Below are 239,705 nucleotides of genomic sequence, written 5' to 3'. Positions count from 1 at the left end.
TGGATGTCTGGATGGATGGATGGATGGATGGATGATGGATGGATGGATGATGGATGGATGGATGATGGATGATGGATGGATGATGGATGGATGATGGATGATGGATGGGGGATGGATGATGGATGGATGGATGGATGGATGATGGATGGATGATGGATGGATGGATGGATGATGGATGGATGATGGATGGATGGATGGATGATGGATGATGGATGATGGATGGATGATGGATGGATGGATGATGGATGGATGGATGGATGGATGATGGATGATGGATGGATGGATGATGGATGGATGATGGATGGATGGATGGATGGATGATGGATGATGGATGGATGATGGATGGATGGATGATGGATGGATGGATGGATGGATGGATGATGGATGATGGATGGATGGATGGATGGATGGATGGATGGATGGATGATGGATGGATGATGGATGGATGGATGGATGATGGATGGATGGATGGATGGATGGATGGATGGATGGATGGATGATGGATGGATGGATGATGGATGGATGGATGATGGATGGATGGATGGATGGATGATGGATGGAAGAGTGAATGGTGGAAGGGAAGTGGTGGTGGTGCCACGATAGATGGATCCATGGGTGGAGGGGATGCTTGACTGCTGAACGGTGCTGGCAGGGAGGCAGGAACAGAGGGACGGCTGCGTGAGGGGAGGGAAGGACAGAGGGCTGGGTGGGCGGAGGAAGCGGGGGGCGGGGGGGCAGGTGCCGGGGCACGGCCGGGGCGGGGCGGCCCGCGCACATGTGCGGGGCGGACCCTCCGCCAGCACCGCCTGCTCTGGTGCCGCCCGGCGCGGAGCGGAGCCCGGCAAGAGCCCGGCGGGGCCGGCCGAGGATGGGCACGGAGCCCCGGCAGCAGCCGCCCCGCAGGTGGGACAGCCAGGGGGGGCGTGCGACCGGGACGGGGGGAAACACCGAGCACGGGGTGTCCCTGTGACCGGGACGGGGGGGAACACCGAGCCCGGGGTGTCCCTGTGACCGGAACGGGGGGAAACACCGAGCCCGGGGTGTCCCTGTGACCGGGACGGGGAGGTCGTGCACACACCGAGCCCGGGGTGACCCGGGCGGGGGCTCCGTACATCCTGTGCCTGAGCAGGAAGAGCTCCCTCCCAGGGTGTCCGTGAAAGGCGTGGGATGGCGCGTTGGTGCGCTGGGCACCGCCGTGCCCGGAGGGGCTGTGTGGTTTGCGGGGGGCTGGCTGTAAATGCGGTTACAGGACGGGGACAGAGAGCGGTGTCGTGTGGTGGTCCCGTGTAACTGCGGGCTTCCTCTTAAGCGGGGTGTCACTACCCGGGGTGGGGGTTTCTCCCCTTGGAAGGGGCTCCCCGCACCGCGTCTCCCTCGGGGTGCCCTTGCAGCCCGTGGCCGGGCGTGCCTGGCGAGGAGGAGCCGGTGTCACCCCGCGGGTGAGGACGGCTCGGCTGCTGTGACTCATTCCGGGACTCCGTGTTTGTTTTCCTCCGCGTGGCCCCACGGAGCTGCTGCTCAGGGCCAGGTGTGGGGCCCTGCCCGCCCCAAGGGACCACCGTGCCGTGGGGGGGTCCCCGGGAAATGCCGGGGGCGCTCCGGCCCCGCCCGGAGGTTGGGCGGTGACTTACCCCGGTCACTGCGACAGGAGCCCTTCCCTGAAGGGACCTAAAGGTCACCAGCCGCCTGCTGCTCCCTCGGCTGGGTGTCCGAGGGGCTGAGGTGCAGCCCCAGGGAAGGCTCTGCTTTGGCAACAGGATGTGGTTTGGGATGTGACAAGCTCAGCAGCGTCACCCCTCCGGCACCGGGGGCTGGACACGCGGCAGTTCCGTGCTGGTTGTTGTGCCAGCCGAGGAGCATCTTCCATCAGGTGCTTCTGTGGCCTCCCGGTGTCACCGGTGTCACCCAGTGAGCCCAGCACGGCCTCGGGTCCTGCTCCCTCCTGCGCCGGCCTCGCCCAGGGGATGCTGAGCTGCTTTGGAGGTGTGAGCCCTGAGGGAGGAAAAGGCCCTGCTGATTCAAATCACTAACGAAAGCGGGAGAAAAGAGCTTTCAGCCCTTTGTTTTCATGTTTGTGACAATGTGGCTGCTGTCACCCAGCACCCGCTAGCTTCGACAAGGGCTGGTTTCGGGGCTGTGCTGCTCCCAGTGCAGTGAAACTGCTCAGGCAGCTGCAGGCTGCTCCTGCTCCTGCTGCTTGCCCTGATGATGAACAGCTGCAATTTATTTTGTTTTCCCATTTAGGTCAATTTTCTAAATCTCAGTCCTCAGCAAACTCCAGGGATTATGCAGGATGTCAAGGCTTTCATTTTCCTGGCTGTCAGAAAGGTCTGTTGATTTGGTGTTTGGGTTCTTTTTTCTCTTGTTCAAAGCACAAACTCGGATGGAGTTGCGAAGCATTTCCAAAACCTGGTTGCAAAGTGGTTTGGAGCTCTGGGTTGCTCAGATTAGAGCTTAAATATAGAAAGGTGAGAAGATAAGGAGCCAGAGCCCGGCTGTGGTGGTTGCAGTGGTTCTGTCCCTCAGCCACGGTAACTGCGTGAGGCTCGAGGGCTCAGGTGATGCTGGGGGTGCTTCAGCTTTCTGAAGGAAGCAGCTGGGCAGAGCCAGCAGGAGCTGGGATGTGAGCGTGGGCCAAGGCCAGCTGCAGCCTCGCCATGTGGTCCCGCTGAACTGAAGCGGGGAGAGCTCAGTGCTTTGCCTTCCCTGGCTCTGTGTGACCACCCCTGCCCTGCTCACGATGGTTCTGCAGCCTGCTCAGGGCAGAGGAAAGGGCGTGAGACGTGTTGGAGGTGCTTCTTCAGAAGGAGAAGGTGGAGTGCTGATATTGGTTGGTTGAGGGGCAATCTCGCGTCTCTGGGCTGTAGGGTGGTGCCATTGGCTTTTCCCTTCTCCCCGTAGAGATCAGGACATCCAGCTGGGACAGAAACCAAAACTGACCCCGTGTGCCTTTTTGCTGAAGGTGAAAATGAAGATGTGGGTTTTGCACTGAGAAAGAAGAACTGAGAGCAGTGGGAAGTGCTGGCAGAGAGGAGCAGTGACTGCTCCAGCAGGATGAGCTGCTCTGGTTGGGCTGCCCGTGCTGCAGCAGTCCCAGGGCTGAGGGATGCTAAAATCAGTGCTCTGCTTCTGCTAGGGACCAGGGACAACCCAGCGTGGCATAGGGACCTTGCCATACTGCAGCTCACCCTGGAGTAGTTTCAACTTCTCGTTTTTGGGTACCTGCTGAGCATGGCAGCGCTGCCCAATTTTGCATTACTCTTCTGCAAGTGGAAAATTGTGCCTGAGGGTGGCAGGGGAAAGTGATCAGGTGAGTGCTCCAGGTGGTTTTTAGCAGTGAGAGGCTTCTTTTGTGTCTGAACTCTGCTCCCAGCAGCGGTTTGAACTTACAGGTGAGAGGATGGGGAAGGAAGATGAGGTGTTTATGGAAGCTCTACCCCCCAAATCTCTGGGCTTTGCAGGGCTGCCATCATTGCAGCTCTGTGCTTTGCTGGTTCGGGCTGGAAATGTCACTGCTTGGAGGAAAACGGGAGCTGTGGATGCAATCCAGACTCTGCAGCTCCTTCCCTCCTCTCTCCTTTGCTTTCGCTTCCCTCAGAGGCTCAGGACTCCCCATCCTTGTCCCGTCTCTCAGGTCCGGTGTGAGGACAGGGTCTCACCCATCCAAAGCCGAGGGCTCCAGGTGACCCACCCAGGGCTGTTTGGTGACGGGGGTGTGATCCAAGGATATTCCCGAGGATCCGGAGGGGCGGACAGGACCTGTCCCCAGCTCTCCCCGCTGGCACCGAGCCCCGTCCGCGGCCTCCTGGGTGGGAGCCCGGGGAGCGGCCGCAGCTTCCGAGCGCCTTTCCCAGCACGGTGACCAAACCCCGCCGTTCCCGTCCTTCTGATCCGTCTTTGGCCGCCAATTAGCACGACGTGAGAACTTGTCTCCCTGCTGACGCGCCCGTGTGATTCCTCAGATGCTTTAATTGCGGTGTTTTCGGCGGCCGGGTGCAATGAAATGGTAATTGTTGTGATTGTGTGCCGGGCGGGAACTGAGAGATGCAGCTCTTTGGCGAAGCCTAATTAGGAAATAGGGACACTGTTGGGAATGGCTCTGCGATGTGATTTTCCTAATGAAAGCCGCTGAATAGGCAGCCTTGTAATGAAGAACAGCCTAGCAAGGGCACTTCCAATTGCTCTTCTCTAGTGTTAATTTTGTATTTCCTCCCCATTGTTTCTAATACCCTCTTGGAAAAGCTTGGAGATAAAATGCTTTATTTCCTTGCGCCTCGTATCCTGTTTGGCAAGCGGCGATTGGAGCATGTGCATCTGGAATACATGAGAGGCCAGGCAGGAGCTCCTTCAGACTTGTTCATCTCTGATTTCAAGCTCTGCGACTGGAAAAAAAAACCACCAAAAAACCCAAGAAAATAAAGCAACTTCAGCTTGCGGCTGCCGGGCTCCCTGGCGCAGCAGGAATTCCTGGCCGGGATGGCAGATGTGCGGCTGGAGCAGAGCGATGCTCCGGGAGCGTGGTGCCGGCGTTTAGAGCCCGAGGCTGGGCTGGTCTCTCCTCAGCTGGTCGAACCTACAGCGGCTGAGAGCTCACCCAGATTCAGTCCCTGGCTTGGTAAAGCCGAGCCTGGAGGCCGGAGCTGCCGGGACAGCTGTGGCTCAGCGCTCGCAGCTGGGCTGCGCTTCCCGGAACGGGGCTGGAAGGCCGCGGTGCCCGGGCACGGCTCCGGGGCTGCCGCCGCACCTGTGCCCGCCTGGGAGAAGGTTCTGGCCCGCAGATGTGAGCGTGAGCCGCTGGCTGAGTTAAACCGGGAATAGCAAAGCGCTCCCTGGCTGCATGGGGCGGTGCCGTGGCGCTGGGACAATTAATTACCAGTGACAATTATCAGTGACAATTAATTACAAGTGACAATTATCAATGGCAATTACCAGTGATAATTATCAATGACTGGGTGCTGCAGGGGCTCTGTTTCTATTTGTAAGAGAGTTGGGGCTGGGCCTTGGCTTCCCCTCAAATGCTGTTTTTCATTGCTCGAAATCCCCACAGTGGCTGGGCTGAGAGCAGCTTGGGCACTCCCCAAACGCTGCGGGTGCCTGTTTTGGGGTGGGCTGAAGCAGAAGTGAGCAGAGCTGGCATGAGCAGCCCATGTGCTGGGGCTGCAGGGCACAGAGCCCGTGTCACGCCGCTCGCGGCTGCTGGATCTGAGCAGGAAGGGCTCAGCTTCACCCTCATCTTGTGACTGCCCTAAGCAGCTGCCGGGGGAGGAATTTGCCACGACTGGATCCTGTGATGGAGGGTTTGTGTGTTCTGAACGCCGGGGTGTTTTCACTCCCGTGTTCACCGGTTCCAGTGCAGGGCTGTGTGGATGGGGCACGGCTGCTGTGTGCACGCTTTGGGAAAGGCTGCCCTGAGCCTGCAGAAGTGTTTTTCATCCCTTCCACAAAGGCCCATTCTTTGTTGTCTCAAATTAGGATGAAACGCTTCCCCTTTCAGCTGCTTCCCCCCTCGCTCTGTGTCTATTTAAACCCTTCAGCACAGAGGCTTCTCGGCAAATAAGCTCCCATCCTTTCAGGTGGCATTTCCCTTTTCTCATTGTTCCTGGCAGTCTGTGCATGTGAAACTCCGCTAATGTTTCTTCATTCTCGGTGTCTTTGTGTTGATAAAGCTCATAAATGGGTACACACGAGTGTGCAGCTGCCTGGGGGAGTCACAGCATCTCTCAGGTGTGGAGGCTTTGCAGTGGGAATGAGGGAATTCCAGCCTGGGAGAGACCTCTGCTGCTCCTCGTCCAGCTGTGGCGATCCTGCCCGAGGCATCAATTAGCTGGGTTGCAATCAAAGCCGTCAAGGTTAATGTTTCCCAAGGGGTGATCATTAATTGGGGATTGTCCTCAGGCTGATCTGCTCTGATGCTGTTCCCTCAGGGAACTGCAGGGTGTGGAGGAATGGTTGCAAACTCACTTTTATGACCCAGAGCCTGGAAACTCCATGGTCCTGAGCTGCCACACCCTGGTGCTGAGTTTAGACGTGATGGAGGATACTGAGGGTTAAACACCCTCCCACCTGGCCCAGGTGGGCTCCAACCAGAGCCCCACCATGAGGGTGATGCTTTGGGATGAAGGGACCAGCCTTTGGAAATGGGGTGTTTACAGTGACTGTCAGCTCAGCTCCCAGAGCAGGGCTGGGATGAAGGACTGGGGAAGACTTTTCTCTTTTTGGGAGAAAAACACCTGTGCCAGGATGCTCCAGCCCATCCTGGGAGGACCTGGAAGCTGGAAGTTCATGTGCTGAGCTCCCTGCTCCTGTGGTGGGTGCTTGGAGGGACTTGGGAGCTTGCTCTGAGGTGAGGGCTGTGCCAGCCTGGCTGGAGGCTCTTCAGAGCTGGATTGCTCTCGGTGTCACTTTTGGCTGTGGCGTCACCTTCAGATCCAGTCCCTGAGCTGGGGAGAGGGGATGGAGAGTCATGGACAGGTTCTTCATGTGGAGAAGGGGGCACCTCTTGCCTTGTGCTCTCCGTGGATCTTTGGGCTGCCAGGGATGTAGCTCTGGCTGTACAAGGCCAGCTCAAGGGATGGTCCAGCTCAGGGCCCTGCCCTCAGGCAAGGGCAGCCCAGGGGCTTGGACCTCCTTACTGCGGTGGGACTGCCCCAGCCTCCCCAGTGCCAGCACCTTCCCTTTGTGCTGCCTGTCCTGCTTCACCTCCACAGGCCCGGCACGCCTGGGACACGGGAATGGCCTCCAGCACTGAGCCTGCTGCTTCCCAGAGGGGAGCACGGCCTTTGGAAAGGTTTCAGGCTCTGGGCTCATTGTTCTCCCTCACAAAGAAGTGTGGATACTGCCGTGGCTGTTTGAGGGTGCTCTGGGGATGAAGCCTGTGGGGCCTGGCCATGCCCTCTCCTTGGGCTGTCCCTTGGAGACTTCCCTTCTTCGCCACACTGTGATGGGGATGCTGTGGCTGTGCCACTCCAAGTGGGGCTTGCACCCTCCTGTCAGGTTTGGGAATCCCAGCCTTGTCCTGAGGGTGATGAGGACTGCTGAAAACGTCCCTGCCATCCTCTGTCATTTGTGGCGCTGCAGCCAGAGGTGCTGGGAGCAGGCTGAAGGGTTTGGGCAACCAAGCCAGGGACTGAAAAGGCTTCTGGGTTCCCAGCAGGGCCTCCACAATGGCAGGAAGCAACTTCTAAAGCTTCCTTTGGATACACAGGGCCTTGGGGGAAAGATTTACTTGCTTGTTTATGCTGGAAGTTAATCTGTTTAGTGGGTTTGGCATTAGAGCTCACAAAAAGCCCTCAGAAATGGTCACGCTGCTTGTTTGTAGGGCTTTGTCTCTCACTTACTTTGTTTCACAGCTGGAGGAGTTAAGCAGAGACAGAGCCAATTGAAATCTCACGTGTAAACTTGTTTTTCCAAACAGCCAGAAGGAATTAGGATCAACTCTCCCCTTCTGCATCATGAGGGAGCTGCAAGGGGAAGGCAGTGGGGCAGGGATTGGGGTCCCCTCTGGGAGGGACCCTTGTGCCGCTTTGCTGGGATGGTTCCTGCCCCTCTTCAGGCTGGGAGATGTTTTTTCAACAGAAAAAAACCAACAGTCCCAACCCAGCACCCCTCCCTATGAGCCAGGCTAGCGGAGGAAGGAGCCACAGGACATTTGTGGGGTGCAGGAAATCTTGGGGAGGGTTTGGAGAGGCACAGGAAAGCGCTGGCTCAGTGGAATGCAGAGTGGGTGATGAGAAGCTTTCCTGCTGTCGCAGTATTGGGGTTTCCCTTTGCTCTATGCTGCCCCAAACGTGACAGTGCCACCCACATGTGACCTGCACGGGAGCAGAGATTTTCCCCAGGGCCCCCTCGTACAGGGCAGCTGCTGTAGCAAACGTGGCACAGGGACCGTGCCTGCAGCGGGAGGTGCTGGGTGTCCTCCTGACCCAAACCCTTCCTTGGAGCATCTTCAGCTGCCAGGAGTTGATGGGAGGAGCTCAGCACTGAGTCTGTGTGGGCATGGACCCCAGGCCCAGGTGTCCCACTGGCTTTTGGGAGGCTCTCCTGCTGAGCATGGAAACAGCTCAAAATGGACTTTTACCCTGGTGAGTGACCACAGACCCCCCTCCCAGCGGGGACATCCCCTTGTGCCCTGTCCCTGGGGAGTGTTGGGAGGAATCACTGGGCACTGCTGTGTCCTTCAGTTCCTTCTCAGCAGGAACAGCTTGGGCTGCTGCTGTACTTTGGGAAACACCATTTTTTCCCCTCTAAATTATGTGCTTGCTGAATTTTTTGTTTTCCCCCACCCCTTCTCTCTGGTGACACACAGGAACTCCTGTGCTGAACTTCCACCATCCCCAGAGAGGAGCCCTGGGGCTTCCCCCACACCCTGCTGGTGACACCCTGCTCCTGTCAGGCTGTGACCACACCACAGCTGTCCCCAGTCTAAATCCTCATGGGATTTCACTTGGAGCCAGGAATTGCCTGTGATGCTGGGCAGAACGTCAGCCTTCACTGTGGTGACAATGACTGGTAGAGGCCAAAATTAACTCTTGCATCATGTGGCCAGGGGTTTTCAGAATTGCTGCCAGGAACAAGAGCATTTCCTCTCTGAAAACCGAGCTATAAAACTGGGTTGATCTTACTCACATCAGATCTGTGTCATTTCTGTTGGCCTTGGGGTTTTTGAGGAGGAAAATAGAGATTGCTCTCGCCCTGGCTGAGTTTTGCCAAACTCACAGAGCCCAGTAAGGGTGGGCAGGCCTTGGCACAGGGTGCCTGGATCCCTGGAAGTGCCCAAAGCCCTGGAGCAGGTGTCTGATCAGAAATCTTATGATGAGAAGTTCATCACCAGGATGACAAGAGAGGATGATGGTTTCACCCCGAAAAAACTCAAATTATGTTGTGGTTGGGTTTTGTCTGTTTTAGGGGCAGCTCTGCCTAATTTTCTTTGTAAAAAAGTGATTGAAAAAGGAGTTGACTCAAGAGAGGAGAGGCAGTGACTGCAGCTCTCAGCCAAGATCCTCCGTGGGCACTCGGGTGCTGGAGCCTTGCCCGTTCCTCTGCCTCCAAATCCCACTTGAACACAACTGCTGAGCTCCCTGGAGCTGGTCCTGAAGGAGCCTTGGCAGGGTGGGTGGGAGGTGAATCTTCCTCCAGGAGGGCTGGGAGGTGCTTGGTTAGAGGCACAGGGAGTTTTTGAATAAGCTCAGGTGTGGTTTTGTGCCTGGTCCTGCCGGAGCTGATGGGAATTTTGCTCTTGGCTGAAGAGCCAATGCAACCTGGCTGTGGAAATGAGACCTGTGCTGCCCTGTCCCACACATTCCAGGCTGTTGATGTCCCTGGCTGTTTGTTGCCACCCCTCAGGTGCTCCAAATGACTAAATAATGATGCCTTTATTTTCTCTAATTTGTGTTTTCTGCATTATCCGCTCTCTATTTCACTCATCAGTGAAATACCTGCCAAAACTCTACCTCAGGAAGGTTTAAAGTGCACACTCCACCTTCAAAGGTGGGAATCACTTGGAGCAGAGGTTTTTAGAGTGGTGGTTGTTGGAAGGCTGCTCATTCTGACCTGTAGCACTCAGATTTTCACCTGGCTTCCTGGAGGCGGAATTCTAGCATGGAATCCTGAGGGTCCTCAGCAGACAAAATCACCTGTACAAACACTGGGCTCCACTTTTGTTTGATATGAACTGGATTTGGGCATGAAAGAAGTAAAACCCAAACTAAGCCTGGCTGCAATTTCCATGTTCCCATAATTGCATTATCTGAGCTTCTTATGGGCTTTGAAACATTTGGTTGTGCAACTGCTGGCAAAGAAATGAAGTGGGATTATTCCTGTTGTGCAGGTGGGAAGCAGCTCAGGAGAATAAGGATGGAAGTTTTCTTGCTTGGGGATGGCCTAAAAGGCCTAAAGATTCCACTTAGACTGCCCTGAAGAGGAATTCCAGCTGGCTGGGGTGAGCTGCCTCCACAGCAGGTGCTCTGTGTCTGGAGATGTTAATTTGTTTGATCACCTCAGTTTTGCATAGGTAAAGTTGGAGGCAATGACTCCTGTCCCTGGACAGACCTGGAGCCAGCGTGGAGCTCCCCGGCAGAGCGAGGAGCTGATGGGGTGCTCCAAGGCCACTGCATGAGTTATTGGTTTTCCCCCTTGCTCCAACTCCATCATTTCCTGGGGCTCAGGATGATAACCCTGAGGTTTCTGGCCTTGCTGACGTTGCAAGGAACGGGACACCAGGAGCGCTGGCTGCTGTGCCTCGCGTGCTGGCAGAAGTTCACAAAGATGACAGGGTCCCTTCCAACCCAAAGCACACTATCCACAAACTCCTTAGGGGGCACAGTGCCCCTGACCACCCACAGCCAGCCCTGGACAGCTGAATTCAACTGAATCCTTGTCAAGATCAGTATTTTGTAGGCCAGCAGTGGCAGTTTCCTTCTTTAGCTGGTGGTGAGCCTCGACTTGACCCCTGCAGTGGTTTCTCCCTCTCTGAGCAGCCACGCTTTGGGGAGTTTTTGGAGAGGAACTGGGTTTTCCTGCTGAATCCCCTCCTGTGGTGGGGCTGTGGTGCTCAGCAATGATGGAACCTGAGCTGCTTCTCTGGGGCCGTTGCTCTGGGCTGCAGCTCCTTGTGCTCTGCTGCAGTGGGAGCTGTGGGAAGCCACGTCCCAGCCTGACCTGCCTGACACCTCCTTGCCGGTAATTTGTACCCAGTGGGACAGGAGAGGCTGGCCAGGGCATGAACTACCTCAGGAGAGACCTAAATGGCTCAGGAAGGTGAATCTGCCAGTCCATGTGACCTATGAACTTAAAACTCTCTCTGATCTTATCAGGCCTTTCACACAGGCAACTCCATCCCTCATATTCAGGTTACCCCATCTGAAAGGCTGAGGCTGCATTGTTTGTGAGGAGAATAAATGGCCACTGATACCAAATGCATCCAAATTTTCTTTGTGGTTTATCCCAGAAGAGCAAATATTCACCAGCCCTTATTTCTTCCCTCTGGCTCTGCCCCAGACTATCAGGGCTGGACAAGGGCCTTGAGTTTCCTTCTCCACCTGCCTGTAGAGCCCCCAGTGAGCTCTGCTGTCTCTGAGGACTTGGTCCAGCTGAGAAAGTTAATTTTCCTCGTTTTTCAGGAAGGATGGAAGCCCTTAGAGGTGGCAGATCTGTTCCCTCAGTAATTCCCAACGAGGTGTGAATTCTGGGTGTTGTGGTCTGACCTGGTGTCTGTTGGGATGCTCTTCCTGCTAATTAATGCACTGTAATTCCAGTGCTCATGAAAATTCCCTCTGAAAATACCTCGAGGTGCCTCTCTGGCTACAGAAGGAACTTGTGAATAGTGAATGTGTTAAGAACTGAGCCGCTTTTAGGTGTGCTGGAGAGAGCTTCTGGTAGCAGGGCTTAAACCCCTTGGGGAAGGGAGGCAGGAGATCTTTCGCTAAATGGGGATGAATTTCCATTGTAGCAGCAGAAATCCAGGCTTTGATGGCTGCAAGGAAAGGAGTGATCCACGAGTCTGCCATCCAGAGCCGTCATGCTGAGCAAATGGAGCAAACTCTGGTGATGGGTGGTGGGAAGAGCCTTTCCTTCGGTTCTTGGCAGCAGCTGGTCAGGATGGCGCTGTTCTTTCAGCATCCAGGTGGGAAGATCCAGCTCCATGAACACAAAGGGAGGAGTTGATCTCTTGTCTCTGCTCCTGACCAGCACCCAGGATTGCCTGAGCCCAGCTTACCCACGTGTGCCATGGTTTAGGGGGAGCTCAGAGTCCTTGCTGGGCCCTGGAGCTGCTTTCCTGTGCCTTGGTGCCCAGCCCTCCCTGGCCATGTGCCCTGCTGGGGTATCTGACAGCCTGGAGAGTGCCAGGGACAGCCTGGTTATTTCTGCCCACACCATTTGTGTGGGGGCTTTATTTCTGTATTTTCTTGCTCGCGACTGTTGAGGTTCCTGGAACTGCTTGCCCCAAGGCAGGGCCCTCTGCAGTGCCAGCCCCATTGCGCAGCGTGGCCAGAGCTGCCCTCGGATGTGGCAGGAGCCTGAAATCCTCCTCCAGAATAGGAAAGGGTGCCACAACTTCCCCCTGGCTCAGAGCACTTCTCCTTTTGGCACAGCACGCGGAAGGTGGGGGAAGAGGATCTCTGAAATTGCGGAAGTGTGGGTTGCTCTTGGAAACCGTGTCCCTGGGGAGGGGGATCTGCGTGGGGATGGATTCAGATCCTGGCCTGGGGCTTCCTCCTCAGCTGGGAAGTCTTAGAATGTCAGGAGAGCCAGAGGATGGGGGGCTGCTCCTGCTTTTCCACCCTTGGGAACCACCATCCCATGTTCTTGCTTGCCCATGGGCTGGTTTGGATCTCATGGAGTGCTGCTGATTTCCACAGGAGAATTCCCACTTCGAGGTGATTCTCCTGTGCTGCTCAGGAGGGAGAGCCCTCGGCCAGGCCACGCCCATGGGGATGCTCTTGGCTCTTCCCACTGAGGCTGCTGGGCTTTTGGCTGGGATTTTCTTTGACCTAATTTGATTACCAAGCCCTGAGTGCTTAGCACTAGGGCAAAACATCCCAGGGTGAGTAGTTTATGCAAAAAAACCCAGAGCCAGTGTGTTTCCAGAGACACAAAGGACTTTCCAAGGTTACACCACAGATTCTGAGCCTCCCTGAGCAACTCCCCAGGGCAGCTGAGGAGGGAGAGGAGGAGTTGGACCCGTGGGGGAGAGCAGCAGCGGTTTGGGACGTGCTGTGGATGGAGGTGACTGGGGGAGGTCACATTGTCCCTGTGGGCTCTGGGGTCCCACGGCAGCCTGCTGTGTTCTCCAGCTGTTCTGAGATGCTGGGAGGGGCTGCAGGGAAAGCTGGGAGCCTGTGAGGAGAGGAGGTGCCAGCACAGGGAAGTGTCTGTGAGGGCTGGCAGCAGGCACGGGCATTGTGGAGCTGTCCTGAGTGGCACAAGAGCTGCTACAGCTGCTCTGTGCTCTCCCCACATCTCCAGGGAGTGGCCCTGACACCTTGGGTGAGTTTCCTTTTCTCAGCTTTTCTCAACCCTTTCTCCTGCCAGCAGCAAGGTTGAGCAGCAGATCCATGGCTGGGGCCAGAGCCATGAGGACATCTTTGGATGGGATGAAGGAGTGTGGTCAGCAGCAGTAAGGGACAGATGTTGGATCCCTTTGATGCAGATTAACCCCAAATCTCCTGGTCCTGTGTGGGCCCCTCAGAGCTGAGTCCTTCTCTGCCAGGTGCTGCCTCGTTCTGGGGCTGAGGAGCTCTTCCAGCTTGGGGGGTATCCCAATGTTTCAAAGAGTTTGGTTTTTTCCCTCCCCCAGCTTGATCTGTAATGGCCGCTCTTGGGATCAGCACTTTGAAGCCTTAATTGCAATTATGAATCTTCCTCTGTTCCCAGGTCTCCCCTAATTGGCTTCCTGTGCGAACTTCCAGAGCTGGTAAAAACAAAACTGCTGTTTTTGTGAGGGAGCTGCTGGCGTGGGACTCCCGAGCCCAAATAAAGCCGAGCTCAGCCGAGCCCTGCGCGCTGCTGTGCCCAGATGCTCACAAGGGTGGCATTATATCAAACCTAAGCTGATTTACATGCTTGCATTTGCAAAGTGCTAATCTAGCGGGATTTTTTTTTTTTTTCTTTCCCCCTCCTCTCCTTTTCTTTTCAGTCCCCTCTAATCTCCTGCTCTCCCTGCCAGGTTCCCAGCTCCTTTGGCTGGAATAGGCTCCAGCTAAATCCTTTATCTGTCTGTTTGGCAGCCCTGGGTGCAGTAGTTAGCAAACGAGTGACACTTTTCCTGGCTCATTAATTAGATTTACTGAGCTGAGTGCTTGCTGCAGGAGCAAGAGTCTGGGCAAGGCAGTTCTGTATTTTGTTTCTTAGAAATTTGGGGTTTAAAAAAATAAAAACCCAGTTCCAAGGCAGTTCTGGTCCCAGTGGTCAAATCCACAGCTCCCCTGCTTGCAGTGCTGCTGGGAACACGTGGTTTTCTCATGTGCAGCTTTATTTCTGCAATTTGCTGCTGCATGGGCAGTTCTGGCTGTGTGTCATTGTTTTGCTGCTCGAGTTTGAGGCTGGTGCCTGGGTACCGTGCTGGGTGCAGGATATCTTGGTTAAGGCAAGTGGTTCTTGTGGGTTAGAAATAACCTCGGTGAACTATGAGGATGTTTTTATGCATTATAAAAATGCTTTCTTGGCATGACCTGCTCTTCCAGCTTTGCCTTTTGCCAGGTTTATAAATGAGATTGGGAAGGTTACAATAGGAGATAAAAGTGAGAGGCTGAAGGAAAATTCTGGTTCATCTTTACCTGCCACTGCTTTGCAGCTGAGGGACTGTGCTGAGCAGGAGCCTCTGCAGCACCTGTTGGAGGGGAAACTGAGACACAGAGAAGTCTCACCAAATGCTGGGCTTTGACTGTGGACTTGTGCTTCCCTCTTGGGAGCACTGGGCAGCACCAGTTTGTGTTGTCTCGGTGTAGGGGCTGAGCAGTCCGGGAGGGTGGCCAGTGCTGGGGCCTTGTCACCCCTTCTTGGGCACTGGGACACGCTGGAGGATGCTCCCAGTGCTGCCGAGTTACAGATCCACCTGGGGGAGGGAAAAAACCCAACAAACTCTGTGAAACACAGAGCTTTAGGATAACCCCCCAAGCTGGAGGAGCTCCTCATCCCTGGAACACCACGGGCAAGTCACTGATTCCACTTTTCCATGTTTATGCACAAACAAAAATGCTCAAGCGCTGCCCGGCAGGGTGTGTGGGACAGAGCTGCTGCGGTTCCTGGAAGGATTTTTGGAGCTGGGGGAGGAGAGCAGAAATATCTGCGAGGTGTCTCAGAGCTGTGCCCGAGAGCACTCTGCGCTGTACCCACGCGGGAGCCGCGCTCCTGGAGCAGCAGCGAGCGTCGATCCACCGCGCATTGCCGCTAACTGGCTGCCCTGATAGCACGGGGGCCAGGCCGGCTAATTAGCCGGGTCTTTACACCTCCCCTGTTAATTGGGAGAGTGCAGGGTATTCCCAGAGGGAGCTGGACTTGCCGGGAGGTGACCCCTGTCAGCTTGTGGAGTCTTTGATCCCTGCCAGGGGTGAGCCGGGAGGTGCAGCTGGGAGCCACCAGCCTGGACTCCGGCAGAATAACCTCAGCTATTGTGGGTTCACATTCTGAAGTTAAAAAGCACAGAAATAACGTGAGGTCTCCCTGGAGGTAAGTGAGATGGGGAATGAGTTGCTGCCAGCCCGGGAGTGCTGAGGTGGGAAGTGTGGATGTGCCTTGAGCCTCCCTCTGTGCTGGGACAGTGACCTCACTTTGCCCAAGCTGTTTCTATTTTTAAAAAATTCAATGTTGAAAAACCTCCAGAACTGGTCCTGAGTGCTCAGCTGAATCCAGGTGTGAGCTGAGCTGTGAGTGCTGCAGGTTAAAATAGAAAAGGTGGAAAAGCTGAGACAAGCACAGGATAATTCTGGTGACTGGATTTTATAGCAGCTCTGAGGGGGAAATGCTCAGGGTTTAAGGTGCCCTTGGGATTCCAGTGGCTCATCTCCGGCAGGGACAACCCAGAGCACCTCTGGAATATCCCTAGGGAAGAGACTTCAGCCCCTGCCTGGGCTCTGCTCAGGGCTGGGCACTGCCCAGGGCAGGAATTCTGCTCCTGTGCAGGGGCAGCTGCAGGGAAGTTCCCCACTCTTATCCAGGTGTTTCACCTGCCCTTACACAGGGTTCATGCTTTGTCCCTGATCCCAGGAAGCCATGAGTGTTTCTACAGGGAGTGGAAATGAGTGGCAGTGACTGGGAGTTCTGGAGACACAGGAGTACAGTTAGAGCTCCAGATTTCAGATGTCTCAGGGATGCTGCAAAAGGGCAAACCAGCACAGGAACGTCCTTGGGGGCGGCTTCCCAGCTGGGCACCACTTCTCCCAGCAACAGCTGGTCCCAGGGAGAGCTGGCCTGCTGGGGGCTTGCTCTTTGCCATGGGAGTCTAAGCTGGTGTGTGAAGCAAAATGTCTCCTTTGATCACAAGCGAGAAGTTTCATTTTTTTTTTTGGCTTGATTTTTGCTTTTTGAATCACAGTCAGATGAGGACAAACTGTTTTGAAATGATGAGTTGCAAGGTTATGTTCTGACTCCTTGAGAGTCTCCACATCTCTCCTTGTGTACCCTCCAGGCAGATTAATTTTTTTGATATCCTCTTCATTCACTGAGGACTTCCCTCACCTCAGAACAGTTTCTGGGATTATTTTGTTCTTTTTGCTGAGTCTCTTGCAGTCCTGGTTCTGCTTCTCCTGTGATTCAGTTTGCTGCTTTGGTTGCACACCCTTGGGATGACTCAATCCCAAATTTCAGGTCAAGCATCTCCGTTATCACCAAGGCTGCTCCTGAGGCCTCCTCCTGTGCTGACCTGCAGGAAGGATGTGGCAAAGATGTCTCCTTGGCAGCAGGTTCATGATGCTGGGAGCCCCCACAGGCTTGTTTCACCCTGGGAGTGGTGTGAGTCCTGTTCCTGATGCTCCAGCAACATCTCTGGGATTTCATCAGCTCGAGGATGGCACATCCCAGAGCAAAGGGCAGCTGAGGTGGGCGGTGCTGGGACCCTGCTCCCGATATTTTGGATTTTTTTACTTTCTTTCAGTGGAGCCTTTGTCTCCAAATCCCCCAAACAAAGGCAGTTACTCTCTGGAGCTGTTGCTGTTTATTTGCGCCTCTTGGGTTTATTGTTTTGGCATTGACAAGACCCTTCACCTCCCAAGCCCAGCCTTGAGCTCTGGCTGCTAACGAAGGTAATCTTGGGGCTGGAATTCGGGAGATCCCATTGGATAACTCCCCTTTGCAGTGACACCAAAGGTTTGGCTGGAGGGCTTTGAGTGGGGCTGACTCATCTTGGGCTTTTCTGAGCCTGCTGTGGGTTTCCTGCTCTGATCCCAAGGCCGGGCTGTGCGGGGAGAGGCTGGGGTGATAAAACCGCTGCTGATGGCTTGGGCTCTGAGCCCTGGCAGCCTCTCCCCTCTGTAGCTCAGGCTGGTCCCACAGCAGGGTCACCCCTCTGTGACAGGCTGCGGCAGGGGATTTGGGGCTTTTGGGTGGCGTTGCTTGGGGTTACGCCGCGGTGCTGAGCGCTGCTGGTGTCACATGTGTGTGGCTCTGCTGTCCCCTGTCCCCTTCTCACCCTGCCTGGGTCTCGCTGCCTCTCAGAGCTTACTGGCTTCTCCCCTCCCTGAGAGACCCTGAGCGAGAAAAGTCAGTCCTGCCTGGTCTGGGGTGAGACCATGTCTGGATTTGGGATTTCACCCCTGCCTGGCACCCAGGGCACACAGCTCTCCCCACCTCCAGACTTTAGCTGGGTTTGATGCCTTTGGTGTGGGTTTGCTGGTTGGACACAACTCACCTCAGGCAGAGCGCTTCTCTTCCTTTTGCCTTTCCTAGCTGTTGTTTTTCCCTTGTTTGGGTGATGATCCATCCTTTGGTTGCAGATTGTTTTGAAGCTCTTTCCTAAATTGGAGACCTTCCCCGTCTGACCGCAGATCTTTCTGCCACATCCTGGTGCTGCGTGGCCGTGGGCAGCCCAGCAGACAGAGCAGCAGCAGAACTGACCACACACGTGCAGTTCTTAGGTCAGGCTTCACTTCCCCACTGTCTGACAGGAATCTCTGTGCCCTGGCCATGGAAGGCACCGTTGTGCCTTCCCACAGAAGGTGCCTCCCCTTCTGCTTATGGCAAGGGAATTGTGCATTAGTTTGGGCTTCTTTGTGCAAAGCATCCTCTGAGGGTGTAGATCTGTGCTGGCTCAGCCCTGCAGCCCTGAGCTGGCTGCTGCTGGGGTGTTGCCTCTGGTGCAGAGGGACAGGCAGGGCACAGTGCCCGTGGTGGGCGTCCCCCACAGGAGCTGAGCAGAAGGACGTGGCTCACAGAGCTGTGACTGTACTGCTGGCAGCTTGGATGAATCACAGGTTACCTTTCAGTTCCTTGGGCTGGGCTCATCACCCCTTCCAGCACTGCTGCCAAGGACGCCCCCAGTCCCCCAGTGCCCACTGTGGGTGCCCAGGTGGCACAGGGGGAGCAGGCAGCCAGCCCTGAGTGCAAATCCTGGCTGCTGCTGTGCCCCTGTTGTGTCACGCTCTGTAAATGCTGTTTGACGCTCAGGGACTCCAAAAGCGCTTTGCACGTTCGCTGCCGTCCCTGCCTTGTGGTGGGAGCCCCTCCTTCAGCCCAGTGCTCAGAGACAGCGAGAGCAGGGGGTGATCTCTGGCTCTGAGGGAGCTCTGCAGTTGTGGCTCTTTGAGAATTCTCCAATTCTAACTGTTTTTGGTGTAAATGAGGCTTTGCAGTTCAGAAAGGCTGCCTGGGTACCTCCTCTCTTCCCAAAACACTATTTCCCACTAGTAACTCAGGATTTAGCTTTCTCTGTGAGCAATGGGATGTCCTGTGTCATTCCTGCCCCTCAGCACTGTTATCCTGCAGGCTCAGGTTCTCTTGTTATTCCAGAATTCGATTTTCTTCTTGTGGCAGGAGTTTCATCTTCTGCTTTAAGATGAAATCACTGCCTAAACTGCTCTTTGGAAGAGATTCTCTGTGTTCCTCCTCTGCTGCCTCTTCCCTGTTTGCTCAGGGAGTGGGGGCTCCCTGGAGCAAGGGTTGGAGCCCAAGGAGTGAATGTCCTGTCCCTGCCATGGCTGGGTGTGTCCTCAGTGTCACATCCCTCAGTGGGGTGGGAACGCAGCCCTACAAGGAGTTGTGGGTTTGGAGGGCACAGCCTGCTCTGCAGGCACCCTGAGAGGATGTTTGTCAAACCAGCAGCCTCCTGGATCTCCTGCTGCCCTGCCTTTGTGTGGTTTGAGCGAACATCTTATCGCCCTCATCTCCACTCCGTGCAGAGCTCTCGCCTGCTTGATGAACACTGAGGCTGAAGCTTTTCTTGAAAATTGCAGCTTTCTCCCCGCACTGCCCCGTGTTCTACAAAGGCTTCCTCCAGCTGCTCCCTCCCTCGCTCTGGGTTTCTATCTTTGGCTCCTGCATGAGGTGGAGGGAAGGCAGTAAAATCTTGCACACAAACAGCTGAAGCCAGGATTTTCCTCTGTAATCTAAGAAGAGCAGTTCCACGGGAGGAGCGGGCACCAGGCACGTGCTGCTGCCCAGCCTGGCATGGCTCCGTGCCCAGGGCACTGCTCCAAATCCAGCTCTCCCTCTGCAGTGAGGATGAATCTCCCAAAGCTCCTGTCCTGCCCCTTTGAAGGATGAACTGGAGGAGGCAGAAAGCTGAGGTGGAGCTCAGAGGAGTTTGACCTTTCTGGGGAGCTTGTGTCAGGATCTTACCTTGAAAAAATCTCTGGGTGGGGTCCCTTTGCTTTAAACCAAACTAAGTGATTTTCCTTTCGGTGCAGCATCAACCCAAGCTCCTGTTTCCTTCAGCCTCATCAGGCTTGTTCTGGTCCCCCCTGGGCCCAAAGCCCTCCAGCAGCACCAATCCAGGTGCTGAACCACATCCTGGCACCAGCCCAGGCAAGGAATCTGTGTCCCTCCAGCTGCTGCCACTGTCCCCAAACCTGGGCAGAGCATTCAGAGCTGCTCCCGAGGCCCCAAGGCTTTGTTTTCCCTCTCCTGTTTCCTCAGGATGCTCAGCCCCAGAACAATCTGGGCAGGAAAGGGCAAGAGTACCTGTGGGCTGTCCCCAGTGCTGGGGCAGCAGTGGCACTTCCCTGCTGCAGGATTCCCTCTGGAAAGGTCTTTGTCAAGTGCTTTCCTCCCTCGGAATCCCAAGGAGATGCTGCTGGGATTTGCCGTGGGAGGGGAGATCTCAGCTTGTTCTGTTCCTGCCTGGGACCTGACATTCCAGGTTTTGGAGCATTTGCTGCCTGGGGTGCTGGCTCCAGGAATTTGCTCTGCTGGGGGGGTCAGAGGCATCCTGCAAGGGGGGTCTGATCCTCTTCACATCTTAATTTTGGATCTTTGAGCTCTTCCCTCTGTTCTCATCTCCTGGGGGCTGTCCTGGGCTCTGCCTCTGCAGAAGGAGCTCAGAGAAGTCCTTTGAGTGTCGAAGATGGGACCGGCAAGGCAGCTCTGTGCCCTGTCCCAGCCGTGCCAGAGCTGTGGCTGCTGTCACCTTGGCTGCTGAGGGACCTCCTGCTCCTGGACATGAGTCCTGAGCAGCAGAAAAGCCCTGGAAGGGGAAGGTCCCAGGGCACTGAAGGAAAGTGGGGAAACCCCAGTAGGTCCCAGCTGAATGAAAAGTCCCTGCCAGGGAGCTGTGATTACCCAAGGGCTTCCCGTGACCTCAGGCTTCACAGCTCAGCAGGAAAAGACTTTGTTTGTTGCTAATTCTTTTTCATACTATTTAATATTTTTTTTTCTTTATTTCATTTATTTTTTCTTCAAGCAGGACATGGGAATATCTAAAACTAGTGGTCAGCAAATTCCCACTTTTCACCAAGGGGGAAATATTTCCTGGTTTGGTGTTAATTAACAGAAATATTTGTCTGTTCACCTTTGTGGCCCACAGAGATGAATGAAGCCTCTTAACTAAGCAATCTTGGATGGAAATTCCCCAAGGATCTGGCATCCATGCAAGGACAATTTCACAAATAATCTTAGGATACTTCCCAAGCTCAGCTTTGGTGTGCTGGGCCTTTTCTCACTCATTTTAATCAGTGTATTTTTTTTTTAGAAAATGATTATAAATTAATTATTATAAATTGCCCTTCCAGGCACTCACACCTTCAGAGGGGATGAATTCAACCTTGCCCTGAGCCCTGGCACTGGGAATTGTTGGGCATCTGTTGAAAATGGGGCACAACCTTGAGGCAGATGGGTTTCTCTGAGGACTTGGGGCTCTCAAAGCCAGAGGCTGTCCCTGCTGTGTGGAGAGGGGCTGTGCCATCCCTGGGGTGGTGTCACGTCGAGGTGCTCAACACCCTCATAAAAAGCAAAGCATTTTCTAAACCCTCGACCTCAGCTCTTGTTTTTCTTGGTGTTCTCAAGATGTTCAACAGGGCTCCTGAAAGTCAGATTATGCTCTCCAGAGCTGTCCCCTGCCCTGTCATCGTGCTCAGCGTGGGTGGCAAGGAGGAGACATCAGAAAAGGTTGCAGAGTTTCTGCTGCCTTGTGGTGGACAAAGCGAAGCCTTTCCCACGGAAAATGCTTCCATAAGCACTGCCCTGGGAGAGGAGGTTCAGGTTCACGTGTGGTCTGTGGCACAGCAGGGAAAACCACCCAAAGAGTGTGTTCTGCGGTTTGAAGGTTATGGCAAAGTCTAGGGTGTATTTTATTTTAAATTCCCTGCCTGTTGTGTGCTAGGACATGAGGGAAGGGATGGTGGGGTTGCTGTGTGGTGCCCCCCTCGAGGACTGAGCTGGTTTTTGAGCCGGGTGTTGCAGAGGTGTCCGTGAGTCACTCTGGGCTCTCACTGCCCTTCTCCTGCCACAAGCGTGACTGAGGTGCTGGGCTGTGATTTCCCCGCTCCTCCACATGGTACCAGAGTGTTCCTCGGTGTTCCTTGTACCAGGCACAGATAAAAGTTCTGCTGCAGAGCCAGTTCCAGGCTTTGGCAGTAGCACATGAGAGGAGGAGCCTGGGTTGAAGGGGTGAAGCACAGGCTGGGCAGCTCAGCAGTGGTGCTCACGGTGTGCTCACTCTCACCTTGGGGGAGCTGCTGGCTTCTCTCCAGTGCAGGGGCAGGGCTGGAGGTGGCTCCCTGTGCTCCCAGGGAGCTTCAGCAGCCAGGCACAGCTTTCCTGAGCCCTTTTGAGGGAGCTGCCAAGGCCATGGGGCAGGGAGGGCTGTGGAGCCTCTGCCGAGGTCACAGCGGCTCTGGGGCAGGGCTGGGTGGGAAAAGCCTCTGATGGGAACTGGCACAAAATGCTGGCCAAATGAGCAGAGAGTGGAGCATTTTAGGATATCTTTGGGAATTATCTGGGTGTGTGGCATGGGTGCTATCCAGGGTGGCCTTGCAGGTGATTCTACAGCATTGGCAGCTTTTATTTCTTCCTACTCAATTACTTTTGAGCATTTGGGTTGCTTCTAAACAAGAGGCAAACAATATGTGGGGTGGACCCATCTCTGTGCCTTGGAGAGGGGGACACCAGCCCTAGGGTCCCTCTGGGCTGCAGGGGAGGAGGAAACATCCACCCGGTCACCTGTGCTTGCTGACGGTCAGGAGCATGGGAGCTGTTCAGGAACATGGGAGCAGTGCCCCTGGGAAGCTGCTGTTCCTGGCATCCCAGACAGATGGATATAGGTTGGGTGGGATAAAACCTTCCTCCCCAGCACAGTCACTACCAGCCAAGGTTCAGGATGCACCCTGGGCCCTGGAGGAGAGGTTGGGTGTGACGGCTGCAGCCACAATTTCCCAGTGCCCTCATGTCCCCTTGGAGTTTTCCACCATTGCCACAAAGGCACATGGAGCTTTCCTTCCTGTTTGTGTGGCAGCAAGGGGATGGTTCTGCAGCCTTCCGTGGCCACTTGGGGTGGACTTGTGACCATTACCAGTGACCCCTGGAGCCATCAAGGGCTTTATTAACTCTCCTCCTTCTTTCCCCTTTGATGCAGGAGATGAATTAAAATGCAGCACACCACGTGCACAGAGGACAGGATCTACCACGCTCTGGAAAGGTGTCTCCACGGCCTTAGCAGGGACGCTGTGTCCAGCAGATGGGCTGGTAGGTGACCAACATGGACTTCTCTGTGTGACCCACCTGGGCCCGTGTCTCACCCAGCACCCTCTCTGGGCTAGGGGGAGCTGCCGGTGATGCTGGAGGCCTTTTCCCTTCCAGTGGTCAGAGTCAGAGGTAGCATCCAACCTGTTCAGTCCTCCTGGACATTTTGCTGGAATAGGAAGGTGTTCCAGGACCCTGAACAGGTCACGTTAGGTCTGACTCGTGTAAGGACTCAGCAGGGCAGCCGTGCATGTTGCCAGCTGTCCCTGAGGAAGCTGGGGAGAGGAGAAGGCTTTGTTGAGCACGAGGAAAGGCTCCTTTGTGTGATCAGCCAGCTCGTGATGCTTGTGGCCCCCAGGGCAGGGCTGTGACCTCTGCTGCCCTGTCACACACAGCACAGAGGTGTTGTTATCAGTTTAACCCTGGCTCAGGTTCTGTGGAGGCCACAGAGAGAGGAGCCTTGCTCAGGGGGCTGTGAAGGGATTGGGGCTGACATGGTGAGGGCAGAGCAGCAGCCAGCAGAAATAATTTCTGAATGTCATTCTGACCTTTCTGCCTCATAGCTGTGTCTGTGAGCTGTGATTAAATCACTGCAAAACCCTCTTGTGGATGAAAGAATCTGGGGGCTCTCAGATTCTGATTCCTTTTGGTCTGTGCAGTTCTTTCAACCCTTTCTACTTTTCTTTTTCCCTACAAGATCAACAGAGATGCAGACAGGATCCTACCTGCTGCCAAATCCCAGAGGAATCCCTTTGCCATCCCAATCCCAGCCACTGCAGCGATGTCACTTCCATGCTGTAGCATCATCTGGGGGATTGGTTGGGGCAGTTCTGCCCCAGATTCCCGTGTCCTTTTCTTTTCCCCTGCTCTGGGAAGCAGGCCCTGAAGTGTGACCCACATTCCTGGTTCCTGGAAGTGCGACCTCGTGCTTGGCACGATGACAGCTCGTGGCCAGAGGAGCCCCTGTGGCCAAGCAGGTCATTGTGTGCCCGGAACTCACCTCTCCTGCAATTACCATCAATCAGTTCCCGTGTCACTCACAGCCCCTCAGCACTGCTCTTTGTGTTGGTGAAGCTTTTACACAACAACTCCATCACTTCTGCAGCTTGTTAGCAAAGACTGAGGTGCTCGGGGCTGGGGTCTGTGCTGGGGACAGCTGTGCCAAGTCCCTGTCAGTCCCATCCCGGTGATTTCCCCTGGCTCCTAGGCCCCTTCCTGTGGCTCTCATGGGCTTTGGCAGAAGGACCTGACATTCCTGGGAGAATTTTGGGCGTCTCGCGCCTCAAAAATCTCATCCCAAGGATTTGTGCTCTGCCAGGAATTTGCAGCGTGCCCTGGGTGGGTGTTGGTGGCTTTGCTGTGCTCCAGCCTCGGTGCTGCTGCTGGGGACCCCCCAGGACCCCCAGCGTCCCCCCGAGGGCCTGTAGCCCCCATCCTACCCCGTGCAGGAGTGGGAAGCGTTTGGTCACTGTGGTGGCAGGAAAGATTCCAGGAAAGCAGAGCCCAGAGCTGTCCCCTCCTGCCTTTCTGGGGATGTTGTCACACCCTGCCCCAAGTTACAAACAAGAGTTTCATTATCGCTGTGGTGTCCAGGACAGTGGGGCCAGGAGTGACCGCAGCTCGGGGAGTGACCGCGGCTCGGGGAGTGACCGCGGCTCGGGGAGTGACCGCGGCTCGGGGAGTGACCGCGGCTCAGGGAGTGACCGCGGCTCAGGGAGTGACCGCGGCTCTGGATGACCACAGCTCTGTGTCTCCACAGCTGGGCTGTGCCTGAACTGCTGGAGCCTGCAGGAGCTGGTGAGCCGGGACGCCAGCAACTATCTCATCCTGGTGGAGAAGATCCTGGGCAAGACCAAAGAGGTGAGTGGGAGCTGCCAGTGGGAGCTGCAGGCTCCGAGGTATCGGCAGATCCGTGGCTTGCTCAGGATGGGCTTTGGCAAAGCTGGGTGGGGGTTTGGGGTCATGAGATCGTGCCGGGGGTTGGGTGGGGCTTTGGGGTTGGTTTTCCCACAGAGATGAGGGAATCTCCTGGGTGTGGTGGGAGCTGGGGGCTGCAGTCTCCAGGGATGTTTTGGGCAGTGCTCCTGGCCAGCAGCTCATCCCCATGCCCTCGGGCTGTTCCCACAGGTGCAGGAGAGGTGTGACTACGACCTGGTGATGCCCCTGGCTCTGCTCTTCTACTCGGCCGTGCTCTATGTAAGTCCTGAGGCTGCTGCAGCCACCCCAGCCCGGGGCAGGCACCAAAATCAGGGTGGCTTTGGCTGGAACAGCCCAGCCTGCTTTCATCAGTGCATCCAAAAAATAAAGATTCTGTATGAATCTAGAGGGATCAAGCATCCATTGCACAAGTCAAGAGACAAAAAAAATGAGCTTCAGGGGTCTTGAAGCTATTTTTTTTAAGGCTGGGCTAATCAGAAAGAGAGATGGGCAATAAAGTGGAATTTTTTTCTTTACCCTTTATAGCTGGGCAAAACACACAGGCAACGTGAATGAAAAGGAGCAGAGCCTTGAGCCTTCTCAGGAAATACTTTTTTTATTATTATTATTCCCAGCACAATGCATCGTTATCCCAAGGAAATCATTGCTGCCAGATCCTGCACAAGCACAGGCTGAATGGAATTCATCTGTACGGCTTGCGGCGCTTAAAAAGGAATTTGTATTTAGGCTTGGGCATGTGAGCCCCACTTGGGGAGGTTGGGAAGGAGCTTCTTGGAGCTGTGCCCAGGGGGGATCCTGTGGCCCTTCCTTGGGAGGACATTGGGTGGTGCAGGGGGAACCTTTGCTTTGCTTCTCTCACTTCCAGCCTAAACTCTGGAGTTCTCACACAGCCCTCGGGGTTTTTGCTCTTCTCGAACCTCCTGTCCCTGTTCCCACAGGCTCCTCACTTCCCACCTGGCTCTGACCTGCTCCTGAAAGCTGCCAGTGTTTACCACAGCTTCCTGACGTGGCCTGTGCCCTACTGTGACACCTTCCGGGAGCTGCTCACCTTCATCAGCAATGAGCTCAAGGCGCCAGGTGAGTGCTCCTGCTCTGCCCTGGTGCCAAACCCAGCCCAGCCCCGGAGTTTGTCCCTCTGCTGCTCCTGTCTCATTTGTGCTTGGTTCCTGACTCCTGGGAGTGCAGTGTCCATTCCAAACTTCAGCTTTCCCAGGGGTCAGGACCCTGCCCTCCCTCCTCCCTAGGATGGTATTCCCGGGTGGTCTGGAATCCTCTGGAGGAGAAGGGTAGGATGGTGTTTTTGGTGGGTCCTTTGTGTGCAAGGAGCAGCCCAGGGTCTCCCAGCTGTGGATCTGAGGAAATTAGCCACATGGGTAGCGATTTCCTGGCTGGCTTTCACTCTGGAGGGTCTTTTCCCCAGCAGATCACGTGCTGGCTGCTCCCCCCAGCCTGCCCTTTGTGTGAGGTGCTCAGTGGGGGGACAACAGTGGGGCCGTTCATGGGCATCAGGGTGGCTGGAGCCTCCAAACCTGCTCTTCCATGGAGGTTTCCATAGGGCTGAGGGGTTCCCTGGATTGTTCTTTCCAGCCCAGACACTCCTTGTGACCCAGCTCTGGGCACATGCACGGGCAGCACCAGTGCTCCTCTTAATTAAGGACTCCTTGTGGATGTCCTGTGGTTCCCAATGGAGCAGCTCTTCCAATTATTTCTCAAAGCCTTTTTTCCTAATCTCCCTGCCTTTTGGGGGCTTTTGAAGAGCTGTTATCACACAGAGCACATTGCAGCCCGTGTTTAATCCTGGGCAGGGTTTGGGAGGCCTGGGAGGGGGATGTGGCTGTGGCTGGGGGTGTTCCCCTCCCCCTCAAACAGGGAAGGTGCTTTGGGGAGCCCTGGGGGATGTGAAATGCAGGTTCTCTGTCAGGGCAGCAATTCCCATGAGCTGGGAACCTGGGGGTTAGATGAAAGGTGTTTTCAAAGGAACAGAATGATGGAAAAATCCCAACCTATGCAGCGGGAGCTCTGGACTGGCTGCTTTACCCCCAGCACAAATGGCCATGGCCACCAGGCAGGGTCTGGCTGCATCCAGCCTCACCTCAGAGCTGCAGGGCCACAGGGCCTTGAGGACACTCGTGGGACTCCCTCCTGGTCATTTCCTGCTGTGCCTCTGCTCAGGGCTCTGCCTCACACACCTCTGGAAAGCTCTGGTGCTGGGTGGGGGTTGCTGCATCCCATTCTTGTGCCATCCCCAGTGCCCCAGGCTGTGGGTGGGGGGCTTTAACCCAAAAGCTTTCCCCTCCCACAGCAGAGTGGATTTCCTCCCAGAGGTGCTGTGTGGGAGGTGCTGGCTGCTGTCTTTGGGAATCCCTCTCCAGAAGCAGTGAGGCTGTCCCCTGCTGCTCAGCTGCCAGGACCTTGCAGGCTGCTCTAGGCTTGCTTCATGGCCCCCTGACCTGCTGGGGGGCTGAGGCCCAAGCTTTGTACTGAGATGAGGGTAAAGATTAACAGAGAATGAGCTGCTGTCAATATTTGCCAGCAGTGCAACAGCTTTGATCTGCACCCGGGGGCACCCCTGCAGGAGGGGTCAGTGCTGTGGATCAGGGTGGGCCCCCCGTGGGTGCTGAGCTAGGTGGGATATGGCTCCCTGCATTGATAATGGCTGGATCTTGCTGATGCCATAAAGCTTTCCCAAGCTGTGCCACTGTGCTGCTCTCTGGGGTGACAGGGCCCTACTGTTGGCACCCAGCCCACATCCATGGGATGTCACCTAGTGTCCTGGGAACAGTCCCAGGGGGGTACCCAGGCTGTGGCTGCCCACACCACCTCCTCTCTTGCTGCATCAGTCCGGGCTCTATCCCTGCAGCAGAGGAGGTGGTGCTGACTTGCTGGCCCTGTGGGGCCGGGGGGCTAAAGTGAGGGGGAGCAGCTGCTAAATGTCATCCATGGAATTCCCATCCCACACCAGCAGTGGGGCAGCAGGAACTGGGGCTGGAGCAGGTCTCCTGTCCCATCCTGTGGGTGATTTCCCATCACTCTGGGTTTTCACTCTTCACATCCTGAGTTCCCTTGCTCCCAGCCTGGCCCCTCTCACGGTGGCTGTGCCTTGTCCCAGAGGACTCTTAATGCTGCCATTCCTGCTCCAGGCAGGGCTCTGTCAGCTCAGTGCTGCCCTGCGGGGCAGAGCCAGCTCAGTGCTGCTGGGCAGAGCAGCCTGCAGGTGTTCTGTGCCTCACGGCTCTGCTCTCCCCCAGGGATCACGTTCCAGAGGCTGGTGAGGACAGAGCAGGGGCTGCCAGTGAAGAACTACCAGAGCTCCACAGTGTAAGTGTGGCCATGGGCACTGCTGGGGGCTCCCTGGGGCATCCCCATTGGTTGGCACTGCTGCAGCATCTCCCAGGGGCCAGGGAGGAGGGCTGGGAAGCTGGGCTGAGCTGTGGGAAGGGTGAGGAGAGCAGCTGGGGCTGGGGCATTTCCAGAGCCTTGGGAGGACAGGATCCTTGGGCTCCCCATGCCAGTGACCCTGGAGGGCTGCAGATACTGGGGAAGGCAAAGTCTCCTCCCCAAGGTGCTGCTGATCTCAGCAGATGTTGGGGAGCAGCTGGGAAATGCTGTGATCCATGATTTTGGGAGCCAGGAGCGAATCCATTCCAGCCCCAGTGCAGCAAGGAGTGAAAGCCCTGCAGCTCTGAGCAGTCAGACTTTGCACCTTATTCCATGGTTGAACCTTTCCCTGCCAATCCTCATTTGTAAATAGGGAAACAAGGCTGGGACACAGACCCATGCCGTCCTCAGAGTCTCTCCTCAGAGCTGCACCTTCAGGAGAGAAATGTTTCGAGTCCACTCATGTGCTGTGAGGCCACGTGGCTGCTGGGCTGAAGCTCTGGGTGGGTTCAGTGTCCTGGCCTGACTGGTGTCCCTGTCCCCAGGACGGTGCTGCTGCTGAATCGCTCGGAGGTCCAGAGCGAGTTCCTGTCCATCGCCGAGAAGCTGAGCTCCAGTGAGGCCCCCCAGCACTCCACACTGGTGCTGCTCCTCCAGCACCTCTACCAGGCCAACTTCGGCACCTGCTGTGACCTGGACAGGCTGCAGCACCTGCTCAAGGTGGGCTGGGGCAAAGCCCGCCCCGGGGTGCTGTGGAAGCAGTGCACTTGGCTGCTGGATTTCCTACCCAACATGGGACTGGCTTGGCAAAGGGTTTTGGTGATGCTTCTTGGAGGAAAAATGCACATTTTTCCCTTCTCAGGTTAGACCTGAGGTCTGAAGTGTTCTGTGAAATGTGCGCAGAGGGCTCCCCTTTTACCCTGTTGTTCCTTTCCCATCCCAAAGTGGAGAGAGGAAGGGTCCTCAGATCTGAAAATCAGCAAGTGTGTGTTTGACCAGACAAACACTTGGGGGAGAGGCAAAAAAATAATGAAGGAACCGCCTGGGGTGTTTTCAAAGTAATTTTTATTTTCACTGGAAAAGTTTGGGGAGGACTTGAGGGTGGTGGGGGCAGTGAAGGGGAGAGAGTCACCCTGTTAGTGATGCTGCCCATGTGTTACCTCAGTGGAGGGACCCTCTGAACGTCTCCTCTGGCTCTGCTCCACAGTCCAAGCCCCTGGAGGAGCTCTCGGAGCTCTACGCCAGTGCTGCCGATGCACAGGAGGCGGCGGCTGCCAGCAGCGACCCTGCACTGGCCCGGGAGCGGCTCCAGGCCATGCTGCGTGACATTGCCGGGGCTGCCTCCCTTCCTGCCATTGCAGGTGAGCATCCCCCATCCCTCTCTTCCCTGGGGTTTTCTGCTGGCCCAGCCCCTGCAGCCACAGCAGCAGGGAGCGGTTTTGCGGAGTCTCAGCCGAGTGCAAGGACTGCACTAAAAAAGCACCGACCCAGGTCCTGTTTAATAACCACACCGCGAGCCACAGATGGTTTCATTAAACAGTCACAACACGAGTTGTCCAGCCTCCAAACAATTTAAGGGTGAGATGAAATATTAAGTCAGAAAGCCACGGTAGCTGTGACACCTGGCGGCTGTGCAGGTGTGAAGTGTCCCCTTGTCCCAGTTGCACAGGACTGCCCAGAGCTAAGGACTGCAGCATCAGGCCTGGGCTGCCCAGAACATGCAGGGGGTGGGTGGCACCTCCCAGGCCAGGAGAGATGGCAGGAGTGGCACAGAGGGTCTCTGCAAACCAGCTGCTTCCTCTCTGCTGTCCCTCCTCTCTCCCCAGGCGAGGCCCAGCCCCGCAAGCTGCAGCCCATCCCTGTCCCCCCTGCTCGCTGCTACACCTACAGCTGGGACCAGGACACCTTTGGTGAGTCAGGGCCTTTGCTGAGCTCTCAGCCAGGCCCAACAGCTTTGGACAAGTAAAAGGATCCCCTTGTGCTGAGCTGGTGCCTCCAGCTTCCCCATTCCTGGAAGGACCTCGTGTGTTCTTGGGAAGGCTCCGTGTTCCTTCCCTGCTGGCCCCAGCAAGCGGGAGCAGAGCTCTGGCCCAGGCTTTGTGCTGAAGGCCAGCCCTGACAGGGAGCCAGGGTGGGTCACAATGGGGTTTGATCAGCCAAAGGCTTGGCTTTGCTCCTGCCCTCTGGTTAAACCTGGAGCAGACGTGAGGATGTGGTGAAAGCTGGGGGGGAAGGAAGCAAAAGCCCAGCTGGAGTTTGCCTTTTGAGAACCCAGCCAGAACCTCGAGCAGAGAAACACCATTTCCTTGGCACTGCAATGAAGGCTTTTGTGGAAATCCAAAAACATTGAGGAGGAGGTTTCCAGCTCCTTGCTTGACACCAGGGCGGAGGAGAGCCTTGGCCATGAGTGGCAGTGGTGTCTGGGGTCACCATGTTTGCAGTGGCTCTGCTGGAGCCTGTGGCAGACACCTTCTCCCTCTGCTTGCTTTCAGACATCCTCAATGATGTCCTCAGCAAGGAGTGCAGCATTGCTGAGCCCCTGGCCTCAGAGAATGAGGAGGAGGATGAGGATGAGGAGGATGTGGAGACTGACGGTGGCTCCCCCGAGCAGGACTCGCTGCTGTCCCCGCTCTGTGCCATCTCCAGTGACTCGGTGTGCTCCGTGCTGTCCGAGGAGAGCTCCAAGCCATCACAGGTGTCCCTCTTCGCCTCCTCCAGGGAGTCCATCTCGGAGCTGACGGTGGTCTCCAGGAAGTCCCTGAAGTCGTTCGTGTCCAGCCTGAAGGACTGCATGGACAGTGGCTACGCCGAGGACAGCGACGAGAGCTCTCTGGACACGGTGGCCAGGACGGACAGGCCGCCCCCCAGGCAGCGGCAGTCGCTGACCAACAGGCTCTACAAGCTGTTGAAGAACAAGAGCCAGCAGCTGGTGCAGCGCCGGGAGCCGTGCCCGGGGCCGTGCTCGCTGTCGCTGCGGCGCGCCGAGAGCCTGTGCGCGTCCCCGGCCCGGCCGCGCGTCCCCGCGCGCTCCCGCCGCGCGCTCTCACTGCCGCAGCACGGCCCGGGCTGGTGCGGGCCCGCCGCGCTCGCCCCCCGGCCCCTTGGGCTCCCCCGCCGCCCCTTCCTCAGCTGTGATGAGGAGGCCAAGGCGGGCACGCTGCGCGTGGTGGTGTTCGGCTCGGACCGCATCTCGGGCAAGGTGGCCCGCGCCTACCGCGACCTCAGGTGAGCCGGGCTGGGGGCGGCCAGCGGTGCCTCGCCCTGCCCGGACGCCCTGCTCAGCCACCTCTCTGCCTCCCCAGGCTCAAGGAGAGCTCCTGCCCCTCGCTGACACGGTACTTCAGGCTGCTGTTTTTCTACATCCCCGTGAAGAGGAGCTGTGCGGCTCCATCCACCCCGCAGATGCATCATCACCCCTCGCTGGCCCTGGGGGACCCCCTGCCCCGGGCGCTGGTGGGTGTCCCCTCCCCGCGGTGCCACCAGGGCTCTGCTTGGCCTGGGGCTGCTGTCCTTGACCGAGGGGACCCTCGAGGTGACCACGGTGTCCGGTTTCAGGACCCCTCCCTGGCTGGGATGGAGGGCAGCACCAATGACATCTCGCACTACATCGGCCTGCTGGACCCCTGGTATGAGCGCAATGTCCTGGGGCTGATGAACCTGCCCATGGATGTCCTGTGCCAGGTGCGTGTGTGCCATGAGCAGGGCGGGCTGTGCCGTGCCCCTTCCTCGGGGAACTGAGCAGCTGTTGGGAGAACCTTCTGCCATGCCACGGGGGTGCAGGATGGAGATGGGCTCCTGGTAGTCAGTGGGAGGTTCCCATCCCGCTGTGGCTGGAGGTACCACCTACCCCATCACATTTCTGACTCATTCTGCCACCCCAGTGTGCCAAGCCTGAGGCTGAGCCCCAGGAGGACTCCCAGGAGCAGCTGCCCATCTTGGCAGACATGATCCTCTACTACTGCCGCTTCGCCACACGCCCCATGCTGCTGCAGCTCTACCAGACCGAGGTGGGCAAGGGCTCAGCCCAGCCTGGTGAGGGAAAGGAGGGGTGGCTCTGCCTGTGGGGTACAGGGGTGTGGCACAAGTTCTGCTGCAGCAGAGCTCAGTCCCCTTCGTCCCTGGGGTATCTGTGGTGCCCTGGCTGGTGCTCCTGGCTCAGGGACTGAGAGCAGCTCCTGCCTGGACCATGAAGTCCCACGAGCAGTTTTCCACCCCAGCACCTTTCCCCATGCACAAAGCAGTGCCTGACAGTGCTGCCAGGTTTTCCACACCGCTGGAATCTCTCCAGAGCTTTGCTTTCCAAACCAAGCCCCTCCATGAGGCGAGTTTTCCACACCCCGCTGTGTGCCTGGGGCAGGTGTGCTGGGGAGGATTGAATTTGGGGCTGTGCCTGGGGACCACCTGCTGCAGGGCTTGGTGAACAGAGCTCACAGGATTTGTGCTTCCAAAGCAATTCCCAGACCCTGCTATTGGCTCATTGTGGGTTTTTTCCCAGTGGTCTGTGGAGTTTTAGGTGAAAAAGAGAGGTTTGGGTTGTTTTGGGGATCTGTCCAAACAGTCTGAAGTCCAGCTAAAGGCAGGTGCCACCCCAAGCAGCTGCTGAAAGGTGCTTTGAAAATGTGGAAGGATTTTCCCAAACAGACCCATTTCCTAAGGACTGAGAGGGGTGAAGGTTGCCTGGCCTGTCTGGTCCCCTGACCCACACCTGTCCCCTCTTGTCCCCCTGGCAGCTCACCTTTATTGGGGGGGAGAAGAGGACCGAGGTCTTCATCCACTCGCTGGAGCTGGGGCACTTGGCAGCCACGAGGGCCATCAAGGCCTCAGGTCTGTAGCTGCTTCTGCACCCCCACCTGCCCTGGGGGTCTGGGGGCTGTGAGGGATGGGAAGGAGGGGCTGGGGGAGCCTGGGCTGCAGGAGGTGCCTGAGCCAGGCAGAGCAAGGATCCAGACAGCTCTTTGCTGGTTTGGGGGAGAAACATTCCAGTTTTGTATTCTCTCCAGGAGGGAAACCATGGCAATGTTTGATTGTTTGTGCTGCTCTTAGCTCTGGAATGCATTTACAATAAAACACCTCCAAGCCCATTTCCTTCCTCTCATCAGCACCTGCCAAATGCAGCTCTTTATCTTTCCTTTTTACAGCTTTCTCTTTGTGCTTTGTTCAAAAGTGTCATTGATAGAATCCCTCTTTTCATCTCCTTATTCTACTGGGCAAAGTCAGGTTTGTGTGCGTGCTTGGAGCCTTCTGCGTGTAATTTTTTTCACTTTCATGCTGTGAATTTATGACATTAGCGATATTAAGAGAGCAGAAGCAGCGGCAGGAACATCTGGCTGCAGTTCCTCCGGGTACCCAGGACGGGCTGCTGTGGTGAAGTGCAGCTCGCACAGCACCTCATGGCCAGTCCCCAGTACTGCACCTGATCCCGTTCGTGCCTTTAACCCATGGCTTTGCTGTGAGCTCCACTTGTCCTTCGACACAGAGCCCATAAAATCCCCCCTGTGCCGTGTGCCCACCTGCTCCCCCCAGGTCAGGCTCTTCCCTCCGTGAAAGCGCCAGTGCTCAATCCGATGTTTTCCTCTTGGCTTGTCTGGCACCTCTTCACAGCTGCAAAAAATTATCCAGGGGAGAAAGCACAGTTAGAAAGTGTCAAGCCCAGTGTTTCAGGGCTAATTTAATGTGGGCAGAAGTCTGCCTGAGCAAACAGGAGCTGGCTGTGGCTTTTATTGCTCTGTGTTTTCCCTCTGCACTGGCTCACCCAGAGCCACTTTCAGTTCTGCTGAGTGGTTTTGTAATTCCTCTCTGGATTCTTTGCTTTCTGCAGCTTTTAAGCCACCTTTTCTCTTTTTTTTTTGTGCTCAGCAAGCCCTTTTCCCCTTCTGCAGGTCCTGGATGCGCTGCTGTATCAGCAGCCAGGGAAGGCTGGGGATAAAAAGCCCCTGTGTGACATTTGCTCCTTGTTTCCTGCAGGTCCAGGCAGCAAAAGGCTGGGAATAGATGGAGACAGGGAAGCAATCCCACTGACACTACAGATTGCATACAGCAAGGTCTGTGCTGGCACTGCTGGGGCACCTCCAGTGCTGGGGACAGCTCTGGGATGCTCATGGCAAGGAACTGAGGGACTGGAGTGTGTCCAGGAAAAGGGAAGGGGTTGGAGCCCCAGGAGGGGCTGAGGGAGCTGGGAAGGGGCTCAGCCTGGAGCAAAGGAGGCTCAGGGGGCCCTTCTGGCTCTGCACAAGTCCCTGGCAGGAGGGGATAGACGGGGGGGGGTCGGGCTGTGCTGCCAGGGAACAGGGACAGGAGGAGAGGGAACGGCCTCAGGCTGGGCCAGAGGAAGTTTAGATTGGACATTGGAGAATATTTCTTCATAGAAGGGGTTTTCCAGCCCTGGCACAGCTGCCAGGGCAGTGGAGGAGTCACCATCCCTGGGAGTGCTTAAAAGACGTAGGGTTCTTTCTTAAGGACTTGGCAGGGTTAGATTTAGGGTTGGACTTGACCTCAAAGGTCTTTTCCAAGCTGAATGGTTGTGTGTTTCTCTCCCCTGGGCTCTGGCTGGTCCCTGCAGACAGCTGCCAGTGGCAGGAGTCACTGGAATGATGTGGAGAAGGTCTGCACATCTGTCAACCTCAGCAAGGCCTGCAGGAAGCACGAGGAGCTCGGTGGGTGCGGGGTCCTGGGAGGCACTGGGGCAGCGAGGGAGCGCTGTGGGTCTCCTGGCTGGAGCAAATGAGGGAGGTGAGAACGCAGGAGACATGTGGGAGTCTCCTGATGTTCCCTCAGCTGTGCTGTAGTCCTTGGGTGCCAATCCTCAGCACCACGTCAGGGACAAAGGACATGTCCCACTGTCCCAAAACTTCCAGCTGGAAAACCATCCACAAGAGATGGGGCTGGGGTGGCTTGAACACCAGGACAGTCACTGCAGAGTGATGCTTTCCAGAACAGCCCTTATTTAGCAAGGAGGACCAACAGGTGAAATGCTGAAATGGAGCAGGACCAAGGCGCTGGTCCTGCATACACAGCAGCCCTGCCTGTCACCTGTCTCAGCACGCCCTTCCTGCAGCCCAGACACAGCTCCCTGTCACCTGCCTCAGCCTCAGAAACCTTTCTTCTAATCAAGTTTCCAATTAATCAAGCTTTGAGCCTTAGAAAAGCTCCAAGGCTTTGGTCTGTGTGCATATTTGGCTTGTTCTTGTTTAAGAGCTGCTGGTTTGGCCATCAGACATATCTGGTTCTGAGGAGTCTGAGGGGGTTTTGGTCCCTTTTCCTGGTGTGGCCAGTGCCTGGCAGGTGTTTGTCAGCAGGATAATCAGGGGAATCCTGTTGTACCAAACAGGAGACATCTCCACAAGGTCTGACAAGCTCCACACTGTCCCTCCCCATCTGTGGAGCCATGCAGTCAATCCTGGGAGAAAAACGTCAGGAGTGGGTTTCTCACTCCCTTCTAAATGTTGAGTTGGATGTTCCTGCTCTGGTTCAGGGCTTGCATCAGGGGTGCCCTCAGCTCCTATCTGGGGAGAAACCTCTCTGTGAATCTCTGTCCTTCCAAGAGGAATCTGATCCCCTTGCCTGCAGTGGTTTTCCCATTCAGCAGTTTGACCACAGGATGTCACTGTAATTCCAGGCACGAGGAGGCATCTCCAGCTGGGCACAGGAGAGTCAGCCTTTCCTCCCTCACGGTGATGGGCAATGGGTTTTCTCCTGTTTGCAGCCCAAGGCTGCAAATGTTCTCTCCTGCTGTTTGGAAAGCAGCTGGAATTACAGAGGACATTCAGCAGGAGGGGAGGAAAGCTGGGATTGCATTCCCCCAGCACTGGGATCCTGCTGCAGCTCCAGCTCTGGGATGCTTTGAGAGGTGCAGGGCCCACCTGGGTTCCAGCAGAGCCTCAGGTCACAGCAGTTTCCTTCTCTTGCAGCCTCGAAGACAGAATGTCTCAACTTAACCATGACCGAGGTGGTCAAGAGGCAGAACTCCAAATCCAAGAAAAGTTTCAATCAGGTAACCCCAGTTCTGGAGCTCTTACATGTGGGAGATGGGGTTGGCCTGGCCCAGCTGGGAGGGGAGCAGGGGTGGAGAGAGCAGCTCCTGGGGAGATCCCTCTGCTGCTGCCCCCAGCCCCCTGCCCAGGGAATGTGCTGAGGCAGCAGATCCCTCACTGCAGCCTTTCCTCTCAGCAGATCAGCATGTCCCAGATCAAAGTGGACAAGGTCCAGATCATTGGGGTCCAGTCCTCCTTCGCTGTGTGCCTGGACCAGGATGAGCAGAAGATCCTGCAGAGTGTGACCAGGTGGGAACTGCAGCCAGAGCTCCTGGGATGGGGCATCCTCAGCTGTCCCTGAGCTGTGGGTGGGAATGGGGTCCTGGCCCCCTGGGCCCCAAGCTCTGAGCTCAGCTTGGATGGATGCTCCTGCTCAGATCCCAGCAGGAGTTCACCTTCAGGAAGTTCTGCAGTCTGAAAGGTGGTGCCCTGACAGCCTTTAACCCCAAAGACTCCTCTTCCAGCAGGAGCAATAATGAGCCAGAGGTTATGGGAGATAAAGGAGGTGTTGGGAGAGCTCAGGGTGTGTGAGGAGACCCTTCACCTTCTAAATCTTCTTTGGATGCCTCCTTTGGCATCCCCACTGCAGAGGGAACTCGTGAGCCTCGTGGGAGGGAGAGTCTGGGCTAAGCAGGAAGTGTTCATGGGGCTGTTCACCCATCAGTGCTGTCCCCAGGACACCAGCCTGACTCCCCAGGTGACAGGGCTTCCATGAGCACAAGAAGTCAATCCATGGTTTTGACCCATTAGTTTTAAAAATGTACAAACATTGTAATTCCACCCTCAGATTGAGCAGAACTCTGCAAAGTGAAGTTGCCTCCAGCAGAAAAATATATGGGATCTTTTGTTCTTAAATAACCCCAAAGAGAAGCATTTAACTCATTCATTGTGAAACTCAGGGGGCTGGTGGAGTTTATGAAATGCTAAAGGAGCTCCTTCCCTTTTCTCCAAACTTGGGGGATACAGAGGTTCTTATTTTCCCTACTAAATTTCTACAAATTCCCTGGATCTGTGATGGTGCTTGAGGTCCCAGCCTGAGCCAGCTGAAAATCCTGAACTCTCAGTGCTCAGACTCCAGTCCTGTTAAGGATTGCGCTGATTCCCACTGGATTTGCAGCCCCATCCCTGTTCCTGCTGGGTTTGCAGCCCCATCCCTGTTCCTGCTGGGTTTGCAGCCCTGTTCCTGCTGCCCCTGAGGGTTCTCAGCCCACTCAGAGGTTGTTTCCATGTTTCCCTGCAGGTGTGAGATCTCCGTGTGCTACAAGCCCAGGGACAGCGACCCTCTGGCACCCAGAGGGTCCCCAGTGCCCCCCCAGGACCCCTCTGAGTTCCACTCCCTGCTGTGTTTGCCCATTGCCACCTTCAGTGGGGCACTGCCATAGAGGGGCCGTGTCCCTCCAGACCATCCCGCACCAATCCAGTGAAGGGAAGGAAAAGGATGCCCAGCCCTGCTTGGCCAAGAGCTGCTGCAGCTGAAGAGTTGTTGTGTTGGGGTGGTGCCTGCTCCTGCTCCAGGCTGAGCCCCTCCTTGGGAAGTGGGATTGTCGTGCTCTGGTGTCACTGGGGGACTCCTCAGCAAGGGGGGGAAGGTGGTTCCTGGATATCTCCCTGTGGATCAGCAGATGTCAACACCGGGGTGGGAGGGCAGGGCAAGGACAGGGATGTTCCCTGGCAGAAAATGGTGCAGGTGAGATATGGGGGGGGGATATTTGGGAAAAGGAATGTCCTTGGCTCAGTGGTGTCAGGTGTCCGTCAGTGCATGGGAATTACAGCTCCCATTGTGTTGGTGAAATACCAGCCCATGTCCTGGTGGTATTTCACCTGTGAGGTCAGGGATGCTCAGTACAGTTTTTTGGGATGGGGGGACAGGTTTCCCAAGGTTTCCATTCCCTTCTGGAGGCTGTGTGTCCTGCAGGGAAACAGAGCAGGGATCCTGCAGCACGGGCTGCCTGTGTCCAGGGAATTGAGTGCAATAGGGCATCCCAGGGCAAAGACAGCTGGTGGATCCATGTATTTCCTGTACATCCAGGAGAGGAATTCCCAATTCCTGCAGGACTCCAGCACTGACCTGTACTCTGAGTCCAGGAGCATCCTGCTCCCAGCACTGTGTGCCAGAGCCAGCCCAGGGCTGAGCCCTCTTTAGCTGCTGGAAATCCATCAGGAGCAGTGCTGGATCTCCAGCAGGGAGGGAAGTACTGGGGAAGCACCAGCATTGCCTCAGGTACCTGCAGGGTCACCTTTGCTGGAGAAGGACCCAGCACCAAACCCAATGAGTAACACCTGCAAGTGACAGCAGGATTTGAGATCCTCCCCCCCACAAACACTCCAACCTCTTTCCCCTTTCTGCAAGGCTGTGGATACAGAAAGGTGCAATATTTGAGGATATTTAGGAATAGTCTGACCCTGTGAACAAAAACATTAAGGCTGTTTCTGGGTGGTTTTTGGGGATTGTATCACTGCTAGCAGCACAAGAGCTCCTTGCCTGCTGCAGACTCAAAGGAGCTTGATCCCAAGGTTCTCTGTTTCCTGGACATGTCTGGAAGGGAGGCCTGGCACTGCTGGGGGCTGCAGGGCTCAGCCACAGTAGGGTCAGTTCAGGGGGTCCTTGATCCTCCAGGAAACAGGACCTGGTGAGCTCTGTCAGTGTCCCCTAGGGCTGGTGGCACATCAGCAGTGTCATTTCAGGTTCAATCTGCCAGGGAAAGTGCCAGAGCTCCTGGGGGGTTCAGGTGTCTCATCAGAGTGGGGGTCAGGTTTGTCTGCTGCATCCCCCCATCCCTGCTGGAAGTGTTGGGGATCCCTCCTGTGGCCCTGACTCTGCTGCTGGCCACTGTCCCTTTGCTGGGGACAGCTTGGCCTGGCCCAGGGATGAGCACCATGGTCCCCAAGGTGCTCCCTGGTGTCCTCAGCAGCTCTGGGTGCAGCTCCCATCAGGGACAGAGATGAGGAAATCTTAGATATGCCAGTGCTCCTGAGGCCTCTGCACTTCCCTGTCCTGCTTGAATCCACCACCCCGGATTGGAGCTGCCCTGGGGATCAAGGAAAGCTCCTCGGGGGGGTGAAGCATCCCTTGGGCACAAGCAGGAGCCCTGGCCCCGGCCCAGAGCAGAGCCAGGGTGGTCTCCCAGCAAAGATCCCCCTTCTCTGGCCTCACAGTGGCTCCAGGAGCACCCAGCTTATCCAAGTGCACGGAGCAGTGTCTGTCCTTGCAGGGACCCCCAGCACAGCCAGGCTCTGCTGTGCTGTCCCTGCTCCAGGATGCCTGGGCACTCCTCTCCAGAACTATTTTCAGCCAAATAGGCTCCAAGGATCCAAATCTAATTTTAGTGGCTCTTTTTATGCACTTGGAAAAGGTTTTCTCAGCGACTTTTCCTTCCCAAAACAGTTTGTGGTGTGTTCTCTCCAGTGGGGCTGGAGTTTGGGCAGGTGGTTGTTTTTGTTCAGGGTTTTAAACCAGCACCTTACCCTGTCAAACACTCCTCTCAGGGATCTTGGTATCCGTGGCTAAATCCATGCCAGGACAGAAATCCCTCTGGGTTCAGTTGGCCCTGCAGCAATCCTGGAGAAGAGAATTTCCACCCCATAGAGAAAACCAAGCATAAACTCCAGGCACTCAGAATTCTGGAGAAGGTTTTGACCTCTGATGCTTTCTGGAAATGAAAGAATTCCAGGGTTCTTTGGGGTCGTCTTTGTACATTTGTGTAGCTTCAACAAATCTGTGTAAATTCTGTGCTGATCTGTAAAATATTGTGCAGAGAACTTTTAAAGTAATTGTAAAATATTAAAAGTTGGTTTATTTCCAGTACAGGAGCAGTAATTGGGTCAAGGAATTCCTGGGTGGGTGGGAGGCACAGGAGAAGGCTCCAAATCTTTCCAGAGGAGCTGACCTGGGAGCAGGAAAAGGCTCTGAGAGTCATTGGCACCGGGATTTTTCCTTCAGCTGCTCCAAAGGCTCGGGCTCACAGGTGGGGTAACCTGGGATTAACCTGCAGGTACAACCTGCACAGTCTTTAGCAAATAAGTTATGTTTTTCCACCCTCACAGGAGATGCTGCCCAGACTTGAACACTCCATGGTTTATTATTATCATCTTTTTATCTCCTTATTATAATTTTTTTTAAAGACAAAAAAAAAAAAGGAAAGGAAGGGTTGGAGATGACTCAGTTTAGAGAAATGAAAAAGGCAACTTCAATCCCACCAAACAAAGCTTGGCTTTCCCTCTCCCCAGATCTTCTATATTTGCTGGAGCTGGACTAAAAATAGACCTGGGCTGAAGGCCAGGGTAGAAAATAGAGCCACAGCACCAAAAGTGTTTGGTTTGTGACCTGTTCCCTTCCAACCTGGAAGGAAATCACCCAGGCCTAGGTTTGGCCAGGTGCCAGGGGTGGCTTTCCCTGCAGGATGGGAGTGGGGCTTGGACAGCTCTGACCCCCCGCTCCCCTCAGCCCCAGCTGCTCTGAGAGCAGCCCTGGGAGGGGGAACGGAGCGGGGAACACGTCCCTGAACAGCAGCCAGGGCAGGAGGAGCCAGCCTGAGCTCCCCTGGCCCGGGAGGGTGCAGGGCAGGGGCCGAGATCGGAACCGAACGAGGAGGAGGAGGAGAAACAGCCCCGACCCCATTGGCCCCACTCGCTGTCCCCCTGGCACTGCCACACCCCCAAGTTTGGGCACTGCCATCGTCCCCAGGCATTGCCACCACTCCTCTGGCACTGCCACTGTCCCACTGCCACTGTCCCACTGTCCCCCTGGCACTGCCACTGTCCCACTGCCACCAGTCCTCTGTCACTGCCACTGTCCCACTGTTCCCCTGGCACTGCCACTGTCCCACTGCCACTGTCCCCCTGGCACTGTCACTGTCCCACTGCCATTGTCCCACTGTCACCACTCCTCTGGCACTGCCACTGTCCCCACTGTCCCCCCTGCCTGGGGCAGCTGGGGGCAGCTGAGGGGCTCTGAGGGGCCGGAGTGTGAGCAGCAGGAGGGAGCCAGCCCCGCGTGGGTGTCACAGCCGTGTGACCTCGGTGAGGAGCTGCCACTCACGGCACGGGTTCGGGTGGCAGCGGGATCTCCAGAGAAAAGAGAGCTGTGGCTGCTCCCATGGCAGGACAGTCCCTTCCTGGGCAGCAAGGTCCTCTCCAGGCAGGGAACCCCCTCTGCAATTAGTGCTCCAGTGAGCTTTTTCTGTTTCATTGAATCCCAGACTGGTGTGGGTTGGGAGGGACCTCAAAGCCCACCCAGTGCCACCCCAGCCATGGCAGGGACACCTTCCCCTGTCCTAGGCTGCTCCCAGCCCCAATGTCCAGCCTGGCCTTGGGCACTGCCAGGGATCCAGGGGCAGCCCCAGCTGCTCTGGGGACCCTGTGCCAGCCCTCCCCACCCTGCCAGGGAACAATTCCTGCCCAAAATCTCATTCATTCCTGCCCTCTGACAGTGGGAGCTATTCCTTGGGTCCTGTCCCTCTATCCCTTGTCCCCAGTCCCTCTCCAGCTCTCCTGGAGCCCCTTTAGGCACTGGAAGGGTCTTTGAAGTCTTCCTGGAGCCTTCTTCTCTTCAGGGGAACACCTCCAGCTCTCCCAGCCTGGCTCCAGAGCAGAGGGGCTCCAGTCCTCAGAGTATCAGGAGATCACTTCAGGAGACAGTTTTTCCATGTGAGGAAGATTCAAAGTGCTTCAAAACCTCTCTGTACCCCACCCATGCACAGAAGTGACCAGGCAGGGCTCCAAAATACCTGTAAATCCCAGAGCACAGCATTTGCAGGAACAAAGAGCTCGTTTGTCCCTGGCCTGCTACGCAAGAGGTTCTTTCTCTGCTTCAGTTTGGTTCTTCCTTTTTTTCCCCCAGCCTTCTGACTGAAGGCTTTGTGTGACCTGGCTCTTCCTCTCTGCATGGCCAGGAGCTGATGTTATCTGGGGGGATTTGGCAGTTCCCTGTGCTGCTCTGAGGGTTTCTGTCATCTGTGTTTTAGTGTTTAATTACATCAGAAAATATGGGGAACCAACCTCCCCCTTCCATGGGCTGCCTCAAGGAAATGCGGCCCTACAGCAGGAGGGTTAATGGTGCTGTGGCAGAGATGGAAAAGGCAGGAGGGGAAGGGATAGGGTGAGGCTAAAGGGTCCCAACAGGACCCTTCAGTGAGAGGGGTTTCTGGCCTGGGATTTCGGACTTGGTGGCAATGAGTGGGCGTTGGGTGTGTGCAGTGGGCAGTGTCTGAGGGAGCTCTCTGACCTCCCCCTGCTCTGCACAGGGGGACAGAGCCCAGTTCTAGGGTAAAACTGGATGGTGAAGGCTTGGGGCCTGCAGTGACCAGCTGGGAGGGGAGGAGTGCAAATATCCAGGACAAGTGGGAGATCCCGGCCCTGAAAGACGCCGCAGAGCAAGAGCACACCCGACAAGGAGCGGCCCTGGAGCCCCTGCCACTCCTCCCATCCTATGCAAAGTGTGGGGCTCACCCCCCAGTCCTGCCAGAACCCTCTTCCCTCTGGAATTTGCATGGAAAACAGGAGAGCGCAGCAGGTCCTGCCCGTGCCACAGCTCCTGCACGCTGGGAAACTCCTGCTGAGGAGGGACAGACAGAGGTGGCACCAGGACAGGGGAACAGGCAGGGGACAATGCACCACTGAGCAGCGACGCCCCAAACCTTCCCCTGGGCTCTTGAAGGCGCCAGTTGTGACCCTGGCAGGGACAGACATCATCCCGTGTGTGCCCGGGCCACACTCCCTGCCCGCGGGGCCGTGTCCCTGTGAGTGACCGCAGGGCCGGGGACGTTTCCATCGCTGCTGCTGCTCGCGGAGCCTTCCTGCCCCGGGCGGCTCTGCAGGGGGATGCGGGCCTCGGCACCCGAGCAGCGACAGGGAACTGGCGAGGGTCGCTGATATCCCGAGCTGCCTCCTCCTGCCTTTCTGTCCCACTCAGGAAGGAAGGAGGTTATTTTTAAACCTGGGGCCAGGTACGGAGCGGTACCAAAGGCTTTTCCTCGTGCAAAAGAAACGGGAAGTGATGCGGCGTCAGCTGCAGTTCCCACGTTCCCTCCAGAAGGATTTTCTTCCCCAAACCACTTCTCAGCAAAGCTCAGAGCCTCAGACCCTGCTCTAGGTACCAGGTGGGGCGAGAGGCCGATCCGGCACGGCCGTGGCCACAGGTGGGGACAGCTCTGGTCGTGGCAGTCGCTGGCTGGCGAGGTTCCCTGGGATGGGGTTGCCCTGGGCACGGTGCCCAGCGGAGCCAGGGGCACACGCGTGGGGCACACGGGGCTCCAGCCAGGCGGGCAGGGCTGGCCTCACCCCAGCCTGCCCACACCCCACAGGGAGCAGCGCTCAGCTCCGTATTTGGGCTGGGTCTGCTGGGCCCCCATACCCCTCCCGTGTGCCAGCCCTGGACTGGGCCGGCCTGAAAACGGATCCCAGGGCACCACCGGAGCCCCGAGCAGCCTCACCTGGGGGCCCTGGGTCTCAGCCCTGCTCTCCTGACAGAGTCCCACGTGGTGACAGTGCCAGCCTGCTGAGCACGGCCAGACCTGTTCCAGGCTCTGTCAGGGCTCATCCAACTGCTCCAGGAGCACATTCCAGAGGGGCCGGCCATCCCAGCTGGCAGCGGGCAGGAGCAGCCGGGGCAGCCGCAGGAGCTCTGAGCAAAGGCAGATGTGGGAGATGCTGCGGGCGGGAGGCGCTGGCAGAGGCACAAGCGCCGTGCCTGGAACGGGCGGCTGGAAAAGTGTCCTTGGATGGACTCCTGGTGTCCCGGAGCAACGCTGTTTGTTGGGAGGTGCGAGCACCCAGGCTCTGCCAGCCTCCCTGGGCGGCAGCGGAGCGGGACCTGTCCCCGGCCGGGCTGGCTGGCAGCGGAGCGGGGCCTGTCCCCGGCCGGGCTGGCTGGCAGCGGAGCAGGGGCCTGTCCCCGGCCGGGCTGGCTGGCAGCGGAGCGGGGCCTGTCCCCGGCCGGGCTGGCTGGCAGCGGAGCGGGGCCTGTCCCCTCCCGGGCTGGCTGGCAGCGGAGCAGGGCCTGTCCCCGGCCGGGCTGGCTGGCAGCGGAGCGGGGCCTGTCCCCTCCCGGGCTGGCTGGCAGCGGAGCGGGGCCTGTCCCCGGCCGGGCTGGCTGGCAGCGGAGCGGGGCCTGTCCCCTCCCGGGCTGGCTGGCAGCGGAGCGGGGCCTGTCCCCTCCCGGGCTGGCTGGCAGCGGAGCGGGACCTGTCCCCGGCCGGGCTGGCTGGCAGCGGGGCAGGGGCCGGGCCAGCGGCAGGGCCGGTGCCAGGGGCGGTGCCGGGGCTCGCAGACTCATCCCAGAGCAGCCCGACCTGAGGAGCTGCTTTGAAGCCGGGGCAGGGCTGAGCCTCCCGCCCGCCCGGAGAGCTCTCGGCGCACGGGGACGGCTCTGTCACTTTTCTCTGCGAAAGAGGAAGCTGTCTCCAAATAACTCGGCGCTTCCCTTTCTGCCCTGCCCGCTTTGAAGCGGCTGCAGAGCCCGAGAGCTGCCGGCGCTCCTCCGGCCCCCGATGTCCCCTGCGGGACCCCGCCGTGCCCCCCGCTCTGGCCGGGCCCTCGGGGGAGGCTGTGACTCCCTGGGCCCCCCGAGCCCCCCCTGAGGAAGGTAAGAGCCCCGGGACCGCCGGGCGTGGGGATTCCTGTGGCTCCGGCTCTGCTCCGTCAGTGCCCAGGGATTTGTCTGGGGCCGGGCATGGTGTGCCAGAGGTGACAGAAAGCCGTGGCTCGGGGCAGAGCCGTTCCTTTTCTCGGGGAGAGTGGGGGGAGGGAGCAGCGATGGTGCAGGAGACCAGGAACGTGCTGCCAAAGGAGTGTCTGTGGCAGCTGCCCTGCCAGCCGGCGGGGTCCCGCTGGCCAGTGCCTTTGCCCTGCACCCTCTCGGACCCCGGGTGGGTTTGGTTTGGTGCCGGGCCCTCGGCCACCCCCGGGGACGGCCCGGCTGGGGGAGGGAGCGAGCTCCGTCCCCTCCCGGGGCTGCTGCGGCACCAGCCCGGGCTGCCTCGCTTTGTTCTGTGCGGAGCAGCAGCTGCAAGGGACGGTCACCTGGCCAGTGCCACCCTCCGTGTCCCAGCTCCCGTGCCGGGGTCGTGCTGGGGATTTGGGTACGGCCGGGGGTGCTGCCGGCCCTGGCCCTGGCTGTGCGCGGCCGTGCGGCTGCCCAGCTCCCCTGCCCTTGGCCCGGAGCCTCTGCTGTCCCCAGGGGCCCCGAGCCGCAGTGACAGGGCAATAAAGAGCGATGGCAGCGGCGATAACGAGCACAGAGTGCGGCCCCCATCCAGAAAGGAAGCAAAAATCTGCAAGTTCGGGGCCTGAGCTGTGAAAAATGCAGGTGAGCCAACTCTGCAGCAGGCAGGGCTTAGTGCTCCTGCCCTGAGAGCTTTCCTCGGCATCCTCTGGCTGCTCAGAGCCATCTCCCCACGACCATTTATTTCCCCGGGCTGCTGTTCCCTCCCACAGGAGCTCTTCAGGCATCTGTGCAGCTCAGCAGCTCTTTTTCTTTTCTTTCACTTAAAGCTTTGGCTCGGTGATCCTGGAGGACTTTTCCAGCCTAAACGATTCTGGGGTTCTGGGATTCTTCCTCCTGACTGAGCCTGAACACAGGAACAAATTCCCCTGGGCTTCCAGGACTTATTTATCACCTCTGAGTATCACACAGACTTGTCTTGGCCCCGGTGAGATGGCACAGGCAGCCAGCAGTAGTTTTATTGGAGTTCCCAATTGTGGGACCATGTGTCCAGGTTGCTCTGTGACACAAACACTGCTTTCTTTCTTTGCCCCAAAATGAGAGAATTTCTGCTCGTGGAAGGGCCATGACTGGCTCCTGTTCAGGCACCAACCTGTGCATCCCCACCAGAGCAGTTCCCGTGTTCTCTGCGTGTTCAGAGGGTTCCCCCTGGGCTCCCCTGAGCTCAGAGCAGCCCCTCTGGGATGTGGTGTCACCGCCCAGGTGACAAGGGTCATGCACAGCTGGTGAGTGCCCCTGGCAGGGGTTTTCACATTCACCAGACCAGGTGGATTCAGGTTCCCACCTCCTCCCCAGCTTCTGACAGGTGGTGTAGGCACAGCTGCTGCTGTGACAGGGCCACCACGACCTTTCATCCATTGGATGTGGTGGGATGTGGGCAGGACCCCTCCCCAGCTGCCAAACTCTGATTTTCCCTTGGACCCCTCTGCTCCAAGTGCTTGGGAAGGCACAGACCCCGGAGGAGCCTTGTCATAGCAGTGGCACAGCCCCCACCCGGCCAGGGGGGCTCTCAGGGGCTGCTTTCCCTGTGGCTTTCTGCCTTGGCTGGGCTGTGCTCTATTCCTGGCTGCTCTGAAGGCAGGGGCCGAGTCACATCTCTGTTCTGAGGAGTGACATTCCTCGAAGAAGTGGAGGGGGCAGGAAAGCTGCTGTCAGAGATCTGTTCTGGTCCAGGTTTGACTGAGGCTTAGGGTGCTGCAGCTCTTCAGGCCAGACTGGAGTTCTGGGGTGCTTGCTGAAAGCAGAGAGGGCAGTTGCTGTCTGTGCCCTGTAATTAAATCCCCTTTTTGACCTCATTGTCCCGGTGCAACCCTAAACCCTTGTCCCTTCCTTGCTAAGGGCTTCTCTGCACCCTCCCTGCCAGCAGCTGTCACATCCCTCTGTGTCCACGGTGCCAAGAGAGCACTCCCAGCCCGGGCAGCCGCTGCCCACAGGGGTGGGAGCCATGCAGAGCGTGCTGTGCTCCCTCTGGTCACTCTCTTCCTGTCACCCCCAGGACATTCCTCTGTGGCCTCCCCGAGTCAGCTCCGCTGCAGCACCTGCGGGCAGCTCCCAGCAGAGGCTGGGGCTCCTCTGCTGTGGACAGGACAGTCCTGTGACCCTGCACAGAGCCGGCATGGGGACACTGTTCTGTCCCAGCCGGTGACACGTCTGGCTGTGACAGTGCAGGGCTGTCCCGGTGACGGTCCTGCCCAAGGGAAGGAGTGCCCAGGGAATGGGGCTGGAGGCAGGCTGGGAACAAATGTGCCCCCTCCCACCCCAGGAAAACAGCCTGGCCACTCCCAGGTTGGCCACATTTGGAAGTTTGAGCTGTCCCTGCTTTATTTCCCCTCAGGTGGACAGGGCTTGCCTGTCTGCTGTTTGTGAGCACAATCTTGGCAGTGGCTTTCAAATCACACATATTTTTTCCCTGTGATTGTTTTTCCAAAGTCGACTCTGGGGATGGAAAGAGATGCTAAATCTAAAAAGCTCCTGTTTCCGGAAAACTCTTTTCTTTCCTTAGGAAGAATGAAATGTGACGCTGGCAAGGAAGTCTCCAAACAGTTGGTGGTGTCCAGGAAGCTGCTGGACTTCCACAGCTTCAGCAAAGGCCTGGGGGCTCCTGCTGGGCTGCTGAACACCCACTGCAGTGCCAGTGGAGGTGTTTCATTACTGAACTGGCCCCAAGAGCCATCCCTGCTCTCCCCCTCCATGGGCAGGACTCCCCTGGCAGGGCTGTGCCTTCTCAGAGCAGCCAGCAGGCAAATGGAGGCTCAAAGAGATGCTGAAAAGCCAAGTCTGGGCTCGAGGTTCTGTTCCTTGGCAGTAGGAGCCCGAGGGAGAGCATATGCTTTCATCTCAGAGCTGTCTGGAGCCAGAGCCCTTCCAGGGTTGCAGTTAAAACTGGAAATCAGAGCAGGAGTGGGGCTCAGTCTGGGCCCCAGCATATGTGGTGCTCCCAGCCCTCCTGCAGGTCTCCACTCCAGCAGCATGTCTAAAGGGACCAGAAAGGAGACAGGACAGCTTTCTCTGGGGTTTGAGTCTCACACCCAAAGTTTTTCCCAGTTTTCATTTGAACAGAGAGCCCTTGGAACAGCTGATGAAAGGCAGAGGAGCAGAGCCTGCCCTCACTGCTCACCCTTGGCCACGGTCCAGGGGGCCCTGGAGGTGCTGTTGCCTGGACAGCCAGGAGGGCTGGAGGAGAAAAAGCTGCCTTTGTCCTGCTTTCCTACCTGGGCTGTGCAGCTGGGCTGGAGGCCAGAGACCCGGGATCCAGGCCAGAGACAGTGGATGCTGCACTGGCAGACAGGGTTTGAGAGGAGGGAGCAAACAGGACACAGATCTGCCTCTGGTGGGGTGCCCTGCAGCTCCAGCCTGGTCTGGGGTGAGGGTGTGAGGGATGGAAAGGGTTAGGGGACTAGGGGTGTAAGGAGCTAGGGGTATAGGGGGTGAAGGGGTGTAAGGAATTAAGGGGTGTCAGGGATGCTGCTGGAGCTGTTTCTCAGCGTTTGGGAGCTGCCAGTGCATTTTGGGGCAGCCCAGAGGATGCAATGTCAGACCCCCAGCACGGCCTGGGGGACACGGCCCTTCAGCTCCCACACTCCCCTCTGGTTCCCATCCCATCCCATCCCATCCCATCCCCCCATCCCGTCCCGTCCCATCCCATCCCATCCCATCCCGTCCCGTCCCCTCCCGTCCCGTCCCGTCCCGTCCCGTCCCGTGTTCCAGCCGGGACGAAGCCGGGCTGGGCGGGTGCCGGCAGCCGTGCCAGGCTCTGATGTGCCGCTTTCAGAGCCAGCCTCGCCCGCAGAAGCCGCGGGCACGAGGGGTGGCGGATTTGGGCTGTCCCCGGGCCATTTGTCACGCAGTGACGGCACTCGGAGCCCGTGCGCTCCCGCAGGACGCTCCGGCGCGGAGCCTCTCGCTCATCCTCCCATGGTATCTGTGCGATCCTTCCTCTTCCAGGGGGCCAGCGCCGGCTGGGGAGGGCTGGCAGCGGGGCGGTGGCTGCGGTGGCACGGGCAGAGGGCAGAGCAGTGCCCTGTGCCCGTGCGGTTTCTCTCTATGGTGGAGCTGATAAACAGCCCCAGGAAAGCTCAGCCGTGCCTGGGCGGTGAATTCGTGTCTAAACACGGGCTGCAGGAGGCGTGGGGAGGTGGCTTTGGGGCCGATAAGTGTAACTGGAGAGAGCGAGGGGATGTGCTCGCTCTGTGGCTCCGCTGTCCTTGGGCAGACGGGGAGCGGGGACAGCGACATCCTCCAGGCTGGCTGTGGCCAGCCCTGCTCCAGGCGCTGGTGTTTGGGGTCCAGGCATGGTGTGCCGGGAGCAGATCCTGGACATGCTGGAGCTTCCCAGGGGAGCCTCGTTTGCTGCCAGCCCAGCTCCCACCGAAAGGTTTGGGGTTAGGTTTTCTTTCGCGGCTTCAGCTATTTCTGCCTCGCTTCAGCTATTTCTGTGCCTCTCGTGTTTCACCTGGTCGGGGGTTTGGGGTTTAGTGACTTCTGCCAGTGTTGATGGCCTGTGAGACAGAGCAGGAAGTCTTTGGGGAGCCTGTGCAGCCCCACATTTCCCGGGGACAGCCCGAGTCACCATGGTGGGGCTGAAGTGACCCACCTGTATGGACACGTCCCTGTCCCTCTGAATGGGATCTTCAGTCTCACCCCATTCCCCTCACAGAGGGCTGAGCTTCAGCCCCTGCCACGGGGCTAAGAGGGAAATACCCTTTGTGGGGATGGGGCTGTGCTTTCCTGTTCATCCTGGCATGAACTGTTCCTTCAGCAGTTCCTTACAGGGGCTGAAAGAACGTGGATCCTCCTTTGTGGAGGATGAGGAGCAGCGCAGCCTGGGCTCTGTGTGGGGCCCGATGGCTTTATGGGGACAGTGACCTGCTGGCTGTACCTGCTGCTGCCCAGGACCCTCCAGACATGCCCAAAAGCCTGCAGAGTGATGTTTGATCTGCTGGAACCCACCAGGTTCTTGGTGATCTGGAACCCACAATGTCTTGGTGATCAGCCCTCAGAGAAGGGCAAGGGCACTTGGAGTGGCGTCCCCAGCACATGGGGTTGTGTCCCCAGCGCTTGGGGTTCTGTCCCCAGTATTCAGGGTGGTGTCCCCAGCACTTGGAGTGCTGTCCCCAGTGTTCCTCTCTGCCTGAAAGGATTAGGGAAGGGACAACCCTGGAGGGAGGTGACAATTTCCTTGTGCACACCTGGGCCTGAGCAAACAGGGATCCCTGCTTAGGAGGAAGGAGCTTCAGTGGGATGAGCAGTGGGAGGATGGAGAGGTGAGAGTGAGGCAGAGGCCGGAGGATCCCCAAATGGGACAGAACTTCACCTTGGATTAGCGGGGCTGAGATGGAGCAGTGGTACAAGCCTCTCCCCAGCCTGGGCCCCCACGGCCACTGCCTGGCAGAGAAGGGGCTCAGGGGGGGTTTGTGGGGTGCTCAGCCAGGTCCTGCTCTCGCTGTCTCCTGCACCTGCAGTTTGGAACAGGAGGATTTCCCTTAACCCTGTAATTCCCTTAACCTGTGAGTTTGTCTGCCAGTGTCCAGGGTGAGCTGCACTTTCACTGCTGAGTCCTTCATTTTTAAGAATAGAGCCAGGTGTTCCCAAAACTGCCCCAAACTCTTGGGGAAGGTGGCTTCGGGGTCATTTGGGGTTTTTTGCACTATGAATCTCAGAATTATCGAAACCTGGAGGAAGAATTGCAACTTCTCTTCTTGCCCTTCCTTTTTCATTTTTTTTCCCTGCAAAAGGAATAAAATCCAGCTGATGCCATGGGTATTTTAAGAATTGCAGAGAGGAAGTGAAGATTTGCAGCTCTGCAAAGAAGTGGGATGAATGCAGAGAAGGCTCTGGTCTTGCTGATCTGGCAGACAATAAAATACCTGGGTTTGGGATGAGCTGTGCCTCGTGTCTGCTGCAGGGAGATCCAGGGAGAGGAGGGGGACAGAGAGCAGAGAACCCTCCTGGTGTGGATCAGGGAACCTTCCCAGCCTTCTGGGAGCAGGGAGGGGTCCCCAGGGAAAGGGGCTGAGTCCAGCAGGTGCTGGGACCAGTTCAGGGTCCATCCCCAGAAATGGGGACAATTCCTGTTCCTCGTGCCAGGGATCCTTTCAGGAGAGCTGTGGCAGACAGAGAGGCTGGCACTGGTGTCCAGAGTTCCCCTTCCTCTGGGCTGGCAGCATCCCTGCCTGCCCCGCTGGGATCTGGGACCGGGCACAGCCAGGGCTGAGGGGCTGGACCCTCACCTCGGGGAGCACAGCAGGCACAAAACATCCCAGGGAAACCTGGGGAATTTCTGCTCGTTTGGGTTCCTGTGCTGGTCCTGGCCAAGGGAGAAGCAATGGCTGGAGCCTGACTGGACCCTGGCTGACGCCACTCTTCCTGTTCCCGTGCGTGTCCTTTCATCCTCTTCACCCATGACACCTGCCTGTCCTCCCCTGGGCAGCGTGGCTGGGTTCTGAACGTGCTGGGGACCAGTTCTTGTCACTTCATGTTGAATTCTCCGGGGAGACCCAAGCCCTGGAAGCAAGCACGTGCACTGTGGGCTCAGCCTCAGCCGCCCTTTGCTGCCAGGGAAGGGAAGGAGCCCTTTTGGAGCAGACAGGTGAACCGAGAGCCGAAGTTTCTCACGTTGGTCTTTGCTAAACGTGGAAGCTCCGGCGGGCCAGCAGCCCCCGCTCTGTCAGGAGGATGCGGATGTGGGAAGCCACCGGCACCTTCAGCCGCATTTAGCGCCGCTTCCTCCGGCAGCGCAGCCGGGAGGAGCCCGAGGGCAGCGCCGGGGGTCCCCCGTGGCTCCAGGGAGCGCCGTGCTTGGCCAGCAGCTTGAGCTCCGGGGCTGGCAGCTCCTCCCCTGGCACGCTGCTCGGTGTCCTGGGCGCGGCAGGGACCGGGAGCACCAGCCCCTTCCTTCTGCAGCCGGGGCTTCAGGGCCGGTCTGTGAGCTGGGACAGCAGCAGGGTGGCTCGGTGCTCTGCGGTGGCTCAGGCTGCCATTCCAGCGGGCACATCCCGCTCCTGTCTCACAGCCAGGCACGCCTGGAGCCGCCTGGAGCCCGGCTGGGCAGCGCCGGTGCCAGGGGAGGGCAGGGCACTGGCACAGCGCCCTCCCCGCTAGCGGGAGATGGAAATCCCTGGGAGTACCTCAGCCCGGAGCCTTTCTCCAGCCCCAGGGCAAGAGCAGGACCCACGCGGGGCTGGGGAGGGGTCTGGAGGCTCCGGGTGCTGCAGGAAACCTTTAACGAGTGTCTGGGAGCTGCTGTGAGCAGGGTGCCCGAGTGGTGCCTGGCAGGAACTCTCCCACACGTGTCCCTTCTCCTCCTCCTGCTGCTGCAGTTTGTTGGATTTGGTGATGGAGATTTACAGATTTAGGAACTACCTGGGTGGGTGGACTTTGGCCCTAAATCTTCAAATTAAACAAAAAAAAATTTAATCGTGGAAATTCAGGCTCTCTCCCCTCCTTTTTGTTCCAAGATGAACTTTGTATTTCAGACTCATTTTGACTTAAATTGGACATTTTTTAAATCCTGGGAGGATGAGGATCCCAATCCTGTCCTTCTCAGGGAGGCTGCTGTTGTTCATCCCTGGGGAACTCCTTGTTGCAGGAGGATTTGGGGGCCAAATATCCCAATGGGATCAGCTTTGAGCTGCTTTCTGCCCCAAACACAGTCTGGGTTCACCTTTAGGCTCTGCCCCATGGGGGTCCCACGGGGTCCTGATGACTTTGTGCTCCCCCAGGGTTCTGACCTTGATCTCGGCCCCCACCTGAGCCAAGGGTGTCCTCATTTTCTGCAGGTAAACCCCCGGATCCAAGGCCATGCCGGAGTGCAGTGAGGAGTTCTGTGCACTTCCCCCACGAGCTGCAACCTCAGTGTGGCCATGGAGAGCTCAGGTGGGTGATCCTGAGACCCCCGGGGGGGAGAGACAAGAATTAACCCTCAGCCACCTCTTACCCCTCGATGTTCCTCTGTTTGAACACCTGGATGATTTCCAAGGTGTTGGCAGGTGCTGCTGGAAGATGGGATAAGAGGCACAAAGCACTTCAGGGGCAGCCAAAAGCTTTGCTGAGTGTGGGGCACTCAGATACAACAAAACATTTGAGTTTTAAAGTAGTTTTATATTTATTATTATTATTGTATTTCAGTCCATTTCTCCACCATGTTTTATTTTCATTCTGTTTCAGAGGTGCTGTTAATCTCCCAGGGTCAGGATGTCAATGATGAAAGGTTTTATTCCATTTCTAAGCCACTGCTGTTTGTTGCTGGGATTTTCATATTTTTATGGGGTTTTTTTTCTGTATTTAGGTCAAAGTGCCTCTTGTTTGTGCTGGGTCAATCTCTTTGCTCTGCTCCCTGTGAGGGACCCTCAGTACTGGGGTTGCTTTGATCCAGGAGGAGAGGACAGGACTGATATCAGTGCTCAGGAAAAGCCCCCCCAGGTGATCACAAACACACAGAAAGGAAAAGAGCAGGAAATTTCAAATAGTCCTCGATAGCATAATTCCTGTGTGCCAAACCAGTAAACAGGAGAGTGAAATCGAGCAGCACCCCAAACTCGAGCTTCCACCCCAAACTCGAGCTCCCACCCAGTCTGAGCTGTGCCCCAGCCAGGGGCTGAGGCTGTCAGAGTTCTTTTTGGGGCTGCCCGAGTTATTTTTGGTGAGAGCAGGAAGCAGCTGGGGTATGGCAGACACAAGGGGCTGCCAGGCAGGAGCTTTGCCTGGGGAGCAGGGGGTGCTCGGGGCAAGGCTGTGGAGGTCCTGTGGGGGCACGAGGGGATGCTGCAGCCTGAGCCCTGCCTGGGCTCCCCACGGGGGTGATGTGCTGGGGTGGGCAGCAGCCCTGGCTGCACTGGCTGTGAGGCTGGGGCTCAGTCTGGGCAGTGCCCAGTGCTGAAGGGCTTTGGCTCCTTTCCCGTGCCAGCTTCCAGGTCCTTCATTTCATTCCAGTTTTGTTCATTTCTGTGTTTAATGTGAGATTTTTTCACTGAGCAAGGGGAGAAGAAGGTTCTGCACGGCTCAGGCCTGGGCTCTGCAGAGCTGCTCTGCCATGTCCCTGCAGGGGCCCTTGGCTCTCCAGTGGCGTTCCTGACCCGCTGCAGTGGCCTTGGGCACAGCTCTGTGCTCTGGCCTCCGAGGGCCATGGGGAGCATCTGTCCCTGGCCCAGCTCACGGCCCCGTGTCCCTGCAGAGCTGGAGTCGGACATCCTGCGGCGAGTGCGGGCGCTGCTGCGGGAGCTGGACGGGCACCACCCCTCCTGCCAGAGCGACCGAGGTGAGGGGCTGGCACTGCCCTGCTGGGCACTGCCTCCCACAGCGCCCAACTCCCCTCCACAGCCATGTGGGGATATGGTGGCTTCACTCACTTGCCCTTCCTAACCCTGTTCTGGAGGTGCCAAATCCTGCATCAGCTGCATCCATGCCCCAGCAGCCTCTGCCACCCTTCTGTCACCCTTCTGTCACCCCTGCACACCCTATCTTACCCTGGGTCCTGCACTGGGCTGGGACATCAACACAGAGCCCCCAAGGTGACACAAACACCAAGCCCCGAGCTGGATTCTCCTGGTGGCTCTCCGTGGGAAAGTTCCTCTGCCCTGCCCAGCTCGTCCCTGCCTGAGGCACCAGCTGATTCCTCCATGTTGTGGGTTTGGAGGATAAAACTCTTACAGCCTGGAGAAACCAAATGAATTCTGAAAAAATTCTTTTCCTCGGAACACACAGGATATTTTACAGTTAATTAAATTGGATTTTGCCTGGAATGAGCCATGGCATCCTCAGGGCTGAGAGGTTTTGTGGTCCCTGCTCTGAGGGTCCAGTGCTGGGAGCAGCCGGATCCCAAATTCCTTGGGGCAGGTGGGGAAAGCAGCTGGGCATAAAGAGGAGTGGGGAAACAAATCCTTGCTTTTCTCCAGCCCTCGGAGGTCTTGGAGCCATTCCCAAGGGTTTCCCAGAATTAGATCCAACACACGGATGCTGTACCCAGGGAGGGGCTGGCCTGGCCCTTGCAGAGGGTCAGAGGAGAGAGCAGAAGGCAGAGGAGGCTGGTTTAGCTCTCAGAGATGGCAGAGCAGCGTCCCAGGGGGGATTTTTGCACTCCAGTGCTCAGGTCCCTTAGTCCCCTGTGAAACCTCACCCAGATCCCTCCTTCAGTGAGCTGCCCTGCCCTGGCTCTCCCTTCTCAGGAATGCTGCGATGGACCCTGCACAAGAAAATCGAACAGAACCCCAGCACCAGCTGTGTCCTGGTCAGGATCCTGGTGAAGGAGTTGGAAAGGGTGAGTGCCACCTCAGACAGGGGACAGCACTTTGGAGAGGGGACAGCCACCTCAGGGACGTGCCCTGAGTGCAGGGCTGGCCCCTCTGTGCTGGGTGCTGGGGGAGGCAGAGGGATGGGCTCAGTTCCACCCCAAGCAGGGGTTTTGGGGCTCAGCTGGGCACTGGGGCTCAGCACAGAGTGAGAAACCCCGAGGGACATCAGGCACCCATGGCACCCAGCTGGTGCTCAGGGGCCAGGCTTTGTTCTTAGAGAAGCTGAGCCGAGCCAGGATCCCCCAGGCTGGTCCCTGCACAGCAGCCCAAGGCAGGCAGCCCTCACCCTACAAACCCTCCCAAACAGCCCAGACTTCCCCCACCCCACCCTCTGTGGGCTCAGATAGAGCGGAAATTCCTCCCCCGCTTCTCTCATTTCCACCCCACCCAACCTGCCCTGGAGCCATCAATGGAAATCTGTGATGGGTTTTGGTTTCACTGATTTCCCACATCACCTTCTGGTCTGGTACAAACCTCCAGCAGCCTCTGCATCCTGGTGGGACCCAGTTGGTGGGTTGGGGATGTGTCTTGTGGAGAAGCAATACCTCTGCATTCTTCTGAGCCTGCCTCAGTTTACCCAGAGCCATCATTCCCCTCCTACTTCTCCTCACCCCACAGCTGAGCCCCCACTCCTTGTCCCCTGTCCAGAAACCCCCCTGGACCATTTTCTCTGCATCTTTGCTATTTCTTCTTTGACCTGGGAGGCTGGAGCAGCCCTGCTGAGCCTGTCACCTCCCCCAGGACTCCTGTGTCTCCCCTGTGATCCAGCAGTTATCCCACTCCCACTCCCACTCCAAATCCCAATTCCAGTCTCTGAAGCAGCTCTGGGGTTATTTGCAGGATCTCTCTCGTGTTATGGCAGTTCAGCTTCCATCAGTGCCTTGGGAAGGGATTTCATTTAGTGGCTTTCACAAATCCAGACAGGAAGCCCCATGCCACCCTTGGTTGTGGATTCAGGGATTCTCCCTGAGGGTTTCAGGGCTGCTTTTCTCTGCAGCAGCCAGGCCAGTCCTCCCCTCTAGCTGTTATCACTCTGTCACTCTTCTCTTCCCCTGCTCAGGAGGGGTGTCAGTCCTCCTGCTCCATAATTCCCTGAAGCTCTTCCAGGAAATTCCTCTCACTTGGGGCTCTTGTGTTTTTTTTCACTCTCAGCAGCTCTGAGCCATCAGCATCAAGCAGGGATGATAATTTAGCAATTTCATGCCCGAGTTCCTCCAGGGCCGGTATCAACTCAGCAGTTCCCTGAGTTCCTTTGATCGATGTTTTCTCAGGCTTTGCTGCCATCAGCTCCGTTTAACTCAGACCCATCAGAGCTCAGCAGCCCTGAGGAGAGGGGCCAGAATTATCTCTGGGCTGGGAATCTCTTTCCCAAGTTTATCCAGGGGGAATCCCTATGCTGAAGCTGTTGCTAGAGCCAGTCAGGGCTGCAGGAGGGGCTGGAGCATCCCCTGGGTTCCCATGGGCAGGGATGGGGACAAGGGATGGGAACACCTCCCTGTTCCCTCTGCTCCCACCCCTACCAAACCCAAGCCAGGCTTTTTCCAGAGGTTTTGTGTTCCTACGGGAGTGGAAAGGAGCTCCTTAATGCTCACCCTCTCCCACTATCCTCTGTGCCCCTCCCCAGGGACATCCTGCCCACCCTAAAAGCCTGAGGAGGGATCCCAAACCCCACCCTGACTCAGGGGTCACCCTTGAGCCAGGATGAATTCCCGTGCTCAGAGACAAAACCTGGCACACCTTGGGGACTCTGGGGCTGCTCCTGCCCAGCCCAGCATCCTGCCAGGACCTGACTGTGCCTTCCCTGCCCCCTGTCCACAGGCAGAGCGAGGGGACCTGCGGCACTACATCATCCCCCTGCTGCACACGCTGATGTACACCTTGATCCAGGTGAGCTGTGCCTCCATGCAGGTGAGCTGTGCTTCCATACACTGGCCTGGGGCAGCATCCAGGCACATCACAGGCCACAGGAGAGGTCACCTGGAGCCACTCACAACCTGGAACAGCCACTCAGAACCAGCAGAGCCCTGGTTCAGTCCCAGGTGGGCTCAGCTGTGCATTCCCTGTGTCCCTGTGGCACACACTGTGCCAGGTCCTTCCACCTGACCCCTTCTCTGGAGGTGGTGCAGGAAACCACAACCTGGCAAAAACAATGTGTCCCCAGCCTTCAGTGGGTATTGCTGGAGGTTCCCAAACCACTGCAGGGTCCAATTCTGCTCTGTTTTTTGCATTTAAAACTGTAGGGAATTTGGTGCAGGGAATTTGGTGCCCTCCCAGCCCTAGGGAGGAGTACTGTTGGAGGGGATTTAGGGATCACTGCCTGTCACCTCCCTGTCCCCCTGCAGGCTCCCTGCATCCCTGATGAGCTCTGTGCCAGGGTTTATGACTTCTGCAAGAGGTTGCTGACCCTGCCCAAGCCCTTCTGCACCATCGGGCTGGACTATGCCAGCAGGCTGCAGGTGGAGAGGACAGCCCCAGGTAAGGGGGTGCCCCTGCCCCAGCCTGGCACTGGGGGTCCTTGAGGGCTGGCCTGCAGAAAATCAGCTCTAAACCAGCCCTGTGGACATTGAGATGTCAGTGCTGGCTGCAGGGAAGAACCCACCTTGGGTTTGCAGGGAAGCAAACCCAAGGACATCTGCTTCCTTTTTCCCCTGTGTTCTTTTTGTCCATTCTCATTCAAGTTCTTCTAGTTAGTTTTCTTTAATAGGAGCCTTTCAAAGCAGTCCTTTAGAGAAGAGTAAGGTGCAGACACCCTGTGAGGGGGAGGTGAAACAGGAGAAACCTGGTGGGGAATTTTGGTGCCGTTCTGGGGAGTCTCAGCCCACCCCAACCACTCCGCCCTGGCACTGCTTTGGCTGCAGCTCGAAGGGGTACCTCTATCTCCCCTGATTCTTGGTACAGGAGTGCTTCAGGGTGGAGAGAAGGGATCTCCAGCAGGGCTCCTCTCCGAGCAGCACAGGATGCACAGGATTGTCCCTGAGCCAGGGCAGGTGGATGGATCCTCACCCCTGGGCAGGGGGAGGGGGAAGTGCCTCTCTCCTGATCCAGAGATACCTGATGCTTCTCAGATGCCCCAAATATAGTCCCCATGTGGCCCTGGGGACAGAGCTCTTCCTCCTGCCTCCAACTCCACTCTCAAGCTCATAATGCCCTAAACAAAGGAAGGGAAACACAGGAAATCATCCCAGAATAGAAGGAGGTTTCTTTTTCTGGAGCCTGGCCTTTGTCCTTGGCTGTTTTTAGCTCTGGCCCAATTCTTGGCTGTTTAACCTCATCTCAGTGGGTGTTCCCCAACATGGCAGAGTCACCTCAGCCTCTACACCTGCCCCAAGAGCTGTGTTATTCCTGCTGCTCTCACTCCATGTGTTTGTGCCCTTCCCAGGAACCTTGTATCAAAGAATGGTCATTTCCGAGCAGAGCCTGTGGAGCGCCCCATTCCCTTACCAGGAGAAGTGAGTGCTCCTCTCTGGAGGGGTTGGTGCTTTCATTTTGTGGTCTTTTAGGGAAACCTGTCCTTTTCCAACACTTGGAATTAGTCTTGGTTGGAACAGACCACCTGGGCCTAAACCATGTGGTCTTGGGGGACACAAGTGGGTGACATCCACATCCTTTACATTTCAGTGACACTTTGTGTCGGGAGGGCACATTCCTCCTGTGTCCCAATTTATTTTGGGAGGCAGGGAGTTGCCCCTGTGGGGGGAAACAGGGTAGAGAATGGGCATATCAACAGCAGCAATGGCAAAAGTGAGACATGAGCTGCTCTGCCAGCCCTGGTGTGGGTGATGTGAGTCTGCATCTCCCTCTTTCTGCACCCTGCTGCCCCCCCAGGATTTTCATCTTTGCTGACCCAGAGCTGCTGCCTGAAGCCATCTGCAACGCGCTGGTCACCGACACTGAGGCAGCCCAAGTGTCCCAAAGCCCCCAGGGCTGCATGAGCTTTGTGGTCACCCACGCCCTGCAGGCAGCCCTGGGTGACACCTGCAACATCCACGGCCTCAGGGCCCGACTCCAGGTAATGCAGCAGCTCCTCTGGAGCCTTTCCAATGGTCCTGCTCTGGCTGGACATCTTGGGAAACCCCCCAGCTCCTCAATGCTGGTCTACAGAGCTGGGCTGGGGTTGAACTCAAATGGAAATGAGTTTTCCTTTGAACGGAAAGCAGTGGCTACAGCAGAGCCAGAGTTTGGAACCTTTAGTCTGAGTGTTGGTTTTGCCCAGAAGAGCTGAAACAGAGCCTCTGTTATCTCCTCTGAGGGCTCCTGGGCACTGCAGGAACCTCTCAGAGGAAAGGTTCCAATCAGTTTTCTCCAGAACCTTCTGGGAGGAGCTGTGGGGCCACAGGAACACAAATGGCTGGCTCAGAAACTTTGCAGGGGCTCTTGGCAATTTCCACCCCAAGGACAGTTCATGTGCCTGGTGTCCCCATCTCCCAAGAGTCACCCCAAGTGCCAGCACTGCTGAGGGTGCCCACACGGTGCCCATCAGCTGCAAAGCTGCCAGAAAAGGAGTTTTAAGCAGCCGGCACAGACAGCATCTCTCCTGGGCACAACAGGACCTTTGTGTGTGCCTAAGAAACAATTTTTGTAGGACTCATTTGCTCTTTCTGCCCCTGTCGTGACCCTACGTGATTCCAGGTGCTCACAGCCCCTCTCCCACCAGGCCTTGGCCCCAGGGGACGTGGAGCACTGGTTCCAGCAGGTGGTGGCGGCTGTGGAGGGCGCAGCCAGTGAGGGGGGCTCCCACCGGGGCCAGCACATGGCGCAGCTGGAGAGGATCTACCATGGCCTCCTGGGCTCCTTGCCTGCAGGTGAGCCCCAGCCAGACATTGCACTGGGACAGGGAACCCTTGTGTCCCCACTGTGTCCTTGCCATCCCCTGTAGCAGCTGGAGCAGGCTCTCTGTGTGACCCCATGGCTAGCACGGAGGACCAGCCCTGGAAGGCAGATTTGTGACTGAGGAGAGGGACAGTGGAAATTCCTGCTGCTGATTCAGGGCTTTAAGGTCCCTTCCTGCCCAAACCCTTCTCTGATGTGCTGGATGATGGCACTGCCACCTCCTGCCATCCCTACCATGCTCTGTTCCAGCCTGGTGCCACTGGGGCTACACAAACTACAACAAAATCTCAACCCTTCTCATCTCCTCACAGAGATCTGGGGGAACCAGAGGCAAATGGTCAGGGTCATGGTTCCTCTCCTGGCTACTCCCTGTGTCCCAACCTCCTCCAGAAGGCAGGACAGTGTCCCAGTGCAGGATTTTGGGAAGAGCAGCCGGTGGTGCCGGGAGGGGTGTGGGACCATCACCTTTTGTGGGTGGTGAGGGGGTAGAGGACCATCACTTTTTAGGGGATGGTGAGTGTTAAATTGTCCCACTATTGCCACAGAGCTCTCACGAGTTAAAAGAGCCAGTGCTGGTGGGGTCAGAGGGTTCAGATCACCACGTGCATTGGAAGAATGTTTATTCTGCAATCCCTCTGCTGGCTGCCAAGCGAGGTCCTTCACTTTTGCCCGTGCCCCTGTTTCCCCCTTTTCATTTCTCCCTCCCACCAATGGGGTAGACACTTTGTGATGACTCAATTTATGAGAGCAGAGGCCTCACAGGCTCACATCTGGCCGGGAGCACTGGGGTGGGAGAGCCCCAGGGCTGCCTCAGCTGGCGTCAGCCCCGGGGGTTCGTGGTCCTGTGTGGGGAAATGCTCCCATGTGCTCCAAGCATCCTTGTTTTCCCAGGGAATGCTCCCCAGGAAGGGCTGCAGGGGACTCCTCTGCCCAACCCCAATATCAGCTTCCACCTGTGGACAGAAGATGAGCAGCTCTGTGAGTGGCCTGGGCCTGGGGGGAGCTGGGGGATGGTCTGAGCCCGAGGGTCAGTGTCCCAGAGGGGTCACTTAGCCCTGACCTTCGGTAGGGAGTTTTAGAACCATTGTCCCAAGGCCAAACTCATGGAGATTTGTGCTAACTGCTCTAGCCCTGAGGGCTGCTGGGGCTAGGCCAGGGGCTTTGGGGTGTCAAGGGGTGAAGGAGCTGGGGCTGCAGCAGGATATGCCCAGAGTATCTGACTTTGTTGTGGCTGCCCCTGGATCCCTGGCAGTGCCCAAGGCCAGGCTGGATGGAGCTCTGAGCAGACTGGTCTGGTGGAAGGCATCCCTGCCCACGGCAGAGAAGGGAACGAGATGATCTTCCCTTCCAACCCAAACCAGTCCGGGATTCTGGGATTCTGGTATTGGAGCGGTACTGAACTCTCTGCATGGGAAATGGGGCTGCCTGCTCTTGGAGCCGCTGGCAGAGATCTCAGCTCTGCGGTTTCGCTGGGAGGGGTGAAGCTGCAGCAGGACGGGGCTGAGCCTGGCGCTGCTGGCTCTCCCTGCTGCAGCCGCTCCGTGCCCGCAGGGAAGGAGCTGGTGCTGTTCCTCCGTCCGCTGTCGCAGAGCTGTGAGCCCGACTGCCTGGGCCAGGAGCTGGATCCCACGGACATGCAGGACATCCTTGCGGGCTGTGGCTGCTGCGAGCAGAGCCGCTTCTCGGTGCTGTCCACCGACAGCGGCATCGAGCGGGACCTGCCCGCGCAGGACGAGCCCAGCGCGGCGGACACGGAGCCCTCCCGGCTCCACAGGAAGGGCGGCATCAAGAAAAAGCTGTCCCCGCTGGACAGCGTGTCCTTGCTGCAGGCTGGCAGCGCTGTCCCTGCAGGGAAGCCCCCCGGGAAGCAGCCCAGGAGGTCAGGAACGGCCCCGCAGCCCTTGGCCCCGCTCCAGAGGCGGCACACCGCCCGTGTGATGCTGCTGGGAGACGATCGCATCCTGGGCCGCCTGGCACAGGCCTTCCACTCCCTCAGGTACCTGGGGCCACCTGTGCTCTGCGGGCAGCAGGACTGCGTGGCTGCTTTGCCCTGCAGGTTGTTGGAGCAGCCAGGGTGGCTGGGGACGGGGTTGGGCTCGGTGGTATCTGGGGCAGGCTGGGTCCTGGGGGTTTGGCTCCCAAATGCACTCAACTGCCACTGGCTGCTCTCCTGGCTCAAGTGATGCACACAGTGAGTCCTCCACTCTGTCCCTGGGCTCAGTTAAATGAGGCAAGGCGTTTTCCCATGCCAAAGGGAAACATTCTACAGAGAAGCTGTTCCCCAGGCTTGGGGGTGGGTGACAGTGTGGGCAGCCTGGGGAGCAGAGCTGGGTGCACAGGGACACCAGGCCTTGACAAAAACCTCTCTGAGGCTCCCCATCACCTCCCCCGGCTTGCCTGGGGAAGCCAGAGCATGTCCTGGGAAAGGAGGCAGTGAGGGGGGCACATGTCAGAGCAGCCACAGTGTCCTGGCACTGGCCAGCCTTGCCCAGGAGATGTGTTCTGCCCCTTTCCCTTTGGCACATCTCATTTTTCATTTCAGGAAACGGGAAGCCCGGCGAGTGTTCCTGACTCGCAGGCTGAACCTGCAGTTCTACCACATCCCTGTGCTGCCAGGACACTCCTCGGCTGCTGCGGTGAGGGCCGGGCAGGGGATGGTTTTTTTGGGGAGGAGCAGGGGGATCCAGGAATTCCTGCCCATTCCTGCCTGGTCCCAGCCAACATGGAGCTGCTGGGCTCATTTTGGGGTGTCAGCTCCTTCGGTCCTTCAGTCCTGCTTCCAGGCCTCAGCAGAGGATGATCCGTGAAGTTTAGCCAAGGACTGATGATTTTCCTACTTCCCAAATCTTGAGGGGAAGCAGTTGCTGCTCATTGAGGACTTTGCCCCCTTGGCCATGGCCCTGGTTTTAGGTCTGTGAGTCTCTACTCGTGGTTTATGTCAGTCACATCCCTTCCCCTCTGACAGCTCGAGACGGAGGTAAATGAGCAATTGCATTTAGGATATTTTCAGCTGGCCCAGAGCTGGCTGTGACCCCTGACAAACAGGCTGTTAAAAGATCAGTATTCCTTTTTTTCATTCCTCACAGAAGTTTTGTGCTGGAGCTTCTGCTAAATGATTTTGCCAGCTTCTCTGGAGGGAGCAGGGAAAGGACAGGGATGGGGGAATGTCACAGGTCTCTCTAGCTCCTTATGGCTCCTGATATGATGAACTCCGATTCCTCCTTGGCTGCAGGAAGCTTCCTAGAAGTGTGAACCAAGTCCCACAGGAGCTGGATTTAGGGCTGGAAGTGGCTGGGAGGGGTTCTCCAGGACCTTCTTTTCATGTTTTGCTCAATACAAGCCCAGGAAAAGCAAACAATCCTCAGGTTGGAGTGACTGTGAGCTGTGTTTCCCCTGCAGGATGCTGCTGGCCCTGAGGGGCTGTGTGAAGTGGCCGGGTACCTGGGCAGGGCTGACCCCTGGTACGAGAGCAACATCAACACTCTGTGCCACATGATCCCCAAGCTGGCCAGCATGGTATGAGGAAAGCCTTCCCCTTTCCCAAAAACACCTGCAGCACCTGAGGAGGGGGTCTGTGCCCTGCAGGGCTCTCCATCCCCAGACAGAGATTTTCCCCTGCAAACCTTCCCCAGGGCCCTGCAGGGCTCTCCATCCCCAGAGATTTCCCCCTGCAAACCCTCGCCAGGGCCCTGCCAGGAGGTGCTGGTATCTGACACTGTCCCAGCCCACAAGAGCCATTTGCTGTGATGGGTTTTCTGACCAGGGGACAGGAAATTGCAGATTTCAAGAAAGAAAACTTTTGCTGAAATCCCCCAGCTCTCATTTCCTGGCAGTTTGAGCCTCCACTGACAGCCTTCACAAAAAGGGCCGAGAGGGGGGCGCAGTTCCCACTCTGTGTGAGTGGCAAGGCCAGAGGACAGCTCATCCCTCACTCTGAGTCCAGGAAGGTTTGAGGCTTTATGGTGGGGTTTCTGAGAAGTGGCAGGGGCTGACCCAGCCTGCGATTTGCCCCCCAGCCATCATCGCCGAGCAGGGCCCTGGTGACCGACCTGTTCCTCACCGATGTCATCGCCTACTACGCACGCATGGGCACCCAGCCCGTCTGCTTCCAGGTTCACTCTGTCAAGGTGGGTGGCACAGCTGGAACAGTCCCCGGGCCTTCAGTGGCCCCACAAGTGCTGGCAGAGCTGTGCAGAGCCAGGGGGTTGGGGGGCTTGTGGCAGAGATTCCCGTTCCCCCCAGCCCAGTCCTCCCTGCCCATTCCCACAGCCGCTGACCCTGGAGCTCAGCTCAGCTGGAGCCAATGATCCTGGTGAGGCCATTTCAGGATCTCAGCTCAGCAAGGGAGCTTTGAAATCCCCCACAGGGTCACAGACTTCTTGCTCTGCTGGGTTCAGGGTGCTCAGGAGCCCTGGTACCTCCTCCTGATTTAGTTGCTGGGAGCCAACAGGGCTTTGCTGAGCAGCTTTGCCCAAACCTCCCTTTACCTGCAGGGGCTTTGCAGGGTTTCCTGCAGCACCATTTGATTTATTTCCTGCCAGCTTTGCTCTGAAATGGTATCAGAGCAAGGCCTGGCACTTGATAGGAGAGCAAAGAACGGCGAAGTTCAGGCACACAATATTAACCCTCCCCTCCCTGCTCCTCTGGCAGCTCTGGCAGCCCTGGCACCCCCTCCAAAGCTCAGGCTGACGCACTGATGCACTTTTAATCTGCTCACAGCCACTGTGGCACCTATTCCAGCACCCAAGGAGCCCCAGCATGAGCAAACTGGCACGAGGCTTGCAAAGAGCTTTGTTAATTCCTGGTGGAGCATCCCCAGGACTTCACTCATAACCCATGGCCTGTCAGTTCTTGGAGCACCTGGGCCTTGGTTTGTGGCTGGGCATTTTGGTTTTCTGGTGAAATTGTCTTGCAGTCATATCTCCTCCAGGGTGAAACTGGGCAGTGAGAGCGTACGTGATTCAGGCAGGGGAAGAGGAGCTGGCTCCAGATGTCGTTTTCAGATAGAGGCCCCTGAGCTGCCCTCCTTCCAGCCAGGCCGAGGCTGCTGAGGCTGCCAACACTGCCCCAGTTTCACTCCTGTGCTGGAGCTCCCTGTTCCTCTCTGGCTGCAGGAAGCTGCCCACAGGAGTGAGCCGCATCCCACAGGAGCTGGCCCTGGGGCCAGGAGTGCCTGGGACAGGTTCTCCAGCACCTGCTCTTCACCTCTTGCCCAACACAAGCCCATGAAAAGAAAATATTCCATAGGGCTGGAGTGACCTGGCGATTTAGGTTGAAGCAGAGAGAAACTGCGTCCCCTGGAGCTCAGCAGCAGCTCAGCTGGGCCTGGGGAAGTGCTCCCGGTGATGTGGGTGCGTGCCTGGGAGCTGACTCGTCTCTGAGGGCACAGTGACATCCAGTGGCAGGGGACACTGCCCGTGGCTCGTCTGGCCAGGTCCCCGTGGCTCCTGGCAGATCCTGCCATACTCCTGGAGCTCAGGAAGCAGAGCCAGGGCAGTTCCCCATCCCACAGGAGCCCTAAGTGCCATGAAAAAGGTCCCGGCTCCCCTTGGCTGCCCTGGAGAAGCTGTTCATGCTATGAGCCTCGTGTGACACCTCAGGGGGACAGAGGAGACATCCTCAGGGTTGTTCCTGTCAGGGAAGTTCCCCTCAGGAATGGGAATGTTCCCCTCAGGGATGTTCCTCTCAGGGACGTTCCCCTCAGGGACCAGTCTCTCAGGAATGTGTCTTCCAGGGATGTTCCTCTCAGGAATGTTTCTCCCAGGGGTGTTCTTCTCTTCCAGGTGCTGTTCCGGGACCCAGCGCAGGACCCAGCTGAGGACGTGTTCCTCACAGAGCTGCTGACCCAGGTGCAGGACAGCCCCTCACACAGAGGTGTGTGTGTCCCCCCCAGCCCCAGCCTGGACAGGGCTGCTGCACCCCCCGATCCCACCCACCCCATCCCTCAGCCTGCAGAGCTCCAGGCCTTGGGCAGTACTCCTTGTTCCTCACAAGACTTCCCCAAATGCCTCCATCTCCTTCCTGGGGCCAGGAAATCAGGCTAAATGGAGACCTGGTGGCTGCTGGCTCCTAGGCTCAGCCAGTGTTTTTAGTCTGTGCCTTTGGTCGGCTCCAGGACACTCAGTTGGACCAGAGCTCTGATTTAGTTGAGGAGACAAGCTGGGCCTCACAGGCAGATATTTTTCCTGTTAGAAATCCAGTTCCTCGAGTTGCCAGGGATGGAACAACAGTGCTTGAAGGCTGGACTGTTCCAGAAGTCCCATCAGCACCTCCATCAGTGCACTCTAGTGTCCAATCCAGCGGATATTTGTCACTGAGGTTGGGCACAGAGCCTGCAGTGAGCCCGTCCTGCTGGCACAGAGCCTCAGCTCCCAGGGCAGGGACAGAAGGGACAAAGTGTGACAGAAGGCCACTGTGTGACACGAGGGCAGCTCAGCCCATGGGAGGATCCCTCTCTGCTGAGCACAGACAGGTGGGATGAGGGACATTCAATCCCACCCAGTTCCCTCCTCACAGACCTGAACACAACCAAGAGGAAAAGCAGCCTGGACGGCCCTGGAATCGATCTCACCGTGACCTACAGGAAGGTGCGTGGGGCTCCCTGCACCCCAAGTCTCTGCTCCCAGGGATGCCCAGCAGGGCACACACCTCCTGAAGGGAGTCTGACCCTCCCTCTTTCCTCTGGAACTGCTCTCCAGGCAAGGACAGAGAGGCTGTGGTAACCTGTTAGCTCACCTCATGTCTGTGATGGGCTGTCCCACGGCCAGCCCCTGCCAGGGGCACTGACAGGACACTGGCCTTGCCCGCAGGTTGTGCTGAGTGACCGGCACAAGGAGCTGGCCCTGGCCCTGCGCTCCACGGGCCTGCTGATGAAAGCCATCCCTGCTGAGGAGGCTGAAGGTGGGTTCTTCCTGCTTTGCTGAGGTTTCTGGTGCATAATGGAGCAAATCTGGCCAGGTCCTTGGTGCCAGCTGTGTCTGGGCTGTGGGGTGGGGGGGAATCAGTGACAGGAATATTGGTGTTCTCATGGTCTGGTTGGGGTTTTCTCAGGAATGACATGCCTGAGGCTCAGACAGGATTTAAGCACCTTCCCTCTGCTCCAGCCTTCCTCTTTCACCTGGCCCTTAGCACAGCTTTCCACCCTGACATGATCCCACACAGTTCCTTTGCCCATGGAGCTTGCTGGAGCCCTGTGTGTCCACAGGCACTGCACCCAAATGTGGGGCAGGGCCCCGGAAAGCTGAGCTGAGGCTGTGCTGTGGCCCCAGACCAGCCCTCTGCTTCTGTCACAGGCCTGGGCTGTTTGAGTGTGACCATCACTGAAATCATCAGGATCAACAACCTGGCAGGACGGTCCTTCTCAGTGAGTACTCATGGCTCAGGCCCTCAGGGGCCACAATCCCTTACAGCAGCAGGGAAAAGGGCAGCCCTGTGGGGAGGAGAGGGCTTTGGGGCCACCCTGCTCAGACAGCGTTTGGTAGTTGCTTTCCATGGAAAAGTCTGAATGTTTGAGCCAAAGCCCCCAATGGGCTTCCTGCTGGTCAGTGCCTTCCCTGCTGGTCAGTGTCACCTCTGCTGGTCAGTGTCACCTCTGCTGGTCAGTGCCATCCCTGCTGGTCAGTGTCACCTCTGCTGGTCAGTGTCACCTCTGCTGTTCAGTGCCATCCCTGCTGGTCAGTGTCACCTCTGCTGGTCAGTGTCACCTCTGCTGTTCAGTGCCATCCCTGCTGGTCAGTGTCACCTCTGCTGGTCAGTGTCACCTCTGCTGGTCAGTGCCATCCCTGCTGGTCAGTGCCATCCCTGCTGGTCAGTGCCCTCCCTGCTGGTCAGTGTCACCTTTGCTGGTCAGTGCCCTCCCTGCTGGTCAGTGCCAAGAAACAGGAACTTCACTGAATCTATTTATCAGCTCACAAAGATGCATTTGTAAGAGTGAGGATTGAAATTTTGACTTGTGTCCTTTTTGTTTTACTTGAGTTTCAGCAGACCCCAGAGGAGACACTGCCCGTGGTAATGTGCCACTGCAGTTTCAGTGGCATTAAATATTAGTGTGCCTTGGTCACTTGGGCCCCTGGCTCCCAGCTGGTGTTTTTAGCCAGCACATTTTGCTCATTCTAACCTGGCTTTTGGGAATACCGAGGTGCTGCAGCCCCACTGTCCACAGAGATACTCCATGGCCATGGAGAACAGACCACACCCCACAGCAGCCATCCCAAACTCAGCCAACACTGCCACTTTGGAAAGTCTGTTCTTTCAGAACATGGCCAGCTTCTGAGTGCAGAGGAAGGGTTCGCTTTTTGTCACATCTGAGGCTGAAAAAGAAAACCAGAGAAATGTCATTTTCTTTTCCTGTCACACCCAGCATGCAGTCTGGGGAGGGGAGGGACACCTCAGCAGGCTCTCCCTCCTCTCCCCATCCAGGCTGTGGCAAATAGGTTCAAAGCACAGACTATCAAGATCGGGAGTCCAGAGCAGAGACCCTTCACGGTGCGGCTGGACAAGGACAGCAGGAGAACCTACAGGGACGTGATCGGGTGAGAACCGGCATGCCAGGCTCTGCACATCTGCCCTGCACCCCCACTGTCTGCCAGGGAGCCCTGATCCAAATACATGACAAAAACCTCATGTTCCTTCTCCAGGGAAAGCAGGGCACACTGGGGCTCTCCTGCATTTGTGTTTTCAGGTGATGGTGTGAGGAACAAAACAGTTCTTTACAGAAAAGGTGCTGTCATTGAGAAAGTAGAAAAGCAGGCACCTACAGGGACAAACAGAGCTTAGACCTCCTGAATTATGAATTATATCATGATGCTGATGCTCTCTGCACTGCCTGCATTCCTCACTGGGGGTCTCCAGCAGGTGCAGGTGGGGGACAGGACCCAGCCTTGTGGAAATGGCCAGGATTAATGTGCCTGGAGCAGCTGCAGTGACATGGGATGTGCTGATGCATCAAGGTTCAGCCAACAAACTGAATTCCTGAGTCACACTGAGCCAGTCTCAGGACCTTGGGTTTGTGTCAAACACTGACATGCAGCAGCTCATCTCTGCAATCAAACCCAGCTGGAAAAAGCATAAAATTAGCAGTGGGAGAGCTCTCCTGCATCAGACAGTGCAGAGAGTTGGGGTTCACTCAGAGATCAGACCTGAATATGCACTGAGTGTGTTCTGTGCTCTTCCAGCCTGGAGGTGTCTCCCTGCCTCGAGCCCAGCTACTGCCTGCAGAAGACAAAGACCACGAAATTCAACCTTCACAAAACAGAAGACATGGGACTTGTGAAATACCTGCCCAAGTCTCTGCTGCTGCCCATCAACACTTTTGCAGGAGTCATCCAGTGAAGGAAACAAAAAGGTGGGGTCAGCACAGGGGACATGGAAAGAGAACACACACTAGAAGCTACCAGTGGTGACTTTAAACAGCAATGGTGTAAAGAGCTGCTCCAGCAGAGGTGGACAGGCTCAGAGGGCAAAGCCATGCCCTGCTGGAAACAGTGTGACCATGCCCTGCCAAGGGCACAGCCAAGCTGCAGGACTGAGCTTTCACCTTTTGCACAAGTCAAGCAAAAGCTTTGAGCTCCTCCATTCAGGAAGAGTGAGGAAGACCCATGGGAGGTGGTGCTGGCTGTCCTGTGGAGCCCAGGCCAGCTGGCAGCAGCAATATTTATTTTGAAGATGACTGACAGCCCAGCAGGGATCAGGTTTTCACCTCACAGCCCAAACATTGTTGGTGCTCCCCTATGCCAGATTTGGGCAGCAAACATCCTGTCCCTGAAGGAAGCTGAAGGGAGGCAGAAGGCTCACAGGCACATCTGGAAACCCCTGCACAAGCAGCTGTTGTTGTTGGGATAATGTGGGGTTTAAGGGGTGACCAGTGGCTCTATGCCCCTCTGATTCTTTGGGGCTTCACTGTGGGGTTTGTACACACAAAGAAAATGCTCAAAAAGCCAAAAGGCTTTGAACTGGGCTGGAGTGTGGGCTGTGTGTCCAGAGTTTGTTCTGTACAGCTGTAAATTATGTAGATGGATGATAAATTATTTGTATAGGTGTCGTGGATCGCTTGTACCAGAAGAAATGCCAATTTAAAGAAATTAAGACAAACCCGAGCTGAAACTGCCAGTTGGTTGTTGTTGTGAGTTTGCACGTGGCTGGGGATGGATGCCCAGGAGTTCCACTTGAACATGAGGTTCAGTTTCTGCCCTGTGCAGTGACCGAGCCCTAAATTTCTGGAGGGCAGGATGGGATATCGGTCCAGCCTGGCACTGCTGGAAGCTGATCCTGCCTGGGTCAGCTGGATCCTGAGCAGGGCTCCTCCAGCTGCTGAAACAGCCTGGCAGGGACAGCCACAACCCCAGAAAGAGAGAGGGGAGTTTATTTCTGTCCCTCACTAACCAGGGGACCCCCAAAGCAATACCTGGGCACAGGTGCACAAGCAGAGAGCAGCACTTGGTCCATGCCAGAGGATCTCCTCCACATGGAGTTATCCCAGGTTATTCCCAGCTGGAAGCCACTGGTTTTCAGCCTTCCTCTTTTAACCCATTTCTGGCTTAAGCCTCCGTACCCGCCCTGCCTCCACCTCCAAGGCACAGATTTCAGCTGCTCTCCAGGAGGTAAGTTTTGATATAAATGAAACATTAGTGTCTGATGTCATCAAAAAATCTTCAGTGTTTAAGGGGTTTAAATGAGCCTTGGAGTCTCTTCAGCTACCAGCAAAGGCTGCTGTCAATTGATCAGGTATTCCTTGGTCAGGGAATCACATCATTCCTGTGAAGAAGGATGGATTTTAGTAACATCTGCCTGAGTGGCTCACAAGTGCCCAAACAGGCAGCTGCAAAAAGCAGAATATTTATGGAAATGCATATTTAATATGGCATATGCAAATGGCCTGACAGTGTGTCACCCTGCCGTGTTGTGGGCTCAGCAGGAAGTGCTGGAGACAAGGAAAGGACTCCTGGGTGATAATTCCTTTCTCTGTATGAATCAATCCCGCATTATCTGTACATCAGATGCTTTCAGGGTAATTAGCTCTCTCTTTTCCTAGCACCAATCCTCTGTGCCAGCACAATGCTCTGCTGGAATGGCTCTATAGATAGAATTGTCCTGTGCCAAGAATAGCTGGAACTTTTTATTAAGATGTTATCTTCTCCCAGGAATTCAAACACGAGTGGAGCAATTTTGATGTCAAGAATTTCTCCTGGTCTTGTTATTGTGTAATACCTAAGGAACAAAGCAAGTTAATGGGGATCTGCCTGCACTCAGTCATCCCTGCACACAGCACATCCAGAGCCTTTGTTAGAGGCACAGAAAGAGCTGCAATGGTTTGAAATGCAGCTGCTGCTTCAGCTGCCGGTGCTGCCCTCGTTAGAAGCTGATTACCTGGGTGAGCTGTGCCCTTTCCATCTGCCTCAGCACAGCAGCAGCTGCTGGATTCCAGTTTCACAAGGAGAGGCCTCGGAGTGACAGGTGCCTGTCCATCCTGGAGCTCCCCTGAATCAGCACCAAATGTGTTTAATGGATTGATAATCTTAAAAAAACACCTTATTGTGCAAGATTATTACATTGACGTTCAGCTTTGGGCATTCTCTTGAATCCTGCCCGTTCACAGCACGAGTGCATCTCCCTAAGGAGAAGAGGAAGATCCATTGCATCTCCTCAGCCTCAGAATTCCAGGACCTGGGTGAGGGAAGAAACCCAGGCTGCTCCTGTCAGGTGTGGAGCACATGCTGCTCCTGTCCCCAGTCTACACTTTCCTCCACACTCTGGGATTTTCCCAGGAGGATTCCATCCTATCCACCAGGTCCAATGGTGTGTGAATTGTATCCTGACTGTGGGTGACTCTGGACTGCCTGATTTACTCCCATGCTTTTATTGGGGATAAAGTGAGTGTATAAAATGCATTAAACTCAAATTCAGCCCCCAGCAGATCTGGCTGCTCACAGTGAAAGTCATCCTGGAGAGTAATTGCCTGAAAAAATGATTAAAATATTTACAAGTTCATTTTCTCTGTGCTTCAGAGTGACCAAAACAAGGTGAATCACTGCAGCCCTGCTGGTTCCAGGGCTGGTGGGTGCTCATCATTTAATGAGCTGAGAGGCAGCCACTTCATGGCTGTCCTTCCTTGCACATCCAAACACCCAAACCAATCCCGGGGTGGCCCTGTCCCACAGCTGGGAGCCTGGCAGGTCCTTACAAACCCAGGGCATTCCTGAGCAATTCCCTGGAATACTGGAACTCCCTGTTTGACAAGGACCACCCTTTCAGCTCACAGCCCACCTCCATGGCCTCCTGGCTTTGTGCTGCTCTTGGGAGAGGTGCTTCTGCATTTTCCGAGTTCTGGAGCAAGGAGCTGCTGCTGCATTTCTTTCCCAGAGCAGCAGCTCCCATTGTCCTGTCTTTCCCCACCCCCGTTTTTACACAGAGACTTAATTTTTGCCTCCTCATTATGTTTATATTCCACTGTTATCCTCAAAGAATGAAGCCCCATCTCTCTGGCACATGTTCTGCTCCAAATCATTTGACTGGAGCTCCTCTTTGGCTGTTGAAGGTGGGAATTCTAAGATTTGCTTAGGTGTGTGTTTCACTGGCTGGAGGTGAGGCTGCTGCCATCAGAGCCCACGGGATGGTTCTGGGCAGGGGCTGATGCTCCAGAGCCCTCCCTGTTGTCACTGTGTCCCTGCTCTCCAGCCAGTGGCACTTCCCAAAGTGTCCCTGAGCCTTTGGACGTGTGCGTGGGGACAGCAGTGCCACCTACGGGCACCTGCTGGCTGAGAAGTGTCACAGCAGAGGACGCTTGTGTGTCCCCTCGGTGTGTTTTGGGGAAGGGGGTGTTGAGGTGTGTCCCTCCACAGCTGTGAAGCCTCACCCAAGCACTCTGGGAGCACAAACCCCCGTGGGTTTGCAACCCACATCCATCTCCACCTTCCTGAGCCCATTTTCTGGGTCCAGCCTTCAGGACAGTGGCACTGGCCATTGTTGTCCTGGACGAAGAGAGGAGAGACCACCAGGGTCCTGCTGGATTTCAGCCCTTGGAGCATTGTCCAAACTCTTTCTGCTGGGTTTTTCCATGGGGAAAACTTGCATCTACCGGAAAGCAGAGCTGCCCTGGCTCAGCAGCAGGTTTGGGGGGGCTGTTTGGTGCTGTGGCTCACCCCCGACACCCCGTGTCCCTCCCCCGCGTCCCCCAGAGCTTGGGTGCCTTCAGTGCCGGCTGAAGCTGCGGGGGCCGGGGGCTGCAGGCGGGGGCTCGGAGGGGAGGGAGCGGTGGGAACAATGGGATCCGAGGGAGTGGAACCGATCGGAGCAGTGGGATAAGTGAGAGCCCCCGCCCCGGCGGATCGGAGGAGGGGGAGCGGTGGGAGCGGAGGGAGCAGCAGGAGCGGAGCGGAGCGGAGGGAGCAGCAGGAGCGGAGCGGAGCGGAGGGAGCAGCAGGAGCGGAGCGGAGCGGAGGGAGCAGCAGGAGCGGAGCGGAGCGGAGCGGAGGGAGCAGCAGGAGCGGAGCGGGAGGAGCGGAGGGAGCAGCAGGAGCGGAGCGGAGCGGAGGGAGCAGCAGGAGCGGAGCGGAGGGAGCAGCAGGAGCGGAGCGGAGGGAGCAGCAGGAGCGGAGCGGGAGGAGCGGAGGGAGCAGCAGGAGCGGAGCGGAGGGAGCAGCAGGAGCGGGAGGAGCGGAGGGAGCAGCAGGAGCGGAGCGGGAGGAGCGGAGGGAGCAGCAGGAGCGGAGCGGAGCGGAGGGAGCAGCAGGAGCGGAGCGGAGGGAGCAGCAGGAGCGGAGCGGAGGGAGCAGCAGGAGCGGAGCGGGAGGAGCGGAGGGAGCAGCAGGAGCGGAGCGGAGGGAGCAGCAGGAGCGGTGCGGGAAGAACGGAGAGAGCCCCCGCCCCGGCGGAGCGCAGCTCTCTGGGCTGCGGATGGAGGGCAGCCGCGCTTCTCCCCGCTACGGATCCATGGAATCCACCCGATGGCCGCCGGCCGGCGCGGGGCCAGGTGAGCGGGACGGCACCGGGATCGGTACCGGGATCGGCATCTCCCGAGCCCAACTTCCCCCGCCCCCGGGACTCCGGGACAATCCGGAGCCCCGGGAGCCGGCCGGGAACCGGCGGCTTCACCCACCAAAAGAAGCCCAGCCGGGGTCCCCGGACCGGGGCACTGGTGCCGCTGGAGCCCCGTATAGCGGCCACAGGGAGTGGGGAAGGATGGATGGATGGATGGATGGATGGATGGATGGATGGATGGATGGATGATGAATGATGGATGGATGGATGGATGATGGATGGATGGATGATGGATGGATGGATGGATGGATGGATGGATGGATGGATGGATGATGGATGGATGATGGATGGATGATGGATGGATGGATGGATGGATGGATGATGGATGGATGATGGATGGATGGATGGATGGATGGATGGATGGATGATGGATGGATGATGGATGGATGGATGGATGATGGATGGATGGATGCATGGATGGATGGATGGATGCATGGATGCATGGATGCATGGATGGATGGTGGCAGGGAGGATGTCTGGAGGGACACACTGGGGCAGCACAGTCACATCTCACTGCTGCTGCCCAGCCACACACGGGGCACAGGAGGGCTCACCCTGTCCTTCACCGCCTTTGCCCCTCTCTGACCAGTTCCTCAAGCAGGACTCCAGCTGAGAAGAGCGGGTGATGACAAGCAGGGGAATTGCCTTGAGCAGAGCTCTCGACCTTGAAGGAAGGGTCGCAGTGCTGGGCTGTGCAGAGGGGAGGTGCCTGCAGTCCCTCTGCTCTGCCCCAAGTCCGACCTCTCCCCTTCCCTGTCCCCCTCTGCTGCCCCTTGCACACAGTGGGGCAGGGACAGGCAGCTGGAGAGGCAGGGGAGGAGGGATCAGCCGGCTCCAGTATCCTGCTGGGTACTGCCTGGGGGGGTGTGTGGTGCCCAGGAAGCTGCTCAGCTCCTGGGTGAGCTGTAGGGAGTTTTGGTCCTTTTTCTTTGTGCCTTTCCTGGCAGTGTGTATCCTCTGCCACACCTCCTGTGGGGCTCTGAGAACCTTCATCGCCCGCATCCTCTGCTCCAGCAGCTGGGTGACAATGGGGTGGGCCAGGGACTGGACTCAGGGTGCTGGGTATGGCCTGGACATCCCCCATGGGTGAGCTGTGGTGGCTGCGATTTTGCTGTTTCAGTGCAGTTCTGTGAGCTCCCAGCTCCTGGGGACCTTGGGATGGATGAGAACGTGGCAGTAATCCCTGGCTGCTGTTTGGACGCTGCTCTGCTGCTTGCTCCCAGCCAGGAAAGCTCAGACCAAGGCATGCAGCACTAAGCTCCTGGAGCCTCTTGTCCTGCTGGAGTTTGGGCTGAACGTCCCCTGTCCCTGCTGCTGTCAGGAGCAAAGGAAAACACATGGCTGAGTTAGAGGCTTCTTGGGATGGTGCCCCCATAAAGAGCTCTAACCCCTCCACAGGAGGCTGTCAATCAATTTCCCAACTTTAATCAGGAAGAAAATTGCTTGAAACTCACCCTGTGCTGTTGGCTGTGGTGACTCATCCCAGGCTTGCTGCTGGCTGTCCAAATGTTTTCCCCAAACCACCTGGAATGGAAGTCTCTGGCTATTACACCACTCATTAGTGGAGGGGGCCCTCCCTGGGCTGGATGTGATGATTAGAGCATCTCCAAATTTCTGTCAAAGCTTTCTCCCCTCCTTGGTTTGGCAGGCCAAAATGGTGCCAAGCAGGATCCCTTTGGCTCAGGCACTGAGGGGTTTCTGTCTGGGGGGTTTCTGTTTGGGGGGTTTCTGTGTGTGGGTTCTGTGTGTGGGGTTTTTGTTTGGGGGGGTTCTGTGTGGGGGTTCTGTGTGTGGGGTTTCTGTTTGGGGGGTTTCTGTGTGGGGGTTCTGTGTGTGGCTGTGCTGCTGTGGGAGAGCTGTGGGAGCAAAGGGACCCCTGGGCAATGTGACCACACTTGGGCCCATCCCTGTCCATCCCCAACGGAAGAATTGGACTGTGGGCTTGATCCCAGCTTTAAAGAACACCCTGACTTGGTGTGATGCCTTGGGTATCACTTTCTCAAGGTGCCCCTTTCCAGGGTTCATGGGACTCATTTTCCAGGAGTTTTCTCCTGGCACTGCCCTCCCTCTGCTTCTGCCCTGAATTCAGCAGCTCCAGGGACACAGAGGTCCTGTCAGAGCTTCTTGTCCAGCACTGACTGGTTTGGGGAGCAGTTCCCTGGAAGGCCTGAGGGATGCAGGGTGCCAGGACTTGAGCACAGCACCTGAAGGCACAGCCAAGGGCTGGCACCCTCCAGCTGAGCCCTGTGGCCCTGGCTGGGCTGTGCCATGACCTTCCCATTGTCCCCATGTCCCAGGACACTCCTGACCTGGTGGGTGTCAGACAGAAAGGTGATTTTGGAGCAGTGTGTGAGGGCAGGGTGGTGCCAGCCACACCCCAAAGCTGAGCCAGGAGCTTTTCTGCTCTTGTGGGCACTGCCCAGGGGCTGGAATTATATCCCAGCCTCCTGCTGCAGGTGAGGGAAAGCAACGCAACCCGGCCACCTCCTCCCCTCCCAGCCCTGTCACCTCCACTTCTCCCAGCTCTGTCACCCCCTCCCCTCCCAACCCTGTCACCCCCTCCCCTCCCAGCCCTGTTACTCCCTTCTCTTCCAGTCCTGCCATCTCCTCCCTTTGCCTACACAGGGGAGGATTCACGTCTCCCACCTGGAATGCCTGTGCCAATGACATTCTGGGATGAGAGGCAGAAGGGATGCTGCCAGCTATTCCAAGCCCTGGCATCCCTGCCAGCACCAGCAGAGAGCAGAAGCATTCTGGGTTATTCCCCAGCCGGGCAGGCCGGGAGTGACCGTCCCCCGCCAGCGCCGCCCCTGTGCTCCCGGGGCTGCTCGGTGTGTCCCTGGGGGTGGAGGCAGCAGGAAGCTCCGGGCTGATCTCTCTGTGTTTATTGGCACACGGGGACAGCCACCAGCCCTGTCACAGAGGGGACACAGCACTGCAGCTTTTGATGACAGCTCTGGGGCTGAGCTGAGTTACAGCCCCAGGGAGTGGCTGCCCACAGGCACATCCCAGCTGTGCCACCTGCCCCTCCAGCTGTGCTGGTACCTGCACATCTGCCAGCATCTGCCTGGGCCATCTCCAGCTGCTCAGCAGGGTGCAGCTGCAGCAAAATATCCCAGGCCAGACGAGCTTTGGGGTAGCAGAGCCCCAGAGCGCTTGGGATGAGGGACCTCGGCATCCTAGGGGTTGAGGGACCTGGTCCCCTAGCAACTGCACTCTGGTCCCTTAGCAACCACATCGTGATGCTGTAGCAGCCACAGGCCAATCTCTTGGCAACCTGGTCAGGAATCGAGGCAAAGGGAGGTGGTTGTGCAGAGCCCGGGCAGGAGCTGCTGGAGGGCTCATCCAGCCTCACACCCTGCCCAGCCCAGGGGTTTGTCTGTCCTGAGCAAGCACTGGCTGCTGGGAGCATCCTGATGCTCTGAACAGAGAATGAGGGAGAAGTCGCCCTGGCATCAGCTGAGCATGGTCTTCGAGCCTGGGGGCAGAGAGAGAACCTGCAAGAAGTCCTCATGTGTTTCCAAGCCAGAAACAGTGGGAAACTCTTCTCCAAACCACTCACATAAATCCAAACCATCCTGCATCCTGCATCCAAGACCTTTCCTGCTGGAAGTCTTGGAAACGTGTCCCACTCCAGGAATGATTTCCTGAGCAGTGTTACATGATGAGGAGAGGACAGAGAGTGCAGAGTGTCTGGTCTTGTGCCTTAGAGTTTATCTCTTCCTGCCCTGTAACACTCAGCACTGGCCTGGCTCCTGCTTGGAATGCCCACACCACACACCCTGACGTCTCCTAACATCCCTGCCTGGCATCCCACTCCTGGAGCAGCTCCATGGCCGTGCTTCCCCTGCATTGGGAAAGTCCCAGGGCTGCAGGAAGGCAAAACCTCAGAGGGGAGGTGTGCCCCGTGAAGGTTCAAAGGAAGCAGACTTAGCCCCTGAAGGAATATTTGGAAGGGTTTGGAAATGTTCTCCCACAGCCTGGCTCTGCTGCAGCCCCTGTCCCCAGCACATCCCAGGAATGTCAGATTAGCTGGGATGTGAGGAAGGTGTTGACACTGGTGACAGGCTGTCGTGTCTGAGAGCCAGACCAGGCTGGGAGCTGCCTGGAGCAAATCCTCAGCTCTTCCCATAAAGCTGCCTGGGAGTCTTTGTGGGATCCACACAACATCCACGAGGAAACCTGTGGGACAGTCTGGAGCAAACGCGTGGGATTTGTGTGTGAGTCACAGAGGGGGAGGCAGAGCTGCTGGTCAAATCCACAGATGGAGGTGGATGGGCTTTCATCCTATCCGTCCCTCTAAAACATCAATTACAGCCCCCTTATCCCACATATCTCGGTGAAGCTCCTGCCTCTCACCCTGAGCAGGTGACCCTCCTTTCTCTGCCTCAGTTTCCCCAGGTGGGGGCTGGATGTGATCCCCAGCAGTGCAGAGGGTGAGGGAACTGAACAGGGGGGCTCCACTCAAGTGGGCTGGGAAGGATGGGGTGGTGTTGATCCAGCGTGTGGTAGAGGGGGAGCAGCAGAAGGAATTTCAGCCCTCTGACTCCTCAGCTCCGAACTTTGTGTGCCCTGGGTTTGCTCCTGGTTGTGCAGCCCAAGAGGGCTGGGCAGGTTCAGGTCTCTGTGCTGGACATGCTGGAGGCTTCCACAGCTCTGGAAAATGCCATTCCCATCTTTCCCTCCAGCAGTTCCCAGCTCCCTTGGCCTCCTGCTGCTCGGAGAGGGGGAGAGCCTTTGTCCCAGCACAGAGCGCTGGGAGCAGGGCAAGTGCTGCTGTTCCCAAGGCTGCCCTGAGGTCCCTGCTGGGCTCCTGCTGTCTCAGGCAGCTCCCATTACTGCCTTTTCCAGAGGATGAGATCGTGTCCATGGCCGACTCCACCACCACCATCGATGAGATCGAGGGAGAGCTCTTCAGGATTGAGCGGATCCGGGAGATTCTGGTGCGCAGGGAGTCAGAGCTGCGCTACATGTGAGTCCCTGTCCCCCTCCTGTGCTGCTCCCTCCCAGGGACACCCCACGTCTCCTCCTGCCCGACCGAGCACAGCTCAGTCCCAGGGATGAGCAGGGCTGAGGCTACTTCCCACCTTGCTTCCATTTCAATAATCAGAGAAGTTCTGGAATAAAATTCTCCAGGTGTTTCAGATCTAAGCCCCTGTGTTGCAGTGGTACCCACCACTCGGGGGGACACAGGACATTTTCCATGGGTCTAGCAGGACATTTTATATCTTTGGAGGAAAAAGCCTGACTAATATCCATAGTTTGGGTTGATGAAGCTTTTTGATATCACTAAAGGGCTGTAGTTAGCCCAAACCTCAGATCCCACCCTGCCAGCCCAGCACAAAGTGGGATTTTGGCAAAGGTGACATTTCCTGGGCTGAAGCACTTCCTGTGCTGCCTTTTGGATGTGACTGGGTCCCCACTGGTCCCTGCACTGAGGGACCCACAACCTGGAAATCCCTGAGTAAACCCGGTGTGAGTGGGGTTGGGAGCTGCCTTAGAGGCTCGGATTTGGAGCCTCTCCAGTCACAGTTCCCCCTGAGCTCATTGAAAAGGATTTTTGGAGATCATCAAAAGTGTATCTCTTCAAGGCTTTCCATGGCAACGGTACCTGATCCTCTCAGGTGCTGTCATAGCTCCCAGCTCTGGTGTTTCCTTAACGCTTTGTTTGGTTTCTCCCTTGGAAACCAAAGGCAAATCTCCTGCAGAGACCTCATGACAGGCTTGGCTGCAAAAACGATCCCGTGGGTTTTGGGACACGCCAGAATTGCCTGGCTGGGAGGTTTTGGGTGCTATGGGCAATTGACCTTGGCTCTGCAGGGCCCAGGAGGGAGACTGGGAAGGCTGAGGAGCTTCCTGGGGCACTGCTGCTGAAGCAGGGGGATCCCAGAGCTGGGCTCTGCAGAGGCTCAGAGAGGTGGGAAGCTGGGGCTGCAAGGCCTTTTCTGATTCCCCAGTGCGGGGAAAAGGTGATGCTCAGGGTGGCTGGACTGCAGGGCCCAAGGAGATGGAAAACTCCCAGGATGTGCAGCTGAACAGAACAGTGACCTCGATAAAAACCAGTGCTTGCTCCTAGCTGGAAATGTCAGACTGAAACATTCCAGCATTTCTGGTACCTGTCTGTGCTCTGGAAAACAATGAGGCACCAAACACTTCTCCTTTATAGAGCAAAAGGCAAGGTCTGTAATTCCTGTGGGAGGTTCAGCTCCACCCTGGTCCCTCAGTGCTCCCTGGGACCAGCCAGGGACACCTGGCTCTGGCTGATGCTGCCATAGGTGTCACCAGCAGGGGTAGAAACAATCCCAGCCCCAGCAGGAGCCTCCTGCGTGCTTGTCCCTGTAACCCCTCCTAATTTTAATTGAAAATAAAATTTATTATTTTATATTCTCCTTATCAAATTTTCCAGAATTAATTTCATTTAAATGCAATAATCATTCAGCTCTCGTCTGACTGTTCATTTTCATTTTAATCAGTGTGACCCCAGCAATCTCTGTTGTCCCCGTGGCCCCCCTGTGGTGCTCTGGACACCCTCTCTGTTATATTTCACGTTTCTATGTTTCTTTTATTTAATTTTGCAGGCAGGTGGGATAGAAAAGATCCTTTATATGGCAGAAAATTCCACTTCTTTTTGGATTTTGCTCTTTGGGGATTATTTTCTGGGGCCAGGAGAAGCACAGCAGCTCTTGTCTGGTGGATGGGCCAGATTTTGATAAGGCTTTGTTATAATTCAGGTAATGAAATTTTCCTCTGCCAACAACCAGCACCCCAACAGAACTCTGGGATGCAGCAAGCTGGCATTTCCCATGGGTAGGCAGGGAAATATGGGATCCCCACCACAGGTATTGGCTGGGTGTTGCTCTGGGGGTTTTGAACCTTTTCTCTCCCAGTTTTCCCCCTCAGAGGTTGTGTTTGTGTCTCCGCAGGATGGACGACATCCAGCTTTGTAAGGAAATCAGCCGGCTGAAAACAGAGCTCCAGAGACTCCTGGCCCTGCCAGGTAAGGCTCAGGGTGAGCTCCACGAGGCTGCTGTGCTCCCCAGCCCAGCAGAGGTGGGGTGAGGAGAGGGGCAGGCAGGGCCCAGCTGTGCACAGCTGTGTCCCCAGGCTCCTCCTCACTGCTGTGCCCGGGGCTATCCCAGAGCCCAGCGTGGCCCTGGCAGGTGCCACCATGCCACCATGTGCCACCAGGCTGTGCTTGGCAACCTGCAGCACGGAGGCAGAGCCCAGGTGCTGCTTAATGTTCAGGTGCTGCTCACTTCAATAGACCTGGCTCGGCATCCAGATGGAGGCTCAGCCAAAAACATCCTGCCATAAAAACAGGAGCTCCTTGCAAAACAGACCTAAATCTCAAGGGGGTTTTTAATTCCAACCCCTTCCAGTCCATAAACCAAGGTTTTCCCTAAACCATGGCTCAGAGCAGAGATAAATTGGTCTTTTCTGCTACTGAAGAAATAAGCCTGGCTTTCCTTCATCTGCTTTGGGCTTTCATTTATTGCCTTTTCAGCACTCACAGACTCAGCTGAGAGCAGAAATTCTGCTCTTTTTGTTTTCTTTATAAGTTGACTCAGACCAGACCATGCTGGAAAAATCCCGCACATCCCCGTTCTTGTGAGACAGCCACGGCAGCCTTGGGTTTGGATAAGGACAGGAACACGTCAGTGCTTACTCAGAGCCCAGCCAGGGCTGGGGCTCAAAATGTCCCCAGCCAAGGTGCCTTTAATGATTCAGATCATCATCACCATGGCATGATGGGCTCTGACATCAGCCAGGGGGGTGGAAGGAGCAGAGTTTGTCCAGTGGGACTCTGACAGGTGGGGGCTGCTCAGAGACAGTGCCCATGTGTCCCTGCACTAATTCAGGAGCTGGGATAGCCCAGCCCCCAGGCCAGAGCAGGTCCCTGTGCCAGGGACTTCATTCCCTGCACCAGACCACAGGAAAATCCTTTGTTTGCTGGGAATGTTTTACAACAGGATGTGTCTGAGGGGTTCCTCCTACCTGGCAGCACCTGGATCAATCCTTTCCGCTACAAATCAATCCTTGGTTTAGGACCTGCTGAGACCCAGCTGGCTCCATCCTGTGAATTTTGCTGTATTTTTATTTAGCTGAGCGAAGGCTCGTGGTTGACCCATCTGGCTGGTTTTGGGGCTGGCTAGAGAATTCAGACTTGGCATTACACAGCACAAACAGCCAGACTTCCCAGCTCAGGTGGCTCTCCATTGAAGCTTCCCACTCCTTATCCCCCTGGCTGCTGGCTCTACGTATCCCACTGTATCCCATTCCATACTGGCTTACACAGGACAGGAATTCTGGGAGAGTCCTGCAGGCCTTCTCTCACTGCCCAAAGAGCTGCAGCACAGGTGGGTCCTGCCCAGGGTAGGCCAGTCAGGAGCTCAGTGACAACCAAGGCTGAGGGATTCCAGAAGAGCCTGGCAGACACTTGTGGCTGGGGTGGGAAGGGGTTTGGAGAGGGTGGGATTGCCAGGACCAGTGAGGAAATAAGGGCGCTAAATAGAACCCAGTGGATTGTGAGGCTTTTTGTGTCTGCATGTGTGGAATGAATGGTGGGAGGTGTTCCCAGGGTAATTGACATTGGCAATTCCCTGGACACCTGAATCCCCAGTTCCTCAGGCACAAGGAGGACCTGGCTCCAAGGTCTCTGGGCTCTTACCCAGCCTAGGGCCAAGCTCGGGCTCCATGGGTTGGGAAATGGGGTCAGACACATCCCGGCTGTGGGACAACACCCGAGCTAACACATCTGAGCTTGCTGGGCCCTGCAGCAGAGCAGGGCAGGGCCCCGTGGCCACCTCCCACCAGAGAGGGCACCTTGAGGGGTCCTTTCTGTGCTCTGCACAGCTTATGGTGGCACCTGGCAGAGCTCAGCCCTGGCAAAGTTTGGGGAGAAGCTAAACCCTGAAATGTGAGGGCAGCAGAGCTGTCACCTCCAGCCAGGGGGGTTGGGTCGAGATTCCTGCTCTGCTTCCTTTGGATTGGCTTTGCTCCCACACTCAGAGTTGAGCAGAACGGAGCAGGCCTGGCCTTGGTAGGGGATGGCCCCTGTGGGGGTGTGAAACGTGCTCCCTGTGGGTGTGAACTGTGCTCCCTGTGCTGCAGAGAACCAGAAATCCAACGAGGAGAAGCAGAGGGAAGAGGAGCTGGTGCAGCAGATCCACAAGCTGGTGGAAACGAGGGATTTCCTGGTGGATGATGTGGAGTTCGAGAGGCTCAGGTAGCTGGTGTCAGCTGTTGCTTGTGCTGGGGACAATGCAATCCATCCCCTGAGCTGTGTCCTGCCTTCCCAGAGTTCCTGGGGGCCTTGCTGCTCCTTTCCCAAGCAGTAACCAAGCTCTTTGTCACAGGGAAAGGGAAGAAGACAAGGAAATGGCCGAGTTCCTGCAGAGCAAGCTCTCCAAAAGCTACCTCCAGAGAGCAAGTGGGTGCTGACAGGGTTTATTCCTTGCACTGAACCTACCTGGCATTTGTCGCCAAGCACTCTGCCTCCAAGATTTTACTGACTGGGACTGGCTTACCTGGAGGAGGGTGGGGAAATGGAACGGGGGGATCACATTGTGGGAGCACCTGGAATTGGAACACATGTTTGGAATCCATTTTCCTCCTGGCATTTCCCACCATGTCCTATCAGAATGGGGCTGGGGAGGGGCTCTCTTGGAGCTGCCAGACTTCATCTGGCCCTTTAACACTGGCTCACGCCTCAGGTGGATGCAGGATGGACACCACATCCTTGGATGACAGCCAGCCCCTTCTCTGTGCTACTTCACTTCCCCAGGGAGGCATTCCCAGCTCTGGGGACACCTCAGAGCACCCAGGGCAGTGTGCTGGTGGTGGAGCTATGCAGAGCTGTGGCTCTGAAGGGTCAGCAGCAGTCCCAGAGGAACTCTGAGCACCAGCCCCAGGCTGTGCCCTGTCCCCAGGCAGACCTGGATTCCTCTTCCTGCAGCTCCTGCCCGAGAGAAAAAGATGACATCAAGGGGACAGCAAACCTCAGCTCCCTACATGAGCAAGACAGGCCTGACCCTGCTCAAGGAGTGCTGTGGCTTCACCTGCTCCATCATGTAGGGCATTTCCAGCCCCTGGCACAGGACATGGCCATGGTAGGGGCACATCATGACAGTCTGGGATGGGCAGGAGGGGCTTCCTTGGTGCTGGCCCTTCCTTGGAGCTGTTTGGTTCTCCCTGGAGAACAGGGAGATGAGCCGAGATTTTGGGAACAGGGATTGCCCAATGCACTGTCAGTGGCACAGGGCAATCCTGTGCCAACCAGGCAACTCCCATCCTGTGCCAGTGGGTCAGGACATACCTCATCCTGAATTCCAGGGGAATTCAGACCCATCGAGGTGCTGCCTGCCTGTGCAGCCTGGTGTGGGCTCCCCAGCTCACCCCAGAAGGAGGCTGAAGGGACCTGGGAGAGGTGGGGCTGGGATCCCCACTGGAGAAGCTGTGCCTGGCTCTAGCTGCCTCCCTGCCCTGTGGATGGCTCTGCTCCACAGCACCTGCTGCCAAAACCGGTGTTTGGAGGTGCAGACAAGGCCAGCAAGGCTAAGCAGCTTGGGGTGGGCTTCACCCCCTGGGTGATGAGCACAGAGCTGCAGCACCCCACTGACCCTGTGTGGGACAATCTCTGTGTGAGGGGAAGGTGCTGGTGCCAGGGGTCCAGGGGGTTGTAGCCTCTGGGGGAGGATTCATCTCATGCCAGTGGAGGTTTCCCTGTGGCCAGAGGCAGGAGTTCATCTCAGGGCAGTGGGAGCTCTGGAAAGCAGGGTTGGCTCCGTGGCCTCTGGAGAAGGGGACACATGGGGATCTGTGGCTTCAATTCCTGGTTTCTCACCTCCTGCCTTTGCTCCCCAGGTCTGCAGCCAGAGTCCTGCTCTCCTCTGAGAGATCCAGTGTCCATCACTGTCCACAGTTCCCCTGCAGCAGCAGCACCCAGGGCCCCCAGGCTGGATGGGCAGGTCTGGGTGCTGGCACAGGTCCTGATGGCCCCACATCCTCCGTGGCAGCACAGACACCACGCCCCACCTTGGCCTGGAAGCTGTGAGAGCAGCGGGGAGCCCATGGCACAGGAGAGAGCATCCCACATCTGGGCTGAGGGATAAAAACCACCTGGAGCTGCTGTTTGAAGAACATCCTGCTCCACCCTGGGAGTGTCCCTGGGGTAGTTCCATCCTGGAACTGATCCTGTCCTGGAGCCGATCCCATCCTGGGTGTCATGGGGTGGCTTTACCTTTAAGGTGGTTTTGGGAGCTAAGGAAGTTGAAGCTGCTGGTGGCTGATGGGAGTCTTTCATCCTGACCAATTATCAGTCATTTCTAAGAATTGACAGCAGTTTTGACCATTAATGAGTCCCTCTCTGCTCCACCAGAGACTCTCCAGGGCCGCTTTGCTTGGCCCACAGGGATTTGCTTTGATCCATACTCCCCAAAGGCTCCTCTCTGTCCTGCCTTCCCAGGGCCTTACTGGGACAGTGAGTGACCCAGCCAGTGAGTTTGGTGGGGCTGAGAGGGATCCAGAGGCCAGGAAGAGCCCTGGATTCCAAACTTGCCCCTGTGGAGCCAGCCTGGGCTGGAAGCAGTGCTGGTGCAGACAGGAGGACAGGCAGGGTCTGTGTGTCCCACCTGAGTTCCTGAGGTTGCTCCTGGAGAAGGCTCAGGCTGCTCCCCTGGGCACATAGAACTGCTGGAACAGCTGGGAAAGTGCCCAGCCCACAGGAGTGGCACTGGTTCATGTGCATTGATCTCAACCCAAACCAATAAATGTCTTTTGGAAGCTCTGTAGGCATTTTCCCTACCTGGGACCTTTTGAGGAGATGGCCCAGGGTGGGCAAAGAGAAGAAGAAACCTGATCCTAAACAGCCAGGCTGGGCGTTGGCATTCCCTGGAATGCCCAGAGCAGCTCCTGCTGCTGCAGCAACACCCCCAACCTTTCCACTTCTGGCTCTGACCCACATTTCACTTTTGGTCCCTCAGTGTCCTCCACCGGCCCCTGGGGGCAGCCGTGTCCCCAGCTGTCCCTTGCAGGCAGGGGCAGAGATGCTCCTGTCCCATGAGCTCCTGCCACCACCGAGAGGCACCCATGTGGGTGACAGGGTGGCCCTGGAGGGGACAGCTGAGTCAGCTCTCAGGGCGGCTGTGGATGATCCCATCCCTTTGGAGATGTCGCAGCTGAGATGAGATGCAAGGGCACAAAGGCACAGCATCCTCTGCACTCCGTCATGGGGCAGAAGCTGACTTTTCCAGAGCAGGCAGCAGCTCTTGGTGGCACCGTCAGTGTCTCTGTGAGACCTCTGGGAGCCTGCAGGGCTCAGTCCCTCCTGCTATTCTCTCTCTTCTGCTTCTGAGTATTTGGGCTCACAGAAGAGCAGGGAAGATCAGCAGGAAATGAAAAGATGCCTTAAAATAATTGCTATTTATTTTAGTCTGCAATATCTGAAGGGTTCTCTCATCTCTTGTTTCCCTGCCTGCCCTGCTGCTCCCCCACTGGCAGGGCAGGTTCTCACAGAGGTCGGCTGCGCTCCTTCATGTCCTCTGTGAAGTCCTGGAGGTCGTAGATAAACTGCTGGATCTGGGAAAGGGAGAGGGCAGGGTCAGGGCAGGAATGGGAGCAGGAAGCAGAGGAGACCCTGTCCCTCTTGAAGGACAGATGTCCCCAAGCTAAGTGGCAGCACAAGAAAGCACATGCAGCACCAGAGTGCCTCCATGGGGGAATGAAACTAAACCGTGGCCATGGCTGGATCTGCATCGCTGCACCCCGAGCCCCTGCACCCCTGAGCTCCTGCACCGCCTGTCCCTGCACCCCTGCACCGACTGTCCCTGCATCCCTGCACCGCCTGTCCCTGCATCCCTGCACCGCCTGTCCCTGCACCCCTGCACCGCCTGTCCCTGCACCCCTGCACCGACTGTCCCTGCATCCCTGCACCGCCTGTCCCTGCACCCCTGCACCGACTGTCCCTGCATCCCTGCACCGCCTGTTCCTTCATCCCTGCACCGACTGTCCCTGCATCCCTGCACCGCCTGTTCCTTCATCCCTGCACCGCCTGTCCCTGCATCCCTGCACCACCTGTCCCTGCATCCCTGCACCACCTGTCCCTGCACCGCCTGTCCCTCCATCCCTGCACCACCTGTCCCTGCACCCCCTGCACTGCCTGTCCCTGCCTGGCTCCCACTCCCTGCTCCAGCTGCTGGGAAAGGCCAGGTTTCCCTGGTGTCCCACCACTGCCCAAGGACCCCAGGGGGGAAGGGAGGCTGTGTTGGGCCTGGGGGTTCTCCCTCGCCTTGGGAGAGCCATTCCTGCTGCTTTTCCTGGGCGGTGAGCAGGCTCCGCTCTCGCTTTACCATGTCCAGCTGCCTGTGGCTGTCCCCAGCTGCCACCCTGCCCTTTGGCTGGAGCCGTGCACTGGCGGCCTGGAAGAGGCTGTGGATGGCCATGGTGAGGGACTTCAGCTCCGTGGCCTTCCCTGCAGCCCTCTCCTGGACCTCGGCCCAGTGATCCTCCTGGGGGGCACAAGACACGTCCCAGCAAAGCTGCTTCAGCTCAGAGACTCCAGGTTCCACCCTCATCCGGGCTGGGCAGAATGCGGCCTTGCCCAGGGCTGGGCTGGGGCCGGCTCAGCCCGGTGTGGTGGGAGCAGATCCAGAACCAGCCCAGCTGCTTTGCAGCTCACCCTGGCATGGCCTCCTGCCAGCCCTGTGCCCTCCCCACCGCAAGGACAGCAGCAGCACTGCCACTGCCCATCCCTGACCTGCTTCCAGCTCTTCCTGATGACAAACCTGCTCCCAACCGGGCTCTCCCTGCTCCTCCTGCAGCCCCGTGGGGCAGGATGGGCTCAGGCATCTCCTCCCACCAACAGCTCTGTTGCTGAGCCTGCCACGAGCCGCGGCTGCAGGAAGAGCCAGCGGCCCCTCCTGACTCCACCAGGCCTTGGGGAGCTCCCCTGCCCACCCAGAGCTCCTTACCCACTGGAGGATGTCGCTCTGAGCCTGCTCAAGAGATTCTTTGAGCTGCACCAGGTCATTCTTGCACTGAAGCATCTCAGCTTCCTTCTTTGCCCTGATCTGCTGCTGCAGGACCTTGCCCTGCTCCATCAGCTGTCGGTACCACCACTGGGACTGCAGCAGGTCCTTGCGTGTCCTCAGCAGGGCCTTGTAGTAGGAGATAATGTCCTCGATGTCCCGGAACTGCAGCATGGGACCTTGGGGTCAGTGACATCCTGCCCTCCCCTCACCGGCTTTCCCTGCCCTAAGCAGGGCCAAGGCCTCCCCAGCTGGAAGATCGTCCCTTCTCCATCGTCCCTGCTGGTCCCTGGGCATGGTCACATCCCCTGGGCACCCACAGCACCAGGCCTGGCACTGACACAGGGGAGGTGTCACAGCTCTGCCCCAGGGGAGCAGCACTGGGATGAAACAGTAGCTCCATGTGCCCAGGCCCTGGGAGGCAGCAGGAGCACAAGGGATGCGTGGAGAGATCTCCCAGCGCCCTGGAGAGGAGGCACAGCTTTCTTGTCAACTGCCTGGGTCCCATCCCTGGGCACTTCTCACCCCTCCCAAGCCATCAGTGTGACCTGGAATGATGACAGCGAGGGCGTCCCACACCCCTCAGTGCTGAGCTTTCTCCCCTTCACATGGTTTCCATTCAGTTTCTCAATCCTCCATCTGTTCTGGTTCTCTTCTCCTGATGCCCTGTGGCCCACCTTGGTTGCAAGGGAACTCTTCCCACCCCACCTGGAGTCTCTGGGTTTGGTCAAGTGTGGATTTCCCTGGCCTTGCCTCATCCCCCCTGGTTCAAACCCAGGTGAGGCCCTCCCTGAGCCATGTCCAAACTCACCTGTGAATTCTCCACCACATTCTCCAGGTACCTCTTGAACAGGGAGTACTTCAGCAATTTTTTTGAGAATTTCTGGTGCTGTTTTCTGAGAGCTTCCAGTTTCTCCCTAGCCCTCAAGAGCTCACTCTCCTTTTTTGAATTCTCCTCTTTCTCTTCTTTGGCTTTCTTCAGAGCTTGGGTTCTCAGCCTTTCATTCTCCTGCACCACACTCAGCCAGAGGGGAAGGAGGGCAAGGGAAGGTGGAGCTGGGTCACTCAAGGGCACTGGGAAGAGACTCCTCCAGAGAGGAGACCCCAACACTGCAGCACCCCAGGACCATTGCCCCTCCCTGTGTCCAGGGCCTTCCCTGGGAGATCCCAGGGCATGGGACAAGCTCTCTCCTAGCCAGGGTACAAATTCCTGTTCCTCATAGCTCCAGCCTCAGGGGAGGCTTGGCTGGGAGTGCTGACCCAAGGTTCTTCCCAGGGGAGAGGAGTTGGTGCTGTGGCTGAGCAGGGGCGGTGCCAGGTGTGCTGCTTGTGCCAGGTGTACGAGGTGTGCCAGGTGTACCTTTACAGTCGTCCCAGATGTCACCACGTGGGCTTTCAGCTGGGCCCTCCTGGCATGCAGGTCCCTCCACTGCTCAGCAAGGGCCTCCATCCTCTCCGTGAAGGCCTGGCAGCACGGGAGCGAGGGTGACACGGCTGCCACAGCCAGAGCCCCTCCCTGCCTGCTCCTGCCACCCTCAAAGCCCCCCCAGCTGTGTCCCAGCACCCTCCCAGCTTCCTCACCTCCTCTGTCTCTTCCACAACCTTCTCCATCAGCCGCACTTCTTTCATCTTCTTCAGGACGCAGATAAATGAGTTCATGGAGTCCTCCTCTTTGGCCCGGAGCTCCCTGCCACACATTTCCTGAGGTTACGCTGGATCCGGTCCTGGCAGGATGCTGGATTGCTCTGGACCATGTCCCAGGTGTGGGCAGAACCCCAGCCCCACCTCAGAGCCCCTCTGGCAGCGTGGCCTCCCCAGACCCCCCTGCAGGGACCCCAGGCACAGCCAGGGCAGCTCTGGGAACAACAGCGCAGGGAAAGGGAGGCACAGAGGGGACAGATAAGGGATGGGAGCTTGCCACAGGATGGAGACACTGGAGGAGAGGATGGAGGAGCCCCTCACCTGAGCAGGGGCAGGAGCCTGTCCTTGTACTGCCCCTGGTAATAGCTGATGTCCTCGTGTGCCATCGCTGCGGCCACAGCACGTCCGGCTGCTGGCCTGGGTTCTGCACAGCCCAGGGCTCCTGAAACACCTGCACAGGCCCTGCAGCTACTCCAGCCCACCAGGACAGGCCCTGTGGCTACTCTCAGTCCCAGAGAGAGGCACTGTGTCTCTTCCAACCATTGTGAGAACTCCAGTGGCTACTGCCAGCACTCTGACAGCTCCAGAGGTTCCTCCAGCCACTGTGACAGTTCCAGAGGTTCCTCCAGCCACTGTGACAGCTCCTGTAGTTACTCCAAGCACTGTGACAGATCCAGTGGCTACTGCCATCACTGTGACAGCTCCTGTGATCCCCTTGGCTTCTGGGGAACTGACCACTGTGTTGAGGATCGGGAATTTTTTTATTCCCTTCTCTTTTATTAATCTTCTCTGCTTCTTCCTCTGCCCAGAATTAGCCCTGGTGCCTTGTGCCCTCTGCTGCCCTGGGGATCTGTCAAGTCCCCTGGCAGCCACATCCCCTGTCCTGACACTCCCAGGCTCTTCTCCCGGAGCCCAGCTGGAACAGAGCAGGCCCATCCCCAGGGAGGGCTGAGCACTGCTCTGCCCAGGGCTCCCTCCCTGGGTCAGACTGAGCTTTCCCGTTTGCCAAAAATCAGCTGATTGGTTCTTAAGGGATTTAATTTCTCCCTCAAAAGAGGGCCTGTGACCAAGGACCACCCAAAATGAAGGGGTGGGGCTCATGGGAGAGCTGGGGGAAGCTGGGGATGATGAAGCCCTTGGAATTGCTGCTTCCTGGGGGATCGCACCACTTGCCTTCCCCCGGCTGAGCCCAGAGCTGCTCTCTGAGCCCAGGGCAGGGCACAGGGGCTGCAGCAGCAGCTGGAACAGAGGGTTTACAGTGCTCCAGCCCCTTTGGCAACTGCAGGGAGCATTTTTGGGTACAAAACCCACAAAAGCCACTTTAATGACTGTCCCTGTCCCTGGTGCTCCTCCTCCCACCAGGACCAGCTCCTGGATCCTTCACAGCACATCCTGCACTTGGTCTCTGTTTAAAGAACAACCACCACAAGCCTTGAAACAGTGAAAATAGAAAAACCTCCCATACTGTAGTTCCAATATCCCCCCTTAAGAAATACTATAATAATGATATAACAAATACTAATGCTAAAATATACTAAAAATGTCAACTTATTTGAATACGTAATAATGTTCAATAGATTACAGATTATATATTTATATATATATTATAGCTTTATAGACAATTTGTAAAATATGTAAAATAAAAAATATATAAAATAATAATATATAAAATATGTAAAATAAAATCTATAGCATAAAATATCTAAAGAGGCAGATTTGCTGACTTTATAAAACTTTTACTTGTTCTTTCCCAGAGCACTTCCACAAACAGCCCAAGAACAGAGAGAGTTTTTAGGATCTCTCAAATTCTCAATGATTTTTAGTTACACCACAACATAAATTGGAATGTTGCAGTTGTTTTGGTGTTTTGAATTGAGTTTTGATGGAGCTGCTCTGCAGAGATGCTGCCCGGTGCCCACAGCTGCTGACATCGCTCTGTGGCCAAAGCCCCGGGCCAGGAGGTCACTGTGCCCAAGGACAGCGGGGCCAGGAGGGGTCAGGGCCCTGCTGGCACTGGAGGTGTCTGAGCACAGCCCAGAGCTGGGCCCGGAGCTCCTGCAGGAATCCCGGGCAGCTGGGGACATCTCCTGGCCGTGGGATGGAGCAGCACTGCTGGAAAATCAGCCACACACGAGAGCTCCTCAGCTCCTCTCCCTGGCCACTGCACTCCAGCTCAAGGGAACCTCTCTGAAAGAAAAATAGGGGAAGAAACCCTCTTATTTTTTGCTAAAAACGACTAAACTCCACTTATTTTAAATCTCAGCATCTCCCTTAACCACCCCAGTGATGCTGAACACCAAAGCAGAGCCTGCCTGGTGCTCCAGGCCACATTTTATTTCACAAGTCTGACTGAAAGCCAAGACCTCAGAACACACGCTACAATCAGCATTTCCATCAATTCCAGCATTTTCCATCCTCCTGTCAAATACCAGTGTCTTCCTTCCACACCTCTCCTTGTTTCTATGCAAAATGCCTCACACATGAGGGGCATCCAGAAAGCCAACATTCCTGGTTGCTTTTCCCACCCCTGCCTTTGGAATGGAGTGAAACCCTGGGAATTCTGCCCCATTAAAGCCCCTGCTCTGACAACCTGCACAGATCTCTCCCAAGGAGAAAGGGGGCAGAAGATACTGAAATTGTTATTACAAGACAGTTAAAGGAAATGTAACCAGCCCTGCTCAAGGGGAGGCAGGCAAACAGCACAACCTTGCCCTGGAAAATTCCAGTGGCACCTTAATTAAGGCCAGAAGGGGCAGGAATTCTGTCCCCAGCCACGGAGCGTCCTGCCTGCAGTTGTCACTTGGGATCAACCCTGAGAGCATGGAAGCACAGCCCTGCACCCCAGAAACAGCTTCAGAGCAGCTTTCAAAGGTGAAAGCTTTGTGGTGAGTGGTGACCAAACGCAAAGCAGCTTAATTCCAGGGAAAACCTCCCAGCCCCAGGCCCTGGGACAATAAATATGTGATCAGTGGTGCAGGAAGCTTAATGAAAGGAAGGGCTGCTGGCAAGAGCAGGACCTGGGCACCGTGGGCTGTCACATCAGGGCTGGATTAGATATGGAAAAGCAGCACAAGCCAGGCAAGTGTCACTGCTCAGCTTCATCAAACTCCAGGTGCTGATTTTTCTAATGCAGGGAAAAGCTGAGTGTCAGCTCCAGGCACATTCCAGGGTGGGCTCTGCCACCTCCGGAATCCCAAAGCTGGGCCAGGACTCTGCAAGGATTTCAGAGGGACCCTGAGCTGGGAGCTGAGCCCTGCAGACCCTGGGGGCTCCCTGCCTGAGACCAGCTCCTGCCAGGTCCTGCCAGGATCCTTCCAAGATCCTCCAAAGTCCTTCCAAGATCTCTCCAAGCCCCTTCCCTACAGACCCACACAGAGCCCAGGCTCAGGCAAGAGAGCAAAGTTGGATTTCCTGGCACAAAACTCAAGGCCTGAGCTGTCTCTGCCTGAGCCCCTGAAAACCAGAGCTACATGGACAGTTGGGAAGGGGTGGGAACTCACCCCTCAGGAGGAAATGGCAGAGTCACTGTGCTGTCCATAGCTGGCTACCAGCTGAGGAACAAGGCTGGGTTGTTGCTACCCCTTTCCTCCTCTCTTTTCTCTGGGAATTAACTCATTGGGTGCTTTAAACACATGGAAGGAAAAAGAGAATTATTCCAAGTCTGTGCCCAACGTGGTTTGTGTGCTATGGACGCAGCTCCTGTGTGGCTCCCACCAATGCCAAAAGTGTCCACGTGGAGAAATTTAACTGACTCAGAACAGCATAAAGGAGACACAGCCAAGAAAGCCACTGAGCACAGACCCCAGTGCGGGCTCCCACTGCACGGTGAGAACAAAAGATTTCACTTCCATTACAGAAAAGAATAAAAAACAGTGGAAATTCTAAGATCAGCTCGATGGAGCAGAGTTCACAGATGGTAAGCGCTGGATTAAAATCTTTCCCTACAGGTTTTTCTGTTCCATTTTAGATTTTATGCTCTATTTTTGGCTCAGCAACAAGCAAGAAGTTTGTCAGCCATGCTAATTGCAAAATACTATAAAAATAAAAACCTGTTTACATTCTTCCTAAAAGGCCAATATTGTACAAAGACATTTTCCTGCATTACAGCACTCAGGAGGCACAGGACACGCGACTGCTCAGCCGTGGATTTCTCAACAGGCATTTCTGTTATGAAAACACCTCTCTCGTTGTTGGAAACTTGTTTAGAGTAGAATCAAACACTGCTAAATATTCCTCTTTACCTGTTAATGGATTAAAGGAAGCTGGAAAACACAGGGCACGGAACAAATGATTTTATGGAGAAGTCAGTCACCCGTGCAATGTTTCCATAAAACACAACCTCGGAGAGTTCCAGCCCCAGAAAGGCTCCAAACAACAACCCCACGTTTCCTTGGGTTTGGACTCCTCAGTGGTGGCACTGATGGCAACAGAGGACTTTGCCCTCTATAAATACAGATTAAGCAGCAATCTTTTTATTGGTCTTCTGTTGCTGAGGTGTATCTGTACAACTCTGATACGTCACCATCCTGAAAGCAGGAATTTAATCTGCACCTCCAACACTCCAAAGCCAGAGAAAACACCACCCTCAAATCCCACTTATTTGGGGTTTCTCCCCCGTTCCCGGGGCCGATCCCCGCCGTTCCCCCGTTCCCGGGGCCGATCCCCGCTGTTCCCCCGTTCCCGGGGCCGATCCCCGCCGTTCCCCCGTTCCCGGGGCCGATCCCCGCTGTTCCCCCGTTCCCGGGGCCGATCCCCGCCGTTCCCCCGTTCCCGGGGCCGATCCCCGCTCCTGCCCAGGGGCACCCAGTGCCAGCAGTGCCTGAGGGGCTCGGAGCTCCCCGCTGGCCCCGGCAGCCCCCGGGGTGGGCTCTGTCCCCTGGCCCGGCTCTCCGCACACCCGGAGATGCTCCCGCAGCCGCGCCCATCAAACATTCATGGCCCTCGGCTGCTGCTCAGCCGGAGCCCCACGGCCTCTACATATTTAATATTTCGCCATTATAAACGCATGAAGCGACAGGTCCTCTCGCCCTGTCCCAAATTCGCTTCCATCTCCGTCTCCGGAGCGTCTGTCGGAGGTTTCAGAGCCTGAAGGCAGGGAGGCAGGTCAGGAACAACCTGCAGCTGCTCTTATCACAACGGAAACAATTGGATTTTAAAGGCAAATAAAAATCTTTTCAAATGTTAGGATGCCAATAAAAGTGCCTGCTAAGCGCTGTGAGCTCTGCGGCAGCACCGTGGGCCCGGGCCCATGTCCTGGGAGCCTCTCCCAGCTGTTCCAAGCATCGGTCCCAACCATTCCCCGGGGGCAGACTGGGAACGCGCCCGGCGGGGGCAGCCGGGGGTCGCTTCTCTCCGCGGGCCCGGTGTCCCCTGTCCCCGGTTCCCGGCCCTGCTGCTCACAGCTCCTCTGCCCGGCTCCCCGGACCCCCCCAGCGGGAAGCGGAGCCAGCCCCGCTCGCCGGGCCGGGCTTTCCCCGCTCCGGACCGGGCCGTGGCCGGAGCCCCCAGCCCCTCCTGCCCCGGGCGCTGCGGAGGGAGCGAGCCCCAGAGCGGGAGCACGAAGGTGATCCTCGGGAAGAGGAAGGCTTCATTTACTGCTCGCATGGCTGTTCCACGGTACCTCAGCCCACGGGGCTGTCGGCAGCCCCCCGGCCGCGCTGGCCGCGGAACCGGGCCAGGAAGGGGCGATGCGGGCGCGGAGCTGCTCCACCCCTCGCTGTATTTACCCCAAATAAACGCCGCTGCCGCGGGCCGGCCCTCGCCTTAAAAGCGCGGCCAGGCGGCGGGGCTGGAGGGGAGCCGGCAGGGGCGGCCGAGCCGGCAAATGCTGCAGCTGCGGCTCAGCCCGCCCCGCTGCCCCGGGGCCGCCGCCTTCCCCATGGCCGAGCCGGCCGCGGGCGAGGACACGGGCACCGGGCGAGGTGAGTGCGCCGAGCGGGACCCGCCCGTGCCGGGACACGGCCGGCGGAGCGCAGGGGCTGCGCCGCACCCCAATTCCTGCCCCGAGCCCCCCCCGGCTCGTCCCGGGCCGGGCGGAGCCGGAGCCTCCATTCGGAACCCGGGCCCGGGGCACCGGCGGTCGGGTGGGCTCGGGCTGATGCTCCCCGGTACCCGGGCAGGGCAGCACCCTGCGGAGAGGACGGGGTGAATTTGGGGAGCAAACAGCCCCCGATTCACCGCCGATGTTGTCCCAGCCTGGTTTCCGTGGCCGGGAGCCCCGTGACTGTGCTGGGGTCGGGCTGTGTCCGGGACACGGAGTCGGCCCGAGCCACCGGATCCAACAGCTGCTGCCCTGAACCAGCCTGAGCCCGAGCCGCTGCTCCTGCTGGCCTTGGGCAAGCGCCAAACTGAGCCGGAGAGCCGGAGCCGGAGCCAGCCCGGCCGTCAGGACCCTCCCGATGTGCCACCACGTGCGGTCCCCCCGCTGTCCCCTTGGCTCAGTGCGAATCCATCCTTGACCCCCCAGCAGCTGAGCACAGCCACGATAAAAACATCCGAGAGTTAATGAGGGAGCTAATTGACTTTATCCCTGCCCGCTAATCAGCGTCCAGCTCCGTGTCCCCGGCAGGGCTCGGATCGAGCTCCGCAGCCCCGGGAACGCCGCTCCCGTCTCTCTCGGAGGAGCTCGGACTCTGCTCTTCCCAGCGCCGGGCTGGCGGCTGCCCGAGCCCTGCGCGGGGCTGTGAGCTGTTGGAGGGGTGAAAAGCCCCTCACGGTGTGAGAAGAAGGCCCGACACCCAGCTGGGACCTGGCCCCACGCTTCTCCAGGGCCCTGAGCTGATGGGAGCGGGAGAGGGCAGAGCCCGAAACCCTTCCCTGAGCAGGGCAGAGCAAAGAAATGCAGGACGTGGCTGTGAGACTTGAGAGCGCCCTCAGCCAGGGTGAAACGCTGTTGGCGCTGAGAGGTGCTCAGTAAAAGGTCTTTGTCCTACAGAGGTGCTCGGCTCATCCCCAATCACCATCGTGGTCACGTCCGAGGCTGACACCTGGGACATCGACACCTCCTCCCTGGGCCTGGGCTGCGGGCCCTTCGTGGACTGGGACAAGATGCCGGAGCCGCAGCAGCCGGCGCAGATCCCGTGGGACGTCCTGGGCAGGCCCCCGAAGGAGCTGAAGAGGCTGGCGAGGGAAGGCTGCTGGGGCTGGAGCCACGCGGGCCGGGCCCGGCTCTACCCCCGGCTCATCCAGCAGGTCTCCTGCCGCCTCGTCACCCCCGACGCGCTCGTCTACAGGGACGTGGCCGCCCGGCTCTTCGGGAAGCCCAGCGTGAGCTCCCACCCCCTGCCCGAGTTCCTGGAGGGCTGCCCCGTGCCCACCTACTGCCTCAGCCCGCGGGGGGTCACCGCCCTGAAGAAGATCCTCATCTGCGTGGGCGCCCTGTTCCCCGACATCACCCACAGCCCCCTCCTGCCGGCCCTGGCCGCGCTGCTGCTGCACTACAGCGAGGACGAGGCCCAGTGCTTCGAGAGCGTCTCGCGCCTCATCGCCAGCAACGCTCCCCACGCCGCCTACATCGACCAGTCCTTCCTGGCCCACCAGGCCTCCTGCATGACCTTCGGGGACCTGGCCAGCAAGCACTGCCCGGCAGCTCACAAGCTCATCGCCGGCGCCGCCGAGAACGTCCTCGAGGTCTACTCGGAGTGGCTGTCGTGGCTCTTCCCCGGGCTGCCCTTCGGCTACGCCGTGCGCGTGCTGGACGTGTTCCTGCTGGAGGGCCAGAAGGTCCTGTACCGCATCGCCCTGGCCCTGCTGAGGCAGTTCAGGCTCTCGGTGGCCCCGGCCGGGCTGCAGGGCTCTGACATCAAGGCAGAGCTGCAGGCTTTCGCCAGGAACATCGCCGAGCACGTGACTGTGGACAAACTCCTGGAGAGAGCCTTTGGCATCCGTCTCTTCTCCCGCAAGGAGATCTGGCTTCTCCAGATGGCCAACAGGAAGGCCTTGGTGGAGAGGGGCATCACCGTGGTGCAGAGAAGGTGAGGAGAGCTCTGCGCTCCCCGGCTCTGGGGGCTGAGCAGGCAAAACGTGAGCTCCTGTGGAGAACAGCCGGGGGCAGCTGCAGGCACCTCCCGCAGCCGGGGCTGTGCTGGGCCCTCCCAGCCCCTGGGGGACCCTGCCAGGGGCCACGGCACGGCCGGAGCTGGGGATGCTGGCAGAGAGCTCACGGTGCAAAGAGCAGGACAGACCCTGGTGCAGGGGCCGTGCCCCGAAAAGCAGAGGGGCCCCACAGCCCGGCCTGATGTCCCTCCCCGCAGGCCGTCCTTCCACCTGGCTGTGGACATGCAGAACTTCAGCTCCAGCATCGTCACGGCGCAGGAGATGCGCCTCGTCTGGTCCTGGATCCCCGAGCGCTTCTCGCTCTTCCCCCCGCTGCTGCTCTTCTCCACCTCCGAGGACGGCTGCAGCCTGCAGAGGTGAAGCCTCACCTGCCCGGCGGGGTCGGGCACGCGGGGGAAACCTGGGCAGGGCTCGGTGCTGGAGAAAGGAGCAACACAAATGCCCTGGGGCACCTCTGGGGCTGCTGGGGACCCTCCTGGGCTCCATTCAGCCTCCTGACTGTGACTCAGGGGAGAGGGCAGAGGCTGGGCCAGGTGGCCACCAACACCTGGGCACCGCCCGGGGCACAGGGAGCCCTGTGGATGTGCCAGGCTGGGATGTCCCCGTGTGCCACACGGTGCCAGGCACGCTGTGAGCGGCCAGGGACAGCCGGCACACCCTGCCCAGGGCTCCAGCTCCCCCTGACCCACCCCTTGTCCATCTCTGCAGGTTCTACACGTGCTGTGAGGGCTACGAACCCACGGTGCTGCTCATCAAAACCACCGAGGGGGAGGTGAGCGTTTCCCAGGCAGAGCTGGGGAAGGGAGCAGGGTGGGTGACTCCACAGGCTCCTCTTGGAGCACCCACGGGCTGTGTGGTCCCTGTCCTGCCCACCCCGGCTCTGTCCCAGCTCCCAGGAGAGAACACGGGGACCACCGGGGCACAGCTCAGCCAGGGGTGCTGGGGAAACAGGAGTGGGTGAGGGGGAGAGAGGCCACGAGTGAGACTTTAATTGCAGGGCACCAGGGATGGGCAGTGCAGGATGGGGCTGGCACAGCAGGATTGGGCTCTGATTCCCCAGGGGACGGGGCAGAGCCCCTGCCCTGCAGAGCCCGGGACGATGCCCGGCGCTGCCGGGGCTGGCTCTGCTCCCGGCCATCCCCTGACGGCTCCCTGTGCTCTCTCCCAAGGTGTGTGGGGCGTTTCTCTCCTCCGACTGGAGCGAAAGGAAGAAGAGCGGAGCCACATCGGGCTTTTTTGGGACAGGGGAGTGCTTTGTGTTCACTGTAAGTCACGGTTTATGCCCGGCTGTGTCCCTTCACTGCTGCCCTGCCAGGACACCCTGTCCCTTCCGTGCCCCAGGCCCAGCTGGACGCACCCTCGGCCCCAGCCCCCCGAGCAGCAGCAGCAGCAGCACCTTCCCCCAGCGGTGGCCAGGTGCCGCAGGGCCAGGCCCGGGCTCACAGGTGTGTCCCGCTGCCCAGGTGCGCCCCGAGGCAGAGAGGTACGAGTGGGTGCTCATCAAGAAGCCGGAGCTGGCCAAGGCCGTGCCGCGCTCCCGGCAGCGCTCGCCTTCCCCCGCTCCCGAATCCCCGCTCGGCTCCTCCGGGGACAGCCCCAGCCCCAGCCCCAAGCACCTCGCCGTGCCCTCGCCGCAGAGGAGAGCCCGCCTGTCCCCGTTCCTGGCCATCAGACACTTCCTCCTGCCCTCCAAAACTGCCTCCATGTTCATGGCCGGCTCCCGGGACGGGATCGTCATCGGTAAGGGCGGGTCGAGATCGGTGAAAGGGATCGCTATCGGTAAGGGGGATCGATATCGGGATTGATACCAGTAAAAGGGATCGATATCGATAATGGAGGATCGATATCGATAAGGGGGTCGCTATCGGTAAAAGGGATCGATATCGATAATGGAGGATCGATATCGATAACGGGGTCGCTATGGATAAAAGGGATCGATATCGATAAGGGGGGTCGCTATCGGTAGAAGGGATCGATATCGATAAGGGGGTCGCTATCGGTAGAAGGGATCGATATCGATAAGGGGGTCGCTATCGGTAGAAGGGATCGATATCGATAAGGGGGTCGCTATCGGTAGAAGGGATCGATATCGATAAGGGGGTCGCTATCGGTAGAAGGGATCGATATCGATAAGGGGGGTCGCTATCGGTAGAAGGGATCGATATCGATAAGGGGGTCGCTATCGGTAACTCCCCGGGGTGGCACCCCCCGCCCGCCGCTGCCTCGCTGGGAAGGAAGGGCCCGCTCCGGGTTCCCCGAGCGTTCCCCGAAGAGCTCCCGGCTCTGTCGGGTTAAAGTCCGGGGGGCGAGGGCAGCTCCCCTTCCTCCAGTGCAGGGAGCTCCTGCCGAGAGCCCCCAGGGGAGCCCCACGGCCCCAAAGCCCAGCGAGGCTCGCGGCCCGGGGCTGGCGCGTCCCTTCTCGGCCCTTCCCTCGCCCCGGGCGGGGAGAGGAGCCGGGGCTGGGCTCGGCCCGAGGAAGGGCCCCGAGGCTCGGGTCTCTGTGTCCCGGGGCCGGGGGGGCCGGCAGAGGAGCCGCAGTGGGTCAGGAAGGCCCGCAGGAACAGCCCGAGCCCCTTCCAGCCCCGGCAGCGGGCTCAGGACGGGACAAGGGCCGGGAGCGAGGGGCGGGCGCGGCCCCGCCGGGGCCTGGGGGAGCCGGGCCCGACCCTGCGCTGCTCCCGCAGGCGGAGGGGGAGGCCAGGCCCTGTCCCTGGACGCCAGCCTGCTCTGGGGACACACGGAGCGCTGCGAGACCTTCGACAACCCCCCGCTCTGCCGGGAGCACTTCCAGGTGCAGCTCCTGGAAGTGTGGGGCTTTCGGAGCGCGTAGTTCCCTGGGGAGCCCCCGAGCGCCCCACGGGCACGGGGACCCCTCCCCGCGCTGGCCGCCCCCGGCCGGGCTGTGGCCGCCCGGCCAGCCCCGCTCTCCATCGGGCCCTCGGCGGCCGGAGCGGCCTCGCGGTGCTGTGGGGAGAGGCCGAGGCCGTGCCGGGGCCGAGACTGCGGCCGCTGCCCCCGGGGACATCCCGGCGGCCGTCCCAGCTCGGGCCCGGCCCTCCCCACCCGCTCTGGCCCAGTTTGGGGTGCTGGAGGGGAGGGCAGCCGCTCTGCAGTTTCTCCCACCTCCCTGGCCTGTCTGCAGCGCGGGGCTCAGCAAACCGGTGTCGGCACGAGCAGGTTTTGTGGGAGTTCTGAGCCCAGGCCAAACCAAACACCGAGCTCCAGAGCTCACCAGAAACACCCTCAGATCCGCTTCCCCCGGGCCCCAAGGCCAGCACAGCCCTTCAAGCCATCCACGGAGTTGTGCAGCCCCCGTGGGTACCCAGGACTGCCTGGGATCCACCAGCACCGGGAGAGACTCCTCTTGTTCCCAGCTGGCAGTGCTGCCAGTGCTGGCAAAGCCCTGCCTGGAGTTTGTGGGATCCCCGAGCTCCACTGAGCCTTTGCAGTGCTGAAAGGGATCCTTTCTTCTTGCCCTGTATTCCATTGCTGAATAAAGTTCAAAACTCTTGGAGAATTAAAAAAAAAAAATCCAGCACAAAGACACAGTGGGGGAGCAGGTATGTGTAATGGGATATAAAGAGATCTGTGTCCTGCTCTCACTTCCCTGGAGAGGGTCAGCACCCCAACCCCTTACCCCATGGCTCCACAGCACCCTAGCTCCTCAGCCTGTGTTCCCTTGGCAGCCCAAACCCTCACCCTGCAGCACCACATCATCCCAACCCCTCACCCTACAGCACCACATCATCCCAACCCCTCACCCTGCAGCACCACATCATCCCAACCCCTCACCCTATAGCCCCAGGGTAGCCCAACCCTGCCACCCCATTAGCCCGTTTCCCTTGACTAAGGGTTTTTACTGAAAGCCAAGTAAACTTCAGCCCCTGTGTGCTCCAAAAGGAGCTGGAATATCCCTCGGCTCACCCCTTTGAGGTACTTCTGCTCCTTGGCCACATAAAAGGGTTCTTGGAGCAGCACAGGGACCCGCCTGGCTGACTCCTGTTCCCTGAGCAGGATTCTGGGCTCCTTTGGAACATGGAGCTGCCACTGTTGGCACAAGAGCAGCCCCAGAATGGCTCTGGACAATGAATTAATGAAGTGACAATCCCATCCTGCAGGTCTGGGTCATCTCCTGCCCCACCAGAGGTGAGGGACAATTGGCCACTGGCTTGTAAAACAAATTGCTACAAAAAGCACATTTTGTGACAGTCAGACCTGATTTCCCTGGAGATCTGGGGAGGCTGTGGATGCACTTGTCCTCCTGGATGCTGGGCTTGGAAATTTTCCCACTTCCCCTGGAGGTGGTGGTGCAGAGGTTCTGCAGTGGTGCAGTTACACTGTATCGGAAAATGGCTCAGAGTGTCCCAAACCATCCCTTTCTCACCCCAGAGCTGATTCCCACAGGGGCTGTCTCTGGGAAAGGAAGTGTCCACTGAGGGCTTGGAGACCGAGAGGGAGAGGAGGGAGAGGGACACAGGGTGGAAGTAACCAGCAGTGCCTCCAACCTCCCCCTTCTCATGCTGCCTGAACCAGACATTTCTGTTCAAAGCCAGGATTCTGGAGCAGACAAACGTTCACCTTTCCTCCCTTCTCCTCTCCTTTCCCTGCCCTCTTCCCTCACTCTCACCAAATGCAGCTTCCGGAGCCTTGAAATGGGAAATCCATCAGGCCCAGGGTATTCTTGCAGTCAGGAAGAAGGTCCTGGTACATTTTTCTCTCCTACCACTGATAGATCCATTTTCATTCTTCCCATTTCCCTTTCCCAACTCCATGCAGTGATTCCCCTCCCACCCACCTGCTGCACACATGAACAATTCCTTGCCACTACACTGTCACCAGCTCCTCGTGGAACTCACATTTAATGTCTGATGGCAGAAATTTCTGTCTGTAGCAGGGCCTTCAGTGCCACGGGAGGGGTTTTGCAGATGTTTTTTCCAGTCAGACTCAGAGCATTTATCAAAGCAAATGTGTTTCCACACAATTTAGTCCCTGGAATTGCTAACCCTGGGAGAAGTGTTGATTTTATTTCCCCCCTGCAGAGCTGGGTGATTCCACAAGGCATCTTTGGACTTTTCCTTGGAAATGCAGCAGGTGTTTGGGCTCGTATGGAACATTCCAGCTCTGGTGTCCCTCAGCGCACAGCTGCCCTGGGCTCAAAGGGGATTTGGGGATGGGCACTGCCTGTCCTGAGAGGGAATTTCCCTTCCCTGGAGGGGAGCTGGGCCATGCAGCCCCTGGTGGAACTGTCCCTCCCTCCCTCCCTCCCTCCCTCCCTCCCTCCCTCCCGTTTGTTTTCAGCACCTCATTGTAATTTATCTGAAAAACACAATCCCGGACTGGTTTGGGTTGGAGGGGACCTCAAAGCCCACCCAGTGCCACCCCAGCCATGGCAGGGACACCTCCCACTGTCCCAGGTGCTCCAGCCCCAATGTCCAGCCTGGCCTTGGGCACTGCCAGGGATCCAGGGGCAGCCCCAGCTGCTCTGGGCACCTGTGCCAGGGCCTGCCCACCCTCACAGGGAATGATTCCTTCCCAGTATCCCATCCAGCCCTGCCCTCTGGCAGTGGGAGCCATTCCCTGTGTCCTGTCCCTCCATCCTTTGTCCCAAGTGCCTCTTGGAGCCTCTTTAGCCCCTGGAAGGTGCTCTGAGCTCTCCGTGGGGCCTTCTCCAAGTGAACACCCCCAGCTCTCCCAGCCTGGTCCCACAGAGTTGCCCAGGTTCTGATTTCCATGTTAGCTCCATAATTGTACTTCTGTCCTGCCCAGGCTGTAGACAGGGATCTTGGGGCTGCTTTTGCTACCCCAGGAGCCAGCCATCTCCATTAATGCTCTGTCTGCTGCCAGACCTCTCGTGGATGAAACACAGAGTCTGTGTAGGAGGTTAAAAATATCTCCATTCATTATTTACTCCTTACAGCAAGAACCTGATGCTTTGAAGTGTGATTATAAATAAAAACACCATCAGAAACCCTGCCTGCCCACCCCTTCCCCTGCAGGAATATTTGTTCTTTGTCCTGCTCTGATCTCCTGTGAACTCTTCCAGCTCACCTCCTCTAAATACATATTTTAATTTTCTTTCTGTGCAAATCTACCCTTTCTGGAAATGCATTTCCAGCATACCCCTTTGCCTCAGCAGCCTTGGAGCTGCTCAGCTGTGACAGGGATCAAAACGAATTTTCTTGTTTATCCCAGTATTTATAGAGCTCACAGGAATGCACGTACAGATAATTCCATGTAGGTGGAAAACAAGGAGCATCATCATCACCCCACTGAAGTGTTCTGCCACTCCTTCTCAAAACAGAAACAAAGGAATCTTCAGATCAGGCAGAGGGAATAAACACGTTCCCCTATATCTAAGGCAGAGCTCCTTTAAGGTTGATCTGACTTATTTTCAATAAACATCTTCCCCTCCCCCAGCAGATTGAAACCCTTTCTTTAAAGATAAACTCCTCCTGGAGGGCTGTGGATTCCAGGTTTAGAGTTTCATGGGGAGCCAGGGGCTCGTAATTCCCATTGGGAGCAAGGTTTTAGGGATAAAGGGTGATGGTTCACTAAAACACATCTTTGGAATGCCCCTGGATCCCTGGCAGTGCCCAAGGCCAGGCTGGACACTGGGGTTGGAGCAGCCTGGGACAGAGGAAGGTGTCCCTGCACAGGGATGGTGTTTGGAACTGGATGGGCTATAAAGTCCCATCCAAACCAGCCCATTCTGGGATTCCATGATTTCATGAGCCTGACATTGAATCCTATACAGTTTAAGGTGTTTTTGTTTCTGTCTTAATCCCCTATTCTCTCACAAAGTGAAGAACTGAAGAGAATTCCTTGAAAAAATTAAAGTATCCTTGGCAGTGCTGCAAACCCTCTCATTTATCAGCAGGAGCAGGGAGCTTCAATCAGAGAAATTCCATAGCCAAAGGTTTGATTTCTGATCCCACCACCTGCCCCAAGGCCACACCCAAGGGTCATGGCAGGGGAAGCTTTTTCCAGGGAAAATTGCAAAGCTCCAGATCAAAAGCATCTGATGGGGCTGTGATAACAGATGACTCCTAAAATTCTGCCAACACCTCATAGGAAATTTTTTAAGACATTGTTTAGGAAGGGTTTGTTGGTGGATCGTGTTCTTGATTCAAGGAATCCCTTTGATCTCCTGCTGTTGCTCAGTACCTGCCTGAAGCTGCTCCCTGGCTGGTGTGCTGTGGCAGTGAGGCAGGAAATCCCTGCTGGGGGCTGTGTTTTCCACAGGGATCAATTCTGGCATTACAGGAGACCACGGAAATGCTGGAAACAGACCAAGGAACAAATCCCATGTGAGGAAATTACAAATCTGGAATTACTTTCTTTCAATATTCTTTTCTGCCACCCTCATTAATTCTATTCCTGTGTTAAGCAGCCCTGGAGCTGGTTTGGGTTCAAAGGGACCTGAGGGATCATCCCATCTCAATCCCCTGCTGTGGGCAGGGCCCCTTCACTGGACCAGGTTGCTCAGAGCCCCATCCAACCTGGCCTTGGAGGAGAGTTTGTCCCCAGTGAAAGTTGTTATGGTTTTTATTTTATTTTATGTTATTGATCACTACTTGGCATGGCACAAAGGCGCAAACGTCTCCATGGTCCAGCAGTGCAGGAGGCTCTCCCTGCTTGGCACTGGAAATCCACACCTTTCTGAAGGAATGGGTGAACCCTTTACAGCTTTGGGTTTATGTGATGCCAGCGTCTGTGACTGGTGCATCCCTGCCCCAGAGCTCCCTGGAGGGGCTGGGCTTGGAGGGAATTGTGAGGACTACAGCACCACATTGCACTGAGGGTTCATTTTTAACCTGTTAGCTGCTCTTGACAGAGCACATCCCTGATGAGGAAATCCAGCCTCAATTTCCCAGTTCTGTCTCATTTCAGGAGACCTGAATTGCTGCTGTTCTCCTGCTTTACAAAGCACCTCATGAGCTGGGCTTGAAAGGGGCCCCCTTTTGTTGTGCCACTTTTCCCTGCCCTGGTTCATCTTTGTGACTTTTAGGGGATGTTGAACAAAAGCCTGAGGTTCTTTCTAGATTTCCCTTTCTGTCATATCCCTGGGATTTGTGCGCTTTGGAGCTGATCTGAAAGCATCAGCCCTGTGGCAGCTCTCTTTTATTCCAACAAGTAGAACAAGTGTGTTCCAAACATGCTCCTGCCATCCTCCTCGCTGCCCTCAGTGATGCTGAGCAGGAACCAGCTGGAGAGAGAGAGAAAAAATGGCATTTTCACAATGTGAGGCTGCTGCACGTCCTTGGCATTAAATCGGGGCAGGAGCACCTCCACACCTCCTTTGTGTCTGTTACAGCAACACGGGAGGGCTTGGGGATTGGATATGGGAAATGCATCCAGTGTGGAAATGCATTCAGTGTGGAAATGCATCCAATGTGGAAATGCATCCAGTGTGGAAATGCATTCAGTGTGGAAATGCATCCAGTGTGGAAATGCATCCAGTGTGGAAATGCATTCAGTGTGGAAATTTATCCAGTAGGGAAATACATTAAATATGGGAAATACATTCACAGCTTCCAGAAAGGGGAACCCATTCAATTCATTTCTCCCTGACCAAAAATAAAAAGGGAATTAAACCTTAATGGCTTATTTGATACTATCTCTGCAGGACAGAGGTTTTCACATCGGTGACATACTGGGGGGCATATTTTAAAACCTTAATTAAAAAAACTTAATTAACAAAGGGTTAATTGGGAAAGGAAAAAGAAAAGGAAAGTCTGTTGGCCTGGGTTGTCTGTGTCTTTATGTTCATCAGCTTGGAATGGCAGGGAATCCCATTGAAGGACCAATGACTGACAGTGTCCAGAGCCTGGGAGTGGCAGGAATTGCTGCTCCCAGTGCCTGGGAATGGATGAATGAATCATTAGTGGGGAAGATGAAGAGAAGGAAAATTTTATTTAAACCCTAGAGTAGCTCTGTTCTCTTATCACAGAATTGTTAGGAACTGCTCAGTCAGGGTGAGCTGTTCTTGTTTTCCACTTCAGCAAGGTCTGAGCCCAAAGCCCCGGCTCTGAGAGATGCAAGCCTCAGGGCAGGATGTGATTTCTTCAGCCTCAGGAAATCCTGGTAGTGCAGAATCTGCTCCTCGTTCTTACTGTCCATGTCTCTCCCCTGGATTTGCATCACCTGCTTCTGATACCTCTTCTAAGGCTCCATCTGTGCTCCAGCTGAGACTTTCTCCCTGTCAGAGTTCCAGAGCTCCTTGTCCTGTGCACAGTGACTTGTTTGGATTTATTTCACAGCAAAGAGTTCATTTTAAATCTCTGCGCTTTCTGTGGGGTGAGTTCCCCGTTTCCTGGGATGGCACTCCCTGTTTAGGTGACAGTGGTAATGAGACTAATAATAACAACTTTGTTTCCAATACAGTATGGAAATGTTCCAATACAAATAATAAAACCAAAAGCTATCTTGTAGGCACCATCATTCAACCACTTTTCTCCAGCCATACACAACAAACTCCATGTACTTTGGCTGCTTCACAGAGCAGTGTCTCTTTTCAGTCAGCAAAGTGACACTCCTCTCCTGATGTTTAAATAATTCTGCCACAGGGGGTTATTTATATTCAAAATCAGTAATTTGGCTTGGAAGGCTCCTGTTCAGTTTCTTGTCTCGCTTTGGGTGTCCTCCCTATGTCTGTTTAGAGGCAGACATTGAATTGTGATGGATTAAACTGTGATTTATCTCCCTGTGAGCTGAAGGGCTCAGAGCTGTGCTGGAGAGGCTATGGGAAAGCAGGAGTGAGGAATTGGCTTCCAGAGCTCAGGCTGATGTCCCAACCACTGGAGCATCGTTCTGAGTCACTCTGCCCTGGCTCTTGTTAGAGCAGTGCCTCCTCTCCCTGAACAAAGGCAGGAGAGAGGATGAGCACTCCAGCCCTTCCTGGGAGCAGAACAGAGAAGTGCCTCGGCTGATTAACACTGGATGAGGCCCTGGATCCTGTTCCCCACACAGAGACTGGCCCAGGCTCTGCTCACTTCATCCCTGAATTGACAAAGGCAGCTGAGACCGAATTACAACGAAAGGTTGGTTAAATAGAAATGAGAACTGCAGGGGAGCACTTGCAGCATTCACTGGGAACACAAAAAAGCTCTTTTGAAACACCCGTGGTTCTGTCCAAACCAGTCCTTCAAAGCTGCCACTTCAGGGGCCCTTAAAGGACCTGGATGTTCTGATCATTCCTGCAGTGAGAGCCAGATCCTGATCCTGGGGTTAACAAAGCCTCAGGCTGGGAAATGGGGGTGATCAGCTCCCTCTGCTTCTGATGGCAGTGCCTGCATTTCCCCATCTTCCCTAGGATCTGCCCTCACTGGAATGTAAAAATGAATGAAGCTGGCACTAGTGAGACAGCAAATGAAAGCTGTGAGATCAAGTCCCCAAAGCCAAAGGATTTTGGCTGCTACCACCCCTGGGAAAAGAGGTGCTTTGGGGCCCGGATCTCACACCAGAGATTTAAAGGCTGGCTTCTGTTTACTGGCTGGAACTGTGTGCAGCACAAACAGCAGCAGCTCCTTGTATTCCATTTCAGCAGCTCTGCTCTTTGATCTTTAAAGAACCACTGGAGATGTCTCATGGACTGGAGGCTTTTTCTCAATTGGGGAATGAGTAAAGCAAAGTGAGGCAGAGTGGGAACTGGTCCAAACAAGGGCTGGGGTTAATGTCCAGGAATTTGTGAGCCAAGTGGAGTGGACTTAAGGACTCAGAGAAGTGGAAGGAGACAGATGTGAGAGCATCCCAGGAAAACACTGGCACTTGTGGAGATTGAGCTGCTGTTTGTGTTCTAAGGAGACAGAAGAGCTCAGGACAGCCTTGGCTGAGCTCAGTCAGGACCAGGAGGGACAGGGGTGCAGGGCTGTTGCAGATTTCCCGCTGAGGGTCTGGGAGGTTGGTGGGAAGAGCCACAAACTGCAGGGAGGACTGTAGGAGCCTTTGCTGTGTCCTGTGTGCAGATGAGGAAGTGCCACAACAGCCCTGGTGGAATGTGCAGCATCTGGGATCTCATGAGGGAGACAGGAGGACTGCAAAGGATTTAAAGTGCTGGGGGATGTCTGTGTTGGGTCACTCTGTTCTTTTTGGGACAACTTACAGTGAGGAGGAGGGGAAAGAGCATTTGGAAAGAGAAGTTACCAGAAAGAGCCATCTACTCCAGGAGGGCAGAAAAGTCTGATAAACATTTATCTCAAGTTGTTTTCTCCTATTGGATCCTGCTTGACCAAGGGGGTGGAGCAGGGGATTTCCTGAGTTGAGGCTCTGCTTTCCAGGACTTTATGACTCTTGTTGAGCTATCCCAAATCTTCTGCATTGTGGTGAGGATCAGGAAGGCTTGGCTGAACAGCACCTACAGAGCTCCTGGACTGAAAATGTCACTTCATAAGACAGCAGAGCAGAAGTGTCACAGGGCAGCTGTGATAGGTGGGAGAACTGATGACCACAAAAGGCGTTGTGGAACACTGATCTGAGACCAGCACCCAAAAATACCCAGAAAAAGAAATCCGAGGCAGAGATTGTGCACGCACTGGGAGTCTGGGGTTTGGCCCTGCTGATTTGTCCTGATTTAGAGACGTTTTGCAGGTGTTTTACAAGAAAAGCCTCTCAGTTCAGGTGTATGTTCCCATGAAGGGCACCACATAGCCCCCAGAGGAACAAATGGAAGGGAAAGCAAACCTGCAGGAATTGTGTTTGCACCAGCTCAGAAACAAAAAGTCTGGGGCTTGTGATGTGGTGAAAGCCCCCAGGCTGTGTTCCAAGGCAGGGCTGCAGTCCCTGAGCCCTCCAAGCACAGCCCTCCCTCTGCTCTGGGAGCTGCTGGCTGACTCTGCAGCCAGGGAAGGGCAGGGGCTGCTCGGGCCCTTGTCCCAGGTCAGGGGGGAAAAGCAGACCAGAGGTCACGGCAAACCCAGGAGAAGCGAGGAGTGAAGCCAGGATGGCAGGAAGGAAAGAAGGAGCTAAAAGGGGTCAGCTGAAGGGGAAACCAGAATGAAACCCTGAGGGAAAGCACTGGCACAAGGGCTGTGACCCAGCCTGGGCCGGTGCTGCAGTTCGGCCTTGCACTGAGAGGTGCAAGTGCAACAAGGTTCGGGTGTCCCCTGGGGAGCACAGGGAACACAGGGAATACAGGGAATACAGGGAACACAGGGAATACAGGGAATACAGGGAATACAGGGAGCACAGGGAATACAGGGAATACAGGGAGCACAGGGAACACAGGGAACACAGGGAACGCAGGGAATACAGGGAGCACAGGGAACACAGGGAGCACAGGGAATACAGGGAACACAGGGAACACAGGGAATACAGGGTACACAGGGAACACAGGGAACACCAGGAACACAGGGAGCACAGGGAACACAGGGAACACAGGGAGCACAGGGAATACAGGGAATAGAGGGAACACAGGGAATACAGGGAATACAGGGAACACAGGGAACACAGGGAGCACAGGGAACACAGGGAACACAGGGAACACAGGGAATACAGGGAATAGAGGGAACACAGGGAACACAGGGAACACAGGGAGCACAGGGAATACAGGGAATACAGGGAATAGAGGGAACACAGGGAACACAGGGAATACAGGGAATACAGGGAACACAGGGAACACAGGGAACGCAGGGAATACAGGGAGCACAGGGAACACAGGGAATACAGGGAACACAGGGAGCACAGGGAGCACAGGGAACGCAGGGAATACAGGGAGCACAGGGAACATAGGGAATACAGGGAGCACAGGGAATACAGGGAATAGAGGGAATACAGGGAATAGAGGGAACACAGGGAATACAGGGAGCACAGGGAACACAGGGAATAGAGGGAACACAGGGAGCACAGGGAATACAGGGAACACAGGGAGCACAGGGAATACAGGGAATACAGGGAAACAGGGAACAGAATCCTCCCCCTGCTCTGCTCCTGGTTTAGCTCCACTGTGCTCTCCTGTGCTTGGGGGCTGTGTCCAAGTGCCCTCGTGCAGGATCCTGGCAGGCTCCAGGGAGGAGTGGGAATCACTGCAGGCTCCAGCCAGCCCCGGGCTCTCATGTTGCCACTTCTGTGACATCTCCTCTGGGAGCTCCCCAGGCACGGGGAGCTGTGGCATCGTGTGCATTGCCTGTAGCTAAATCCATGGATTTGCTGTCAGTTCTTTTAACCTGAGGAATGGATTCTAGTAAAGAGCCTTTTGAAGGCCCTTTGTGGCCAATTTCTGGCCACAGCTCCCTAGGAGCTGCTGCTGCAGGCCCTGCACTCTGCTGGGCACTGACTCTGCTTCAGCTGAAAAGCAGAAATTGTCACATCCCCCAGTGATTATCCCACCCCACCGAAACCAAAGGGATATCTGAATGTTCCCCTGCCTGTGGGGAAAACAGGAACAGGCTTAGGCAGAAGAGGCAGAAGATTAGAAATTAGGAAGAAATTTTTCACTACGAGGCTGATGATGCGCTGGAACAGAGAGGTGTGGACTCTCCATTCCTGTCAGTGTCCAAGGCCAGGCTAGACAGGGTTTGGAGCAGCCTGGGATAGAGGAAGGTGTCTCTGCCCATGGCAAGGGTGACACTGGATGGGCTTTAAGATCCTTTCCAACTCAGGCCATTCTGGGATTTTGAGGTTCCAGGATTCCAGAATTCCCCAGACTCGCACAAGCAGCTGGAACAGGAGCTGTGGGGCTGCTGCTTCCTCAGCCACTCCAGGTGATCCTTCTCCTTACAGCTGAGGTAACTTTTAAGCATTTTTACAATTAGAGGAGACTCTGTTTTTATATTTCCTGTCATCCATTTACCAGATTCCCCAACAGCCCCCACAGCACTGAAAAAATGGGTCTGACTCGTTCAGGGGGACCAGGAGTTTTCTGTTCCTTTCAGATTGGCATGAAGGATTCCTCACTTCTGAGAATCATCTTGGCTGTTGTTATAACACTTCCATATTGTCACTGCCACCTTTCCCGAGAGGCTCCTGGCACAGCCTGACTCGGATCTGCTCCCTCTTGGAGCTCTCTCGCTTTCACTCCATCCCTCTTCCCTCCCCTCTTCTGCCCTGCCTTTAATGAATGACTTGTTGTGTAAATTCAGTCTTCTGTGTTTATTTTAATTTGTCTGGTCCTGATTAAGGAAAAAGCCGTCAGATCCAACTCCTGGCATTTACTGGGAAGCTCTCTCGAGCCAAGATTTTAACCCCATGTTCTCAAAAGAATTCAGGGATGCTGGGGCTGCTTCTTTTGCAGTGTCCAATTTAAAGCTCTCTTCTGGGACCTGGTTCTGGAGAGTGAAGTCTCTGCTAAAAATGCCTGGGTGTTTCCAGCCAGACACACTCAGATTCCTGGGCACTGGCCTGATTCTTCAAATAGGCTCCAAATTTGCACGGAAGAAGCACTTATTACTAACTCAGTACTACATCTAGGATTAAAAGCAACAGCTCTCAAATACTGTTTGTGTAAAGATCAGTGCAGGCAGCAGCCTGGGAAGTGATGCAAGTGAAGGATTTCTCTTGCAGGCATTGGAGACCTGGGAGAATTCTGTCATCAATTAAAATGCAGCAGAACGCTGCAGCCCTTAATTCTGGGGATCTCAGATGTTTTAGTTAATGGAGATGATTTATCTCTACACCTGTACTGACAGTTCTGGAAGGCAGTGGGGGACAGGCATTTAAAGGTATCATTGCTTGGTTTTCCTCACATGCCACTAAAAGCATTTCCTGCTCACAGCACAGCAAAGGTGGATCCTTTCGGACTGTGCCCCTCTGCTGACCATCAAACACCAAACAAATCCTTTTCCTTCTGCCTGAAAATTCCCTGCTCTCATTACTGGAGCCTTCAGCACAGGAATTCGGTCATTCCATGCTCTCTTCCTTCAGAGCCCCTGGTGCTCTGAGCCATAAACACACCAACAGGTTCCACAGGCTCTGCAGCAGGGCTCGCTGGGCTTGGGATCCAGGACCCAGCCGCTGGAATGTGGGACAGGCTCTGTGCTTGTATGGGGGAATGAGGAGGGCACTGGAGCCTGTGAAGCTGCCCAGGGGTCCCAGGGAGCTCTGTCACCGCCAGGTCCCCGTGGGGAGAGTTTGGAGCCTCACTTCTGCAAGGTGTTTATTTACCCCGAGACATCCAAGGCTGGTGCCCAGCCGAGGTCACTGAGCTCCCCCAGCCTGGCTGAGCCCCCAGGACAGCCTGGGGCACTTTCCAGGCACAAGCCCCTCTCAGCGCTGCTGGATCGAGGTGTAGCTGTCCCTCCCCACGCCCAGGTCCAGCTCCTGCTGCGGGATCACATCGTCTCAGTTCACAGGGATAATGGGTGGAAAGAGCCTAGAGACACCTGCTCAGTGAAGCAGCCAGGGATGGAGCAAATGCATTAAAACCTGAGTGAAATTGCTGCAAACAAAGTGCAGGAGTTCCTGCAGCTCGGGGTTATCTGCTGCTTTCCCGTTCTGAACCGGCGGAGCATGGCCGGCTCTATTCATCAGCCTGAGCCCTGGAAAGCAGAATTTTTCTGCCTTGATGTTGTCCCTCCTCAAAGAGACTCCCAAAAAAGGCAGGCCCCGTGCATCTTTCATGGGGCATTAAATAACTCACTCTGCTATCTATAATTTAATCCAAGCTGCAGAGGCTGAGGAGAGAGGGGTTCCAAGGGGGGAGATTTCTCTGCCTGCCTTGAATCCTAAAAGTGCTGCAGGCAGGGAGGGGGCAAGGAGGGGGCAGTGCCAGCCCAGACCGGCGCTCCCAGCCCCACCCAGGCTCCCCCAGCTGCCCCCAGGCTGGGAGCAGGATGGGGCTGTTGAAAGCACATTTCCACTCCACAGCACAGATGTTCCCAGCCCGTGCCAAAAGAGCAGGAGAAGCTCAAAGAAAGCAAACATTGTCCCAGGGCAGAGCGCAGCAGGCAGGGAGGAAGGTTTCTCTTTCTTTTCTGTTATTTTTATCAGGATGATTTGGCAGCGTGGAAATGGATTTCTCTCTGGCCTGAATCAGTTCAGCTCAGATCTATTCAGGATTTTATCCCGAGATCCAAGCGTCTCCCTGGCACTGATGCCCAGCTAGAGGGAACATTTCTAGTGCTGTCCTGTCCCCGTGTCTCCTTAATCCAACCCAAACCCTCCGTGTTTTTGTATCCATCCCGCTGTCTGGTGTCCCAGGCAGTTCATGCCAGCAACAAGGAATTTTCCATTGTAGTGACCAAACGTTTCCATCCCTTCATTGTATTTGACACTCAGATTTTGCCCACCCCACATTTGCTCTGAAGCCGAAGCAGGAAATGGCAGCTTGAGAGGCAGGAGCTGGAGAGAGCCAGGAGATCCCAAAAAGGCATTTTAGGGAGAAAGTGCTGACGCAATCCAGCAGTGCCGGATGCGGCAGCATTGATAAATATTTGATTTAGCCTGAATAGGAAGGCATCACGTTCAGAATGACCTGAAAAAGAAGGAAGATAACAAATACAGTGCCACTGAAAGGCAGATTCACACGGTGAGCATTCTTGAGGCTCACTCCGGTGTGCAAATTGCCTTAAATTGGAATGAACTGGAGTTACCTGTGGGAAAGGCACCGCTGCCTGCTCCAGGCTGGGTGGGATGCACTGACAGCCATGGAGTGCCTCTATGCTTGGAAAGACACTGATTCAGTTTTCAGTCGTTGGCTGATGTGTATTGTCAGAATTCCTGCACTGGCATCACAGGGGGCAGCTGAGGGGTGCTGACAGGTTCCCAGGGAAAAAAAAATTTCACTGCCCAGTGCTTCTTAATTCTGGCAGGCTTGGGATTTTTAACATGACTGAGTTTCACCCTCTCAGTTTAGACCAATTTCCTCGGCTATGTTTGTCAGCTCTCCCTTCCCATCCAGCCCCCTCTAACAATCACCAGGTTCTGATCCAGCTCTCAGTTCAGCTCCTGCCTCTGGACTCTCCAGTCCCCTCACTTTTCTTTAGGCTTTTCTCCACTTTCCTTAAGGAGTTGCTTTGGGTTTCTGGTTCCCCGAGCCTGCCTGGTTTCCCTCCCTCCCTCCCTCCCTGCTCTGCAGCTCTGGCTCGCGTGGGATGCTCCAGGCCTGAGTGTCCGGCCAAAACTGGCCAGAGAGAAACAACAAGTCCTTTTCTCTTCAGTGAGCTGGGAGCTGCTCTAGATAAACCCATTCTTCCCACACTGCATGAGGCACAACCTGCTCTTGTCAGAGAACTGGGAAAGGAAAAGCCCCACATCCTCACACAAACGCTCTGGTGGATCCTGGTTTCCATCTCCTTGGGGTCTGTAGCAGGGCTTGCAGTGTGTGATGCTAGGAGCAAGGCCAGGAATGTGCCAGGAGTCCCAGGGAACACTCAGGACTCTGCTTTTTGGATTGTCACCTTTGGATAGGAGAAGGGACCCAGATGTTAAGGATGTCTTTCCCAAAGGAGCATTTTATCCATTGGCTTTGTAATGATGGATTTCACAGCTTTGGCCAGGAGGATGCTGAGGAATGAACTTCAGTAGTGGATGCAGAGTCAGCTCAGGAGTCAAACCTCTGGGCTTGGGGGGTTTGTAGCTGGAATTTCAGCTCAGCTCAGACTTCCCTGAGTGTCTGGGCCAGCAAGAACCCTGACAGTGCCAGCAGCTTTCCTCAGACAGGCTGAGAGCCCCCACAGGGCTGTTGGGGCTCTGCAGGGCCAGGGACTGCCCTGAGCCCCTGCACTGTATCCCCCAGCCCAGAGTGGCTCCCCGGGCACAGCGGGGTGGGACCACCCCCAACATGGTCCTTCCATGGCCATTCCCATCTCCCCAGGAGGAAAAGCTGAGTGCCCAGGCTGGCCCCGGGGTGGCTCCGGGTGGGAACTGCAGTCCTTCCAAGGCAGCTGCTGTGTCGGGGGTCTGGCAGAGGGCAGGGGGTGACCCCAGCCAGGCTCTCAGGGGACATCCCGTGCCAATCAGGGCTGGCTGAGGGCGGGAGGAAACTTCGGCTGTGCTCAATCCTCTCTTCTCTCTGGATAAGCAGCTCCTGAGCCCGGGGCCACTCGCGGTGGAGCCGTCCCTGGGGACCCAGGCCTGGCTGATCCCCCTCCATCTGCTCAGCAGACGCAGCACGGGATGGATTTAGCCTGAGATCACTCCAGGGGCAGCACACAGCCCTGTGCCCGATCCGTGCCCGGCACACCGCTGGCTGCCAGCCTGGCATCCCCCTGGGACGTCACCGTCCTGTCACCACCCCCGAGCTCCCACCCCAGCCCAGGGACTGGACTCCCCTGCGGGGAGAAGCGACCGTGACATCCAACAGCACCTCCTGACCCTTCCTCTGTCATCCTGCTCCATCTCCCTAACCCCAAACAGACACCAGGGTGTGGTGCCAAACTGTGTGGGGTGGGCAGGAGGCGCCAAAGGCTCTGGACGCTGCCAGCACTGGGTTGGAAACCCCCGTTTTGTGACTCTGTGCGAAGGAGCTGTCATTGTGTCCCCAAAGCTCAGTGCGGAGCGTGCAGAGGTGACCACTGTGCCACCGCTGCAGCTCAGAGCGCCCGGAGGTGGCAGAACTCGGGCATCTCGCAGTGACGCCGTGACACCCTGAGGCGAAGCTGAGGGCAGCAGGGCAGCGCTCGTGGAGCAGGGGCGGGACTGCCGGGAAAGCCGAGGAGGGGACAGAGGGATGGTTCACCCCGGGCGGGGATGAGGGTGGGCTGGGGCACCCCGGGGGGATGGGGGGATGGCTCACCCCTGGGGACAGGGGGCGTGGAGGGCTGGCTCAGCCGGGCGATGCTGCGGTGCCCGGGGTGATGCTGGGGACACCGGGGCAGGCGGGGCACGGCCGCCCGTGCCGCCAGCGGCCACCTCCCCGCTACCCCCCTCCTCCGCTCCGCTCCCTCTTCCTCCTCCTCCCGTCTCCCTCTCCCGAGCCAGCCCGGCCGGGGGAGGAGCCGGCCGCGCACAAAACCTCCCGCCCGGCCCCTCCGGGCCCCGCTCCGGCACCGGCACCGGCGGCGCCCAGCGCCCGCCCGGGGCCATGCGCGCCGCGGCGGGGCCGGGGCCGGGGCAGGGCGGCGGCCGCCCGCGGCCATGAGCGCGGTGGGGCCGGGCGGCGGCCCCGGGCGGCGGCGGCGGGCGGGGGGCGGCGGGGCGAGCCCGGCGGGGCGGCCGCGGGCGGGGGGCGGGCGGCGGCGGCGGGCGCTGCGCTCGCTGGGCAGCCTGGCCGGGCGGCTGCTCCGCACCTGGGCGCGCCTGGCCGGGGGGCGCGGGGCCCGCCGCGCCGCCCCCGAGGATGACGAGGGCGGCTTCCGGGGGGGGTCGCGGCGGCGGCTCGGCGGGGCGGCCCCGGCGGCGGCGGCGGGGGGCGATGCGGGCGGCGGGGAGCGGCCGCCGGGCGCGCAGGGGCTGCGGAACCACGGCAACACCTGCTTCATGAACGCCGTGGTGCAGTGCCTGAGCAACACGGCGCCGCTGGCCGAGCGCCTGGCGCTGGGCCGGTACCGCGCCCGCGCCGAGGTCACGCAGCGGCTGGCGGCCCTGGTCCGCTCGCTCTGGACCCGCGACTACAGCCCGCAGCTCTCCGCCGAGTTCAAGGTACCGAGCGGCCCCGCCCCGCGGCCCCCGAGCGGCCCCAGCTGACCCCGGCCCCCAGCGGCATCCCCTGCTCGCAGCGGCACACCCGGCTCACAGCTCCCTTCAGCTCCCTCGGAGCCCACCGACACCCTTCCCAGCTCCCCAGAACCCACCGACACCCTTCCCAGCTCCCCAGAACCCACCGACACCCTTCCCATGCCCCTGGAGCCCACCGACACCCTTCCCATGCCCCTGGAGCCCACCGACACCCTTCCCAGCTCCCCAGAACCCACCGACACCCTTCCCAGCTCCCATCACCTTCTCCCCTGCCTCATCCTCCCTATGAACCCTGCCCTGCCTGACACCCCCAGACACCTCCCTGTTGCTGTCACCTCCCTCTGGCCTGGTCATTGTCCCCTGAGCTCCCAGGGCTGGCCATGCCACAGAGCCCTGAGGGTGAGCTGCTGCTGGCTGTGATCATGGCTAAGACAGGATATTACCCAGGAGCCAAATTCGGTGGCCTCAGGCTCTGTCCCTGAGCGTGTGTCACACCTCTACCGGGCACATGCCCGGGTGCCAGGGGCATCACAGCATGTCCAGGCTGGCATCGCAGCTCCCCACACTCAGGGCCACGTGTTCTCTGCCCGAGTGACATTACCTCGGTGCTGCCAGCAAAGTGCTGCTGCCACTGAACTTTGCGAGGTGCCCGGGGGAACTCCCGGGAAGCCGAGCCCTGTCCTGGGATGGGCTACACTGAGTTGATGCCATCGGAGTGCCTGGGGCAGGTGGGGCCTGAAGGTCCCCATGGCTGAACTTGCCCATCTGGACTTCATTGCGGTTTTCCCTGTGTCCTCTCCTGTCCTGCTCCTGGCCGCTGGAAGGAGGGACACAGCAGAACTGCCTCAGCTGCGTGTGCTCGGTGTCCCCGCTGCTCTGCTGGCCCCGGGGTGGCCGTGATGTCCCTGCAGAGGCTGTAGCAGGGATGGGGCTGGCATGTTTGGGGTGGGTGCTGAGGAAGAATCCGTTCATCAGCGCCTGCCCCGCCCGTGTCTTGCAGAACATCGTCTCCAAGCACAGCTCGCAGTTCCGGGGCAACGCTCAGCACGACGCGCTCGAGTTCCTGCTCTGGCTGCTGGACCGAATGCACGAGGAGCTGGGCGCCGCCTCCCCCGCCCAGCAGAGCCGCGGCCCCACGCAGGTGGGTGGCCCCGCGGGGTGGCCGCACGCCCTGGCTCGGGGAGAGGCGTTCGGGCCAGGTTCGGGACCAGGGACACCGGGATGTGCTGCGAGGCACCAGGATGGAGTTGGCCCCCGCCCCGATGGGGATGGGGATGCTGTGGTTCGGTCGGTGCGCGGGTGAGAGGATGATGGGAGCCGAGTGTTGCCGGGCTGGGCAGGGGTCAGAGCGCTGGGAGAGTGGAGGGTGTCGGCAGGAGCCTCTCCAGCATCCCGGCTCTGTGGGCATCCTGGTCCTTGGTGAGGAGGAGATGCAACCCCCCTGTCCCTCCATGCCTCCAGCTAAGCCCGCTGTAATTACAGCTCGGCGGCTTTGCTGCTGGCAAAATGAGTAATTAAGTCTTCCTCAATCCATCTGCACTCAGGCATTGCCCTGGCCCTGGCCCTCCCTGCCTCCTCCTGCCCGCTTCTTCCTCGCTTGCTGCTGCCCGCCGGGCACTGCCTGTTGCAGAGGATGGATTTGAGCTGGGCTCAGCAGCGTCCTTTCCCTGCTCTGGGGTGACACCCGGCTCAGGAGTGTGCTGTCCCCACTCTGGGGGTGACACCCGGCTCAGGAGCGTGCTGTCCCCACTCTGGGTGACTCCCATCTTGGGTCTGAGAGCAGCTCCCTCCTCCCTGTGCCCAGCTTGGGGTGTCGTGGTTGTGCCAAGTGTGTGGGTTGGGGTCCCGGGCAGACCCTGCCCAGCCTCCAGCACAGCTCTGTCCCACAGGAAGAGCTGGGCTGTGGTTCCTGTTGGAATACAGCTGGAGAGCAGAACTGGGAGTACTGCTCCACTAGTGCCATCTCCAGAGCCTCTGGAGAGGCTGCCCTGCCTGGCCAGGGTCCTGCAGCCATCCCTGCACCGACCTGAGCTGTCCTCAGCCCTGCCACCTTTCCTGGGAGGCATTTGGATGCCCCAGGCTTTTTGGGAGAGCCTGGCAGTTCGTGTTAAATGTCAGGTGCCCATGTGTGCCCTGAGCTGTGTGTGACACCGGCTGAGCCACATGGACGTGGTGCCACTGCAATGCCCGAGGCACTACCCTGGCTCTGGGCATGGGGCCCTTTGTGTGTCCCACAGCATCTGTGGCTTTGCCCAGTTTTGGCCCCTTTCAGTGATGCCACCTGAGTGGCACCAGCACGCCCTGTCCTTGGGCAGAGACACCTGGCAAGGCTGTGGCCCTCCGTAAATGGCCGGGAAGTGTCTGGAGGGAGCTGTTGGGCAAGAGGAGGGACCAAAGTGGGGACCAAGGTTTGGCTGCCAGGAGGGCTGGAGGAGGAGGCATCCCCTGGGTATTTGGGGGGCCCTGTAGGGCACAGACACCATCCCCTCTCAGCCACACCAGATGGACCTCAGTGCCAGGCAGTCCGTAAGGACACGTCAGGCTCAGCAGGACCTGGTGCTAGCAGATGGCATTGAGGAAAATCCACCTCTTGGCCAAAATCTTCAGTGATTTTCAATCTTACTCATCGAGACACCAGAAACTCACTGTCCTACCCTGAAACAGCCAAGTTTTTTTTACTGACACTCCTTTCTGCAGCATCTCTTCTGCCATCATGTTCCAGGGGTGAAACTCCTGTCCCCAGCATGGGCATGGGGGCTCCTGGTAGGTCTCAGGGCAGCGGGCAGGCAGGGAGATGTCCCCTAAGCGGGCAGGTTTGGCTGTGTCACACGGTCACATCCCAAAAGAGTGGAGCAGGAAAGCCGGCTGCTCTTGGGGTCCCTGAGGCACATCTCACGTGTCAGCGAGGCACCGTGCCAGGCCAGCCTGGGGAGCTGAGTGCCTTGGCAGGGCTCGCTGTGCCCGGGTTTGGCACGCCAGGAGCCGTGCCAGGAGCCATGCCGGGGCTTGGTGCAGAGGGAGCTGTGCCAGGAGCCGTGCCCGGGCTTGCTGCCGCTGCAGATGCTGGCGGAACGCGCAAAGACACGGCCGGTCCGGGCACCCACCTGGCCGGGAGGGCACCGAGCCAGCCGGGGCTGCTCGCACCTCCTGGATGCGGGTGATTTGCCCGCGGTGAATTCGCACCCAGCCGTGCTTCCCTGGGGCGGGGGGCACACACGGGAATGTGCACATCCGCTCCAGGAGCTCATCCCGGACACACAGACACACACACAGACATACTCCCCATGCCCCCTGCAGTGTCCCACCCTCTCACCCACCCACGCTCCAGCTCCCAGGGCCCGTGGAAGTTTGCTTGGTACAGTGGGAGGGAGCCAGCGTGGCTGGGCCACCTCTGCCAGGATCCGTTTCTCCTGCCTTGAATGCATTCCTACCTCCAGTTCCTTGGTGTCCTGGAGCTCTGGCTACCTTGGGGCGGGGGTCTCACCATGCAGACCTTCATTAACCCTTTGTGCCCCAGGCTGGCCGAGGGATAGGACGTGCCCAAAGGTTCCCCTGGAGCAGGTGTGTATGCAGCCTGGAGGGCACTGCAGTGCCAGGCAGGCAGGTGCCAGAGCCTCTTTGGCATCACCTTCAGCCCATCCTCGTGCCACGGGGACACCAAGTTGGGCTTGGTTCACTCGGACGTGTCCCTGATGCTCTGAAGGATGTGTCCCTCACCCTGTAACCTCACTCACCACGTCTCTTGCCCCTGCAGCCTGGTAAGGACGGGAGCAGCAGTGCCAGCAGGTCCCCGCCAGGCACCCAGCACCCCCACGGGCAGAGCTTCGTGCAGAGCCACTTCCAGGCCCAGTACAGGTTAGTGGGGGGACCTGTGGGATTTTTGCCCTTCTGTGAGCCCCAGGTGGGCACTGTGAGTCTAGGGAAGGGATGAAACGGGGAGGATCTCCATCTATCCCACCCACCCCAGCCATGGCAACTCCTTCCCCTAAAGCACTTGAAAGTGTCCAAGGCCAGGCTGGACAGGGCTTGGAGTGCCCTGGTGCAGTGGCAGTGTCCCTGCCCATGGCAGGGGGGCTGGACACGCTGCTCCTTGAAGGTCCCTCACAACCCAAACCACGCTGTGCTTCTGTCACACGACTCAGGGCTGTCCCAGCCCTCCAGCACAAGGGTGCCCCTCTGTGGGACACCCACAGGTTCATCTGCCTGGGACTCATGGGATGCTCAGGCCACCCTGTCCCCAAGCCATGGCACTGCAGGCAGCAGGGGACACATCTGGCATCTCAAGCCCTTCCTCCTCTCTCAATTAATCCCTCGTCCTATATATGAAAAAAGGCACTTTAATTATCCCTGTTCCACGTGCCAGAGCCGTCTGTGCACTAAAGGATTTATTAATTTGTGTGGCTGTTTCCCAGGGAGCTCAGTGGCTTTTCAAGGTGACAAATAACAAGGACTCAGGATTTTGGTTCGGATTTTAATTTATTCTTTCTCTTTTTGTTGAACAAAAAGGCAAAGAGAAAAAAACGAATTAAAAAAAAAACCAAACAAAAAAAAACCCAACAAAAAAACCCGAACAAAATCATACACAAAAACCCAACAAACACAATAAAACAAACCGAAGAACAGAATTAGGAAGAATCAGCAGTAGGTGGCTGTTGGTGCCAGGGTGGGCAGGGGTCCAGCAGTGTGTCCCCAGGGCCATCCTGGGGTCAGTCACAGGCAGATGTCCTCCTGCTGTCCCTGTCTGCTCCTCCCACAGCCCAGCCACGGCCTGGGGAGGGGGTCCTGTTCCTCCCAGCACCCCGGGGTGTTGTCTCTGGGGTCACTTCAAAACCCGGGACGATGGATTTGGGATGCGGAATCTGGGACGATGGATTTGGGATGTGGTACCGGGGATGCAGCACTGGTGCCAGGGTGCTGCAGACACAGGGTGGGCACCCGGGGGGTCGTGCCCGCTCCGGTGACGCTCCCCATCCATTTCCCAGGTCCTCCCTGACGTGCCCTCACTGCCTGAAGCAGAGCAACACCTTCGACCCCTTCCTGTGCATCTCCCTGCCCATCCCACTGCGCCAGACCAGGTGAGCCCCCATCCACCCCGCGGCGGGGCCACAGCAATTTGCACATTTCGGAGTAAACCCAACACGGGAGGTGGCGGCAGCACCGGGGCCAGGTGACAGCCCCAGCAGCCGTGTCCATCGGGTGTGTGCCATTCGGCGCTGAGCTGCGTCCCCGTGTCCCCAGAGCTCTGAACGTCACGCTGGTGCTGCAGTGCGAGCGCTGGCGCTTCGTGCGAGTGGGGCTGGCCGTGCCGCTGCTGGGCACCGTGGCCGACCTGCGGGCGCTGGTGGCGCGGGAGGGCCGCGTTCCCCCGGAGCAGGTAACGGGGCTGGGCGGGCGGGGCGCGGGGCGCGGGGCTCGGGGCCTCGCGTCGCTGAGGGAACGGCCCGCAGGTGATCCTGGCCGAGGTGTCCCCGCGGGGCTCCCTGCGCTCGCTCGCCGACCCCGAGGCGCTGGGCCCGGCCGGGGAGGCCGCGCCTGTCTACGCCTTCCAGCCGCCGCCCGCCCGCCGCGCAGGTACCGCCCCCTGCTCCGATTGGCTGCGGCTGCCGGCCCGGCCCGCGCGGATTGGATGTGAGCGCCTGTGCTGCTCTGCGATTGGCTCTGGGCGGAGGGGCGGGAACGGCCACGGGATTGGCCCGAGGCCGTGGATCCCTCGCTTTGATTGGTGGGAGAAAGTGGATCCCTCATTGGGATTGGTGGGGCAGTGGATCCTCTCTGCTGTGATTGGTCAGAAGCAGCTGCACCCCACTGGGACTGGGGGAGGCAGTCTCTGCTGGGATTGGTGGGAAATGGATCTCATTGGCTGGGATTGGTGGGAGAAGGCGTGCTGCACTGGTATCAGTGGGAAGGGTGATGGTGGGCAGGGCCATGGCACTAATTAGCCCAGAGCTAAGGAGAGCCCCTCGTTTTCCTGGCCCGCAGGGTGTCCCCGCAGCCTCCCTGCGTCCCCCTCAGTGCCACGGCCAGAGGGGCCGCGTCTGCTGCCCAGCAGCGCCCGCTCCTCCGACTGCCTGCACCGCGCTCCCGGTGGCCGCATCCTGCTGCTGCTCTGCAACGCTGCGGGCACGGGGCCACAGCTCGCCAGGTACCTGTCACCTGCCTGTCACCCGCCTGTCCCCCTGTCCTGCCCTGCCCTGTCCTACCCACTCACCGCCCGTGTGACACCCAGCCACATGTCCCTGCTCTCTGTCCCCAGGTTCGGGCCACCGCTGCTGCTGCGGGAGGAGCGCGGCGTCTCCTGGGAGCAGCTCCAGCAGAACATCCTGGCCCAGCTGAGGGGGGTCCTGCGGGGAGAGGTCTGGCCACAGGTGAGCCCAGGGAACAGCCCTGTCCCCTCAAAGCTATCAGGTTTTGGGGGCAGTTTTTGCACCGTGTCCCTAAGCCTGGCTTGCCCAGGTGCTGCTGCTGGGCAGGGGATCCCTGTCCTCTGGTGACCCCACAGTCCCTGCTCCCCTGACAGGGCGCGGGAGCCCTTTTCCGGATCCGCCTGGCCGGGGGCTCGGCCCCCTACACCTACCTGTCCCCTCAGGATCCCCATCCTCTCTGCCACCCTGCCATTGACAGGTAAGGGGCTGCAGGGACAGGACTGTCCCCAGGATGTCCCCTAACCCCTGCAGGCAGCCAGTGGCATCACCATGAGTGGGCAGTGTTGCTGTGCATGGCTGTGTTGTCACCCTGGGTGGCCACAGGTGACACCTTGGGTAGCCACAGTGGTGGTCACTCTGCTCTCCCAAGAACTGGGTCCCTGGCCCAGCGTTCCCACTGGTGGTTGTGGTGGCTGCTCCTGCCTGTCCTCACGGGGACAGGGGTTCTGGAGACATCTCACCCTGTCCTCCCCACAGGGCCCTGCAGCTGAGCAGGGCTGGGGGCCCTCCCCACGTGAGACTGACGGTGGAGTGGGACATGAGCACTAAAGAGCGGTGAGTGCCTGTGCCCGGACTGGGGGGACACTCCAGCACTCGGGTCACCCTCGCTGGTGACGCGTTCCCCCCAGGCTGTTCGGAAGCATCCAAGAGGAGGTGGTGCAGGACGCGGCGAGCGTGCGGCAGCAGCAGCAGGCGCACGGGCAGCAGCACAGCTGCACGCTGGACGAGTGCTTCCAGCTCTACACCAAGGAAGAGCAGGTATGGCCCCCCCCGGGCACCGCCCAGCCCCGGCACAGGGGCAGTTGGTGCCTGCGGTGCTGGGGGTGGCTGTGCAGGTGGCGGGGCGTGACAGGGAGGGAGGTGGCCATGACGTGGTGTCCCCAGCTGGCCCCGGACGATGCCTGGCGCTGCCCGCACTGCAAGGTGCCCCAGCAGGGCACGGTGAAGCTCAGCCTGTGGACGCTGCCGGACATCCTCATCATCCACCTGAAGCGCTTCCGGCAGGTGGCCGAGCAGCGGCACAAGCTCACCACGCTGGTGAGGTTCCCGCTGCGGGGGCTGGACATGGCCCCGCACGTGGCACAGCGGGGCCAGCCTGGGGGGCAGCTCCTGGGGCGCTGGGCGCCCTGGCAGCCCCCCCTGCGCCTGCCCCCCGGCTGCCCCCGCGACCACCTGTACGACCTGTACGCGGTCTGCAACCACCACGGCAGCATGCAGGGCGGCCACTACACCGGTGAGCGGGGACACTGGCGACAGGGGGTGCCGGGGGACGGGGCAGAGGGGAGCCGGGCTGCAGGGGATGGCATTGCAGCCACCCCAAGGCAGGCAGGACGCCGGGATGTGTCCCCCAGCACCATCCCATTCCCTCGGTGTGTCCCTGCACCATGGGCTCCTGGTCCCCCCCTGCACCCCGGGGCTGGGGACATCCCGGAACAGAGCCCCCGTCACCCCTCACCCCGTACCCCCTCGCCCCCAGCGTTCTGCTGCAACGCCCTGGACGGGCGCTGGTACAGCTACGACGACAGCCGTGTGGAGGGGGTGCGCGAGGCCGAGGTGAGCACCCGCAGCGCCTACATCTTGTTCTACCAGCGCCGCCGCGCCGCCGGCTCCGGCACGGGTGAGCCCCAAATCCCCCCCTTACCGCACCCCGGTACTGCCGCGGGGCACAGCCGTGTGGTCATACACAGCCCTACAAGTGACCCACCCCTGCCCCTGCCCCCCGCACACGTGTGCGCACACACCTGCTGCACCATCCCGACGGGTGTGCACACCCCCACCCACCCGTGCCCCAGCCCCATCGCCCCGCTCCCCGCGCTGGGTCCCCCCGCTCGGTGCCCCGGCCCACGCCCGCCGCTCCCCGCAGGATCCGCCGCCTCCGCGGGGCACTGGGTGTTCCGCCTGGCCGCCTCCGAGCCCCGCGCCGACCCCAACCCGTCGGGCTCTGTCACCGCCCCGGAGAACGGTGAGGCTCGGGATGCTCAGCCCCCGGCCCCCCCCGCGCTCCCCGCCCGCCCTGACCGTGGTTCCCCCGCAGGCGGGTTCGAGGCGCGGCCCCCGGTGCGGGGGCTGCAGGGGCTGCACGGCCGCAGCCTCAGCGTGCGGACCGCCCCCGCCGGACCCCCGGGACAGGGGGAGCCGGCCCCCCCCCGCGCCCCCCGACGGCTCCGCCGGGCCGCCAGCGCCGAGGGGACCCCGCGCCGGCCGCCGCCGGGCCCCGGCAGCCCTGGGGCCTCGGTGCCGCAGGGGGACGCGGGTGTCCCCCCGGGCCGCTGCCACCCCGGCCCCTCGGCGCTGGGACGGTCGCGGAGCTCAGCCAGCCTGCCCCCCCGGCCCGAGGGGGGGCTGCGCAGATCCGCCTCGCTGGGCAGGGGTGCGGGGGGACCGGCCCTGGCCGCCCGGGGTCCCCCCGGGGCCACCCTGCAGCGGGGCCGGCAGCCCACGGGGCCCCTGCGCTCCCCGGCCGTGCCTGAGTCCAGCTTCTGAGCCATGCATGGGGGGCATCACCCCCCAGGAGCTGTACAGCATGTCCTGAACGCATCTGGGGGTGTCCCACCGCAAGCGTGCCTGAACCAGGGATCTCAAAGCAGGAACATCCTGATCTGGGGGCTGCCAACCCAGGGATTTCTGAGCTGGGGGAAATCCAAACCAGGGTTTCCTGACCCAGACGCTCCCAAATGGAATCCTGACATGGGGGGCTCCTGCCTGACCCAGGGCATGCCAGACCCTGATCCAGAAGTGTTCCAAACCAGGACCATCCCTAGCTGGGGGTTTCAGACCTGGGCTCAACCCAAACTGGGCTCATTCCCAAGTGGTGGCTCTGAACCCAGGGGTCTCCCAACGCGGGGCCATCCCAAACAGGGTGGGTGGGTGCAGGGTCCCCAGCTCTGCAGCACCAGAGTATTTATTGTACCAGGAGAGTTTTATTCAGAGACGCTTTTTGTTTTCTAAAAGGCGACTATTTGGGGGCGGGGGGTCCCCCACACCTTGGTCTATGCAATCCCCGATTCCTGCAGCCAGCTTTTGTACGGGGCTCTACCCCACCGCCGGCGGTTTCTATTAAAGACACGTGAAACAAGCCCAGTGTCCATCCTTGGGGACGTGTCTGTGGAGAAAAGGGCTCTGTGTGTCTTGGGGGTGGTCCTGCAGTGGGGATCAGCCCAGGGTCAGGGGTCAGTCCTGGCTGGATCCTGCCGTGTGGGGCAGCTGTGCCTGGGGGAGGTCTGGGAGCAGGGTAGCAGCACCAGAAGTGTCAGAATCCTGGAGCTGAGCCCACCCAGACATGAGCAGGATGTGTGGGGAAAGTTGGTGCAGCCACAGTGAGGGATGGAGGTGAAGGTGGTGGGATCAGGGGGGAGATGGAGGAGATGGACAAAGGGGAGGAGTTTGGGGGCTGGTAGACAAGGGAGTGGGATCAGGGTGGAAACAGATGTGTGTGGAAGAGGTGGGATTGGGGTGGAAGTGGAGGAGGTCAGGGTGGATGAGGTGGGATGGAGGGGCAGGGCAGAGATAGAAGCAGTGGAGATGGAAACAGGCTTGGGTGGAAGTAGAGGAGGAAGGTGGAGGAGTCTGACCTTTGCTGCAGTCTGCTCCAGTCCAAGGCCCCTGCTGTGCCACCGCTGCTGCTGTGGCTATGGCCCTGCTTTGTGGCAGGGGACATGTGGGATTGCCACTCCTTGTCACCCAGCCACTCGACACCCTGGCTGTAGCAGTTTCCCTGGGGCACCCATGGATGCTGGCAGTGACAAGGACAGGACCTCCCCACTGCTCTGCACCCCACAGCTGCAGCTGGGAGAGGGTGGTGACCCCTCAGTCCTGCCCCTGCCCCATCCCATGGCACCAGACCCATAACATTCCCTATAAAACACCGAACCACCGCTTTATCACCCAAATCCTCTCCACCTCCAAATCCTACCCCCAGGGCTGGGGCAGGAAGCAAAGGCTGGCGCTGCCGGGCAGTTCTCAGCTAGTGGCACACGGATTTATTGGATTTATTGATTGCTTTGGGGTGCTGGTGCCCCCCGGTGCCCACCTGGGGCGGGGGGCACGGCGCGAGCAGGGCGGGGGCGAAGCACTGCCATTTCCATCCTCCCTCTCTCCCCAGCCGGGCGGGAATGGCTCCAAATAAAACAAATCTCTCTATAATTTCTCTCTCTCTATACAAATATAGAATATATATATATCTCTGCCGATATATATATATATATAGATCTTCTCTCTCTGGAAAGGATAAAAGGTTAATTTGTCTGTGCATGCACGACCAAAGCCACCAACCCCCGGGGACAGCAGGTGCTGAGGGACGTGCTCCTCCCCACCAGCACCCCGAGAGCTGGGGGGGCACATCCTGAATCCCCAGGTTATTGCTGGTCAGGTCCCATCCTGCTCCCGAACAAGCGGAGGGGGAAGAAGCCGAAGAAAGGAAATCCCACTGCAAAGCGCCGGTGAGCTCCTTGGCACCTGGCCAGCACCCAGTGGCACCCGGCTCGGAGCACGGAGGACGTGGTGGCATCACCGCGGGGTCGTGGGTGCTGCAGGGCGGGGGGGGCAGGCACCCGGTTCAAAGGCAAAGTCTGGATAAGGCGAACAAAAATGAACTAAAGAACAGCGGCCGTCCCCAAACCGGGAGCTTCGCCGCCCAAAACTGGCCCGTGGCCCTCGGTGCCGGCGGCCGGTGCTGGCCCTTGGGTGCCACACGGATGAGCTTGGGGACAAGGACACTGTCATAGGGCTGTGCTCTCCGATTCCTCCTCCTCCTCCTGCCGCGGGGTCAGGCTCGTCCCCGAGAGTCTCTGCGCTGCCTCGGGCGGGTCCCGGCACAGGGCGGCGTCCGGCGACACGTGGAGGGAGGGGACCTCAAAACGGAGCAGACCTGCGGGAGGGCACAGTGATGGGGACACCCGCCGGGGCTGGCATCCTGTTAGTGCCACCACCAGGGGTGTCACTGCCGCCCTCAGCTCTGCGGAGCTCACCCGAGCCAGGGTGGTGACCCCAGCTGTCCCCACACACTGCCCGGGTCCCGGGAAGCTCCATCCCACCGAGCGCAGGTGACACTGTCCCCTCTCCCAGGGCACCCGCAGGGTGAAGCTGCGCATGGGAAGTGACAGGGTGACCACAGCCACAGCCAGGCGGTGTCACTGTGTTCTTTGCTGAGAGCAGAGCAACCCCCTCAGACCGAAAAAGCTCCTCTGCCACTCCTGCCCAGCTCAGAGACATTGTCAGGGTGTGATGTCAGGGCTGCATCCATGCCAGGGTGCCCTGCCAGGCTCACAGCAATGTGTGGGCAGAGCCACGCCGATGCCTGTGCCACCCAAAGGCAGGTGGCAGCCCCTGGGGACACTGTGACCAGCCCCTCGCTGCTACTCACGCTGTCTGACCCCTCACAGGCAGGATGGGCATGCAGGGGACAGAGGGGACACACATCCATTGTCCCCAGTGCCAGCTGGCACTCCCAAAACGTCCCCCTGGCTGTCCCCCTCCAGCAGCGCAGGGACCCTGGGGGGACACAGCACCAACACAGCCCAGGGCCAGGGAGGGCAGAGCAGCAGGGACAGCAGCACAGCTCTTGGGGATGACACATTCCTGGTGACACTGCCACGTCTCAGGGGACATAGCCAGCTTCCCGATGCATCCTCACCTCCCTGGGCTCATCACCACCGTCCTGGGGACAGTTCTGCTTTGCCAGGGGCATCACCACCTTCCTGAGTACATGGCCACCCTTAGGGGGATGCAGGCCTGTACCACCTTGCCTGGGCTATCATCACCTTCCTGGGGACATCATCAACTTCCTAGGGACAGTTCTGCCTTTCCAGGGACATTGTCACCTTCCTGGGGAACGCTGCCACCTTCCAGGGCACAGTCCTGCCTTCTCAGGGCCATTGTCCCCGTGCTGGGCACTCTGCCACCCCCCGGAGCCCCCCCGCCGGGGTTACCTGTGAGCGCGCCGTCCCCGGGGCCCGCGGTGTTCAGGCGGGGCGGCTCCGGGGGCTGGGGGGGAGCGGGGGCGGCCGGGGGCGGCTGCGGCGGGGGGGGCAGCGCGGGCCGCGGCCGCGCTTTGGGGGCGGCCCGGGCCCGGGGGGCTGCGGCGGCGGGGGACGGCAGCAGCGGGGGCGGCCCGGCTCCGGGGGAGGCTCCGGGAGGGGCTCCGGGGGGGCCGTACGGGGACGGGGTGCTGGGGGGGGTCGGGGACAGGCTGGCCGGGGACGGCTGCCCCCCCGCCGCCTCCCCCGCCGCCGCCCGGGGAGGGATGGGCGCCAGCTTCTTGGCCCCTGTGGGACAGAGACAGCGACAGCGACACGTCAGGGCCACCCCGGGACACGGCACCCCGCAGCCCCCGCCCGCACCCCTCCTACCTTTGCGCAGCGACTGCGGGCTCTGCTCGGCCGCGGGGGCGGGGGACGGCCCCGGGGACAGCTCCGGGGGCTTGAAAGTGCTGGGGTGGGCACGGGGCACGGAACGGGCAGGGGGAGGAGAGAGCAAACGGGGAAAGGGGAAGGAAAGGGAGAAATGGAAGGAAAAGAAAACAAAAAAACCCCAAACCTCGCAAAATTGGGGTGGGGGGGAGGGGAAGGGAAACAAAAAAAGAAATGGAAGAGAAAGGAAGAAAGGGGAAAATCCCACAAAATAAGGAAAAGGAAAAGGAAAAGGAAAAGGAAAAGGAAAAGGAAAAGGAAAAGGAAAAGGAAAAGGAAAAGGAAAAGGAAAAAGAAAGAGGAAAAGGAAAGGAAAGGAAAGGAAAGGAAAGGAAAGGAAAGGAAAGGAAAGGAAAGGAAAGGAAAGGAAAGGAAAGGAAAGGAAAGGAAAGGAAAGGAAAGGAAAGGAAAGGAAAGGAAAGGAAAGGAAAGGAAAGGAAAGGAAAGGAAAGGAAAGGAAAGGAAAGGAAAGGAAAGGAAAGGAAAGGAAAGGAAAGGAAAGGAAAGAAAGGAAAAGTTTAAAGCATAAAAAGGCAAATAAAAAAATAAAAGTAAAATTAAAGTGAAATTAAATTAAAATAAATGAAAAATAAAAGTAAACCAATGAAAACCAAAGAGCAAACATTCGAAGAATTAGAAATAAAATTAAAACAAAAAAATACAAAATCATTAAATAATAAAGGCAAATGTGAAACCAACAAAGCAAACTCAAAAATCATGACAAATATAATTTAAAAGTAAAACAAAAATAAACTCCAAAATCAAGTAAAAGGAAGCCATAAAAGATGAGCCAAAGCAATAAAAAAGAAAATTGAAAATAAACAGCAGAAGAAGAAGAAGAGGGAGAGCCGTGAGCTCCTTCCCGCACCCAGTGCTCCGCACCCCGTGTCCCCCTCCCGCCGCCCCCGGGGCTCCTCAGCCCCCGCCGCTGGGCCCCCCCCGGCCCGCGGGGCCGCGGTTCCCCCGGGGGGCCGGCCGGGGGTCCCGGGGCAGGGGGCGCGGAGGGGAGGCAGAGCCGGGCCCGGGGAGGGGGACAGTGCCACGGGGCCAGCGGGGAGCAGCGCGGGCAGCGGGCGGGCTGCGGCCAGAGCTGGCACCGGGGGCTCGGGGGGTCCCCGGGCCGGGGGGCGCTGGGGCCGCCGCTGCGCCAGGCAGCTGCCGGGTCAGCCCTGCTGCCAAGGTACAGAAGCACGGTGAAAACCGGCAGAGCTAACACAAAAACCGGGGGAAATCCATCAAAGAGCAGCAGCGTTGGCGGTGAGGGGCAGCGGCGCGGGAGCCCCGCGGTGCCGAATCCCCGGGCACGACCCTCCGGGGGCAGCCCCTCCCCAAGTGCGAGCACCCCGGCCCGGCTCTGCTGCTCTTTTGGGGCAGAAAAGTGGGATTTAGGCGCCTTCTCCCACTTGAGCAAAGTCGGACTCAGACCCTGGGCAGACGAAGGTCTCAGAAGGCGCTGGGCTCCCTGAGGGTTTTCCCTGCACCTTCCTGCAGCACCTCCAGCCCAAATTCCACCACAGCCCAGCGAGACCCGGGCAAGGAAAATCCCAGAAATCAGCACGGTTCTCATGGGAATGGCAGGATGGGGATGCAGTGGTGGCTGCGGGGATGCCGAGCATCCTCTCCTGCTGCCCGCAGGTCTCTGCTGCTCTCCCGAGGATGCTGAGCATCCTCTCCTGCACCGTGAGATTGTTTCCTGCTGGCATCACTCGCGGGGAGGATGCCCGGCTTGGGGACACGGGCTGCCGGTGGCCTTACCTTGTCCGCTCGGCTGCCGGGGGGAAGCCGAAGCTGGTGGGAGGCGGGGAGGGCGTTGCTGAAATCTCCGGCGACTGCTCGGGAATGGGCGAGTGGGGCGTGGGGGAGAGCTCGGCGGGCGGGGCTGGGGGCTGCGCGGCCGGGGGAGCCGAGGTCGCCTTGCGCCCCGCTGAGGTGCCTCGGCGAGCCACCCACGAGGTGTCCATCACCCTGACGCCCATGCTGGGGACACAGAGACGGAGGTCAGCACCCGCCCGGTGGGAGGGCGCTGCCAGCACCCCCTCGCCACTCCTTCGGGGTCCCTAAAAATGCCTCTTATGCCGGGAAACCACTGGGAATGAAACTACAGCACAATAGGGCAGGGGTGGCAGCTTGGGATGGGTTTGTGTCACCCACTGGCCTCCTCTCCCTCCCCAAGAACCAGCAGACACCAGCAGCCTCCCAGCAGCCTCCCAGCAGCCTCCCAGCAGCCTGCAGAGGATACGGTACCTTTGGATTTTCCTAAGGCTGCATGGGCAGAAAAAAACGATTATTAATGTGAAACCCCCCCTCCAAAACTGGACAGTGCACAGTGAGAGAGGTCACTGCTGGGCAAAGGAGCTGTGAGGCTGAGTGGCTTCGAGAGTAGGGGCATGGGGGGCTGAGCAGGGACCAGGCTATGCTTGGGCTATTTTCTGGAAATGGGAACATTTTTAGGATGGGCAGAGCCCTGGGGTGTTTTCTGGAGCCCACCTGGCTGTTTGAGGTCCCTGTGAGGTGTCATGGAGAGGGGACATGCAGAGGCTGGGAACTGGGAGCTTTCCCCCAGAGCAGACCTTGAGGGCACCAGGACACCTGTCTCAGGCATGGCACAGCCCCAGTGTCACCCCATGGGCAGTGGGCTGGGGGCGGGCATGTAGCCCTGGGTTCACCTGAGCACCCCCAAGAGCCTGGCATGGAGAGCAGATGGTACCTCCACCCTGGGACCACCCAACCTCCAGCAGCTCAGTTCCACCCCAAGGTGATGCTGAGAGTTGTCTGTTGCCCTGGACAGTGTCAAAGCCAGCCCTCCCTCTCCCCAGCCCAGCAGCATTCCTACCCATCCTTCTTGTAGAACTCCAGCATCATGTTGTCGGTGGCCACGCTGAGGGGCCGCCGGGCCTGGTCGTGCTGCCGGCGCTCGCTGTGGTCCATGTCTGGCGAGGGCATGGAGCTGTAGTTGGCGTTGTGGTTCACGTGCAGGGGGCTGCCGTAGTTCCCAGTCACATTGAACTCGATGTCTGGGGTGACAGAGGATGTTGGGGGGGTGTCCTCAGGGAGGGGAGGACTGGAGGTGTTGGCACTGCAGAGAAGCTCAGGGGAATGCTGTGCTGAGCCTGTCAGAGCCCTGCCTGAGCTCCAGCAAGCAGAGGGGGCTGGCAAAGCCAAACCTAGGAGCATGGAGCCCCCTCCCCAGGAGGTGCCAGGAAGCCCAGCTGTCCCGGGGCCGCAGGCACACCCTACCTCCCGGGAAGAACCAGTCTGCATGCTGGATGAGCGGCTCAATGATGCCCACGATCTGCAGTGACAACGTCGTCATCATCTCCGTCATGTTCCTGCAGGGGGGCGGCAGCTCAGCAACCCAGCAGGGTTCCCAGCAGGGTTCCCAGCAGGGTTCCCAGCAGGGTTCCCAGCAGGATTCCCAGCAGGGTTCCCAGCAGGGTTCCCAGCAGGATTCCCAGCAGGGTTCCCAGCAGGGTTCCCAGCAGGATTCCCAGCAGGGTTCCCAGCAGGATTCCCAGCAGGGTTCCCAGCAGGATTCCCAGCAGGGTTCCCAGCAGGGTTCCCAGCAGGATTCCCAGCAGGGTTCCCAGCAGGATTCCCAGCAGGATCTGCCCCTCAGCCTTCAGCCAGTGCTCACCCCTCCGCCTGTGGCCACAGCAGGTTGGGCCCCAGCACGATGGCCACGTTGCTCGGGGTCATTTTGTTCATATCCTGGTACTCGGTCAGCTTGGCCAGGAATTTAATCACATACCTGGAAAGCAGATCCCAAATGGGTCAGTGCATGGGTCACAGCCTTTGTGTGCCCTCCTCGTCCTGCTGGCCCCAGGCTCACCTGATGTTGTTGTAGTTGGCTTTGGGCAGCTTCTCGCAGGCATTCCAAAGAGCCTGCAGCCGTTTCTCCTGTTCTGGGATGCTGCAGGGAGGTGGGAGAGGACGTTATTCCCCATTCCCACCCTGCCCTGGGGTTGTGATCCCCTCCAGCCCCACCCCTGCAGACCCTGCGAGACCCTCTGGCTGACACCAACATTATCTAAGTAAAAGAAGCCCCAAAACCTGTCCCAGGGAGAAGGAAACCATTTGGATGCTGGACCTTTCACCACTCCACAGCTTCCAGAGCCCAGAGGAAACATCCCAAATGTTGTGAACTGTGCCAGAACAGCCCCAAACCATCCACAGGGACCCGGGCTCTCCCAGCCATGCCACAGAGGAAAGGGGGGATGTCCCAGACTCACTTGGAGGCCTGGATCCACTCCTCGTACAGCTCAAACGTCATGAGCGGCTCGGGCAGCTCCCGCAGGTAGGACTTGAGGGCTCCTGTGGCACACAGGGGACACAGGGATTGGCACTGCAGGTGGCACCGGCTGTTGGGCACCAAGTGATTTTGCTCCTGGGCACTGGGACTCACATCCCCCCCAGCCTTCCCACCCACCTCAGAGCACCTGCTGGGCTCACTGACTTGGAGCAGCCTGTGGCACCCCTGACCCCCAGCACCCACCTTGTCACTCCCCAGTCCCTCTTAGCACCTTCCCAGTTCCCTCCCCCAGGTGTTTTCCCAGGTCTCCATCGCCCATTTTTACCTGGGACATTCCCAGCTCCCTGTGCTGGGACAGGCTCCCATTGGGAAGGGAGGGTTCAACCCTGTGCCTGCCAGAGCCCCCATTCCCAGAGGGAGCAGGGACACCATGGGGACCCAGCCAGTGCTCCAGCACTGGGATCTGTGCTTGGGGAGGCAATTCTCCCCAGAAGATATAAGAGAAGATGGGAAGTTTGATGTTAACATGAATCTTCCCAACCAGTCCCTGCTCCTGCAGAGACCCCCTAATCAGTGTCACTCTCATTAGCATCACCCTTATTAGTGTGACTGGATGATGGTTGTATCCCTGTTTTCTTCATCTCCAGCCTGGCCACGTCCCTGTGGATGGCAGTAACTCCCTGGGGCTGCCACTGTCGCCAGGTTGTGTCACCTGCCCACTCATTGAGGGGACACCCTGCCCCATCAGCCAGGCCATTAATTAATGACAAAATTAATTGAACAAAATCAGACCCAGCATTGACCCCTGGACTGCACCACTGGTTCCTGGTCTCTATTTGGGCTTGGTGCCACTGATCCCCCTCAGGATGCCCTTGCAGGATTCCTGGAAGGGCTACCCCACCCTGAGGAGCCCCACCTGCAATGGCATGGGGGTCAGCTGAGTACTCCTGCACATCCACCACGCAGCAGTCCAGGGCAGCCTTGAGCTTCTTCAGCTTGGAGGCCGAGGGAGCCACCCGGAAGAGACCCTGGGTAGAGGACATGGAGAGTGCTGGACAAGGCTTGGGGCTGGAGATGACCCTGGAGCCCCCCAGTTCCTCACCCAGGCCCTGGGGACACCCATGGGCCTCTTCCATCACACCCAGCAAGGGTGGGACATGGGATCCACCTCCTGCATCCCCCTTCCAGCAGGGACCCTCCTGTTCCTGTATCCTCCTTCCAGCAGGGACCCACCTCCTCCTGCATCCCGCATTCCAGCAGCATGGTCACACAGGCCTCTACGGGGAAGGCGATCTCCCGCCCGCTGACGGCCAGGTGCTCCTCCAGGGGCTTCCCAAAGGAGGGCTTCTCCATCCATGCCTCTGTGATGGGCAGAGGGGGCAGAGGAGAGGGAGGGTGATGCCAGGCCCAGCAGCCCCTCCCCAAAAGGCCCTTGGGTCACAGTTTTGGCAGCAGAATACTTGGTATGGGTGTTGTTAGGAGAACAGGACCCTGCACTTCTGGCCTGGGCAGCTTGGGAAGTGCTTTTGAAAGTGTAATCCAAACAAAATATTTTCAAGCCATCACAGGATTTCAAAGGAGTTGGATGACATTTTCCAGTAGGCAAACCTTTGCAAAATTCTCCTCCTCTTCCATCACAGTTTAAGGCAGAAATATTTTGTGGGATAGAGAGAAAAACCCTCCTTGCCCTGCTGCAGTGACAGCAGCACCCCAAACCCTGGCCAGGGAAGGAGCTGCTTTTGGGGCCATTGCCTGGGGCTCACCCCAACCTTGACCTCCCAGCCCAGAGCCTCTGGATGCTGCAACCCCAGAGAGACTTCCCAAGCCTCCCCTAATCCCAGAACAGTTTGAGTTGGAAGGGACCCCAAAGACCACCCAGTGTCACCCCTGTCATGAGCAGGGACACCTTCCACTGTCCCAGGCTGCTCCAAGTCCTGGCCTTGGGCACTTCCAGGGATCCAGGGGCAGCCACAGCTGCTCTGGTCACCTGTGTCAGGGTCTGCCCACCCTCACCATGCTAGGGCAGGTTTCTCCCTCTCCGTGCAGATGGATCCTGCCCCCCAGCCAAGCGGGATGGGATCTCCTCCCACCGGGACAGGCGGGATGCAGGCAGGGCATGCAAAGGGAGGGTGTTCAGCTGTCCCTGCCCTGTCACAGAGCCTGTCCCAGGCCCTTGGTGTGACTGTGGGAGCGGGACAGACCTGTGGGCACTCACCCTGCTGGGCTTTGATCTGTGGCAGGAAGTTCTGCAGGAGTGCCAGGGATTTGCGGTGGTACTCAGCCTGCACCTCGATCAGCTGCGGGGACACGGCACCAGGGTCACTGCACTGCCGGCCACAGCACAGCCCTGAGTGCAGCTGGCACTTACAGTTTGAAAATAGTTTGCATAGTCGACTTCTTTGGCCACAAAATTGTACATGTCAGCCGAGAGTTGGTCCTGTGGGGGGCAGAGGATCCGTCACCGTCCCTCCCCTGCTGCCCTGGACCCACCACCCCGGCCCTTCCCAAGGCACCAGGAGGGAGCAGCGGGAGCCAGAGTGGCACAGGGTTAAGGTTAGTGTGTCAGGGGAGGTTCAGGAGACCCCCCCCGCCACTGCAGCCTGAGCAGGGTCCAGGTCCCCCCAAATGCACAAAGAAAGGAGATTGGGCTCCCTCTTGTCCCATGGAAAGGGGGTGAAAGTCCCACTTAGCGCTTGAAAATGACAGGAATAAACCCAGCACAGAGAAGTTGGAGAAGTGTCCCTAACAGTGCCAGGGCTGGATGTTCTCAGGGCTGAGTTCTGCCAGGACAAGTTCCCAGGGAATGGGAGCCCCCCCAGTTCCGTGGGATGTGGAGGATGGGGACAGAGCAACTGGGGATTTCCAGCTTGGCTGGGGAGCATCACCCAGAGCCCCTGCGCTGTGTCTGGGCACCAGAGGAGGGGCAGCCTAAGCAGGGGGGAAGGAGGATGCAGAGCAGGGTGAGAGAAGAGGCTGCAGCTTTCCCCAGTCGGGGAGAACACAGACCCCCGAGCCAGGAGCAGCCCCAGTACCCTGCAGATCTCCACTCTGTTGGCTGCCTCCTCCATCTCCTCCCTTAGAGCATCGGCCTTGGCGCCCGAGGGTTGCAGGTTGCTGGCCAGCCCCGAGGACTTCACCGACTGCTGCCACCTGCGGGAGGGACAGGGACGGTCAGAGCATGGACCACATCCCTGCAGGGCCACCACGGTCCCCAGAGCTGAGCAGCATGGAGATGATCCCAGCTGGGATTTAGCACCCACTCCCAACCCCATCCCCACAGTGCTGCACAGACCAGGCTCCAGGGAAGGAATTCTTTTCAGCAGGGTAAGGAGCCATATCCAGTGGTGGGAAGAGAGAGGAAGGGGATGGGAGAGCCTGGACATGATGTTGGGGACTGTGGACACCTCTCAGACCTCTCCCAGGACATGCTGGAGTAGGGGCTTGGAAAACTCAAGGGTGTCCAAGTCATCCCAGCTCCCCTCAGTGCCACTGCAGGGGCAGGAGCACCTGGCTCTTTGCATCAGAAAAAAGTACAAAATAATCCTTTCTGCCAGAAAAAAAAATACACTTTTGCTGCAGAGGGCAGGCAAGGAAAAGAAATCCATGTGTTCTGCAGACAGGAGCTGAAATTGTGGCTCATTGCAGAACTTGACTCGAGGCCCAGAGACACAGCCAGGATTCCTTGTCCCAAGGGAACTGCGGTGCCGGGGGCCCAGGAGCTGCTCTCCTGGGAGTTACCCACGGCCTGGGAATGTTTACTTCTTATAAAGCACTTGGAGGCACTTCCTACCTCGTCCTGGAGGAGTCCATGTCCAGCACGAGCTTCGCTAAGTGCTTCCTCTGCTTTTGGATATTTGGGATTTCCACCTGCAGCAGCACATGGAAGAGGAGGAGGTGAACACCCCTGGAGAGGTGGCCAGCAATGGGTCACATACTGGGGCAAGCTGGCTGGGTAAGGATGCAGCTCCTTAATTTAACATCCTCAGGGAGATGGCCCAGCTGATCCCTCCCACGTGTCCCACCTGGAACGTGCCCCACCTCACCAGCTCCAGCCCCAGAACCTGAGAGGAGCAGCCTTGGGGAATCCAAACCTCCAGGAGAAGGCAGGCTGGATGAGGGCAGGAGAAGGACATGGCAGGACCCCGGCTCACCTCAGCCAGCACAAAGAGCGGCTCAATGACGTCCCTCTCCACCTGCAGCTCAAAGTGGATGAGCTCCTGCGCCAGTTTGTCCTCAGCCTCCCCACACAGCCGCAGCATCTTCCTGCAGGGCCAGGCGTGAGGGGCTGCGCCAGGTGGGGCTGCCCCGCACCTGCGGGGGCCAGGGCACCCAGCGGCCCCTCCAGGGCACAGCGGGGAGGAAGGGCAGCAGCCAGGGGCCCTGGGCACCCGGGCTGTCAGGAAAGCTCATTCCTCAAGTATTGCAGGATTATGTTATTCTAATGATATAATAATAATTAAAATATTATATCATTGTATTATGACTATATTATTATGTTATATATTAGTATTAAGTTATGTTTTAGTAATATATAATATATAACATATAACATATAATATATAATATATAACACTATATTTTATTATATACTATATATTATTATTATGAGACATTATTAACTATATTACTATGTTATATATTGGTATTATCTTATGTTTTAGTATTAAATTATATAATATTACGACATAATAACTATATTATGTTATATATATAACTATATTATTATGTTATATATTGATATGCATATATTGATGCTATTTTATTATATATTACTGTTAGGCCAGTCTGAAATTGTATGGACTTTAAATATCTATATAAATAAATATATATATAAAATATATAAATAATAAATCACATATAAATATAAAAATATTCATAAAACATGTAACTATATATATTACAATATAGAAATATATAAAATGTACAAGTGTAAATATATTAATAAGGATAAATAACATACAAGTGAATAGTAATAAGTCAAATAGAAATATATAACATATATAAAAATTGATATAAAAATAAATATAAATGTCTATATATGCAAATTACATTGTATGATCACAGGACGCCAGCCCATACAAGGAGGAGAAGAATTAACTACCGAGTTCCCCCCAGCCCCTCCAACACAGCAGTGAATCCCCATTATCCAGCACCAGAGACAAGGAGCAGCAGCATTCCCAGTGCATTCCCAGAACATTCCCAGGGCATTCCTAGTGCATTCCCAGAACATTCCCAGGGCATTCCCAGAACATTCCCAGGGCATTCCCAGGGCATTCCCAGTGCATTCCCAGAACATTCCCAGGGCATTCCCAGTGCATTCCCAGGGCATTCCCAGTGCATTCCCAGTGCATTCCCAGAACATTCCCAGTGCATTCCCAGTGCATTCCCAGAACATTCCCAGTGCATTCCCAGTGCATTCCCAGTGCATTCCCAGGGCATTCCCAGAACATTCCCAGGGCATTCCCAGAACATTCCCAGGGCATTCCCAGGGCATTCCCAGAACATTCCCAGGGCATTCCCAGAACATTCCCAGAACATTCCCAGTGCATTCCCAGAACATTCCCAGGGCATTCCCAGAACATTCCCAGCACATTCCCAGTGCATTCCCAGAACATTCCCAGGGCATTCCCAGTGGATTCCCAGCACATTCCCAGCGCATTCCCAGTGGATTCCCAGCGCATTCCCAGTGCATTCCCAGGGCATTCCCAGGGCATTCCCAGAACATTCCCAGTGGATTCCCAGAACATTCCCAGTGCATTCCCAGTGCATTCCCAGGGCATTCCCAGTGGATTCCCAGCACATTTGCAGCACATTCCCAGTGGATTCCCAGCCCCCAGGCCCCGGGCCAGCCCCAGCCCCCCTTACCCCAGCAGGGAGTCATCTCCCAGCACGGTCGATCCCTCCATCAGACATTGCGCCAGCGTCGTCAGTGGCAGCTTCTTCTGCAAAGAGATGTGCTGCGCTCCCACCCGGATCCCCCTGGATCCCCAGATCCCCATGATCCCTGGATCACGGAGCCCCCAGCCCCACCGCCCTCACCGAGCGCTTGTCGGCGTCCAGGCCCTGCTGGCCCTGCAGACAGGCAGTCAGCTTCTTGTGGGTGCTGTGGGACACCTGCTTCACCAGCTCCAACCGCTTCTCCACCTGCAGGAGCGACAGCCCATCTCCAGGGATCCCATCATCACCCAGGCTCTCATCACTGCGGGATCACTGTCCCCCACAGATCCCATCACCTGGGACCGCTGATGGATGCAGGCCCCACAGCAAGTGCCCAGGCACCCATGGACACCCTGGGATTGCTCCGAGGGAACCTCACCTGCAGCAGATCTTCGCTCAGCACCTCGGTCTTCTCGGCTCTGCAAGACAAGAAAGGAGAGGAACCATTGGTGAAGAGGGTGGGACACGCAGCAGCGCCCCGTGCACACCACAGAGCCAGGGATGGGCTTTTCCATCAGGATGCAGGGGGGCTTTAAGGAACTCTGCTTCCCCCTTTCCCTAACCCTAACCCTAACCTCATCTCCTAAAGAAAGGACAGATGGAGCACCTCCATGGCTCGCACCAATCCAGAGTCTGCCTCTCATCTCTCCCTTATTTTTCCATTACTCCCAGGAAAACAGGGATGTGAGATTCCCAGAAGGAGCCAGGCAGGCTGGAGAGAGGCGCCATATCTGCAGAGGTGAGGCTCCCTGGGCTCCACACCCTCTCCAGGTCCCAAGGACAGCGCATCCACATGGCTGAGCCTCCTCACACGGGGACAGCCATGGGATGGGAGGTGGCAGCTGCTGCCCAGGCCTCTCCAGAGCCCTTCCTGCTGCTTGCTGGAGACGGATTTACCGCTCCAGAGCCTGTGGCAGCCGCTGCCTTCCCGAGGGAGGAGCGCTGGGATGGAGACACAAACCCACCATCCTCAGCCCGTGGACCCGCAGCATCCAGAGCCCCTGCACCACAGCTGCTCAGGCTCATTTAAACCATCACATCTGGATCATTTATTCCTTTTCCCAGGGTTTTTAACAACTTCAGTGCATCCTTTCAGTTGGAAAAATGAGCTCTGTCAGTTTGAGCTGGGGCAGAGCTGTGATTCAGCCAATTGGTCCCTAAAGGTTTGTCAGGGAACAGCGAGGGCTTGGTGCTGTCATGCTGAAAACACCTTTATTTCCTGAACCAGGTCCCTTCCTGCCATCCAAGCTGGATTCTCAGATTGGAGAGAGGGAGGGAAGTGTTGGAACAGCAGAAATAAGGAGCAATCACAGAGAAAGATTCAGGCAGTGAGTGCAGCACAGGAGTGGCTCATGCACAAGCACATCTCACCCAAAGCCTTGCAGAAAGAGCAAATCACAGAATCATGGAATGGGTTGGGTTAGAAGGGGCCTTAAATCCCACCCAGTGCCACCCCAGCCATGGCAGGGACACCTTCCCCTGTCCCAGGCTGCTCCCAGCCTCAGTGTCCAGCCTGGCCTTGGGCACTGCCAGGGATCCAGGGGCAGCCCCAGCTGCTCTGGGGACCCTGTGCCAGCCCTCCCCAAACCAACTGCACTAAATCTGCTTTGGGCACGAAAAATGCATTTAAGGTGGTTTAAAAATAATTTTTAAACAAATGAATTAAGCAAACCCTGTTTATTTTAATTTTAAAAATTGTTTATTGAAATAGATTAGAACCTCTCTAAGGAGAACTGCCCACCTGTGAGCTGAGCAGCTTCTCCTCCTCCTCTGGGAATCATCTTCACTCTCATTTAGACAGGATTGGAAGTGACACAGAATTAGCACGAACAGGGAAAAAAGCAGCAAATATCCACAGGCACAGCCACAACGTCCGTTCCTGGCTCGGGATATTTTTAGCATCTAGAAGGAGTGGGAGGTGGCAGGGAGTGAGGCACTGCTGGCACATCCCTGCTGCTCTCTCCCCAGGAATCACTTCCTCACTTGAACAGAAAAAGGGATTTTTTTTTTCCTGTGTTTTCTCCTCTCCCAGCCAGGAGATGGGTGGGATTTGCACATCCCAGGTCCCATGGGCAGGTCTCTCTCCCAGCAGCCACATCCCAACCCGTGCTATGCTCTGAGGTGTGTTTGGGAAGCAGAAAACCACATTTCAAAGAGAATAACAAAAATCTGGCCTTGATGTTTTAAAGCACATCCTCAGTGAGAGCAACCCCTGTGGTTTCACCAGAGAGCATCCCCCTGTGCCAGCCCTGTGCATCCCGGGGTGTTCCCATGGGCTGGGGAGCCTGCCAGGGAGGAATTTGGCTTGAAAAAGGGGGAACAGCTATGCTGCAGCATTTTATGGATTGGGATAAGCAAAGGAGCTGCTCCAAGAAGTCCCGCTTAAGGACAGGTGATGGTCCCTGTGCCTACCAAGAGAGGGGGGGCAGGGACACCCCAATTTCCCTGTCTGGTCCCTAAGTCCCCAGAACTTCATTCCATATGAGCTTCACGCATCCCGAGGGAGCATCCCTTGGAGAGGCAGCCAGCATTCCCAGCTCCCAGTGCTTTTCCTCTTCCGTTTTGGCAAATAAAATCCTGCTCCCCACCCTTCCCCTCCAGATTTCCACCCCAAGCCGTTTTTCCCAGCACAAACCCGGGCCCTGCTCAGGCAGCAGCCGGACTCCATCCCTGCAGGCAGCTGGAAAAGGGACAATGACCATGGACAGCTAAAGCCAACGAGGGGGGTGCAGCCACGGCGTGCTTGGGTTTTTGCTGCTGCACAAGTTCATTGCTGCCAGCAGAAATCAACACCAATCAAGCAAATCATGTTGACTCCCAAATAAACACATGAGTTTCCAAAGCCTTGACCTGGGGAGGTGCAGCAGAGCCGGTGCTTCCCTGGAGCATCTGCCAGTGCCAGCCCCTCTGCCTGGCTGGACCATCCATCACTGTCCCCCTCTGGTGCTCCGGCCACCCACAACAGGGAGCTGCCAGCCTTGGATTTGACCCTGAGCCAGCAAAACTCTGAGCACATCAAGGATTTCATGGCAATTTATCTCTGAATGTGAAAGCATCAGGCGCAGTGTGGAGACAGCAGGAGCAGGGATGCTTCTTCAGAGGTACAGCATGTCCATGGTGACCCAAAAATCCCCTTACCCCCATCTCCTGCCCAAACACTCCTTTGACCCCAGCCCCAGCCACTCTTCGCTGCAGCCTGCCCATAAACATTTAATCACTATTTAATTACCAACACTGATTCCCTGATTTCTCCTTGCTCCAGCCTAAAAATAGTTCCACGGCTGGAAGAGAGGCACAAACACCCAGCCAAGGCTGTACTGTTCCCGCAGCACTGATTCCCAAGGGTGGGGCTGTCCCACATCCCACACGGACACAGGGACAGTGCCCGGCTCCATCCTGGTCCTGTCGCATCTCCCTCTGGTGCCTGGGAAAAAATTCCAGGCGCTCGAGCTCCCAAAGCCCAGAGGGGAGGTTAGGGAATGAGCTTTATCCACAGCCCCCAGGTAAAGCATCGTCTGAGTTTGCCAGAGGGAGGAGGAAGCCCCTCAGTGTCCCCCACAGCCCTGGAAGCCCTGGGCTCCGTGATCCAGGCTGGATTCTGATCCAAGGCCACGCTGTCCCCATCTTCTGCCGCCACCTGAGCACTCCCGGCCACCTCCTCCCTGGGGACACGGATCCCGGCGGCTCAAACCCGGCTCCCGCCGAGCCCCAGCGGAGCCGCGGATTTTTCCCGGTGCCTTTTTAGCAGGCAAAAAGCAAAACATCAAATATTGATATCCTCAAATCGCTGCTCAGCTCCCCCGGGAAATGACTCCGACTGCGACATCCAGCGCGACGCGAGGACACGGCCCCGCCGGAGCCTCCTCCGGCGCGTCCCCGGCGCGTCCCCGGCGCGTCCCCGGCGCGTCCCCGGCGCGTCCCCGGCGCGTCCCCGGCGCGTCCCCGGCGCGTCCCCGGCGCGTCCCCGGCGCGTCCCCGGCGCGTCCCCGGCGCGTCCCCGGCGCGTCCCCGGCGCGTCCTGCCCGCGGGTGACACAAGCGACAGCCCGGCTGCCCGCGGCTGCGGAGCCGGGCTGGAGCAGCAGGAGGAACAGGCAGGGAGGGCTGGAGCAGCTTCCAACCATCCTGCCCACAGCTGGGAAAACTGAATGAAGCAATGCAAAATGGGGGAGAGTCTGTAAGGCAGAAAAGCCGCTCGTCCTCATCTCCTGCCCCTTCCTGGCAAGGCGAGCTCTGTGCAGGCATCCCTTTGGCACGGAATGCTCGGGGCCCTCTGCTGCTTCCTTCCCCATCCCGACCACGCTCCCATCCCCATTTAGAAACCGTGGAGAAGCCCCTGCAGGGTGCAGAGCCCCGAGGCTGCTGGAGCAGGGACAAAACCCTCAGCCCGCTCCATGAATATTCCAGGTTGTCAGCGCTGCCTCTTTGCGAGCAGGATAAAAATATCCCCGGGGCTGCCGGGATCTGCCGGCTCCAGAACCGAAATCCCAGGAGGTTCTGCTGACAGCGAGTCACCGGCATCCCAAAGCGCAGATGGGGAACCCAGCTATTTACAGAGTGTTGTTCCCTCCTGCAAATCCCATTGGGAAAATCCCAGGCAGTGCTTTTATTTCCCTCTGCCCTTATTTCGTGCAAGCAGAAGAAAATGTCCTTCTCTCTTGCCGGATATTCCTGCACCACCAGGAATAAACCCTCGGTGTTTAAAGGCTTTGTCTGGATGTACGGCTGTCCTGGGGCTCGGAAAAGCATCTCCCCGAGAGCCACTGAGGGGACATCCAGCCCCAAATGGCACCACTGCCCCTGGGATGGGGGTCACAGCGTGGGATTCTCAGAAAGGTTGAGGAGGAAAAATCCAACCCCTCCGAGCTTCTGCCACCATTCCTGCTGTCCTCCATCCCCCTGTGCCGCTGGGGAACCCAGCGTGTCACTGCACGTGGCTGCAAGTGCCTGGCTTAATCTCCATGGGAAAAAAATCCCTACGGAGCCCATCCTGGGAAATTCCCAGCGCTGCTGGGGCCGCTGGAGTGACAGAGGTGACACCCTGGTGCCACTGTGACACTGCCTGGAGCCAGGCGGGACCTCCCGATGGCACAGACAAACACAAATAAGAACAAAGACACTTTGCAGGAAACCTCCTCAGGATGTTCTACAGCCACTCCTTGGTTTCTCTTCCCCTTTTCTACCCCATGGAGATAAATATTATTGCCCCTCATGGACTGGCACAGGAATTCTTCCCAAGGCTGGGTACCAAGTCTGGGTCTGGGCTGGGCTGAGCATCCCCAGTTCTTTCTATCAAGTGAAATGACAAAAAAAACCCCAAGCAAATTAAACTGAACTAAACTGAATTAAATTAAACTAAACTAAACTAAACTAAGCTAAAATAAAATAAAATAAACCCCATGCTCAGGGTCCAGCAGAGGTTCCAACTTTCCACTCCAGCTCCTGTGGGAGCTGCTGCTCTCCCAGGGAATGGGCTCTGTGCTGGCTCCCAGCATCCAAGCAGAGCCGGGAAGGTCTCAGCGGTGGCAGCCGGGACACAAAGCTCCAGGCTGGATTTGGAAAGGACACAGTCACTTCCTCACCTGACCCTGACCTTGATTCCACCCTGCCCCAATAATTCCCTGGTCCTGATTCTTATCCTGAACCGATCCTGGCCTTAACCTTGACCTTAGCCCTAAGCCTGAGCCTTACCTTAACCCTAACTACCCCAGCCCTGCCCCTGACCTTAGCCCTGGCCCCAATCCTGGCCCAAGCCCTGAGTCTCCTGCTCACCTCGGTCCCTGTGTGTCCCCCTCTCAGGAACAAAGGGCTGTTCCTGCCTGTCCCCTCTGGCTTCTGCTGACCCATGGAGGAGTTTCTCTTCAGTCCCCTCTCTCCTTCCCTTTTTTATGGAAACCTCTCCACCTAAAGCAGGAACAGCCACCAGGGGCTGAGACACCTTTCTGCACACCCTGCAGGGGGGCCTGAGCAGATGTCCCTGCTGTCCCCACTGTCCTGGAATGAAGCAATACCCCCAAGAGACAGCCCCCATGTCAGCACAGCCCTCAGCCCAGGACAGGATCCATCCTGGTGACCCCCAATCCCAGACTCCAGGCACTGGTGCTGCAGGGGGACCCTGCTGGGGTTTGGTGACAAGGAGGAGGGGACACCCCCAGACCCCCAAAGATTGTGGTGCTTGTGCCCCTGTGAGACTCTTGCAGGGAGACAAAACACCAGGGTTCAACTTTTATTCCTTATTTCCATTAATTATTCCTCATTTCCATTAATTATACCTCAGTTCCATTAATCATCCCTCATTTCTATGTATTATTCCACATTTCCATGTATTATTTCCCACTTCCTTTTATTTTTCCGTTTTCATCTGTTATTCCTTACTTCCACCTATTATTTCCTATTTTCATCTATTATTCCTTAATCCTATCCATTATTCCTGATTCTGGCTGTCTGGAGAGGACTGCTCAGAACTCCACAGTGGGAAGAGGGAAAAGCACCTTGAGGTGGGAGCCAGCAGAGCCAGGATAAGAACAAGGATGCTCTGCAAGATCCAGCCAAGCCCTGAGGATGCTCCGGGTGCCCCATCCCAGGGAAGAGGGGCAGCATCCCACCGCCAGCCCTGGGTACCTCCAGAGCCTCCCAGCTGCCCAGCACATCCCCTAAGAGGATTAGTAGGGGGTTATCCGAGCCCCCGGCCCCATTCCCAGGAGAATGCGGGATGTGGGAAGGAGGGTGCTCCTGGCCCTGGCAGAGGCACCATTTTGGAGCCAGGGATGGGAGCAGTGCCTGGCTCACGTCTCCCATGCCGTGCGGGGAACCAAGGGACAGCCCCCCGTGCAGCCCCCATTCCCAGAGGATGGGAATGTGTCCAACCCCCTGGGAGGGTCCGGAGTGGGAACCTGGCCCGGCGCAAACGCCACGGGAAAGTGTCACCTTCCGTCCCCAGAGCAGCCCCCTTCCCACACCCCCCTGCCGCTCCCCCCCGGGAGGCACTGCCGGGCTCCCGGCGCTCCTGCACCACATTCCCACAGCCCAGCCCGATCCCAGCGCCACATTCCCGGTGCCACGGCCCCACAGCACGCTCCTGCACCGTGTCCCGCACATTCCCGGTGCCACGCTCCTGTTCCAGGACCCCACACCGCACTCTGGCACCACTCGCACCCCATGCTCACCACACCCCGCATTCCCACTGCACATTCCCACCCCGCGCTCCCGCACGGCTCCTGGGCCGATTCCCACAGCAAAGCCCCGGAGCCGCGTTCCCTGCCCACGCTCCCGCAGCTGCCCAGCATTCCCGCAGCCCAGGCGGGGCCGCTGCCATCCCAGCCCGTGCCCGCCCGAGCCGGCAGGACGCGCCCCCGGCGCCGTGGGGAACACGGGGGGACACGGGGGGTGCCAGCAGGAGCCCTGGGGATGCCGAGGGGATGCGGAGCCGCTCCAGCTGTGCCAGTGCCCCAGCGCCGCGACGGGAAGGGAAAAGAAATAAATCCTCTTCTTCCTTCCCCCCCCCCCCCGCCCTGCAAAATCTCCAGGAATTACACAACAACCACCATCAAACCCAGGCCTGGCCGTGTCGGCACACACGGCATTCCCGTGGGCATTCCCGTGGGCACAGCTCCGGCTCCAGAGCCACACGGCCAGCAGGGCCACCCAGGGGTGCCGCGGGAACTGGGGACAGTGGGGCACCCCACAGAATGGGGCTGGGGAGCCCAGAGAGTGTTCCCGCAGCCCTGGGACAGAGGGGATGGGCAGGACAGAGGGACAGGCAGGGGGCGGTGGGTAAAGGGGACAGGGAGCTGGGCAGCGCAGGTGTACGGGGACAGGCAGGGGTTAACTGGCAGGGGAGCAGGCAGGGAATGAGCAAGGAGGACGTGAGCGGTGGATATGGGGGCAGTGGGGCAGTCAGAGAACGGGGAGAGGGGCAGGGACAGGGGCACAGTGAGGACAGAAGGTGTCAGGGCTCAGGCAGGGAGCAGGGCAAGGGGCACACAGGGAGGAGGAAGGATGTGGGGTAGGCAGGGAGCAGGCAGGGAGTGGGATTAGGGCCAGTGGGGCAAGCGGGGCTCAGGCAGGGAAGCAGGCACGGAGCAGGAGCAGTGGGGCAGGCAGGAGGTGGCAGTGACACACGTGCAGCGTCAGGGCACTGGGGCAGGAAGGGAGGAGGGGCAGGCAGGGAGGGGGCAGGGAGCGGGAAGAGTGTGAGATGAGGGCAGTGAGGCTGCCAGAGTGCAGGCAGCGAGTAGGGGCAGTAGGGCAGGCAGGGAGGGGGCAGGATCAGGGCAGTGGGGCAGGCAGGACAAGGGTAGGGGGCAGGATCAGGGCAGTGGGGCAGGCAGGACACATGGCATTGGCGCGCTGGGGCCGGCAGGGAGCTGGGAACGGGCAGGTGAGGGTGCGGCGGGGCAGGCGGGAGCAGGCAGGGTGCGGGATGGGGGCTGTAGGCAGGGCAGGGCTGGGCAGGGTCCGTCCCCACCCTCATCCCATCCCATCCCATCCCATCCCATCCCATCCCATCCCATCCCATCCCATCCCATCCCTACCTGCCCACGGTCTGGTTGGCGAGCTGGCGCATGCGGTTGAATTGCTTCTTCATCGTGGCGGCGGTGCGGGCGGTGCGGGCGGGCAGCGGGGCCGGGGGCCGCGGGCCGCCCCTCCCGCATCCCCGCCCGGCGCCGAGCCGGGCCGGGCCGAGCCGAGCCGAGCCGGGCCGAGCGGGCCCCGCCGCCCCTGCGCCTCTCCGCGCCTCCGCCTGCGCTCCGCGCCCCCCGCGCCGCCCCGCACCGCCCCCGGCCGCGGCGGCCATGGGAAATGTAGTCCGGGGCCGCCCGCCCCGGCGGGCTCTCCGGGCAGGGGGTGGGTCTTGGAGAGAACCTGGAGCCGGGCATCCCCCCGGCATCCTCTGACTTCACCCCAGCATCCCTGGGCGTGGCCCAGGCATCTCGCCGGCATCCTTCAACATCTCTCGGCATGGCCTCGGCATCACCTGGCGTCCCCCCGGCATCCCTCTGGCACGCCCAGCGTCACCTGGCATCCCCTCGGGTCCCGTGACACGGCCCCAGCCGCCGCTCCAGCATCCCTGGCATCCGCCCCGCATCACCTCGGCGTCCCCTGGCACGGCCCCCGCATTCCCCAGGATCTCCTGGAATCCTTTGGCAGCTCCCCAGAGTTCCCGCGGCCCCAGCACCGCTCCCGCAGCCCTTCCAGCTCCCAGCTCCCACTCCGGCACCCCCACCTCTGCTGTCAGCCTCTGGGATTCGGGACGCTCGGGGCTGGGGCAGTTTTGAACAGTCCCTGGGGCAGCGCAGCCCCGGGCAGGGCCGGGAGAGCCGGACCCGGCTGCAGCCCCGGGCAGGAGAGCAGGAGCCTGTCCCAGCCGGGGCCCCCTCTACCCGGCTGCTTTGTGCCCCCCAATCTCTGCAGAGCCCGGGCAGGAGCTGGGGCGATGCTCCCGCCCTGCCCGGGGCGCGGAGCCCCCAAAGGGCGGCTCTGCCCACGCTGGCACCGCTCTGTTTGAAGGGCACTAGATTGATTTAATTGCTCTGGAGCATCTTGGTGTGCAATAGACAGAATCTACCGATCCTCCTGAGGATGTGAAACCTGCTTAGGGAACGCCCCTTGACGCTCCCTGAGGGCAGGCGCATCTTCCCCATCCCGGTTTCCCTGTCCTGCATCTGGATCTGGACCCGACCCGCAGCGGCGATGGGAGCCGCGCTCGCAGGGCTGAGTGCCACTGCCAGCCATGAGCAGAGAGCAGAGAGCCCCAGGGCAGTCCCTGCGCTGGGCTGGGAGCTCTGCTCGCACATCCCCGGCTCCCGGCCCTTTTCCACCTGGCCATGTTCCACCCTGCCAGAGCCGGGTCAGGAGAGCCTCGCTCACTGTTGGATTCCTCAAAGTTTCTGCTCCTTTGCAGCCCCGCAGCCCTTGTCCTGTCCCTTTTCCCAGCTGAAAAATGGGCTAGGAAGGAGCCCCAGGATTTTTACAGCCCGAGCACCGGAATACAGAGAGGTGGGAGTGAGGGATCTGTGCTCCCGCTGCAGGAACCCAAAACCTCTGATGATGCCCGGTGTGGGGTTTTTTCCTGAGACGGCGCCCAGGGCGCCCTCTCCTCCCGGTGATGCTGTTGTTGCACCACATCCCCAGTCTCTCTCAGGATCTGGGAATGTTTTACAGCCAGGCAGCTCCTGGCATCTCCTCTGGCATCAGCTGGTGCAGGCTCAGCACTTCCTCTCCCCGTTTTTCCATTCTAAATGGCACCATTACTGCGGGATGGAAAAAGCAGATATTTTATGTGGTGTCTGGGGGTGGAGACAGGGAATTCTGGCTCCTTTGAAGAGGGACAAGGAGCTGCACAGCTCAGAGCTGTTATTCCCACCATGGTGCCAGCAAGAGGCTCCTTCCATGGGTGCAGGAAGGGTGACCCTCACGGACAACACCGAGAAAATCCCTGTGGCACACAGTTACAGTGCCCAGCTTCTACTGGCCCAGCGGCAGCTCCAAAACACCCTGTCAGGGCGGATGTTCTTCGCCTTCACCAGCGCAGTGCTGCCAATAAGGTCAGTGTGAGAGCCTGACGCCGCTGGCTCTGACCCGCCCTCCTTCACACGGTGACAGCGATGTCCCTCCCGTCCACCCCAGCACCTCGGGGCCGCTCCAAGATCTGATAGCGTCGGCCCAGATGGGTCAAAGCCAATTAATGTCAGAGCAGCCCAATGCAGTGGCGAGCCATCTGACAGAGCAGCGCTGATGGGAGCACGTGCAGGTGCAGCACAGGCTCCTCCTGCCTCACATCCTCCCTCCTGCCTCACATCCTCCCTCCTGCCTCACATCCTCCCTCCTGCCCCCACATCCTCACTCCTGCCCCACATCCTCACTCCTGCCCCACAGCCTCACTCCTGCCCCACATCCTCACTCCTGCCCCACAGCCTCCCTCCTGCCCCACAGCCTCACTCCTGCCCCACAGCCTCACTCCTGCCCCACATCCTCCCTCCTGCCCCACATCCTCACTCCTGCCTCACAGCCTCACTCCTGTCTGCCACCTGCAGAGGTCACATCCCACCGTGGGCTGAAGGCAGCAGGAGTCACAGGACACCCTGGCCGCGCCAGGGATGCTCTCCTGGCAGGAGGGAGCTCATGTCCTTCCCACAGGCTGATAAGCTCCCTGCGACAGGGCTTTAATCACATTTCCGTGTTTGCTGTTCCAGGAGACAGAGATAATGAACGGTGGGATGGAAGCAGTGTCTGTGCAATCCCTGCAGCAGGAAAACAGGGAAAGGGAGGAGGGGAGCAGGGGGCGCGGCCGGGGAGCTGCTCCCACCCCTTGTCCCTGGGCTGGTGTGGACAAGTGACCAACAGCAAACCCCTGCTCTGTCCTGTCTGAGCTGTGCTGGAGCACGAGCCTTCAACCTCGGCAGGATTCCATCCCATCCCCCATTCCCAAGCCCCAGGAGTGCCGGGCTGTGCACTCCGTGTTTCAGTCCCTGTACAGTGTGAATAGCCCTGCACCGGGCAGGAGCGAATTCCCCGGCAGCAGGGCTCTCTGCCCGGGGCCTGCAGCATCCCCCGCTCCCCTCTCCCGGCTGGAATGGGCCGCTGCGCCTGGCACGGCTGTGCCGCCGGGACGAGCAGCCCTGCTCCACCTGCCATCTGTCACCTGGCCCGGCGGTGCCCGTCCCAGCGGGTGCCATATGGCACCGGAGCTGTCCCTCCTGCCCGGGACAGGGCTGACGCTGCTGCCCGGGGCTGTGCCCGCCGCTCCCGCAGGGATCCCCCGACGCCGCACAGCGCCCAGGGTTAAATCCCCCGCGGGAGGGGACCTGGCTGATGAGGAGGAGGGGCAGAGCCTGTTGCCCCCGCGCAGAGTCCCGAGGGTGGTTTGCAGGGTACACCGAGCCCGCTCTGCCCTCCGGGGGCTGCAGGCCTCGAGCTGGTAGCGGCTGCAGAGACACAGAGGAGGTGCTGGCACTTCCCACCCGGCCCCGGTGCCATGGGCAGGGACACGGTGCCAGAGTCAGGTCTCCAGCCTGGCTCCACGGTGGGTGCCCCACTCCCATCGGGGGGCTTGAGCGTCACCTCCGCTGTGTGGAGCACTGATTTCCCCTCTCCATGAAATGGACGTGTTTCAGTGAGGTTTATGGATGTGATAAATGCACAAATGGGGAGCAGAGGAGCGCTGTGTTCTGGGTAGGGATGTGGGGTGTTTGCAAGGCAGCAGAGGAGGAGAAGGGGGGGATTTTTTCTCCTCTCCGTCATTATCGCAGGAAGGTGAACAGCAGGACGGGAAGGTTTCAGGGCAGTGCAGCTGTTCTAAGATATCCCATGTATTTCACATCCTTTGGATGATTTTCCCTGACATCCTGCTGGGATCCATCTCACCACTGGGAAAAGAGGAGCATGGCAAGGCTCGGCTCATTTTCCATGAACATAGTGCAACATTTGCCCTCTCCAAACATTGTTTAGGACTAGAGCCATGTTTATGGGGAAGTGGGAGCAGGGCCCTGGACCTGTGAGGAGTGAGGGTTCAGGGAGAGCTGCAGGCTCCTTTCCTGGAATTGCACCCATAATCCAGACCCACCACCAGCCCCCTGCTGCAGCCAACCTCACTGTCCAGAGAATTACGGGAGGGATAAATGAATGAATGCTTGCGAATTAAGCAATTAATTCCTGCAGGCTCTATGGACAGTGCCTGGCACATCTGCAAACCACCCAGAGCCACTCCTCACCCCCGACACCCCTCAGATGGGCAGCAGGGGAAGCAGGGGGGGGCTCATAAATCAAAATACTATTGCAAAGTTTAATTATATCCTCATAATTGGTTGTCCTGGAGGCGGTGAGGAGATGGGTCCCTGCACTGGGATGGGTTCCCACTGCTCTCTGGTGCTCGGGGCAGCACAGGGGCCGTGCCCGCGGAGCAGGCCCCGCTCCAGAGGCACATTCCCAAGTATTAACGGATCTCTGGGATCTGCCTGTCCTCAGAGCAGGGTCAGGACCTCGGGGAATCCTGCCTGTGATGTGCACAGCTCTGGGGCAGGATGGATCCTGTGGGCACTGCAGACAGAGCTGCCTTCCTCTGCCTTCTGTGTGCTCTGATTAACGGGCATAGTCTGGCTCTTGTTTTCCCAGCCACAGAAGGATCCAGATGAAGTCTGGCTGTCCCTGATTAACCATTACCCTTCCCACACCTGTTCCCAAGGCCGGGATTGTGCTCTGCCCTGCTTTGCCACCCCTGTACAAATCACCTGCTGCTGCTGGACCAGGAGCCAGTGTTTGATGATATTTATTGAGGGCAACTGAGGATTGCTTCTTCTTCCTCTTGAATTACATCTTCCTGCTTGGGAAGAGTGGACACAGAACCACCTGGCTGCCTCTCACACCCACAGCAGATCCCACCCCAGCTGTCCCCAGGGCTCCCAGAGACCTCTGAGGTGTTTCAGGAACCAGGAGAAACATGCAGGCCATGGGAAAGCGTTGTGCTGCTCATGGGCCGAGCATGTCTTGGAAAGCCTGGCCAAGCTGGCTGCCTGGTTTAGCTGGGACATGGTGGCAGATGAAGGAAGGGCTCAGCACTGCCATGCTGAGCCCCAGAGGGTGCACCCATATGGTGCTGGACCCATAGAGAGCAAAGCCTGGAGCCCTGCTCAGTGCCCAGGGCTGTACCAGAGCTGGGGCCACAATGTTCCAGTGGCTTCCATCGCCAGGCAGCACCCAGCACAGCTCCAGCACTTCACCACCACGGCACTGCTGATGTCACACGGATCTCTGTTGATCCTGAGGTGGCCACTGGCTGGCTTCTGGCTCCTCACTGGGCACTGAGGATGCCCTATTGGCCACTGCTTTGCCTCTGTCCCATCAGGACAAAGCCCTGGGACCACACAAACAACGCTTTATTGCAGGGACAAATCCCACTGTGCCTGTCCCTCACACCAGGGGTTGGTTAACAGTGCACACAACTGTATTTTCTGCAGGCACCCCACAGCAAACCCCAGAAATGATGCCAGAACTGTGACAGGGGCGTTGGCATCATGCTGCTGTGGAGCTCCCTCGCAGCCAGCAGGGCGACAGTGATGAAAAATCACACTGGCCCTGTAATTACAGCCAGGCTCTGCTCAGCCAGTGCTGCTGCATTATTGAGAGCAACCAAAAATACTCCCAGCTCAGTCATTAACTGGTCTGGGCCTCATGGCCAGTGGCTGCCAGGACTGCCTCAGCCTGGGCTGGCAGAGGGGAGAGGGGAGAGCCTGAAATGTGCTGCAGACGTGTTTACATATCCTCCATTCCACAGGGATGAGGCCCTGGGAGAGCAGAGCACCTCGGAGAGCTCAGGATGCCGATGGGAAAGTGGCATTAGGATAACATTAATTGCCTTAGTGTCAGTGTCAGCACTGAGCTGAGCAGGGATCAGGGGAACCCATGGGGGCAGCTTTGCTCCATGCCCACACTGGGATCTGGAAATCAGCTGGAAATGGCTTGGGTGGGAAGGGTGTGAGGAGGGCACAGAGGCTGGGAGAGCTCCCCAAAGCCTGGGGGAGCCTCTACCCGTGGCTGTTTCAGGAGATGCTCTGCTCCAGGGCAGTGGTGCAGGGCAGGCTCCTCTCTGCCAGCACCACTTAATTCCCTCTGCTGAGGGGCTCCTTCCTCTGTGAGGACCAGCATGGACCTGAACCTCATCCCTCTTCTCCTCCAGGAGGAATCCCATCTTTTCCTGGAAGCTAGCCTGTGCCCAGCTTGCTCAGCCAAGCTGTGAGTGCTCTTGACCAGACATGGGGTGGCTGTGCCCATGCCAGATGTGCTTGTGTGCAGCCAGATGTGTGGGTGCTCAGATCAAGATGCACATTGGAGGAGTCCAAGGAGGAGGTAACCCACACCTGCAACAACCACAACACCTTGGGCTGATTTTCCTCCAAAGCCCAAAAAGAACCCCAAAAGATACCAGAAAAAAAAAGTGTTTTTTCTATTTTCTGAGCCAATTTTCATCAGAAAGGAGTTTAATGGAACATGGTTAGCCCACAGGTGTGTGGCCAGGCACAGTGCCCGCCTTGCAAACTGTCTGTTTGCCAGAACATCCCCTCCTGGGTCATTGCCCTGGTGAGCATGGCAGTGACCGGCAGGGCAGTGACTGGAGGGGACATGAAAGGCTTGGCCAGGACAGTGACAGTGACATCTTCCTCTACCGTGTGTCACCACAAGGGAGCACAGAGCAAAGGTGACTCAGCAGCACGGGCAGGGGACAGTCACCATCTCCCCAGTGCTCCTGCCGGCTCTCACAGGACTCCCAGTGCCCAGGACAGCTCTGTCACACAGCGGGGACAGGAGCGCCCAGTCAGGACAAAGCAGCGCCTCTGGGTCCCTGAGCAGCCCGGAGCCCTTTGTGCTCAGGCAGGGCAGACACAACAGCTTTGGGCTCTGCTCTGCTCTCTGCTCAGCCTCCTCCCTGGAATTCCTTCGTTTCTTTCCCTGCTCGGCAGCACAGTGAGGATGGATGCTGGATTTTCTGGGATACTTTTCACCCTCCTCCTCCTCTTCATCCTGTGGCTCCTGGTCTGGAGGAGTGACACGAAGAGGAGCCGGCTGCCTCCTGGCCCAGCCCCATGGCCCATCCTGGGTAACCTGTGGCAGAAAGATGTCCTGCCCCTCTACAGACACTACGAGAAGGTAAGGGACAAATGGCCGTGCTGGACCCATTGGCAGCCCCAGCAGGACAGACAGCAGGAAAGTTCCATGCCAAAACAAAAAGGGAATCCCACAGGTGACTCTTCCTACCTTTCTTTTCTCTTCTCCCCTCCCTCATCTCTTGCTCTATGGGAGGAATTGCTTAAATCCCTTCTGTTGGGGGCAGACTCAACCCTGTTATCCAAGCCTTTCTCCTGCAAGGGACCCATGTGGTGACAGTGCCCCTGCACCCTCTACAGTGCTGCCGCTGTCCAGAGATGGTGCTTTGAACCCCCCAATGTGTCACTGGAATAAAACCCCCAGGGACAGGGACAGGGTGCAGGATGAGGTCACAGCTTTGAGGGAGGCGCTTCCCCTCCCTGCTGGGCATTCACCATGCTGTGGGCTCGCGTCCCAGTTTGAAATGGAGTGAATGAACTGGTGTGGGACCCTGGCTCACAGAGCTGCTCGTCCCCCCAGCTCAGCAGCACCTACGGCCCGATCTTCACTGTGTGGCTGGGGCTGAAGCCAGTGGTGGTGCTCTGCGGGTATGAGGCAGTGAAGGATGCCCTGGTGGGACACTCCGAGGAGTTTGGGGGCAGACCTGAGATCCCTGCCCTGAAGCATCTCTCCAAAGGCTATGGTGAGTGCCTGGATCTCTCTTGGATCTCTGGGTGAGCAGATGGCCAAGGCTGAGTCTAAGGAAGAGCTCAGCACCCAAGACCTCCAACACCCATTTCCCACTCTTCAAGACCTTTCAACTCCTAAGCCCCTTGTCAAGGACAGTATTAATTCCAGTTAGGCAGTTCCATCTTTGTTTTGAGTCGCTGCAAAGATCTTCATCCCTTCATGGACACTGCACACCTGCACTGTTCCTTGGTTTATTGCCCTGTTACTCCTCAGCCTGGCTCCGACCAGGGTTCCCATTCCTGGGGAGCAGCAGGGTGGCCAGGGGCTGATCTCCTCCGTGTCCCTCCAGGATTTCTCTCCAACAACGAGAAGAAGTGGCGGGAGCTGCGGAGGTTCACGCTCAGCACCCTGCGGGACTTTGGGATGGGGAAGAGCTCCATGTCCCAGAAGGTGCAGCAGGAGGCTCAGCACCTGGTAGAGCTGCTGGCAAAGCTCAGAGGTGACGTGGTCCTATCCTTGCTGGCCCTGTGGCAGGCAGAGGACATACAAGAGCCCCATGGGACATGGGTGGCCCCAGAGCTGTTTGCAGGGCCTGGTGTGGGTGACCCCTGCAGGGAAGGGCTGAGATCCAGCCCCACCCCAGCCAGGGGCTGCAGGGATGTGCTGCAGCCACAGCTGAAGGGCCAGCAGGGAGATCCTGCTCTGAACTGGTGCTTCATTCCCTGAAGGGGAACAGGAATAGGGAAGAGAACTGTGTGGGCCTAGGAATGCACAGCTAGGACACTGTCCCAGTGACCCGGGGTTATCAGGGTGACTTCCTCCCCTCCAACAATACCCTGCCAGTGCCCACACATCTCCTGGGGCTTCCTGCAGATGCCTGCACTTCCCTCAGCCCAAGCTATGGGCAGGCTTTAGGGGCAGGGAGAAGGATGGAGGAGCCCACGGCTCAGGAGGGCTCTTTGCTGTGGCTGTCAGGCCCAGCAGATCAGCCAGAATCAGGGCCTTGGAGCAAGGGGGAAGGGGTGTTCTTTGTCTTGAAGCAGATAAATAACTGGTATCTTTTGGATGCTTTTCTCACCTCTTGTGGCTGCAGGCAATGCCTTTGAGCCAATGATCATGTTCAGATACGCAGTTGCCAATGTGATCTGCTCCGTGGTCTTCGGCAGCCGCTACAGCTACAGCGATGCGGCTTTCCTGGAGCTGATCAATGCCATTGGGAACTACATCAGCTTCTTCCTGTCCCCCCTTGCCAAGGTGGTAGCCTGGTGTGCTCAGCACCCTCTGCCTGCTGCCCTAGGGGGCTGAGGAAGCTCCCTGGCTCTGGTGGGACAAAGCAGGAACCTGAGCCCTGCCGTGCCCTGTCCCCACACAGGTGTACAACACCTTTCCCAGCATCATGCACCGGCTCCCAGGGCCTCACCAGAAAGTCCTGGCTGACTGCCAGAAGCTGAAGGACCACATCCGGGAGAAGGTGCAGTTCCACCACCTGACTCTGGACTCCAGCTGCCCCCGGGACTACATCGACTGTTTCCTGATGAGAGCAGAGAAGGTAGAGGGGGGCTGCCCTCCAGCCTGGCTGCAGCCTGGAGCATCACCCAGACAGCACTGAATACCACCCCACCACACCTTCTTGCAGGAGAAGGGCAGCCCAGAGACCATGTACAGCCATGAAGACCTGATCATGTCAGTGTTCAACCTGTTCGGCGCCGGCACGGTGACAACCGGCAACACCCTGGTGTTCTTCCTGCTGATGCTGGCAAAGCACCCCCACATCCAAGGTACGCCAGCAAAACACAGCTGCTCCTGTGCCTGGGGTGCTCACAGGGCAGAGGGTCCCAGGCCTGGAGGGTCCCATTTGGGGGCAGACCCAAATCATCCTGTGAGGTCACCCAAGGATGGGAGCCATTAGATGGATTCCCACAGGCCAGGTGCTTCTCCCTGTGCCCCATCCCTGCCTGTGCAGATGTCCCTGAACTGGCCTGTGGGAGATGCTCTGAGCTTGCCTGATGCAGGGAGGGATGAGGACAGAGGCTCTTTTCTGGGCTCTACAAGGGATTAGGTTGCTGCCCCTCTAGCCCATCCCAGGGTTTGGGATAAGTGTCTGTGGAGGTCAGTAAGAAACTCTGGGGAGGTTGCACAGCAGCACCCAGCCCCCCCTGCTGTCCCCAGCCAAGGTCCAGGAGGAAATTGATGCCGTGGTGGGCACTGGCCGTGCCCCCAGCACAGAGGACAAGCTGCGGATGCCCTACACCAACGCTGTGATCCACGAGCTGCAGCGCTACCACAAGGTGCGCATCGAGAACTTCCCGCGCATGACGACGCAGGATGTCCTGTTCAGGGGCTACTCCATCCCCAAGGTATGACACAGGCTGGCCCCGGAGCCTCTGCCACCAGCGGGCTTTGACCGACATTTGCCTTTGTCCCTGGACTGTTTGCACACATCTGAAGGTCCCGGCTCTTTCCCAATCCTCAGTAGCAATAATGTTTCAGAGGGGAGCAGAGGCAGGTGAATGTCACTGCCTGTCCTGCCCACACCCCGTGTCGCTCCCTTGCTCATCCTGGCAAACAGCTCTTCCCACCATGGAGTCGTGCAGGGCTGCAGGGCCGGAACAGGAGCCCACCCTGGGGTGGGGCCAGGCCAGACCCCACCACCCCTCAGCAGACTTGGGGACAGCCACCTCTCCTGGTTTGACCATGGGCATTGTGTGCAAAATCCATCCTGAGGGAACATCTCCTGCCTTTGGATTTGGGGCAGTTTCACAGGAGTAACTCAGTAATTTGTGTCTTATGAGTTGCACAGAGACTGGCAGGACGAGAGGGACATCAGACCCCCACGTCAGTTGTCCCAGTGGCACAGAGCCACCATTCCAGGCTGCCTCCCCATGGGAACCTGCTTGGTATTGGGGTGTCCACCCAGCCTCCCCCGTGTCCCTGGATGCTCCCCCTGGACTAATCCACTCCAGCAGAGCCCGTGGCGTGGTCCTGACGTCCCTCCTTACATGCCTGCCCCATCCCTCTCCTACAGGGCACTCCTGTTATTCCGGTACTTTCCTCTGTGCATTCGGATCCAACCCAGTGGGAGAACCCTGGAAAAGTGGATCCCACACACTTCTTGGATGAAAAGGGCGAGTTCAGGAAGCGTGAGGCCTTCATGGCGTTCTCAGTAGGTCAGTGCTTCCCAAGCACAGACACACAGTGCCAGCACTGTGCTACCTCACCGCGGGCTGCCCGTCCACCCTCCTGCCCCGTGGCTCCCCAGCGATGTCACCCCTCTCTCTGCGCACAGGGAAGCGAATGTGCCCTGGGGAGGCACTGGCCCGCATCGAGCTCTTCCTGTTCCTCACCACGCTGTTGCAGAGATTCACCTTCCAGTTGGCCATGGAGCACAAGGAGCTGGATTTATTCTCCCTGTGGCTTGAGATCGAGAGGAAAGCAATCCTGTGCAAGTTCTTCGCTATCCCACGCTCGGTGTCCTCTTAAGCTGGGAGAGCGGGACAAGGAAAGGCTCTTCCAGGCGCCTCCATCCCCACCCCAGAGTGAGCCCTGTGGCCATGAGGCCACAGCCACAGCCACCACAGGAGGGACAGTTTGGGCTTGGAGTTTCTCCTCTGAGAACTGTGAGAACAGGCATCTCTGCCACCAGCTCCATGAGCAACCCACTCCCAGCCCTTCCCTGCCCACCCCAGGAGCACGAGGCAGGTGGCACTGCTTTTCCTGCCCCATCCCCATCCATGCTGCTTGAGGTCCTCATGGCATGGCTTCCTGGGGCTCCTGGGCTGGGCAGGGGCCTCCTCCATTTGGTGAAGAATTCAGAGAGTTCTGCAATAAAGATAACCATCAGAACATGAAGCCTTTGCTCAGCCTCACTACCTGAAGCCCTGGGTCAGCACTGTGCTCATGACCTGGGTGACCTCTGGGCTTCTGTGTCTAAAACCAAACACCGGCGTCCAAAGGCCACCTGTGCTCCCCTTCCCGGGGTATTCCGTGGGGCGTTCTGTGCCCATTTGTGTCACTGCCCAGCCCGGGGCTGGCATGGTGCCCTGCCCTGACTGTGGAGGGGCTTCCGGCATCCCCTGGCACCCCCCCACATCCCCTGACATCCACTGACATCCCTCAACATATCCCAACATCCCCCAAAATTCCCCGGCACCCCGACATCCCTCAACATACCCTGGCACCTGCCATCACCCTGACATCCCCCATCCCCTCGACATCCCCAAACCCTCGACATACCCCATCCCCTCGACATACCCCATCCCCCGCACGACCCCCGGCGCCGCCTGCCGAGGGGCTGTGCCCGCGGGCTGCGCAGCTCTTAGCAGCATTACGGCGCCGGTTGGCTATTACGGTAACTGTCGCCAGGCGGTGGCGGTGGCGGTACCGGTGCTGGTGAGGGTGACGGTACTGGTACATGTGCCGCTGGGGGTGACGGTACCGGTGGGTGTGCCGCTGGGGGTGACGGTACCGGTGGGGGTGCCGCTGGGGGTGACGGTACCGGTACCGGTGGGTGTGCCGCTGGGGGTGACGGTACCGGTACCGGTGGGTGTGCCGCTGGGGGTGACGGTACCGGTGGGGGTGCCGCTGGGGGTGACGGTACCGGTACCGGTGGGTGTGCCGCTGGGGGTGACGGTACCGGTACCGGTGGGTGTGCCGCTGGGGGTGACGGTACCGGTGGGTGTGCCGCTGGGGGTGACGGTACCGGTACCGGTGGGGGTGCCGCTGGGGGTGACGGTACCGGTACCGCTGGGGGTGCCGCTGGGGGTGACGGTACCGGTACCGCTGGGGGTGCCGCTGGGGGTGACGGTACCGGTACCGCTGGGGGTGCCGCTGGGGGTGACAGTACCGGTACCGTTGGCGGTGCCAAGCTATTGGCCCCACAACACTGAGTGCCCTGCCAGGAAAGTCCCAATGCAGGGGACAGCTCACCCTTGTCCTTAGCTGATGCAGGTGCCACTATGGTTCCTGCGTCTCTCCAGTCACACTCCGATGTCAGCCAGCCCAAGGATTTCACTCGCATCCTGCCGTTCCACCTGTCCATGTCCATCCTGGGTAAAGCTGCTCTGATATTCCAGTGACTTCCCCCAAGGGTAAGGGATGGTTTCCAGTGGGGATTAGCCATCCTCTCCCTTTTAACTTCCCAGGGCTTTTGGATCAAAAATCCCTGGATGCCTGTTCTGCTGTGAATGGCCACTGGGAATTCCTGGTCAGGCAGGTCCGGGAGGACCAGGAGTGTCGGAGCACAGTGCAGAAGGACCTCCTGCAGTTGCAGGTGGGACACCTGGGCTCCTGCCATTATGATGCACGTCTAAAAGAGGGGCTTTTGTTGCTGCCCAAGCTGTTAAATGGAAATTCCTGTACCAGAGGCTGACCCCAACTCTGCCACAGCCCTTCCACTTCCAGCTGCAGAGCAAAGCCAGGTGACATTTCACACTGTCACAAAGAAGCACCAGAGAATGGTTTTTACTCTCCTTTAGAGAGCCTGTGACTCTAAAAATGGATCCAAACATTCTTCAGGAAAGCAGAGTTCACAATGAAAATTTCCACAGATAGTGGAGGCTGGGCAGAGTTACAACCGCTCCCAAGGCAGCTCAGGAATGAGCTTCACCTGCTTCACACAGGGCAAGGGACATGCCAGGTGTCTGTGAGGAGCTGGGGCCGGAGGTTGGTACACAGGAATGCAGAACTCCTGGCCAGCAGGACCTGCCACAGACCCAGCAAGGTGTGAAGGAGTCTCCCCCAAGAGACAGTCTGAAGCCTCTGCTGCTTTGGGTTGTGAAGGGAGCACAGAATCTCAGCTCTGTGCTGGCCTTCAAAAAAGGCTTCAGGGGAGCTTTCACAGGCTAAAAATGAATCTTGAGTGTTGACCAAGGTGTTTTGAGAGCTTCTCATCTCAGTGAGTTTGAATTCTGAATCAACCGAGTGCCTGCCAAAGATGAGATGAGCTCAAACTTTTGCTGCTTATTAAAGGATTAAGACTAGAGTTAGGAAAAAAATAATAAAAAGGAATTATTTTTTCACCAGAAGTTAAACCTTAGGTAGATAAAGTGCTAAATGTAAGCCAGGTCTCAACAACAAGCCAGTGTGTGCAGCTCAGCTTTGCAGGGAACCTCAGCATCCTGAGGAGAGGAGCAGCAGCCCTGCATGCCTGGGCTCTGCTGTAACTGTTGTCTCTGTTGGTTTATTCCAGGAATTGTGTCCTAGAAAAGCCATTCCAAACTATGCTAAAAGAGTCGATGTGCAAATTCCCCAGTTAAATGATGAGGGTGAGGTTGTTGAAGTGAAGGCCAAGGAGCAGACCAAGAGATATAAATCAAAGGTTTGTTGGAGGCTGTTTGCCTTCCACAGATGCTGCATGTTGGGGTTTGGGGAGGAGAGAGGACAGCTCTTGGAAGAGAGCACAGTGAATTTGGAATTGCTTTGTTCTTTCCCACTCCTGCTTTTGGATTGCCCCATCGTGAGCAGTTCATAGAGACCAGGACTTGCTCCGCACCTTCCCACATGGGAGGGAGTTCGGGAGGCATTCCCGAACTTCTGCCTCATTCCCTGTGTGTCCCCAGTCATGGCACAAACCTGGGCCCAGGGGCCTGCTCCCCACAGAATAAAGGGTGCAGCTCTCAGGGTTTCCATTTATGCCACAGAACAGAGCCTGGAAACAACCCTGGACTAAGCAGGGTCTTGCTGGTTTTCCTTACCAACACTCTGGGTCTGCACTGGGTTCATCCCTAGAGCTGACATGTTCAGTGCTATGGAATAATGCTGCATTCCTGCCTCCCTGAGTTACTTTTCCTTATTTCTCTTGCCATCAGACAGAGGATTTCAGTCTGCACGAGGCTTATCGAGAACTGAAAACTCAAAAGATCGAGCTGGAAGAGAGGAATGTCTTTTGTGGCCCCTACAAGACGCGTGTGCTCTTGGAGCAGTGAGTAGAGTGCCCAGCTGTGGAGCCAAGAGCAGCTTTAGGAAAGCTGTTCCCTTCCCTGTGATCCTCCTGGATGGCTGGAGAAGGGTCCCTCAGTGTCAGTGTTAAGAAATTCCCATGTTTTAAGTAAAGATACCAAGATAAGCTGTTTTTACAGGAGTAAGGTTTAGGGATCCATGGTGTATTATCCCAAGGGATATGGGGCTGGGAGGAGCCCTCACCCCTCTGTCCACCCTGATCCAAAGGGGGATGTGCAGATTTTGGGACTGTGGGTGCCCTGCAAAGGATTCCCCCCTGGAGTGCTGCCCACCCTGCTCAGTTAAACACAGGGAAATGCTGGCCCAAGCTCACCCCAGCACTGCTTCTGTCCAGACGCGACAGGAGAAGGAGAACCCACTACAGAGGCGGGGACTGGGTGGCCGCTGGCAGCAGAGGCGTGAGGCTGCTCCGAGTGCCAGCAGGGAAGCGCGTGCCGCTGCTGCTGCACAGCCGCGCTGGGCCCGTCCGAGCTCTGTGCCTCCGCGATGACAAGGGGCTCTTGCTCAGCAGCACCAGCTTCGACCTCAGCTTCAGGTGAGCTGGGGCCGTGCCTGGGACACCCAGCCCCTGGCAAAACCAGAGCAAAGGGAAGGGTAGGGGTAAAATCTTAATGCTAAGCCTGACTTGATCGCTGTGATTTCTCGACGCCTCAGTGGAACAGCTCCTGATTTTAACCTGGTGTGTGGGAGCAGAGCTGGGCACATTAAATAGGAAATAATAATGGAATCACATGGAAGGAATCTCAGAGTCCATCTGGTTTCTCCTCTCTTGGGTCGGCGCTCTGCAGGTGCTGGAATATTCACAGCGGTGTCTGTGTGAGAACCTTCACGGGTCACTACGCCACAGTCACCTGCCTGGACTCCCACCAGGAGCACGTTGTGTCCGGAGCTGGGGATGGGATGGTGAAAGGTGAGAGGCAGCCCTGGGAGCTCCCAGCCAGAGAGAATCACTGCAGGACAACGGGCAGAGGGCAGGGAGCTGGGGCAGTGGGACACAGGGATAGGGTGGAAGGAAGGCTGTGAGTCAGAGGGTGTTTCCACAAGGGCCTAAGCTGGGGACACATGTACACACAGTCTCTGATTGTGTCAGGGACTAAATTCTCATTATTTCTGCTTTTATTCAGAATTAATGGTTTTGTGAATTTATTCAGAATTAATGGCTATAATGCCATCCCAACTCTTGGACAAGTGGTATTAACCTTCAGCTTTGCCAGATGTTTCCTTATAGAATAAAGGTGAAAAAGATGTGTTTTTTCTGGACTTCTCATTTAAATGTTTTGCCATGCAATTATGCTTTTTAAGCCAACAGTCAGCTCCTCACAGAGCTGCAGGTACAAGGTGTGACTGTAATTCACCAGTATTTTTGAATGCATATTGTACTCCCAAAACTCATCATTGGGGCAGATGTGCTTTTAATTCTTCTCCCTTTTGCCCCAGCAGTGTGGAGCCTGAAAAGTGGGAATTGTCTCAGGACTCTGATGCACAACAGCCCTGTGTGGGCAGTGAGGATGGACGGGACCCATGTGGTCAGTGGGGGTCACCAAGGGCTGGTGAAGGTCTGGAGTGCTGAGACAGGGGCTTTGATCAAGGTGAGTTTCCTCTTGGGTGGATAATTCTGTGCTAAATGGTCAAAACTCTCTTCTAGTTCATCAGTTTTTTGCATTTGCCAAAGGCTTTCTAAAAAAACCCCACCAAATACCCCCCAAACAACCCCCAAAGCAGCCTAAACCAATCAAGGAAACTGCAGATAATTTAAAAACTGACTTGCAGCCAGTTTTCAGACACTGCTGATTTTAACGCAGGGTGTAATTTGCTTCCTCCCCATCACTGCTTGCTCTATGTAGATTTGTTCATCTCTGCTCCATAGAAACCTCCTGAATCTGGGGAGGTGATAGGAGAGCTTCACTAACCTGGGGTTGGAGGCACCAGGGGTCAGCCCAAACCAGGAACCTTGCTCTCAGAAGCAGATTTTGGAGCTGAAGCAGCTGGGCAGCTGTGGGAGCACTGAGTCTGTGAATTCCCTGATCCAGTGTCCAGGGTCAGTGTCAGTCCACCCCTGAGAGAGGAGGGAAGCTCTTTACCTGTGGAGAAATGGCGAGATAGACCAGGAATCTCAGATACCCCAGCTCCAGCTGAGCACCTTCCCCCACAGCCAGGGCAGCCCCCTCTTCCCTCCCGGGACAACATTCCAGAGACCACAAAGGTGGAATAACTTCTCTTTATCACATGTAATAAAGATGGAAAAGGGATGTTATTCCACGCCAGGAGCTCAGCAGCAGCACCCAGAACATTTCAGTGACTATAAAACAATTATCCATAGGGTGTGCCGGTACAATTACACCCTGTAAAACCATATCAGGCTGGTGTCCTGACAGCCATGGCACACTCCAGACAGATTTACATGCAGATTACTCTTAGTGTTGCACCTTCTTCTTTTACTTTACAGACATTAGAGAGGCACCAAGGCCCAGTTCTCTGCTTGTCCTTTGACCAGTGGCACCTCGTCACAGGGAGCAGTGATGGATATGCCCTGGGATGGAGCATGCTGGGAAAATTCAGGAGATGCCTGATAGCTTTCTTCCATCCCAAGTAGGAATCAGATGTGTTTCGAGTTGTATTCAACAGTGGACTGAACCTGTAAAGAAAATGTGACCCTTACAGGACTAGAAAATGCCTTAATTATCAGTCTGAGGATTGAAAATAGCCCCACTTTCACCAGTCTTTGTCTCAAAGGCTCTGTCAGGCACCACATGATCACAAGCAGTATTTTCAGTAAAGACCTGGAACAACCTGAAATGCAAAGCCACAACATTTTATCACAACCAGGGATGACTAATGACAGAGTACAGTCCAATACTCCGAGGATCCCCCACTGTGTGCCACAGGTGTCACTTACCTGGGCAGGAATAGAGGTGGCCCGGTTTCATGCTGACCAACTGCGTGTTATGCCATTCTCTCAAACTTTAATTGTATCTAGAACTGTGAAAACTGGAGAATTATACGGTTTTCACTGATTTTCCTGGACACAAAACTGACATTTCAAATGTAGCAGATGGCCATGACCATATGGTTGCTATGGGGAGCATGGAATCACAGAATCCCAGAATGGTTTGGGTTGGAAGGGACCTTAAAGATCACCTCATTGCAAGCCCCTGCCATAGGCAGGGACAGCTTCCAGTGGAAGGATTCACTGGGCTGTTGGTTTGGATGTGGAGTGATCTGAGACCTCTCTGTCAGAGCTTTGCAATGTCCTGATCAGCCCCTCAATGCAGATTGTGGCTGCAACCAGAGCTCTGCTTCTCCTCAGGACCTTATCTCCTTGTGTAAGCCCCATGCAAGTGCCAACCCTCACCCAGTGTGTTTCCAGGGAAGTCCTGTCCCTGGAGTTCCTGTACCTCAGAGTCATCAGCGGCTGTGCTGATGGACACATTCGGATATTCAACTTCCTGACTGGAACCTGCCTCCGAGTGTTGGAGCCCAGCAGCAGCAGGGACCCCGTGTCTGATCTCTACATTGCAGGAAACAGGTGGGTGACAGCAGCTGCCAGCAGGCTCTGACCCAAATTTGGTAGATTACACTGAAAATTCAAGAACGGTGTGTTTTTCCTTCTCACAAATAACTTTTAAATGGCTCCACTATTTATTAACTGCTTCAGTAGTCTGGTTTAGTTCATAATGGCTGAGATTTCCTTAGTCTCTTCAGCAATGTACAATTTTCTGTTTCTCTATAGCAGAAGATACAGACCCAACAGTAAAGCTGAATCCAGAAATTTTTAGGAGTTTAGAGAATCAACGCCTGACAGTCTCTGCCTGTTCCCTGACCTACAGCCTCTTTATAATGGCCAATAATGAGAAATCCTTCCAGGTTCATTCACTTTTGCACCTCTTACTAAAGGTGGCTCCCAGCTTCTGTGCAAGCAATGGGTAAAACACTGTTGTGGTTTCAAGGCTGGGTTGGCCACACTCTAAAACACAGCAATAAATGGGCAGCTGGGAAAAAATTAACTCCATCCCATCCAGACCAGCACAGCTCTTCAATCCACTCTTAGATGTCCCTGGCAATATGGTATTGGTAGTTAGGTACTTCCATCCTTTAGCACTACTCTGTCCACGGCTGGAGATTTTCATCCTAAGTATTTTAAAATTAATTTTGCCATGGAGCTGAATGAAAAGAGCCCCAGAGACTCACACAGAACACGAGTTAAAATGTGCAATGTCTGATTGATGGGGTTAATTGCTGCTGCTCCTTCAAGGAGAGATGATCCTGGATCTGTTGAGGCCCTGGGGTTTGTGTTGCACAGGAGCCCCTCAGGCAGGACGTGCTGTGTCTGATTCCTGTGCTTTTATGGCTCTTCCCTCCCTTCTCCAGGGTGGTGACCAACTCCTGCAGCAGACTGCTGCTGCTCCAGTTCGAGGATGTGGTGTGGGACTACTCGCTACCCACTGACAGAGAGGTGCAGAAGAAGGAGAAGAAGCCCCGGAAGGGGAAGCGCCAAGGTGCCAGTGCAGAGCAGCAGCAAGCTCAGGACAAGTCACCAAAGAGCCGTGGAAGACCCAAAAGTATCACACTGAGCCTCTGCTTTTCTGGCTTTTCCTGGGTTACAAACCAAGCAGCCACTGCTGTCAGCCCAGTCAATATTCAGACTCTGCTGTTGTCAAGAGCAGATGTGCTGCTCCATTTCAATGATTCTGTCATTTTCTAGGCTTCTGTGAAACTCTTCTGCCTTTTTACAAGGGTTTTGTGTAAATTCAACACATTTTTCAAGACAGGCACTGTCATTTTCCAACTGAGTAAGACAGAAATCAGTAGTAGTATTCATATTCACACAGCTGGTGGGCTTGGAAACAACGCTGCTGATTCAGGGCTTGAATTATTCATTGCAAACACCCGAGAAAGTGAGAGAACACCTACATTGAGGATCTGCTATCACTGGGAAAGGCAACTGCACAGAAACAGGCACCTTTTCAATTGTAACACAGGGATGTTATTTTGTTTTTAGTCAGAGCTATTCAATACAGTGTGATGACAAATCCTCCAGCTCCACAAACTGAACATTGCAGATTCTGATGGGCTAGGAAAAGGTTCTTGCTTCTCAGGCCAGCAGATGCCAACTGATGCTCTGCTTGGTAAAAGACAGGACACAGGGAATGGTTGGAGCTGGGATGGAGGGTCAGGCTGGAGATCACAGAAAGGTCCTTCTCCCAGAGGGTGTTGGCACTGCCCAGGCTCCCCAGGGAATGGGCACCACACCGAGGCTGCCAGAGCTCCAGGAGAGTTTGTACAGCGCTCCAGGGATGCCAGGTTGGGGGGTCTGTGCAAGGCCAGGAGCTGCACTGGATGATCCCTGTGGCTTTGCCCCAACTCAGTTTACTCTGGGATTCTTTGATTCTATGCTCTGCAGTGTGTGGGAAAGCCTCTGAACCCCAAATGTGTTCCTTTGTTTTTGGCTCTAGGTGGTGAAGCTGAACAGGGCCCAGCTCCCCCTGCACCAGAGGAGGCAGAAGCCACTTTGGAGCATGAGCTGCCCCAGAGAAACCCAAGCCGTCCAATGTCCCCTGACAAGTTCCTCCTAACAATCGGCACCCTGCAGAGCTCCTGCAAGCCAGCCGTGTCCAGCCCCACTCCTGAGCTCTCTGCAGAGGCCAGGGAGGTGCAGCAGCAGTGCCCTGGGCAGGTGCCAGTGGCTGAAGTGCCCCTGCAGCAGCAGCAGGAGCGGGCAGCGCAGCTCTGGCGTGCCGGGCTGCACAGCCATTCTCTCACCATGACAAGAATCTCCACACTCTTTGAAACCAAAAGGCTGCGGCTCAGGCTGAAGAACTCCTTGCATGGCCCCGCTGTGAAATCCTCCATCCCTCCTCCCTGTCTTGTATGTCCCAAGTTTTGTGGCTTGCTGGGAGAAAGGAAAATTCCCAGGGGCCATGGGAAAGACACTCCTGGCCCCAAAGATGGGGATCAGGTCATCGATCTCTCTGCAGCTTCTTTGGAGCTGATCCAACCAACACTTGGCATGGCTGCACAGATGAGGAATGAAGCTCCCAGGAGAATAAAACCCTTCTGTCCCCACAGCTCCCACAGGGACAGTGGGCTCAGGCTCCTGACAGCAGAGCAGGAGGTGTGGGAGGCAACTGTGGCAGCTCAGCATCAGGCACAGCAGGCAAAGCCCACGGAAGAGAAAGAAAGAGCCAGAAGGAAAGCCTGGCTGAGGAAAACCAAAGGCCTACCTGTGGATTCTTTTACTGGGGAGAGGAAAACACTTGCCCCAGAACTTGGGCATAACACATTTATCTGAGGTGATCCCTGAGTCCAACCAGCAGCCATGACCTGGGATTCTGGTGTCCAGCTGAGCCTGCCATGTGGCTTTAAGTATAAAATACAGATATATTCAATTATATATATTTAAGTATATTGAGTATATTTAGTATATTCCCTGTGGCTTTAAGTGTAAAACACATCCCCACTGTAAGTTTTCCTAAGAAATGCTATTGCTATATTCAGCTATTTCACAAGGCAGTGAATTGACTGAGCTCTTTCCTGGATTTCAATCCCCAAACCTGTTGTTGTTACTGACATGGCACTGTCTGATACCAACATAGCTCAGGACAGGCTCAGCTCTGTGAGAATAATAATAAAAAAATAGCTTAGCAGAGCTTTTGTGGATTGATATGGGTGTAGAAGCTGAAGATATGTGGACTGAAAGCTGATGGATCAGTGGCACAAAGGCTTCTTGGAGACCAGTAACTGGGAGTTGATCCTGCATCTGATTTTGTTTAACATCATCATTAATTAATGCCCTGGACCATGGGCAGGGTGCCCTGAGGTGCCACCAACCCCAGAGAGGTGCTGCCATCCAGAGAGACCTGGCCAGGCTGGACACAGAGCTGAGAGAACCCTGGGGAAGTTCAGCAGGGGAAGCTCCAGTGCTGCCCTGGGGGGGAACAGCCCCAGGACCTGTGGAAAGCAGCTTAAAGCTCATTTCTGTGAAATGCAAAATAGGATAGGGGGTTCGATTTCCCCATTTTTGTGGATAAATGGCTTCATGTACTTGATTGTGGAAGGTTTCCTGTGTATGGCAGGGGGATGGAACTGGATGGTCTTTACGGTTTCTTTTGTCAGGAAAATTAATCCACGAACACCAGAGGTTTATGTCCAAAAAGGAGACAGAGGAGTCCTTTTTCTTTATTCAAATAAAGGGAGAGACCATGGGGCATTCCCCTGGGGTCTCTCAAATTTTTGGAGGGCACAGCCTCCTTTTTATCCTAATTCCTGGCCGCTTGTCCCTTCTCTCTTTCCCCATAGGCTGAGGTACTTGAGAGGTACAGGCTTCCCGGAACGCCTGACACCTGGGGTACCTTCCCCCCCCACCCCCAATGCATAATCCCTTCTTAACTTTTATGGAACTCATAGTGTTCTTTCAGTGCCTCTTTGATCTTCTACTGGAATCCATCCCATTGTTTCTGTCGTCTCTCACTGATAGCTACATCTTATCAACTGACCCACAGCTTGTTTGTAAAGACAAGCTCATCATTCCTCTCACTTCCAACCCTAATCATTCTATGATTTTGTGGCTTCCACTAAAGCTGAGGTCTTAATAGGAGGACAAAACCCTTTCTAGTATTTGAAGAAAACTGTTTATCTAGCTTTGGGTAGCTGGGCTGGTGTACCAAAAATCTGGTGCATCAGAGGTTTGAGAGGGGCCAATTCTGCCCATGGTCGTGTCAAGGGGCTTTCGGCAGCAGTTCCGGTTTGAAATGAAACTCTCCAAAACTCTCCCCACAGCGGGGTTGTGATTAGTGCTGGTTTGTTTAATTCAACGCCATCTGTCACTCGCAAGCCCTGGGATGAAGGCAGTGAAAAATGACCCCAGGCAGGCTGGAGGCACCTCTGCCGTGGCACTGGGAGCATGGCGAGGTGGCTGTGTGGGGCACATGGAGGAGGGATGTCCCACTGTGCCACAGGATGGCAGCTGCTGCCAAGGAATGAGCATCAGCCCCTGGCTGCAGCCAAGGAACCCAGGCCACAACCCCTGGGGAAACGTCTCTTAAGAAAGCCTGATGGAAAAACATCAAGGAAAGGGCTGATTCCTTTCTGACCAAGACAAAGTGAACACATCAGAGGGCTGTGTTCAACTTGGAGTCTGTAGATCAACACCTCCCTGCAGCTGGGGGTGCTCAGCTGCTTGGAAGGTGCAAAGGCAAAGTGAGATCACCACAAGAGCGGGGCAGGACTGAGCCCAGCAATCGCCTTTGCTGCAGCTCGGTGAGGGAAGGCTGGGAGAGGGTGCCTGGAGGGGAATTAACCTGGCCCAAGAGGTCAGGCCTGTGAAGTCAGAGGTAGCTGAATGAAGGATGCTTTTGTTATAAATGCAAAGGCAATTTCGGGTTATATAAAAGAGAAATTTATTATAAAACAATAATAAATTCGAACAATGAGGAAAAACCACAATAAATAAGCAGTGCAGCGCTGGGTGGACAGGGTCTATACACAAGGTATAGGTGCTCCCAAATCCACGCCTGAGAGTCCCTTGGCCTGGGTTTTTATAGGAAGTTTGTGTCCCGAGGCCAAATTCCAAGCAGGCACCCTTTGTTAAGAGGTTCTTGATTGTTCGAAGAATAAATTTCCTGGCACCGGAGAATAGGGTCAATAGACGCTGGGAAGAGGCTCCTCATATGTAAAGAGGTCCAGGATGTCTTTTTGATATCATTTTGGTCCGGGCCATTAAGGTGGAGTGGTGAGACCCATCCTGGAGCCGATGGCTATCTCGGCTGGCTCCTCTTCCTTTGTCTAGTTTCTCCATTTCTCCAGCACAGGTGGGCAGGGCGGAGATGCTCGGGCTCGGTGATATCTCGTCCGGGCCCGTTCCTTTGTTTGTTCGATGGCCCGTGTCCTGCCCATTCTTTCTGGGCTGATGTGCCTGCTTGCGATTGTTATCTGGGTGCTTGGCTGCAATCTGTTGCCTCTCGGAGGATCCCGACCAGATCCGGAGAAGGACTTATTCCCATTATATGTTATACTTTTTATGACATCGCAATCACATATATATTTTATTATACCCTTTACGAATTTTTACTCATAGATTAATTTATTACACTTTTCACAGGATCCCAGGGAGGTTTGAGTTGGAGGGGACCTCAAAGCCCATCCAGTGCCACCCCTGTCATGGCATGGACACCTTCCTCTGGCCCAGCTGCTCTCAGCCCCAATGTCCAGCCTAACCTCGGGCACTGCCAGGGATCCAGGGGCAGCCCCAGCTGCTCTGGGCTGCCCTGGACTGCCCGTGTCAGCCCTCCCGGGAGCAGCTTCTGCCCAAGATCCCGTCCGCTCCCCTCAGCTGTAACCCCTCAGAACGGCCAGGCCTCGCGCCCGGCGCCCGCAGCGCGCATGCGTGGGAAGCGGGGCGGCCGAGCGGGGTCACGGGGGGCGCCGCGATTGGTCCGCGGCAGTGACGGACAGGGACTGGGCGGGGCGATGGAGCGGTGAGCGTCGTGATTGGTCCGCGGCCGTGACGCGCGCGCGGCGGGGCGGAAGTGGTGGCTCCGACCATGGTACGGAATCGGGATCGGGACGTGGGACATAGGACCGGGATCGGGAGCGGGCCTTGGACATGGGACATAGGACCGGGATCGGGACTGGGGCCGGAGCAGAGCCCTGGATTACAGGCTCGGGACCGGGAGCCGGTGGGAGACCCGCAGGCCCCGGGCGAGCTGCGGGCGCACAGGAGCCTTGTGCCGGCCAGGCCCGTCCGCAGCGGGCCCGCCGGGCTGCACGGGCGGTGCCCGCGGGCTTTGACACTCCCTGAGCTGGCGGCGGCTCTCCCAGCAGTTCCGGCAGCCGCAGCCCGGCAGTGACTCTCGGAAGGCTCGGGAGGACAGTGCTGCCGCAGCCGGACTGCTAGCGGCAAGGAGAAGTGTCGGAGGCTGTGTGTTAAAGCCGGGTGCTCCTCGCCCCCCTGGGGCGCTCTGTGATCAGCTCAGGGGGTTTAGTCCAGCTGCAGCACCCCAACCTAATGATCATTTCTCACACCACAGTGTAGGCTTGTGTGTGGCTAAATCTTCACGTTCTTCCCAAATTAATTCTGATCCTGAGGTGCCTCTGCTTTTCTGGGCAATGAGCACTGTCTCAGGCTAAAGCTGAAAACGGTTTAATTTTTCTCCTGTAACCCTTTGCCTCTGCTCCTCACCTCAGGACAGCAGTGATGACATTGAAGATGTGTCTCTCTTTGATGCAGATGATGATGTATCTAGGAGATCCAAAAAGTCAAAAATAAGGTCAGTGGTGATGGAGGGAGTTTCTGGAATGTTTCTTCCTTGTGTTGGCTTCTGGGTAGTATTTGCAGACCACTGGGTTCATGTTATGATGCCGAGCCTTATCCTGTGCACTGCTGGGAAATCCCTTGCGAATGTGACTTGTCTACAGGAGCTGTGACTGTCCTGTCCTTTGTTCCAGGCACCCAGTGGCATCATTTTTCCACTTGTTCTTCCGAGTCAGTGCCATCGTTGTTTACCTGCTCTGTGAGCTCTTAACCAGCAGCTTCATTGCCTGCATGGTGACCATCATCCTCCTGCTGTCCTGTGACTTCTGGGCTGTAAAGGTGAGTTCCCCTTGTGCTTTTTGTTATCTTTGCCTTGATGTGTAAAAATAACTGACAGCAATATTTATGTCTCAAAAAAGTCATTTATTGGTGCCTCTCCCACCAAATGAAATCCCAAAACACCCTCAGGTACTGTGGTGGATTGCAGATTGTTGTGAAATAAACTCTGACATCTCTGGGTACTTGGTTCCTTTTGGAAGTCAAGTGGAGAACATTTATTAGACTCCATTTTGAGGAGCACAGGCTTTGTTATCAGCTCAGAATCACCACAAGTCTGCCCCTTGAGCTAGATCTCGGAGAAAATGGATTGTTGTGCATCTTGTTCTCTCATATGTGAGGCAGATGGGCACTGTGGAAAGCAGCAGCCCAGGCACTGAGCTTTGGCAGAAGGTTTCTTTAGCACAAGCCACAGAGTTCCTGGGTTCTCTTTCAGAACGTCACAGGGCGGCTCATGGTTGGCCTTCGCTGGTGGAACCAGGTGGATGATGATGGCAGAAGTCACTGGGTGTTTGAAGCCAGGAAGGTAAATGATTTTGTTCTGATCTTGTGCTGGTGTCTTCTTCATGAACCCCCTGATAACTGCTGGTTCTGCTTCTGAGGGGGTTCCACAAGGAACCTTTACTTGCAGCCACATATCTGTGACCTCGTGTTGTGTAGACTGCTGAGTGAGCTTTTTGATTGTTGAATCATTAAAAAATTCTCATTATGTATTTATCTGGCTTAATATAAGTAATTTGTGGTTTTTGGAGGTAGGAAACCACTCCTTTGGCTGTTCTAAGGTTTGTAACTGAACCATGCAAGAAATGTCATTTTTCCCAAACTTACCCTTCTAGCCCCAAGCATTCCAAGAGGTTTTGATGCTACAGCCTCCAGTGATTCAGAGAGAAAATTGAAAAGATTCCCTTAAATGGAAACACTTTCTGTTGCAGAGATGTCTTTGTGTGGTGTAGAAATTAGTCTTGGAGCACTCAGTGCTGGGGAGACCCCAGGGAGTGTGGGGATTCTGCCCTGGTTTAAGGAATTAGGATCTGTAGGTAGGAGCAGCCTGATCACTTCCATTTCCTTTCTGTTTCTAGGTATCAGCACAAGGGGGTAAAAGCTCCTCTGAAGCAGAGTCCCGGATTTTCTGGCTAGGCCTGATCACCTGCCCTATGATATGGGTGATCTTTGCCTTCAGTGCTCTCTTCTCTTTCAAAGTGAAGTGGTTGGTGAGTCCCCCTTGAGCCCCCCAGAGCACCTGGCCCTGGCTGAGCCGGGAGCTGCCAGCTGCTGATGGTTCCTCCCTGTCGCAGGCCGTGGTGGTGATGGGGGTGGTGCTGCAGGGAGCCAACCTCTACGGCTACATCAGGTGTAAAGTTGGCAGCAGGAAGAACCTGACCAGCATTGCAACCAGCTACCTGGGGAAGCAGTTCCTGCGGCAGGTGAGGTGGCCAGGGCTGCGGCGTCCCTGGGAGTAACGAGTGCCTACGGAAACCAGTTGTGTTTTGAGCTGTGCAGTGGGACCCTTCCCACACTGCTGCCTTGGGAAACTGAGCCCCATTAATTAAGGCACAGAGCACTGCCAATTGCTGCCATCCAGCCCCACGTGAAGCGCTGTGGCATTGGCTGGTGCCATTGAGAAATGCCATGGGAATTACTGGAACAGGACTGCTGTGGTGGAAATAACACTCCAGGTTTAAAGGGACTGCCACTGCCTTTTGTGTTCTCTCCCACTTCCACCCAGCTCTTCTCAGCAGCTCCTGTTCTCCCCCAGCTCTGGGTTTCCTGCTTCCAGGAAAGGGAACAAATGTTCCAGCAGGAACAACCATCCTAGTTCCACTCCACTGCTGCTGGACTGCTTTTTCTGGCTGTATTGATGACTCTTGAGGTGTTTTGGCTGCCACAGGTTCACAAATATTTACTCAAATTACTGCCGTTAGCGCAATCAGAAGCTCAGACACTAATGGACCTTTCTTGGCACTCTGTGCTGGGCCCATCCCCTTCTTGGTTTGCTCCTGAGTTCCTGTACCCTCGCAGGGGTTACCCAGACACCCAGGCCAGCCTCAGGCTCTTGCAGAAATGAATGTTTTGCCCCAAAATCCCAGCAGTGACTGACAGAGTTCTCCTGCCTTCTTTGATCTTGCCTCCTGCAGACCATGGCTACAGAGAACCAAGCAGCATCCTGAGTATGGTGGGAGCCTCCAGCCAGGCTGCATTCCCAGCAGTGACCAACAGAGAAGCTTGCTCTGACCAGTTTGGGAGCTGCACACAAGGTGTGAATCAAAAGAAGTAAATAAATTGTGCAAGACTGGAGGTTAATACTCCTGGCAACTTATATTCCATTTTCCACTAGCAGTTTGTGTTTAAGTCCTCTCTTTAGTTTGATTAACAAGAATTAATTTGCTTAAACTTTAAATTAAAAGATAGCCTGAGTGAGTTTCATACAGGTTAGACTACTGGATGAGTTAAGAGAAGATTGCTGGAGATTCTTCAGAAAAGCCATGTACAGGCTGAGCCCTGGGAACTCTCCTGCTCCTTCAGCACTTGGTGCCTAGGTACTTTCAGTTGTGCACAGCTTTTGGTCTTGGAGGTTGTTGCTGCTTCTGTTACAGTTTAGGGAGTGATTTTTTGGCCCTGCATCCTTCACTGTGACTGGAATGGTGCTGAGTGGTTGCAGTGAGGGGTGTCTGAAGGAAATGGAGCTGTTGGGAAGATCTCTGAAGTCTCATGGCAGCTGCAGAAGGTGACCTGTGAGCAGGCCCTGGTTTTCTGAAGCATTCACAGAGCTGGGGAACGTCCCAAACCTTGGATCTGTGGCAATCCCTGCAGGCCCACAGAGAGAGTGGCAAGGGTAGAACCAGTTACCAGGGAAGGCTGCACCCCCGTTCCAGCCAGGGGCTGTGAGAGCCCCCTTGTCTGCCCGGCCTGTCCCTGCAGCCATGGGGTGTCCTGGTGGGGCCCTGGGGCCGTTCCTGGGACGAGCAGCACTTCCCAGGCATGCTGGGGCTGGCAGGCTGTTGCCCTCCTGCAGCCCATGCTGTGCTGTCCCCCGGGTGAGCTGGGGGAGGCCCTCTGTGGGGTGGTGGCTGGCAGTGCTCTGTGTTCTGGGCTCTGCTCTGCACAGGGGTCAGTTCCTTCTCGGGGCTTCTGGCCCTGGAGCTTGTGCTTCCACAGCAGCAGGTACTGGGTGTTCTGGCTGAGGAGTTGTAAATGCAGAATGTGGTTTCTGTTTGACTCCTGGGTGCTGTGAATTGTGGGGTTGGATTAACCGGGTTCCTCTCCCCGTACTGCTCTGCAGTACTGGCAGCTGTACATTTGTTTAGCTCTTTGGATCGATACCTTCCTTTTGTAAATACATATTTGTAAAATCTTGAAATTAAAATACTGCTTTGTTTAACCAGCCCTGGCATCCCTTCTGTGGTTCATGGGTCAGCTTCATTTCTGCCCAGTGTCCCTGTTGGTCACCTTTAGCAGGAGTTTATTGTCCATTTAAACAGCGCTGTCCCTCCAGCTCTGACACAGCTGCTGTCACCCAGGGCTCTGCAGAGTTTTCCCTGAGCACACACTGCGCAAGCTGCTGGAGCTGTCACCATGCAGAGCTGACGTTGTCTCTCCAAGGCCCATCTCCTTTTGGGGGCACTCTGAGGTGCCCCCTGCCCAGACCCTGCTCAGTGCCCACACCAGAGGAACTTCAGTCCCCATTTATGTGGAATGGATCAGTTATTTCTGGAATGTCAAGAGGCCAAATTCAGTCAAAGGCCAAAGCAAAGACCCTTCAGCAGCCCCCTGGGGAGGGGCGGACGTTGGTTGTTTCTGATACTTAATTCTAAGATCCAGAGAAACACTGAATTTCATATAACATGAAATTCATGAGCATGTTTTCATGGTGATACATTAAAACCACTGTTAAAATTAGATAGAAAAAGCTAAAAGTGTGTGTAGATTAGAGAGTTTTCTTAAATCACTGGGTGAAAGAGTTAGAGCAGAAGACAAGATGGAGGATTTAGGCTGTTGTCTCTTGTCCTTCTTTCTTCTTCATGGTCTTCTTCTAGAGGTTTTTGGGTAATAGTAAGTGATTGGTTAGAAAATGCCACAGTGCAGCACACAGGTGAAGGTCATTAAGAAAAATAATATACGTGTCTATTGTTAATTGGATAAAAATATGTGTAAAGATAAAAGAGCGCCGTTGTTCAGGGACATTTTGTGATATCAGACACAAAGTGTGCCACAAGGCTTTGTTGTACCATCAGAAGAAAGAAATGTACCAGATTGCAGTGATTTAAACTTGTGCAGCCAGTCTGGAGAGACCTGCCAAGTTTTGTAATGATCTTCTGTGATAGATTGGCATTTAAGAAAACAAAGAGAAACACCTAAGGAAGTTAAAACTGCTGGAGGCTGATGGGAGTTTGTCTCCTAGCCAACAGCTGGCCATTGCTAAGAATTGACAGCAGTTTTAAGCACTGAAAAGTGAGATCAAGCTGTGAACAGCACCTTAAGCCCTAAGGCTGGGAATTTCTTTGTCTCTTGGTTTGCTGGCTGTGAAAGGTAACTGAGCTCCAGCTGGCTTCCCGTCCCCGGCCCAGCCCATGCGGCCCGGGCAGGGGCTGGGCTGGGCCTGCCGCGGCTCCCGGCCGGGAGATGGGGCCTGCGGGGCTTGCCCCGGGCTCTGGCCGGGCCAGGCCGCTCCCTGGATCGGCTGCACTTTTTGCTGGGACTGAATTCACCACAGACTGCTGAGTAAAGAAAGAAAAAGCTCTTGAGCTGCGGCGGGCTGAGACAGTGACCACACTCTCCAGAGCAGCCATGAAGAATCTTCCATCGCAGACAGCTCCAGCCGCTGCTCCGGCAGAGATCACAGAACCATCTACAAAGCCTGGGCAAGATTTTAACCTTTTCATTACCCAGATGAGACTTGCAGATTAATCCTTTCACCCAGAGAGAGAAAAAGAAAGTAATCAACATGTAAAGAGACTTTATAAACTATTAGAGACAGTAAAGAAAAGAATTAAGCTTCAGAAGAGGTAGAGAATAAGGAGATGCTTTATAAGCTGAAATATTTTTCTGTTAAAGCTATAGAGATGGACAATAGTGTTCTGAAAAAACTCCTTTAATTCATGACAGAGTATATTGGGAGGAATGGGGTGTTCAAAGTGTGGATTTTGAGCAAAAGTGGAGTAATTGTGGTACAGTGAGGTGCTGGAACAGAGGGGGGAGAAGTAATAGTTGAAGATTTGGGGCTGTTGTAGAGGCAAAGAAAAAACTTCTGTTTCCAGGGAAGCTCACAGAGACAGATGAAGAGAACTTTTGCCTTTGAATAACTCATCCTTAAAAATGACACCCCTAGACTCATTGACCCATACACACCTCAGAGTGATGTGAAATGGGAGGAGTGAACTGATGACAGATTTTCAGGCAGCTGGCATCAGGAAAATAGAAAGCTATAACAGAAGTAGTTTTCTTGTGAGAAAGTCCATAGATTAGCAGAAGAAGACTTCTGTTCCTCTACAAAGGCTGATGAAAAGACTCTTGCAGGAATTGGGACTGTTTTAAACACCAAAATTCCAAAGTTTTTTGTCTCTATATTGTCATGTGAACAAGGGTAGTGGGAGATAAAGGGGTTTTCTGGAAGTTTATTCTGGTGTAGTTTTGTTAATAAACTTTATTCCTTTTAAGTTTTAAGCCTGTTTTGCTCTTGTTCTAATCCATATCTCACAGCAAGAAATAAGTTTTCTAGTAATTTTTTTAGTTACTGCTTTAAAACCATAACATTTATTTGGTACATTGGCTGGGAAAACGAAATTAGCAAATCTAAACCACTACACCTTCCAATAAACATGAGAAACAAGATTCTAATGAGCTCAGGAGTTTTCATCAAACCTAAAGAACTGATATAAGCAGGGCTCCCCACGAGGGAGCATTCCAAAAGAATTCAGTCCAAGGGAGCCTGAGAAATCCAGGAAGAGAAAGAAAAATACAGAAGAAATGTAGCAGAACCAGAAAAAGAGAAAAAATATTTTTTAGAGAAAAGTTACAGTGGGTCTTGCAGGGAGGAATGGGACTCCTTCCTGCCTGGCCCAGCAGCCCCTGGCACTGCTCCAGCCATGAGCTGCTGCTTCTAAAACGTGTTAAAAGCTTTGGACTTAATGTTTATTCACCTGCTGTCAAAGCTCTCCCCAGACTCATGGAAAACAGGGCTTTTCTGGAAGTTGCAGTTTATTTAACCAAGGACAGAGGCATTTCTTAGTAGGTGCCTTTAAATAGTGCCTTTTTTGGGTTATTTTTAGCTCTTGGCAAACATTCAGGCTTTTGGCTTCTGAAAAACTGGCAGATTATTGCATTTCTGTAATGGATCAGAACCAAATTTCTTATCTCTGCTGCAGTTGGGTGTGAGTCTGGTTTGATTCTCACTCACTATGTGCTGGGGTTTCCTGGGGAGCAGGAAGTGGGAGTTGCCTCAGAGCAGAGAAATTCTCTGAATGCCTTTTTTTCCACAAGCCCCAGGACTCCACACTGAGCCAACTTCTTGAGCATCAGCTGGGTAATGCTGGCCCCACCTCAGACCTCGGTGGGGCTGAACTTGGAGGGTTTACAGAGCAGAAATACTCCAGGAGCAACAAGAATGATAATAATAATATTAAAATACTCTTTGCTCTGAAATAACGAAATACAGCTGGGATGGTTGATGGCTGGGTTTGCCTCTCGTGCAGCCTGGGAAGGGAAGCATCCTGCTTTCCTAAGGGATATTGCAGCAGGACAAGGAGGAGAAAGGATTTAAAGCCCAGGAAGCTGCAGCTCCCCCGAGGTCATGTCAGGTACTGAATTAATTATTGCCCAGACAAATGAAATCCACTTCCAATAGCTGAGTTTCCTCCAATGGAAATAGTCCCTGTGATCCTGCCTCAAACTCCCCTTTCTGAGCCCGCTTTATGCTGCTGAGGGAAAATAATGGTGCCCCTCTGGCACCTGCAGCCTGGGAGAGCCTGTGAGCAGGAGCCAAAGGCTGTGTCTGCATCTCCTGACAGGTCTGGAGCTGGCTCAGGAATTACTGGCATGGAAACCCTCCCGTGGAAATGAATTCCATATGGAAAATGTGTGTTCCTGGGGAACCCCTCTGTGACCTTCTCCAGGGACAGAAACTCCCATGCTTTTGTTTTATACCCATCCTTTTTATGGATTTCCTCCCCTCAACTACTAATTTGTAAATTACCCAGTTAATGGCTGTTGGTGCCAGGTCAGCCCATCTCCCATTGCTGCACATTTCCTAAGAGAAAACAGCTTGAATATTTCCCTGAATATTTGCCAAAGCCACATTGAGATTCTACAGCTGATTCTTCTCTCTGTGAGCCCTGGTCTGTAGAAGTCCCAACAGTTTGCTACACATGGGAGTTGGACTTTCAGCTCTGTTGTTCCTCACATTCCTCCAAGAATCCTCAGAAGCCACGAGGATCACACTTGCCACGTCCCACCCATCCCACCGGGAAAAGCACCAGTCTGAGGATGTATTGCTCCCCGAGTTCAGCCCCAAGCCCTCCGGACTCCTCCTGGAAACCTCCTGGGCCTGTGGAGCCATTCCTCGGAGTTATCCCTCTCTGTGTCACCAGCCTCCTTCCATTTAGCTCATTCTGGGTGAGCTCTCTAGCATTTTCCTCTCCTTTTTTCTCAATCCCAAAGCGCTGTGTAAACAACTCCATAGCAATGCCTGGAGCCCTGAGCCATTCAGCTTTCCTGCCATGATCACGATCACGGCCACGGCCACGGCCACAGACACGCTCCCTGCTCCTGCTGCTGTGCTGATTCCAGAGCAGGGAGGCTCCTGTTCCTCACTGATTCCTCCTCAGGGCACCCCTTGGGTCAGCTTTGTCTCACAGTTTGTGTCACTCCTGCCTCTCAGGGGGATGTCCTGCCCCAGTGGGCTCTCCTGTGCTTGCCACCTGTCCCCTCTCTTCTAAGGTTTAAACTCACCTCAGTTTCTACCTGGATTATGTTTTGTTCTTGTTGGAGCCCTCCCTCATATCCAGACCCTGTTGTAGAAGGAATTTATATCACCCCTGGTGTTGGGAACTTTCACACCTCCTTCCCAGCACCTGAGAGCCCACTGGGGCTGCCACCAACCCAAACCCTGACCTAAAACCTCTTTATTATATACTTATATATAATATATATATATAATAGTAATATAAAAATTATCGTTTAGTATAAACTATTCTCTTGACTTCTGTGAGCCCTTGATTTCTCATGTTTAAAATTGTGGAGTTGTGCCCAAAAGTTTGGTTTAATTAGGACTGGGCTGGATGGGGATGGGGACAGTGACTTTGGTTGGATCCTGCTTCATCCCTGGCTCACAGAGCAGATCCGGCTGGGGCTGGATACAGGTTGGATTTCTGGGATGTGGAGCCTTCAGCAGGCACCCGCAGCCACATGTGGGGATCAGAGTGACCTCCCCGAGCTCTCGGCAGTTGCTGCACACGGGACACCCCCGATCCTCAGCACTGTGGGGAAAGCTCAGGATGTGGAGCAGCCCTGCGGGATTTCCTCGCTGTTTGCAGCACGATTGGCAGGGCGGCTGTGACCAGGCTGGGCAGCCTTTAGGGAACATCAAGCCAGCGAGACCCTGGACGAAACCTCCTCATTCCACTGCCGGGGCTGGCTGAGGGCAGCAGCAGCAACATCTGGAGCCGCACAGCTGGGCTGAGCCTGCCCTAGGTCCCTCCGGCCTCGGATCCTTCCTCTCGCACCCAGTCCCTCCCCAGAGCCGCACGGCAGCAGAGGGAGCCCTTACGCTTCAGTTTAAAGAGCACCTCGGCAGATAATAACTCAAAATCGGAGCAGAGAAAGCTTTCGGGACGGGCTGGAAACAGCTCCCGGGATCAGTCCCGTGCCGGGAGGAGCGCTGGGCCAGCTGGGCACTGCGGTGGGCAGGGTGCCACCTCCCCTGCTGCCACCCCCAGAGCCGGACACAGGGGAAAGCCACCAAGGCCAGCGCTGGGGCCGGCTGCGAGGGATGTACCGGGAACATGATTCACTGTCACAGGGTGGGAACAACCGCTCCCGCTGGAAAAAGGCACTAAAAAGTGAATTTGCTGCCAGCTCTGTGTGTGTGGGACCGGCTGCCTGGGCTGGCTCCTCAAACAGCCCTTGGGTCCGCCCCGATTTGGGGGAATAAATGTGATTTAATAAATGCTCCCTAGAAAAAAGATTCTGCCCAGGGCTTCAATTGGAAAAGTCCATTACAAATCAGAGTGCAAATGGTCAAAGGAAGATTTTTTATCTGCATCCAAGTCTGCAAGCAAATACAGGCATTTGCAGGAAGAGCTGTCATCCTGCAAGTATTTCTACAATAAAAGTTAAAGTCCAGGCAGAGAATGACAAATAGAAGCAGGTGGGAATGGTCTGATCCCTGGCTGATCTATGGACTGATCCCTGGGCTTATCCCTGGGCTGATCCTTGGGCTGATCCATGGACTGATCCCTGGGCTGATCCATGGGCTGATCCATGGACTGATCCCTGGCTGATCTATGGACTGATCCCTGGGCTGATCCATGGACTGATCCCTGGGCTGATCTATGGACTGATTCCTGGGCTGATCCACAGACTGATCCCTGGGCTGATCCATGGGCTGATCCATGGACTGATCCCTGGCTGATCTATGGACTGATCCCTGGGCTGATCCATGGACTGATCCATGGGCTGATCTATGGACTGATCCCTGGGCTTATCCCTGGGCTGATCCATGGACTGATCCCTGGCTAATCCACACAGAGCTTGAGGATACTGCAGCGTTTGGCTGTTGCTGCGTGGCTCCACCTTGCCCTGTGCAATCTGGTTGTGGGAAGGCAGATTTCCCTGGAAATCCAGATTCCCCTGTTCTGGGATGGCCTTTGCCAGGCTGGCAGAGGACAGCGTGTGGCAGGGTCAGTGGGATTGCCCATGGATTTGGGTTTAAATCCATTATATGGATTCTTGAACTTCAGTGCCTGCCTAACTTAGGTTCAACATCACCCAAAGGTGTGGAAGCAGCAGGAGTCTTGCAATTCCCTTAGGGAATAACTCCCAGCTCTGCCTCCTGAGCATCCTCCTCTGGCCAAGAGCATCCACAGCCCCAGATGTGAACCCACAGCTCAGATCTCTCCTGCTCTAAATATGTACCAGGAGGAAATTCCAGCCCTGGCCCCTCTTGGCAAAGCTCTCAGCTCTGCTCTAGTGGTTTGAGCCGCAGGACCTCTGACTTCCAGCTGCAAAAATCTTGTAGTTACACAAGAGGAAGCAGCACAGCTCATGTGCATGGGAACTATCCCATGTCCTAAAGCTCTGCTGAGCCTGGAAGCCATCTGTGTGACCCTTCCCGGGGTCAGAGGGGAGACATTCCGTCTTTCCTGTGTCATTCCGAATAAAAAGCCAAAACCTGGCTGCTGCTCACAGCCCTGGCAGGCGCTGGGTCTGTGTGTGGGACACTCTGAGCTGTTTTCCTTAAATGTGATTTAGCAACGCCCCAGCGCGTCTAGCCGGGAGCCGCTGGATCCTGGGGATGTGTCAGGGCCTTCAAGGAAAGGGAATAAAAAATGAGCATAGCTCAAGGGCTGAAACCTTGGAAGTCTGCAGGATTCAGCAGCTGTGAGGGGAAATGGTGACGATCTCACTGTCTGGAGGGAATTTAAAGCATGGACATGGATCCAAGCTGTGGAAGCACTGCCCGGACACTGCGAGATGTGGAATTTATTGCAATTTATTGTCATTCATGACCTGTATTTGCTGGTTGCTGAACAGTGTCAGTCACCAGCAACCAGAGAAGGTTCCAATGAACTGATTTAACTTTTAGTAATTTGTTCAAACTGACTCCACACAGATGAAGTCAAATCCTCTCCATTCAAAGTCCATGGAGCAGTGCTCAGGTCACCCCACATCCAAGGAATCACAGTGTCCCAGGAGCTCTGAGCAGGTGGGTTTGGTGTGTCCAGCTCCGGGTGTGACAAAGCACTCCCAAAGACCCTCTTTCTCTCAGAACAGAATAGAAATTACTTCTAATATTTAATTACTGGAGCTTGATATCTCCTCACTGCCCCTCTCCTTCCCACCAACCCAGACATGCGCTGGGGCTGTGCATATAAACCATAAATAAGGAGATTTCCCAGGAGAGGTTCTGTCTCTGCTGCCTGGGGTGGATCTTTGGGGGAGCACCTGGCTGGCTGGGCAGTTCCACCTGGGAAGCTCACTGTGGGGTTGCTGTGTTGGACCAGTGCCAAAGCCACGGAGCAGAAACCTTTCATCCCGATATTCCCCAGGGTGGCTGAAAGGCTCTGTGAAAGGCCCTGTGAAGGGCTCTGTGAAAGGCTCTGTGAAAAGCCCTGTGAAAAGCTCTGTGCTCACACACTAGGTAGGACACGATGTGGCCACAGCTGGGGGCAGTGGGGCCATGCCGAGTGCCGCAGATGACAAAGCTCCCTGCCCATGCCAGAGGGTGCAAGGGCCTTCTCTGGGCCCCCCAAACCTTCTCCTGACCCATCCTCTGGAGCTGGCACTGCTCCAAGGGGCAGGAGTCCCGAGCTGGCACTGTCCTCCCCCAGGAAAAGGCCCGAGCTGTGAACAGAGACGGGAGCTGTCACAGGAATGAAGAAATGAGTTCCTACAGGAATGGAGGAGGGACAGCAGCACCAGGAGGAGGGCAGGCTGTGGCCCTGGCTGTTTCCTGAGCTTCCGCTGCTCTCCACCAGGAAAAGCAGTCCCAGCCTTCCCCCTGCCCTGGCAGGCTGAGGCTGTTTTGCTGTGTCCGGAGGGGCTGGAGCTGTCCAAGTTCTCGCTGGGACAGAGCTCCCTCGGCTCCCACCCGCGGAACACCAGAGTGATTCAGATTTCCCGGAGATGTTCTTATCTCGTCCTGCCCTCTGCCCTTCCCCAGCGTGCTGGGCTTTCCTGTGGATCCCACACACTCTGGAGCTGGGACAGCCCAGGGTGGTCTGGGCTGTCAGGGCAGGTCTGTGCCCCCAGCTCAGCTTCTCCTGCAAGGAAAGGCCACCTGGAGCGGGGCATGGCTGAGCAATCCTGCTCAAGAATCCTGGGAAACCCCTTCCAGAGTGCTCAGTCCAGCCCTGAGGGTCTCTTAACCAGGCAGAGGAGGAGGAATGTGTGTCATGCTGGATGCAAAGGGATTTTTTGGGATTGTGGTGAAACCTCTTGGATGAGATCCAAGGGAAGGAATGACTCAGAGGTGGCTCCACAGGCATTTCCCTGTGTATCCCTCATAGAACGAGCACCTCTGGGTGTAAACAATAAATCCTGGAAATTGTTCCGCTCCCCCTGCACACCCCAAAGGCATCTGGAAAAGAGTCCAGTCCCGGGGAGGAGAATGGTGCAGGCCATGCAGAGTGTCCAGCTCTGCAGGAACAGGGATTTGGTGGAAGTGACACAGAGTTTGGCCAGATTCATGTTACGCCAGGAGTGGCCTTGACTCCCTGTCCTGCCAGAGCCCAGTCTGGAGCTGTGCTGGCTCAGGGTGTCCTCGTGCTGCTTTTTCCGGAGCAAGGCTCTTCCCAGGGCAGGGGGCTCCCAGAGGAAGGGATTATTCATTTCCAGGAATGTTTGCAACAGAGGGAGCTCCTGGAATCCTTCTCAGTGCTGGTTGTGTTTCCTCAGCACTGGACTGCTCTGTCCATCAGGGCTGTGGAACCCTCTGGCACCAGCTCGGTGCTGGTGGGCAGCTCCAAGCTGGGCAGGGACTGTTCCAGCCAAGGGTGTTTCCATGAGTGCAGGTAACTCATCCCCAATGGAAACCTCTTCCCTGAGCTCCCTCGAGCCCTCACAGTGGGACAAGCACAGGACCTGTGCCCAGCCTGTCACCAAGTAACCATAAACCAAAAAAACCTCTTTTTGCTTGTTCTGAACCTGCATTCCCTGCTCTCGTTAGCACGGCCTTGGGGGCCTTTGGGACCTTGGGAGCTGCTCCCTTCAGCCCCACCCCGCTGCCCTCATCCCTCTGGGATGGGCCTCCAGCATCCCCATGAGCAGGAAACCTGAAGTTTTTCAAGTGGATTAACCCCAGCCTGAGCTCTGATCCCTTTTCCTCCCCTCTCCCATTCTCGCTGAGCTGGGGAAGCTGGGTGCACACTGCAGCCCTCATTCCCAGCAGCCCTGGTGCTCCAGCGCAGGGTGGGGACACGCTGGGGCTGGGACCAGGAGTGAGCTCAGCGCTGAAACTCCTGGCCCGGCAGGACTCGGCCCTGGGTGTGCTCCAAAAGCTGCTTTATTGACGGTGCTCTGTGCTTGTCACCGCCAAGGGCTCAGCAGAGGAGCCCCCTGGCTCCCTGAAAGAGGGGTGGAGGGGTCAGACCATGCCCAGGAGCTGCTGGAGATGGCGATGGGGATCGCCAACTCGTGTGACCCCCCAGCTCTGCCCACCCGTGAGAGGGGCTGCCCTGGCCGCAGATCAGCCTTTCTCCCTGGGTTGTTTTGGGTGGAGTTCCTCCGCTTACTTGGATTTGTTGGTTTCTCCCGCTGTCTTTTTGGGAGCATCCTCCCATGTTGTCCCACCTCAGCCCATTCCGCCTCCCTCCCTCCGCCTCTGCCGCGGGCGTCCCCCTCCTGCTCTCTGACTGCGCTGCTCAGGATTGCTATGATGAAAATGTGCCCCAAAACAGGATAAATATGCGCTGCCCCTCCTCTGGGGACACGGAGGGGTTAACCCCTGAGGGAGGGAGGGAGGCAGCGCCGGGGCTTTGGGCACTGCCAGCCCCGGCCCCTGGGCTCGGAGGGCGGTGGGCAGCGCCTGGGTGGTCCCGGGCATCCCCCGAGGCTCTCGTGGCACGAGAGGCTCCATTACACACTCCCCAAACTCGCTGCTTCCTGCCAGAGACGTTACTCAATCCAGACACAGCGAGCTTCCAAATCGCACCCCGTGTGCAGCCGGGGCAGGAATTGCGGCCCACCTGCTACAGGCGAAATCCAGCTCCGTGTTTAGCTGGAAAAGCTCTGTTCCGTGCCTGCAGGGAGAAGCGGTCCCCTGCTGTCCCTGCACAGGGACCAGCAGGGCAGGCACAGCAGCCCCGGGCAGAGCACACTCAGCCCTGCACTGCAGCAGGGAAGGGCGATCAGGGACAGGGTGAAATCCCTGGAATTCCCTGGTGACCGGGCTCCTCCCACAGACTCCGCTTCTCCTGCCATGTGTCGTAAGGAGCGAACTGGAAGCACTGGGAGGGATCACAAGCTCCAGTTTGTTGTAGAAAGCAAACTGGAAGCTCTGGGAGGGATCACAAACTCCCCAAGGATTTGTGCAGAAAGCCTCCATGAGGTCACCCCATTCCTGCTCTTGCAGAACCTTTAACCTCTGGATCTTCTGCGTAGGGCGGAATGTGCCCTGGATCCATCTCCTGCTCCAGCAGCTCCTGGGGCTGGGATGGAGATTTTTAAAATACATGGAGATAAAAGCAGACTCTTCAGAGGGCTCTGTGAGGTGATGCACAAACAGCACTGACCCATGGCGATGCCCCGTGGCTGTGCTAGTGCTGCTCTGCACCCTCTGCAGGGACACCACCTCTGCCCTGGGCATGGGGCTCAGAGACAAGCTAACAGCAGCACCTGAACTGTTATCGCATGGTTAAGAGCAGGAGCCAGGTTTTATAGGACCCAGGACATGGGACCTGCACTGCCACAGTGGGGGTTCCTGTAGGATTTGTGTCAGCTGCCCAGGAAAGGCACATCCTTGTGGAGAGGTAACCAGGGGGCAGAGAAACACTTGGAGAGACAGACGAGGCTGTACAAGGGCCATGCACAGGACAACAGGAACAACTGGAGACATCCAGGCTGATTTTAGGCTGGTTTCCTAAGGAAACGAGCTCTGGAGCACTGAGTGCCCCTGCCCTGGGAGCCCTCAAAGCACCTGGCTGACCCAGCTGGAGGAGGAATCCCCCAAGACCTCGGAAAGCGCTTTTAGGGTTGGGGGGTGGCTGCGGTCGGGCTCAACTGGTGGCACTGCTTGAGGAGGCGGCTTTGGGGGATAAAAGCGACTGGGGAGGGGGCGGGGTCTCCCCTCTTCCCTTACTGGGCTAGGGGTGCTTTATGCTGTCACAGGCACCCAACAGTGGTTGCGTTCCTGGGCGTGTCCTGGCCCTTAATTCCAGCAGATGCTGCCCTGCTCCGTGCTTGGCTGCTGCATCCAGGTCCTGCGGGTGGGAAAATGGGGATGGGGGAGGCTGGGACCTGGAGAGAGAAGGGGGTGCTGAGCTCGGGGAACCAGCAGTGAGAGTGGGGCACGGGACGCAGCAGGGAGAGCCTGGGTACCCTCTGCCCAGCTCCCAGCTAGGCCGGCTGTGCCAGGATCCAGCAGCATTTCATACCCCGGTGTCTGGGCTGGCAGTGGGACTCCCGGGACGGCTCTGACTGGACAGACAGGGAAGTTTCCTTAATAACCTGGTTTTAAGGAACACCCAGTGTGGGAGGATGGGGCTGCAATGTCCGTCTCCTCGGACCCTGGCTTTTCTTTAGAGTAGGTGGCTTTGCCACCTGCCTGTGCTTTCCAAAGCCGTGAACTCCGTGTGCAGCATCCGATCCTCCAAGGCAGGTTCCAAGGATTTCAGGCAGGCAAGCGCCGGAACATCTCTGCAGGAGCCATGCGGGCAGAGAGCAGCTCCAGCAGGCTGCTCCTGATAGGGAACGGGTGTTGATTCCTTACAAATCGCTCGCTCCAGGGGTTTTCAGGAGACATGGGCCCCGGTGCCTGTGAAATGGGTGTAAATGTAATGTCTCTACCAAGCTCACGCCCCCCGGGTTGGTTACAGACCTAGCGGAGTTTGATGTACTGAACTTTAGAGGAATGGACCAGCCCAGGCAGCCTGAACTTTCCAGCTTTGCGGGGAAGTGTCCGCACGTGTCCAAGGGGGGACATGGGGTAGGCGGATCAGGAAGGCTACGCCGTCCCGGTCCCTCAGCTGAGAGGGGAAAGGAAGGGGGCAAGACATGGCCGGGAGTTTGGGACCAAAGGAGGCTGCACCTCCTGAACCTCAGGAGAGACCTCATGGGATATGGTCTGATGGACTCTGCCTTTATCCCAGTAAAGCTGCCGACTCCTCCATCTCCTGTATGGACATTGGCCTTCCATAGCGTGATTTTTTGCAAACTCCGGACCTGTCCCCGAGGGAAAACAAAGGAAGAAAACCTCGTGGCCACGTAGCCAAACAGTAATTTGTCTGTTTTGTATCCCCACTATAGATTTGATGAGACAAATGGGAAGTTTTTTAAAGAAAATCCTGGAGCCATCAGAGCAGGATGCATTTGACCACTTGACGTGGATGGAAAAACCTCGTATCAACATCTTCGAGGGCCTGAGCTCAGGTGAGGGCAGTGACGGGCACGAATGATGGGCAGGGTTACAGCAGAGGATCCCCACAGTGTGCGCATTTCCCAAAACTTTGGGACGTTTTCACCGATAATCTTAAATCTCCCCTGGGCTGAAACTCAACCCGTGGCTGTGGAGATGGATTGTGCGGGACCTCAGGGCTCTGCTGAGGGTGAAGGCTCCGTGTTCTGTTTTCCCTTGGTTGTGCTGCCGTGCGTGTCCTCCAGCACTGCAGGAAGCTCTCAGTCCGTCGGGATTTCTGCAACTCCCAGGGGAATCAGGATTTATCTTTGGCAAATGTGAGACGCATTCCCTGAAATATCAGGAAATACTCGGATTTTGTTTCAGGCAGCGCAGGAGAAAAGCGAGCCTTACTTTTAAGTAAGTTAGTAACTAAGTTACTAATTAGTAAGTAACTAAGTTCTTGTAACAGTTTGCTGCCCCAGGTGTAACTTCCCATCCCTGATTGCCGGTAATTGATGTTAATTAGTGACTAATTGCAGCCATTTTGCCTGTCTTGTCTGCTGGGGTGTGTTTGCACCAGATGACACCGAAATTATTTTTTGGGTATTTGGGCATGGTTCGTGCAGGGCGAACATTGAATTTTGTGTGTGAAATATCCTCTGCAGAGCCACCGGAGCCTGTGAGTGTGCAAGGCTTTCACTTGAGCGTGGGAAGCAAGGGATGAAGTCTGTGGCATAATGAAGTGATTATGGAATCTGTAATTTAATTCTGGATGGTTTGAATTTCCCAGCACATTTTCACCTTCTGGCAGTTCTGCATTTGCTAGTGCATCTCTGCCTTGTGACTCCTTGTGACATCCATCCGGGATGGGGATGTGCCTTGGCCCAGCTCTGTGGGTCAGGTGGAGGAGCCCTTCCAGCAGCCTGCCGGGGTGCAGTCCAGCCCAGACACCCCGAAGTGTGGCACTGGCTCCCCGGGGAGCCCTGGCTTCCCCAGCCCCGGCCATGCCCTGGTGCAAGGGTCGTGTCCCCCCTGCGTGCTGCAGAAACGCTCTGGGTAGTTCTGCTGGGATTTACCTATCAACCTGGAGCTGCTTTCCAGTCCCACTTTATGGGATCCCTCCTGCTCTGTTTTGTCATCTCACTTCATCCCCAGGGATGAGGGGTGCTCCTCAGGAAGCTTCTGTGTGTCCCCCAGCCAGGTGTGCTGTGATCCGTGGCTAGCGGTGCTGGAGCAGACAGAGGGCCCTGCTGTGTGCAGACAGATGGACAGAAGTGTCTGTGTGCACCTGGAGCACTGCCAGGAGAACATGGAAAGCAGATGTTGGACTGGGACCTGTTGGAGAAGCTTCCCCCAGTGCCCCTGTGGTCAGGTCTAGAGTCAGGGGCTCCACAGGGATGGGGTGAGCTTGGTGCAGCCCTGCTGCACAGAAATTCTGCTTGTGCGGCATCTGCAGAGTGCAAGGACGGCCAAAGTCACATTACACAGGAGCTGAGGCACGACAGGAGATGGAGGTGCTCCCACTGCTCCTCCCTGTTCATAAGGAAGCCTGGAGCTGCTCAGTTACCCGAGTGAGCACTGCAGCAGCTGCGTATGGGTTCTCCTCTCTGCCCTGCTCATTCTTTAGGGGCCAGCATTGGTGATCAGGGCCCTTCACACGGGTTTGGGCCAGAGCCTCACATCCATTTGAACTTCCCAAAGAAAGACCCTGATGGGTCAAATCCCAGCTGGGCTCCACAAACTTCCCTGCCTTCCACAAGCCAAGGAATGGGAATTCTCTCACTTCTCCTTTGTCGTGTCACCTCATGCTTGCTCACTGGGTATGGGGGCTGAGTAGGGGATGTGCCTGGACCATGAAAAAGGATCCTAATTCAAGTTTCTACAGAATTCCTGTTTCTGCCAGTCCTGGCTCCTGCAGCTCAGATGTGGCAGAGGAGCAGTTCCTGCAGCACAGGAGATGTCTGGGGGAGCTGAAAGCCTTTCTGCAGCTTGGGGTTTCTTCACCCTCAACAGCAAAAAAAAATCAGGAATTTTATTCTGTCTTGCCCGTAGGCTCTGCTTGCAAATTTCCAAAGGGGTTTGATGGTTCAGGGCTGGATAGAGCAGACAAAGATTGCTACAGGGAGGAAGGATCAGTTTTGCGGAGCAGGAAATCTTCAGTGGAGTGATTTTGCTCTTGGAGTGAGGAACAGCACTGTTGGGAAATGCACGCTGCAGAGGATGTTCTGAGGGACTTGTGCCTTTCCTGCTCCAGGCCATGTGTGCAGCTGGAGCAGCCCCAGCCCTGGCTGACTTTCAGGGCAGATTAGGGAAACTAATTGGATCCAAATGCCCTGATCTGGCTCCTCTGGTTTATGGTGTATTGAGACCCAATGGGTGATTTGAGGTGTTAAATGCCTCTTGTGTTGGGCTGAGTCCCACAGGTGAGGGCCTGGATGTGGTGATGACTTGGACAGAATTTTTCTCTGGAAAAGAAAACCAGTGCTTTGGAGGCTATTAACCTTTTGCTGAGGAAACTCCAGCCAAGGGTGTGCCATTTTTGGCAAGAAAAATCTCTGGATGCTCTTGGACATAGTGGTCTGTGCTTTCATTGAGGGTGCCTCTGTTTTTAGGATTCAAGCGCTTTATGGAGTGTTAATCCAAGACATCCCTTTCCTACCAGCTCAGGGAAAGGGCAGAGTGGGGAAGGGGGCACTCAGTTTGACTCTTCTTGGCTTTGCAGTCCCGGGAAGATTGTTCTGATTTCCACTTCCATGTCCCATACAATGGAGATAAGGCAGGAGGAAGCAGAGGATGCTGGAAGGCTGAGCTGGGGAGAGGAGCTGAGCTGTTCTCCAGGGAGGAATTCACTGCGAGGTTTTCTTGAGCACAACTCAGGAAAGATGATGCTGCAAGTGATCAGTCCTGTGGTGGGCACTCCTGCTTCTGCGGAGACTGGTGCTCCTGGTGCCCAGGCTCCTTTGGTGTCTCTTGGAATCACATCCAAACCTTCCACACTGGGATGTGTGAGGGATGCAGGAAAGTGCAAGCAAAGCTCTCGGGGATACTAGTAGCAAAGCAGAGTGCAGGTTTCACTGTGGCTGGCAGATCTGAGGGTTTCAATATGCCTTTGGGGTCCTGCTGGCCCCTCTGGTCACCCCTGGAGTGTCCAGTGAGCCCTGCTGAGGGACCAGCCTGTGCACAGCATCTCCTCTGGACAAAAGGGTCACATGAGTGGTGACACAAGTGGTGACACACAAGAGTGCTCCGAGTGTTCCCTTGATAACAAAGCTATTCACAGCTTCAGTTGTCAGAAGTTACTTCCCAGCTCTGGTTCATAGGAGAGAGCTTTGGTCAGGGAAGGGCTGCTCAGGCACAAAGCCCAGCTCCCTGGGACAGTGCTCCTGCTGGGTTTGTGACATTCCCAATGGAACCCAGGCCCGTCTTTTCCTTGGAGATAAATGGGTCCATGGTGTGTGACACCCACCAGGGACGTGCTGCTGAGCAGGACAGTGAAGTCATCCAGGTGCTGTTTCAAGTGACCTCAAATCACTCAGGTCATTCCAGGAGGCTCCCAAAACCCCACAGCCCCCACCAGAATTCAGCAACCACAGCTCCTGGAGGGAATTTCTTCCCTGGATGTGCAAATTTTATTTTTCTCCTTGTGTGCAGCTGCTGCTCCGGCAGCAGCTCTGAAGACCCTGGTGCTGGGGTGCAGGGGGAGGACACAACAGAAAGGAAGGGCTGCTGCAGCTGGACCACTCCAGAAAGTAATTTAATTAAACAATAATTGTGACAACCGCAAGGATAACCCATGTGCAGGACAGGTCTTGCTGCTCGTGTGGCCCGGCCCTGCCTGGGTTATATTTGGTGGCGGGTCCGAGGAGGGTTTCCTTTTCTGCCCTTGTCTTTGTTCTCTTGTTCACTGTGCAGGAATGAGGGGTTGGGGAGCCCATCCTGGGTTTCCTGGGGATGGGCAGGGGGAGGTTCCCTCCCCATGGTAGGTGAATTGTACAAACTGAGATGGATCTGGCTGGACACTGAATGTTCCTGTCTTGCATTTCTGGTGTGGCAGGGAGGTGTCACAGCCCTGCAGCATCTTCCTGCTAAAAACAACTGCTGTCCCAGCCCTGCTCGTGCTGCACGCAGTGTCCAGGACACTTTGTGTCTGAGGGCCCCTCCCGGGAATGTGGCTGGGTCTGGGATGTGTGCTGGGCTGTCCTGGCATGCACCGGAAGGGGACATGGGGGTGACATGACCTTGTCCATCCTCTCCTGCTCCATAAACAGCCCTCAGGATGGAAAAGCTGTGGATGTGACACTTGGGGACAGGGTTTAGTGGTTGCCTTGGCACTGCTGAGGGAATGGATGGACTTGGTGATCTTGGAGGGCTTTTCCAACCTAAACATTCCATGAATCTGTGATTTCAAAAGGTCAGGTTGCTCAGGCAGGGCTGGGGTTTGAAACGCTGAATGAGGCAAAGTGAAAAGCGCGGAGCTGCTTGGAACAGGAAATTCTGTGCCTGAGTGATGCTGCTGGCTCGGAGCTGGGAGATGTTTGGGCTGTGACATCTCCCGTGGGTCTGCAGCTGGAGCGGGGCTCAAGGGGGCCAGTTGGGGAACATGTGAGAGCCCAGCAAGGCCAGAGGCAGTTGGATGAGCAGGAACAGCCAAGCCCTGTGCCTGGAATGCCATGCCTGGGGCACGGTGTCACTTGTCCTGTTGCTTCCCTCAGCCCACGTGCTGATGGGGCTGGCTGGGAATGTTCCTCTGTGCTAATGAGAATTTCATGGCAGAAAGAAAACAAACAGTGCAAGTTTTCCATTTGGAGGGACAGTTTTCACTGAAAAGTGAGATTTTCCGTTCTCTTGCCTGCTCACATTTTTGATGCAAAGTGGATGTTTTCCAGTTTTTCATTTTGTCAAAAAGTCAACAGTTCTGAAAAGCAGATTTATTCCAGCAAAATACTTTCAGGCTGGAGCTTTTTCTTCCCATCTCCTTTTCACCAGCCCAATTCATTTTAGCTGTTGGGGTTGGATGTCTCTTCATCTGAGTGCCTTCACACAGAAATCCTCTTCCCATATTAGAGAGCAGGATTTTAGTGAAAGCAGAAAAAAACATAAAGCAGAAGAGTCTCCATTCTGTTATTAAAAACCTGCTGGGCACTGCCCAGGCTCCTCAGGGAATGGGCACAGCTCTGAGGCTGCTGGAGCTCAAGGAGCATTTGGATAGCACTGCTGGGGATGCCCAGGCTGGGATTGTTGGGGGGTCTGGGCTGGGCCGGGAGCTGCACTGGGTGATGCTGTGGGTCCCTCCCAGCTTGGGATATTCCCTGACTGTGATCTCCAGCAGAACACGGGCTGTGGGTGTGTGGTCCAGGCTGTTCCCAGTGCCCTGGGGAACTGGAGTGGATGCTCAGCCCCAGTTAGGTTGGGACCGGTTGTTCTCCAAAAGGTTTCCATCAGATGGAGCTGTGGATGTGCTCTGGGCTTTTCTTTCCTTCCTCCCAGCCTCACAGTTAATGGGGAGGAGGTTGCTGTGCCAGCTGCCCGGGAGGTGCAGGTGCTGCCTCGCACGGAGCCGTGCCGGTCCCTGGTGGGAGGTCTCTCTCCTGCTGCCCCTGGAACTTGCATGGTGACTGCAGGGCTCTGGCTCCTGTGCCAGAGCCTTTGGACCTGAGCTGTTCTGAAATGACCCCCCTGCCCTGTGTGCTGCGAACAGGGCTCCAGAGGGAAGGGAAGCTGGGGTTTTTCCCCTTGGTGCTGAGAGGTGAGGAGTGGAAATGGCTGCAGACAGCAGCAGTTGCAACCCTGCTTTTAAGGACTTTGAGCCTATAAACTTCTTTAGGAAGGAATTCCTCCCTGGGAGGGTGGGCAGGCCCTGGCACAGGGTGCCCAGAGCAGCTGTGGCTGCCCCTGGATCCCTGGCAGTGCCCAAGGCCAGGCTGGACATTGGGGCTGGAGCAGCCTGGGCCAGGGGAAGGTGTCCCTGCCACAGTTAGGGTGGCACTGAATGGGCTTTGAGGATCCTTCCAATCCAGACTGTTCTGGGGTTCTGTGAAGCTCTCGCTGCTTCTGAGAAGCCTGGGTTGGGCTTCTCTCACTTCACAGAGGCATCCCTGCCCTGCCCATGCTGGATGTGAGGCCTTGTCCTGTCCCAGCTATGCTCCTGGGTCAGAGCCTGCAGAGGATGAGCTCATCCATCACACATGGGCAGAAAGTGCCTCAGGGATGTGAGGAGCTTCAGGCTGTGGTGGGGATCTGTGCCCAGCCTGGCCTTTGAGATGGCAGGCATTCCTGAAGGGTCACCTAGGTACATCTGGCTTGGAGAAATCTCTGCTTTTGCCAAGAGGAGCTGCAACAAGTGCTGTGTGCTCCAGAGGTGCCTGTTCACAGCTTCTGGGCTTGGCTGTTGTTTCTGAGCTGTTCTGAGCCCTGTGGGGCACAAAACTTTGGGGGCAAAACTGTGGTGTGCAACTTCCACAATTTAAACAGGGAGGTGTGTTCAGAAGTACTGGAGCAGCAGCCACATCCTGGTCCTTGCTAGGACAGGGAGCTGGGCAGGCCTGGGAGCTGCTGTGGGTTTGGTGTCACTCCTGGAGACAGCTGAGGCCAGAGACTCACAGGGGATGATGGGTCTGGTGGGTCAGGTGCAGACCAGAGCTTTGGGGTGGGAGCTGCTGACCCCTTCCCAAAGGGGGATGGGCTTGGCACTGTCTCCTGCAGCATCTCCAGCCCCTGGGAGCCCTGGTCCCTGGAGCACCTCCAGCTTCTGCCTGTGCATGCTGGAGGCACTGAGGTTTTCGTGGGGGGCTGAGGCAGCAGCAGGGCAGGAGGTGGATGTGGAGCTGCTTCTGAACATCTTGCCCTTTGCATCCTGCTTCATCTGCATTGGAGTGCAGGGCACTGTGTCTCCCAGGGGAAAAAATGCCCAGAAATTCCACAGACCCTTCAATATGGTTTCTGTTTTACAGCGAGACAAAAAAAGGGGCCCTTTGTGTGAGGGCTGAAAGGAACAGCCCAGTCCCACAGCCTCCCCAAAAGCTTAATGTCAACTATTTGCCTCCTTGTGCTTTCACATAAACAAGCATTTTCTCCTGAATTTCTGTGCTCTAGTGGCTCCCCCAGCTCGGAGTTCCCTGTTTGGTGGCTCCTGTGGGACGGACACGTCTGGCTGTCCATCTCCCAGCGGGGTGCTGACTGTGCAGGGGGTGCCTGGGGAGCACAGGAAAGGTGACTAAAGCTGGGCTTGGGGAGGAGCAAGTGGCTCAAGCAGAGTTTAGTTCAGGACTCTGCTGCTTGTCTGACAGCAGGGACTAGCTCTTGCTTATAGATCTAGCTGGCTGAAGCAGCAGCAGCCTGGTTATCCCCCTGCTTACACCAGCCTGTGTAAGCTCTGGGCTCAGACCTTGCCCTGCTGTCGGTGTCTGCCAAGCCAGCAGCAGCTGAGGAGCCGTCCCTGCTCTTCTGGGGGCTGTCTGCATGGGCACTGCAGTGGCTCAGGTGCAGCACCAACGATTTGTGTGCTGAGTCCACCTTCCTTCCCTTTTTGTGTGTGTGTCTTCTCTTCCCCATTATAAAAAGAAAAGAACAGAAGTGCCAGAAGGACAGATGATGTGTCTGCAGAGAACAGGGCTGGACTGAAAGTGAGAGGCAGCAGCATTCCTGTGGTTACTGCTGTGTTCCCATCCTGAGCCTTGGCTCCTGCCTGTCCCCAGGAGCACTGTCAGCAGAGTCCCAGAAAGCCTGGGGATGCACTGCCTGCCTCTTCCTGCTGCTGGGGGAACCCTCACACTCCTTTCTTCTTTTCCACTGGTGCTTTCCAGCCCTGGGGTTGTTCTGAATGTGGCTCCTGGGCTTGGTGAGGATTGCTTGGCTGCTCTGGAGAGAGGTGAGGGGGATGTGACCCACAGGGATTCATTCCCACCTCAGCACCTGTTTGGAAGTATTTGGGAATGTGGTACCCCCTGGCCTGGGGTGAGACCTTAGCTAATCAGCTCCCCTGGCTCAATTCCCAGTGGATCCAAAGTCCCCTGGAGGCAGTGGATGGACACTTGTCCACTCCACCTGATGTAGGATCAGGCCTGTCCTGGAATAAACAGGGATAAAATACTTTTGAGCTATTTGCTCCTTCTGTTAGCTTTTCACTGTAGCCCGAGCACCTAGTCAAGATTTTTCACCTTCCCTGGAATCTGTTGTGGGATCCTGACTTCCCAAATCTGCCATGCTGCTTCTTCTGTTGACCTGTTCCTGCTCCTCCCCTCTCAGAGCCCATGAGCCTCTCTTTCCATCTTCATCACACAGCCCCAGTTCACACACACAGGGAGGAGCTTGGCTTGGGAGCTGCTCATGGAGAACTTCAAACAGTAGAATCAGATGAATGAATAAAGGGGATTTTTGTTGCCTTTATCCTTTCATCAACTTGATTTTGTTCCCAGCAGTTGATTTTTCAATTGCTGTTCCATCTTTGTCCTTAGGCTCAAACTAAAATCCTGTCGGAGATGGGAGCAAAGTGCTGCCGAATTGTACAGGACAATGATGGGCTGAATTTTGCTTCTGTCAGAGGAGCACTTGCTTTTCCTCGTTTTGCTTATGCTGAGAGGTTGGAAAACCCTTGGATGGGAGCCTTGCAAGCAGGAAGTCTGTGCCCTGAGGATCCCCCAGCCAAGCAGGCTGTCAGCCTTCTTGGGCCCCCAAGCTTTGGGGCAGGAGGGACATCAGCTGCTGCTTCTTCCCATAGTAGTCCAGGAGTTTTCTGTGCTCCTCTGTGGTTGTAGGAAAAGGAGCTGTTTCAGTGAGGATGAAAATCCTATGGCAGTGGGATCCTGTAGAGTCATTAATTCTGGGAAAAGCCTTTAAGGCTGACTCCAGCCATGGATGTCACACTGCCACCCTCACCCCAAGGCCTGTTCTGAGTGCTGTGTTCTCCATCCCAGGCAGGACCCTGTCCCTAAGCCTGGAGTCCTGTGGGGATCCTGCAGGGATGTGAGTGCCCAGGCTGCTCCTGCCTGCCCTGGCTACAGAGAATGGATTCCACGTGTGGAATCTCCTCTGCCCCAGCCCTGTCAGCTTCTGCAGGCCAGGCTACCCCAGCCAGGAATGTGGGAACCACGTGGCCAAAGCCAAGTGAATGGGAAGCTGAGGGGGCCCAGGGCCTGACAGCGGGGACTGGCTTAAAAACACATGAAAGAACAGAGGGAGAAATATTTCTAATGATTGTGAACTTTAGAAACAGAAAATAAAAGCCTGTTCTTTCACAGAGGTCCCTCTGCAGCCTGTAATTTCATTTCCCCCATTTGCTTTTACTGCTTGCTCTGGGCCCTGTCAGAACCCCCTGATTTACAGGCGACAGCTTTGGCTGTTTGTCAGGCAAGGCTCTCTAAATATAAGAGTGTGAAAGCTGTCCCACTGCCAGCAGCTCTGAGAATTAAACTCATGAGCTGTAGCATGAGGCAAAGTGCTGGGTGCTTTATGACTCAAATGGCTCTCAGAAAACACCCTCCCTCCTTCCTCTGGGGAGAGTTTTCCCTTGCATTACCCAGAATCTCTTGTCCTGCAGCTGGATAATGGAAGCAGAGCAGGCAGGGACTCTTTGCTCTCTGCAGCCCTGCCCAGCTCTGGGTGCTGGCACTGCCAGGCTTGGCACCACGAGGCACAGCTTTGCTGAGCAAGGGTTTAGCACCAGGGCTGGCTTTCAGGTTTTGTTTTATTCTCATCATGAAAAGGTAGATGAAATGAGCAAATGAAGCTTCATGCAATGGCAGCGATACAGCACAGCCTGCTGAGGAACTGAGCTGATAATTATGTCTGGAAATTGGGAAAAGACTGAGCAGATCTCAGCAAGCGCTTTAAGCTCTGGCTGATAAGAAGTTGCTCTCTGTGTGATGATACTTCTGTGTATCTGTCTGTTCCTGTCTTTGGTGGTGCTTTTCTGGATGGTGTTAAAAAAATGTGGACCTTTGCCTGTCAATGTCTTGAAGTTTAGCAGCATTAATTTGGATTTAAAGTGGGCCATGTGTGTCCCCACTCTCCTAGAAAGCATAATTCTATAATGAACTGTAAAATTCTGGGCTTGTCCATTTTCAGCATCACAAAAGGGTCATTGTTTGAGCAAGGGGTCTTTTACACTCTGCTCTCCAAAGGGGGCTCCTGTGGAGTCCCAACACCCTGGGCCTGTTTTACAGCCTGGCTGGGCTGAGCCTGGGACAGCCCCAGGGAGTCCTGGCTCTGCTGAGCCCCAGCTGGATGCAGAGGGCAGCTTGTGGTGCACAAAGGAAGCTTTTTGATTTGACTTTTTTGACTGTAGCAGAGAATCTCAGACTGGTTTGGGTTGGAAGGGACCTTAAAGCTCACCCCTGCCATGGTGGGGACACCTTCCATAGAGCAGGGTGCTCCAAGCCCTGTCCCAGCTGGCCTCGGAGAAAAGGGCACCATAGTGGCCCCACGTGCTTGCAGAAGCTTAGAAGCCTCCAGGTCTCTCTGTGTTGCTGGGGGTGGCTGTGGGCAAGGTCTGAGGCGCATCCTCTCCTTGCGTGCTGTGCTGCCAGTTCAGACTGGGAGCTCCCACACCTGTAGGACCCTGGCTGCAGACATTTTTAATATCCTTTGAGTCATGCAAAGGGAATCCACTGCACAACGTCCTTCAGAACCTCCGGAGCAGCTTGTGACTGAGGATGAAAACCACTAACTTGAACTTTTGGAATGTCTGCATGCTGTGGGGCCTGGCTCATCTCAGGTGCCACAGCCTGGAGGGAACATCCCAGTCCCACTAGTGCCCCCAGTGCCTCAGCCAGAGCCCGAGGTGGTGTTGGGGTGGGACAGGAGTGTGTGGGAGTATTTCCACTATGCAGGTGCTGATCCCTCAGTGTGGGCAGCTCCAGATGGGCCCTGGGCAGGGCAGCAGTGATCCTGCAGTGTGAGGGGAGCCAGGACAGCTCTGCCAGGACAGTCCTTCCAGAATCCCAGGCACTGTTGGGATAGCTCTCGCTGGCAGGTGCTGCACAGAGAGGAGCTCATGCTCAGAGCATTCCCAGGGATGTTGTGAAGCCCTTTCTCCCTGGCCTCTGGAATCACTTCCAGGCCAGTAGCCAAGCACAAGCTGTAAATATCCAAGTGTGGCTGATGATCCCATCTCGTTTTGCTCCGAGATGTTGTCAGCTCTGGGCTTTCCCTTGGCATCCTCTCTCCAGTGCTTTGCACTCCCATCCTCAGTTCCCAGGGTCCTCCTATCACGTTCCTGGTGTGAAGAAGTTGCTTCTGTGGGGCTTCCCCAGGGATGAAATGCAGGGAAAGCTGCTGGATCCAGGCTCTGCGGGCAGGCAATGTTTGTGTGTCCTCTCCCTGTGGCTTCTTTATCATTTCTGCTTTGGGAATGGTTAGAGAGCAGGTCAGAGGACAAATGTCTGGGATTTGCATCAGCCTCTGTCTCAGCTCTCTCCAGCATGGGAAATTTGGCCGATCTTGTGGCCTTGTCTGGGGCTTGTTGCACCCAAGTACCCACAACCACACAGGAAAATTCAGCTGGTGGTATCCAAACTTCTCCTGACACCAAAAGTTCTCATAGCATCAAAAATCCAAACTGGGGATGTTCTCAATCACATTGCTTTTTTCCTCTCACCATTTAGGAAAGTGTAAAACCCCTTAATTGCCCTGTGAGATGATGCGGTGGCAATCTGGCACAGCAGCTGAGCCCAAGGCTCTTTAGAAACCCCAGGAATATCCCATGAGTGGTAGTATTTATCCAGAACTAAATAGCACAGGAGCCATTCCTGCAGCCTGCACATGTGAGCTCAGCCAGACTCTTCACCTGTGGAGCTGGGAAAGCCTGGACAGGGACAATCCCAGCCTGCCAAAAGAAATTCTGGTGAAGCAAAGTGTGCCCCAGTCTGAGAGCTCAGAATTCAACGCCAGGCTTCTTTGGTTGGGTTTTCCAGGTGGGGGAGCTCAGTGTGCACAGGCATGGCTATGGAGCTGAGTTAATGCCACAGTAGCACCAACTTCTTTTGGTGTGGAAGCTTTGTTTTCCCCTGAAAATGCATCATTTAGCTCTGGGAAGAGCCTGGGCAGCCAGGCCTGCTCCCAGGGGTGTCCCTGCAGGGAGGAGGGAGCACTGTTTGTGGGGAGCATGAAGGAGGTCAGCCAACCCCCACCCCTTGGCCAGTGTGTCACAGCCTGTGACAACACAGAAATCAAGGCACAAAGGCTGGAGATGATGGACAGCAGCCGTTTCTTCCAGGGATTATTTGGGTCTCCATGCAGAGTGGCCACAGGCACAGCTGCCCCATGGCAGGGGCTGTGGCTGATCCCTGTGGGGTCCTTGGCTCCAAAGAGCGTCCCTGGTGCCACCAAAGGACTTCTTGGTTGTTGGGGTCAGAGGCACAGAAAATAGGTTCTTATCTGTGGTGCCTGTTTTTGACACCCAAGAGAACCCCGAGTTTAGCCTAAAACCATGGAGACAGCTTCTAAAGTTAAGTAAAGAAACTAATAATGTAAGTTGGAGTTTTCTTAAATCACTGGGTGAAAAAATTAAGAGTTTGGAGTTTTAGTTATATTAATAATAAATCCAAGATGGAGCCTTCAGGATGTTGTCTCTCCTTCTCGTCCTTCTTCTTTCTTCATCTTCTTCTAAGGGTTTTTGGATAATAATGAGTGATTGGATGAAAAAAAAATCCACAGTGCCGCACACTGGTGTCATGTAATTGGGTCACTAAAAGAAATAACTTACTTGGCATTTGATTATTGGATAAATAGACACGTAAAAGACACATAAAAGAGTAAAGAGATTCTTTACTCCCCATTTTGCACCTTTCTATCTTAGTGCATGTAGCTTCTTATATTCTGTATATGTAACATAGATAAGGAAAGAATAAGCAACTGAGGCCGAGCATGAGAAAACGGGCTCTCTCTCGTCAGTCTCGGTCCTGGGGAGAAAGAACCCAGCCACCAGTGTCACCGCGACTCTTCGTGCCCCTGCCCGGGGCGCACAGGCGGCGGCAGCGCCCGGCCGCGCTCTCACACTGTTTTTTGACTTTCAGAGGATGTGCTGCCCTCGCCCAACGTGGGGCTGCCCGCAGCCCTGATCCCCCGGCAGCCCCCCGGGCCCGCCTACGTGACCCACACGGGGCCGCTGGTGCGGCTGCTGCGGCAGGAGCGGCCGGGCAGGGCCGGCCCCGGCGCGCCCCGCCCCGAGCCCCGCGGCCCCGGGCAGCTCAGCAGCGCGGCCAGCACCGCCGGCCCGCAGGAGCGTTCCACGGGAACCACCGGCCCCGCCTCGGCACCTCCGACTGTTTGCCACAGGATTGTTTTTGCGAGAAAACCTCCCTCGTCTGTGCTGGCCCGGAACAACCTGGCGTGTTCCGGCCGGAGGGAATGACCTGGCTGCAGCTGGAGCAAAGGGAGAAGATGCTCCTGAGTGTTTCCCAGACTACATTAAACTTCCCCTGCAAGCAGCATCTTGGAGTCTCCTCCTAAAGGCTGACTGGAATAAAAGCAGAAGGGGATGGACATGCATCCTGTTCTCTGCTCTTAGGTCTGGAGCAAGCCACAACCTCTGCTTTTGAAATAAAATACTTGTGATGGTGGGGGAAAAAAATGGCCTTTTTTTTTTGCTGTCAAAATAAAATTTGCTTAAGGAAGCCATTTGTCCTGGAAAACTCTGCTGGAGTTACAAATAACTTATCTGATAACCATGAGTATTTTCTGCTGTGGTTCCTGCTGTGCAGCTCCTGGGATTTTGGCTGCTGTGGGACTGATGCCACTTGGCTGCTGAGTGCTTTGGGAAGGGGTGTTTGGCTTCTGCAGGGAAAAAATGTGAAGAATGACAAAATGTGACAAAAAAAGAGAGAAGCTACCGCTTTCTGGGCCTGGGTAAATAAATTTGTTCCCTGTCCTATTCTGAGCCTGGTACTGTGCCTGCAGCATGTCACGAGCCCCGTGCTCAGGAGTGGCCCTGCCAACCCTCAGCACTGGTCATGAGCCACAGAACTGGGAATAAATAAATGAGTGAATAAGGAAGTAAATAAATAAAACTCCCTTTCCAGCTCTTCCCTGAGGCTTTGTTTGGGGGATCTTGGAAAGGGACACAGCCAAGTGCTGCCTCCCTACTGAGGGGGCAGAGCCAGTGGGAGTCCAGGGGGTCTGTATCCTCCTGCCTGTGATGGGGGAATGTCTGCTGCACCTCCTGGTGCAAAGCTCTGGGGTGGGGGCACATTGAATTACAGGGTCCCATGGCTGATGGGACAGGAGGCCCTGGCCAAGGCTCCCGGGGTTTGCTGTTCAATTCCACGTTCTCAGGGGAGCGGGGAAGCCACGGCTTTCCCGATGTCCTGGTTTCCCCCCAGGGTTGCTGTCAGCCAGCCCTGCCCATGCAGAGGCCACTGGAGCAGCTGGCAGTTGTTTGTGCTTGCTCAGGGATGGGGAGAAGGCAAACAGCCCCTCTTCTTCTCCTGGCTGCACAGAGGCTGTTCCAGGGCTGCAGTGTGGATCTGTGTTAAACCATTTTCACACTGCACCTCCGCATCCCTCGGGTGGATGGCCAGAGCTATTTACAGGCGGTTCTGTGGCAGGAAATGGTGTAGGAAAAGGTAGGAATCATCCCCGGAGAGCCAGGAACGGTAGCTGAGGTGGCTGGAAAAACACTCCCGTTTTTCTTTTTCCCATGGAAGTGTTTGCATGTGTGCTGGGACTCTGTCGGAAGATGTCCCAGGACACCCCTATGACTGTGTCTGCAACAGGGTATCCCTGTCCCTGGCCAGCTCCAGGACTGATGGGAGTGTCATGGGCTGCTCTTTGCTCTCCTTTTCCTCCCGCAAGCTGATTTTGGTCTCATTTTCCCTGCAGCAGGGTCAGTTCTATGCAGCTGGATCATACCTGGTGTTCAGGAATCTTGAAACTGCCTTGGAAATGTTCTGGCAGTGCAGCTTCCTGTAGCAACAGGCCAGGGGTCTGAAGGATTCAAGGCAGGGAATTATTTTATCATTAAAAAGTAGATGAAAATGCATTATGTCCTTCGTGAAGGCTCAAGTGTTGCTTCTCCAGGACAAATCAGAATAAAATGGAAACAGGCAAATGCAAGTGTTCTGAAAAGCACTTGTGGGAAAAAAGAGGGGAAAACCCACAATGAAAGCAAAAAAAGAAAAAAACACAACCAAACCACCAACAAACCCCAGACATGCTGGCTTTGGTGATTCCTAAAATGAGTTTTTCAGTAACTTCACTTTATGGGAAATGTTGGCTTTCCTGTTGTCACTGAGGATAAAAGGGACCTCCCCAGACCTGCAGGTCACAGGATGGTGGTTGTACAAACTCATGCCATTTGTACATTAGCGCAGAGCTCTGAGGGGGTCTTTCCAGCCCCAGCTGCAACATTCCCTGATATTCTGGAGCCTTGAGGTGGCAGGGCTGCCACAGAGGCAGTGGGGGCACTGGGGGTACCAGGAGGTCTCACCACGTAGGTGAGCTCTGTGTTCTAGATGAGCTGAACCCCCCAAATAACCCCCAGGGGTGTCCCAGGTCCTTGGGCCACAGCCGAGCAGCTCAGCTTGGCAGGGTGCCACAGGAATCCTGCCCAAGCACATCCTGGGACACAGAGCCCATGGAACGCTGTGGCCTGAGGCCAGGAGGGGTTCTGGGACATCTCCTGGGGCCGGGCTGGAATTACTCCCTCAGCCTGGCAGCGGCTCCTCGGGCATGGTGGCACCGTGGGCCGGGGAGGCCGCAGTTCTGGGGCTGGGCCCTGCCGGGGCGGCTCTGAGGCACAGGGACAGGGCCTGGCACAGGGCTGGGCAGGCTGGGGGCGCTGCAGGGCCGAGCACAGCACAGGCCGATCTCCTGCTGGGGCTCGCACTGCCCAGCACCAGCAACAGTGGCGGCTTGTGACTCGGGGCCCCTGTGAGGGTTTGGTGTCACTCTGGGCCCCCCGTGAGGGTTTAGTGTCACTCAGGGATGTGGCTGAGGGCTGGTCTGCAGCTGCTGAGGGGTTTGGGGCAGTGCCTCTGCTCCAGAGCTGTTGCTGAGCAGTCACCAAGGCGTCCATATGGGTTTGAACAACATCTCTGGGTGAGATACCTGCCCTGCTGGAGGGACTGGCATGAGGTAACAGACCCTTGGTAGCAGGTAGGGTCATTCTGAGTCAAGAATGTGCTACAATGGGGTCCCCACAGCACTTTGAGCTCCTAGACAGAGCCTTTAGCTGGACAAAGCCATTTGTCACTGGGAACCTCCATCTCTGGTCACAAGCCTGGTGAGCACAGCAGCTCCAAGGCTGAGCTGTTGTGCCCAGAGTCAAGAGCTGCCTAGTTCACACCAGGGAGAGCAGAATTCCTCAGAACTTTGTGTCTACAATCCCCACGTGGCTCTTGTGTTCCCACCAGACCTGTGCAGCAGCAGCTCCAGGCTGGAACATCCCTGTCCTCAGAAGGGCCATGTAGAGCCCTGAGGGGCTGAGCTGCTGCTGGTACTCCCGGGAGAGTTCCAGCACTTCTCAGAGGAGTGAAAGCCAGAGCAGCTCCCAGCCTGTGCTCCCCATGCTCACAGGAGGGGAGAGGCTGCATACACCAAGGGGATGGAGCTGCTGCTGCTGCCTGGTGCTCTCTGGTCCCTCATGGCTCTTCCCAGACCTGCTGAGCTGACTCCCACCCACAGGGGATTCTCGCCTTAGAGGCAGCTTGGCGTGGATGGAATGCAGGAGGGCTGGAGCACATGAGCTCGAACACAAATTAATCCATGATTCTGTTGGAGCAAAGCACTTCATGTTTGGCTGCTAAGGCTGAATCTGGGTTGCTGGAAGCCTCTTGGAGGAGTCCTGGCCCTCAGATCAGCCAGGGCAAAGCTGTGACAGCCTGACCTGGGCTTTGCTGAGTCATTTGTGTCAGGGTCACAGAGCAGTGGAAAAGCTGCCATTTCTGTGCAAGGATTTCCCTCCCCAAGCCCTGCTCCTTCTTCCAGGACACAAAGATGCTTTTTCCCTGTCCCAGCACTTGTGCTGGGAGCAGTTGTGCTGCTCCAGCTCTCACAGTGACACTGCCTCAGTAGGAGCTTGGTATGATGTCAATGTTTTGAGTGGGTGAAGCAGAGGAGGCAAAAATAGACATTTAGACATTTTTCCAGTTATGCCTTTTCAAAAAGGAGTATTTATAGTTCAGTGCCTGAACACAGGCTCTCTTTGTGAATCTGCTTCCAATTGCAATGCAGTACATTCCCCCTGACCCTCAGGATGTGTGCAGGCAGCTTTGAGCTCCTGGCAGCGTGAGCCTCAGTGTCCCTGGGCCTGCTGAAGTGTTCCAACTCCAGGCATAAAGCACCCACAGGGATCTTGGTGCTCTGGGGCTGCATCCCTTGCTACAAACTGGCTCATCTCCAGGGCAGGGCTGCAGCTTGCTGGGGTCTGAACCTGCATTTTGGGATTGACTCTGGAGCTAATGAGGATGGTGATGAGGGAAGTGTCCTCAGGTCACTCATTGCTGGATGTGGAAGGTGAAAACCACTGCATTTCACTTTACCTGTGTCCCCACCTGTGGGATTTGGATAAAGGGTTTCACCACACAACTTCAAACTGCTTTGAGACTTTCTCAGGGTGTTGTTTCACCCCAACCACCTCTCAAGGTCTGATCCTGCTTGCAAGGAGCTTTGGTGCTGTTGTCAGGAGTTAAAGCCCTCTGTTCTCTCCCTGCCTCAGCAGGAAGGGGAGCTTGGATGTGGGTGGCAGGTGAGGAGGTTCCAAAGGTCAGGACTGGCTCTCCCAAGCCTGTGGGAGAGCTGGGAGAGCTGTGCTTGCTATGGGACTGTGCTGCTGACCCTAGCCAGAAGGTCTGCCAGTACTCTGCCACCTGGGCTAGTGCCCTGCAGGGCTTCACTCTGTGCTGCTGCTCAGAGGGGCTGCTCTGGAAACTTGAATTTAGGGATTCTGGGACACTTTGGAGAGCAGCTAATGGCAGAATAACCCTGACTCGTGTTGAGGCAAAACTCCCACTGAGGTGATGGGAAAAAGCTGTGTGAGCAGGAAGGTGGGGCTGATAATGCCTGTGAGGCTCTGCAGGTAGATTCAGGGCCTTGCAGGGTTACTCCTCTGGGATCCAGGTGGATTTAACTCTTGTACCTTAAAGGCAGGAAAAATAATGCTTATGAGCAGTGGGTTAAAGCCTGGCTCACTGTGCCAGGGGAGCCTCCAAAACATGGCCAGAAATCTCCATCTCACCTCAAAGTGCTTTTCCTCAAGCCTTGGGCTGACCTCTGGCATGTGCTCCAGGCTGCTGGAGCAAGGCAGTGTCCCCACTGCTCTGGCTTGTCCCAGAGCCCAGCTTTGTGCCAGCTCCCCAGGCTCCCCATGCTGGCTGCAGGCTGCGAGACCTCCTGGCTCCAGCAGCCTCTGCTGCCTCAGCACTGGCATTTGGATTCCTCCCCTGCACTGGCAACATCTACAACAGCACTGAAAATCAGTAACTCTTCCTCTAGAAAATACAGATCAGAGTCAGAGAATCACAGAAGGGTCTAGGTTAGAAGGGACCTTCAGGAACATCAATTCCACCCCCTGCCATGGCAGGGACACCTCCCACTGTCCCAGGCTGCTCCAAGCCCAATGTCCAGCCTGACCTTGGGCACTGCCAGGGATCCAGGGGCATCCACAGCTGCTCTGGACACCCTGTGCCAGGGCCTTGCCATCCTCCCAGGGAACAATTCCTTCCCAATATCCCATCCAGCCCTGCCCTCTGGCAGTGGGAAGCCACTCCCTGTGTCCTGTCCCTCCATCCCTTGGGAATTGTCTCTCCCCATCTTTCCTGCAGTTCCTTCTGGTCCTGGAAGATCACAACAAAGTAAACCCAAAGCTTCTCCTCCAGGATGAACAATCCCAGCTCTCCCAGCCTTTCCTCCCAGCAGAGCTGCTCCATCCTTCTGCTCATCCTGGAGCCTTCTCTGGACTCTCTCCAGCTCCTCCCTGTGCTGGGCCCAGGCTGGGGCAGCTCTGCAGGTGGAATCTCACCTGAAGGGTAGAGCAGCAGAATCCCCTCAATCTCCTGGCTACTCTTTTTTCTCTTCCAAGAGTTTGTGCCTGGATTTGGGGGTTTCACAGCAGGATGGCAGCCAAGGCCAGCCCTGCTCTGATGCTCACCAGGTCACTCCTCTGATTTCTCTCTATCCACACATGGATATAACAGCACATTTCCTGGAAGATGCTCCAGCAATTAAATCAGCATCGATTGCTGGGAGCTGGAAGTGGCTGTGCTGAGAGCCGAGGCTGTGGGGAGCTCTTGGGGGGTAGGGAGATGAAAACCTGCTGGGGAACAGAAACTCTCTGTGGCTGCCAGGGCCGCTCTGGGACGCTGGCCAGGCTCCTTGGGCTGGATTAATGGCAAAGTCCAGCACCAAGAACACAGATCCCTTGCAATGGGAGCTGATTCCAGCCAGCCGGCTCCAGACATGCTGATTCACTCCCTGACGGATAAACAGGGAGGCTGTGCCCATGCTCTGTGCCCAGGGTGTGCAGGGAAAGGTGCTGCTGGGCTTGCTGCTCTGCAGACACAAGTCAGCATTTCCACTGGGAGCTCCCCTCCCTGGAGGATCCCAGAGCCTCAGGGTGGGGAAGTGAGGGCGTGAGGCTGTAAAACCGGGTGGGGCAGGAGCTGGAGGAGCCTTGGGGTGACCTCGTTTTGACCGTGGAGCCAGGTGAGAGCTGTTGTGGTGTTCTGCCCTCTGCACAACCCTGGGAAGGGAGAGGCCGAGGAAGGTTCTTGCTGGAAAAGGCTTGGAGAATCCACTGTAGGATGGTTTTGTGTAGGTTCTGGCTTGGAAAAACACATCCTGTTTGGACAAGCTGGTCAGAGGAGATCCCTGAGAGCTTCTAGTCGTTGGGATTAGGAGGATTTCAGAGAGCTTGGTGCTTCCAGCTGTCAGAGCCCCGCTGTCCCTGCAGCAATGCAATAGAGCAGCCCTTACCTGATCCTTAAAAATGCTTTCCACCTGAGAAAGATGTTCTGGGGTAAAACCAGTTGGTTTAGGGATCTGACTGTTCCTGCCCTGCCACAGCCAGTTCTGGCTCCATGGGCAGGTGGCACTGGGCCTGTCCCTGGTGCTGTGAGCAGGGACAGGGCTGCTGCCTCCCAGAAAACTGCTCAGCCTGGGGGAGGCTCCAGGTGCCCCAAGGTCTCAATCCCAGCCTGGGTGTGCTTTTCCATTTCTCCTCATTTCTCAAGGATTTGGAGTGGAACATGAGCAGAACACCCAACAAGGTGCTTCTCTTTACTTAAATATCTGCTTTATCAGGGAGAAATAAATCAGTTGAATTAAAGCCAGAGTTCAATGGGACATTCTTCCCCACGTGGCCAGGACTCTTCTGGTGACATTCCCAGTGTGGAATATGAACGCTCAGCCTGGCCACACAGAGCAGCTCCAGGTCTCACTTCGCTTTGTGCTGACTTTAACCTTAAAATGCTCCATTTTCCAAGCTTTGAGGACCCACCATGGTCAGATCCAGCCCTTGCTCTGCTCCCTGCAGGAGCTGTCCTGGGGCTAAGCAGAGGTTCCTGCTGTTCATTCAGACCTAGACTGAGAGGTGAGATTTCAAAGGAGGCAGAGTGAGACTTTACACTGAAGTGAACTTCCCTGCAAAATTTGGCCAGGCCTTTTGCTTCCAGCACTGCAAATGAGGCAGATCAATTATTCTGAAACAGAAAGTGGAAATTACTTTCCTGGCTTCCCTGGCTTTGTTCCAGCCTCTCAGTTTGCTAGAAAACATTCCAGCTGATGTACTCCATGCACAGACTCCCTCTGGGATAAAAGGCATCCCATTGCTTGTTTTCATGCAGGTCCCTCCAGCCCACCCCCTGAGCGTTGCCCACCTTTGTGCTCATGTTCCTGGAGTGCTGCAGGTGCTGGGGACACCCAAGGAGCAGCTTGGTGACAGTTCTGAGCTGTCCCATGTGCCATGCTGTGCTCCTTGGGATCTGCATCCAGGACAGGGACTGTAGGAAAAGATTTTCCCCAACAACTCAGCTTCTTTTCCTGCTGGGAAAGGCTGGGACTGGTACAAGTTTTCTGATGAAGAAGCAGAGCCAAGAGTAAGCCCTGCCTGGGAGGGACATTCCCAGGGTGAGCCTCTGTCCTGCTCCCACCTCCTGCAGGGAGGAGAAACCTTTCCCAGAGTTATGTCATAGGAGGGACGTGCTGAGGAGAGGTTTCACTTCTTCAAACTGCCACATTTTGGACAATTTCCAGAAGAGTTCTGGTGATGAATAAGCACTTTTGCCCTGGAAAACTCTTCCTCCCCCTCCCTGGAGCAGCATCGTTCTAAGGGCCACATTGCCTGAATTCCAGGCGAGCCACCTCCCCTCCCATCGCTCTCCATCCCTCCCAGTGCTGACACAGCTCTTGGGGGATGGATCTCCTGGGGGCTGTGGGACCCTCTGCCAGCTCCACACCATTCTCTGCATGGGGCTTTGCCTCTGGTCCTGTGGCTGGTGACAAGCTCAGGTCACAAAGTGCAGCTTCTCTCATTGTTTGGCTGAGGTCACCTTACACAGGGCTGTGTCACCTGCTCCTGTCCTTTGGGGAAAACCAGGCGTGTCCTGATAATGTCATTGAGGCTATGGGTGCCCCAATAGCAGCAAGATAACTCCTGCCCAGCTGGGCATGGATCCATCCCTGTCCATGGGACACAGGCTGGGGGTAGATCCATCTGTCCATCCATCCATCCATCCATCCATCCATCCATCCATCCATCCATCCCTGGGACACAGGCTTGGGGTGGATCCATTCCTCTCCCTACCCTGGACAGGGCTCTGCGAGCACCCAGCCCACCCCGTTCATCCCCCATAAGGTCTCAGAGCCAAGTGCCAGAGGTTTCTTCTCTGGAATTCAATCTCCTTCTGAAATGCAGGGGACTAGTTTTCCTGCTGTGCCCTGCAAAATGGCAGGGAGTGATCTGGGAGCGGGTTCTGAGCACAGGAGGAAAAGGAACAGATGGGCAGGGACTCACTGAGTGTCTCCTCTGTCCTTGCCCTGGCTGTATCTTGCTTTGCTGAAGAGATTTCTGCACCAAACACTCTATATTCCCACTTTGGATTGACGTGAAAGAGAAAAGGGTCTCTAAAACTGAAGAAAAGGCCCCTTGGTGCCTAAACCCCATTTGAAGGAAGGTCTGGGGTTGTTCTGTCAAGCTGGGGTGGCTTCTCCTCCTTTTCCCTTGGCTGTCCCCAAGTCCTGGCTGGCTCTGGAGAGTGGGAGAGCAGGTGCCTTTGCTCTGACACAAGGAAGAATGCCTTGTCTTTGGGAGAGGCTGGGGCAGGGGCTGAACATCCCACTTGCATACTGTCTTTCAGAGGTTTGGGTTTTTCTTTATTAAATCTCATCTGAAACACAGGACTCAATTTTGGCCAGTGGATCCACACCCAGGCTGTGTCTCAGGTGCTGTCCCTGAGAGCATCCCTGTGTTTGCCTCATGGAAAACACGTCAGCAGTGTGTGATGAATGAGGTTCTGTTCTGGCAAAGCTGTTTCAGAGCCAGTGAAGCCCCGCTGGGTTATTTAGGATTCCGTGAGGCTCCGGAAACATCCCGGAGGGCCAGTGGGTGGGGAGGAGGTGCTCTCAGATTGCAGCTCCTCTTAGCCATCAGTGCTTTTCCAGTTTCCCTTGGAGGCTTCCTGGAGTGCTTGGTGCAGTTTGGGCAGGATTTGGGAATGAGCACTTTGGAAAGGGAGGGAGGGCTGGGGTGGGCTGCACACACATCCCTGGGCCCCCCACTGCAGCCCCTCACCAATCCCATTCCCAGTTGTTTCCAGACAGCTCAGAGAATCCATCCAGTGTGTTTCTCACTTTGGGTTTTGCTCTTGTGCCTCCACAGTTTTCTTGCAGATTTCCACCAACCTGGATAAAAAAAAATTTCCAGGCATTTTCCCCCACAAAATTTCCATGCATTGAGGGGAACAGATTGAGGGTCTGGATTCTTTCCTTCCCCAAACAATCAGTTTCATATTGACTCAAGCACAAATATGCTCTCTGCAATCCAAGGTAAAGAGCCATGGAGCCAATGGCTCCTTCCAAGAGCTTTGTGGTGTGAAAATGAAGGAGCAGCCCCTGAGCCCTGTCCCGGCACTTGGGAGCAGCCACTCCAGTGCCTGATCTGACACTGCTGGGCCCCAGAACTGGGCATGGGGCTCCTCGTGACCGAGCACATGAACGAGGGTGACCCCTCACTGGAATAGAGAAGAGGAATATGGGGGAACAAGCGACCTTCCCTGGGGCTATGGCTCTGTGTCCCCCGAGGCCGCTGGGGACTGTGTCACCAGTGTCTCCGTGCTTGGTGGTGGCAGGGCTGTGTTTCCGTGCTTGGCTGCTCTCAGAGGCAGTGCTTGCTGTGGCCCTGGCAGCCTCACCCCGACCTTCTCACGTTACAGAGCTTTGTGTCCTTTCAAGCTATAAAAAGCCTGTAGTGAAACTCAAACCACAGCTCAGCTCCTGGCTCTGCCGGCGGGATGTTCCTTTCCCTTTCCAAACAGAGCAGAGCACGAGGAACAGCATGTGTGTGGCACTGAGGGGACTCTGTGTGGCACTGAGGGACCATGTGTGGCATTGCAGGGACCATGTGGCACTGCAGGTCCCTTCCAACCCAAACCCTATGGAATTCCATGGTGTCCCACACGGACAGGGACTGCTCACCCCGGTTTCAGCTGCAGGGATCCCTCAGGCAGAGCTGCCGGTGCCTGGGGACAGTGGTCTGGGGGCAGTGGTTTGGGGGACAGGGGTCTGGGGGACAGTGGTTTGGGTTAGTGCGCTGAGCCACGGCACTGGGATGTGCCCCCCAGCCTGGGTGCCCGAGGCCCAGCCAAGGTTGCTCTTGCCCGCTGCAGTGCCTGGGATGGAGTCAGGGATCATGGTGCGGGAGAGCTCCCTGCGGAGCTCCAGCACCATTCCCTCTGCAGCCCCTTCCCCTCCGTGAGACCCTGACCAATGCTCTGTGATATTCTTGGAGCCATCCATCATCCCCCTCTGGCCTGGCTGGAGGCTGGGGCACAGCCCTGGGGCTGGGGCTTATCAGGAATGCACTGAGTGCTGCTGGAACGGCTCCATGTGGTGCTGGGCTCAGGGGCTGGCCCTCCCCAGGCCCTGGGATGCTCCTGGTCCTGCCACAGGCCCTGCACAACTCCAGCAGTTTTGCCAAGGGCTCACATTCATCTTTCCACCTTTCGGGGATGCCAAGAACTCGCCTGGAAAAAGCATTTGCTCCTTTTTCTCCTCCTCTTCTGTCCTAGCACAGAGCTCTAACTCAGGTCTTGAGTGGTAGCACAGGAATTCCAGGAGGTTTTCCTGAGCCAAGGTCCCTATGCTCCCCAGCTCTGTGATGCTGTCCTGTTTGCCAGGCTCCCTGTACCTGGTGAGTCAGCAGAATTCCTGCTCTTCCTTTTTTTCATCTGGGATTTTGCTGAGGCAGCTGGACTCCCTTATCTCAGTGCCAGCACATTTGGGCAGGTCCCTGTGCCTCTCCTCCCTGCTCTGTGGACCCGTGGGGATCGTTCCCCGAGGAATGGCTTGGGCATCCCTCAGCCAGGAGCTCTGACTTCCCATGGAGCCATGACCCTGTTAGGATCCCCCAGCACTGCGGGAAAAAAAAGAGCATTTTTGTACCGGGATCCGCATCAGGAGGGTGGCAGAGCCCTCATGGGAGCAGACAGAGACAGGGGCAGGATGGGCTGTTCTGCCCTCAGGAATGAGCCCCAGGGCCCCAAAGGAGACACCTAGAGATCTCCTGGTGCCCTCAAAGCTTTCTACTTCCCTCTGGTCCATGAGGAGTTTCCAGCAAAGGCTCATTTGCTGCTGAAAGGCAGTGAGAGCCCTAAGCCCAGGGCTGGGAGAGTGACCACAGGTGACATTTGTGTCACCAGAACAGAGGCAGGATAAATCCTCCTCACTGCCTGTGTTTTCTGCTCTCCCTTTCCCTGTGTCCTTGTGAAGTCAAAGTGTTCCAAACATCTGGAGGTGTGGGTCTCTATAGCCACACGTTCCCATTTCCCATCCTGTTGCATCCAGCACAGTCAGGCCACACAAAAGGCCAAATCCATATTTTGTTGCTATAGGGAAATGAAGATTTGGCCCATCAGACTGGCAGAAGTTGGTTATTTAATCCTGAGGAGCCCACAGAGAAGAAAAAGGGGGTGGAATTGTTCTGAACCCTTTTTTATGCCAACATTCAGGAATATGAAGGTGGAAAAACACCGTCTCAGTTTCTGTCTTAGCTGCTTACCTGTGTGACAGTACTTTAACTGCAGCAGATAAAAGATGGGTGGGAGTGTTGTGGGGATGAGTAGGATGGGAGTATCTCAGATATTAAAGCCACTATAAAATTATTCTCAGGATAATTTTCTGTATGAACCATCAGGTTAATTGAACCTGAGCCATGCAGTAGAAATGTGCTGATTCCAACAACATTTTCCAACAGGAAAAAAAAAAAAGGAAATATTTTGTTTGGACAGTATAGAAATTCCAGCAGAAGCAGAATGTTTCAGTTCCATCATTAAATTAATTTCATGTAATGTGGAGTGTAAATTTTCATATATTACTGTCTTTCTAGATTGTATTCCTGCACACATGTGCAGTGTGATTCAGGAAAGGCACAGGAGGGACAGGAATCATGCAGAGTCACTGAAGTGGAACACTGTAATGACCCTAAACTGCTGCCTGGGAGGAAATGTTCTTCGGCAAACACAAGGATTCCAGCTTTTTGTGCAGAATCAGAATCAGTCTCTCCCTTCATGTCAGGATTTCCCAGGCAATTGAAGTTGCAGCTCCCAGCCAGGATGTTGTCTGTGTTAATTATTCCCTGGAGTCAGATGTAGCAGGAGATAACTGGGAGGGGAGCTGGATAACTCCCCTGCTTTGAGCCATTCACACACTGGCTGGCCAGGAGCACTGGACGGGGGATGCTCAGATCCAGGGGAGGGATCCAGGGGAGGGATCCTGGGGATGGATCCTAGGCTCCTCCCAGGAGTGGAGGATCAGGTTGTGATCCGTGTTCCAGGAGTGACAAAGGCATGAGAACTTTTCTGACTATTCCACAACAAACTTGTGTTCACCTTGAAAAAACAGCAGCAGCAGCAGCACTTTCCAAAAAACCTTTCAAGGAGGAAAACAATTTTCTGATTCTAATAAGGACCTCCAGCATCAGCTGAGCAGGCTTTATTTTCATTTTTCTTCTCCACAAAAGTTTCCATTGTGTCCAAAAACCATTTTCTGTCAAAAAGGGTTTTGATGGAAAATATTTTACTAAATCTGTTTGCAACTGATTCAAAGCTGTGCCAAGAAAGAGGGGATGAGTAAAGCCCACGAAGCTGCTCCTCAGCACATTAAAGGGAATGTCCCAGACTTCCCAGAGCCTCTGGAGGGTGTTTGGGTGATCCTGGTGGAGCTGGGATCATCCCAGCCTCTGGTAAATGTTAAACTAACAAATACATCTGCTTCACTCAGCAGCCAGAGCTGAGCCTTCGAGCTGGGCTGAAGCTTTTAAATATCATCAGGCATATTTTCTTTAAAGGAAGGAAGGATCTTAATTCCAGCATTCCAACCCAAAATAGATATCCCTAAGAATAGCCCTTCCCCATGGCAGGGCAGGATGCTGCCAGGAGGAAAAGGGGTTGGGGGAAACAAGGAGTGCTTTCCCTGGACAGCCTGGAACTGGAAAGTGCTGGGGTTTAGCTCTGACTGTGGGTGATTGGCCCTGGAGCATCTGCAGAGGAGACTTAGAGCTGCTCCTTGGGCCGGGGCTGGAGCAGCTGGAATCTCCTGGGCTGGGGGAGCAGTTCCACAGGGCCCTGCTGGCCCTGCAGAGGAGGTCACTGCTGTCCTTCCCCCTCGGCCAAGCCAGCAGGACCCTGCCCCAGGCAGGGGGAGGATGCTCCAGCCAGGCTTGTGTCCCCATGGAGAGAAGCAAAGGCATTCCTTGGGAACAGTGAATTTGAGCATGTGGCCTCTCTTCCAGGGGAAGTTATCCTGGATCTGGAGCTGCCAGGCTGGAGGGATTTCTTTGGTTAGGGAACACTCTTGTTCCCATTTCTTCAGTTTGAAAAGCACAGTGCTGGAGTACCCCAGGGTCCAGGGAGTTCAGCAAGACATTGGAGGGATGGAGTCAGCATTCCCACCCCTTTTCCCTACAAAGTACAGTTTTGCACCATTTGAACACTTTTGACTTGGATATTCCCCTATTGGGGTCAGCTTTTCCATGCAAATGGGAACTTCAGAGAGGAGTCTTGGCATGAGAGATGAGTTTCTCCAACAGCCCCGAGTTGTGGCTGTAAGAAAAACCCACATTTCCATGGAAGTCCCGATGAAACAATAAAACCTGACAGCGCAGGCAGCTCCTTCCACCCCATTTCCTTCCTCTAAGGGCTGGCAGTGCAATTTCAATTTCCCAAGTTATAAACACCCCCAGAAAGCTGAGAGTTCAACATCTCCTGGAGGTTCCAGCTGCAGCTTCCCAGCTATTACAGCTTGTACCTGTTCCTGGTACATCCATGCCAGAGCTTTTGTGAGCCTTTTCCGGGCAACCTGAGTGGCACATTTGGATTGAGTCTTTCCCACAAATCTGTCATTGGACTCTGGTGATGCTCAGCACTGAATAACATCATCCTAAGGTTTTCATGAGCATGTGCCAAACCTCAAATATCCTGACTTTGGCTTTACCAAATTGCATCTTTAGTTTGAAAACAGCATTTTGAGGGCTGCATGTGCCTGGTGGAGGGTGACATTTGTCCCAGTTCATGTCCATAGGGAAAGTATCCCCATGGGAGCTGGTTGTGATGATTCCCTCAGCTCTCAGAGGGCAGAAAGAGGAAATTTTGGGGCGGAATCAGCCCCTGCCATGAAGATATTAAATGTATAAGCAAGTGACTGAACTGGCTCTGTTTTATAGCCCAGCTTTGCAACTGAGATGATTTCTATATCAGGTGGGTTGAAAAATGTTGATCTAAAACCAGGCAAAACATACTGGGTTTGGCCAATCACTCACTTGGTTCTTCAGGCCCCTTTCAAATAAAACTCCAGGTGGGTGTAATGAAACCACAAATTCCCAAATCTGAAAGATGCCTCACCCAACCCCTGAGGAGCCCCCAGTAGCTGAACCTCACACTCCAGAAAGAGGGGAAAATAATCAGGTGGAAAAATGTGAGTTCCACCAGGCTGCAAACCTGAAACCTTTTGGTGTTTGTTTGTGTCAAACCAAGCCAAGGAGGGGAGCTCAGGGCAGAATTCCAGTGTGGCAAGAGCTGGGTTGGCTCCTTCCCACTTCTTGCATTTTCCGAGGGATAAACCCTCCACAGAGACAAGAGGAAAAACACTTCCCATGGGTTAAGGATTCAAACACACCTCTGTGAGCCCACGCTGTGTGCTGAGTCTTTCCAGGGCCTTAAAGGGCTCTGGGAGAGCTGGAGAGAGACTGTGGACAAGGGATGGAGGGACAGGACACAGGGAATGGCTCCCATTGCCAGAGGGCAGGGCTGGATGGGATATTGGGCAGGAATTGTTCCTGGGAGGGTGGGCAGGCCCTGGCACAGGGTGCCCAGAGCAGCTGGGGCTGCCCCTGGATCCCTGGCAGTGCCCAAGGCCAGGCTGGACATTGGGGCTGGAGTAGCTGGGACAGGGGAAGGTGTCCCTGCCATGGCAGGAGTGGCACTGGATGATCTTTCAGGCCCCTTCCAAAGCAAACCATTCAGGGATTTCAGAATTGTTGGTGATTGTAGATGATCAGGGCAAGCAGATCACAAAATAATTTATCCAAAAACTGTGGGATAATGCAGATTTCCTGGTGTGCTTTTCCTGCTTTTGTGAGATATTGCAAATGTCTTCTGGTCATTATTTGCTTCACTGTCTTTATCTGTTCTCATTGTTCCAAGGTGCAGTCAGGGTGGTTTGTTTTGCTCTGTCCAGCTGATGGCTGAAGGTGGATCGCATTCCAGGCCTCCCCTGCCCATCCCCAGGCTCCTTTGTGGGATGAATTTCTGGGTGCAGGACATTCCTTCTCTCCTGTGGGCGACACTGGGAGAGCCCAGCCTGGTGCAGTGTCTGTGTCTTGGATTATGATTGTGTGAGGCAAAACTTAGGGAGACACTATGGGATTTAGAGGGAAACTGAGAAGGTGGCTTTTGGGGATGCAGGTGAAAATCCCAGCTCAAACCTCAGAACTGGAGCAAACCTCTATGAAGGAGAGCCCTCAATGATTTTCATCCTTTCCTGTTAGTCCGAATGACATCCACCTCTCCAAACCATGCCAGAATTAACCTTTTCCTGCAGGCAGCTCAGGATACAATCAGAAAACATCATTTCCCTAAACTCCTTGAAAATATTTGTCACTTCCAGGGGAAAAAGCCCATGACTTCATCCCTGTTTTCCCTTTCCATGGGCAGGCACCGCGTGCTCCGTCCAGCTGACTGGACATGGGGCTCCAGGGATAAAAACGTCGTGTAATATGAGAGAAAGTATCAGCAAAATATTTATGTAATGAAATTTTAACGATCCCTCTGAAGGTCTGTGGCAGGGCAGGGCAGAGAGGAGCCTCTCCTTGAGCTGCAGTGTAGCAGGGAAGAACAGATGCACAGAACAGCACAGGCAGGGGTAGCACAAGGACCTTTATTGGGAAATCTGATCTGCCCTTTCTAGCAAAAAAACCCTGACAAACGATATCAAGCCATTTGCAGGATCTGATCTGATTGCAGCTGTCTTAATTATTGTTCAGTTCGACATGGGAATGGTTTCCCTTTGATTTGGAGGATAAACATCCTCCATGCTCCACAGCTGGAACTGAGGGCAGGGCTGGGAAGGCAGCCAGAGTCAGCCCCATTTCCATGGGGGATCCAGCAGTGGGAAGGGGCTGTATGGACCATTCCCTTCTGGAACTGTAGCTGTCTCCGGGGTGGCTGGGATTGTGATGGGATTATTGCAGTTCCTGTATCAGTGATCCTACAGGCCAGGAGTCAGGGGCACTTCTGCAGCAAAGGCTCCTCTCTGTCACCTCCTGAGTGGCACCAAAAGGATGTGGAATGTCCCCAGCTTGTGCCAGGGCACAGTGCAGGGCACATCCCCCTCCCCAAAGGCCCCTGCCCTGGGAAGGGTGATGGGATAGCTGTGGAGGGAGCACCTTGACAGTGTTCAAGGGGAGCTGAAAAGTGAGGAGAGAGATTTTGGGGGTTGGGACTAGAGGATCTTTTAGGTCCCTTCCAACTCAAACCATTCTGTGATTTTATTTTTTTTTAAAGCAATTACCATGAATGCTAGTTTGTTTTTTTCCCAGAAGAGCTTTCTGGGCCCTTCCACACCAGGATTGTGTTCAGTCCTCACTATTTCCTGAGGTGCAGGAGCTGAGGTTGTTCCTATCAGCTCTGCAGACATTTTGATCTTCTGCTGTCTGTGGAATCACAGAGTACGATGAACAGGGAAAAGAAATACAGTAACTCTGCCTCCCTTTCCCAATGCAAGGCCTTTGCCAAAGCAATAAAAAACTTTAAACAATGGCCAGTCATGACATAAACCAGCCCTGGAGCTGTCTGCCAAAATTCACCTCAAGAAAGGACGTCCAGAAATAAACATTAACGTATAAAAAGCCCCACAGACTTAGGGAGAGTCCTCTCAGTGTGTTAATTGCTTTCACATCTGGCTCTGAAATGAGGAGTGTGTAAGGCAAGGAGAGGCCACCAATAATTCATTGCAGCTAAGCACTAAAGCACGCGTGGAGCATCAATCACCAGAGCCATCCACTTCTACTCAGAGACGCAGATGCTGGTTCTCACTTTTAAATTTTGTGTGTAAACTGCCGTGGTATAATGGGGCTGATGTTAATAAACAGCACATGGTTAAACACTTTCACAGGTGGGATATTTCAAGGTAAATGTAGAGAGACTGGGTTCATTTCCCTTCTTCTCCCTCCATCAGTTATTGGAGCAGTTTTTGCCTGCCCTTCTTGGGAAGAAGTCAGCACCAGGGTGGGTGGAAGGTTTGTTAATTGAGGGCAAGGTGGGACAAACAAAGGAAAACACTGGGGGTGGTTCCATAAGGCCTCTTCTGTGTGCCGAGGAGGTGACCCCAGACTGTGGCCTCGAATGAGCCTGGCTGGCAGGTCCAACCCCCCGGCTCCATTAGATCTGGGGGGCAGAGCTGTGGTGGATGCTCAGGCTCTGTCCCTCTCAGACTGCACCCTTTGTGTGGCCCAGGGCATGCACAGAGCTGTCTCCTGCTCCCACACCTGCTGGATTATGCAAATGGGGGATTCTGTGGTGTGACAGCCCCTTGGCTGGTTGGATGCAGTTCAGAACACCATCCCCACTGCCTCAGACTTTGCAGTGCCCCCACTGCAGGGAGCAAAGCCTGGAGCTTCCCCAGCACAGCAGGGACTGAGGAGGCTTCAGGGACGCTCTCCCTGAACTCAGTTGTTTTTTTTTCTGATGGTTCCTGAGAGCATCATTGGTAAATGATTACATTTTCTGAGATCACCACTGCTGTAATTACAGGAGTGATCCCAGGCTTAACTTTGGGGATGAGTAGAGCCTGCCCTGAGCATCTGTGGTTTGGTGGTTGTGACTCATCACGAGAGCTCAGGGAGGGATTTGTGATGATTTATTCATGCCACATTTATTGTTTGGAAATCTCAGTCAAATGCTGCTCTGGTTAGACTGAGTAATTCAGCTGCCAGTCTACTTTTGGTCTACTTTTGATTCACTTTTGATCTCTTTGTTGCTTTCTCACTAAGAGCCTCATGTTCAGAGGTGAAAATCATCTCAGAGAATCATGGAACATTTGGGCTGGGAGGAAAGCTAAAGCCCATCTCATCCCACCCCCTGCCATGGGCAGTGATGCCTTCCACTGTCCCAGGTTGCTCCAAGCTCCCTTCCAACCCAGACCACTCTGGGATTCTGCGGTTCTGTGAATGAGCAGCTGATCCCTTTCAGGCAGGTGCAGTGTTTATGGGAGACAGAGGAATATTCAAACGTGAGTAAAAGAGTGATTGGGTTGTTCTGGGTACGTGCAGGCTCACAGGAGTTGCTATAAAGCATCTGGATCTGGGTATTTATCAGCAGGACAGCTTCTGACCCTGTGTAATGCTGTATTAATAGACAGCAGAATGTAGAGCTGTGACACAAAGATTGACAGCTCTTGGCAGCAGATTTTGTACTCAGGTATCTAAATGTATCCCTTGAAATTCCAGTTTGGCCAGCCTGGGCTGCCATGCTGAGAACTGGCGCCTCTGCTTCCCATCAGCTTCCCAGGTTCACCCTGGTTTTGTTCCTTTATTCTGAGCTAAACTGGTTGAGGCTTCAGCACAAGCTGTGTCCTCACGTGTCCATCCAAACTGGATGTGCCCCAGCACAACTGGGTGGGGACAGTTTGTAATTCTAGTGATGTTGCAGCTGTTGGAGTTGTAGTCAGAATTAAGGAACCAGGTTTAGTTACTCGAATAAATGGTGATGATGTAAACAGCCTTTTTAATTCGTTGCGGTGCTCAGAGATCTGGGATTTTGGTATCACAGACTGAGCACCTGGCAGTTACTTGAGAGTCCCTTGTGGTATTTGACTGTGTTACCTCTGCCAATTCTTCTCATATATGCAGCTTTTAGAGTGTGTGAGAGGAGATCTAGGTTGGATTTTGGGATTCTTCCCCCAGAGGGAGCTGGCACTGCTCAGGCTCCCCAGGGAATGGGCACAAGGCTGCCAGAGCTCGAGGAGAGCTTGGACAGAGCTCCAGGGGTGCCCAGGGTAGGATTGTTGGGGGGTCTGGACAGGGCCAGGGGTTGCTGATCCTTGTGGGTCCCTTCCAGCTCAGGACATTCTGTGATCCTGTGGGACCAAAGCCCAGTCCATGATGTCCCCATGGTCCCTCTGCTCGTGGCACTGCCCAGGAAAGTCCTGCCTGGGCTTCACAGAGCAGCCCCGGGCCATGTACAACATTATCGAATTATTACTGCCTAATTTAGCAAGTGCTCCAAAAGCCCTGGGGTTGCCTCCCACAAGTGGTGGTGTCCCCAGCCGGGCAGTGATTCATCTGAACAGAATTAGCCACAGGCAGGGCGTGAGAGCCGAGCTCGAGCTGGGAGCATGCAAGGAGCAGAGAGCCGGGCTGCTCCCAGGGTGGGAGGGTGTCCTGCTGGGGACAGAGCTTGGCAGGCTGTAACTGCCATTATTTATCTGGTTTGGCTGTAGAAACCCAGCTGATGTGCTGAATGCTTTGTTGCAGGTTGATGCAGCCAATTCCTCCCCTGGCTGAAGCAGGACGTGTATTTGAAGAGGAATGAAGCTGTGTTGTACTTTGTGTTCACAAAGCACTTTAGGTTCCATTTTCTGTCACTCTTTGGCAAGAGGCAGAGCTGCCCCGGGAGCCCAGCTCAGGATGGGTGGCCAGGGTGTCACCAGGACCTGGGAAACCCCTCACCGCAGTCCCAGTCTGCAACTGCAGGAGCTGGGAGAACTGGGAGAAACCAAGGTGGCTGTGAGAGGGCAGAAACACCAGCCTGGGTACTCGATGAGCTCTGGAATATCAGCTGGGAAATGAAGAAAATGGAAATATCCCTCTGGATAAAGTGAGACATAGAAGCTGCCACAGCAGAGCTGGATTGTGTTCCCAGAAGATGGGGAGAGACCCCCTTGGATAAGCTGGGGTGCCTGGGCTCACCCCCAGTATCCCTCCCCAGCTCCTTCCATCTGCCTGTTCCCAGGCCAAAGCCAGAGATAACCAGGAAAGCATTCCCAGAAATATCCCCAGTGTCACCAGTGACTGGTGCTTGTCACCCTGGTGCTGGGAGGGGCTCCTGGGGACATCTCAGCCACATGCTGGGGCACCCGCCCACCCAGAGAGGCTCTGGTTTCCCAGGAATGGCTCTGGGATGCACAAGGACTGTGCTGAGTTGCCCACTGATGGCACTGGGGCTTGACCAGGGAAGGGATCAAATTGCCCAGTAGTGGCACTGGGTTACAGAGAGTCTGCACTGAGCTCCTGACTGGAGTGCTCTGGGTTGGAGAGGACCTTCAAGCTCATCTATCCAAACCCTGCCATGGACAGGGACACCTTCCACCAGACCAGGGTGCTCAGATCCCTGTCCAACCTGGCCTGGGCCACTGGGGTGGCACTGGGTTGCCCAGAGTGGCACTGGCTTGTTCACTGAGGGCACTGAGCTCATAGGACCATTAAATATCCTAGGTTGGAAGGGACTCATAAGGATCCTGCTCCTTGCAAGACATCCTTCACCTAAATCAGGTGGCCACGAGTGCCATCCAGCCACTCAACAGCTGCCCCTGGGTGCCCAGGGGCTGCACAAAGCTGCCCAGCAGGGCAGGATGTTCTGGGCAGCAACTGGAATGCACTGGGAGGTGTTTACTGGCCCCAGGTTGCCCACCCAGCAGCCTGTGTTGCCCAACAGCCATTGCTGTAGGCCTTTACAGGGGGATCAATGGGCAGGACGGGTCACAGAGCCCGGTCAGCGTCACAGAACCTCCTGGAATGGTCGCTGCCACAGAACTCCCCATCCATGGCAACGGGCCCGGCAGAGCGGGGCAGAGCCGGCAGTGGCAGCACCACCACAGCAGCCAGTGATGAGCAGCAGCACCCCCAGGCACCCCCAGCCCTGACTCACCCCACGCTCACTGCCGGGGGGAGCTGTGCTTCACCAGGAGGGAGAACCAGCACAGCCGGTATCGTCTCAGTCCTAACACATCCCAGCCTGGGTGGGCAGCAGCTCCCAGGGTGTGCCTGTGTCCAGGGGGACTGGAAACTCTCATCCTGGTGTGCCTTATCCCAAGGGGGATGCAAGGCACATCAAGGATGCAAGTTTATTTCAGCTGGAAATGGGTGGAAAAGTAATCCAGTCTATTCCCAAAGTTTCTTCCCTCTTAAACACTTGTCTCTCAGTGTCTAAAGGGGAAGGATTTATTTGCAGGGCGAGAGCCAGGGAAAGCATCCCCCACTCTCCAAATGCGGCTCGCCAGGTGAATGAGTGGCATGGAGACAGGGAATGGCAGTGGCCTGTCCCCAGCAGACACAATAGCGCTGGAATGACTGGTTTGGGGGAGCAGAACACACAGGGGCTTTGTTGGAGCTGAGCACAGCTGACCCATCCTCAGTCCCACCAAAGTGACTCTGAGCCAGTCACACCTGGGAAAGCTTTGGCTGAATCTGAGGGTGTGAGTGTTCCACTGCCCATCCCAAAGCCTTTGGCCAGGCTGCATCTGGGATGAGACTCGTTGGCCTGGGTTGGAAGGGACCATCCCTTCTGTGGGCAGGGACACCTCCCATTATCCCAGGCTACTCCAAGCCCCAACCAGCCTGGCCTTGGGCACTGCCAGGGATCCAGGGGCAGCCCCAGCTGCTCTGGGCACCCTGTGCCAGGACCTGCCCACCCTGCCAGGGGAGATCATTAGATCATTAGACTGACAGGGAAAATGAAGAAATAATAGGAAATAAGGAACTAAGGAATAAGGGAAACAAAGGTATAACATCTGTCATCCTCCTAAGCAGCCATGATTTGTTTCTCTCCTCATTTCAAGGCCTGACACAAGATACTAACAGCAAAGTTGGTGTAAAATCCCTCCCTATCCAAATGCTTGCGATGCTGTCAGAGGGGATTTCCTTTCAGGAGATTTAGAGGCTGTGTGGGTGCCCTGGGCAGGGCTGGTCGATCACAAGTTGAGTGTTGCTGTAAGAGGTACACAAGGACAGGAACTTTCTGAGCGAGGTTCCCCTCTGCCTCTTTGTGCAGGACCCGCACCAGCAGCATTCTAGGATGGAACTCTATGGCTATCCCTTAAAAGCCAAGTTTAACCAGCCAAGGCCACCACCTCCCAAGGTCCTGCCAGCCACCAGCACCATGGCAGCCAACTACAAGAACCGCATTCCCTATCATCCTGAGAGCTTCAGCATGCCTTGGATGCCCAACTCCTACTACAAAGCAGCTGCCCTCAACCCCACCTTGTCTCCCCTCACTGAAAGCTTCCCAGGGCTTCCCCCCACCAAGATAGTTCCTTTAATTTCCGAGAGACCCAACGGAGTCTTCACCCGGCACACACTGGATGACTGGCACAGATCCAACTTGACCAACTACAAAGAGTCAGAGACCACCCGGCACAACGCGGAGCGCCTGCGGGCCGACCTGAACCGCACCATCAAGGATGTGTACCAGCAGGCCAAGAGGACCCAAGGGGAGAGCACCAAGAACCTGGGAGAGCGCGTCAATGACATAGAGTACTGGAAATCCGAGCTCTGCATCGAGCTGGATGCCATGATCAGGGAGACCAATTCCCTGGCGGACATGCAGAAACGGCTGGAGAGAGCCTTGGCCGACACTGAGGGCCCCTTCCAGGTAGGGACCCTGCAACCCCCGACCCAAACATTTGCAGGCATTCAAACCTCTCCTAAAGTTCATCCCAGCTCTGTAACCTTGGAAAGTTTTCGTGAAGAGCCCATTAGTTGAGTCAGTCATAAACAAATCCCCTGCAACTGCTGCATCCTCCTCCAGCACACGCTGAGCTCATCACTGCAGTGTTTGTTTAACCAAATGTTTCTGTATCCAGAATCCTGGCTTTGGACACAAAAGCCCACCTCGTACTGTGGGGCTCTGGACAGGTCAGCCCCGAGCCCAACACGGGTTGCTGCATTCAGCTGTGGCGGCCCGGGGACATGTGGGCTCCCTCTGGTCAATCGTGTGCTGATGCTGCACTCAGCTGCTGTTGTCAGCTAACCCAGCTGCCTCAGATAGCTTTTTCCAGGCTGCCATGCTGTGCCCACCTGTATTTTCTTTTCCTGTGTTCCCCAAGATGGGCACTGTCCCTGCAGCCAGTGCTGATGTCATGACTTGTCCCCACCAGGTGGCTCACAAGTGTTTGCTCAATCGGGAGAAGAGGATGGGCATCGACCTTGTCAATGACGATGTGGAGAAACAGCTCATCACAGTGAGTCTGGCAACACACATCCCGTATCAAAGTTATTTTCCCCTGAGCTCCCCTAAACAAGCCGGGCAGGGGTTCCCTCACTGGCTCTTCAGTGCTGCTGAGGTGCTGAATTCTCCAACCCCGCAAACCTGCTGGGGCAGGGGTGGGTGTTCTCGCCTGCAGCATGTCCATAGGAGAGGAAGGAAGAGCTGGAAATGAGCCAGGTTTGTGTGGCATATCCTGGTCCTCTGACCCTCTTGGAGGAGCCTGAGATGGTCCTGTCTTTCAGAGTCCTGCCTGCACAGATCTCTCTTTATTTAAATGATCTGTCTCTGTATCTGCAGCACATTCTCTGTATTACACACACACAGTTGGAGAGGGCAGGCTTTGCCTGATGGCTTGTCTGCTTTCCCCGGCTATATTAGTTGGGCTAATAAAATATATTAATTACACTCCCCCCAGCTCTGCTTTGCTCAGGGCACTGTGGTTGCAGGACTGTCACTGTGTGCTCAGGCAATGGATTTGATAGAAATCATAAAAACCTGCTCTCCTGCCTGCCTTTATCCAAGCTGCTTTAAATCACGAATTAAAAGCAAACATGGCACAGCAAATGGGATCCTAATGCAGGGTACAGTAAAATATAATCACTGCAAAAGCCTGACAAAACTGGGAAGGAAATTGAACCCCTGGGCAGTGAAGCCACTGCTCTCTTAGAAGATTTTTTGTTATGAGTCAGGCCCTGAAAAATTAAAAGATTAGTTTAAAAGTCATGAGGATTTAGAAAAATTATCTGAGTTGGTATCTCTATCATGCCATTTGATTTTTTTTATGTGTGGGATGCATTTAGGCTGTGCTTTCAGCTGGCTCCTGCAGACAGGAGAGATTGAAAATCCTTGGGTTTGAAGCACTGATCACCTGTCTCTGGAAATCTTCATGGGTGCAGTGAGCTCATGCTAGAGTCAGGGGAGCTGAAAGCAGTATGAGCCTTCCTCCAGGGGAGCTGAACCTTGCCTAGAACTGACTGGGGGTTTACACCAAAGTCCTCTTGTCCCAGATGGATGGGATTTCTTGTGGGGAGAAAAATGCCCTGGGATTTGGGATTGGGATGCGTGGCACTGCTGGCCCAGAGTACCACTGTGCCTGTTCATGTCAGGTCAGGATCCAGCCCTGTCTCCTTGTAAAGGAGAGCAGCCCTGCCATTGGTGTCAAGATGAAAAAACTTGGGAACCCACCCTGAAAGTGATTTCAGAGGCCCTGGCCAGGGCCACAGCCCCCTCCTGGCTCCTCCCTGGCTCTGGCCCTGGCCACAGCCCCCTCCTGGCCCCTCCAGGTGGATGCAGTGGGGCTGGGGTTCCCTCCTTCAGCCCATGTTTGCTGTGGGGAAAGTGAAGTTCCTGCTGTGTGCCAGGCTGGAGACAGGGGAGGAGTGCCCAGGATGTCTGAGCACAGATGCTGATGGGGTTTCTTCTGCCTTTGTCCAGGAAATCAAGATCATCAGGTCCTGCCGGGAGAGGTTACAGCAGTGCCTGGACACAGTGAATTCCCAGCTCATGTAAGGAGGGCTCTGGGCCCTTGCTGCAGGGCTGATGTGTTTGCAGCTGTGCCCCGCAGCAGATCCCTGCCACAGCCCTCCTGCGGGTTCAGACCCTGCAGGTTCAGCAGGAGGCAGGCAGGGATGCTCTGGAAGCACAGGGGGCTGAGGGGAGTGGGATGGGCAGAAAAGCATCCCACAGCTCCATCCCGACTGCAGCTGCTGTTTGTGTGCTCCAGGTGCAACAAGGAGGCCCGGCAGGAGCTGGAGAAGGACCTGGCTGACAAGCAGATGGGTCACCACATTGACAGCAAGTGCTACCAGCTGAAGAACACATCCAGAGGCATCCACTTCTTTAAGGGCGTGGAGAGGATCGATGCCACGTGAGCACTGGGGCCCTGGCTGCCACATGGCCCGGCAGGAGCTGGGATTTCCCAGCCCTCTCTGAAGGCACATCCATCCCTCCTGGAGACACCCACCTCCAAGGGGTCCTTTCCCTCTGGGCTCCTGGGGGAAGAAGAACCCTCTGCTTTCAGCTGAACACCCGGCAGGCAAAAGCCAGCCTGACCTAATCAAACATTAGATAAGGGCTCAGAGCTCAGCCTGAAAATTAATTCAGCCCAGCACCTCTGCACAGCTCATTAAGTTCATGCATGTTTTCAAAGATGTCTCAGTGCTTGCATGAGTGCTCCTCACTGACAGAAAGTCTGAGGGCTCACTGCATGGGGAGGGCCTGCCAGGGAGCTAAAATGACCCAGAAAATCAAGAAATGAGAGCGTGGTCCTGGGAGAGGGTTCAGTTGCTTTTGGGTGCTTTTGGGTGACCTCAGCTTTGGCTCTGCAGTAAATGAACAGTGACTTAACCCAGCACTCACAGAGAAATGCCCAAGTGGCAAAGGGTTGAGAGAATAAATCTGCTTACACAAACCCATGAAGTTTATGGAGAGGCACAGATTGAGACAATTTTCCTAGTAGTTTGAATAATTATTCACAGTAGAGCTCAGACATATTTAGACAGGGAAATGGATTGCAAAGGATTGAGGCTGAAGTTCAGAGGGGGTAAAATGTGCCGAGAATCAGCAGGTTTTAAATGGAGCTTACGTGGTATTTAAGTCTTTTGTTGACCTTGTTCTGGACTACTGCACAGGCAGGAGCTTCACCCCAAATGCACAGACAGGGAATGGAGTAGGCTCTAAAGCTCGTTCTGTTTAAAGGAAGACTGAGATGGGCTATGAGCAAAAGGAATTGACTGAATTGTGATCTGAGTGTCCTTGTGAGGCTGGAAATTCCTTGGCATTTAATGACTCGAAGGTGTAAACAGGAGCTCCGATTGGAACCTCTGTTTTTTACAGGAGAATGTTTTGTTTGTCTGAGCTTTCACAAGTTGTTTTTGTGAACATGATATTTGATAAATACCACTGAAAAAACGGGGCCCAGATGTTTCACTTCCATGTAATTTAATTAAGAGTACAGATTTCATTTGCCTGCTCAGCAGTGCGGCTTTGCCAAGGGCCTGTGCTGTCCCCCTGCAGGGTCTCGGTGCCAGAGACGTGGGCCAGGTTCACAGACAACAACATCTTCCGCTCGCAGAGCGCGCGCGCAACCTCGGCCAAGCTGCGGGCGAGCACCGAGAGCCTCCTCATGGGCACGGCCGACGAGATGTGGCGCCAGTTCAGCAAGGTCAACGACGCCTTCACCAGCCGCATCACCGAGATCGCCAATGCCAAGAGCAAGATCCAGACACACCTGGCCAAGGTGCCCAGCCCCGCCCTCGCCGCCATGCTCACATCCTCCCAAGGGGTGGCCACTTATCCGTGGGCTCTCTGCCCTGCCCCACCGGACACAGGACAGGAAGAACAGTGGTGGGACCTGGCTTAGGGCAGTGGGACTCATGGGAAGCTTCCTGGGAAGGGCTCGGACTGGTAAAGTTCGCAGCACTAGGGGCTGATGCCATGTCCTTAAATGAGAAGCCAGTAAAACCTTTCCCTGTATTAGCTGATGGAGGATCCATTCCTGCAAGCAGCAGTTTTGGGAAGCTGGTCATTCAATAGATCCATCGCCGCTCCTAAACCTCCTCTGCTCCTAACTGTCCTCTGATGTGGCAGCAAGAACAAAGAGAATTTCCCTGAAAACTCTGCTGGATTGATGCCTTGATGTGGCAGAGCAAGAGTGGCCTGAGCCCAGGGGCTGGAACTTGGGATTTTTTTCTGCACAAGCAGGAGAAAAGGGAGTGATGTGATCACTTGAGAAGATATTTTTTCATTGATACCTGTGTTTGTTTCGCCCCAGACACGGCAGGAAATCTTTCAGATTGAGACGAAGATCCAAGTTATCCAGAAGACCATAAAGGACAAAGAGGTTCAGCTGAAGGTTGCTCAGACCCGGCTGGATGAGCGCACGAGGAGACCCAACGTGGAGCTGTGCCGGGACGCGGCCCAGATCCGGTGAGGCCAGGCTCCAGGGCTGCCAGGGCTTGGGGGTCACTCAGGAGCATCTCTGCATGACAAAATGGCTTTTTCCCCCTAAATATTCCTTCCATAAGTGCCCTGGTGGAACCTAGAGCACTGAGCAGGTGTCCCAGCCCTCAGGTGCCAGGAGAGCTCTGCACCTGTGACAGATGCTGGGCACCATAGCTGAGTCCAGCCTCATGCCACCCCAGGGGGGCTGGAATTTTCCCACTTGGGGAAACTTCATCTTCTCTCCTGCCTGTTCCTGGTGGCTCCATGTGCTCAGCTTTGAAGGCCTTTTACTCTCCCTGCTGTGGCCCTCCAGCACCCTAAGGGTGAAAGAGAAAGGAGGGAGAGGGGCTTTTATCCAGGCAGAGAACAGACGGGAAATTGGGCAGGAATTTCTCCCTGGCAGGGTGGGCAGGCCCTGGCACAGGGTGCCCAGAGCATCTGTGGCTGCCCCTGGATCCCTGGCAGTACTCAAGGCCAGGTTGGATGGGGCTTGGAGTAGCCTGGGACAGTGGAAGGTGTCACTGCCATGGCTGGGGTGGGATGGATGGGCTTTGAGGTCCTTTCCAACCCAAACCTCTCTGGGATTCTGGTGTGTGATTCCATGATTCTACTCTACAACAGGCTGAGATTGAGGGCACTGAGCCCCTTCCTTTTGGGTAACTCCAAGGAAAGGTGCACATGTGGAGCTGTCCTCCCTCATGGGACACACTGGAAATCTGTTCCAGGACTTTAGGGTTGCGCCCCAGGGAGTGCCCAGCAGCAGCCCTGGGAGGCACCCAAAGCTCACAATTCCTCCTGGGAGCCCTCTGGGCACAGTTCCCTTTTCAAAGTGATTTAAAAACCAGCCCCTGAACTGCTTCAGCATGTTGCTGGTTTTTCCATGCTCCACTTTCTCCACGTTCCCTTTTAGCCTCTCCCAGTGTCCTGTCCTGCTGTGTGTGTCTCCTGGGCAGGACCCCTGCACCGGGAAATCCAGGAGCATGAACCAACAAAGCCACAAAGCCAAAGAGAAATGGGAAACCACAGCTGCTCATCCCTGTCTGTGGTGGCATAAGCTGCTCTGGCAGATGTGACTGAACATATCCAGAGCTTTGGAACAAACCTCCCCACTCCTCCCCATGGAGGTCGGGAGAACTCTGCCCTTGGCTCTCCCATACCAGGCGAGGGTGTTGGAATCAGCCTGGATATGCTGGTGGAGGAAATCCCAGAGGGCCCATCTGGGTGGGCACCAGCTCCATGGCGGTTCTGACGGGGTCCTGCTGTTTTCCAGCCTTGTCCAAGAGGTCAACGAGATCAACGAGACGCTGCGGAACCTGCACCAGTGCCTGCGGGCCTCTGAGGACATGCTGCAGATGCTGGTGCGCTCCAAAGGGGTCCTGGAGCACGACCTGGTGGTCAAGAACAACTCCCTGTTCATCGACCAGGAGCGCTGCATGGGGATGCGCAAGAGCTACCCCAGCACCGTGCAGATCCTGGGCTATGTCTCAGCAGGACTCACCTGAGCGCCGAGCACCCATGGCAGGACACATCCCCACTTTTCCTCAGCTTCTTTGCAAATACATTGTTGCAATTTCACAAATTTGTTAGGATTTCATTTCCTGGTGTAAACTCCAGGCAGAAATTAAATGAGTGTTTTGTTTGCTGGGTTACCAGGATGATTCTTTTCCTTTGTATTTTCTCTTTCACTGTGTGCCAGGAAGGAGCTGAAAATATCCTGTATGTCACCAAATCCACCCACGGGGATCCATCCCTACCCTTCCAGTCTGTGTTTTCAGGAGAAAAACTGTTGCATCTTCCTCCTTTTGAGTGTTTGTGATGTGGAAGAGGCACAAGGGGAAGTAAAGCCACTTGTCAGAATAATGAGCTGCTGACATCCAGGATGGATTTTTAATGGTGCAGCAGAAGAAACACAAATTGTCCCGGAAAGAGTTGCAGTTTGTGCTGTTCCTAAAATAGAAAAATGTGCATTTTAAGCTGATTTCTAATGATAATTTTCTTGCTTTTGAAAATTGTTAAATGCCGTCAAAAATATCAGTGCTGAGATCTTAAAAAGGGGAAGTAGATTCGACTTGGAGAAAGTTCATTAAAGAAAATGCTGTGAGTTTAATTTGGGGTTCCTAATTTAACCTCTCAAGTGTAGTCTGTTGGTGGGAAAAGCACCAAAGCACTTTGAAAATAAAGAGATTAATCCATGCTTCAGCCCCTCTGGCTGCACGGAGCCTTCTCTCCTGCTGTAAATCCAACTGATTTTGCTAAGTATTGGAACTTTCAGAGGGATAAGTCCTCAATCAATCTAAGTCTGAGTGTGAAAGACACTTTGCAGTTTGTCTCCTTAGACTATTGCATCTCTTGAGTCTTTTAACCTCAGCTGCTGAGCTCAGCCCAAAGCCTGTGGGCACCAGGGATCCCAAAGGGGCAGAAGTTCGACTCCCTCCCTGCCTCGAGAAGGCAGGGCAGGGCCCAGCAGCCCAGTGTGGGGCTCGCAGGAGCTGGGAGCACTTTCCTTGTCTCCCATCCCCAGACAACTCCTTCATGCTCCACAGTCCCCTCTTCCCTCCCCACCCTCCTGGCCTCAGCGTTCTGCCAGGATCTCCTTCCCAGCACCAGCCCTAAACAGGAAGCAATTGTCTTTCTAACCTTTTTTTTTCTTTACTAGCACTTTTGTCGAAAGTAAAAATAGATTTCCTCTACTTTGTGTGTGTCTTGGGGCTGGAGTTAGTCGGAAGTAGCAGCCACCCTTTCCAAAGGAAAGAAACAACTGTGAGCAGGAGAAACTACCCAGCTGATCTCAACTTCTATTTCTCCCATTTCCTGCCTCCCAAAGGCACCAGTGGCAGCTGAACTCACCTCCAGTTTTTGTCAGCACCCTCTCCAGCCCTCAGGCTGCTCCATGCTGTTCTCTGACCGTGCTCCTTTCCTGAAGCCTGCCCAGCCCCTGGTGATTTTGGCTGCTCCGTGTATCTGCAGATCCACTCCAGATGTTCTCAGGCAGAGTTGCCAAGCTTTTGGGCCCCAGAAGTTTGTTCCCAGCTGAGTGTGAGGCGGCAGAGGCATCCACAGCCTTTTCCTGAGAGGCTTCAGCCTTCAAGTACCCGGAGCCAAGTCCTGACACCAGTGACAGCTTTGCCTTCGTTTCACTTCCACCTTTGCTTTTGAGTCATGTCAAAAATATCTGGTCTCTGTTTTACACAGAGGGCACACCAGACTCAGACTTCACTTCAATTTTGCTTTCAGAGCTCCCCAAACACTGATCTTTCCCACTGGCCCAGCTCCTTTAGGGCTTTCTCCTAACTGCCAGCATTTATGTGGTGCTGCAATTACCCAACTTCATTTTCTCCTGCTGTCCTGGCCTCTCGATGCTCCTTTCCACAGCACTGCCAAAGAGTTTCTTTCCTCTGTTTGAGCCATGACCAGAGGAATTTCAGCTTCAGCTCCTCTAATTTCTTTCACAAACACTTTCCACTTTCCTGCAGCAACTTCCCAGACGTTAGAGAATTCCCAGGTCCCTCTGGGGTTTTGTTCTCTCCACACCAGTTTTCGGTAAGTTGACAATAATGATGTGACTTCTTCTGGCAGCTGATATCCCCCAATCCCCCCCAGACACTTTGATCAGGGCATCCTATGTGTGCTTCAGTGTGAGTCTTCCTCTTCCCCTGAGGGGAGCCTGCCCTGCCACAAATTCCTGTCAAATGGCTCTCCAGGGAGAGGGTTTGGGTGCAATTCCAATGAACACGTGGCCGGCTCTCCTGCAAGGGGAGGGATTTGCTTTCCATGACAGAGCTGCTGCTGAATGAAGCTGCTCCACTTAATCCCTGCAGGGCTGGCTTTGGGATTTGAGCTGCCTTTGATGTGCTCCGGGGAGATGAAACAACAGCCCTGCCTCCTCCTGCTACTGGCTGAGATGCCTTTGCTGCCGTGCCATTAAATGATTTCCTTTCAGAGATCACTTCTAAACCATAGGCCAGGCCCAATGTCCACCTTTCTGTACTGAGGGGATGGCTCGTTTCTCCATGAGACAAATGTGTCTGCTTTCATTGCTATTTATTGCTGGTTTATTGCTGCCTCTATCAGCTGAGTTGCTGAGAAAGTTACTTTGTGGAAATTCCTTTGCATCATACAACCGTATTCCCACCCTTTTGCATCATTCCATTTGCCTCACTGCTGCAGAGCTGGGTGTGTAAATTAATTGTTTACTGACTGGAAGAAAGACAATAAATTAATAAGCCAAAGACACTGTTACTTTGTGTCAGTCTAGGACCCAGGTGAACACTCCAGGCAAGGCTAGCAAGAAACTTCTCAGAAAGGAGGTTTGTTGTTTAAGAAAACAAAAATCATTGAATGTCCTGGAAGGGTCTGATATGAATTTGGGTGAAATCAAAGCTTGCCAAAACCCATGTTAACAATGTCTTGCATAACTACTGCAGATCATTGTGCTCAAGGGAGAAAGAATTCCCCAAACAGCATCAGCAGTCAGAAAAAAAACCTGACCCTAAACTCACTGCTATTATGGAAAAACAGGGAGAAAACTTTGGCAAAATGCTAAAGGAAAATTTGGGCAGTGTAGGATCACAGAAATGCTTGTGCTGGCTCAAACTAAATTGCAGCCTCTGGTGCAGCCTCTGCCAGAGCCAATAGGAGATAAAAGCACCAGAAGGCAGCAAGAACACTGTGAGATTCTCCCAGTTCACTTTCCCAGCTTCCAGCAATTAGTATCCCAAGGACTTCCTGAGCTGACAGGTCTGTCTTTGGGTTTAAAATGCCCCCATGGATTTGTTTTGCATTCTCTTGTTCAAGCTGCTCTTGGAGCTCGTGCAGCATCTGCTGTGTCCCTCCACAGGGATCCACAGGGTACGGGGCATCCACCCTCTCAGAGCAGCAGTGGCCGCTCTGGGGACCCTGGAGGGGACTGAAAAAGGGCCCACACCTGGCACCACCAGAGCCAAAAGTGTAAAACTCAACAGCTTGGGCAAAAGTGTGGCTTGAAGCTGGTTTAGACCCGTGTCCTCTGCAGGGAGGAGCACGAACCAGCAGCTCAGGAAGTATCTGAGGATGTTCACAATCCCAGCTGAGGAGTACAGTTGACTTTTTGAGGGTTTGGGGATCAGTGGGTAAATGTTGTTTTCTTGAAGTCAGTGGGATTTTCTCCAGGGATTTCAGCCTGTCTCTATCAGTACTAACAGCTGGATTGGAGTAGAAAGCAAAAAATCTGGATGAAGTTGGTTTGGGGGTATGAATGCAGACAGGACTAAAGTACTTTATAAATTCTTCTTGAATTCATAGAAAACAAATCAGGAAAAAATAAATCAATGCCTCCAAGATACATTAGACCTTTTGTTATTGAAGTTATATAAGTTTGTTATATTCTATATTTTAGAATATAAAATCTTCCTTTATGGTTTTTTCTGGTGGAAATATTTTTTCCAATATACATTCCACAGGTGTAAATGTATTTATATATTTACATATATATCTATCTGTATCTAGGCATCTGCATGTGTGTTCTTTGAGGGAGCACTATAGATCCTGCCCAAAGTGCAGGCAAGCCATACATTGCTCTCCTCCTTTTCCTAGTGGCACAGTGGTTTGAAAAGAGGATTTTCCCCGCTGATGGCAGCGCAGATTTCAGCCCCTGCTTTTGCATTTTAAACCCTCCTTGCTAATGGTCTTAATCATCAGGGCAGGGAACAGGAAGTGAGTCCCTAAAACTGTGATGAGAGAGCAAAATGTGGGGTTAAAGCAGTTCATCCTCACAAAGACACACAGAGGAAATGTTGCCTTCTTATGAGGTTGAAAAGAGTTTGTCTTAAGAGGGGTTTTGTTCACCTGACCTGAGGAAAGGGACGAGCAGAGCCCTGATGTGCTAGTTCAGTTGACACCACACAGTTAAATGAGCATGAAATCCCTTCAGTCCATCCCTGCCTTGTCAGATTAGCATTTGAGCCCCATCAAGTGATACAGACACCCCTTTCCCCTCCTGGATTCTCATAATTTTATTCTAGAATTTCAATCTGAAGGATCATATTGAAAGTAGTGCCATGGAATAGATTCAAAGTGAGAATTACACATTTTTTACCCCGAGTTTATACAACTCGTCAATCTTCCAGTATTCCCAGCACAGCCTGTGGCGAATCTTGTTTGTACACAAAACATTTTTCTAATTTATTGTGGCACCTGCATTGATTTCGGCGGGGGTGGCACTGCCACCAAGCCCCGGGGATCGCTGGCAGCGCCTCCAGCCCATCTCGCCTCTCCAGCAAAACCCCGAGGCTGACCATCCTCACTTCTCCGAGGGCTCTGCTGACCATCCTCACTTCTCCGAGGGCTCTGCTGACCATCCTCACTTCTCCGAGGGCTCTGCTCCTCCCCGGGCAGGCTCCCTGAAGCATCTCCGGCAGGTGGAGAGGAGCTTTGCCCTGGCACCAGAGCTCTGTCACAGCACTCGGCAACAGCTGATGTTTGTCCAAAGCCCTGTTCGATTTGAACAATGCACCTTTCCAGAAGTGCCCAAGGAGCAGGGGAGTGATGTGCTCTTCTCTCTGGGCTTTTTCCACCGTTTCCAATTCATATCTCTCAGCCCAAACTGGCTTTGTCACCCACAGACTGCTCTTTTCCCTGGTTTGACTTTCAGGTATTTCTCCCCACGCTTAGGAAGCTGCTTTTGGCACATTTTTTCAGAAGCGGAGGTGGGGCGGTTCTGCTGTCTCACACTCACGGAGGAGCTCGGGAGCTGTCTGTGCCCCCCACACCTCCCAATGCCTTCCCCCACCGAGCATCCTGCTCTGCTCCAGGGACCAGGTTGGATATCTTGGCCAGGACCAGCAGCCGAAATCCCAGACTCTCAAACGCAGATCAGAGAATGGTCTCTACCAGACCCTGGATCACAGCCCTGGGGACAAGACCGTTCTCTCTCAGCCCCGAGAGCGGGGGCTCCTCCAGGCACCCGGCCCTGAGGGGCAGCCTCATTAGCCAGGAGAGATGTTTCAGTCCTCTGGATGGCGCTGACAGGCGTCACAGGGCGCAGAGGGACGGTAGAAGCAGAGGAATTGGCGGGATTTTTTGGAGGGGAAGGGAAATTGCATCCTTTGGAATCTCCTTTCAGCCTCTGCCTCTCTCCCCCGACCACCCCCCCCCCCTCTCCCCGGGCGCTCCCGGCTCCGCTCCCACTCGCTGGCTGCTGTCTGTGCCGGGACCCCTTCCGTGAGTGCGGAGCCCGTGCTGCAGGAACACGCCTCTGCTTGCCAGGAGAGAGGAGCCAAGCACGCTTCCCCAGCTCCCCTCTCCCAAGATTTACAGTCCCGGTGGCTGGACGCCGAATTCCTCGTTTGTGCAACAATGCGGGACGAGCCTGGAGCTGGTGCGGGGAGAGGGGGGGTGATGGGGAACTGGTGTTAATGCTCAGGAGTGTACAGGTCTCCTGGCAGGATTATTTGGGAGCTGTGGGTGGACTCTGTGTGTGCGGGGGGTTGTTTGAACAGATTGGCTGTGCTCGAGGAATGAGCGAGGGCGGCAGCGCAGCAACCCCTTCCTTCCCGAGCACCTGAATCAAGAGAATCCCAGGGAGGCTTGGGTTGGAAGGACCTCAAAGCCCCTCTCGTGCCACCCCAGCCATGGCAGGGACACCTTCCACTGTCCCAGGCTTCTCCAAGCCCTGTCCAGCCTGGCCTTGGGCACTGCCAGGGATCCAGGGGCAGCCCCAGCTGTGTCACCCTGTGCCAGCCCTCCCCACCCTCCCAGGGAAGAATTTCTCCCCAGTATCCCACCTAACCCTGCCCTCTGGCAGTGGGAAGCCATTCCCTGCGTCCCGTCACTCCATTCCTTGCCCCAAGTTCCTCTCCAGTTCTCCCGGAGCCCCTTTAAGTACTGGAAGGGCTCTCAGCTCTCCCCGGAGCCTTCTCCAGGCAGAACAGCCCTAACTCTCTGAGCGTCCTCCAAAGCTGTGGAAAATCGCACCCTCCCTTTAGTGAAAAGTTGCTCAGTTCTACCTAATTTGGCTCTCAAGTGCTAAAAAAGGACGGCTCCAAGTGCTAGAATCCCTTCAGCTCAGCCAGATGCTCGTTCCCCAAATCCTGTGCCAGGACAGCCCTCCCCAGGGCTGCACAGACCCACTGGGCCGGAGTGAGGGGACCCCCGATGTGGAGAGTTCTGTCCCCTCCGGGCCGGTTCTGCTCAGACACCCCGGGGCACTCTGTGGGACGCCCCCACCTACGGGGACTGCTCGGAGAGCGGGGCACGGCCACCTCTCCCCCGCCTTCCTGGGCAGTGGGGGCTCAGGAGAGAGGGGTGCTCGTCTCTTGTCCCCCCCCAAATCTCCTCGCAGTGGGGCGAGAGCGGCTCGGGAGCCGCGTTCCGGGGGCCGGGGGCCAAGCCGGGAGCTGCCCCGTTTATAGGAGGGCGGCGGGCGGCTGAGCCCTCCCCTGCCGCAGACGCAAACGGGGCGGCGGCCCCGGTTAAAGGGGAAACTTGACAGCGCCGCCGCCCGCTCCGCTCCGCGCCCGCTCCGCCGCCGGCCGCTCCGCTCCGCTCCGCTGCGATGTGAGTACGGAGCGACCGCCCCGCCGGAGAGCGGCCGCACCGGGGGGACACGGGCTGCAGAGAGCCGCCGGGGGCTCGCAGCCGACAGGGAGGGGAGGAGCAGCCCCGCTCTGGGTGCTCCCTAAGGAGAGGAGTCAGGGCAGCCCCTT

At 56.2% G+C, this 239,705-nt stretch overlaps 13 protein-coding genes and 4 long non-coding RNA genes across 90 annotated transcripts in view; 11 read left to right on the top strand and 6 right to left on the bottom strand.

The window, feature by feature from the left end:
- The first annotated feature begins 771 nt into the window (after nt 1-771).
- PIK3R5 (phosphoinositide-3-kinase regulatory subunit 5) lies at nt 772-39,750 on the top strand. 6 transcript variants are annotated; one of them, XM_086857059.1, is made up of 19 exons: nt 772-903; nt 22,496-22,605; nt 24,362-24,462; nt 24,730-24,798; nt 25,479-25,617; nt 27,789-27,858; nt 28,464-28,638; nt 29,126-29,279; nt 29,745-29,828; nt 30,411-31,143; nt 31,221-31,371; nt 31,474-31,599; nt 31,800-31,925; nt 32,649-32,742; nt 33,883-33,959; nt 34,478-34,571; nt 35,826-35,908; nt 36,088-36,197; nt 37,189-39,750. In XM_086857059.1, the coding sequence occupies exons 2-19, from the start codon at nt 22,509-22,511 to the stop codon at nt 37,328-37,330; spliced, it is 2,625 nt and encodes an 874-aa protein (XP_086713185.1). In that variant the 5' UTR covers nt 772-903; nt 22,496-22,508; the 3' UTR covers nt 37,331-39,750. The 6 variants fall into 6 exon arrangements, with proteins under 6 accessions (XP_086713185.1, XP_086713182.1, XP_086713183.1 ...); XM_086857056.1 differs by having other exon boundaries at nt 802-903; nt 36,085-36,197; XM_086857057.1 differs by lacking the exon at nt 772-903 and adding an exon at nt 2,301-2,328 and having other exon boundaries at nt 36,085-36,197.
- LOC147649773 (uncharacterized) lies at nt 39,717-43,831 on the bottom strand. The gene is made up of 2 exons (XR_015277944.1): nt 40,719-43,831; nt 39,717-40,675 (listed from the first exon to the last, which is right to left on the bottom strand). It is a non-coding gene; the product is annotated as an uncharacterized LOC147649773 (long non-coding RNA).
- On the top strand, nt 43,360-71,771 carry PIK3R6 (phosphoinositide-3-kinase regulatory subunit 6). Of its 12 annotated transcripts, none has more exons than XM_086857064.1 (21): nt 43,746-43,831; nt 44,164-44,529; nt 52,446-52,542; nt 53,840-53,923; nt 54,831-54,922; nt 56,775-56,843; nt 57,299-57,431; nt 58,336-58,405; nt 58,782-58,965; nt 59,611-59,758; nt 60,678-60,764; nt 61,338-61,782; nt 62,329-62,422; nt 63,186-63,302; nt 63,803-63,913; nt 65,570-65,660; nt 66,303-66,484; nt 66,596-66,686; nt 67,079-67,149; nt 68,205-68,317; nt 68,960-71,771. In XM_086857064.1, exons 3-21 carry the CDS (start codon nt 52,530-52,532, stop codon nt 69,114-69,116), a joined length of 2,352 nt encoding a protein of 783 aa, XP_086713190.1. In that variant the 5' UTR covers nt 43,746-43,831; nt 44,164-44,529; nt 52,446-52,529; the 3' UTR covers nt 69,117-71,771. The 12 variants fall into 12 exon arrangements, 11 of the variants coding, with proteins under 11 accessions (XP_086713194.1, XP_086713196.1, XP_086713188.1 ...); XM_086857067.1 differs by having other exon boundaries at nt 43,749-43,831; nt 66,303-66,373; XM_086857061.1 differs by having other exon boundaries at nt 43,813-43,831; nt 53,711-53,923; nt 66,303-66,373.
- On the bottom strand, nt 70,404-72,539 carry LOC147649772 (uncharacterized). Its single transcript, XR_015277943.1, has 2 exons — nt 71,151-72,539; nt 70,404-70,991 (listed from the first exon to the last, which is right to left on the bottom strand). It is a non-coding gene; the product is annotated as an uncharacterized LOC147649772 (long non-coding RNA).
- A 722-nt stretch (nt 72,540-73,261) lies between these two features.
- LOC111937182 (bMERB domain-containing protein 1-like) lies at nt 73,262-85,605 on the top strand. Its single transcript, XM_023938444.2, has 7 exons — nt 73,262-73,752; nt 78,672-78,792; nt 80,744-80,817; nt 82,932-83,046; nt 83,177-83,250; nt 83,776-83,929; nt 84,684-85,605. Exons 1-6 carry the CDS (start codon nt 73,677-73,679, stop codon nt 83,892-83,894), a joined length of 579 nt encoding a protein of 192 aa, XP_023794212.1. The 5' UTR covers nt 73,262-73,676; the 3' UTR covers nt 83,895-83,929; nt 84,684-85,605.
- A 616-nt stretch (nt 85,606-86,221) lies between these two features.
- On the bottom strand, nt 86,222-90,472 carry CCDC42 (coiled-coil domain containing 42). Of its 3 annotated transcripts, none has more exons than XM_023938442.2 (7): nt 89,807-90,472; nt 89,426-89,531; nt 89,205-89,309; nt 88,656-88,853; nt 87,788-88,009; nt 87,167-87,325; nt 86,222-86,396 (listed from the first exon to the last, which is right to left on the bottom strand). In XM_023938442.2, the coding sequence occupies exons 1-7, from the start codon at nt 89,869-89,871 to the stop codon at nt 86,328-86,330; spliced, it is 924 nt and encodes a 307-aa protein (XP_023794210.2). In that variant the 5' UTR covers nt 89,872-90,472; the 3' UTR covers nt 86,222-86,327. The 3 variants fall into 3 exon arrangements, with proteins under 3 accessions (XP_023794210.2, XP_086713207.1, XP_023794211.2); XM_086857081.1 differs by having other exon boundaries at nt 87,106-87,325; nt 89,807-90,109; XM_023938443.2 differs by lacking the exon at nt 87,167-87,325 and having other exon boundaries at nt 89,807-90,109.
- A 4,804-nt stretch (nt 90,473-95,276) lies between these two features.
- Nucleotides 95,277-100,506, top strand: LOC111937188 (TBC1 domain family member 24-like). Its single transcript, XM_086857080.1, has 7 exons — nt 95,277-95,406; nt 96,420-97,458; nt 97,738-97,896; nt 98,249-98,312; nt 98,710-98,805; nt 99,004-99,280; nt 100,225-100,506. The coding sequence occupies exons 1-7, from the start codon at nt 95,310-95,312 to the stop codon at nt 100,368-100,370; spliced, it is 1,878 nt and encodes a 625-aa protein (XP_086713206.1). The 5' UTR covers nt 95,277-95,309; the 3' UTR covers nt 100,371-100,506.
- A 16,305-nt stretch (nt 100,507-116,811) lies between these two features.
- On the top strand, nt 116,812-126,586 carry USP43 (ubiquitin specific peptidase 43). The gene is made up of 15 exons (XM_086857079.1): nt 116,812-117,052; nt 118,089-118,229; nt 120,843-120,943; nt 122,071-122,163; nt 122,327-122,462; nt 122,536-122,659; nt 123,068-123,230; nt 123,342-123,453; nt 123,606-123,709; nt 123,988-124,065; nt 124,140-124,269; nt 124,396-124,744; nt 124,988-125,128; nt 125,375-125,473; nt 125,546-126,586. Exons 1-15 carry the CDS (start codon nt 116,891-116,893, stop codon nt 125,992-125,994), a joined length of 2,382 nt encoding a protein of 793 aa, XP_086713205.1. The 5' UTR covers nt 116,812-116,890; the 3' UTR covers nt 125,995-126,586.
- Nucleotides 126,587-127,487: 901 nt separating this feature from the next.
- On the bottom strand, nt 127,488-148,769 carry ARHGAP44 (Rho GTPase activating protein 44). 6 transcript variants are annotated; one of them, XM_086857072.1, is made up of 22 exons: nt 148,637-148,769; nt 141,845-141,891; nt 140,483-140,522; nt 140,206-140,310; nt 140,032-140,108; nt 138,318-138,429; nt 137,957-138,033; nt 137,199-137,316; nt 136,535-136,603; nt 136,382-136,463; nt 135,400-135,527; nt 135,083-135,194; nt 134,147-134,228; nt 133,747-133,827; nt 133,552-133,665; nt 133,155-133,246; nt 132,751-132,931; nt 132,162-132,179; nt 131,673-131,894; nt 129,858-129,937; nt 129,438-129,773; nt 127,488-128,377 (listed from the first exon to the last, which is right to left on the bottom strand). In XM_086857072.1, exons 1-22 carry the CDS (start codon nt 148,754-148,756, stop codon nt 128,229-128,231), a joined length of 2,442 nt encoding a protein of 813 aa, XP_086713198.1. In that variant the 5' UTR covers nt 148,757-148,769; the 3' UTR covers nt 127,488-128,228. The 6 variants fall into 6 exon arrangements, with proteins under 6 accessions (XP_086713198.1, XP_086713200.1, XP_086713202.1 ...); XM_086857074.1 differs by lacking the exon at nt 132,162-132,179 and having other exon boundaries at nt 148,637-148,748; XM_086857076.1 differs by lacking the exon at nt 141,845-141,891 and having other exon boundaries at nt 148,637-148,748.
- A 6,495-nt stretch (nt 148,770-155,264) lies between these two features.
- LOC111937179 (cytochrome P450 2C5-like) lies at nt 155,265-160,220 on the top strand. Its single transcript, XM_023938441.2, has 9 exons — nt 155,265-155,744; nt 156,222-156,384; nt 156,721-156,870; nt 157,465-157,625; nt 157,744-157,920; nt 158,008-158,149; nt 158,541-158,728; nt 159,397-159,538; nt 159,658-160,220. Exons 1-9 carry the CDS (start codon nt 155,568-155,570, stop codon nt 159,849-159,851), a joined length of 1,494 nt encoding a protein of 497 aa, XP_023794209.1. The 5' UTR covers nt 155,265-155,567; the 3' UTR covers nt 159,852-160,220.
- Nucleotides 159,751-160,924, bottom strand: LOC147649771 (uncharacterized). The gene is made up of 2 exons (XR_015277913.1): nt 160,623-160,924; nt 159,751-160,190 (listed from the first exon to the last, which is right to left on the bottom strand). It is a non-coding gene; the product is annotated as an uncharacterized LOC147649771 (long non-coding RNA).
- On the top strand, nt 160,706-169,719 carry LOC111937177 (F-box/WD repeat-containing protein 10-like). Of its 50 annotated transcripts, none has more exons than XM_086856861.1 (12): nt 160,706-160,760; nt 161,310-161,420; nt 161,513-161,640; nt 162,559-162,687; nt 163,178-163,290; nt 163,663-163,863; nt 164,117-164,238; nt 164,769-164,917; nt 165,775-165,917; nt 166,696-166,854; nt 167,697-167,887; nt 168,782-169,719. In XM_086856861.1, exons 2-12 carry the CDS (start codon nt 161,327-161,329, stop codon nt 169,615-169,617), a joined length of 2,265 nt encoding a protein of 754 aa, XP_086712987.1. In that variant the 5' UTR covers nt 160,706-160,760; nt 161,310-161,326; the 3' UTR covers nt 169,618-169,719. The 50 variants fall into 50 exon arrangements, with proteins under 50 accessions (XP_086712987.1, XP_086712968.1, XP_086712995.1 ...); XM_086856842.1 differs by having other exon boundaries at nt 166,636-166,854; XM_086856869.1 differs by having other exon boundaries at nt 160,706-160,778.
- A 3,031-nt stretch (nt 169,720-172,750) lies between these two features.
- Nucleotides 172,751-177,295, top strand: TVP23C (trans-golgi network vesicle protein 23 homolog C). The gene is made up of 7 exons (XM_086856832.1): nt 172,751-172,870; nt 173,511-173,593; nt 173,772-173,916; nt 174,350-174,439; nt 174,993-175,124; nt 175,209-175,337; nt 176,049-177,295. Exons 1-7 carry the CDS (start codon nt 172,868-172,870, stop codon nt 176,079-176,081), a joined length of 615 nt encoding a protein of 204 aa, XP_086712958.1. The 5' UTR covers nt 172,751-172,867; the 3' UTR covers nt 176,082-177,295.
- Nucleotides 177,296-188,915: 11,620 nt separating this feature from the next.
- LOC111937176 (uncharacterized) lies at nt 188,916-203,613 on the top strand. Of its 2 annotated transcripts, XM_023938434.2 has the most exons (3): nt 188,916-189,041; nt 190,090-190,212; nt 203,191-203,613. In XM_023938434.2, exons 2-3 carry the CDS (start codon nt 190,095-190,097, stop codon nt 203,526-203,528), a joined length of 456 nt encoding a protein of 151 aa, XP_023794202.2. In that variant the 5' UTR covers nt 188,916-189,041; nt 190,090-190,094; the 3' UTR covers nt 203,529-203,613. The 2 variants fall into 2 exon arrangements, with proteins under 2 accessions (XP_023794202.2, XP_086713131.1); XM_086857005.1 differs by lacking the exons at nt 188,916-189,041; nt 190,090-190,212 and adding an exon at nt 201,598-201,679.
- A 20,984-nt stretch (nt 203,614-224,597) lies between these two features.
- Nucleotides 224,598-232,603, top strand: TEKT3 (tektin 3). Its single transcript, XM_023938433.2, has 8 exons — nt 224,598-224,803; nt 225,868-226,467; nt 226,973-227,056; nt 228,517-228,587; nt 228,806-228,949; nt 230,098-230,320; nt 230,855-231,009; nt 232,295-232,603. Exons 2-8 carry the CDS (start codon nt 225,892-225,894, stop codon nt 232,524-232,526), a joined length of 1,485 nt encoding a protein of 494 aa, XP_023794201.1. The 5' UTR covers nt 224,598-224,803; nt 225,868-225,891; the 3' UTR covers nt 232,527-232,603.
- Nucleotides 230,006-234,140, bottom strand: LOC147649770 (uncharacterized). Its single transcript, XR_015277925.1, has 2 exons — nt 233,872-234,140; nt 230,006-232,971 (listed from the first exon to the last, which is right to left on the bottom strand). It is a non-coding gene; the product is annotated as an uncharacterized LOC147649770 (long non-coding RNA).
- A 5,299-nt stretch (nt 234,141-239,439) lies between these two features.
- Nucleotides 239,440-239,705, top strand: part of PMP22 (peripheral myelin protein 22) — a 15,775-nt gene continuing 15,509 nt past the window's right edge. The window contains exon 1 of the mRNA XM_086857019.1: nt 239,440-239,556. The gene's annotated coding sequence lies outside the window, so the exon portion shown is untranslated. The remainder of the gene's footprint in view (nt 239,557-239,705) is intronic.

Source organism: Cyanistes caeruleus, chromosome 19 (genome assembly GCF_971803275.1).
Source record: "Cyanistes caeruleus chromosome 19, bCyaCae1.hap1.1, whole genome shotgun sequence".
Lineage (NCBI taxonomy): Eukaryota > Metazoa > Chordata > Aves > Passeriformes > Paridae > Cyanistes > Cyanistes caeruleus.
This window is presented reverse-complemented; position numbering and strand designations above follow the sequence as displayed.

Coding starts and splice junctions, on each gene's coding strand:
- PIK3R5 (XM_086857056.1), top strand. CDS start 22,509: ATGCAGCACACCACGTGCACAGAGGACAGGATCTACCACGCTCTGGAA. Junction 24,799..25,478: donor TCTACTCGGCCGTGCTCTAT/GTAAGTCCTGAG, acceptor CTGTTCCCACAG/GCTCCTCACTTCCCACCTGG. Junction 29,280..29,744: donor CTCCCTTCCTGCCATTGCAG/GTGAGCATCCCC, acceptor CTCTCTCCCCAG/GCGAGGCCCAGCCCCGCAAG.
- PIK3R6 (XM_086857060.1), top strand. Junction 58,406..58,781: donor CCATTCCCTTACCAGGAGAA/GTGAGTGCTCCT, acceptor CTGCCCCCCCAG/GATTTTCATCTTTGCTGACC. Junction 62,423..63,185: donor GACACTCCTCGGCTGCTGCG/GTGAGGGCCGGG, acceptor TTTCCCCTGCAG/GATGCTGCTGGCCCTGAGGG.
- LOC111937182 (XM_023938444.2), top strand. CDS start 73,677: ATGGAGGGCAGCCGCGCTTCTCCCCGCTACGGATCCATGGAATCCACC. Junction 78,793..80,743: donor GAGTCAGAGCTGCGCTACAT/GTGAGTCCCTGT, acceptor GTGTCTCCGCAG/GATGGACGACATCCAGCTTT. Junction 80,818..82,931: donor GAGACTCCTGGCCCTGCCAG/GTAAGGCTCAGG, acceptor CCTGTGCTGCAG/AGAACCAGAAATCCAACGAG.
- CCDC42 (XM_086857081.1), bottom strand. CDS start 89,871: ATGGCACACGAGGACATCAGCTATTACCAGGGGCAGTACAAGGACAGG. Junction 89,532..89,806: donor AGGCTCCTGCCCCTGCTCAG/GTGAGGGGCTCC, acceptor AATGTGTGGCAG/GGAGCTCCGGGCCAAAGAGG. Junction 89,310..89,425: donor TTGTGGAAGAGACAGAGGAG/GTGAGGAAGCTG, acceptor CCGTGCTGCCAG/GCCTTCACGGAGAGGATGGA.
- LOC111937188 (XM_086857080.1), top strand. CDS start 95,310: ATGCTGCAGCTGCGGCTCAGCCCGCCCCGCTGCCCCGGGGCCGCCGCC. Junction 98,313..98,709: donor TCAAAACCACCGAGGGGGAG/GTGAGCGTTTCC, acceptor CTCTCTCCCAAG/GTGTGTGGGGCGTTTCTCTC. Junction 99,281..100,224: donor CCGGGACGGGATCGTCATCG/GTAAGGGCGGGT, acceptor CTGCTCCCGCAG/GCGGAGGGGGAGGCCAGGCC.
- USP43 (XM_086857079.1), top strand. CDS start 116,891: ATGAACGCCGTGGTGCAGTGCCTGAGCAACACGGCGCCGCTGGCCGAG. Junction 117,053..118,088: donor AGCTCTCCGCCGAGTTCAAG/GTACCGAGCGGC, acceptor CGTGTCTTGCAG/AACATCGTCTCCAAGCACAG. Junction 122,463..122,535: donor GCCGCGTTCCCCCGGAGCAG/GTAACGGGGCTG, acceptor AACGGCCCGCAG/GTGATCCTGGCCGAGGTGTC.
- ARHGAP44 (XM_086857072.1), bottom strand. CDS start 148,756: ATGCGGGAGGGGCGGCCCGCGGCCCCCGGCCCCGCTGCCCGCCCGCAC. Junction 138,034..138,317: donor CGCTCTTTGTGCTGGCTGAG/GTGAGCCGGGGT, acceptor GTGCTGCTGCAG/GTGGAAATCCCAAATATCCA. Junction 129,774..129,857: donor CCCGCAGTCGCTGCGCAAAG/GTAGGAGGGGTG, acceptor TCTGTCCCACAG/GGGCCAAGAAGCTGGCGCCC.
- LOC111937179 (XM_023938441.2), top strand. CDS start 155,568: ATGGATGCTGGATTTTCTGGGATACTTTTCACCCTCCTCCTCCTCTTC. Junction 156,871..157,464: donor GCTGCTGGCAAAGCTCAGAG/GTGACGTGGTCC, acceptor TTGTGGCTGCAG/GCAATGCCTTTGAGCCAATG. Junction 159,539..159,657: donor CTTCATGGCGTTCTCAGTAG/GTCAGTGCTTCC, acceptor CTCTGCGCACAG/GGAAGCGAATGTGCCCTGGG.
- LOC111937177 (XM_086856833.1), top strand. CDS start 161,327: ATGGTTCCTGCGTCTCTCCAGTCACACTCCGATGTCAGCCAGCCCAAG. Junction 162,688..163,177: donor CCAAGAGATATAAATCAAAG/GTTTGTTGGAGG, acceptor TCTTGCCATCAG/ACAGAGGATTTCAGTCTGCA. Junction 164,239..164,765: donor TGGGGATGGGATGGTGAAAG/GTGAGAGGCAGC, acceptor CTTTTGCCCCAG/CAGTGTGGAGCCTGAAAAGT.
- TVP23C (XM_086856832.1), top strand. Junction 173,594..173,771: donor TCCAAAAAGTCAAAAATAAG/GTCAGTGGTGAT, acceptor CCTTTGTTCCAG/GCACCCAGTGGCATCATTTT. Junction 174,440..174,992: donor GGGTGTTTGAAGCCAGGAAG/GTAAATGATTTT, acceptor TTCTGTTTCTAG/GTATCAGCACAAGGGGGTAA.
- LOC111937176 (XM_023938434.2), top strand. CDS start 190,095: ATGAGACAAATGGGAAGTTTTTTAAAGAAAATCCTGGAGCCATCAGAG. Junction 190,213..203,190: donor CTTCGAGGGCCTGAGCTCAG/GTGAGGGCAGTG, acceptor TTTGACTTTCAG/AGGATGTGCTGCCCTCGCCC.
- TEKT3 (XM_023938433.2), top strand. CDS start 225,892: ATGGAACTCTATGGCTATCCCTTAAAAGCCAAGTTTAACCAGCCAAGG. Junction 228,950..230,097: donor GTGGAGAGGATCGATGCCAC/GTGAGCACTGGG, acceptor GTCCCCCTGCAG/GGTCTCGGTGCCAGAGACGT. Junction 230,321..230,854: donor TCCAGACACACCTGGCCAAG/GTGCCCAGCCCC, acceptor GTTTCGCCCCAG/ACACGGCAGGAAATCTTTCA.